This window comes from Equus przewalskii, chromosome 13 (genome assembly GCF_037783145.1).
Source record: "Equus przewalskii isolate Varuska chromosome 13, EquPr2, whole genome shotgun sequence".
NCBI classification, from domain to species: Eukaryota; Metazoa; Chordata; class Mammalia; order Perissodactyla; family Equidae; genus Equus; species Equus przewalskii.
Genome location: NC_091843.1, coordinates 22,846,178 through 23,132,970, shown reverse-complemented (window position 1 = coordinate 23,132,970; position 286,793 = coordinate 22,846,178). Strand labels below are relative to the sequence as shown.

Sequence of the window (286,793 nt, the reverse complement as noted above, 5' to 3'; positions counted from 1 at the left end):
TTAAAAACTTTAGTCAGACTTTTCTAACTAGAAGCTCAACACAATTCTTTACAGACCAAGAAATGATGGAGGAAAGGCCTAGCACAGCACCCAACATCTAGTGAGTAAATGGATGAAATTATTAGTGAGTAAGATAGGGAAGGAGGAGGGAAGGGAGGGAGGAGGGAGGAAGAAAAGCAAAAGGAGGAAGGAAGGAAAAAGAAGGAAGAGGAAAGAAGGAAGAGAGGAAGAAAGGGGCAGTCTATGATGATGCAAGAATAGATCTGGAAGTGGGCCAAGGGTTTGAAAGGAGGGATCTTTCTGGCAAATTCAAGCCCAGACCCTCTCCCCTCCTCTCCCGTAGATCACCCTCTTAGAAGAAGCCAGTGATGCCCTTTGTCAATTCCCACCTCCCCCTCCACCCCTCACCCACCCACCCTCCAGTTCTGGTTGCTGACTCCCTCAGAATCAAGGGAACATGGAACTGGGCGCAGACCAGGAGAAGCCTGGCCCCCAGGCTCACATCTGCCACAAAAGGACCCCACACAAGTCTCCTTCCAGTCTGGGCTGGTTTCTCCATCTGGACAGTAAGGCAGACCCTCTGGAAGGCTCTATCCAGCTGTGACTCACCCAGTAAGATGTTTTCAAACTTGCTCCAGAGATGGTGTTTCCTATCATAATTGCAGCCACTACGTGCCGAGGAGGCACGATTTCTCCTATACTCCTCAGGATAGCCAGAAAGGTTAATATTATTATAACAGACCCGGTAACCAAAGCCCAGCCACGGGTATAACATCCCAGGGCCACATGGCCAAGGAGGGCAGGGCCAGCTCTGGACCCTCCTGGGTCTGACACCAACGCCGTGCTGTCGGCTCCTGCCTGTCATTCCCTTTCCAGAGGAATGAATTTCATCCCCTTTCCTCTTCACCCCTCCCTCAGTTGAGACCCGACCAGAGGAAGGAGATGGGTGGGAGCTGGGGAGAAGCCGAGGATCCTCTGTGCTCTGTCACACCCCATACCCGCGTCTGTCTTCAGTGCAGAGGCTGCCGGCCTGCTCAGCCCAACCCAGGCGCCTCGCAGGGGCGGGGGGTAAACACATAAAAATAAAAGGGTAATAACTCGGCCCAGCGGTACCTGGGCAACAGCTTTAGCCAATTAACATTCCTCTGGGGTTTGGGGCGGGGCCCCCCTTCAGCAGCACCTCGTAAATGTCAGGAGGGGTTTGGGAACGCCCAGGGTGTCGGGCAGCCCGGCTGAGGCCCGCCTGCCCAGCGCCTTCCCCGGAGGCCAGCCTCCCAGCATCCAAGAGGAGCCTGAACGAACAAACGATGGCGGCTGGGGAGTGCTAATCGGCGTCACAGGGCGGGCAGAGATTTATGGCCATCCCTGGAGAACTCGCCCAATTGCGGCCTGGAGTTCGTTAAGCCTTTCACGTCAGCAAAGAGGGGGAGAGACACAGTCTGCCCCTCCGCACCTGGATTCTCTCGCCACGTGGATAAAAGATGATAAAGCCTTGTCCAATGTCCTCACAGTGCCCAACGCACGCATTTCACAGATGCGGAGAGTGAGGCCCAGAGACTGGACGGGACTTGCTCAAGGTGCGGGAAAGCCAGTATAAAGGCAAGGAACAAACCATCCTGGGTGCCCTCCTTCCTTCTACTGTGAATGCCCTCTCCCCACACCTTAGCTCCTGGAGGGGCTCTCCCCAGCTCCTCCCACCTCCTCCCTCTGAGCTCAGCTTCCCTGACGCCCCAGGCAAGATCTGGACCCCTCTGATGCACTCTTGTTCCTCTCCACATTGTTCTTTCATAGAACATCTTCGATTGAGTATTGGTTACTTTCTGTCTCCCTCACTAGGCTCTAAAGTTGTAAGGCAGAGGCGGGGTCTGATCTGCTCACTGTTGAGTGCCCAGCACAGTGCCTTGTGAATGGATGAATTAACAGGTGGACAAATGTCTCACCTCTGCCTGAAGGCTCCCTTGTGCAAGGTGAGACAGAGGGTTTCCTGAGGCCCCTGTTTGGGCCCTTTAGGCAGCCCTTCTCACAGGCAAGTCTCCCAAACCTGCTGGTACATCAGAATCTCCTGGGGGGGCTTGTGGAAATGCGGGTTACCAGTCTCCACAGCCAGACATCCTGAAGCAGGAGGGCTGGGAAGCTGCAATTAGCAAGCGTCTTGCGAGATGAAGAGGAAAAACAGTGGCCTCTGGCGGGCGGGCCAGGAACCTTCTCTGTGCCTTCCCATCTCTGCCACAGGGCCTAATCCCGTGCCCTGCTTGGCAGAGGGTCCTGGCAGATGTGTGTAGAACAGACGGGAAGCCATCGAGGTTTCTGGTCCTACCACAGCCAGAGAGGTGAGTGGAAAGAACGGGACCAGAAGTTGCATGGGTCTGAGGTCCATCTCCACTTCTGCCTCGTCAGGGGCTGCATGACCCCTGAAAAATGGCTTCCCCTTTCGAAGCCTTGCTTTCCTCACCTGTAAGATGGGAGGAAATAAAACAGATCCCGAAGGGCTGCTAATGGGAGAGAGTGGATTTTATAAAGGATGCGCAGTCACACACAGTGTATTACATTGATCTCACCGTCATCGTCACTGTCATCATTAGTGGTAGTTTGGGGCGGGATCGGAGGCTCAGAATGGCAGGGTGAAGGATGAAAGCTTAGATTTAATGTCACACAAATGTGTTTCTTCATTCGTTTATCTACCTAATGCGTGGTACTGTGTCCCTACCATGCTCCAGGCCTGCTGCTGGACACGCGGGATTCGGACACTGCCCCTGCCCCCCGAGCAGTCTGTTGCTTAACCAGGAACCACTGTGTTCACAGTGTTCACTGTGTCCACAGGGCCGGGCAGGTCCCAGGGGTGGGTGGGGCCTGCAGCCAACCAGCAGCCAGCGCCCCCACCTGCAGAGCATGGCCGTCCCTCTGCCCTACCTCTCGCAAGTCAGGCCAAGGGGGGCGGAGCTTCCAGTTTTACAACAGAAGCTGGAAATATGTGTGTGGTTCTCATTTTGTAAGTGTTAGCCTCTAAATTCAGAAAATGAGCTTAAGTTGAGAACTGAAGAACTGAGTGAGAATTATTAGGCCCTAAGGGAGGAAGCCAACTGGCCTGGAGTGGGGTTGGGGTGTCCCAGGCTCCTGGGGACTGCTCCGAACAGCAGGGACACAGCCTCAGGCAGTCCCTCCTCCGTCCCTCCCTGGACGGGTGCCCACTGGGACAAGGAGCCAGTCCTGGTCCAGCTGAGAAAGCTCACCAGGAGGAACACAGAGTCCAAGTAAGGACCACAGTTGTTTCCAGAGATGATCATCCAAGTGAGAGGCAACTTGGGAATGTGAAAGCTTGAGGGGATCTCCCAGGGAGGCGGAGACAGAGGTCCAGATAGGGGCTGGACCAAAGCAAGGTCACACAGCAGGGAACTGCCAAGCCAGAGTCAGAACCAGCCTGCAGGCTCCCTGTCCAGTGCTCTTTCCACTCTCCCAGAAAACTGCACAAGTGACTTGCTGCTGCTCTCTGTGCCCATCCTGGGAGATGCTGGGATTAGGGTCAGCCAGGCCTGGATCAGAAGGCAAATAAGTTGGACACCTGCTCTACTTCTCCAAAGAGCAGATGTTCTAGCATGGGGGGAATGGAGGGGGCAAATGGTCAAAACATAAAAGTGTTGAGGACTAGAAGCCACTAGAGGACGTTGGTGGAGTCTGATCTTACTTCACAATCTTCCCGGCCCCCCCCCTCCCCAGCCCCCCTACACACGCAGGCAACTCAGCACGGGGCTGGGCACATGAGAGAGGTGGAAATTAAATGCGTGCTGACAAACTTGTTCTCTCTGGCTAAGAGCAACCCCACGCCTCTATGCTTGGCGGGTAGGGTTCGCGAAGGTATCTCCTCTGTTCCCGCACATCCACTTTGGGGAGCCCAGAAAACTGCGGAGATTTCTCCGAACCAATGTGTTTGAGGCGCCGCGATCACCGTGACCTCAGTTGCTCTCGGACTGGTGGCACCTGTGGCACGGCACCAGCTCCAAGCGCGCGCCGGTGTGAGTGGGGCGCGCTAGTAAATCCCGCCAGGAGGGCACGGTAAACACCAAGACCGGCCGCCGGGGGGCTCGAGAGCTCAGGATCCTTCAGATTCGGCGCATTTTTGGGCGCCTAACCCGCCGCGAGCCGACCTTAGATCGTGCATCTGCTGGTGCTCCGGCGGCTCTTCCGGGCGCGCTCCCCAGGGTTTGGGGAGGAGGGGGCACTCGGCAGAGTTTGGGGGTATGTGTGTGCGCTCCGCCGCAGAGTTTGGGGGTACGTGTGCGCGCTCTGCCGCAGAGTTTGGGTGTGTGTGTGTGTGTGTGCGCGCTCCGCGGAGTTTGGGAGTATGTGTGTGTGCGCTCTGCAGAGTTTGGGGGTATGTGTGTGCGCTCCGCAGAGCTTGGGGGTACGTGTGTGCGCTCTGCCGCAGAGTTTGGGGGTATGTGGGTAAACGGGGTGAGCCCTCTTGGCGAAGACTCGTAGTCCCGAATTCTGAGAAAGAGATGGCGCATTTGAACAGCTGTCTTAGTGGGCCGAGGAGGGTAGAAAGCGATGGAATATCGGGGAAGGCTCGGGTCTAAGTGATGAATCTCCCATCAATCAAGGTGCATTTGGACGCTTCTCGTCCGTGTGTCTTTGTCTCCCCCTACTGGAAATAGAGGGAGCTGTAAAACCTTTTTATCAAGTGAGCTTCCCTTTTTTTCTTTTTCTGTCAATCCCTCCCTTCCTTCTTTCCTTTCTTACCATTGCTTTATGCTTCCTTTTGTTTATTTTTTCTTTTTTACAATTAAATTGCCGTCGATAAAGAAATGGAGCGTGAGACAACAAATAAAATGCTAAAATGTGTCTGGTTCCTGGCAGAATTCCAAGTCATGCTGTTAATTTATAAAACCCCGTTATATGTATAATATAGACACGTAACTCCATGTGTACGTGTGCGTGTACGTATGTATACATGTACATAGGTATGAATGTAAATGGCCCCAAGAGTTTGGGAAAAGATCTGAAAGGACGCACACCTGTAGTGACTTCTGGGGAGAGTGAGGCAGAGATTTGACCTTTACCTGGAATGTTTGCATTGTTCGACGAGAATGCACCATGTGAAGTGAAAAATTAATAAAAGTAGCTTTTTTAGTTTAAAACTAATTTGTGCTTCCTGAAAAAATTACAGTTTTCAATATACAGTTAACTAAAATGCTAGTTATGAAGTAACACATATGGTATAATTCCATTTCTTTTTTTTTTTTTAATTTTTCCTTCTTCTCCCCAAAGTCCCCCAGTACATAGTTGTGTGTTCTAGTCGTGGGTCCTTCTAGTTGTGGCATGTGGGACGCCGCCTCAGCATGGCCTGAGGAGAGGTGCCATGTCCACGCCCAGGATCTGAACCAATGAAACTCCGGGCTGCCGAAGCAGAGTGTGTGAACTTAACCACTCAGCCATGGGGCCGGCCCCCTCCATTTCTTAAAATAATGTGTGTGCCAGAAATTTCTAACATGCACAGAATAAGGCTGGAAGAATGTAAACAAAATTTTTACCACTAGTTGTTTTTGAGTGGTGGGGTAAGGCCATCTTTAATATTTACTGAATAATCCATGTCAATGCTATAGGTCTATGTTATCATTTTTATAGTTTATGATATTCTGTTGTATGGACATACCATAATTTATTTAACCAATCCCTTATTGGTGGATATTTAAGCAGCTTTCAACATTTTCCTGTTATAAACAATGCTGTGATAAACATCTTTCATTAAATAAGGATAAATTCCAGAGGGGCAACCTCTGGGTCAAAGAGTATAGCACATTCCATCTTGATGTATATGGCTGAACGCTGCCCAGGAAAGTCTGACTCATTCTCAGTTTCCTCATCACGACACCCCCACACACAGCAGTATAGGAAGCATCTGTTTTCCCACTTACCCCCCAAGACTAAAAATTGTCATTCTTAATTTTTGCCAGTCTGATAGGTCTAAAAGACTATCTTGTGTTTCTTTCATAACCAAACTGGTGAAATAGGAAGATAGGTTTTCCTTATGCTTTGCCTTTTCCTAATATGTATTCCTGGTACAGTACTCTCTTAATTATATATAACAAGCCTTTATACTAAGTCTTACTATTTGATAGGAGAAGTGTCCCTTTTAGATCTTCCAGTTTCAAAATTTATTGACTATTGTTTACTCTTCCATGTAATTCCAGAATAAGTGTATTAAATTCTGCAAAAGACATTAGTGGTATTTTGATTGTATTGTTTTGCACTTATAAACTGGAAAGAACTGACATCTTTTACCGATGATCAAGATATATCTTGTTATAAATCAGATTTTGTTTTGCATCCTTCAGGAAGGTTTTATACTTGCCTTTAGAAAGACGTTTTTGGTTATTATTTCTAGATGTATAATTTCGTTTGGGTTCTTGTTTTGTTTTGCTTTGGGGAATGTGGTTTCTTTCCTATTACATATTTATGATTGATTATTATTGATGGAATTCAACAAGGCTAGTGAGCTTTCTGGGTTAGTCTCCTATCTAACCACTTACTGAAATCTGTAATTGATTTTAAAGCTTTGAGCATTGATTCTCTAGGGCCTTTAAGATGCTTGATCCAATCACTGACAAATTGTTTTCTCTTCCTTTCAAATATTTACACTTCTTTTTTCTTTTTCTTGTCTTATTGCACTAACCTCTAGTACAATCTTGGACAGAAGCAGTAACAGCAGGCATCATTGTCTTTTCCTGCCATGTGTAGGCATACTTCCTTCTAAGTTTTCTCAGTGAAAAATGTTTATTACACTATTCCTAGTTTTAGCCTTTCAAGATCAATTTTCAGTATTTTGTAAACTGCCTTCCTTCTTTTATCCCATCATTGTCTTGATATCAACTTACACGGGAAATGATGAAAACAAGACAATATTCTAAAGCTGTTCTACCAGTAGAAATTTCTGAGATAATAGAAATATTCTATATGCACAACTGTCCAGTACGATAGCCACTAGCCACGTGTGGCTCTTGAGCACTTGAAATGTGGCTGGCTAGTGCAACTGAGGGGCTGAATATTAAATTTTATTTAGTTAAATTAATTTAAGTGTAAACTTAAAAACCAATACTTGATTCAGTTATTGGAAAACTTTTAAGTATGTCTGGAACAACATGGGTATGTGACTCTATTTTTCAACTGTACATTTTATTTATTTTTTATTGTTCTTTATTTTTATTTTTTTGTGAGGAAGATTCTCCCTGAGCTAACATCTGTGCCAATCTTCCTCTGCCTTATATATTTGGAGCCTCCACAGCAGGCTCCACACCCAGGATCCGACCCTGCGAACCTGGCGAACCTGGGCTGCCGAAACAGAGTGCACAGAACTTTAACCCCTCGGCCACAGGGCTGGCCCCTCAATTGTAAATTTTATAGTTTAAATATTGATCAAGCATTTCCATGACAATTTAGCATCCAAATTCAGATATGTTTTAAGTACAAAATAAACACTGGGTTTCAAAGATTTAGTTCAAAAAAAGAATGTAAAATATCTCATAGATAATTTAATAGTGATTACGTGTTAAAATGTAATCTTTTGTATATAATGGATTAAATAAAATATTAAATGTATTTTCACCTGTTTGTTTTCATTTTTCTTCATATGGCTATTAGAATGTTGAAAATTACACTGGTGACTTGCTTTGTTGTTTCCATTGGACAGAGTGTCCTAAAGAAGCTGGAATGGCGAGAGGAGTTGGTGAGCCTGGGCTTGCCTTCTGACCCTGTGACCTTGAACAAGCCCTCAGGCTCCGAGCGTTGGCTGCCTTGTGTGAATCAATAGAGATCCTAAATCATGCCCTGCACACCCTCGCCATGCTGTTGTGAGACTCAAATCAAATAATGTGTGCAAAAGTGTTTTGTAAGCTGTAAGAATCATTAACGGCAACAACAGGATATTGTTAGCTTTTGCTCTGGGCTAAGTGCACAAGTGGGTCAGCTGACTCAGGCCCCACCACAGCCCTACGTACGGGGTCGGTACCAGGGCTAGTCCCATTTTACAGAGGAGGAAACTGAGCCTGAAAGAGGCTGAGTGACCTGCCCAGTGTCCCAGAGCTGGAATGACTGCCAGGATCCCAAACTAGGCAGACCAACTCGGGAGTCCACAGCACACGGCAAGAGAAGCAAAGACAGCCACCACCACGTGAGAGTTGACAAGCAGGACCCGACTCCTAATAGGCTTGTAACCACATGCACCTGTCCACAGTTTTGAGGCAATGGAGGGTTCTGCTGAAGAGGGCCGGCTGTGGCTTCCATCACTCTCCACCCGGACAAGATTGGGCAGCTCACTCAGTCAAGCTAAGCTTTAGTGTCCTTGTGAGTAGAATGGAGTTAGTGGTAGTGGCCAGCTGTGTTGGTGATTAAATGAGATAATGCCTCTGACAGCGTTAGCACAATGCTGGCATGCAGGACTAAGGATTTTAAAATGTGGCCTTTCCACCTTCCAGCTCTGGCACCAAACACTAGCCGTGTGTTTGGCCATGCTGGTCAGCCTTTTGGTTCCCAGGTTCTTTCTTTTATGAATGGGGATGACGGTGGCGTATACCTCGGGATTTTGTATGCGGGTTGACTGGGAGTAGATACTCCTGGATACAGTAAATACTGACAAAGGCGCCATTCCATCCCAGTGATGTCACTGGCCAAGCGCTCTGTTAGGGTCTGGGGATGCAGAGGAAGCCCCAGGGTGTGCTCCCCAGGAGGGAAGGCCTAGGTAAACAAGGGAAGATGCAGTAAAAGGGAACACGCAGCGGAGGGACCCTGGGGCCCGGCTGAGGAGGGGCTGAGAAGGGGGCACGTTTGGCGAGAGCAAAGAGGAAGGTGGAAAGCTCTGAGTTCCCAAGGCTGCCTCGGCTGCTGTCTCTAGCCTCTCCTGCCTTTGTGCTGGGGCCATGTGGCCCGAGGGTACCCTGACTGCCGCCTGTGCAGTGCCACCTCTGGCCCCTTTTGGAGGAATGAGGATGGCTGGCAGCCTTGGCCAAGTGACAAGGAGCATTAGCATCAGAACTGCCCCCCTGAGGACTGACTCTGGGTCTGGGAGACTGGCCAAAGGACCCCAGGCCAGACCCTCCTGCTTTCACTTTGAACCTCCCTGGGCCTCCTCTGAGTCCATTTCCCCACAGCCACGCTGAGTCACTCTGTGCAGGTTGCTTAACCTCTCTGGACCTACTTGCTCAGTGCTCAAATGAGAAACGGCAACCCTCTTCCTCCAGCCCCAGCCTATTGAGACTATGGGTTTAGCTAATGGATGTGGAAGGGATTTTGGTGAAAAAGCCCCCTGCAGATGTTAATCTCCTTTCTAGCCCTTACACCCATCACTTAGCCTTGCAGGGCCTGGTTTCCTTGTCTAGGAGATGGGGGTAAATGTGACACTTACGTCCCATATGCATTCATTCGGCCAGTGTACTTTGGGAAGTACACTGTGGGCCCCATGCTCAGGCCAACCCCATCTCCTCCTTTCTTTGCTCCCCCAGCTGGTGTGCAGTCCTACTCCAGGTGGAGGTTCCCACTGCTGGGCCAGGCGCCAGAGCCCTGCAGAGCGAGAAAACTCCAGACTCATCCAGCTATATTTATTCAGTCACTAGGGACTGTCCTTTATTCTGAAACTCTCTCTGTCTCCAGTTGCAAAAATGTCCATTTCTTTTATGGAATGATGGTAACCAGAGGTGGGAGTCGATCTTCTAAATGTTCTTCTCTGGTATAATGAAAAGTCGGCAACTCTGATGTGGCAGGAAGGCTCTAGAATGGCCCCCTGCGATGCCCTCTTCCTATTATTCAAGCCCTGTGTCATGCCCTCCCTTGGAGGAGAGGCTGGGCCTGGTGACTTGCTTCTAAGGAATAGAATACAGCCATAATCACTTCCGTGATTAGGTTACAAGAGGTCGTGACTTCCGTCCTGCTGGGGGACTCCTGCTCTTGTCTTCTTGTCTTGCACACACACTCTGATGAAATAAACTGCTGGGGAGGGGAGACTGACGCTGTGGCCAGGAACTGCCGTGGCCTCCGGCCAACAGCGGGAGGATGTCAGTCTCTCAGTCCTCAAGGATGAATCCTGCCAGGAGCCAGGTGAGTGTGGAAGCAGAGAGCTCCCCAGGGGAGCCTGAAGATTACTACAGCCCAGCTGCAGGCCCTGGACCAGGGGGAGGCGATGGGGGCACCTGGGATGCAAAGTTGGTTTGGGGGCAATTTGTTATGCAGCAATAGCTAACCAATACATGTGGGTATTTTTAAATTTTCCTGGTCTGTGGATTCCAAAATTCAAGTACCAGTGGTGGTGAAAACAGCTCCTTACATCTCCTTTTCAGGTGAACCTGTGAGATGGTGTCTTAAGGGTGGGGAGGCAGCTCTGGGGCAGACCTGGATTCTTAACTCAGCCCTTTTGTAGCTAAATAGCTTCCGGCAAGTTACTTTGACTTCTCTGAGCCTCCAGTTCCTCATCCATGACATTGGTACCATACTGCTTTGCTAAATGAGATAATGAGTGTAAATACCAATCATGACCACTTCTAGAACATTCTTTTGTGTCAGGATCAGTGTCAGATGCTTTACCTGCATTATTGCATTTTATCCTCACAAAAGTATCAGATAAGTTGTTATTACTCCCCTTCTTGAGATGAGAAAACCGAGATTCCTGGAGGCCTGGGCGTACTGAAGCCGGCCAGACTCCAAGGCAAAGGCACGGGACCTGTGCGTGACTGACGCTTCGTAGGCCATTGATAAATTGTGACTTAAACGATTAAAGGGAGGAAGAGAGAAGGCAAGCATTCCCATGCACAGACGGTCCCTGACTTACGATGGTTCAACTTATGATTTTTTTGACCTTACGTTGGTGCAAAAGCCATACGCATTCAGTAGAAACCGTACTTCGGATTTTGAATTTCAATCTTTTTCTGGGCTAAGGATAAGCTGTACCATACTCTCTCATGATGCCGGGCGGAGGCAGCAAACCGCAGCTCCCAGGCAGCCCCACCATCCCGAGGGTGAACAACCGATACACTGACACCCATTCTGTCCCCAGACAATCGTTCTGGTTTTCATTTTCAGTACAGTATTCAGTAAATTACATAAGATATTCAACACTTTATTATAAAATTGGCTTTGTGTTAGATGATTTTGCCCAACTGTAGGCTAACGTACGTGTTCTGAGCTAGTTGAAGGTTGGTTAGGCTAAGCTATGACGTTCGGTAGGTTAGGTGTGTTAAAGGCCTTTTCATCTTGTGATATTTTCAACTTTCAATGCGTTTAATCGGGATGTCCCCTCGTCTGAAGTCAAGGAAGAGCTGTTTTCTCACTTGTTACCACTAGATGGCAGCAAAGACAGGCAGACGAGCCTCCACCACTTAAAGCTTAGCTGAAACTTGAGGCCCGAAAATAAATTTGTTTAGCGGAAAATTGATTCCTGCCTCATTTCCCTAAATATTTATGGAATGCTTGCGTGCCAAATGATTTACAAAAATTAGTTATATTAATGCTCATCACAACCCTATGAGGTTTGTTATCACCAACTTACAAAGGAAGAAACAGAGACAGAGTTCTTGCTTCCCAAGGTCACACAGCTAGAAAATGGCTTGAATTAAGTTAATCATTTGGCCTGACTCCTTCCAGAACTTTTCCATGCCAGTGTACGCGAGTTGCATATACATTTGTCAAGAAAGGGAGAGTAGTGTTTTCAGAATTCTGTTCATACTTATTCTTCAATTTCCTTCCTTCACCTGCCAGTGAATCTTGGAAACATTTTCAAGGGAGTCCGTGCCTTCTGGCGGCTGTACAGTATTCCATAGTGTGGTTGGGTCACAAAATGGCCAGGGAATCAACCCTCTGTGGATAGCCATTTGAAATACTTCCAATATTGTTATGCTTTTACAAAAGATAAAAAAGAAAGAAAAAGCGTCCACAAACATCCATGAACAGACACGTCTGTGGTAGCATCTCTGTCCCGTAGCTTCCCCGGAGTGTGATCCCTGGGCTGCGGGTTGTGTGTGTGGTCGTGTGTTGATGGAGATGCTAATCACCCTCAGGTGGGTTGTGCCCATTTTCAGTCTCACCCACGGCATGAGAGTAACCCGGCTCCCGTGGCATGACCAATCCTGGAGGTTATCAATGTTCACAGTTCTTGCCAGTTTAATATAATGACCTTTCGGGTAAATATTTTAGCCGTAGACTGAGCTATGTTCAGCTTCGCCCTTCCCAGCAGGGGAGGGGTCAGAGTTTGGGTGACCAAGAGCGTCCTGGAAGAGAGGTGAGAGAAGAAAACGTCTCTGCTGCCCTCCCAGGCAGACATCGCTGTGTGTGCACGGGGCGCACGCACACTGAGAAGTGCCCCTCTTTTAGGTTTCAGCGTACAAATCCCATCACCCCAACCAGACCAGGAGCCCCCTAGGGTACGTTCGTGCCTTCGTCGACGTCGACCTAGGAAGAGTGAGTGATTCACGACGCGGAGCACTGGGGATGGGGAGCGGTGACCAGGGGGGAGAAGGAGGGATTTGAAAGCAGTTGGGAGACATTGCAGGGGGAGAAAGCTGAAGGGGACGGGCGGGACTTCTAGGCGCCACTCTGTGACTCCCAGACTCAGACGGGAGATGGCTGAGCCTCCCTACCGTGCAGTGGGGGCTTCGAGAACCCGAGCTATCCCTAACATCAGAGACGCCTGTGGGAGGTCCCTTCCACTCGCCCGACACCAGCGTGCCTTAGCGTCCTCGTTCCTGTCTGCGCCCTGTCAGGTGAGAGCTGTGATCGCCCCCATTTTACAGAGGAGGAAACTGAGGCTCAGGGAGGTGGCATAAGGGAAGTGGCAGGCAGTGCAGAGCAGGCCGAGGCTCAGCGAAATCCAGCTGAGCGGCCTCCTCGACCTGCAGGGGGCGTAGAAACGCCTCAGGCAGCGCCCACGGCGGGGAGCCGGCATGGGCTCCTCCAGGAGGGCAACCTGGGGGCGTTCTCGCCCCGCCCTCCCCGGTGGCCGGCCCCTCCCAGGGCCCGCGTTATCTGCATCCTGGACTCACAGCTGCATGCGCTCACCCCGCAGGCTCCTGCCCTGGCAGGCAGCCTCTGACCTTTGGATATGTAAACAAGCCACACAGCAGGGCTCAGGGTGACCAGGCGTGTCCTTGGAGCCTGAGCTGTGGGCATGCCCAGGCAGGCGTGTGCGCGTGTGCTCAGGGTCATGAGGGTGCCTTCCGGCCTCCACATGTCCACTTGGACTGGAACCTAGGGGCCCAGGACATCATACCCCTCCTGCTGTCTGCCCATACGCTGGGGACTTTCAAGGATGGTTTCAATGCCCAGCTTACTTCCTAGAAGAGAACCAGGCTGGACCAGGGGACCCTGAGGATCAAAGAGGGGATGACAAGCACCCGGGGCCACACGGCAGACAGAGCCGGGTCCACAAGCATAGACCAGGCAGGTGACACCTTCTCTGGGTCTTAGTAGCCTTATGTGTCCAGTGCGGAGAGGCCTGCCACCATCCCTGGCTCATCACCCCCCTCCTTGCTGCAGACCCTCACCGACTGGTGCTCACCGCCCACTCCCCACAGCTCCTTATCTCCATGGTCCTGGAGCCTGCTGATTCCTGGGACGGGACCCACCCTCCCTGGGGGACCAGATGGATGAGATGACAGGGGCTGCTTGTGCCTGATATGGGGCTCAGCCAGCCCTGGCCTTTATCAGTGGGGCTTGGGGCTCTGGGAAGGCATGTGGCCCCGTCTGGGAGAGGCAGCAGTGGGGAGGGGTGCCCAGGTCCTGGGCAGTTGAGATACAACACAGGGACTTTTTTTAGTAATTAAAAAAAGAAAAATCTCCATGGCTTTGTCTGATTAGAAAGCTAATTCAGGCGTGTTACAATAAGTTTGACATAACCAGAAATAGATGGTATTGAAAGTGAAAGTGGCTATGAATCCACCCCTCAGACATAATCTCTGGGCCCGGTTTGGGGTCATCTCTCCAGATTTTTTCTGCACATAGACTAACACTGTCAATTATTTCCTGGACTGGAATCATATAATAGAGCGTGGTGTGGGGGCTCACCATGTGTCCCGGGTCTCAACTTGCCTTTATTTTTCATGTAACAACACAACATGGACATCATTCCATATTGGGCCAAATATGGAGCCCACTCCTTTTGACCGTTCAGAGCTTTCTTCCTATGTGTGAATCATCATTTATTTTTTAATCAATTTTATTGTGGTATAATTTACATACAATCAAATGCACCCATTTTAAGCCTACAGTTCAATGACTTTCAGAAATTTATACAGTCGTGTAAGCAGCACCATAACCAAGGTCTAGAACGTTTCCATCACTGAAAAGTTCCTCCTGCCCCTTTGCAATCACTCCCTTGTCCCTTCGTCCAGCCCGAGGCAACCACTGAGCTGTTTCCAGTCGGTACAGTTGAGATTTCCTTTTCCAGAATTTCTTTTTTTTTTTTTTTAAAGATTTTTATTTTTTCCTTTTTTCTCCCCAAAGCCCCCCGGTACATAGTTGTGTATTCTTCGTTGTGGGTTCTTCTAGTTGTGGCATGTGGGACGCTGCCTCAGCGTGGTCTGATGAGCAGTGCCATGTCCGCGCCCAGGATTCGAACTAACGAAACACTGGGCCGCCTGCAGCGGAGCGTGCGAACTTAACCACTCAGCCACGGGGCCAGCCCCTTTCCAGAATTTCTTTTAAATGAGTTCATGCAGTAGGCTTCTTGGTGGCAGGTCTCCTTCACTCCACTTGATGTTATTCGGGTCCACCCACGTGGTTATGTCACCAGGTGTGGGTTGCCGTTCGTTGCAGAGGAGTGGTCCATCGCAGGGGGGTGCTGCATCGCACATCCCCTCCACCTGTTGATGGGGGTTTGGATTATTTCCAGTTTGGGGCTATTAATCCCTTATTTTTAAAACTGCAGTGAGGAAGGACATTGAGATTGTTCCAAATATTTACTATTACCTTATAAATGAAGCAGCACTGGGTAGCTGTGGACATGTCTATGGTCATTTATTGCAGGAGGGAAGTCATGACACTCAAGATATGATAGAAAAATTTTTAAAAATAGACCACTGTGTTCCAGCCAGGGAACCAGAGGCCCACACATGGCAAGTGACGTGCCCCAAATCACCCTGTGAATCAGTTTCCAGGTAGAGACCCGAACCCAGCTTGGCTTTGCCCCGTCTCTCTCCAGGACCTTGCACAGAGCACAGCAGGCGCTCCACGAGGAGCACCCATTGCTGATGAGATGATGCTGCTACTGATGGCAATGGCAATGTGGTCCCAGGGTTAACTGCCAGGACTGCTGCTCAGCAGTGTACTCAGTGCTTTTCACGCATCAGCCCACTTTAGCCACTCAGTATCCCAATGGAAGAGGTAAAATTATTATTCCCATTCTATAGATAAAGATACTGAGGCACAGAGAGGTGACCCACCTTGCCTGAGGTCACACAGCCAAGAAGAGGCAGAGCCCAGACTCACACCAGGCAGTCAAGCTCCAGAGCTGCCTCCCTCAAACCACATGGTCACGGTCCCTACAGAGCAAGGAAGGCGGCATGGTGGTGGATGCAACCCAGGTGGCCTGGACCTTTGGCAATGTGATGCTAGACCATTTTCTAAAGCTGAGATGACAGGAGAAAGAGGGAGCTAGACCTCCTGGCTTCACTCCCTGAACGGAGTCAGGAGAAGCAGGCGATTGGTGGCTTTTCCAGGCTGGAAATTGAAGGCTTAGTCTTGGTCCCCAGTGGCCAAGCTGGTGACCCTGAGCAAGGGAGGTGGCCTTTGTTCCGTGGGGCAGTCGAGGCTGGCCTCCTGTCACACCATATTTCACTGCTGGTTTACACGCCTGAAATCCATGGAGCCACGTGTCCGTCTGTGCCCACCACTGGAGAGCAACCTGTTCCGGGTCTCGAAGTCCTCCTTCGCCCTCCAAGCCACTCACCTTCTCCCTCCCCAGTCCCTGCCTTCAGGACCCATGCGATAGGTGCCCCCTGCTTCTCTCCAGATTCAGCAATACCACATCAATGGCCTTGTTCACAAATTTATACCCACTAAAAGACGTATGCTGTATACAACATTTATTGAGCACTGTTATAATTTAAATGAATTAACATTTAATCTTCCTATCAACTCTATGATGTAAATATCATATTATCACATTTTACACAGGGAGTGTCTGAGGCTCAGAGAAGTTGAGTGCTTTGCCCCAGGTCACCCAGCATGTACAGGGCAGAGCCAGGATGTGGGTCCTCTCAGACTGTTCCTGAGCCCACACTCTTAACCACCACACTACATCTCCCTCCCCACTTAGGGCACCCAAGAATCCCGGGCTCCCTCCGATCCCATCCCTCCTACAACATCTGTCCATCAGCAAGGGGCTAGAGTACAGCATCACTGTTAAAAACACAGTTCCCTAGAGTCAATGGTCTTGGGTTCAAATGCTGATACCACCATTCACTGGCTGTGTGTCTTTTAGCAAGGCTCATAACCTCTCTGAGCCTCACTTTGCTCATCTATAAAATGGGAATGACGACAGGATCCATCTCACAGAGTTGTGAAGATTAAATCAATAGTGTAGACCACTGGTTCTCAAAGTATGGTCCAGGCACCCCTGAGGATCTCCACGACCCTTTCAGGGGATCCATGAGAGCAAAGTTGTTTTCATTATAAGACTAAGGTGTTATTTGCCTTTTTGAGTCTCATCCTCTCATGAGTGAACAGTGGAGCTTTCCAGAGGCCACATGTCATGGGATTTCACAGCAGGTTGACAACAGAAGCAGAAACGAGAATCCAGCTATCCTCTAATAAGCCAGACATTAAAGACATTTGGAAAAATGTGAACAATGCTACTCTTCACACTAACATTTTTCCAAAAATCTGGTTATTTTCATAAGAGAGATTATTTATGTTAGTGTTTATCATTATTCTTACATTAATTAATTAATACTTATTAAAAGTTTCAGTTTCAATTTCTAATACAGTCAATGTTGATGGACATAACCACCATGAACTAAAGATCTGTGGGGTCGTCAATAATTTTTAAGAGTATGAAGGGGTCCTGAGACCAGAAAGTTTGAGAACAGCTGGGTGAGTGCAAGGCGCTGGCTGTGTCTGTGGAAGGAGGCACCCTTGACCTTGGACTCGCAGAAACTCGTCTTTCTCTTTCTCCAGGGCTGTGTCTCCCTCCTCTGCCAGCCCTGCTGGAGCTCATCGCTAAACCGCAGGTGGCTGAACCTTGACCAAGGGAGATATGTCAGCCCTTGCCCCTGGGTCCACCATGGCCGATTGCTGTGTGACCCTGGACTAGGTGCTGGGACTCTCTGGGCTTCCCCTTTCTTCATCTGAAGGACAGGCAGGGTTGGCCAAACAGGTTTCTGCAGCCCCCTGAACTGCTAACAGTGTGAGAAAGGGGGAACAATAAATCTTAAATCTGCCGGCCTCGAGGTTGGAGCTGAGAACACCAGCAGGAAGGCAACAGTGTGCCCCCAGCCTGCGGAGGTGAGAAGCACTACGAGTCCGTCAAGAGACAAGATGAGAACATGGGAAAAGCTCCACATGGGGCTCACCAGGTCTGGGCGTCTAGCCCCTGCAAACTCTCGAGGCTGCAGGACCCTCAGCCTCAGGGCACCTCAGTTATGGCATCCGTGAAATGGGAAGGTTGAACTCTCGGTTGCCGATGTTCTAGCTGGAACATGGGACGTTCTAGCCCTAGGCGTCCAGGCCTCCTTTCCCTTCGTCTTTGCACCAAGAAGGCCACAGGTGCGGAGAAGAGAACACGGACCAGGGAGAAGCGCTGTGTGGGGAACTGCCAAGATCCCCCCTGACCTCAGGCAAGTCCTGTGCCTCTCTGAGCCTCGGCTCCCAGGGATTTAAAACACGCACAGCGTAGTCCAACTGAGAGCTGGCTTCTGTCTGCCCTGCAAATCCGTCGGCTGGCTGGGGATTCAGCAGACCCTCGATCTCAGGGCCTCGTATCCCAGATGGAAGTGCCATCCCCAAACCTCTCTGTCCCTCTACAGGGCCAGGCCGTTCCTGAGTCACTCTACAAAACTTTATGTAGCACCTGCTGTCACCAAGCCACAGGGCAGACTGGAGCCCAGAGGAGAGAAAAACAGGTATTTTCAATTCTCTGTATTCCATTCCGCTAATCAGGATTCACTCCACAGGAACATTCACTCGGGGCTCAGGGCTGTGCTAGAGATAAGAGAAGAATGAAGTGTGGTCTTTGTTTAAAAATGAGCCTGGAACCTCACTAGGAGAGGCGTTTGTTTGCATACTCATTCACTCATTCATTCATTCAACAAATATCCACTGAGGACCTACTGTATGCCAGGTCCTGTGCTATAAACACAACAGACGCGGGTTCTGCCCTGGTGGAAATTACAGTTTAGCAGAGGAAGCAGATGTTAAACAGATAAACACACCCTTACAGAGACTATTATTCATTCTGATGACTTACATGAAAAAAAATGGTGTGAGATGGAGTAATAGGAAAGGATTTTTCATTGGAGATTGTGAACAGCTGTTAGTAAGACAGACCTTGAGGACAGTGGAGTAATCAGAGAAGAGTTTATTTCCTTCTCATAATGAGAAGTCTGGAGGTAGTGGCTGCTCATGTTGGGTTAGCAGTTCCAGGATGGAGGTCTCTCTTGTACCTTACGTTCCCAAGATGGCTGTTGGAGCGTCAGCCTTCATGTTTGTATTCCAGATGGGAGAGCAAAAGGGCACACCTTGGTTCTCTATCCCCCTTTTAAGGAGCCTTCTCAGAAATCCACACATCTGCTTATATCTCATTGGCTAGAACGCAGTCACATAGCCACGCCTGGCTGGAAAGGAGGCTGGAAAATGAAGAAATGAGCTGGACATCCTGAATGAAATAAGAATTCTATCAGAAGAATGAAGAGAGAAAGGATATCGAGTAGGCGTATTAGTTTCCTATTGCCATGGGAACAAATCGCCCCAGGCTTGGTGGCTTAAAACAGTAGACATTTATTCCCTCCCAGTTCTGGAGGCCAGGAGTCCATAATCAGTATCACTGGGCTGAAATTAAGGTGTTAGCAGGGCTGGACTCCCTCCAGAATTTCTAGAAGAGATTCGGTTCCTTGTTTTTTCCAGCTTCTGGTAGCTGCTGGCATTCCTTGGCTTGTGGCCACATCACTCCAGTCTTCAAGACCAGCATCTTCAAATCGCTCTCTGCTTCATCTCGCATTGCCTTTTCCTCCCTATATGTTCCCTCCATTCCTCCCTTATAAGGATACATATGATCACATTTAGGGCCCAGCCTGAGAATACAGGATAATCTCTCATCTCAGGGTCCTTAATTTGATCACAGCTGCAAATGGCATCCTTTTTCCACATCAGGGAACATTCACAGGTTCCAGGGATCAGGGCCTGCTATCTTTGGGGGCCATTTCTCAGCCTACCACAGTATATAAAATCACTTTCTATTCCCAGGGACTTCATTTATACTGGAGGGTCAGAGAAGGCCTCTCCAAAGATGCTGCACCCGAGGTAGAAAGGAAGTGGAGGACTTAGCATGGGCAAGAGTGTCCTAGATCAAGGGAACAGCATGTGGGAAGGCTTGAGGTGAGAAAGAGCTTGCCATGTGGCTGGTGGGGCCGGCAGGGGTGGGCAGGACAGTGTAGAAAGATGAGCTGGGGCCCAGGAGCCCTGCAGCCATGGCAGGGGGGGTTGTCTTTATTCTGTTTTTAAAAGATCATTCAGGCAGCCGTATGGAGACTGAGACTGCTGCAAAAATCCAGGTGAGACAGGGCCATAGCTGGGGGTTGGAGGCCCTGGTCAGAGAGGGCACAGGGCGTGGTGATAGTTTGCATGGGGTGGGGCTGCACCCTTGATACTGGACCATAAGGATTCAAGGCTCTCTTAAAAATAGAAAGAAAAAGACAGAATCCTGTAGTTCTATAGTTGAAAGAGACCTTAGACATCATTTTCCAGTTAGGCAAAGTTCCCCCCAGAGGGGGATCTTGACTCCCCCTGACCACGGTGAAAGAAGAGCAGAGTGGGGACATTAATTAATTGAGTGAGGCAAAGAAGAAGAGGCTGGAGTGGGCCCTTGAGTCCTGGAAGGCTTCCTGGAAGAGGCGGAAGTTGATCAAGACCTGGATAGAAAAGGGAAGGGAAGCTGAGGCACGTGTCGCATTTGGCCTTGTAATAGCGCTGCATTTCTTCCAGGTTTCACATCTCGCCTTTTCCTTGCAGCTTGGGAGCATTTTGGGCTGGGGATGTGTTTCAGTCTATTTACCAAACCCAAGAGCTGTGTGTAGGGCAGGGTAGTGTGAAGGTCACAGGGAGAGCAGATGACCTTCGACAACCCGTTCCCTTCCTGAGCCTCAGTTGTCCCATCTATGAAATGGGGTAATAATGGTGCCTGCCAGATAGGCTTTGTTCTGAGGATTCAATGAGACAAAGAATTAAATCTAGGGGTGGATTTAGAAGGCGCTAATGAAGCTTAAACTTCAGGACCCCTCACTTGCTCTGGGAGGGGCCCTTGACATGTGTTCACACAGTGATCCCAGGATGTGCAGCCAAAAAGATAGGACAAAATATAATAGAGGTGTGTCGGGCAGTCAATTCATAGAAGTGTTATCTTATTTCTCTGGATTTTGCGATGTTTATGGAATTGGTAGTTTTTAAAAATTTGCTATTTGCTGTGCTTTCCTTTCCCATGCTAGTAAACATTCATGTTTGCACTAATTTTGTATTTATAATTTTGCATTTTGAGCTCTTTTTCCTAAAAAAAGGCTCCTGAGATGGTGTGAGCTTCGGGTTCCACCAGACCCGCAGTGGCTGGCCGGTGGCGCATGCCGTGCGAATCTGCCAGCTGCCGGCCTCAGAAGGGCAGGCTGCTGGCAGCCTCGCCTGGTCGGCAGCCAAGGCCATGAGCGCTGGGGCCTTTTCTCTTTCCACCTTCAGTGTCTCTCCCCAACACTGAGCTCCGGGAGGGCAGGGTCTCTTCCTGTCTCTCACTGGACCCCCAACACTCACCACAGCATCTGGCACGGGGCAGGTCTTTAGCCCACAGGAGGCGCGTGAACAAACATGAGATGAATGAATGAAGGCTGCTGCCGCCTGGTTTAGGTGGGGACCAAACCTGAAGGCGTGACAGTTCATGAGCAGGCTGACCTGAGCTTGCCCAGGGGTTCCTGGGCAGGGCTGACCCTGGATTAAGGTCCCTGGGCGCTGATTCAGAGGGAGGACAAGAGGAGACAACTTTGGCCTTGACCTTGACCTTGGCCTTGACTGATAAAAAGGAGAACAAGTTCTTCCCCTATCGCTAAACCACGAAAGCACCTCTCAGAGAAGACTTCTCTAGTCAGGGCCACCGCGCTCCTGACCACATACCACTGGGCCCTGAGCGAGAGCCTCCTTTGTCCCCTGACCTTAGACTGAACTTCAAACTCCAGGAAGGCCACTGGCTGGTTCTCAGGACACAGGGTGGGCAGAGAGCAAATCCCTCAGGCAGTGAAGTGGGAAGTGTCATCGGTTACTTAACCTCTCTGGGCGTCAGGTTCCAGGAGATGTGTAACTTTGAGCAAGTTGCTTCACCTTTCTGAACATCAGCTTCCACATCTGTGAAATGGGGCAGTAACAGCATCCACTTCACAGGGGTGTGGTGAGGATTAAGAGGGATAAGGCCTGTAAAGCATTTAGCACAAGGCTTGGCACACAGTAAGCGCTCAGTAAATATCATTTATTATTATTCCTTCTACTTAGGATTCCCAAATGCCAGTCTGTGGAAATTTTTTTTGATTCAAAGTGAAATGAGAAAAATTAATATGGAGGAAAAGTTCAATTTATTAATATCTCCATTTTCTTCAGTTTATCTTTTTTCTAAATTTCCATTAATATATTACTTTTACAATAAGAAATAAGGAACAGAAGTCATGTATAATTAGAAATATACATACACCCTATATATATAAAACTGTAAAGAAATAGCTGAAATGTTAACAATAATTACCCTTCTGGGTGGTGAGAATAAGGGGTGAGTAATTTTTATTCTGTTCTCGATAAATTTCCAAATTTTTTGCAATGAGTCTGTGTTTCTTTTACTAAACATGTTATTGGAAAACAGGAATAAAATTTTATTCGACCTATTCTGAGATGGTGCCCTTCCCACTAATTTCATGTGAAAATGTCCCCTCTTTTTATGAAATCATGATCAGAATAGATGATAACTGGTTTGCTTAAAAGCCATTCTGGGTAAAATTTAAAATGGACATCCCTGTTCCCAATTTCTTTTTTCCTGAAATTTCAGTGGTCTGTGAATCCTGTTGTCTGATAGCCATCCACTATTCTAGACCAATTACCTCATTTGAGACATGGGGAAACTGAGACTGAGGGAGACACGGAGCAAGCTTTCCCCCTCTTCATTCTAAAAACGTAAAAAATACAAATGATAACATGACAAACATCCAAGTCCTCCTGCTCAGAAGTGACAACCATTCAAAGTTTGTTATGTTTGCTTAATCCTTTGTTTTTATTTTTTTTATTACAAATGGAGTCAAAGCCCCATTTCTCTCCCGATTCTCTGTCCAGCCCCTCCCCCCACTCCCCCTTAACCCCCGCATCCACTCTCATGTGTGGCATATGCATCAAAGAACCACATGGGTAGTGTTGTTTAGTGTGTGTGTTTCAAAATGACATAAATCGTATCAGACTGCACAGATCATCGGGCCAAGTCGTTTTTTCTCCTTTCAACATTACGTTTTTGAGGTCTATCTGTATAAATAGAAACGCTCAATCATTTCTCTTTAGTGTTTAGTATTCCAGCTGGTGTATCCATTTCCCTTCGAGGCACATTTAGGATGTTTCCAGATGACTTTTCCAAGTTTTGACACTGACGGGAGTCAAATGCCCTTTCCACTGCCCGAAGGCACAGACGCAGTCACTCTGTGGCTAACACAGTTCTGAATTCAGAGCTCCACCCACAGTCCCCCCTGCACAGGTCCAATCCAGCCATCTCCCTGGACCCATATCCTCTGTTCTCCTTGTCTCCTGGGGCCCCAGAGACTCACGGCAACTGGGCTTCATGGTGTGGGCACGACGGGGTTTAGAGGCAGGGGTCTTTCCTGGGGAAAGAATGCTAAGGGCACTTCTGGCCTGGACTCAATTGTTCTAAAATGTGGTTAGGATTGTCAGCCTCTTTCTCAATGGTCAGCAGAGGACACAGCCTGTGGTGGTCATCAGTGCCGCTCACCAAATATTACAGTTCTCTCCACTGGGGGCACATGTCCTTTCGGGGTTAAGCATGCCTATATGACTTGCTTTATCAAAAAAGCAAAGTGAGAGGAAGGAACGAGTCCCTTCCAGGCAAAGCTTTAGGATCCAGCGCGCAATTGCCTACATGCCCTCTGGCCTCCTGGAATGGTGACTGGCGGTGATCACGCCCATGGCTGCTCTATCAAGTTGGGGCCCAGAGTAAGGGCAACGTAAAACGGGGCCCATCACATTCCCACAATGGATGTTTTAAGCCACTCTCTTGGGATCGTTTGTTACCACAGCATAACCTGGCCTTTCCTGACTGATGCAGGGCCACATCTGGTGAGCCCTGGCTGCTGTGAGCCTGGTGGTAACCCGTCAAGAGCTGTCCTTTTGTTAAACCCGGGTTTGCAGACTCCAAGCCCTCTGGTCTCTCATGCACCCGCTGCAGGGAAAACACAGGCACTCCTTGGGGGCCCTATTGGAAGGAAGATCTTCAGGATGGAGAAGGTAAGGGACTCTCAACCCTTAAAAGGCACTCTATTAGACAAGTAAGAGCCTGAAAGTGTCATTTCCTAGCTGGGTGTCCTCAGGCTGGTGGAGGATTAAATGTGGGACACACATCAAGTGCTTAGCGCAGCCCCTGGCATGTGGTGAGCCCTGGGCAAACACCTGCACAGCAAAGATGCTCGCTGACGCCCCACTGTTAATAGTGGAAAGCAGAAACTGAGTATCCAACAACAGGGGAAATCATTGACCAATTATGGTACGTCCTTATACTACTAAGTGGCCAAAAAAGAGACAGAGGAAAAGGAAGGCGGTAGAACCACATAATGTGTAGATCATTGCAGACCGTTATTAAGAAAAGAGCTTGTTGTCACACAGTTTCGCTTTGGAGAGAGACAGAACTGAGTGTGGGTCTCAGCTCTCCCAGCAGTGTGTTTTGGACAAAGTTCTTAACTGCTTTAAGCTTCAGAGACTGACAATAATAGGAGGTCAATAAATGTGAGCTATTATTATTATTTTATTGTTATCAGTATGAATAATAAATCTAGGGGTCAACATTGGCAGATCACCTGACTCCTATTATCATTGCTCTGTCATCCTGTATTTCATCTCCCTAACGACCCTGTGAAGTTGATCTCAATCCATTTTACACCCGACCACACTCAGGCTCAGAGAGGTTAAGCCAATCGTCCAGAGTCCCCAGGTCATCAAGAGGGGAGTCAGGATTTGAACACAGTTCTGTCTGGCTGCAAAGTTCCTGCTTCTTCCTATGCATCTGTGCTTTGCTGGCACCTGGCACAGATAACAAGCTTTCAGTGTCATGGGATGGTAGAGCTTTATTTCTGATGGGGTCATCTTGGGACACTGCTGGAGTCATGGCCCCCCAGGGGACCCCACAGGCAGATACAGATGAAATGAAGCCATTGGATGAGCAGCTCCCAACTTTTTTGTGTTCGCAGCCCACTTTTGAACACTGGATTTGATTTGAGATCCAGAATCTTCCAAATAATAGTAAACAAGTCAACAATGATTACCAGTGTGATAGCCCACCTCCAACATGGCCCCATGATTTTCAGCTCCTCGTATTCACTTCCTTGTGTGGTCCCTTCCCAGCAGGGCTGACTCGTGTAAACAACAAGCTATTCAGGAAACCATGGTGCATGACTTCTGGAGCTAGGTATAAAACACAATGTGGCTTCCACCTTGCTCTCCCTTGCTCTGGGGGAAGCCCATCTCCACGGTGTGAGGATGCTCAAGCAGCCCCATAGAGTGGTCCTCAGGGCGAAGAGCTGAGGCTCCCGCCAACAGCCATGCGAGCGAGCCATCTTGGAAGGGGACTCCCCAGCTCCAGACAAGCCTTCAGATGATTTCAGACCTGGCTGGCATCTTGATTGCAACTTCAGGAAAGAATCCAGGCCAGAGTCTACACAGCTAAGTCACTTCTGACTTCCTGATCCACAGGAACTGTGAGATAATAAATACTTGTTTTAAGTCAATGAGCTTTCGGGTAATTTGCTACATAGCAATAAATAACTAACGCAACTACGCCCTCACAGTACAAGGACAAACGATGCCTTGAATATCCTTAAAAGAAAACAAAACAGTTATCACATGACTCTCTTTGTCCGCTTTGGCACACATGTTGGAAGAATTAACCCTTCCACACCAACCATTCTCTCTCTCTTGTGTGCTCACCTGGCCAAGTTCTCACCGTTGCCGGTAAACACAGTGTCTTCCTCTGGCATCAGCTCTAAAACGGGCCTCCCCCCGTCTGTCCTCTGACTCGTACGTAGCACGGCAATACCTGTCTGCCTCTGCCCTACGGTCCAATTCAAACAAAAAGCACTGGAACAACGTACACCCTGGCTTATAATAAACTTTACTCACTGGTAAAAACTTGGCAACACCTCTTGGAGGTCATGACTCCACAGCCCACCGTGCTAGGTGATTTCATCAAAAGCTGAACAAGAGAAACTTCACTCTTTCTGAGCCAAACCCCTCCTCCTGCCCAGGCCCCTCACTGCCTTCTTCTCCAGGCCTCTCCAATTGCCCCGGGAGACGCAGGCTGGAGACGAGCCCCTCCTTCCCAGGGGAAATCTGCTTTCAGAGGAGATCAGGGCAGCTGGGCTTTGCAGGGACAACACTGGTTCAGATTCTCAGCGCTGTCACTCTGGTAAGTTACTTAACCTCCCTGGACCTCAGCTTCCTCTTCCCTGCTGTGAGGCTAATAAAAGCACCTTCCTCCTAGAGCTGCAGAGCATCAATGAGAAAAGAATTGTCCAGGGCTTAGCACATTGCCTGGCAATTCGTAAGGGCTCATTTGCATTTCACTGTCAATCAAGCATAATAGCAATAATGGCAGCTGCAATTTATTAAGGGCTTACTACACTCCTAGCATCCTTTACACGGAGTATCTCATTTAATCCTGCCAGATAGGGCCTCTTTGTGTGCCCATGTTAGAACTGAGGAAGCTGAGGCACAGAGAGGTGAAGTGCCTTGCCCAAGACCACACAGACTCAGGTGATGAGGTGGCAGAGGCCTCACCCTTAACCACTTTGCTCTGAAGCCTCCCGAGGGGATGGAGCAAGGGCCTGGTACACATCAGGGACACTGCAGGGATTGCACGAGAACAGAAGAGCGGAGGGAGGGATGGTGAAGCAAAGGGACAGAGTCAAGATGGGAAGAGAGTTTCCCAAGTGGCAGAGACAGGGGTGGCATGGAAGTCCCCCGTGGGCTTTGTCACCTGCATCCTGTTTGTAGCAGGAGACTCAGGCCTCCTGCTCGTGTGCAGAGCCACGGCACTCCCTCTACGTGCCGCCCAGGCTCTCCCGGGCCATGCCATGGTGGCCAGCTGGCCCTGCCACAGCATGGACACCCTGCTGGAGCCCGGCCCAGGTTCAGATGCCGAGAGCGCTGCTGACGGCTCCGCCTTGCCCTTCCTGAGCACCTGCCCTGTGTACAGTGCAGCATTGGCTCACTAAAATCAGGTTCTGCTGGTGGGGAAAGTCAGGAAGCTTTACTGCAAAGATGAAATAGCATAAATATGATAGCATCAAATGGGGCCAGCTTTTGCCCCACACCACAGCATTGTTTTCTTCTCGCTGAACCAGAAAAGCAAACTCGCAGAACCAGCAGAGTCCAAAGCTCTGGACCAGAGAGGGCAGCTGGCTTGCAGCCCTCTTCCTCTTGGCTCTGACCCCAGGGAACCCCCGTGACTCAAGGGATAATAATAAGGGCTATAGAGGTATCTCCTGAGCCCTGTGCTTCCTATGGCTGGGGCTCAAAGAAGTTGAGTTTCTGGGAAGGGTGGCCCAGCTGGTAAGCCTGCTGTTTGACCGTGGGAGAGGCAAGGGGCTACCTGCATGGAAGTGACGATCAGTGTGGAAGCAGAGGGACCGTGGAAGCCACTGGACAGGGTGGGGATGGTGCCGCCCCTCAGAAAGCATTCATCCAGGGAGGCAGGAGAGTCTAGCCCACTGGCTCCCAAGCAGGGATGATTTTTGTCCCCAGGGGACATTTAGAAATATAGAGAGATATTTTGGTTGTCACAGCTGGGGAGGGATCACAACTGGCATCTCGTGGGTAGAGGGAAGGGATGCTGCTGAACATCCTACAGTGCACAGGACCGGCCCCTACAACGCTGGATCATGTGGCCCCTAATGTCAGCAGTGCCGGGGCTGAGAGACCCTGGTGGAGCAGTTGAACGGGCACACAGCCTGTGGGGTGTGAGGCACCCACGCCAGCTGTGTAACCAGGAACAGGCACCACACCTCCTCAGTTTCCCCCCAGAAAATGGGGGATACTAAGTTCCTGCCTCCTAGGGGCGAACCAAGTTCAGTGCTTTCCAGGGCAGACACACAGTAGGTGCTCTGTAATGTTGCTACTGTTAATGACCAAGGACATGCGCTCTGCAGAAGACCACTGACAAGGTGGACCCGAAGGAGGCCACCAGAGGAGCAGACCTAGCATGTGAGAGGGTGGAGGAAAGCGGAGGAGGCGCCATAACTGGTTCCGGCATTAAAAGCTTCTGCCTTGCTTCAGCCTACATCGCCAGCCTGGAGAGTCCCTGGGCCAGCACACCCCAGGCTTTTCCTATCTCCACAGTCCCCACTCCCCCCAAGGACCTCCTCCTCTAAGAAACGCCTTAACCAGCCCAACCCTTAAGAATCCCAGGCCCTCATCACAGACTGAATCACGGCTCCAGAGATACATCAAGACACACACACAGTCACATCCACAGACTCTGAAAAACACATCTGTTCTCATCTGTCACACACACACACACACATAACCTCAAGACACACTCCAGCTCTGTTCACAGACTCATTAACGTATTCCCATATACACACACACAATCATACCACAATCTCACCAAGACACACGTAGTCCCACATACACACACACATACCCAACACTGGCACAGGAAAGCAATACATACCCAAGGTATGCAGTCACGTACGCAAACCCACACATTCACCTACATACACAGAATAAATACAAACTCAGGAAAGTCCATAAATCTCATGTAGACGCACATACTTAACATTTAGGGACATAAAGATAAACACCTGTGCAAACACAGAGGCTCATTCCAGGCACAGAAACTCATATACAACTATCACTGTGTTTATATACATGAACATACATATACATACATCGCTCAAGACACACACGTATACTCCTATATATCCTCCCAAACACACATAAGCGGACATACAAAAAGACATTAAAATAAACCTGTCCCCTCATATACACACAGATATGCTTCCATAGCACATTTCCTTCATTCCTCGATTCATTTACATTATAAAAAGTTGCTAAGGAAACTTCCTTGGGGCACCTTCCAAATTCAACCTCGTGTTACGGCTACTTGCACGCGTAGCCCAGCAAAATGCTCCCCCAGGTCTTTTCTCCTTTTATATTTCCACTTGCGGATAGGCGGTGTGGCTTCTCTCTCCCCCGCAAGGCCCCGGAAGCAGGGCTCCGTCTCCTTCACCTCGGTCCCTTTCTAACTGCCCTGTGCCCCGAGGCCTCCGCGGAGAGGTGCTCTCCAAGGGTCCGTGTCTAAAGATGCATTCCCGGGCACTAACCCAACAACGGCAGGGGGTGGCCTGTGGGCGTGGCTAGGAACCACGTGGTCACCAGGGCACTCGGGGATGGCGGATGAATGGGGGTTAGCGTCCAACCTCCTTTCTCCGCTTCAGCCCCGCCCGCCCTGCTATTCTCCTAGCCGCTTCTCCCGCACAACCTACCGGGGGAGAGGCGGGGGCTGGGGCTCCGGCCGCCCTAGGAGATCCTCCCCTCCTCCCGCCTGCTTCCCCGCCTCGCTCCCTCTCCCGTCTTTTCTCTTTCCTCCTCTCTCCTCCCCACACCACCCCCGCCACTGGCCCCTCCCCGCCCTCTCCCACCTCCCTCCTCCCTCCCCCCTCCTCCCTCCGCGCCTGGGCCGCTGAAGGCTGAGTCATCGCTGCGGCGCTGCCCGGAGAGCAGGCGAGCAGGTAGGAAGGGTGTGAAGAAAGCGACGCCGTGCGACCCGCCACCGCCACGACCAACCGGACTGAGAGCTTGCGCACGACCCTCTCCCGGGGCCACCCATGGGGACCAGGGCCGCAGTGGGCAGGGGCGACCGGCCCTGGAAGGCCCAGATTCCGCCCCTGAGACGGCCGCCGCCTTGCAGCGTTCTGGAAGAGCTACACATCGGATGGAATCGTACGCTTGTACATAACGTTAGGGCGGCCTCCAGGGCAGGCATCGCAGACTGGTGGCCCACGGGCCGATGTGGCCTGCACCTGATCTGCACACAGTGTTTTTTGTTTGTATGTTTAAGTTCTAGCTGGATTCCAGTGTTTAAGTACCATCCAATATTTCATAGGGGGAAAATCAGATTCCCGACTCTTGAAAAATTAGAATATATGGTCACACTGGACCCGCACCTCCCATGACAGCAATAGCCTAATGCTGAGTGGGGCTGCCTCTTTCAGTAAGGGCATTGCATCCTCTAGTTTGCCGCAGTCCCCACTACTCCCTCCTATTCTCCTAGGCAACTGAACTGCCTTTCTGTTACCTGCTGATCCCTTGATCTAGTGATTCCTAATGTAGTCCATCCTACCCATTTCTCAGATGGAGATGGGGTAGTGGAGGTGGGAGTTCACCAAAGGCACACAACACGTGGCAGCCTTAACGCTGAAGGAGAACCCAGCTTTTCCTCACCCACTAGTTTTTTCTACCAAACCATTCTGCCTCCTTTGGTATGCAAGCTAAAAAGGGAAGTTGTTTGTGAAAAGAGGGTCCCAGAACAAGATCTGGGGGATCAGAGTGGCCCCCAAATAAAAGATGATTTGGAGCAGTAATTAACCAGCAGAATGGTCAAACGGCTTTAGATTTATTGCGAGATGAGGGCAAATAGAGTAAGGAACTGAGCAGAAGCAGAGTGTACGGCAGCCCCTCTCTGGAGTTGACGTAGCTCTTCACAGTCTTTCCCGTTAGAGTCACAACAGAAGACAAAACTGGGGTGAGTGGATAGATGCAACAGTTGGCCATTCCGTCAAATTTGGTTGTAATAAGTTGTTTTCAAGTCACTGGAGCTCAGGCCTGTTGTATAAGGGCTGCAAAGGCGGTCTGCCACTTTGCTTAGACTAGCCTCTAGTCGGCTGCTTCTCCGCCTGTAATGTGTCCATGATTGTTGTAAAATGCAGACTCTGATTCGGTAGGACGGGGGTGGACCTCGAGGTCCGGCCTTTCTGACAAGTTTCCAGGAGCTGCCAATGCTGCAAGCCCCCAGACCCCACTTTGAGCAGCAAAGCTCTGGACTCTGTGCCTTCTGTTTGGTAATGATGGTCCTTGCTGCGTGGCAGCCAAGAGGAGGGGCTCAGAATCCCACAGACCTAGGCGTGGATCCCAGCCTGCCCCTTAATAGCCCGGCAACCTTGGGCAGACAGCTCATCCTCCCTGTGCCTCAATTTTCTCATCAGTGCAACTGGAATCAAAGAATACTTACCTCCTTAGGAGGGTAAGGGAGGAGGACCGAGCTGGACGTGTGGCCCCAGCACAGTGCATGGCTCGCGGTCGGCGCTCTGTGAAGGCAATTTCTGTTACGGTGCGCTCTCTGCAGAGTACCCACAGGCAGAGACACCCATGGCAACGTGGTTAAGGAGGGGGATCTATAAGACATTTCAGGATAATAATTGAACCCCTTAATGTGGCCTTCCAGGCCATGATGTTATGGTCACTGCCAGCCAACCCCTTGCTGCTCCTCCCCTCTCTGTCCACACTTCAGCCGCACTGGCTGCTCATTAGGTCCCTCACCGTGCTACTTTCCTCAGACGCCTTGTACATGCTGTTCCTCATACTCCTAGTGACTGGCCCTTTCTTATCCCTCAGTCTCAACTCCTCTGTCACTTCCTCAGAGATGCCTTCCTTGTTCCCAAGGTCTCTAAAGTAAGGATTCAGGGGTTGTGTTCTGGAAGAAAGGGAGCACAGGGGACATTTCTTGGGGCTGCATATATATATGGAGGTCACTGTTTTTGCTTAGATTGTACATTTATTTAGAACAGCTTTTGGGGGGCAGATGGAGGGGAGGAGGAACTACACACTGCCCCTGCTAGTCTACACAATGCCTTTCTGCAAATTAGAAAAAGGCACAGCCTGGGCAAGCAAGCAGGGACTGGATTTCAGCTCTCGCCTGCCCTCTCAGCTAGTTACCTTTGTGCAGTATACAAACTGTGCAACCTTATGTGGCCGCCCTAGTGCTAATGCTCCCCAGGCTGCCTTGTGACCTGCTTAATCCTCCTGCCTGGATTAAGTTCCTTTTATAAACTTTTCTTAACTCCATAAAACTCATCCCAATTGGAATTAGGTATCTTGGGAATGATTTATGTAAAATCTGTCCCTTGTACTAGACTTTATGCCATATAGAATTCTCTAGGCTGTATCACCAATGCCTAGCCTGGTGCCTGCAACAAAGCAGGTGCTCCATAAATATTTGTGGAATATTTCAGGAGCTCAGTGTCTACCAGGAGAGAGAGGACTCATCGAAGTAACTATGGCATGAGATGGACAGGCACAGAGCTAAATGATTGCAGCCCCAAGGACGATGTCACTTCTAGCTGAGATCATTGGGGGATGCTCATGAAAGACGTGGTGTTTGGGCCGGGCAGGATGGAATAGGTGGAGTTCATTAGACCCAGATGAGTGGGAAGGTATTCTTGGCAGTGCGAAAAGCAAAAGCAAAGGTATGAAGGGAGAAAAGTTCAATGTGTTCCTATGACAAGTCACAAATTGTGATCAGCAGACTAGCCAAGTGTGTTTTGTGAATTAACTGCCGATATTTAAAAATCAGGAGATTTCACTTATGGTCCAGATTTCTCAATTCTCTTGAAAAACTGGAAGATCCCACCAGGCAACAGTTGACTGGCACTGAGAAGTGACAGGCCCTTTAGAAAGTCTGTGCTTGCTTCAGTTTGCCACAGCGCCAACCTTTCCCCATTGCATTCTTACACCCAGCTCTCTTCGCTCATTATTGTCCCTTCCTGGCCTGGCTGTGCAGCTGGCTAGCAGACCATTTGACTGATGCATGGGAGCTATAAGGAAAATTGGTTCAGATCCTCTGGGCCCTTAAAGTCCAAACTAAGGAAGTTGGCCAATATCCACCCTGAAGGAAATTAGGAGCCACTGAAGGTGTTTGAGCTTCTAGGTTTAGTAAGGCTGTGGGTGGCTTTAAGAAGGTCCTCATGGACTGTGAAGAACATACAGAAGAAGCACAAGAACCCAAAGAGGGGACACGCGTGCCACCGCTTTTCTTTTCTTTTTTTTGTATTGGTGAAGAACAGGCCTCCTCAGCTACGTAAATAAGCTGGTGACTCTGCAGGGATTTCCAGGGTCTTCATCTCCACAGAGCACAGCCCACAGCTCCCCTTCAGGCAAGGAGGCTGGTGAAGTTCTGGAAGCCAAAGGAGTGGCTTTCAAAGAGAAAAACACATGGGCGGACCCATGGCTGGGGGACAGGAGCTTCCAAAAGGCAGAATTTCAATCTTAAAGGTTTCTGATTATTCGCACAAAGTGACATATAACTAGCTTTTGCTTAGCTTGAATATTTCCAGACACATCTTTTATTTTTCTTAAAAAATAATTGTAGTTTTATTCTGTTTATAAAAATTATATATCCTCATTAGAAAAAAAATGGGAAAATATAGAAAAATCAAGTAAAGATAATAATCACCAGTAGTCCTATCACCCAGAGGTAACACTGCTAATATGTTGGTGGATTTCCTTACGTTTATTTTTTTCAGTGTATTTATACTTTTTTAAAACAAAGTTGGGGTCACACTTCATATACAATTGATTGCCCTTTTTTGATTCACATTATATTGTGACTCATACCAGGAAAATGTATTAATGCATCTTCTTGTAAAAATTTCAAATAAGAAATTTAATTCAGAATAGAAAAATAAACACTGTATAGTGGCATCATTTTTCCAGATTATTAAATATGCTTCGAAAAAACATTTTGCTCATTCATTTCCTTCCATTGTCAAAGTATAATCAGGGAATCAGAATTTTTTCATCTTGCAAAACAGGTAAAAGAGGTATTGCCACATTCATTTTACGGAGGAAACTGAGTCACAAAGATGAAGCGATTTACCCCAAAGCGCGCACCCAGCAGCTAGCCCAGGGCTGGACTACAACGCCCGGGCCTCTGGGCCTCCGAGGCAAGGTTGGTGCTGTGGGGGAAGGGTACACAGGCTGCTCGCCCCACGCCCACTCCAGTTAGTTTAGATAATGTCGACTGTGCTGTTTACATTCTGGGAATCAAGGAGAGCTTTAAATGGAGTGCAGTTAATCTGGGTGGGCTTCGTGGAAGAGGCACGTTTTATGCAGATCTTGAAGGTTTGTCCAATTCCTAGGTAAGTGAGTGGCAGTCACCGAGCCTACTGATTCCCAGGCTAATGATAATAACCAGCCTTTGTCGTGTGGCAAGCGCCTTCCTAAACCCGTGAATACTGCTTATGTTATTTAATCCTCACACCCAACCCTATGAAGTGCTGTTATTTTCAACATTTAAAAATGTAGAAACAGAAACACAGAAAGGGGCAGTGACGGGCTCAAGGTCGGACAGCTAGTGAGTACCAAGGTAGAGACCTGAAGCCAGGCATACCGGCCCCAGAGCGGCTCCCGCCCTCCATCCGCGCACCCGCCCTGCATAGGCTGAAGGATGAGCAGCAGGGCCCAGGCTTTGTGTCGCGGCCGTCCCCGACAGCCGGGAGGCCGGCACAAAGGACCCACCCCCGGCTGGCGGTGCGCGAGGGACGCGCGGGCAGTGCCTGGGATGACGCGCTGGCCGAGGGGCTGGGCGACAGCAGCCAGCAGGGGAGGGCGCCCGGGGCCGCTGTTTCCACCGCCGCCCGGTCCCTCAGAGAGGATTCCCAAAGTGGGAAAATATAAATAAAAAATGAAGGATTCCCCAGAGTGTTTGGCATCCGGCGGCCAGTCCTCAGCGATTGTCTTGATTGATTCTCTGATTCTCAAATAAATTCCATACTAAAAGAAGTGAGGGCTTGGAATCAAGAGGCGCGACTCGAGTTCTAGCCCTGCATCTGCCACAATCTGACTGTGTGATCTTGGGTCAGTCGCTTCCCCTCTCTGGGCCTCGAGGTTAAAGCTGGTCCTTTCACCCGCTCTTTGCAGCTCACATCCCACCGCGATGTGGCCGACAGGATTCCGGACTTTCGGGAGAATATGGTGGAAACTGGAGCTGTTCGCCGTGCACGGGGGTCCGCAGGTACCGCGCCCACCCGGCTCCCTCCCAGCTCCAGCCTCTGGGCCCACAGAAGGGTCGGGGGTGTCCCGCCGGTTAACCAGCTCCGCCCCGCCCCGAAAGGCATCCCTGCCTTCCGCCCCCATCCCCGTCCCGGTCCCCAGCCGTGCCCACAAGAGCGAGGGTCTGCGCACCGGGGCGGGCAGGCTTTTGAATTCCTCCCTTGATCTGTTCCCTGCGGCCCAGCTAGCCCAAAGGAGCGCCCAGCCTCCACCTAATGGCTCACCCCAGCAGCCCTCCTCTCATCCTTCAGAGGGTGGCCTGTGAGCGATCTCAGGCACAGCCATGCCCTCCCCTACGAGGAAACCTTCCCTGGCTCCCCACTGCCGCTGGAGTAATGTCCAAACTCCTTAGAATGACCAGGAAGGCCTGCCTCCACCTGCCCCCAATTCATTTGCCCTTAACATTGTCACCTTAATGTAGAGCTTAGTGATTTTACAAGCAGGAGCCAGGCACCCCGGTTTAAATCCTGAGTCTGCCTGCTCCTGTATGACCTTAGGCAAGCTCCCACAAACCGCTGAACCTTGATTTCCACACTCAAAGTGGGGGCGGTAGCACCCGGTAGGACTGTGTGAGGAATTAAGTGAGTCACTTTACATAGTTCCTGGAACATAGTAAACTCCCCTTGAGCATTTACTGTTATTATAACAATTACCAACCACATTCGGCTACCACCTCCTGCTTCCTGAAGCTCATCACTCTTTCCCAACCCTGTGCCTCCGTGTGTACCTGGAGAGCCCTTCCCCTTCCCTTCTCTCCAGCCAGTAGGCTCCTACACACCCGTTAAAGCCCTATTCAAAGGCCATTGCCTGTGAAGACTTTCCCATCCTTCCCAGTTCCTTCCTCCTCTATCTGCTTGTCACCACCTTAACCCACGGACCACACTTAGCATCACCAATGTGGGACAGCCAGCAGAGCGTGCCTCCCCATGGGACGCAGTAGGCTACACAGCTCCACCTGTTTGGGCTCCTGCCAAAAATGTGGAGCCTGAATCTAACCAGGCCTTCAGAGCTGGCTTCAGTTGAAAGGAATTCCAGGGGATAGAGGAACACATTAAATAACACACAGAGAAGCAATCAGACAAATCCAGAATGTGAAGCAGTTTATAAGACAAGTGACATGGTCTCTTAAAAGTCAATGTTGTGAAAACAAAACAGAAGCTAGAGCGATGGGGGAGGAGGTTCTAGATTGAAAGAGATCCAAGAATCTAACGATTAAACGTAAGATGTGATTCTATGAAGACCGTGTTTTTAGGCAATGGGGAAAATTTGTCTGTGAACGGTTTATTAGATGGTATAGAGAAATTATTGTTAATTTTGTGAGGTATGGTAAATGTCTCATGGTTATGGAGAATGCCATTATTTTTTGGAAATGCATGCTGAAGCGTTTAGTGCTAAAGTGTTAGAATATCTGTAATTAACTTTAAAATGGCATAGCCACAAATTTTATATATAGTCAGATGAACTAAATATGGTAAAATGTTGACAATTGTTGAATCTATGTGATCGATATATAGTTAATCAGTTTACTGTTCCTCCTTCTACTTTTCTGTATTTGTTTTTTAAAGATTGGCCCCGAGTTAACATCTGTTGCCAATCTTCTTTTTTTTATTCTTTTTCTTCTTCTCTCCGAAGCCCCCCAGTACATAGTTGTATATTCTAGTTGTAGGTTCCTCTGGTTACGCTATGTGGGATGCCGCCTCAGCATGGCCTGATGAGCAGTGCTAGGTCCGTGCCCAGGAGCTGAACCAGTGAAACCCTCGGCTGCCGAAGTGGAGCTCGCGAACTTAACTACTTAGCTGCAAAACATAGGGCTGGACCCTATGTTTTGATACTTTCATAATAAAAAGTTTTTTTGACTTTTAATTTAAGACTAGTGGGTCTTGCCATTCAGCTTATAGATTATGAACTTCTGGGAGTAGGATCCAGGTCTGGATAAACTATATTTCTCTCGCAGCACCGAGTTCATAATAAATACTCAATAAACATTTGTTGAATGAATGAAGACTTTACATTGCTACGGCACATGGTTCATTAGTAAACTTACTCTTAGGAATCTCCAGAATGAGAAATGATGATGGTAAACTCTTATCAGGCATTTACTATGTGCCAGGCTTGGTGTTAAGCCCCTAACATGCCTTGTCTCCTGTAATCCTCACAGCAGTCCTATAAGGTAAGGAAAATATTAATCCCATTTTACACATGAGAAAACTGACACACTGAAAGGTGGAGAAATCTGCCCCCAAGGTTATTCAGTTAGTAATGGCAGAAGCATGTGGTTCTAACCATTGTACTGTGTTGCCTCGTCCCTCTCATGCACCATTCTATCAGCACAGGCAATTATGTGGGGACCTGTTTTAGCACTTACGCCTGCTAGACCAGGAGCCCTTCAAAAGCAGAGGAAAGAAAACATGTGCACACAAAAACTTGCACACAAATATTAATAGCAGCATTATTCAGAATAGCCAAAAAGTGGAAACAGCCCAAATGTTCATCAGCTTGATGAATGGATAAACAAAATGTCATATAGCCATACAATGGAATACTATCCAGTCACTAAAAAGCATAAAGTACTGATACATGCTAAAACGTGGAGGAACCTCGAAAACACAATTCTAAGTGAAAGAAGCTAGTCTCAAAATACAACACATGTATCATTCCGTTTAATTGAAATGTCCAGAATAGGCAAATCCACAGAGACAGAAAATAGATCAGTGGCTGCTTAGGGCTGAGGGATGAATGGAGGATTGAGAGATGATAGTTAAAGGATACAAATATTCTTTTTGAGGTGATGTAAATATTCTAAAATTGATTGTGGTAAAGGTTACACACTCTTAATATACTAAAAACAATTGAATTTATATTTTAAATGGGTGAAATGTATGGTGCGTGAATCCTATCTCAATAAAGCTAAAAGAAAAAAGCAGAAGAAGTATCTTATGCACCAATGAATCTGCCAGGCTAGTTGAGTGAATAAAATAGATGGATGGATGAATGAATGAATGAATGAATAGCTTGTTCTCTTGCAGTTGAAAAAATCTACCATATTTCTAAAGTCTAAAATGAATTCCCTTGACAGCCTTAGGGGCATGCTCACTCCTAGCCCAAGAACCCATTAATGTACTCATAAGAAACCTGATAATTCAATAAATAATTCCTGAGGTTGTTAGTGCCACTCCAGAAGAAAAGAGAAATACGCAGATGATTTCTTCCGGATACACACTATGAGATGGCAGAGCAAGGGACTGCCTGGATGTTCTGTCCGGGAAAGGGCCCCCGGAGATCTTGATGCGGTCTGTTTCCACTTGGCAAACCTTGATTCATTTATCTGGGGTTATCTAACTGTTCCTGGGTATTTTTCTTCTCACCCTGGTCGTTCAGAGGGACTGTTGTCATGAAAGCTCCAGAATAAAAATAACTCATGAGGTTCTGTGGAAATAACTTAATTGGGGAGGGCCCAAGCCCTTCAGTGGACATCCATCAACTGGCAGGGAAGGCGCTCGTTCAATATGCTCATTCCTGGGCCTCATCCCTGGAGATTCAGATTCAGTAGGACTAGGGTGGGGCCATGGAAACTGCAGTTGAAATAAAGTGTCTGAGGTGTCCCTGATACAGAAGATTACTGGCCACCTGAGGAACGCTGACCTAAATGAAGGACAGAAGACACGAGGAACTGAAATGTATGCAATGTCTCAGCCAGAAAAATGAGTTTGCTTAGGGATCTTAGAGAGCATGGAATTTAATGTTTTTCAAACTGTGTTCCCCGGAACTCCTTGGGGCTCCGTGAACACTCTGAGGGGGCTGTTGAGTTGGTGGAGGGACAAAGGTGCACATGGGTCTACCTCAGCACACGCCCCCTTCCACAGCTCCATTTTTAATTTGTTTTCTAAATTAGGAGATTAGGTTCTATTGCTTGACAACCACTAATTGTGCCCTGTCCCTCCTGTGCAAGTGGAAGAACTGAGAACTAGAGAGAAAAACAGATTTTCCCAGGGTAATAGAGTGACAGCACACTGCCAGCAGAACCAGAGCTGGTTGCAGGCCTGCAGCGCCCACCCAGGGCCCTTCCTACTAGGGAAGGCCAGTTTGGGATGCACGCCTTCATTTCAGGGGGGCATTCGGTCTCTGCCCACAGCAACCGCACAGAAGACAGCAGGGCCAGGCCTAGGGTGAGGGGAATGAGACGACTGAAAATTTAGAGTGGTGCCAAAAAATTCAGTAATCAAGATAAATAGCATTTGAATGCAACATCTTAAAAATCAAAAGGAATGCCAAAAAAATTCATGATGAACAAAATATCAAAATTTTAAATAGAAGCGGCATCAGTCGTTCTGATTTTTCCTTTTGTTGGTTAATATGGCTCTCGACAGCACTATTGCTCATCCTGCTTTTATTTAAAGTTGTGGTATTTTATTCAGCATGGATTTTTTTGCATTAATTTTGGTTTTTAAAATATTGCATTAAAGTATTATTTATCTAGGTTACCGAGTTTTTTTGTGCCTCCCTTAATTTAGTGCTCAAGGCAAGTGCTTCCACTAGCCTCACCCTTCTGTGGGCTCAGTCCTTGAGCAGACAGGTGAGTAAGGCCCCTTGCCCTCTGAGAATCCCTCAGACTCTATCACTTTATTCGTCTGACAGAATTGATGTTTGTTCAGAATCATTGTAACATTGCTCTTATCACCCGACCCACCGACCAAGAGATGTTTGCAATCTGTTGCGCATATTCGTTTTGCTGACCCAGCAGCATTCTCCCTTCTCAGGCAACAGCTACCACATGTTGCTTGGGAAACTTCCTGTCCCCACCTGCAAAGTTGATTCCAGCCCACATCCTAGAGGTGGGCATGTGACTCAGCTCTGCCAATCAGAGCCTTGTATCCCCTGCCACAGTGATTGGTTCAGGAGTGGTCATGTGACTCAATTACAGCCAACGAGAATCCATTCTGGGGGTTTGGTCTCAACTTTGGGGAAAGGGGACTTTCTCTTTTCTGTGGTAGCTGAGTGAATGGGATGTAAGCCACCTTGGGGGCTGAGCCTCTGTGAGACAGAGAAGACAGCAGTGTAGGGTGATGGAGACAGGGAAGAAATATCCCGATGACATTGCTTGAGCTCCTGGATCCAGCTGTACACAAAGCAAGTCTACTCTCTGCATATAAGGGATGTGTGGGCCAACTTTTGCCTAAGTCAGTTTGAGTAGTGGCTCTATCACTTAGATGAGTCACTCCCTCTTGCCTGCAGTCTGGCCAGATTGGCCCCAGGGGATGCCTTGGTAAAGTCCAGCACCTGTCACCAGACTTCCACCCTGCAGTTCTTCCTCCAAGTGGTGGCATTCAAGGTGCCCTTTATCCAAGGGCAGCCTCAGGAGGCAGAGTACTGACAGCAACCGTAACAACTCTTACTAGCATTACTGAGCACCAGGGCTGTAGTCAGGTGCTATAGTAAACACTCACACATTTACTAAGTTTGTCCTATAACAACTCTACGAAATAGATTCCATTGTTCACTCCAGGCTGGAATCTAGTATATTTGCCCCCAAGCCAAATGTCCCAAATCACCAACTAGAGGCAAAGGAAAGGCCCCGGCAACCACCAGATGAGGCTGCTTCCCACTCCATTTTGTCTTTCTGTAAATAGATCGACTTTCTATGAGGCAGACTCTTTCTAAGAACTGCTGAGCCTGGGCATTAGCAAACCCCTATCCCCACAATTCCTCATAACGCTGTCAGCATCTTGAAGTAAAGAACCTTAGGCTAGCTGCTTTGGGCCTGGGAGAGGGGCTCAGCACCTAGGGCAGCACAGCCCTTCAAGATAGGCAGGTGGGTTGACCCACGGACCATGGCCATCTTTGCCAGCTATGCTCATTTATTCATTCAACAAACATTTATTGAGTGCCAGCTATGTGCCAGATTCATTCTGAGTGCTGGAGATATAACTGGTGAACAACCCTGGGGACAATCCTTACCCCCAGGGAGCTGACGGTCTTATCGGGGAGGCACACATTAAACAAATAATTGGACCTACAATTATTTAATTACAAGTATGATGAACACTGAGAAGGAAAAGTTCAGGCTGTTATGAGAATGTGCAATAGAAGCATCTGAACCTCTTGGCTGACTGTCTAACTAAGTCACTTTAATCATTTGACAGATGTTTTTTGATTGACCACTCAGTGCTAGGCACTGTGTTTGCTGCTGAGTGCTGGGCAGAGTGGGGAACAAGTTCCTAGCTCCTGCCCATGAGGAGCTCACCGGGCAAAACAAATACACCGTCTGACCAGCTGTCCCTCTGGCCTGCAGCCTGTGAGCAGCTGCAAGTTTACAGCTTTGACATCCGCTTGAAAGAACATTTCACGCCTGCTTCCACAGGTGACCAAATATATTTAATTGATTCCATTCACCTCATATTGGTCTCACCATGTCTTTCGCTGATCCTCAATGGCTTTTGCTCTCTAGAGTTGGGGAAATTGGGACAAACGGTCACGGGGCCTATAGAGAATGTTTTATTAAGCTCTGTAAAAATAGGGTCTTGGGTGAAAAATATACATGGTCCCATTAGGACAGGAAGGCATTAGGAAAAAGAAGGGACTGGGTATGAAAACTCCCTGGGTCCTATGGCTCCAGTGTGCTGGGGACAGGAGCCTGGCTTTGAGGCAGGCCTTTTGTGATCTTTCTGGCTGCCTGGCCCCAAGGGTTCAGACCAGAGTGTGGTGCCCAGCTCACCAAGGGGAACTTTCTGGATGGATTTATTATTCAGAGCATATGATGCTTTGACTCCAGCTGCTGGAGAGTCAGCGATTCTGCAGAGCCGAGAATGGTGTTGTCACCAGCAGAGGTGAGCCTGGGGGTGGGTTCAGACATAGGAGGTTGGCTCAGTCCTTCTTAGAGCCAGCCTCCCTGCAGGACAGAGCCAGCCCACTGGGCCCTGACCCAGGTCTGAAATGTGACAGTATGGGGAGAAATGGAAGGAAGGAATGGCCTCTGACTGTATCGCCCTGGACTGAAACACTTTGAGGGGGGAGTGTGGTTGACCCTTTTCTGTATCTCCAGAGCCTGACACCCTGGGGTAGGTGTCCTACATCATCAGCAGCATAGCTCCCATATATTGAGGACTTACTATGTGCTAAGCATTAGTTCATTTAATCCTCACAACAACCCCATGAGATAGGTTCTACGGATAATAATCTCTTGAGCCTCAAGATGGTGGAGCAGGATCCGCACAGATTCCAGAGCTGTCATGTCTCAGCAAGAGCCTCAGAGCAGAGACAGTTAGCAGAGCAGGAGGCTGGTGAGGAGTCCCACACACGCCTGCTTGAGGGGGAGCCTGGAATAGAAAGCAGTGAACTGGCCTGGGACGAGCCTTCAGCTTGGTACACAGCCTTGGCCATTCTGGTTGTGACAAGTGTGGAGTTAACTATTTCAGAGCAACATAGAAAGTAGCATTTTGTCCTTTTGCTAAGGCCTTACTTTATGTCAATGATGATAAGAGTAAATAACCTATCTGTTGAGGTCTTAGTCCTTTTCAGTCACTAGGTCAATGCTTTATGCATGTCATTTCTTTTTTTTTTTTTTTTTTTAAAGATTTTATTTTTTCCTTTTTCTCCCCAAAGCCCCCCGGTACATAGTTGTATATTCTTTGTTGTGGGTTCTTCTAGTTGTGGCATGTGGGACGCTGCCTCAGCGTGGTTCGACAAGCAGTGTCATGTCCGCGCCCAGGATTCGAACCAACGAAACACTGGGCCGCCTGCAGCGGAGTGCGAGAACTTAACCGCTCGGCCACGGGGCCAGCCCCGCATGTCATTTCATTTAATCCTCGCATCAACCTATGGAGTAGGTATTATTATGCTTCTGAGGAAAGACACAGGAAATAACTTGGCCAAGGTCATAGCTAGTGAGTTACAGAGCCAGGATTCAACTGAAGAATGTGTGGCTCCAAGACTTCCTGATTCTGCTGAGCATCAGAGACCTGGTCCAATTCCTGTTTGCTCCACAAACCAACTGTGTGCCCTTGGCAAGTTGTTTAACTTCTCTGGGCCTCATTTTCCACATCTGTAAAACGGGTAGGTTGGGCTAGCTGCTGCGTTAGGCTCCCTCCAGCTCTGATATAGACTTTGAACCCCTTGAGGTACAACAGCTCTGAATCTCCATCACTTAGTGGAGGGCCTGACCCAGAGTAGGCACCAGGTCAACGTCTGTTGAACTAAATCAATCCTGATGGAGCCCCAGCTTCTAGCCCCACATGTAGTTGCCATTTCCAGATCTTTGCATTTTATAGCCTACTCCCACCCCTTATTGTCCAAAGTTCAAAATACTATCATTTGTCCATTTTGGTTGTTTTCCATTTTTCCTATTAAAAAAAATGCTTCTTTATATCTTTTAATGGACTAGAGTTTCTCTCGAGTATATATGCAGATATGGAGTTTGGGGATCATGGAGTGTACCAGATTGTTCTCAAAAGTTGTTGTAGGAATTTATATTCCCACCAGCTGTGGGAACTATCCTTTCCCCATATCCTTTCCAAAATTGGGATTTGTCAGATTTTTAAAATTTTTGTCAGTTGGATGAATGTGAAATATATTTAAAATAATTTTAACTTTTCATAATGGAAATTTTCAAGTATTTACACAATAGAGAGAATACCGTAATGAACTTCTATGTATTTATCATCCACCTTCAACAATTACTGACTCCTCACCAATTTTCTTCCCTTTCTATTCCACCATCCATTATTTTTAACCCAATCCCAGATATCACACCATTTCATCTGTAAATATTTTGGCATATATCTCTAAAAGATAAGGACTCCCCTTTTTAAACATAACTACAATATATCATCAAACACCTCCAAATGTCAACAATAATTCCTTTATATTTTCAAATATTTGAGTCAGTGTTCACATTTTTCCAATCGCCCTATAGTTTCTCTTTTTATACTTGTTTAAATTAGGGTTCAAGCAAGGTTCATACATTGCAATTGGTTAATATTTCTTAAAATTCTTTTAATTGATAGGTACCCCCTCCATCTCTCTCTCTCTCTGTTGTAATATCTTGAAGTTCATTTGTTAAAGAAATCAGTTGATTTTCCTGTTGGAGTTTCCCTCTGTGTGACTTTTGCTTATTTCATCCCTGTGGTCTCATTTCATGTCTTCCTTACCCCTGTGTTTCCTATAAATTGGAGGTGAAGTCAAGAAAAAGGCTTGGCAAACTATGGTCCACAGGTCAAATGTGGCCCCCACCCTTTTCTGTAAATACGATTGTACCAGAACACAGCCATGCCCGTTTGTTCAGCTATTGTCTCTGGCTGCTTTTTGTGCTGCACCAGCAAGAGTTGAGTAGCAACCGAGATCATGGAGCCTGCAAAGCTTAAAATATTTATTACTTGGCCCGTTAGCAAGAAAGTTTGCCAACCCCTGCTCTAAAGACTTGATCAGATTCCTGCTTGATTTGGGGGCATGATTTCTTCATAGGAGGTCGTGTTTAATGCCATCAAGAGGCCCTTTATGTCCAGTTGTTTCTCTTTGTGTAATATTATTAGTTAGATCAACTCACTCATAAGGAGTTACAAAATGGTGATCTTCTGAGTCAATCCTTCTTCATTCCTTTTTCATTTTATTTGTCAGAATGCTTCTGTAAAGAGGAGCTTCCTCTCATTTACCATTTGGTCGCCTGGGGCACAGTATTTGCAGGAAAGACAGAATAAATGCTTAGTTGTTTCCTTTTGTTTACTAGTTTTCAAAATAATGAGTTGATTTCCTAATATCTTCCAAAGATGATCACTGAGGTCTTTTGTTTATTTTAAAAATATCATTGTGAACTCATGGGTTTAAATATATTTGATGTTTTTCAACTCATTGCAGTTATTTTCTTTGATGATACTCAAATTGTCCTGACTTGGGCCAATGGGAGTCTCTTCAAATTGTCTCCTGAGTCCCTTTGCCACAAATCTAGCTTGCTTGGTCTGTGGCACTAAAAGATAGTCTAAGTACACATTGTACATTTTCTGCCCCAAAGCTGGAATCAGCTATTTATTTTTTCCAGGAGCCCTGGTTCCCGTAAGTGGGAAATAGTATTTAGAGACCACAGTCTGGGCACTTAGGGTGCTCATTAAAGTGTTGATCATTGTTTCTAGACCTGAAAATAGCCAGCAGAACTAGGAAATATGGTGTTTGTTGTTTCGAGATCAGCTACATCAAAAATTCATACTTCAACTTCCAATTCAAATCCAGGATTATATGATTCTTACTTAACCCCTTTCACCTTTCATTTGTATCTCCTTTCTCTCACACCAAAAGTCCCAGTTCTCAACACCACCAACATAATAACTCATGTGTTTTATCCCACACTGCCTCTCTAGCAATGTCCACATAACAAACTACGACTACCACTAACGATATGATGACTGAAAACAGGCAGCCCTTTTTAAAAACCAGAGTAAAAAATTCTGAAAATGAACGTGGAAAGGAATTCAGCAGGAAGCGTCTGTGCTGACTCCCTGTGAGTGTGTGGCAGTTTGCATTACTGCTGGAATTTTTAATACTACATTCTGGTGTTCAGAATTTGGCTCTTCCATGAGGTAAACTCTTAAAATCATAGTCCTTGACCCCTGGGAATTTACACACATCTACAGAGTGGAAGAAGCATGAGGTTATAGCAGTGTAGGCTCGTGGAACGATTGTCGAGTTGGTAACTCAAGTAGACTGGTGAGCTCCAGGCTTCAGTTTCCCTCCTTAATACCTGAGGATAAAGAAAGGAAGGAGAAATTTGTGAGAGGAACTTAGGTAAGTCAAGTCACGTCTCTAAATCGTTTCCTTGTTTATTAAAAAGGGGTGCAGGGATTGGACTGTATCCTAGCCACAGCAGCTTTCTTTCTGTTTTCCAATCATACCTGCCTCAGGGCCTTTGCACTTGTAGTTCCCAGTGCCTGGAACACTCTTGTTCCTGCTCTTATAATGACGGGTTGCTTGTCATGACTCATGTCTCAGCTTCAACATCACTACCTCAGAGAGGGCCTTGTTGATCACATAATCTAAAATAGCCACTCCCCATTACTTTATCATATCAGCCTGTTTCATTTCTTTGCAGCATCATTACTTATCTAATCTGTTTACTTGTTTATGTCTATCTCTCCCCTCTCTAGAATGCAAACACAATAAGAATAGGGTCCTTGACTTCCTTGTTCACTGATGGATCCCTAGGACCTAAAATAGGCCTGGTATGTGATAGCTACTGAGTAACAACGCCTGTTGAATGAATGAATGCCTGCTAAATGAGTGGATGGACTAGATAATCTCCAAAGTCCTTTTCAGCTCTAAGTCCAAGACACACTCAATATATAGTCACACTGCATAACAATGCTTTGGTCAATGACGGACACGTATAAGATGATAGTCCCATGAGATGTACCATACGGCCCAGGTGCGTAGTGGGCTATACCATCTAGGTTTGTGTAAGTACACTCTGTGATGTTCGTGCAATGACGAAATCACCTACCAATGCTTCTCTTAGGACGTATCCCCGTTGTTAGGCAATGCATGACTGTAGACTCACATACAAGCGTGACTGTACCGTTTAACAGATGTGGAAACTGAGGCAATGAGTGACCTGCCAAAGGTTTCACAGAGAGGGAGGTGATGTGGTCCAGTAGCACTAAAATGGGAAGTCAAAAGCAGGAGACTTGGGTTTGGGTCCTCACACCATCCTACTCTGTCAGCCTTCCTTCTGACAGCTGTGCCAACTGGACAAGCCCTTTCACCCCTCAGAGGACAGTCTCTCTATTCAAAGAGAAGACACGCTAATTACTCTGGTCTGAGGTTACTGTGAGATAATGAAGCTTTGTGACTTGAACAGCACTAGGCACTTTGCAGAAATGTTTTGCCCTTGGCTCCCAGGTCATCCCCAGCGTTGGGGGCAGGGGTGAGGAAGGACGCTCAGGCCCAGGGCTGTGGAGGAAGGGAAAGCCAGCTGGTTGCCACGGTTTGTTTACTCACCTGAGTCCCCAGCCTGCCCCTAGCCTTGCTGCTCTCACCTGCTCAGGTAAAGAGGTAGGAGGAGTCTTGCTCAGCCAATGAAAGGCAGTCATTCTCTTAAAGGTATCCAGCAGCTGGCAGGAAAACCAGCCATGGGACCTGGAGAGTTCCCGAGTGGGTGCCAGGAGGCAGCTGTGCAAGCTGGATGTAACTAAGCCCTCCATGGGCACTCCGTGACCCAGGGCCTGTCACTCCGTGTCCTGGAGCGTGCTTTCTTCAGAGAGGCCTCCTTCACCTTGCTCAGAACCGGCTTTCCAGGAGGTTCCCACGCCTAGCTGCCCTGGCAGACACCCAGGGAGGAAAGGCAGCGTGGCCTTGGCAGCTGCCTGCCAGTAAGGAGTCCACAGGTGCCGGGGAGAAGCCATTGCCCTGTCCTGACCCCCTTCGGCAACCCTGGTGAGTCCTGACACTCTGGGATTCTTGAACTTTAGCACAGCAGGGTGTGGTGGGAAGATGCCTCTCCCCAGGGGCAGAAACCTTGGGTGCTGGTTCCAGCCCTGCTGTGTGGCCTTCAGCAAGTCCAGCCCTCTGAGCCTCTGTTCCCCATCTGGGAAAATGAGGAGCTCAAACTTCCACGTCAGCTTTCCCCTTTTATTATTTTCCGCTGTCACACTCCTTGTTTTGAAAGATTTTTGTCTGCCAAGCTGTACCTGTTACATAATAAGTTGTTAATTGGTTTTTCCACTTGTCTGTTAATTGGGGCCCTGGGATAGCCAATTCGTGTTTTCTGGTCAGCAAGAGCAAACCGTGGCGTTGCCACTGAGCTGATGTAAGTTTAACCAAAAGCAAAGAAACGTGGTGTTTTAGTCTGTCTGTGAGAGCTTATCTAGAGTCAATATTTGATTTTCATTTGGCCTTTTGAAATACGAGAAATAGGGCACTTGTGAGTAATTTCCAGAGAATGGGGACTGTCCGTGGGAACCCCTAGCTCTGGATCGCCCGGTTTGTGAGGGCACCAGACAGAAATACTGTCTTCACACCCCTAGCCCAGCTTTGATCTCTACGGTACATGGGATGCGTTCTTGAAAGTGGGGTCCTTTGACCTGAAACTTCCTATGTGGGGCTGGACTGCTCCTAGGAGCTCCCACACTGGGTTCATCCCGCCTCCCACTGAGGCCAGGGAATCCTGGATGGGGAGCTGAGCTTTCCCTCAGGCCTCTGCTAGAGGTAGTGGGGGGAGTGACAGACAGGAAGGTGTGGACACAGGGTCCGGGGCAGGAGTATACGGTGGGCACAGCTTGGGCTGGGAATCAGGAGCCAGGACCATTCAGCACTGACTAGCTCTGTAGCCTCAGGCAAGCTAACGCCTTCCAACCTCAGTTTTCCCAGCTGTAAAATGGGGGTTGTAATCTTGGCGATGCCTGCCTACCGGGATTATCCTTAGGGCCAAACAAAATAGTGTATTTCATGGATGCTTAGAGTCCACAGATCTTAAATGCATCCCAAATCCAAAGATTGGAAAAACCCCCATAAACATGCATTTCAGAATAGATGAAATAGAGTAATGAATGTTTTATAAAATGTGACCTCCGTGATAAAGAATTATTTTGATTATGATGGAATCATGGCTGCTTGTTGTTTAAGTTCTTTGACTTTTTTTTTTTTAAAGATTTTATTTTTTCCTTTTTCTCCCCAAAGACCCCCAGTACATAGTTGTATATTCTTCGTTGTGGATCCTTCTAGTTGTGGCATGTGGGACGCTGCCTCAGCGTGGTCTGATGAGCAGTGCCATGTCCGCGCCCAGGATTCGAACTAACGAAACACTGGGCCACCTGCAGCGGAGCGCGCGAACTTAACCACTCGGCCACGGGGCCAGCCCCTTCTTTGACTTTTTTAAGATACCATTTATTGGGACTTTTTGAAATGTAGACTCATAAAAACAAAAAAGCAGGAGAAAACAGCTCACTGAGTCATATATTTTCTAATGAGTCCTGGAGCTGAAACCCGGGCCTGGAATGTGGCCCTCGTGAGCGAGGCAGGGTAACATGTGGTTAGAGCGTGCACTCTGGAGTCAATCATCTTCAGTTCAAATACAGGCTGTAAGACCTACTGGTGACGGGGTGTAAGTCACCGTTCTATGCCTCGGTCTCTTCTGGATTCTAAAATGTGGTAGGGAGGGAACGTCAAAAGCGCTGGCTGAGTGGTAGCCCTTGTTGTTGTTGTTAAGTTGGAGTTTGGCTTAGAACAGGGACTCAGGACCCACATACACGTTCCACGAGAGATTTCCAGATCCAGAGGCTGCTGATCCTTGGAGATTTGAGTGGGCTAGATAAACTGATTCAGGGCAAGATGCTCCGGTCAGTTTCCCCATCTGTGAAATGGGGCCTCTCACACCCCTGCCACCATCTGGGGCAGCAGGAGGCTCCAGGGAGACGCTGGATGAGCAGGTGCTTGGGAACCGGTCCATGCCCTCCGGGGCAGGAGCTGTTGCTGCACCTTTCTTCGGGGGCCCGTCAAGCTACCGAGCCCCTTCCATTCAGTCCTTTGAGCCTCCTTGCCCTGTTCTCCCTCTCCTGTGCTCCCTGCTGAGCAAATCAATCTCAGGGAATGCGAGTTCAAGGGTTGCAATGGTGCCCCTGCTCCCAGCGAGGCGGAGGGAGAATGAGGTGGACGGAGAGCTAGAACAGTCGTTTCCCAGGAACGGGAAAGGCAGCCACTCTTGCCCAGGCTTTGGGCAGATGGGGTGTGAGAGTGTGTATGTATGTGCGTGTGAGCACATGAGCTAACGAAATTCAAGTTGAAAAATTCTAAGGCTGTGAAGGCCGCCAGAGAGGTCCTGTGAACCAACACCAGAAGGTTTCAGCTGTACCCCAGGGAAGCCTCCTGCACATCTTCCCTTGGTAACCAGCCCTGGCATCTCAAAATCCTCCCAAGGGCATGTGCAGGGTGTGTGTGAGCATGTTCGAGGGCCTTGGCTGTCTGTGGTAGGGCGTCCATGGACACCAAGTACCCAAACCTTGCAGAAAAACAAGTTTGTGGGGCATGGACTGGGGTGCAGTGGGGGTTGGGGGTTCCTCCAATCACCACGAAGCTTAGAGGCACTTTGTGGAGGAGCTATATTTATTGAGCACCCACTGTGATCTAATGATTGTGCTGGGTGTTTTCAGTTCATTATCTCATTTAATCCTCACAGTAGCCCATTTTATTATTCCCATTTTACAGATGAGAGCACTGAGGCTCAGAGAGGCTACAGATCTTAAGATTGAATAAGGTTGCTCAGCTAACAAGTGTCAGAACTCTCATTCAGATCTGTGTACGTCTAAATCTGGAGCCTGGGCCCTCACCCATCCCACTGGAAGTTACAAATTAGACCAAATACTAAAGTCCCCAGATGCATTTTGTTTGGTCTACACAGTATTTTGTTTTTAACATTTAAAAAATTTAGATGCCCAACATTTGAAAATTGGGCTATTTAACATAAAAGTCTAGATTCTGATTTTTCAAAAGAAGTCCAATGGAAGAGGTGACACTACCGGTCCACGTTCTCATATGCCAACAATCAATTTGAACAAATTATCAGCTGCTGCCTTTAAACAGGGCATGTGACCTCTAGTTTGCCACAGTCCCCAGCACTCCCTGCTAACACCCAACCCACTTTCTTGTTTATGATACCAGCCTGGCCTTGTAGGCTTATAGCGACCTGGGCTCTGGTCCTAGCACTTAAACTGGCTGTGACTTTAAGTAACTTGTGACACCTCTCTGGACTTTAGCTGTAACTAGCTGGGCTAGTTAACATTCTGAAATAACTTCCTAAGTGGCTTTCTATGTTGCTGGGAGAGAAACCACGAGTCCCCAACATATCCACATGTTGGCCACCTGGCTGTGTGTGATCTGAGTCTGTAAATCACATCAAGAGTGGCCAGTGTTATTTACTCTTTGTTGCCATCATTCCACTGCACTGCATGTCTGATGTTCCTCGTGACATGAGACATTTGGGGACAGGTAGGGCCTGGTGGCACCAGTCCTGGAGTGATGCCCATTTCCAACACTTTGGTCAAAGAGTCTGATGTCCACGTGACTCTGTTCATCTGTTCCAGAAAGCCTGATTGAGATTTCAGCATCTGAGTGTCCTATCTGACCCATTTTTTGCTCTTCGGTGCACGAGAGAAAATCTACAGCCCAGCTGAGAATGTTCTCTCTTTCTCTGTCACACACACACGCGCACACACACACACACACATACACACACACATACACCTCTACGGGTCAGAAATAGCTCTGCTTTATAGGTCACCTATCTAGTGTCTCGCTTGAGTTTCTGAGATCAGATCTTTAGAGCCATGGACTAGGAGAGATGGAAATGCGTAGATCATCTTGTCCAATCATAGCAAATACATTTCACTTCATTTGCTAATTTCAGTCCATCGGAAGAGTTTTGCAGAGGCTTCTGAAGCTACACAGAGGCAAAGAATGATCATACGCTGAGCTCTGTCAACAGTGTCAGCTGTGGGCGTGGCATGGGTTGTAGCAGTACTTATGCCAGGAATTGCTCAGATGTGGAAACTGGCCTGGGAAGGGCAGGTGACTTGCCCAAAGTCACTCAGCAAGGCAAGGCAGAGTCGGGTCCAGAGGCAAGGTCTCTCTTGACTTTGAGGCCACTGTTGCTTCTACTATATTAGCTCAGAGAGGAAAACTGAGACTGGCAGGGGAAATGAGAAGCAAGAGTAGGACCCAGGAGTCCTGTTCCCCCAAGAGGCCTGGCTGGAGTTGGGGCTGAGGAGTTCAGTTCTGTCCCACTGGACTGAGCCCTGCCAGCCTGGCCTCTTGGCTTCTGCTCCACTTCTCTGAGTCCCTTTGCTCCTGCCCCAGTTTCCTGTCTCATTTTCCTCGGGCTCAGAGAGTGTACATCGGAGCACGGGTCTCCAGGGATGCTAGGCCCTACATACCCTCTTTTGGCCGGCTTCAACAAGCTCCCCAGCCCCCTCTGTTCTGGAAAAGAAGTCCTAGGACAGGGGTTCTTAACCTTCTTGATGCCATGGACTCCTCTGGCAATCTGGTAAAGCCTATGGATGCCTTCTCAGAATGTTTTTAAATGCATAAAATAAGATACATAGGACTACAAAGGAAACCATATTTAAATACAGTTATCAAGACGCTTTTCAGATTTTTATGGTATAATAATATATGCTTTATCAATACATTAAAAATGAGATCTGGCAGCTGCTATGATAACTATAACATCTATGATTTCTTTTGGTGACACAGTCACAGGAACTGTCAATATTACCATGGTCACTGCCTACATTCATAATGCAACAAAGTATTTAACTTGAGTTAGAGGTTAGTGAGAGTAAGATGGAATTTTTTACATTCAAGTTCAGAGACGCCCTGACTTTTCTCTGTGGACCCGGGCCGAGATCCTTCACTCTCGGATGTTCAAGGAGTCGGCTGCTCCAGTGGTTTGCAAAGCACTGTGGGCCATGGAACCCTGGGGTTTCTGGAATTATTATGGAGGCCGCCACATGGTAGGGGCAAGCAGGACAACCGTCCAACCAGGTGGCCTCTGAATCCACCTCCTCTGCCTCAGCCTGAGCATGTTCTTTTTCATTTGAGTTCCCTTTGGTGGTTCATATAAGATTCCTTTGTAAGAAAGGGGTCCCCTGTCTTTGTCTGAATGGCGAGGCCGGCTGAGAGCAGTGAGGGGTTGCTGGAGGCACGCTGCTGTTTGGGGACAGGGTTGCCTGTGGAGGGCCGGAGGCAGCAGCGGGGGTGGGGAGCGGGGGCCAGGAGTCAGGAGACGTGAAATCGAAGTCCTAGTTCTGCCACTACCTCAAGTTTCTCATCTGTGAAACACAGACAATGATACATGGGTGTTGAGAGGACCAAATGAGAGACAGTTTTAAGAAATAAATATAAAGAACTATTGAAGGTATTTTAATATATTTGTCTCTAAATCTGAGACCCTTTTCTCAGCTCTTCCTTGGGGTCTTTTTCTCCACATCAACAAACCAGTAGTCCCTCTATCCCACGATGTATAATTCCAGTCACCCAGCACACTGATGCAGTCTGATTTGTGGTTGAACAGCCAATAGCTCAGTCACCCTGTCTGCCAGTTGACCTCCTAGATACCTCCTCTTTGCTGTGCCTACTGCCACATCGTTATCTCTGGCCTGCATTTCTCTAACAGTCCCCAGTCTCTCTCTGCTCCAGTCTGCCTTCCGTGGAACCCACACACATTCTGACTATGTCCTTCTTCTGCTTCAAGGCCCCTGGTGTCTCCTCTCTGCACGCAAGGCCAGGGCCAGCCTCCAGCGCATGGAAACCCAGACTCCTCAGGACCCGCCTGCAGCCTCCCCACGCTCTCCCTTTCCCCCGCATCCCTACCTCCTCTTGCAGGGAGACTGCTGTGCTCCTGTTGCTGGAGTCTTTCCCGCATTCGGCATGAACCTGGACAACAGTGCAAGCCCTGGGAGCTGTGGGAAGAAAAGATGATTCAGGAAACTATGATTGCTTCTCTCCCAGACACCGTTGTGGTTGGCAGGCGGCGGCTGAACGTGCAGAGGACTCAGAGGAGTTCTGTTGATGGGGACAGGGGACAGGTGTGGCTCTGCCCTCTGTTGGGGCCAGGCAGGTTATTTTCAGAGACCAGCCAGTAACGCTGGAGAGAGCTGGGAACACCTGCACAGTTGGGCAAAATCTACCATTTGCTACACTTATTTGAACCAGAGACAGGAATCAGGTCACTAGGAACAGAATACAGCTAAGTGATGAGGAATTCATAGAATCTCTGATTCTTAAAATGTCAGAGTTAGAAGAGACCATGTGGATCCTTCCTCTAGTCTAACCTCTGCTTCAGGCAAAAAACGGAAATGACTTGCCTAAGGTCACATGGGTTTGAGTAGAGCCTGGACTGGAGTCGATCTCTGATTTTCTTCCCGATCTCCATGTTCTGGGCTCTGGCCTCTGGAGTCCCACCAGGAGACTGAACAACTGGTCCAGGACTCATTTACCAACAATGGGTTAATGTCACTTCTGGGCAATGCAATACTGGCTCTTTTTTTTTTTTTTTTAAAGATTGGCACCTGAGCTAACATCTGTTGCCAATCTTCTTTTTCTTCTTCTTCTTCTTCTCCCCAAAGCCCGCCAGTACATGGTTGTATATTCTAGTTGTAGGTCCCTCTGGTTGTGTTATGTGGGATGCCACCTCAGCATGGCCTGATGAGCGGTACCATGTTTGCGCCCAAGATCCGAACCTGTGAAACGCTGGGCCGCCAAAGTAGAATGTGCGAACTTAACCACTTGGCCACAGGGCTGGCCCACAATACTGCCTTTTACCAGGGGTTGTCAACACCTTAACCCAAAGGTCCCCAGCTGGGGGACAGTGACAGGTTACAAGTGTGCTGAGATGTAGAGCCCTCAGGTCTCAAGTGGCCAAGTGAGCCTGGGGCAGCCGGAGCCCCCAACCTCTGATGGGACAGTCACCTGCAGGCCTCAAACAGCCTCATTAGTTTAGCCCTTGGTGGGGCATCCAGATGTTATCATGTGCTGTGATGGGAAAAAGGGGGAAGCACTGCCTTAACCCCAAAGCGCGAGTAATTTCAGGGGTGGTGCGGGCAAAGGTGGGGGGAGAGAATCTAAAGACACAGGTTCTAGTTCAAGCTGTACTATTTCCTTCTGACTTCTATATTCTGAGAGGAAATAACAGGAGAGAAAAATAAGAGGTACTATTTATCGAGCCTTACATCATCTTTCAAACAGTTCTTTAGGTAGGTACTGTTATCAACTCCATTACACAGATGAGGAAACTGAGTCAGGGAAATTAAGGGACTTAGCCAAGATCCCAGAACTAGGAAGTGGTGGTGCTAGGATTAGAACCCACATCTGTCTTTCTCTGGATTCTGTGCTCTTAACTACTCCGCCGTATGGACTTGTTTGGGGACTAAGAGGAGAGAAAGATTTGGGGTCTTTCAGTCCTGCTCTCCCGACATCAGAGCTGGTGATTCTCCGTCCAGCCCAGACTACAGGGGGGCCTTCAGCAGGAGGGAAGCAGGCAGTAGGGTCCTAAAGACCCCCAAGAAGTAAAGACTAGCCCCCACCCTTGCCTTCACGGGTGTGAGATTATCAGCAGGCCTTCTGAGGGGTGTTCTGCATGAAGAGAACCATGATCCTCCAGGAGTAGAGCCCCCAGCCCTTGGGGAGGGAAGGGCGCTGAGATTTCACGGGTTGCTGCACTGCCTCTGAGACTCATAGAAATAAGGCAGCTTATACTGACCCTCCCTTAAGTAATGACTCCTAGTTACAGATCCGGTGACTCTGCCAAGTCTTTCATACACATTAGCTCACTTTATTTTTATTTTCTTATTGCCTAACATTGGATTATAACATTATATAACTTTCAGGTGTACATCGTAATATATTTTGAATTCTGTGTAGATTACATCATGTTCACCAACCAAAAACTAATTATAATCCATCATCACACACAGGTGCCTAATCACCCCTTTCATCCTCCTCTCTCCCCACTTCCCCTCAGGTGACTACCAATCCAATCTCTTTTGCTATGTGTTTGTTTGTCGTTGTTTTTACCTTCTACTTATGAGTGAGATCATACGGTATTTGACTTTATCCCTCTGACTTATTTCACTTAGCACAATACCCTCAAGTTCCATCCATGTTGTCACAAATGGCCGGATTTCATCATTTCTTATGGCTGAGTAGTATTCCATTGTGTATATATACCACATCTTCTTTATCCATTGATCCCTTGATGGGCACCTAGGTTGCTTCCAAGTCTTGGCTATTGTGAATAATGCTGCAGTGAACATAGGGGTACATGTATCTTTATGTGTTTGTGTTTCCAAGTTCTTTGGATAAATACCCAGCAGTGGAATAGCTGGATCGTATGTAGTTCTATTAATCTTTTGAGGAATCTCCATACTGCTTTCCATAGTGGCTGGGTCAGTTTGCACTCCCCCCAGCAGTGTACGAGGGTTCCCTTCCCTCCACATCCTCTTCAACACTTGTTTCCTGTCTTGTTAATTATAGCCATTCTGACCGGAGTGAGGTGATAGCTCATTGTAGTTTTGATTTGCATTTCCCTGAGAGCTGATGATGTTGAGCATCTTTTCTTTTCTTTTTTTTTTTTAAAATTGGCACCTGGGCTAACAACTGTTGCCAATCTTTTTTTTTTTTTTCCTGCTTTATCTCCCCCACCACCCCCCACCTGCCCATACACAGTTGTATATCTTAGTTGCATGTCCTTCTAGTTGTGGGATGTGGGACGCCACCTCAATGTGGCCTGACGAGCGGTGCCATGTCCGTGCCCAGGATCCGAACCCTGGGCCGCCACAGCGGAGTGCGCAAACTTAACCACTTGGCCATGGAGCCGGCCCCTTGAACATCTTTTCATGTGCCTGTTGGTCATCGATATATGTTCTTTGGAGAAATCTCTGTTCAGAACTTTTGCCCATTTTTTAATTGGGTTGTTGGTTTTTTTGTTGTGGAGATGTATGAGTTCTTTGTATATTTTGGATGTTAACCCCTTATCTGATATATGGTTTGCAAATATCTTCTCCCAATTGTTAGGTTGTCTTTTCGTTTTGTTGATGGTTTCCTTTGCTGGGCAGAAGATTTTTAGTTTGATGTAGCCCCATTTGTTCATTTTTTCTTTTGTTTCCCTTGCCCGGTCAGACATGGTACTTGAAAATATGCTGCTAAGACTGGTGTCAAAGAGCGTACTGCCTATGTTTTCTTCTAGAAGTTTCATAGTTTCAGGTCTTACATTCAAGTCTTTAATCCATTTTGAGTTTATTTTTGTGCATGGTGTAAGATAATGGTCTACTTTCATTCTTTTGCATGTGGCTGTCCAGTTTTCCCAACACCGTTTATTGAAGAGACTCTCCTTTCTCCATTGTATGTTCTTGACTCCCTTGTTGAATACTAGCTGTCCATAAATGTGTGGGTTTATTTCTGGGCTCTGAATTCTGTTCCATTGATCTGTGTGTCTATTTTTGTGCCAGTACCATGCTGTTTTGGTTACTATAGCTTTGTAGTATATTTTGAAGTCAGGGAACATGAAACCTCCAGCTTTGTTCTTTTTCCTCAGGAATCCTTTGGCTATTCAGTGTCTTTTGTTCTTCCATATAAATTTTAGGATTCTTTGTTCTATTTCTGTGAAAAATGTTGTTGGAACTTTGATAGGGATTGTGTTGAATCTATAGATTGCTTTAGGAAGTATGGACATTTTAATGATGTTAATTCTTCCAATCCAAGCAGTAGCTCACTTTAATCTTCACAACAGCGCTGTCTTGAGTAGCTCTTATTATTGTCATCTCCACTTTACCAGATGAGGAATCTAAAGCTCCAAGAGTTCGTGGAAACTGTCCAAGGCCCCACAGTTGGTAATGGCAGAATTGGGATTTAAACTCAGGTCTGCCTGACACCCAAGCCCATGAGGCTCTTGACCGTTATATTATAGCACAATCTGGCAGAGTGGGGAAAAGTGCTCTTCTGGATCTGGATTCAAGACCCAGATAGATCACTGACCTCTTAGTGGGCCTTAGTCGGGGAACCTTTGGGAAATTCTTCTCTGGGTCCAGTATCGAGGACTATAGAAAGGTAATTCCTTTTCTGCCTATAGTTTAAGATTATGAAAGTGAAAGCAATTTACAAACTGTTATCCATTTATTCAATTGATGTCCATTAAGAACTTAAAGCAAGAGAGGCCCTGGTACTACAGAGAGGAATGAGGTGTGGTTGCTGCCCATTGGAAAATATAACATAAATGTTACGTGAGCAAGGGTCTTTTATTTCCAATAATTACAGACTAGCTTGTTGAAGACCAACATTCCCATTGAGAGTTGTTAAAAGAGCTGAACAAAATTAACCTGTGTATGTGTGTGTGTGTGTATTTGAAGGCATTAGAGAACTACCAGAGCCAAAAGGGCCTGAGGGGCCAAGATCCTGGAGAAAAGGGAAATGCAGAGAGGTGAGCCCCATATTCAGCTGCCACTTTACCTTTCAAGCCATATGCAGTTTCTCAAGAGATGGCTAAGAAGCTGAGCAGAGCATCTGGAGATATTATGGAGCTGGAGTATAAAAATTGGGTTTCAGGATCCACCAAACAGGAATGTCCCTGATAAACACCCAGGCTTTCAAATGGAACCCCCAAAGGGCTATTCCCTATGAGTAGAGGTGAATTAGAAATAGACCAGCCCCAACAAAACTGAAGACTATCATCTAATTAATTCAGTTCCTTATAGGGCTTAGATTTAAATGCCGGCCACAAGCAAAAGTAAAAATCTCTCTGAAGGAAGATAATGCTACTCAGGGCCTCAAATTTTCCTATAATTGTTTCATACACAATGTCTGGCATTCAGTGAAAACTTACCTGACATCTGAGTAGACAAGACCAAATGGCTGAAAACGAAGAGAAAAAATAGACAATAGAAATAGGCCCACAGAAGATCCACATATTGGCATTATAAGACATGGACTTTAAAACATACATGACTGATATATTCAAGAAATTATATGACAGGATGGAGAATTTCAGCAGAGAACTAGAATATATTAAGGAGAATCAAGTGAGAATTTTAAGCCTGGGCCTCTAATCCTCAAGAGGCCTTGCATTTTCAGCATTCACACTTTTGGAACCTGGCTGCCATGTACAAAAATTGAGCCTATTCTGCTGGAGACTATGGAGAGAGAGGCACAGCCACCAGCCAGCACCCACCACGAGAGAGATGAGTGAGGCATGGATCTGCCTGGGTCCAACCAGGAGAGAAACCACACAGTATTGGGAACAGGGAAAGTTTAATATAAAGAATTATTTATTATAACAGGGGCTTGGAGTAAAAAGGGGCTCATTAATAAGAAGTAAAGAGAACTCTAAAGAATATAGGAGTAGCAGGTGTAAGGAGCAGCCACTATCCCTAGGGCTGACATAGGATACCCAAGGAAGAGCCCCTTAGGGCTAAGATCCAGATCTCATTGGAGAAGACACGGCTGTGGCCCACTAAATGGCAGAGAAGTTGCCATGGTACCAAGACAGACCAGTGGACTTCATAGAAATCATCCTCTGAAAGTTGCTGGAAATGTGCATTCTTAGGTACTAGAAAAGCCATTCATAGGGAAATCTCCCAGCAGAGACAGTTTGTTACAAAATTGCTTAAGAGGAATTCCTGGGGAAGCCGCTGGCTGCCAGGTGCTGCCTGCTGCTGTGCACTGCAGGAGCCTGATACTGGAGAAGCCATCCACTGCAGGAGCTGGGCATGGGGGACCCACACACACTGCAGGGGCCTGGTGAGTTGGCACACCGAAACCAGGAGGCAAAAACTAGTTTTTTTTAACTTTAATGTCTCTCCAGCTCCCTCTACTGACAAAACTGAGCATCCTGCCAGCTGGCAAAGGAAAAGGATATCTAAAGGGCCCAGATCCATTTATCTAGAGCAGGCAAAAAGGGTAAACAGCACAGGCCACCTTGGTATATCCAGCCCCAGTCAACCTCCATGACTACAACCGCATGAGTGACCCTAGATGAGACTAGAAGCACTAGCTAGTTGAGCCTAGCCCAAATTGCCAGCTCTCAGAATTATGAGCAAATAGATGTCATTGCTTTTAAGCCCTAAGTTTTGGGGTGGTTTGTTTACACGAAATATTGTAATACCAATGTTGCAAGCAAGCTGGATTGTCTTCCACTTCAAACTCTTGAGACTTTGTGCTGTTCCCTCTGCCCAAAGTGACATTCTTGGCCCTCTCCTCCTGATGGATGTATTTTCCTACAACAACTTAATTAGTTAATGTTTTGCTGACCTATGGCGTGTATGTAGGAAAGTAGTCAAGTCATAAATATACAGCTTGATACAATTTCACCAAGTGCTTATTCTGTGTAACCTACAGCCAGATGCCTCCCCCTGTATTCCCTTCCAGTCACTAGCCATCCCCCACGGGCAGGCATTGTTCTGACTTCTTATACCCTGGGTAGCTTTGCCTGGTTTTGCACTTTAGATCAATGGATCATACAGTATGTTCTCCTTTGCGTCTGGCTTCTCTTGCTCAACATTTTATTTGTGAGATTCATCCATGTTGCTATGTGTAGCTATAGTTTATTTTCATCGCTATATAGTTTTCAGTTTTGTGAACATATCACAATTTATTTATCTATTCTGTTGATGGATATTCAGGTTGTTTCCAGTTTGGGACTGTTATGGGAAGTGCTGCTTGCACACGCCTTTTGGGGAACATATATATGTATGCATTCCTGTTGGTTACTCTCAGGAGTAGACTTACTGGGTATGGAACACTCTTATATTAAAACTTTTTAAAAATCAAAATATAAAATGACATGCATAAATTAACAAAATCCCTGTGAAAGGAGACAAAAACCAAACACCTATGCATGTAGTAAAGAAATATTAGAAGAGAAAAATAAAACAAAATGTTGACATGCTTTATGGGGGAAATAGGAGTGATTTTTCCCCTTGATACTCTGTCTTTCCCAATAATTGTGTAATGACCATAGATTACTTCGATAATCAAAAGAAACATTTAATCCTATTGCTTTCCAAAATCTTGCTCAAATGCCACCTCCTTCCAAGTAGCCTTAGCATAGCCAGATCACTGTAGCCAGCTAACGTCTGTCTTCATTTTTACACCGGCTAGAGCAGAGACGCATTGCAGCAGGAGCACAGTAACTCACCTAGAAGAGGGCCTCTCAAAATGTCCGATCCTTTCCCTGCAGGCATAGAAATTTCGGCAGCAGCTCACATTTCTCAAAAGAGCACTTCAACTTGCCAGTAAGAGAGGCAGGAATATGAACCCAGATTACCGTCTCCATTTTCAACTTGAAAATACCTGATATTAAAAGAGGTTAGGCCACAGGCCCATTGTCACTCAGCAAATCATTGGTCGAGGCATTCTAAATAGCTCCTTCAAGAAAGGGGAATCTGGTGCAATACATATAATCCACCAAGTGTGTGTATATATATATATATTTATTTTTTTTCCTGTGAGGAAGATTGGGCCTGAGCTAACATCTGTTGCCAATCTTCCTCTTTTTGCTTGAGGAAGATTGTCACTGAGCTAATATCTGTGCCCATCTTCCTCTATTTTATGTGGGATGCTGCCACAGTATGGCCTGATGAATGGCGCCAGGTCCACGCCTGGGGTCCCAATCTGCGAACCCTGGGCGGAGCGCACAACTTAAACACTATGCCGCTGGGCCAGCCCCCACCAAGTATATTTTGAACAGAGCTTAGAGGCAGAGGAGGAGATTAAGAAAAAAGCAAAAATTTGGAAACCTCAGCTTTCCATTACTGGCTGCATAACTTTGAGCAAGTTAATTTACCTCTCTGAAGTTCATTCCCTACTCTATCACACTGGAGGGATGGGAGTGGGCTAATTTCCAGGATGGCAAGCAGGATTTGACTCTGATTAGGTGGTGGTGACCGCCTAGAGGGCTATGTTGAGAAAGATTCTGAGGACAAATCCAGGCTTAGTGGGGAAGAGCGCTGTGACTGATTAATAACTTCTGCCACGAGGAGGGAATTTGAAATTGATGTTATGTTTATTAGATATTTATTTGTCTTTCCTGGACAGATTGCTCCTCAAGCTCCTTCCCCAGGACCAGCATGGTGGCACAGTGGTTAAGTTCACATGTTCTGCTTTGGCGGCCCAGGGTTCACCAGTTCAGATCCTAGGTGTGGACCTATGCGCTGCTTATCAAGCCACGCTGTGGCAGGCATCCCATGTATAAAGTAGAGGAAGATGGGCACGGATGTTAGCTCAGGGCCAGTCTTCCTCAGCAAAAAGAGGAGGATTGGGGGGGCTGGCCCCGTGGCCGAGTGGTTGGGTTTGCGCGCTCCGCTGCAGGCGGCCCAGTGTTTCGTTGGTTCGAGTCCTGGGCGCGGACATGGCACTGCTCATCGGGCCACGCTGAGGCAGCGTCCCACATGCCACGGCTAGAGGAACCCACAACAAGAAATATACAACTATGTACTGGGGGGCTTTGGGGAGAAAAAGGAAAAAAAAAAAAAAAAGAGGAGGATTGGTGGCAGATGTTAGCTCAGGGCTAATCTTCCTTAAAAAAAAAAAAAAAAGATCCTTTCCAGCCCTATGTTTGGGGTTCCTAGGTTTAGAGCTATTCCTGGGTCTGATGGGCATACTATTCATCCCACCAGCAATCCTCTTAATTCCAAAAGGGAAGGAATTTTAATTATCTTCTAAAACTATAACTTTGTCTCCAGAAATGTGTTTGATATATATTTAAATAATCTGTAAGACTCGCAGAGATCCTTAGAGATGAAAATGTCTGACTAAAAAGTATTAATTACATAATCATGTCATAATCGTTCTTTTGAGATAAATTATATTGTTACAGTTACCGTATTCAACAGCCTTTCCTGTCTGCACATTGCTGTCCCCTCAGGTTGAAGGTGGTGCTGGAAGGTGGGTGTGTTGCAGTGGGTAGTGAAGTTAGTGTATAGATGAAGAGGGTGAATGTCCTGGGTATAGTCCCATGATCCCAGGCCACTCAGAGTCCCCAGGACTAGCTTATTCATGAGCTCTGTCTGGACCTACCCAGAATGTTACGTGGCTTGGGATTTCTGGAGGGAGGTTGACTTTTGTCTTATCCTTTTTTTTTTTTTCCTACAAGGATTCCAAATTTCTCAACATCCCTGCCAACACTTGTTCTCTTCTCTTTCTTTCTTTTTTTTTGATACTAGCCAATCCTAATGGGTGTGAGGTGAACAAATGTATTGGTTTAACACAATTCTACGGTGAATGTTTAAAACCCTCAAAAGAACAAACCTTTTTGATATCGAGAAGCATGGAATCTTCCTTTTTATATATACATGACTAACAAACTGTTCTGAAAGTTATCGAATTTAATCTCATTAAACGTATCCTGCTTTGTGGATTAGCCTCCCCCACCTCCATCACTCCAAATTTTGGGGTGCTTACTTATCAAAGGACAATCATTAGTTTTGCGATGCTACGGCAGGTCCACCCTTGGTACTTGCTTTCTCCTTCTCAAACCCAAACTACCTCCAAATGTCTCTCTCTTTTTATCTCACCTCCCTTCCCTGGTTCCCCACCCCTGCCCTCTCCTCTTGAATGAGGTGTTCTCTGTTCTTTCAGCTTTCCAGCTGTGCTCTGACCCCCTGCCCCTCAGCCCTCTCCGTCAGAGGCCATGACATTCCCCTGACTTCTCTCACTCGCTGGGGCCCAGGAACTCTCAGATCCTTCTCTCCAGCTCTAGGCCTTCAGTTAACCTGTTCCAGGAACCTGCTCAGGGAGGTCCGTGTGCATGTGTGTGTGTGCGTGTGTGTGTGTGGTGTGATACTACAAGCCTCAGCAGTCTTAGTTCCCACATGTGCATCTCACCACCCTGAATATCACCCTGTTGTGGAGATACTTTCTTTTTGTCACAACCTGACCCCTACCTGCCAGCCAGCGTCTACTCTAGCCCCTCTGAAGAAACAGCGAGCTGCTACAACACCCGCAGAAACACTGAGAGACGAGGCTGGCTCTAGTGTGCTGCCTTCCTAAGGGGTTTTCTTGAGCCCTTTAGAATATACATTATTTTTGCCCTAAATTCTGACCTTAGACACTGACCCCTTCATGAAACAGGATGCTTCCATACCATTTTATCATTTTTTAAATTGAGTTATATTTAAAACAGTGGACGGTACAGGTTTTAAGCGTGCAGTTCAATGAGTTTTGGCCAATGTAAACCCCAAGGCATTACACGATTTTGATACACAACAGCTAACTTAGAGCAATTGCAAGATTCCGTAGGCCTGGAGGAAAGAGCATGGAGTCTGGCCTCAAGAGACTTGGTTACCTAGTCAAGCCTCTGCCATGAACCAGCTGTAAGACTTCGGGCAAGTGCTGTCCACTCTCTGGGCCTCGGTTTCTGAGCTGTATGATGAGAGGGCTGACTCCAGGCGCCTCCTCCAGCCCTGGGTCCACAGGACATGACAGGTATTGAGCAAAAGTCACACAAGACTTCCTGAAAGTATGCGGAGCTTCTGTGTGCTGCTGACATCTGCCAAGTGGATGTGTCTCACCTGGATCCTTCCGAATTCCTGAAGAAGAGAAACTGAAGAAATAATCAATAATTTTAACAATCAACAAAGATGGCGGAATCAGCCAAGCCAAGCCCTGCATCCTGTTGGAATGTACCAAATGCTTGTAAATAAACCCTTCTCAAGTTTGTTTGCTTTGGCACAATATTGAAAAAAAAATATGAAGAGATTAGCTTCAAATTCACGACAAGTACCAAAAACACGCTGTTTGCCAAATAGGTTGAGTTTAGCTATTTTGCTGTTTGGAAGCTAATGTGCGTTGTTAAAAGAGGAAAGGCCTTCTCCAACAGGATGAGATGAATCCCTCCCATTTAGGCAGCATTCTCCCCTTTTCAAGGCCTCCCTGTCCGTCTCTCATACGGTCTATACATCAGCTCTGTGGCAGGAAGCACGATGGGGTAGTCTCCTTTTTGCAGGTGAGGACCCTGAGGCCTGGAAAGATGGTGTGAATATTCTCCGTCCCCGGCGAGCCTACCCCTCTGAATTCTCAGCCCACTGTCTTTGGGCTGAGCCCCACTGTCTCTCTTGTGAACCAACCAACCAACCTAGAGAAGAGAGTCCAAGAAGATCTAAAAATAATAACAACAACAGGAAGAACACTCATAGGTGGCAGCTAACAATAACAGACCTTTATTGCCCTCCCACTGGGTATTAACTCTTGTAATTCTCCCAGCAGCCCAACGAGGGTTCTCCTTGTTTTATGGAAGAGGCAATGGAGGCACAGAGAGGATTCATAGCTTGCTCAAGCTCACACAGCAAGTAGGTTGCAGAGCCAGGATTCCACCCAGGCCCTTTGCTGTATGCTGCTGATTAAAGAAGTTCCTCAACAAAGCTGTTCATTGGCGAGTGAGCAGCCCTGAGAGGTGATGAGGTCCCATGCCACACACTTCAAGTAGAGTCCAGGTGGTGGTGATCACTACTGAGCAATGTTTAGAAGGCAGCTAGGCTTAAGCATCCCAGAAGGTCCCTTCTAACCAGAGATTACAGGACTTGACAAAATCTCTCAAAGATTCCAGTCTTTCAGTTCAGGACAGTGACAAGTCCTCCCGGCCCTTGGGCTTCCAGATTAAACGTCCTCCCCCAGCCTGTCCTGCCTGCCAACCATCCTCTCCTCATGGGCACTGGATCAGTGAGCTGGGAGAACAGGTGGCTGTGCATGGATCATCCTGGAAATCTGACAGCGTGGTCCTCAGCCCAGGAACTGGGAGGGGGGACGGCAGAATACTGAATTACGGGATGTCTGCTGCGTGATTAAATCAGTGCACTGTGTGCTGTGCTGTGGAGATGCAAAACACCAGGCTCACTCCTGGGCCTGAGGCCCAGATGTTACTCACAGAACCACAGTCAGAGCGCCAAGGACTCTCAAGGGCACCTCATCCAACCATGCATTTCACATGTGGGGATACGGAGGCTCAGAGAGGGGAAGCAAATTGCCAGAGGCCACACAGCATTTATTAAACAAAATATTAAGTGCCTCCTGTGCCAAGCACTTGGGACTGGGAATACTAAGGGTGAACAAAGTAGCCACAAGCTCCCGTCCCACAGAGTTTATACATTGGTGGAGGAAATGGGCAAAAAGCAGGTAAACACATAAAATCAGAGATTGTGATCTGTGCTATGAAGAACATGGAGTACTTCAGCCCAGCTGGTCGAGGGAGGTCTCTTTGAGAAGGGACCATTTAAGCTGAGGCTTGAAGGAGAAGTGGATGGTGTTTGTGTGTGTGCGTGTGCTGGGGGGATGTGTTCCAGGCAGTGGGAACGCTGTGCCCTGAACCCCCAGGCTGGGATGAGCTCCATGTGTTTGAGGAGCTGACACCTGACAAGGACAGGGGAGAAGAGCAGAGAGGGGATGCGGGAGGCGGATGGAGGATGGAGCACATGGGGTCTTGTGGGCCGAGGTGAGAGGTCTGGACTTTGTTCTTGTTGCAATCGAAGTTATTGGAGGGTTTTCAAGAGGTTGGCAGACACGCTGTAACATTCCTGCTTTTCCCAGTCCATGGGCCCCCTGGGAGCCCTGTCACCCTGAGGGCTTGCAGAAAACACACCGGGCAGTGCTACTCACGCAAAATGAGCCTGGCTGTTGCTTTTCTTTATCAGTGATCTCTAGGCACTTTACCCACATTAGGGGATTAGACCACTCACATTATTTGATGATCCCTCTTCCTACCATGTGTCACAGATCTAAAGACTCAAGTGCTGTGAGACCCCGTGGGAATTAGCAAACCCCTCTGATCCAGTGACTATTGCTGAGATGGGCAGACAGGCAGCCTCATCAGTTTGCCACAGCCTTTCCCCACCTCATTCCTGTGACCCGCACTCATCCTCTTTGCCATAGAGGTATGAAACATTAGAAACAGTTATCAAAAAAATTTCAGCTGATGGGGCTGGCTCCGTGGCGGAGTGGTTAAGTTCACGCGCTCCGCTGCAGGCGGCCCAGTGTTTCATCAGTTCAAATCCTGGGCGCGGACATGGCACTGCTCATCAAGCCACACTGAGGCGGCGTCCCACATGCCACAACTAGAAGGACCCACAACTAAGAATATACAACCATGTACCGGGGGGCTTTGGGGAGAAAAAGGAAAAAAATAAAATCTTAAAAAAAAAAAAATTTCAGCTGGTAAAAATTGTATTTCTGTATTTTAGATAGTTGAACCAAACTTGATCTTTAGCTAGAAGCATTTCTTTTAACTCTTGATTGATTTCATTTATATTTTGTGTGTAGTCCTAAACATTTTCCTATGACTTTTATTGTTCAAGTCAACAATATTGAAGTATAATTTATATATAGTAAACTGTATTCATTTAAATTGTACAATTTGGTAAGGCTTGACAGTTGTATACTATGAAACTACCACCACAATAAAGATATGCATCATTTCCATCAAAAACAAAAAAAGAAACTGTTATCAAGACTGCTAGGGTGGGAAGAAACTTCCAGAACATCCAAACTTTTTTTAAAAAATGGGGATACTGAAGTCCAGAGAAGAAAAGGGACTTTTCTAGGTTCCATAGGAAGTAGCAGTAGAGTGGGAACTGGAAGGCAGACTTCGTCCTACATCCCACCACATCTGGTATGGCCCCCGCAATAGGGAGGCAGCTTGGCAAACCTGTCAGTGTTTCTCGAAAGGGGTTCCATGGAATAGCCGTCTGGGATTTGCTCTATATCTCATGAGTCTGGGGCGTGCTGCAATCACTTCCTCCTTCTTGGAGATTCACCACGAATGGTAAAGGCCCTGAGACATCCAACAGCTAAACATTCATTTAATGTTGCTTAACCCAGTTTCCCCAAATGATGAGACAATGGAATCTATCTTGGTGGACTACCTATTTACATTCTGGGGAATACTCCTTGGGAAGTGCCACCTTAAGAAAAAAGCCCCTGTCCACAGCCCCTGCCCTTATCTCATTATTATTCTTGCTATTATTATCTTTGAAGGCCAGGGCCATAGCTCATACTTGGGCTCATGTGATCACGTCTCCCTCCAGGTGCCTTGCACGGGGCCGAGTCCTCAGGGATGATGACATAGATCAATTAATCAGCATACACTGACGATGCCTGTTGACTCTGGATCTCCTGACTCTTACGGCCTCATCTGAGATAAAGGGCAGCTCCTGTCTTTCCTCTCCTCACCAAGGATAATGCTTGAGGAAGCCTTGGCAGGGAAACTCATAAACATCCCCAAAGGTCACTGAATGCTAAAGCGATCTGCCCTACTCCCCGCCCTCCCTTTTAATCTGGACAAATCCCATTCCCCAGTGTTAAGTCCTAACTCAAGTACAGCCACCCCCAGGAAGGCTTCCCTGACTACCTCTTCCCTGTCTCTCTGGCCTGTGCTCCTCTCTGCCTCCCCTTTAGTCTCCTGAACTTGTCTGTACCATGTGTTTAGTGACTGGCTTGGCATCAGCCTGTGCGGGGATCTAAAGGAGGGTAGTAGGCTGGGAGTAACGAACAGCAGAGGAGAGACGAGGCCTGAGGCTCCTAGTGTGTGCTGGGCCTATCTAATCACATTTAAATTCAATTAAAAAAAAATACTGTGTGGGGCCAACAAAGCATGCCTGTGTCTGAAATTGTCAGAGGGCTGAGAGCTTGCAACAGCTAGAATATGATTTGGAGCGGGGAAGGCACTGCGTTTGGAAACTTTAGAAGTCCTGGAGCTGCCACCAATTAGTAGCGTGACTCCTGAAAAACACCTCCTCTTTCTGAGCTTCGGTTTCCTCATCTATAGATTAGGGTGAGACTCACTCTGCTTCCTTTGTGCGATTTGAAGAATGTTTCTCTTGATTCTATGCCAATGACCATTAACCCCTTTATAATCAGAGTGGACATTTATTCAGGACTTACTGTTTGTCAGGCACTGTTCTAAACACTTTGCATATATTAACTCCCTTAATCTTCACAATAACCCTATGAGGTAGGCGCTGTTATCATTTCCACTTTACAGATGAGTAAACTGAGGCAGAGAGGGGCGAAGGAACTTGCCCAAGGTTACAGAGCTGGTGGCTGGCAGAGCTGGGACTATAAAATGCTTTCACAAATACTGGTTCATTTAACATTCTCAAAGGCATAATGAATTTTTTCAGGCAAGTATTTCCCTTTCCCCTATTTTATAGATAGAAACACTGAAGCTCAGAGAAGCGAAGTAACTTGCCTGATGTCACACAGCTAGGAAGTGGGCAAATCTAAGCCTAAACCCAACTCTTTTGACCTCAAACCCTTTGCCCTTTTTTCTGTGCCATAGGTAAAGGACAGGCAGGTGGTCTGTGATGAGAACAATGTGCTGGTGTAGGGAGTTTTGTTCCCCGGGGCAGAGAACACGTCTTGCCCTTTCTTTTTTCCCCTCTAGTCCCTAAGTCAGGGCCCTTCTCTCCTGGGAGCTCAGTGCTTGTGACTAGTTTGGTCATATTGCCAGGAAAATTGCCTCCTGCCTTCATTTTGGCTGATTTCCACCCTCTGCACGAACTTGGATGTTTCTTAACTGTGGAATGTTTAAGTGTGGTTACCTGAGTCTGGGGGTCTGGGGAGGGTTTGTATTCTCCATGGGTGCTCTCTGTCTTGCGTCGTGTTGTGCAGGGGTCTGGACTAGGGTTCTGATCTTGATTCTGCTGCTCTGGCATCCTGGAGCAAATCACTGAACTTCTGTGGGGCTCAGTTCTTTGGCTGCCAGCTGGGGACAATCACGTCTGTCCTGGTTCCACAAACGCCCTTTGGGAAATGCAGTGTGACACACAGAGAAGGGGCCTGCTGTGAGGCAAGGCATACCACAGGTGCTCAACAGACGACACTTAACTGACTGCACGGGGTCGATTTACAATGATGCGGACACAGCACTCACAATACAGAGTGAAGGGTGGGAAAAAGCAAAAAATAAAACTGCCGAATGTGCAAAAGGATCTCAATTATGTAAAATATACACAGAAAAAAGACTACAGGAAAATACACTAACATGTTGCCAATGATGGCCTCTGGGTCATGGACTTGTATGTCAGTTTTGCTTTGCTAGACTTAAAAAATTTTCCTGTTTGCTAAAGTTAGCACGTTTTTTTTTTTATATTTTATCATTTAAAAGTATATATATAAATTTATATGTAAACGCATATATTTATTATATATCATATTATATTTATTATATATTATATATTATTTACCATGTACTATGTTATATCTACTATATATATACATATATAACATATTTTATAAATATAAATATAAAATTTAGTACATGACCCTTGACAGTGCTGCCCTAGTTACCAAAACATTGATGTGATCAGGTGTGATCCTGCATACATTCATTCATTCATTCATTCATGCCTTTCTCAGGAAAACAGACTGAGGGCCAGCTGTGTAGAAGGCACCACTGATGATTACTGCAGGGGACTCTAAGAAGAATGGGGTACAGTCCCCGCCTTTAAGAAACACATCATAATCTAGATGGAATATAAGGCATAACCATAAGTAACCATAATTGAGGGTAGAAAGAAAGTAAAAAATACTATATGCTTTCGGGATATTGCTGCTAGAAGTTACGAGTAATCTCCTCTTAACCAGGAGAAATCTATTCTAGCTGTGGAGATTAATTAAGATTTTATGAAGAAGTTGGCATGTTGTGCTGAGCCTTGAATGACAAGTAGAATTCTGGACAAGGGGAAATGGAAAGGCATTACTGGCAATAATAAAAGTAATGAAAGGTAATGTTTATTTAGCACATACTATGTACCAGGCATTGTGCTATTAAATTACACACATCAGCTCATTTAAGTCTCACTGAAGCTCTCTGAGATAAGTAGTATTATCATCCTCAATTGACAGATGGGGAAACTGAGGCTTACAGAGAGGTTAAGTATTTGCCCACAGTCACTGGATGGTTGAGCTGGGATTCACACTCAGGACCTCACTATGAACAGCTATGTCACAGGGAGAAGAATAACATGAATTGAGGCAGGAAAACATGGGGTCCACAGCGGATTAGAGCGGGAGCTTCCTGAAGGCAGGCAACATGTGTGTTTTGCTCATCTCCCCTCGTCCAGGGCCTGGGCAATGACTGGCACATTGTAAGTGCTTATCTGTCGAGTGAAAGAAACAGTGAGTGATCCACTGTTGCTGAAGTGTGGGCTGGAAGGCAGCAGGACAGGAAAGGGTGTGAAGGTAGAGATTTTAAGCAGAGGCAGGGCCCATCAAAGTCCATCAGAGAGTTGAGAGCCTGCTCAGGCAGTGTGGCAGGCTGCATCTCAGGGAGGGAAACAATTGGTGGGGAAGCCCACCATAAGCCCACTTGAGAAGCACAGGAATGCCAGGGAGGGTAGCGGGGCTGGGGAAGAGGCTGCGTAGGTAGAATGGAGGAGAAAGAGGCTGGGATGGTGCCTGTCTAACTCAGAGTGGTGAATGTGTTAAAAGTTAACTCTCTATCAGAGCTTCATTGCAAATCCATCCTTCTCTTTTACCAACCCCCTGGGGGGGCTTGGGCTGCCTCTGAGCCCACTTCCTCATCTGTAAAATGGGGATAATCACGCTCACAGAAAACGGTTGCCCTGGGACTTAACCAGGTATTATGGGAACAGTCAGTACCCTATCCTACTCCTTACCCCTGCTCCCTTACAGGTTAACTAGTGTCTGCATCTACTTCACAAGAGGCGATCTAGGCTGAGCCTCCTCCCATGAACTGAAGTCAATTTCCTGGCATGTGCCAGAGGCCCACGAGTCTTCAGGGTTTGCAAAAACACTCGGTGGCTGGCACTGTTTGTTTTGGCCGAGGCCCCTCCCTTGCTAACTCTGTCCTACTCCTCTGTGTCAGTATAAAGAGGCCTCACCATGCCCAGGAGCCCCTGATGTCAGAAGATAAGTGATCCAGCCCACGTTCTTCCAGAACAGAGTCCTTTGGAAAAATCAAACTCAAAGAGGAATAAAACTGCACATCCAAGTGTGTGAAATGTTCCTTCCTAATAAGCACAGATAACTCAAGGAACCATCCCTCCCCTTTTACCTATGCCCCCCGAAAGAATAGTTTCATGGAAATTTTATCTTTCTTCACACCCATGAGCCAGGTGGGCAGGTATTGTGCTTCCCATTTTGTGAGCGGGGAGATGGAAGCCCAGGGAGGCTCAGGAGGCCGCCCACAGTCATCCAGCAAAGTCAGCGATGAGACCTCGGTGATAAGCCAGGTCTCCCGGCTCTCTGGTCCCTCTCTTGGCCTCCTCTGTCTCTCTTTAGGAAGTTGTCAGCACCGGGAGCAAACAAACACGTAATTAATTACAAATAGCTATGTGGACCCACTTCCTAATTTTTATTTTTTCAGTTTGATTTTCTATGTGTCTTTGGGTTTGAGGCGCATCAGTGGTTGAAGCCCTGGGCATGGCCCAAGTTAGTCTGATCCTGTCTCTTTTTGCCTAAAGTCTATCTTGTCTTCTCTCTTTTTTTGGCCTGATGTCACCTACTGCTTAGTTACTTGGTCCCCCCAATTAGGGTTTACCTTTAGGAGAGACAGGATTCAACTTTTTCAGTATTTTCCCTAGGCCTGTGTATTTGATGGCTTCTCCATAAATACCTGTGGCTATGGCAATGGAGGGAAGAAAGGCAGGCCTTACAGTGTGGTACGAGGGGTAAGGACAAGGCCTGAGCAGTTAGACTGCCCTGAAAAAGCCCACTCTGACAGTTAGCTGCTGCCTGTGACCCTAGGCACCCACCTGACTTTCTTTTCTGAACTTCAACTGCTTGCCTTTGTAATTGACGATCATAACAGCTCAGGGCCTAGCCTGGTGTCTGGCACAAGGTAGGGACTCAATGGCTATTTGTGGGAAGAATTAATACCTATCTCACTGAGTAATTTTGAGGATTAAATGAGATAATCAATGTCAAGTATTTCTCGCACAACCTAGGATATAGTAGCTACTCAATAAAAGTAGCTACTCTTAACTATTTGGTCATTTAATATTTAGAACTGAAGACACGCGTAGAGAATGCCATAGTGGGTCAGGAATGAAAAAAACCTGAATCCAAACCCCAGTTCCATCGTTTTATGTAGAAAAAGACACTGGATTTAGGATCAGGAGATTCAGGTGTGAGACCTGGCTCTGTCCTGAACTAGCTGAGTGACCTTGGTTAAGTAACTTCACTTCTCTGAACCTCACTGTCCTCATCTGCAAAACAAGGAGCTTGAGTAATCATTAAGATTCCTTTTTCCAGCTCTGACAGCCTCAGTCTAAGATTTAGGCTCATGCAGCTCTCTTGGCTTCTCTGGCCCCGGTTTGCCCATCTGTAAAATGGCACACTCGTGTTTGGGAGTTCCTCCCTGGGGCACGACAGCCCGAGGGTGTGCAGATCCCAGTGCTCCTCCAGCCTCCATGCTGCAGGGCCTGGCGGTTCTTGTTCAGCTCAGACTGACTGCTGAGTAGTGTGGAGTGGTTACTTATCCCCCCAGAGTCCTCATCCCCTCACAATGTGTATGGGGGCACCTCTCCCTTCTACCTCCACTTACAGGCATATAGTAAAGAATAACCAACAATGACCATTATGTCTCCTACTAACGAAGTTCAGAGAGGATCTAGTGTGAATAACCTCTTCAGGAAATATTTATCAATAAACGTATTAAGGAATAGTGCATTCCAGTGGCAAGGTGCAATAATTTACCTTCTGAGTAAGAGTGTATATAATGCAGTTATGAAGAATCTTGCTTAAATTCCTTGAGATTTCCTTAATCATTACTTTTGTTGGTACCTTTTTTGAAGCACTGGCCTCAGTCTCTGTAATTTACACAGCACTTGGACTAACGTTGTCCCACTTGACTCCACAAAAGCTGGGAGGGTAGAAGCAAGTCAGGCATAATTTACCTGCATTTTTCCACCAGGAAAGGGGGCCCAGGGAAGTGTGGAGAGCTGGCCGGAAACAGAGGCTGAGTTACAACCTATGGAAGAGCTGGGACTAGACATCAGATTGCCTGACTGTCCTCACTAGCACCTCGCCCCGGTAGCCCTGGTCACAACCCTACAACCAGCCTTGTCCTGTGGGACAGTTCCAAGAGGCGTTCCAGTACGCCCTCTCCTCTATCCTGCAGGTCATGTGTTCTAAGCCTTGCCTTGGAGATGGCCAACATTCCAGGCTGTTATGTCTAGAGCAGATGGGATCACAGCCAGTCAGAGGCTACAACTTCTCCAAGTGAAGTGTGGGACCACCTTGGTGGGCAACCACCCAAGGGGTCTTGTTAGACATGCAGATTTCTGGGTCCAGTCTCAGATATGCCTGATTTCAAATGCTTTGGAATCCCTGTTCAAGGTTTCCTCTTACCATCCAAACTAAAGCAGCTGATCTAGTCTAATCTATTACTGTAGTAATTATTGTCTTCATAGACACCAGACAAGCACTTGTTTATCGCTTAGTTTATTGTCTCTTTCTCCACTTTAGAATGTAAATTTCATGAGGCTGGGGACGTTGTTAACCTGGTTTATTGCCACACACACACACACACCCCCTTTCCTAGAATCCTGCAGGCCCCCACAGTACAACGTCAGTAAATACTTATTGAACTGAATGTGTACTAAAGTTTGAAACCGCTGTCATACACCGCTCCTTCATTATACAACAGGGAAACTGAGGCCCACTGAGGAAGCGACTGCTGCAGAGTTGGTAAGGGGCAGGGCCAGGGCCAGGACAAAATCTCAGATCTCTGGAGTTCCAATCGGGTGTTGGTTCAACTCCGCCCAAAGCAATTCTTTACAAAAAACGAAATCCACTTGTAAGAAAAGACATTTCCTGCCCATAAACAGTTGGTCTCGGGGGCTTGGCCGGATTGCGGGCTGTTGGTAATTCCGTACCCACCTCCTAGGCGCCCGCTGCCCCTAAGGGTTAAGGGCCCGCCTTCCGGTCCGGGAGTCGAACCCATCTCCGGTCAGTGTCCGGGCCGGGGACGGCGGGGAGGAGCCGAGCACAGCCGGCGGAGGTGAGGGCGGTTCGCCCAAGGTCACCCGGGCGGGGCCTGGAGGGGCCAGGCCCGCTGTGCGCCAGCGAGCCAGCACCGTCGGCGCGTCCTTGGGGTGGATGGGTACCCCCCTCCACCACCCTGTAAGTGGCGGGTGGCATTAATGGCTCCTTCTCCCGAATCTGGCTCACCTAACCTCAAGAGCGCGAGCAGGCCCGGGCGGCCGCATGGCCCGTTCCCATGTGCTCCACCTGCGGCCGCTCTCACGCGCTGGCCCTTTAAGGCACCTCCCCCTGTTTACCCCCCCCCATTTCTCTTGCCCCCCCTCATCGCCCCCGCCTCCCGAATTGCATCAGGCACGTGCTCGCCCCCGTCCGGTCTGAGAACCCCTCACCCCCCAGCCCGGGAGATGCTCCGAGGAATCAGAGGCGAGGGGCGGGGCGAGGGGCGGGGACACGAGGCCGTGCGCGCGCGCTCCCGCCGCATTCGCCTGCCCGCCCGTCTCCGAGGGCCGGCCCAGCGGGCGCGCCCCCGCAGCGCCGTCCCCTCCCCTCGCCCGCCGCGTCGCGAGGCGCGCGCCCGCCCGCCGCCTGCCGCGGATCGCGTGGTCTGCTCGGCTCGCCGCGCCTCTCCCCCGTCCGTCCATATTGCTGCAGCCCCCGAGCCGGGAAGCCCGGGCCGCCCCGGGGGCGGGGAGGAGGGAGGGACGGGACGAGAAGCCTGCCAGGCTCGGGGTGGGGGCGACTTGCGAGGACCGGGCGGGGGGGGACGCGCGCCGAGGAGGCCTGGACCGCAGAGTGGGGGGCCTTCCTCCCCCCCCGCCCCGCCAGCGGGCCTTGGATCTACGGCGCCTGCATCCGACCGGGAGGGAGGCCGCGCCTAGCGTGAACCCCGACCCTTCTCTGCAGGGACTGGGGCCCAGCGCCCCGGAGGAAGGCGTCGCGGGCGCTCTGAGAGCCAAGTTCGAGGCGGGGGAGGCAGCCTCGGGCGCGCCCGGCTTCTCCGGGGGGGCGGGCGCGCAGATGGCCACTCAGGTGGAGCCGCTGTTGCCGGGGGGCGCCCCGCTCTTGCAGGCCGAAGAGCACGGGGGGCTGGTGAGGAAGAAGCCGCCGCCGCCGCCCGAGGGCAAGGGCGAGCCCGGGGCGAACGACGTCGGAGGGGGGGAGCCGGACGGCGGCGCCCGGAGACCTCGGCCGCCCTGCGTCAAGCCACACAAGGAGGGCACCGGGCAGCTGGAGCGCGAGAGCCCGCGGCCGCCGCAGCCGCCCGGCGCCGAGAGCCTGACCATCAGCGACGGCGAGGAGGGCGGCGGTGGCGAGCCGGGCGCTGGCGGAGGAGCGGCCGGAGCCGCGGGCGCCGGGCGCCGAGACTTCGTGGAGGCCCCTCCGCCCAAGGTGAACCCGTGGACTAAGAACGCGCTGCCGCCGGTCCTGGCCACCGTGAACGGACAGTCCCCACCAGGTGGGTCTCCCTGCTTTCTCTCCTGGTTGCGGGGGCCTCTTCCGGGGACATGGGCGTCCCCTCCCCCAGCGGCCTCCAGGGCCCCGGGGTCCGCCGCTGGTCGTGGTGACTCGGGATTTTTTTTATTGCCTCCTGGCTCGTTCGGGTCGGCGTGCCTTCCCCCCGACACGCTCGGGAACGTGCCCCTGCTGGAGGGCCCGGCGTGTCGGGGCCACGGCCGCCGCCTGGGCCGCAGCGGTTAGTGGGCAACGGCGTGGTCCGGGCCTAGCTCGCCGGGAGAGGGTGGTTGCTGGTTTCGGTGAAAAGGGCCCTCTTCCCCCCACCGCGTGTTGGGGTGAGAGACGGTTTCTGGCCTAAACCTTCCTCGGGAAGCCCCCTCTTCCCACCCCGCCCCACGCTCCCCGTTTTGGTAGCGTTGCGATCGTCCCCATGTTGTAAATGTTTAATGGGCATATGTCATGGGCAGAAGAGTGCCCGGCGATGAGTTCACACCGACCACACGGATTCAGGATTTAAAAGTTAACAAGTTTTGTTCTCTGGTAGGTGATATATTAGGCGATATTAGGCGGTCGAGTCCGGGTCGAGGGGTCGGTAACGAGGAGAATGGGGAGAAGAGGAAACCCAACGTGTCATTGAATTCGGTGGTTTCCCTCCCCGATCCTGGGGACCTTCCGCCTTGAGAGGGAACCGGATGGCGAGCGTGCGGGGCATCCAGTTAGGGGGTTGGCGGAAAATGTGAGGCTGGTGAGGGGGCCTGCGGCGACACGAGGGGCGTGTGGCGGCGGGGGAGGGAGTGGCCGGCTGGGCGGGCGGGTGACAGTTGGGCGCCATGCGCCGCGCCGCCGGCCCGCGGGCTGCTCGCGGCCGCTCGGCCTCTGCGTTCGGCGCCCGCCGCGCCGCCGGGGGTGGAAGGCGGGTGCGGGCCGGCGGCGCGGCGCGGCCGGGGGTGTGCGTGTGCGCGAGTGTGAGTGCGCGTGCCCCCTTCCCGGCATTCCTCCGCAGCCGGGACAACGTGGTGCCTCCCCGCGCGGGGAGCGGCATGTGACCGCCGGCCGGCTCTCCCCGGGCCCGCCCTCGGCTTTTTGGTTCTTTTGGACCCGGTCCCTTGGGGGAGGTGGGGTGCAGGAAGTCCCGGCGGAGCCGTGTCGGCGGAGGGGAGGCGGCGCAGAATATGGAGGCTTGTCTCGGCCTCCCCTCGCCGAGAATAGACCGGCGGCCTGGTGGGGGGCGCGTCCTCGCTCGTCCCTTGGCTGGCGCGCAGAGGCGCGGTGGGTCTGGATTGTTTGGTTTTGGATCTTTTTGAAGTGGACCTGCATCAAAACCTACTGGTAGCCGGGGGGACGGCCTCTGGCTTAGCCCTAATGCTTTTTCAGAATTCCTTCTCTTCTGCCGTCGCTGGTTGAGGCTGACTGGTTTAAACCATCAAAATGGGGACAGTTGAAGGGGGAGCTTAGTGCTTTCACATTCAAGGGAGCAGAATCACTGGTAGTCTTGGGGAAACCAGAACAGCCGATTCTGTAAATGGCATGTTGCAATTTTTATTTCTTTCAAGGTTGCTTCATTTGGAGGAGGGTACATTTGGGGTTTACTAACAGTACCTCAAACCATGTTCTTTTCCTTCTGCTCTCCCTCCTTTCTCTTCCAGAACCCTCTTATGCAAAGGGCAGTGCCGAAACCTCCATTTTCTTGCATATCCCTCCTGATCCACCCACAGAGGGAGGGAGAGCAACTTTAAGACACTCTTTGGTCCTTCCTCTCTCTTTAAACTCAAAAGGGGTATAATCATCCCCAGGAGAGAGCACTCCTCAGAAGTTTAAATGGGGCTACTCACCCTGGCTGCTGCTGCTGAGCTACTGGTGAACCTGCCTTGTGGGTTTTAGGTCAGCCATGACATCAGGTGGTATTGGGTGCCTGAGCTGGCATTTTGTGGAAGTTCAGGGGCCCTTGCTAGGGTGCGTCATTGGGGTTATTGATCGTGGGAAGAAGACAGCTTGGCTGGCATCTCGCCTTTCCCTGTGAGTGGGGAAGCTAAGATTGCTTTAAGTCCCCAAAGCAAAATTCTGAGTCTGGTAGATTTGCTCTGTTCTTGTTTTTCTGGAATCTTACGGCAAGAAAGTGTCTTGTCTACTCATTGGTTTTGAACCTTTGGCGTAATCTTTGTCAGAGTAACTGAGTTAATCCGGTGGCTTTTCTGTTTAAGCCTGTTGTGAGGGCTTGGATGCTTTTTGAGGGAGAATTTCGTGATTGAATCGTCTGTCTGGTAAGGTTAGCTGGTGGTCCTTTCTTTGGAGTCTACGTGGATTGCCAAGGCGCTTTTCCAGCCCGGATTTTGTTTGCAGTTTGGACAAGCTTAAATGTGACACCAGTGGAGTGGCAGTGTGGTCTTGGGATTTTTGTGTACTGTGATGCACATGTTTTTGGGAGTCTGCAGAAATGAGTGCCTCATAAGCCAGCTAAAAGCTTTCCAAAGCTTGCTGCAAACGCCTATTTTTAGTCCTCCTTTTGGCTCAGATGCTAGTGTTTTAGTTCTTTAAGGCACACGTGCAGTAACTAGTAATAAAAGATGTTTTTTGACGTCCCCTCTTTCTTGTGGGGTTCTCTATCCTGGTTTAAGCTTCCACATCTCATGTTTGTAGATTTGTAGTCTTGGGATTTTTATTTTGGCTTTATGTTGTTTCCTTCCCTGAGAATATTTTGAAAATATTAAAAATTTTTTTCCTTATTCTAGCCACAACCCTTTAAGTGTGAGAGAGGCAAGACATCTTACTTTAAAGAAGAAATATATAGCAAAGGTCCTGGGGTCAAAACTGTGTGGGTTCAAATGCCAGCACTACTACTTGCTAGCTGTGCCTTCTTGGGCAAGTTCCTTAACCATTCTGTGCCTCAGCTTCCCCGTTTGTATAATAGGAATTAAATTATGATTTACCTGCCTCATGGGGCTGTTGTGAGCGATCACTGTAATGATATGTGTAAAGTGTGTAGCCCAGTGCCTGGCATATGGTAGCTCTTATACCATGTCTGGGAGATTAAGTCTATGGGACTTTCCGGGACCCTTTCTGGGTCTCTGTGTTCTCCACCTGTAAATCAATGAAGTACTTGCCTTTTCTGGTATTGTCTCAGTACTCCATGAAATATGTAGGATCCATCTCCTTAAAAATGGACTTTTGCTTGTCCGCAGATGTGAAGGGCATAGTATGGATAATCTCAAGGGTTGGTGACCTAAAGAATTGGCTGTTTTTGCTTTGGAATGTGCAGTGATTAATGTTTTAAAAATAGGTTTTTTATTTGTTCCTTTGCCTTTCCTTCACATTACCTGTGGGGAGAGCGCCTTTGTGCTCTCAGGGCTGTGGGGAGAGGCCGGTCTGACTGAACTGAAAGTTGGCTATGGCTCGTGATGTGCGGTGGGTTGAGACCTGAGGGTATCATAGCCACAAGGTTCCACCGCCAGCAGCGGGAATCGGTGGGTTGGTTGTGTGGCACCTCTGACTTCGTGTAGTAAGAAGACTAACCAATGCTGTAGTCTTTTTCTTGATTCTCTTTCGAAGAAAGTCGGGGGCAGGGTCTGAGACTTGAGTGTTTGTGTTCTAGGCATCACTTTTTTCTGTGTCCTTTTGAAGTGCAGCTAACTGACGGCGTAAAATAAAGGGTTATTATGCCAGCTGACCCATGGCAACTGCAGGGTTCTTCCGCCTCCCTGAGCTGGCCCCAGATAAACCTTCCTTCTCCTCTGCTTTCCTTCCTGGGTTTGGACCCTTCCCCAGGTTCCGCCCAGTTGTACCAGCTGGGGCATCTGTGTGGATTTGGGGCATCAGGCTTCACTGTGTGAAGACCTCATAGCATCGAAGCTACTTTAGATCCTGGCCCCTTCCTGCCCCACCACAAGAAGCAGACTGGATGGAAGTGTTCTGCCCTGGAATCATATAGTCTGCACTTTTGAGTCTTAGCTTTGCTTCTTTTGCTGCTGCCCCTGCTGGGTTTTTTTTTGAATTAAGGTTTACTTGACATAAAACATTGTATTTCAGGTGTACAACATAATTGTTCAATATTTGTACGTATCAAGCTTTGCATCTCACTTGCTGTGCAATTTTGGGCGAATTACTCAGCCTCTCTGAGCTACTATTACCTCATTCTCAAAATGAGAATAATGATAGTTACTATTTCAGAGGTCATAAGAGTTAAAGAAGATAATGTGTATAAAGCCTTTAGTGTAGTGCCAGGCACAGATCATCTAATAAGTGCTGCCTTTTTAATATTGCTATTTTAAAAATCTTATAGTAAATGATCACCATTATTAGGAGTGTTCATTTCACTTCTGATTCTGCTCATGGCCAGCTTTGTGATCATCAGCAACCCCCACTTCCTTTCTCTCTGTCTCTTGTTTCTTCATCCATAAAATGAGGGAATTGGATTAGATCTAATGTGTTAAGGTTTTTTAGTATCAAAAACACTTTTTTCAAGAAACCCCCTCCCCACAAAACAAAGAAACCAAAGCAGAGCTGCTTGTATGTGTGTGTTCATCTCTGCCACGGTGGTTAAGAATTCCAGCTTTGAATCCAAGCTCTGTGAGGGCTGCAGCGGCTCTTCTGGCTTCAGCAACCTAGACTGATGGTTTGGGGTGCGTGTCAGACCTTGTGGAGCAACCAGACAGTATGTGCCTTACCGTGCGGTAATAGGAAGTACATAGCACTGTCTGTGAACCCCCACCCCCAATACAAACTGAACCCAAACCTAAGAGAACCGTAGATCTGTGAGGATAGAGGAACAGACTGACCGTGGGGTAGCGGTTATCCAGTTTCCGAACGTGAGAAATTCTACAGGACAAATTATTTTATCAAAAAATAAATGGCGGTTTTTTAAAAAGGGAACTGTTATAGATGAAAAAGGTTGAGGCATCAATCAGATGCATTGCATGGATCTTATTTGGATCCTGATTTGAGCAAACCAGTTATAAGAAGACATACTGGTGACAATTGAGGAAATCTGGTCACTTTATATTAAGTTATTTGTCAGGGGTGATAATGGTGGTCTGATTGTTTTTTGTTTGTTTTAAACTCCGTGACTCTTTATATTGTGCATCTCTGGCTGAGAACTGCTAGGTTAGCTTCAATAGCTGAGGGCTTAAAGCTGTTTTCCTGTAGTTCAATCCAGTTTCTCCTCTTCTCAAAGAAGGCACGCAATTAGGGCACCCTCTGAAGGGGAGAGCGAGGGAGGCCTGCCCCTTACCTCCTGGGCCAGGAGTTTGAGTTTGACATTAACTGGGAAGTGAGTGCCTGCTTGGGAGGGAGAGGGGCTTAGGAGGTGGTTCCAGGCCTGTGCTGGCGGGGGTGGTCTCCCCGCAGTCTTGACCTCTGACCCTCCGGAGGAGCAGACTCTCTTGGCTGATCCACCCCCGGTCTGCAGTGGAACCTAGGCTAGATTAAACGTTTCAGAGCTGTTACTCAGCACTCATTCCCTCCCTTTGGGAGGTGGGAAGGGAGGGAGGAGGAGTGGGCCGAAAACCACAAGAACCTCTTTAAAATGGAGAGCTTGGCAGATGGGAGTGCCCCTGTTTACAAAGTCCAAGACAAGCTCACAGGGGGTAATTAGGGTGTTGGGGCCTTGAGAGGGCTCACAGGTGCCTCAGTCCAGGCTCGCAAACCTCCCAGACTGGTCCAGAGTGATCTAAGGGAGTGGCCAGGAGAGAGGACAGCCGTACCTTGCTGGGGCTTCATGAAAGGAAGCAAGTTTTGATACCTGGCTAGTGAAATTATAGGAAACAGTGGGGTGAAGGAGCCAGGGGGTAGGTGATGGGGTTTAAATCAGAGCACAGGCAGAGTACTTCTCTCTGCTCTCCCTTTGTGATCTCAGACAGCTTGCCTAACCTTTGTTTTCTTATTCACAGAATGAGACTAACTTCTGTGCTGAGGTTGTTTTGAGGGTCAAATTGGTATCAAGTATGGGGTTGCTCAGTTCATGAGTTAAAATGTCCCACACGGATTAAGTGTTTTATATTCCGTAAGATGCATTCCAAAGCCAAACATATGTAGTTTGAGGAAATTACCCATTCTGAGGGGTTACCGTGCCTTTCCTAAGTGAGGGTGATAATCAGCACTTAGCTTCACTTTGAAGTAGTGCTATTTGTTATGGTTGTGAGGACCCACTAGCCACCGCAGATAGCCTAGGGTGTCTCCCGTCGTATTTTCCCACAGTCTGGACCTGCTACCTTTCTTTTGGCTGTGACTTCAGACTGGCAAAGCCCTAAGTGTTGGGGGTGAGGAGTATGGGCCTTTATTGATGAATTTTGTAAAGCCAGCCAGGTAAATCTGTTGTGTATGGTGAGGGCCTGCCCTGTCTGAGTGTTAGGAACTGTCAGTAAACCCAGATGACCCCTCCAGGAGAGGTTTTGTTTACAGGGCACTTTCTAATAACCCTCCAAACTTGTTGTGGTAACTTCCTTACCCTCCAGACATGCATTCCAGCAGCTCGAGGTATTCTTTTCTCTGCTTTAAAAAGAAGTTACCAGCTTCGCAGGAACTGAAGTCCCACTGTGGCCGGGGGCCGTCTGCATGCATGGTCCACCCTGGGCTCTGTGGTCTTGCTCTTCTTTTCACAGACACTAGCTTACTGACGCTCCTGATAACCCCCAGGAAAGCAGTGGTGATAGCGGAGCTACCATGCGCTGGGTGCCTTACCTGGTCTGGCCCACGTGATCTGCTCGGCAGGTGCTCCTGTTATCCCCGCTTCACGGATGAGGAAAGTGAGCCTCAGGAGGCATTAACAAGCAACTCTGCCCTCCTGATTGCTCAGACTAAAAACCTGAGGGTCATCCTGGCCACCTCTGTTTCTGTCACCATACTTCTAATTTACCAGTACATCCTTTTTGTTCCTGAAAACTTCCTCCAAAGCTAAATGCTTCTTACCGCCTCCTTTGTTACTCGCCTGGTCCACACACCATTGCTTCTCATCTGGACCATTGGAGCAGCTGCTAGCTGGTCTTCTATCACTCTTGCTAAAATCCTCTCACACGGCTTCTTGTAGCGGAGTTAAATTGGAGTCCTTAGAGTCTCCTCTAAGACGATGCTTGATCTGGCCCCCCCCCCCCAGGCGCTGACTCATCTTTCACCGCTTTTCCCTTCCAGCAGCATTGGTCCTAGCCTTTCCTGGTGCACTCTCCTGCTTCAGGGCTTTTGTTCTGGAATGCTGTTCCCCAGATAGCCACTTGGCTCACACACTCACTTTCTTCAGGTTCCTGTTCACATATCACTGCGATGGAGAGGCATCCCAGATCACCCTGTATAAAATAGCAAGCCTCCACCCCATACTCTATTCCCATCCCTCCTACCCTGCTTCATTTTCCTCCTTAGCCCTTATCACCATCGGGTCAGGACTTCAGTTTTTGACTACTGCTGTATCCCCAACACCTACAACATGCCTGGCACATAGTGGGCAGCTTGGTGAACATTTAATTAAGGAATGAATGCATGAATTTCATGCTTTAACAGCATCTTTCAGCACATTTTGAGTCCGGCATAGAGGATCCCAGAGTGAATAATAAAAATCTGCGTTGGCAAGGAGCACATGCGCTCACAGTCCGATATGGAAGGTGCTGTGTGAGAAAAGTGTGAGACTATTCGGGAGTGTAGCAGGGGCACCCAGTTCAGTCCAGGTCGGAGAAGTCTTTCCGTAGGAGGCAGTGGCAGTGCTGAAATGGCAAGGATGTGTTGGAGTTACCTGAGAAAAGTCCTGGAAAGAGAGCTCATTCTTGGTTTAGGATTGGCCCTGGGGTTTAGAAAACTGAGTAATTCCCTGTGGCTGTAGCATAGATGACTCGAAAGGTAAATTTGATTTTAACTGGAGGGCAGTAGGGAGCTATTGAAGATTTTAAGTGAGGGAGTGGCATGGTCAGATTTTTCCTTTTGAAAGATTACTCTGGCCACATGATAGAACCTCTTAGGTTAAGAATAGATGATTTGGGGTTTCCTATCTGATCCTTTGGAGCAAGGTTCCCAGATTACAAAAGAAAGCAGACTTCCAAGTCATTCCTGAAGTGTAGGTCTTGAGCAATTACCAGCTGTCGTTCTTTAGGGGTGGGGAGTGGTTCTGGTTTATGGGATTTCTCTGATCTTTCAGAAGGCCACATTAGCTGGAATGCATCTCACTTGCCCAAAGAAGCACACTTGCTGATGGGCTGGCCTAGGCTGAGCTCATGTTTGAGCTTACAGCCACCAGTCTGCTGGCCCCTGCTGCAGCTGGATAGGTGGGAAGAGGAGGCCCTAGAAGTAGTGGCAGGGGGACAGGCTTCCAGGTGGCATTCCCCAGCTCTACCAGGGGAGACACCTGTGTGGCTGGGCTTCTAGGCTCTGCCTGCCACCGGCTGCTGCAGCTTGGCTCTCGACTTGTCCACACATAGCCAAGTGCACAAGATTTCCTTCCCATCAGAGCCACCTCCCCTCAGCTGAATTCAGCTGTTTTTACACCTGTATTGAGCACAGTGGGGTTTGCATTTGCCTGTAGAGAGGCTGCTGTAGTGACTTGCTGAGAATGCTGGGCTGTGGAGAGTCAGGCTTGCCCAGCCCAGTGCCCACTTGTCAACTCTCTTCCCATTGCTGTGCCCTCTTTTCAGGGAGGAAAGAGTGTTGAGAGCTGGAAGGGACCCCAGAGGTCACTGAGTCTTAAACCCTCATTTGCAGGTAAGATATTACAGGCCCAGAAAAGAAACAGGAGTTCCTGAAGATCACAGGGTCAAAGCAAGGCTGAGACTTGAAGCCAAGTCTCTTGGCTCCCCTTCCATTCTGTTTTCACTCCACCTCTGGAGGAAGAAGTAGAATGGGGTGGTTGAATGTGGACTTTGGAGTCAGTCAACCTACAGTTTCAGTTAGCCCAGCCACTTACCCGCCGGGTGCCCTTGGACGGCTTGGTGACTTCTGGGCTTCGGTAAATGGAGTTCTGTCTAGAGTGGCCATGTAGTGGGATCATTGCTGGAAGTGAGAGCCTGGCACATTAGAAGTGATCGTAAGAGTGTTGATGGTGCCTCTTTTGAGGCCTTGAATTTGACCTGGGTCTTCAGTTTGCTAACAGAGGATAGGTGCTGAAGCCAGCCTTTTTTTCTTCCTGAGTTCTCTGCCTTTTGATCCCTGCTGCTTGGTCTGAGCATACACAGGAAGGCAGCGCATGCCCTTCTTAGAGCCAGCTCTTCCGACCCTGCCCCAGGCTGTCATGCAACTCCACAGTGCAGGGGAGTTGAAGGACTCACTGGAGGCTGAGAGGAGTCACAGCCGTGAGAAGCCCACATTGCGGCGGTTGGCAGTGCCATGGTGGGAGGACGGCAGTGAGAGACAGGCCCAGGTACCTTGCAGGGAAGCCCTCCCACTCCATCTTTGGTGTCTTTCTGCAGCTTTGGGTTTGTTTGGGAGAGCAGAGGTCTCTTTGCTTCTCCTATTTTGTGTACGTACTAACAGTAATGTGACGGAGACCAGTTACGTGGATGGAACAGCCCGCTTTGGGTTTTGCCCAAAGTGGAGTTGAGTGTAAGGGTAGTTTGGACATGGTCAGAGCAGAGTTGGGTGTGGGAGGCTAGATGCTGCTTCTAGGGAATGTGGGAGGGAGACAGGAAATCAGGAGCACACAGAGCAGGCGGCCCACTGGGACGCCTCACCTTTCTGAGGAGGGAATGGTTGAAGGCACTAGGATTATTTTGCCCAGAGAATCAAAGCTTGCAGTGGGTGGAAATGCTGGTTGTTCTGAAATAGGGCATTGTATAGACCTGCTTTATTTGGCCCTGTGGGTAAAGCTCTGAGGGCAGGTGGGAGATGGAAGGTCAATAGGATTTGGCTGCAGTCAAGTAAATTTCGGCAGTGCCCGCAGATGGATTCAGCTGTCACAGGAGGTACTGAGTTCCTTAACAGGGTGATAACATTTAAACAGTTTGGATTGTGATTTGCTCTGGGGCTCTGCAGCTGCAAATTGGCAAAGTACTTCCTAGATTTGTTCATTCAGAAGTTTTTGAGTACTTGTTAGGTGTCAGGCCCCAGAATTCTGGGATTAAGAAAACACATGGGGCTTATATCTTAAAAGGCAGAAGTCACAATTGGGCGCCCCCTCAACCTTACCTCTTCAGGCTCAGTGCAGTCTACTGACATGTTTTGATTTGCCTTGCTTTTAAAAACAATTTGTAGTAATCACCTATATTTTAAAATCAAGAAAATTTGTCTGGAAGCCTGGAGATTTGCAACTTCTCTTTAAAAAGTCAGACTCTTGAGTATACAAAAACCCCCAGTGAATTGTATACTTTAAATGGGTGAATAGCATGGTATGTGAATTACATCAATAAAGCTGTTATGGGGAAAAAAATGAGAAGAACTGGCCACATTGTGCCTCTGTTCTTTTGTGACTGCTGTCCAGTGGCAGGACCTAGTCTCCTTTAGACGAGGGCGCCAGCATGAGGCCTGTGGGCCTACCCTTTGTGTGTTTTAGCAGTCTGTCCAGCCCACAAGCTGAGGAGCATCCTTATGGGCGATGAGGAGAGGAGAGGGTGGGGAAGACTTTAAGGCCTAGGAGAGGAATTGCAGTCCATAGAGGGGACTCCTTACCCACCTCTTTGAGGGAGAGTGGGTGTGATGTGGAGACAAGACACCACTGGACATTGTGGCCTGAGGTCCCAGAGCAGCAGTACAAAGCTGTCTGAGAGTTAAGGGATAAGCTTGCCAGGGAAGCTGAGTTCTGTTAGGCCCCAGTGAGCTTTTACTCTCCTCCCCTCATCTGTGAAATGGGTATACCATCTTTGATCTTAATCTCTAAGGCCACTTCCAGCTCAAACACCCTGTAGGTGTCAGAGCAGCTAAGGCAAATGTTATTACGTGTGAAGGTGGAGAGGGAAAACATCCTGGCTAGAGGCCTTGGGCAGCGTGGTCCTGCTATTTGGGCAGTGGAACTGAGACTCACTGGAGCATTGGATTCTCTCTGGGGGCAACAGATACTGGAGAGAGGCTTCTCCAAGGCAGGCCTCTCCTCACAAAGCTGTTGGTGTGAGCCCTGTAGGAGTAGGGTAGAGAACTCTGGGCAGGGAAAACGAGACCAGCCTTCTAGTCCCAGCTGTTTGGCTCACTTGCTGAGACACCTTGGGCAACTTAGCAAACCTCTTCAGGCTTCTTAAATGAGGGTGGTTGGGTCAGATGAGCTTTCAGGTTCCTTTCCCACAAAGACTGCAGTTTGTTGACAGCTTTCATTGAATGGGGTTGCTGCCCCTCCCGATTAGACTGGCTGCGGAGTGCCGTCCCCGAGAGTTTGGCCAAACCTGTGGGATTCTTCTACCTAGGCATGGGGGATTCTGTCCTAGGCTTCTGGGAAATGCTGGGCTAAAATGATCTGCCCCAGAAGGTTGTGAGTGCCCTCAGCAGTGTGCAGACAGTAGTGGCCCATCTCTTGGCAGGAATGTTATTGGGAAGAGTCTGACATCCTGTACCTGGTTAGATTGGGTGGTTGCTGAGACCCCGCCCTCTTCTGGCCTTAAGATTTAGAACCTAGGTCTGGCGGAGGCCAGGATCACAGTCTCAGCCAGCTCAGTAGAAGGGAAGCTGAGCGTTCTCAAGAGACTGTCTAAGTCCTCAGAGTCCTCAGGCTTATCTAGAGAAGCAGGAGGGCTGGAGCCCATCTTTGGTGTGAAAGGAACTAAGTTGGCTGCCACCAAAGTGAAAATCATTCATGTAACACATTTATTTGAGTAACCTACTAAGTGTTAGACCATGGGAATATTGATGGAATCAAGACAGAAGGGACCTGCCCTCATAGTTTACCTTCTGATGGGGAGACACTGTAAGCCAACAAGGTAATTCTGGTTATCTCTTGCTGCCTAACAATTCACCCCAAAACTTCGTAGCGTAAAAAAAATAACTATTTTGGGGCCAGCCCGGTGGCACAGCGGTTAAGTTCGCACGTTCCGCTTCAGCAGCCCAGGGTTCGTGGGTTTGGATCCTGGGTGCGGACGTGGCACCGCTTGGCAAAAGTCATGCTGTGGTAGGCGTCCCACATATAAAGTAGAGGAAGATGGGCACGGATGTTAGCTCAGGGCCAGTCTTCCTCAGCACAAAGAGGAGGATTGGCAGCAGTAAGCTCAGGGCTAATCTTCCTCAAAAAAACAACCACCACCATTTTATTCACTGATTTGTATATCAGGGTTTGCACAGGGCTCAACTGGGCGATTCTTTTCTTTATGACGATGATAGAGGTGATGGGTGCCCTGGTCTGGAGGGCCCACCACAGCTTTACTCCCATGTTTGGTACTTCACTCCCATGCTTGGCAGTGATGGATGGAAGACTGAGTTCAGCTGGAACTAGAGTGTCTTCAGGTGCCCTCTCCAGCTTGGTGGTTCCAGAGTAGTAGGACTTACTATATAGTGGCTTAGGACTCCCAGAGAGTGTCCCAAGAGACAGGAAGTAGATGCTGTCAGTATTCTAAGGTCCTGGGTCTGAACACAACATCACTTTTACCTTATTCATGTTGATAGAGGTCAGGGAATGCCTCTAAGGGTGAGTCAAGATGGAATCGATTAGGAGCCTGGTGGTGAGCATTCTAGCCTGTAGGAATAGCAAGTACTAGGTGGTGATAAGTTTAGAGTTCTCCAAGGAACTGACAGAGAGGCCTGTGTGAATGAGAGGTGAGGGGCTCAATAAATCAGAAGCAAGAGGCCTTTGGAGAGCACCTTAGGGAGTTTGGATCCTGTTCTGAAAACAATGACAGAGGTGGCATGATCTGATTTCTGTTTTAGGATTACTCTGTTCTGTGGTGAGTGGACTCGGGTAGGGGACAGGAAGAGACCAGGTTGGAAGCCGGAGACTTCCGCAGGAAAGAGATGGAAAGGAATGGATGATAGCATAGTGACTTGGGCTGATGTTTTAACTAACTTGCTGTTTTCCCCCAAGTCTAAACCAGTTAGAGAGGAAGTTTTCTGATTGCTGTTTCTTACTTCCTTCTCTCTGCTCAGACTCTCTAGAAGCTGAATTAGTTGTACTGTGCCCATTAATCAGAACTGTGGCCTGAGGCAGGCCGAGATTTCAACCCTGGTTCTGGGTCTCTTGGCCCCAGAACCAGGCCCTGCCTAGGCCAGCTTCCCCTGGCGTGTCCCAGGCTCCATGCCCCAGGGTGGAGTTGAGGGGGGTGTGGGTGAATAGTATGGGGGCACCAACAGGAGCAAGGGCAGGGATGGTGGGGCCAGAGGGTGGGGAATGAGCCTGGCATGGGCTCTCTATGTCACAGATTTCTGTTCCTGACTTCTTGTTAGAAACTGCAGTGGCTTTTTTATTTCAGGTAAGATCTTCAGAGTTGGGTCAGAGCAAGCTCTCTGAGCTGAAAGTCTGGGGATTCAAGTTCTGATTTCAGCCCCACTCTCTCCTTTCTCCTGGCTGGACCTTCATTTCTCACAACTTGTGTGACGGGATTGGATCGTGACTGTGTTGCTCATCCATCACCAGTGTGCCTTTATCATGTCTGTGGGCTTACTCAGGTGTCCTAGAATCTGCCTTATGGAAGCTTGCCTCCTTGAGGACAGATGCCCCGGGGAGCCAGGCCACACTGCCCCAGACCGTCTCCTTCTCATGTGATTATCAAACTTCTGAGCTACCACGCGCATCTCATTCGTTTTCACAACAACCCTATGGGTTCTAGCTACGGTTATGATCCTCATTTTACAGGTGAGAAAATGAGTTCAGAGAAGTTCAGTAGTTTTCTCAAGGCCACGCAGTACAGTTATGCGTTGCTTAATGACAGGGATGCATTCTGAGAAATGTTAGGGTATTTCATCGTTGCGGGAAGATCCTAGCGTGTGCTCACAAACCTAGATGGTGTAGCCTACTACACACGTGGGCTGTATGGTACTAATCTTATGGGACCACCATTGTATATGTGGCCCTTCACTGACCGAAATGTCATTATGCAGGGCATGACTATAGTGAGTAAGTAGTTGGATTCCAGCCAGTGGCGGACTGACTCCAGAGTTCCTGCCTTCTCATCTGGCTTTGCCTTCTCCCAGACCACAGAGGTATACATACCCAACCTGGAAAACTGTTTCTGAGAGAAGACCTGTACAAATCTTCAGACAGCATGAATCTGTACGAGGCCATGGTGGGCCAGCCTGCAGGTTCCAGCTCTGCCCCCGGCTATCCTGAGTAGGTGTGAGCCAGGCCCTGGAACTTCTGATCCTGCTGGTGAGCCCTGACCCCTCTTCCCCCAGAGATGTTCCTCTTCAGCTCTGTCAGGCCACGTGGAGCCTGCTGGAAAGAGCCGTGCTGACCTTGTGGTTTCTCAGGCGTGGCCTCGGGGCCAGTAGGAGGGGGTGGGGAGTGGCTCTCTACAGGCATTGAGAGGCTCCCGGCTCTTGGTTACTAGAGTGGATGGGAAATACTATTATGTGTTGGGCCTTTTAACTTCTTTTGAAGGGGAAATCTTTTCAACTTACTCTAGCAACACTAATTCATTGTAGAAAAATGTCCAAATATGTTTTAGCAAAGAGAATATAAATCCCTTCATGGTCTGTCCCATCAACCACCATAATAAGTACTACTAAGATTCCATATTCTTTTAGACCAGCGTTGCCTAACAGAAATACAGTGCAAGCCAGCTATATAATTTTAAATTTTCTAGTAGCCATATTTAACAAAAGTAAAGATAGGTGAAGTAAATTTAAATAATATAACCCAAGATAATCAAGATATTACCATTTCAATATATAATCAATATAAAAAGTATATAATTGAATAAAATATTTTATATTCTTTGTACTAAGTCTTTGAAATCTGGTGTGTGTTTTACACTTAAAGCAGTTCTCAGTTCAGACTAGCCACATTATAAGTGCTCAGTATCCACATGTGGCTAATGTCTGCTGTATTGAACAGCACTTTCTAGACTTTGTTTGTGAGTGTATGCACACACATATACATGTATATATACACACACACACCTTTTAAAAAACATGGGATCGTAATATTTTGTGAGCCTTATGTTTTCCCCACTTAGAAACACTGGTTTTCACAGGCACTTATCGTGTAGCCCTCAAAACAGCCTTGGTCGGTGAGGCAGCATTTTCCTGATGAGAAGGGTTAAGGAGCTGAACAGTGCTACCTCGCTGTGAGTGCAGGTGCACACAGCCTAGCTCTGCTGCCTGTGAGGCCTCCGTTCCTTCATTGCCCTCTGCAGGCACCTGGAGTGGATCTGAGACCACTGAGCCCGGTCCAGAATTTGCACACGTGCACACACACACTGCTGAGGGAAGCAGGCCCACATAGGGGAAGCTGCTGACCCAGGCTGCCATAGAGGGATGCACCGTTTAAAACGCAAGCATTCCAAAGCCCATTTCAGTGCTCTTTCCGCCACACTCAGCTGCCTTCCAAGAGCTTGGATTTTCAACTAGCCAAAGTACAAAGAGGAAACCAATGCACCCCAGGACAAACCCAAGTGGAGGCCTTCGCCCACCCCCCGCTGGTTTCCAGGCTCTTAACCATTGCACTGCCCTGCTGCTGGTGGTGAAGAAGGGTGATCCGGGCTGACCTTGGGGAAGTAGGCAGTTTTCCTAACTCCCAACCCAGTGCTCTTTGCACAGGGGCACCTGTTCCATAATTGTCACTTGTGTTTCTGCATTTTGTTCTTTCTGGGCGTTGCCTTAATCCCTCCGAAGAGTCCTGTCCTGAGGGTTGCAGGTCTTACCTGGGGTGAGGACAAAGTGGCCCCTGGGGGCCATTGAACCCACCATCACACATGTCAGCTCTCACGTGAACCATTAGTTTCATGGGCTGGCAATCTTACCCACTTCTGTATCCATAGTACATAGGATGGGCTAAATAGTTGTTGAGATGAAGAGCGTTTTTCGGTCATTGCAAATTGGAATTATAGATATGTTTGTGGTTGCTAACCCTTCTCCTGCCCACCGCAGACGGTACTAATTGATCCTAGACTTTTCCTGAGCCTGTTTACTGCCTAAGGATCCTCAGTACACTGTCCCAGGCGATTGAGATCAACCAGTTACAGGTGGAATTAAGATTAGCCCTTTTATGAGTTGAGCCCTCAGAGGATGTCTTGTTCACCATTACTTCCCCAGTGCCTGGCACACAGGCCCCTCAAAAGCCAGGTTACCAGTGGTCAAGGTTCACGGTAGAGTGGCAGGAGCCCAGGGCTGGCATCTCAAAAAAACAAGTTGATATTCTTGGGACAAGCCAGGAAGCCCACTGTGTCTCAGTTCTATGTTCTGTAATATGAGGAGAACCACATCCACCCTTCCTACCTCAAACTGTTATTGTGAGACTTAGGTGCAGTGATAGGTGAGGGGGGGAGTACCTTATGAGCTGAGTAGCCCTGGTCACCAAGGGTAAGGAAAGGTAATTTACCTGGATGGGTGGCTTAAGCTCCATTCAGCTCTCCCCTGTGCCCTAGAGCAGGGCCTATACAAAACCCCTGCTTTTCCATCTCACTTTCCCCTCTTCTGCCTGTCCTTTGCCCTGTAGGGTCTCTGCAGTTCCCTCCATCCTCCCCTTTCCGATCTCCTGGCGATGGCAAAATTCTCCTGGGCTTGGTGTGGGCCAGAGCCCAGGCCTTCCAGTTGCAGGTGGCCCTGGAGCATTGCCTTTGCAGTAAATAGTGCTTTGATTCCTGACTCTGCTTTTCCCTTCTTCCCCTGTGCTGAGTGGCATTATCCCCACTAGCAGGTGAGCAAATAGGCTTAGAGAAGTGGATCCTGGTGCTGGTGGCCTCAGTCGCCTGTAGGGCCTGCAGGCTTGAGCTGGAGCACTTTGCGGACCTATGGAATCTGGTGTCTGTCTCCTGCAGTGCTGAGAGAGGCCTAGGGTAGCCCGGGAGTTCAGACCTTTTCATGTCAGCTGCCTTCTCACTGTGTGACCTTTGGCTAGCCATTTAGCCTCTGAGTTTCCTCTGAAACTGGGATGGTCCTTCAGCCGTTGTGAGGATTAAAAAGTATAATGCACGAAGGCCCACAGCAGAATGTCTGAGGTCAGTGCTTAGTAAGTTCTAGCCATGATTTAAGGGACCCAGACCTCAGGGCATTGGGTGAGCAAATGCAAAGCCTAGGGTAAAGCAGTGGAGGCTATTTGGCTGTAAGGAAGAGCCAGAGAGACAGCTCCCTTCAGAGCCTTCATTCTTCTGGCACAGCCTTAGTTTGGAGCTTGTGAAACTAAACCCCAAGCCCGGCCCAGCGTGATCCTTTGCGAGCTCAAGTCTGTGGAGACACTGAGCTTGTGGCTCTTGGCCTGACCAGTCTTGGTTCCTGATACTGAAGATTGGACTGGTGGGTAAATGGAGGGGATGAGCTCCTCATGCACCCCTCCTCTGGCTTCTGTTTGTGTAATTAAAACATGCTGCCTCTTGCTCTTGGGAGCTGGTTAATACCTGTCTGCAAGCATGAGACCCTGGACTGGGGGTTGAAGACCGAGGTCCCTTCCTGGCAGTCTCACCTATTGGCAGCTCAGTTCTCAGAAATTAATTGGCATCAGCATTGCACGTGAAATTTGTTAAATCTACAGATGGCCAAGCTCTGTTCCCCTCCCCAAACTGATTTCTGGAACTTGAGGGAAGGCAGGAATCTGCATTTTTAACCAAGCCGGCCCCCACTTCCCGCCCAGGTGTTCTTAGATTATGGAAGTGGTATTGCAAGCCTACTAGTTCACTGGGCCCCATTTCCACAGTTGTGAAGTGAGGGTTTTTCATACAGGCTTTCTGCTCAGGAACTCCGGCTGAGTTGGAGGTAAAGTGGGAGGGAGCTTGGGTCCCTTGTCCATCCGAACAGCTCTATCATTTACTTTTCTTTTCAAGGAACTGTTAAATATTTAATGCAAAAGAACATAAATATAGGGTCCAGCCCCATGGCCTACCGGTTAAGTTCATGCACTCCACTTCAGCGGCCCAGCTTCACGGGTTTGGATCCTGGGTGCAGACCTACACTACTCAGTGGACAGTGACCCACATACAAAATAGAGGAAGGTTGGCACAGATGTTAGCTCAGGGTGAATCTTCCTCAGCAAAAAAATCAAAAACAAAAATGTAAAATAAAAAGAAAAATATTAAAACAAGAACCCATGTACCCACTACCAATTTAAGAAGTGCAGGCATGATTTTAAAATATTAAATGTGGTGGTGTGGTTCTGGGTAACTCCTGTCAGAATTAAGTCGACACTCATTGGGTTAAATCAAAATAACTCCAAGTATGTCCAGAGAAAACCTACTTTAGAATTACCTAGCAGATTCCTGGCCCCACCATTCCTGAGCAAAAATCTCTGGAGGCAGGACCCAGGAATCCACATTTTGATAAGCTCCTCAGATGATGGAAAATTCTTCTGCAGTGGTTTTGGAGGTAGCTTATCCACTGGAAAGCTGGCTTCATCTAAAGTTGTGGTTAGGATGATCAATGAGTGTAAGGATAAAATCAAAGGATGTTGGGACTGGACGTACTGCAGATGACAAGATCCCCCTGCCCACAGGCCTCTGAATGGAGGAACTGAAGACCCCAGAGGGGAATTCTTGCCAGGCTCCCACAGCAGGGGCTGTAGTGCCTGCGCCAGGACTGGCATCTGGTCTTCTGCCTGCTAGCCCGGGGCTCCGGACACTACCCCATCGTCTTAGTACCTGGGGCAATGGTCCTTCCTTCCTGTGGTGGCCAGGTTTAGCAAATAAAAATATGGGGTGCCCAGTTTAATTTGAATTTCAGATAAACAGCAAATAATTGTTTCAGGAAAAAGTGTCCCAGATAGTGCATGGGACACACTTGTTCTAAACAATTACTTGCTATTTATTTGAAATGGAAATTTAATTAGGTGTCTTTAGCAGATTCAAGAATCGCCTCAAAGGTAAAAAAAGATGATTATGTATTTATGGTAGTTTTGTGTTTAATAACTATGACCTCATTTAAGCTGTTAAACAATCCTGTGAACTAGCAGCTATCATACAACAGAGGTCTAGGATCTTCCATGTAAGGTGCCTTTCTGCCTCCTCAAGAGCCTGCTTGCTTGGCCCTCGTTCCTGTGTGGCTGGTTAATGCCTGTTGAGTGAGAGGCTGCGTGAGAGATTGGTCAGATTTGCCCATCTCCTCTGGCCTTGTAAGTTACTTATTTGATGGCCGCTGGTGGTTAGAACATCCTCTTGTGGACTTCAGTGTCTGTGCTGTCACCTGCTGCTCTGTCCTGCCTCATAGCCCAGCGGCCTAGTAAATTGTTGGTGGGGTGGGTTTTGGGTAGGGATCAGACCCCCTCTACATTTGCTGAAGGGGAAGGGAATGAAATAGGGTACCTGCTGGTGTCTCGAGGGCATCTGTGAGCAGGCGTGGGGAGTCTGCAGGTGGGGCCATCTCTGTCTCCACGTCCACGGCATCCTAGGGTTCTTCTCTTTGCCAGTGGGATGTAGTATGTAGTGCTGGAGGGGCCTCTAAGACTGGCCCAAACTCAGCAACAGAGGCAAATAAATCAGCTGCTTCTAGGGGGCAAAGCCAGCCAGCTGAACTAGGTTGGGGGAGCTAGTCTCTACCCAAGAACTCCTCAAGTTCCTCAGTCTGCTTTTGGGACACCTGGCAAGTCTGTTTCCTTTCTGTTGGAGTTTTCTGGTTACCAAGTGTCCCCAGTGTGCAGGGCTGGCGCTGTTAGGGCTCAGTCATTTCGGAGAGCAGGAAACCGAGGGTTAGTGAGAGTGTCTGACCTGCCGTGCTGGTAGCTAGCTGCTCAGGCCCTCCGGGGCCTGCCTGCCTACCCCGGGTCTCCCAGAGGGAGCTGAGAGGTTCTGCCTGCTCTGGAGGAGCGGGAAGATGTACTGTTAGAGGAGAAAGCAGGGCTTGGCTCCCAGACCCACTGCAGCCAGAGCACCCCTTCTTTTCTGTCATGTGTCCAGTTCCACGTGAGAAGTCATCTTCCTTAAAAACAGAGGGATGTTTCAGGACTCTGTTACAGGTGCCATCAGTAGTTGCGGGGAGCGGTTCCTGTAATGCTTGGGTCCCTGAGGTCCCACCCCCCACCCTGTGAGTGGGTGCCCCTGTGCATAGAGCATATTTTGTTGGGTGGGGAAATTGACTTCCCAACCTGAGGGAAAAGCTCTCGATCACGAGGCGGGACTTTGATGTTCAGTGCCAGCTCCACAACAATTCGCTGGTCACTTTAGGCACAGCCTGGTCCCTCCTGGACATCAGTTTTCCTGTCTGAACATTGGGGTGAGTTCTCAAGTCCCTTTCAACCTCTCCACTTCAATAACAAAGACAATCCAAAGTAATTTCTTAGGCATTCAGAAGCCTCTTGCAGCACAGAATGCCCTAGATTTAGAACCGTAAGGATGAGTTTGCATTACTTGAGGTGCTGGGTGACTACCAGGGACAGGGGAAAGCAGCTTTGAGATGAGCAGCCTCCTGCATCGGGATAGCGGAGTCAGGCAGGCAGTGGAGCACGGCCTGTGCCTGCAGCTGCCTGGGAGGATTGGCTCCTGGACCCAGGGCCCAGCCACCGGGTGATTGGCCTGTCCATCATGGCCTAGGAGAGCACACCAGGGCCAACAAGCCAAATATGGCTCCAAGAAGGGTTTTAAAAATGTGAATTGATTAACAGTATTTAGAAAGCAGGAAATTTCTCTTTGCTATACACTTTACTTTTATGCTTTTCTTGAAAACTCAGAAGCTCTGGCAGCACTAAGCCTATGTTTGTGGGTGCAGCCTCGGCTGCTCTTGAGTGGGTGCTGCCCCCTTGGCTGGCGCCTGTGCTCCCCAGCTGGCGTGGTTGCCAGCCAGCCTTGTGATTTATGGTATAGCCTGGGGCCTCTGGGGAGTTCCTGTGCTGTTTTGTCTGCTGCATGCACCCTCTCTGTCCTCTGTTGCCCATAGCTGGCTCCTGGCATTTGGATTGAAGCGCACTGATTAGCATAGATGTAGACTCCAAAGGGGTTGGGACTGCCAAACTGCACAGCTGTGCTGTTCGCTCGTAATGCAAAGAGGTAATTAACCTCTCTTCCCAGAAGAAAATGCTCTGGAAGTTTTTTGAGAAGCACCCATACCTATGTAAATTCCTATGTTTAGCAAATATTTACTGTGAATCTGCCATGTACAGGCTGCAGTCCTGGGTTCCAGGGACCAGTGAGCAAGGTAGAAAAGATCCCTACCTTCATGGAGCTCCCAGTAGTTCTCAACATAGGACGTCTTACAGGCTGGTACAGCCCAGAGGTGGGGTCAGGCTGTACCTGGGTTTCAGTCCCAGCTCTGCTACCCAGTAGCCAGGTCACCTGGGGCAAGTTATTTAGCCTCTCTGAGCCTCAGTTTTCTCATCTTTAAACTGAGAATCATCATCACCTTCCCTACAGTAGTTGTGAACAATAAATGAGCTGCTGCATGTAGGGAGCTGTGGCACCTTGCCAAGGACATGGTAGGTCTTGGTAATTAGTCAGTCTAGTGGGATTGAGATGCACACAAATGCAACCATTTCAGGGGGTGGTGAGTGCTCTGAAGAACCTAGATTGCAGACTGAATTAGAACTTGATCCAGAGTTGCTAGTTGGGCAGTCAGAGAAGGTTTCCTTGAAAAGAGTTTATGCTGAGATCTGTGAATAATGTCACACAGAATATATATTGTGTGACCTTGGGTGAGTCTCTTCACTCAGTTTCCTTTTCTGAACAACTGGAATAATGGTGTCTTCTTGAGGCAATTAAATGAAGTCACACATAGAAAGCAACTTAAATCAGTTTTTGACACCTTGGCACCTCAGCACCCAGTAAAGGGTGGTTATTATTATTTCTGTTCTGTCTAGAGCCAAATGTGCTCTTCTTAAAGGCCGGGTTAAGGAACTAGCACTTGGAGGCTGGGGGCTTCACTGGCTGCTGATATGTTTCAGCTGTGATGACTATTAATTAGCTTTTGGGTAGGACTTTAGGGACTGGTACCAGCAGTCGGGGTGGCCACAGCCACCCCAGAGTAGCAAGGCCCATGTCTGGGCAGGGAGAATGGAGACATCAGGCTGCCTGGGTCACCACCGGCTAAAGATAGTTCACTGTGGCTGGGCCTGGGCCTGTGCCAGCATGGGCATCATGTGACCAGAGCCCAGTGGCTTCTGCCCCTCCTCTTGGGCTGGCCAGGCTGGGCTGGACTGGGCGGCATCATGTGACCGGAGCCCAGCAGCCCCTGCCCCTCCTCCCAGGTCAAGGGGCGCAGACTGTGCTCCTGGGCTGGCTGCTGGCTGGCGGTTTCCTTTGAGCAGAGCCTCAAGATGGTCTGACTTCTGAAGGTTTCCCTCTCTGCCTGCCCACTCCTCCCGACAAGAGCACCCTTCAGCCCCCTCCTAGGTTTCATCAATAGGTCTGGGGGAAACCAGGGAGGGAGAGGAGGGCTGGGCAGAGGGAGGCCTCTGAGAGGTGGCAGCAGCAGCAGTGGCAGCGGCGAGAACCGGGGAACAAGGTGAGGAGGGTTAACCTGGCATTCTTTTTACTCTGTAGAATGTTCCTGCCTAGGGAGTGTTAGGGGCAGTGGGGATGGGATGAAAGGCCTGTGGTCCCTAAGCTCCTCCTCTATGACTCCACCCTGTCCCCAGGCTGGGTAACAGCTGAGAATACACCAGGCTTTCCAGACTCTTTCCTGCCTGCCTAACCCTCCCCTTAGATGGTGTCAGGTCCGGGCTGCAGATCAGGCAAATGGTAGGTGGCCTTCCCCGTCTGGGGAGGCTGTGGGTGGGGGCAGCCTCCGACCTCTTTGGGGCAGAGGCAGGAGTGGAGGCACTGGGAGGTGGGCGTGGAAGCAATACCTCTTTCCTCACAGGGCTGCCAGGGTGTCAACTTCAGCTAGTCGTGCTTGGTGGCAGTGTCCCTTGCCTGTGTCTGGTAGGAGAGAGGGGGCTTGTTAGGTTGCTGGCGTTCAGTACTAGGAGTGTCGCTTGACCTGCTCTGTGGCCTTAGGTTTCCCTGCAGTGGGTCATGGTTTTCCTCAGCATGTAGAATGATGCCGCTGCAGCCCTGCTGTTCAGGGCCTGCCCTCTTGTACATAGTGAGGAGGTAACCTGGGCCCTCCTCCTGGTGGTTAAGAGCACAGGATTTAGAGTCATACTGCTTGGCTTCAAATGCTGTCCTACTTGCTGGCTGTGATTCTGGCCAATAACCTTTCACCATGTGCCTTGGTTTCCATTTGTAAAAAGAGAGCAGTTAGAGGAACTAATTCCGTGTTAGAACAGCACATGGCACCTAGTAAGTGCTCACTATGTATTACGTGCGCTTGTTAGTATCATGACAACCACAGCTTGTTGCTGGCCTCCGCTGCTTTGACGAACAGTCTCGGTGGTTGAAATCTTGCCTTCTCTCCCCTCGTACCTCTAGACCTAATATTGCCACATGTTCAGTGGAGGAATGTGAGGCTTGGGGAGCGTGGTAGGTAGTGTCCCCAAGGTTCCACAACTGATGCAATCTGGACCAGGACCCAGCACTAATTTCAGGTAATCGATTGCCTCTGAATCAAGGCGGGGCTGGGTCATGGCTTCCTCTGGGAGTCAGCAGTGCCTAGGACACTTGTCTCTCCGCCAGAGGAAGGCTCTGGAGGAAGGCTGAGGCTTGAGGCTGTAGTCTCAGGAATTAGCGCTTGGAAAGCAAAGCCTCTCTTCTTCTCTGGTGTGAAATTATAGAGGAGATGGGTGTGTGGACTCGCCATTTTGTTAAACAAACGTCAGCTGTGTTCCAGGCCCTGCGCTAGACGCTGGGAGTACTGCTTTGAAAGCAGCCTGGTTCCTGCCTGCCAGGAGCGGAGAGTCTGGGTGGGGGCAGGTAGATAAGTAACCAGGCAGTTAACATGTGGGGCGCCATGAGAGCACGCAGCAGGCGCGCTTCACCTGGGGTCTGGGAGGGCTACCTCAAGGAGGTCTACCTAATAGTGGCCAGGCATAGGGCAGCAGATGGGTGAATGTGGACTCAAGTAATGTAGCCCCTAACCCAACAAATTACTTTGTTCTTGAAGGTAGAAGTTCTTTGCAATCAGAGTAAACTCAACCTTTTCAGATGCCAATCTCCAGGACGTGGTGCCAGCCCCAAAATAAACATTTGGCCTTCCCTGTTCTCCTGGCACTAAGGCCTGAAATCTAGTAGTCGTGTCTGGCCACCCACTCTCAGTCCTGCAGGCCTTCTCTCATCTAGGCCAGCCCCATCTCGCCTTTCACCCACTCTGGTCGCTTACTTTCAATTCTAACTTCTCCCTTCCCCTTACCACTTCTTTTTACCATGACCTGATGAGTTTGACTCACCTATGTGCCTTTTCCCCCTAAAACCCTTCACTAGTTTCCCAGTGGTTGACCAAGTCCCTGCTTAGACTCTTAGATCTGGGTAGCTTGTATTTCAAAAGATGAGCAGCTTTAGGATCTTTCTGGAATAAGACAATATAGAAAATACTTTATCCTTGTATTTGGCTTTCTACTGGGTGCTTATTGGTTTGAGTTGATGGGTCTTGGCCTTTGTAGGCTGAGAGAGACTCCTTGAGGCCGGGCCCTCTTCCTCTTCCATGCTGAGTAAAAAACTGAGTGACTCAATGTTTTAAATTGAAAGGGAACTCCAGGCCTTTCCTCTGCTCTTCCTTCCTCTTTAGCCCGGCAGAGGTTTGTGCCAAAGCCTTCCTGGGGCCGGTGGTAAATTACCCCTTCTTTCTTTCCTCTTTCTTGGGGAGACCTGCCTTGAAGGCCAGGCTCGGGGGAAGGGGAGGGAGGCTCATCTGAAGCAGTGAATTGAGCCAGTTGATCCCCAAGAGGTTTTTTTCTCATATGCTCTGCTGCTTTTCATTTGAGAGATTATTGATGGTTTCTTTTTCTCTTTAACCATGAGGATGGGGATTGCTTGGAAATACTAAGCTTCCTTTGTGGATGTGAATTGTAATATTTAGCATTTATTGAGCACTTACCTCGTGCTGGGCACTCTTCCTATGCTCTGTTTATTTGTGTCACTGCAGCCCTGTGAGGTGATTCTGACTTCAGTTTTACAGATGATGAAAACTGAGTTTAGAAGGGCTCTGCAAGGGGCAAGGTATGTAGGGACTCCAGCCCAAGTGCATCAGGTAACAAAGTCCACGTGCTTAGTGATGGGCTGTTGTGCTTTCCTAGACAGTGCTCAGGTGAAGAAGGGGTGTCACAGACCTGAAAGTTGGGGTGCGGAGAATCTCAGGCGGTTAGACAGTCCAGGTGGTGTGGTCCTCCACTCCACTTGTCAGGGGAGCTGCCCTCTCTGCTCCTGCCACCCTGCTCGTTAATCCCTCTTTGCCCTGCCACCCGGTGGCCCTCGTTCCCTGTCATCCAGCGCTGGCTGCAGTGGTTTAGCTCCCCGCTCCCCAGCACTTGCAGTAATCTTAAGTAAACATAGTTTGCCATGCAAATACAGCTTCATGAAAAGGCTCCTGGTGCCCCACCACAACCACCACAACTGCACTTGGAGATTCTAGTGTGCTTCATTCAATACACAAATGCATGTGTGTATTTAGGAAGCCCCTTGACCCCCTGGAATTAGAGTCAGTACTGGCTCCTGGCTGACTGTGGTCCTATGGGACGGAAAGTGGCTTTTCTCCTTTTCCAGATACACATTAGCCCCTATCTTGCTTAGTCCAAGAGGAACACATTCCGAGGGCCTCTGTGTGCCATCCTCATCCCCTAGCATGCTGGGCCCCAGATCCTATGGGCAGGTAGACTGCAACTCCTTCCTGCCTGGACCCCATGTAGGGCCTGCCTTGCCACACTTCTACTGCCCTCTCTCCCTGAGAACTTCTTTCTGCCATCAGTAACTCTGTTTACGAGGAAGCACCAGGGAAGTTCTAAGATTGCACCGGGAAGGTTTTTCAACCCATTCTCCCACCAGTGGATGCATGAGATTTCTGGTGAGCTGGAAGGACCACTGGACAAAGAGAGTTGAGGCTTCTAGCTCCCATCCTGGCTCTTCCTTGGGGAAGCCCCTCCCCTTTGGGGACCTCAATTCCCTGTCTACAAATGGAGGGGATTGGAACCGTGGTCCTTTTTGCTGCTCTAACATTCTATAACTTTTTCCTTGGGCAGGTGGAGGGTGGTGAGTTTAGTGTTTACTGAGCTTGGCTTGGGTCATTGGTGGCTGGCACAACTTTTAGAATGCAGAGGTGGGAGGAGGGGGCTTGTCGCCTGATTTGGCTGAAATGGTGCTGGATGTAGGGACTGGCAGCTGCACAAAGGATTGGTTTTCATGGGGAGCCATGTCAGATGCCAGGCCCCATATTTTGTGGAACCGTATCATATGTGCGTGTATGTGTGGTGGTTGCCTGGTGAAGGTGAGAGGCTGGGAGGGGACCCAGAAAGGGATATATAATTGAAGCCAGAAATCCTAGTCTTCTCGCCTCCTGCAGGGTTAACAGCAGCTCCTCCGAGCCTCCCTGAGTTTCCCTAGGCCCCACAGATCCTAGATTTTAACAGATCAAGGAATTTTGCTTGAAGGCAAAAGTAGTTCTCTCTCCCCAGTTCACTTCTGTCTCTCCAGGGCACTTTGTCCTTCCTTGGGGCAGGGACAGCCTGAGGCCCTCTCTGGGAGCAGAGCAAGAGCAGGGCACTGTGGGTCCTAGGGATGGGGCTTTTTCAGCAAACCTCACACAGGACTAATTGAAGAATATTCCTGTGTATGCACAGACTAGCCACATTCCCTTGGTCAGTTTGGGATTGGGGAGTCTGGGGGGGAATCACTGGGGTGTTTTAGTGGCAGGAGGGCTCTCCTAGTAATTGGAGGCTGAACTTTCAGTACTTTACCGTGTCCCTTTGTGATCTTGGTGAACGAAATGTCAGGCAGGGTGATTGTAGGATCTGACTCTTCCCAATTTTGAGAGAGTTTTTATTAGAAGAAGTAGACAATGGCCTGGAAAACTTTGCCTCGCCTTTTTGAGGAAACTTCAAGAACACCTCTCCCTCTGAACCTAATTCCCCTTTCCGACTTCTTGTTAATGAACTTGACGTTGCAGGCTCTTTGGCCTTCTCTTCTCCTGGTAGCATGCAGAGAGTGTTGTTGGGGGCTGGAGGATGGGTCCCTGGAGAAGTGATTATTGGCGTAGCGCAGGTGTAACGGAGGGAGATGATCCTGTAACAGCTGCCTCTGCCGGGGCCCTGTTGGAAGCAGCCTGGTCAGGGATCTAGGTGGTGTTAGGCTTCTCTAGGCCAGCCCAGGATTGCCAAGAAAATTGGGACAAAGTAGCTCCCTTGGCCTAGCAGCTCTATCCTCTTGGGGCTGAGATTTTCTAGTTCTCTAGAACTAGTTCTTTAGAAATCTCCAGTTCATCCAGCACTGGGCATGGGGGATGCTATGGGCTGGGTTCCACAGCACCAGCTCTCAGAAGGTATGTGGGGTGTCTTGAGGGGGCAGTGTCTTCGGTAGGGAGTGGAAGCCAAGAATTCAGTGGCCTCATAGTTAGGAGCCAGGCAAGGACTCTTTCTACTCATTAAGAGAACATGGATCTGATCAAGGAGTAGAACATTCCTTTTGAGACCAGCTGGGCAAATTTCTCTACTGAGAGACTGGGGGCAGCTCTTGCTCTGGCATGGTTGGCCAAGAAGGGAGACACAATGATGGGAGAGAAGTGGGTGAGCAGAGCCGCAGCATGTGTCTTTTCCCATGGGGCTCTGGAGGAAGCCTTGGTCTTCAGAACCATATTGGGAAAATAAGTAGGTACAGAAGAGACTAGGCCTATTAGAGCCACTTCCCTAAAAACACACACATTTGTTTTCTTTTTAAAAAGCCCATCTTGGGGCCAGCCCGGTGGCCGAGTGGTTAAGTTCGCAGTCCACTTTGGCCACCCAGGGTTTCACCAGTTCGGATCCAGGGTGCGGACATGGCACTGCTCTTCAGGTCATGTTGAGGCGGCATCCCACATGCCACAACTAGAAGGACTCACAACTAAATAAAATATACAACTATATACTGGGGGGATTGGGGGAGAAAAGGCAGAAAAAAAAATTAAAAAGCCTGTGTCTGTCTTTGTTGAAACTACTGGAGAATTCCAAACAAAATCAAATCACTGTAAATATACTACTTAGCTCCCAATAATACTTATATATCCTTTCAGAGTTCCTGCTATGTATATGTACATATGTACATTTTTGACTTGTTTTATAAAAATAGGATTGTAACTTTTCTCATTTATTGTGTTTATCTTTTCACAGCAGTAGAGTTCACTGTCTTTTCAATGGATATAAAAATGGTTAAACTTTATTTAGCCAATTCCCTACAGTTGGACATGTAGGTGGTGTCGATTTTTTGAAGTTATACACAACACTTCGGTGGACATCTTTGTACATAACTCTAAACACTTGTCTCATTTGTATCATTAGGATAAATTCCTAAAGGTGGAACTATTGAGTCAAATGGGGTCTCACTTTTTCTTTGGAAACTTAGAAAGCAGACAAAATCTTTCCTGAGTGGCTGACCCTTCTCTTTTTTTTTTGTTAAAGATTGGCACCTGCGCTAACAACTGTTGCCAGTTTTTTTTTTTCCTGCTTTATCTCCCCAACCCCTCCCTGTACATAGTTGTATATCTTAGTTGCAGGTCCTGCTAGTTGTGGGATGTGGGACGCCGCCACAGCGGAGCGTGCGGACTTAACCACTCAGCCATGGAGCCGGCCCCTGACCCTTCTCTTGACCACAGGTCATTGAGGACAGAGCTGGCCCTGGTGTGGGGGCTAGGAGGAGATCCCTGGACTTCTCGATTGCCCACTTAGGGTTTTTATCTTGCCTTCTGCATGGTCACTAGCCCAGGTCAGCTCACACACAGACTTCTTGAATGTGAGAGCCAGAGGCGATCTTTCAGACCCTTCCTTTGTAGACTCCGCCGTGATTCGGGAGCCCTCACTTACCGAGCTAGTTCTGGCGTGGACTCAGCTTCCATGGGCTTACCCTCTCCAGGCCTCGGGCCTGTTTTATAAGAGAATCTAGAGCTATGGGAGCCCCCTCCTCAGCGTCGGGTTCCTGGGATTTTGGCTGCCAGTTGTTTGCATGATCTCACTTTCCATGATTTCTTCAGAAGAAGGCTGGTAAAATTGTTACTTGTGTTTGAGCACCTGTCCTTCCCCTCTCCACCGTGCCTTCCTCCTTTGGGGACTGGCAGATTGCTTGGTGGAGTGGGGGTGGTGACGAGGGTCAGGAGCTGGTGGTGGCTTCTTCCCATGGGCTCTGCATAACCATCTCTCCCTTGTTCCCACAGAACATTCTGCTCCAGCCAAGGTGGTGAGGGCAGCCGTTCCTAAACAGCGCAAAGGCAGCAAGGTAAAGAATAGGAGTGGGCAACCTAAGGGGACTTCCTGGAGGTGGTGACCTCGTTCCTGTACTAGTGAGTGCTTCTTAGCTTTCAGGTAGTTCTGGATTCTCTCTGAATAGCAGGGGTGACCTTTCTGGGCTTCTGGTGTGGATGGTCCTACTAGACAGACTGATTTTGGCCTCTGTTCTCTTGGTGAAGCTGTATTTTGGGGAGGAGCTGAATGGCAGAGGCAGGCTCACCCCAGGGCTCTCATAGAATGTGCCTTGCAGGTTGGTGACTTTGGAGATGCAATCAACTGGCCCACACCTGGAGAGATAGCCCACAAGAGTGTGCAGGTGAGTCTGGGGGAGGGATGGGCAGGTTTGACCTCTATCTATAATATGTACATTTGGCTTCTCAAGCTTTCAGAGCTTCAGGTCTTACTGTTTTCAGTTTTTTAAGAGGAATGTTTGGTGTAATGTGAGCAGCATTGAAATAGCGAAGAATCACCATCATTTGAGCCCTTGCTATGTGTCAGGGACTGCCAGGTGCTGTCTATTCGTCACTTCATCTAACCCTCACAGTGTTGGAGATATGTCCTTTAATAATTCCCATTTTACGGATGAGGCCGCTGAGGCTGGGAGAGGTTAATCACTAGCCCTTGATGGCCAAGTGGGGCCAGAAGTCAGGTGTCAGGTGTGTTGTATTATTCCACAGCCTGTGTTCTGCATCACCACACTTGAACTGCCAGTGAGTGAAGCCGGAGAGTGGTCTTTAGGCCAGGTACCCACACCCAGACCACATGTCTTGGGGTGGCTTATATAGCTCTCCTTAGTCCCAGCAGAGGAGGGACTCCTGATCAGTCTTGTTCTTTCCAGAACTTTTGTTCTGGGCTAACAGCCTAGGTTCCTCACTGGCTGAGGCCAGGGGCCGGCATCTCTTCCATCCCACAGACTACCTGGACAACGTGATCCTGTTGGAGAGTGTAAACATTTGGGCCCTGTAGGTCCCAGCCCCTCTGTCCAAGGGGTTGTTTGTGTCACTTAGACTCGAGGAAGCTGGAGAGACAAATTGTCTCCCACCTCCTGCCTGTGTGACCACGCTTCCCAGTGAAAGCATCTCAGGCGTGAAAACAGGACTTTTGCATACATCCAGTCTAACCTGCCGCCGCACACTCCAGCTCCTGCCCTGTCTTTCTAGTGACGGGGAGCTCCCTGCTGTCCCATCCCAAGAGGCGCTCAGACTCAACTCACCTCTCTGTTACTTTACTTTCTGCTGCAGCCACAGTCCCACAAGTCTCAGCCTGCCCGTAAGCTGCCACCCAAAAAGGACATGAAGGAACAGGAGAAAGGAGAGGGGAGCGATAGTAAGGAGAGCCCGAGAACCAAATCGGATGAATCAGGGGAAGAGAAGAATGGGGACGAGGATTGCCAGCGAGGGGGACAGAAGAAGAAAGGTGAGTGTCTTGGAGAAGGCCGCAGGGCAGGACTGTGAAATGTCAGGACTCGAGGGCTGCTGGAGGAATTTCAGGAGCCCCCGAGAAGTCGTTGGGAGTCTGATTGGTGTAGGCCGCTGGGCTGGCAGTCTTCACTTCAGCTGTGCATCCATCAGCTCCTCTTATTTCACAAGCATTTGGTAAGCTCCCTCCTCAGCAGCAGGGCTCTAGCAGCGCACAAGACAGATGAGGCCACACCTCAGAGTATCCTTTGTGTGTCGTGTTGTATTGCTGTCTCGTGTAACATTTTATTTAAAGACAAGAGTTCCCAGTGCTCTGACTGAAATGGTTAGGGTGTAGGTTCGGCTGCTCTAATAGAGATCCAGAAGAACTGGTTCAAGCAAGATAGGGGGCTTTTTCTCTTTCCTGATAGCCTAGTGTAAGGAGGCAGGCCTAGAATGGCAAGCCTTTCATTCCTTTCTTCTTGCTGTGGTGTGTTGGCTCTTCTCATCAAAGATGGGTCACTCTTTCCTTCTCATTCCACCTAGCAGGAAGGGAAGAAGGGGAGAATAGCTCCCTTCCTTTTAGGGACTCAGCCTGGAGTTGTCACTCAGCTCTTGTAACAGAACTTTGGCATGATCTAAAGGGAGCCTGGAAGTGCCTTCTTGATTCCGGGCAGCCATGTGTCTGGCTCTGGAAGGGGGTTCTCTGACCATGGAGAAATCGATATTGGGATTCGACCAGGAGTATCCGTCACACCGAGGTCCATGGCCTCCTTGTTTTAGGGATGAAAATGAGGTCCAGTGTGGAAAGGGAATTTGCCCAAGGCCACCAGATGGTGATTTAGGCCCAAAGCCCTGGATAGGGGAAGAAGGGCAGGGGGTAGGGATGGCTGGGAGGGACCTCTTGTTCAAGCGTTTCTCATGTGTCCACACTGTCCTCCAGGGAACAAACACAAGTGGGTTCCGTTGCAAATAGACATGAAGCCTGAAGTACCCAGAGAGAAACTGGTGTCACGCCCTGCTCGCCCACCAGAGCCACGACACACATCTGCCATCCGCGGGGAGATCAAAGGTATGCACCACCCACTGTGGAGGGCTTGGGCATAGGGGTCATCTCAGGCCTGACCCGCTGCCCCCTCTCCCCATAGGGTCTGAGCCTCCCACCTACGTGTCCGTGCCTGTGGCCCCCCCCACCCCAGCCTGGCAACCAGAGACCAAACCGGAGCCTGCCTGGCATGACCAGGATGAGACATCGAGTGTGAAGAGTGATGGGGCTGGTGGGGCGCGGGCTTCCTTCCGTGGCCGTGGACGGGGGCGTGGTCGCGGCCGGGGACGCGGCCGGGGTGGCACTCGAAGTACGTGAGGCCCCTTTGGGCTCCGGGATGTCCGAGGGAGTGCGGCAGGGGTGGCGGGCAGGGGTCTCCTTTCCCTCATAGCACCCGTTTCCCCCGTAGCCCATTTTGACTACCAGTTTGGCTACCGAAAGTTTGATGGTGCAGAGGGACCTCGCACCCCCAAGTACATGAACAACATCACCTACTACTTTGACAATGTCAGCAGCACTGAGCTTTACAGTGTGGACCAGGAGCTGCTCAAAGACTACATCAAGCGCCAGATGTGAGTGGACAGGAAGCTCCTTCCTGGAGAGGGGCGGGGGCTGGGCAGAGGAGGGCTGGGCGGCCCTTCTGGTGCTGGCAGCAGTCGCTGCCCCTGGTGGAGCTGACAGAGACAACTTTCTCTCATCTAGTAAGCTAATTTTCATAAAAGTAATGCTTGTTGCAGAAGTAATACCATATTTACCTTAAGAAAATTAGAAATGACCGCTAACACAAAGGAGAGAAAATGTCTTGATTGCACCCCTTCTGTGCTTCTGTTTGTAATGGCAGCGCTGTCAGAATGCCAGCAGACATTTATTGAGTCCTCATTATTGGTGAAGCTCAGTGCGAAGTGTTTTACAGACATTCTGTTATTTAATCCTCCAGTCAACTATTTAATTCCTATGAGCTGAGTCTTGTTCTCATTTTGTAGATGAGCAAACAGGCCCAGTAACTTGCCCAGAGTCTCACAGCCAGTAAATGACAAGCACAGATTTGAATCCTTTTCTGTCTGATTGAGAAACCCGAGCTCCTAACCACTCCGATATATTGTCTCAGTCCGGTGGGGGAGCCGTACAAGGAAGTAGATAATTGCAGTAGAGTGTGCTAAGTGTTTTAGGAGCGGAAGAAAGAGTGACCAACAGCATTGGAACTGGGCTTTAAAGGAGGATGAGGAAGCTTGTCAGGCATACGGAGATGGAAGAGCAGAGAGAATGGTTTGACCCAACGTTAGGGAGCCATGAAAGGATAACATTTTTTTCAGCCCTTAAGACTGTTTGTCCAGTAGGGACGGGGTAGGTCAGATGCTCTGTCAGTTGCTGGGGTGCACAGCAGAACAGGGAAGGCATGTTCGTAAAGGATGCAGCAGTCATACCTCTTCTCCCTTCCACCTAGTGAGTACTACTTCAGCGTGGACAATTTAGAGCGAGACTTCTTCCTGCGACGGAAAATGGATGCTGATGGTTTCCTTCCCATTACTCTTATTGCTTCCTTCCATCGAGTGCAGGCCCTTACCACTGACATTTCACTCATCTTCGCGGTATGTCTCCCTCCCTGGGGCTGGGGTGCAGGGGAAAGGAAGGTCCTTATTATGGAGCTGGAGTTTGGGCCAAGGCAGAAAACCCTGGAAGAGTCTCCATCTGATTACTTACGCTAAAATTCCAAGGCTTGGCCAGCGTCTTCCTCCCCCTCCCCTTTTATGGAAAATTTCAGACGTTTACAAAAGTAGACAGAATGGTATAGTGGACCCATCACCCAGCCTCAGCAATTATCAACTCATGGCCAGTCCTAGTGCATCTATCCTGTCATCTGTTTCCTCTCCCAGATGGCTTTGAAGAACGTCTTAGGTAACCTGACATTTCATCCATGCTTCAGTACCTATCTGTAAAAGCTAAAGACCTGTTAAAAACATGACATTGTCATTGTCACATGTAAAAATATTAGCAGTTCTTTAATGTCACCAAATGTTCAGTCAGTTGCAAATTCACCCCACTTGGCAAAAAAAATTTCTTGTGCTAGTTTCTGAGAGTCAGGCCCCAAACGAGGCCCGTATCGCCTTAGTCAGTCTCCCTCTCCCCTCTCTTTCCTTGCAGTTTATTATTGGAGTAAACTGGGCTGTGTATCTTGTAGAATTTCCCACAGCTCACAGTGGTGGTATTTAACCTATTGTTCTGTACTCCACATTTTTTGTAAATTGGTGATCTAGAGGCCTGATCAGGTTTTGGTCCCCCATCCCGTCCCCCCTTCCCCCCAATGAAGAATACTTTATAGGTAATAATATATTCTCTCAAGTGGCATATAGCATTTCGTTTGATTCTCTCTTGTGGTGTAAACTGCTATGGATGATTATTGCCTGTTATTTCAGTAGGGATTGCAGATTGGTGATATTCTAATTCTATTATCTGTCTTCGTTTGTTAGCTAGAATACCTCTTTAAGGAGGAACTTGGCCTCATCAACTTTTCATTTGCCAAGAGGTATAATTTGTACAGAAAGGGCAGATAAATGCTTAATCTTTTCCTTTGTTAACCATTTTTCAGAATTATGGGTTGATGCCGATTAAACTTCAAAGGTGCCCGGTGAGGTTTAGGGGTTTTTTTGTTTTAGTATCATTATAAACTTATGGATTCAAACATGTTATTTATTTCAATCCATTGCACTTATTCTGAATCAAATTGCCCTATCTTTAGCCAGTGGGACCCTGGTTCATCTTGTACATTTCCTGCCCCAGATCTGGAATTGACCATTTTTTTCAAGGAACTCTAGGTCTTATATTTTGGGGAAATGGTATTTAGATACTACAGTCTGAGTAATAGGAGTGTTTATTGCTACTTGATTAGTCGTTGTTTCTAGAGCTTTTTTTTTTAAAATACATCATGAGATTATACTGATATTTTCTGTTGAAATTCAGGACTACAGGGTCCTTATTTAACCCCAGTGATCTTTTATTTGTAACTACTCCTTTTTCCCATGCCTAAAATCCTAATTGCCAATGACATCAACATAATTATTCATTTCCACGGTTTATACACACTATTATCATAATACCTCTACTACTACTAAAAACAGGGTTTTTTCTACTTCGACAGTCAAATGACTGTGTTTTCAAGTTACTTGAAATAATCTTTGTGTGGTTATGTCTTTAACTTGATGTATATTAGTTTCATTTTGCTCTCAAGTTTTAGGGTTTGCTTTCCCCCCCAATTTCTAATTTGTTTTATATTTATGTATGTAAAACATGTACATAGTTTTACTTCCGAAGTCAACATAGTATATTCAGAGAATTACCATGACTTCAGAATTACTTCCGAAGTCAACATGGTATATTCAGAGAAGTCCAACTTAAAATTCTCTCACTTCCTCCTTTTTCCCTTTCTTCCCCTATAGGTAACCTTTTTTGAATCCTTCCGTTAAAAAGAATAAGCAAATACCTCTACATGTATGTGTATCCTTCCCGTTTCTTAGATAAATGGTGACATAGAACACATGTATTTCTTTACCTGTTTTTTGTTTTCACTTAATATATCTGGAAGTTAGCTGCATAGTAGTATATAATGGAAAGATAGTCCTCATTCCTGTTGACGGTTGCATATGTATCTTTTCATCTTTTTGCCAGTGTTTCTTTCGTGGAGATTTCTAGAAGCAGGATGACTGAACTGAAGGGCATTGCATATGTTCTTTTGCTGGCTGTTGCTGAGTTCCCTTTCTCGGGGCTGTGTCTCTTGCATTCTCACCATCAGTATATGAGACTGCCTCTTTCCCCTCCTGCACCCAGAGGGTGCTGTCACATGTTGAGATGTTTTCCTCTTCCATTTGGAAGATTTTTAAAAGACAACTCCCCTCTCCACTCTTCCCCCTTTTCCTCACAGATAAACACATAGCAGTTTACCTGTGAGTCCTAGAAAACTTTGTATGTTTTACTTAAAAAATCAAACCCCAATGGGACCTTCTACATGCTGACCTCGAGCTACTTGTTTGTGGCTCTTCCCCCTGCCCCCCCCGTGCACTTGAAGCCTGACTAATGTTCCATCGAATGGATGTGCTAAGATTTATTTAAATTGCCTGTGTGGTGACAAGTTAGTTAGTTTCTGGTTTTTTTCCTGTTAGAGACACTGTGACTGTGAATGGCTTTTTATCCAGATCTTGTGCATATTGTCACCTGTTTGTGCAAGTATTTCTCTAGGGTAGATTGCTGGAAGTGGAATGGCAGGGTCAAAGGACAGGTGTATTTTTCATGTTGGCCCCCTCTTAGAAGTTTAAACATCTCACTTGTCTGCCGCTTGTGGAAGATGGTGAGAGTTTTCTTATACTTCTGCCGGTGCCAGACTCATACTTGAGTTCATGGGGCCCAGTCATCTACCAGCTTCCAAGATCTCAGTCTCAGTCTTTCCTCTGCATCCTCTCCCTCCTCCTCCCCTGCAGGCCCTAAAGGACAGCAAGGTGGTGGAGATGGTTGATGAGAAAGTCCGGAGGAGGGAGGAGCCAGAGAAGTGGCCTCTTCCTGGTCCCCCAATAGTGGATTATTCCCAGACCGATTTCTCCCAGCTTCTCAACTGCCCTGAGTTTGTGCCCCGCCAGCACTACCAGAAGGAGACAGGTAGGTACCCTCTTGGCAAGGGGATGCCTCCCTGTTGCCCTTGATCTCCGGCCAGCAGTCCTCCCCAGGGCTGGCAGCAGGAGGACGACTGGAGGGATGAGGAACTCACCTTTCCACCCTTCAGAGTCGGCGCCTGGCTCTCCCCGTGCAGTCACCCCAGTGCCAACCAAAACAGAGGAGGTCAGCAACCTAAAGACCCTGCCCAAGGGCCTGTCTGCCAGCCTGCCTGACCTGGATTCCGAGAACTGGATTGAAGTAAAGAAGAGGCCTCGGCCCTCCCCGTCACGACCCAAGGTGGGTGAGGCATGTACCCTCGCCCTGAGTTCTAGGGCTCTGGGCTGGAGCACTTGGAGGGGATGTCGCACAGGCACAGAGCTCTGGGCTCTGAGGGGCTGGTAGGCAAGTCAAGTGGGTTCAGGGTGACTGCAGGAAAGCTCATGGGCCTGTGTCCATTTCTGGGGAGACTGCTGCTCAGGACAGCCCTAGCTGCATGAGTTCCTGAATAGCATTTTTCACAGGAGGAGATCATGCAGCCTTTAGCAGTAGTGTCCCATGTTTCTTGATGCTTCGCTCTTCTTTCTGTCTCATCTTTACCCCTAAGGCTGCATTTTAAGTGCCTTTCCCCTGAATGTATCCTTATTGTCCCCTACATAAGCCCCTCAGGCCCTCTGAAGAGGAAAGGGAGAGCGAACAGGTGCATGGCCTGGATGTAGAGTTAGAGTCTAGACTGGAACACAGGTCTGTCACTGATGGCTGGCGACCCTGCGAGGCTTGTTTAATATCTCAAGGCTTCAGTTTCTCTGTCTTCAGATGAAAGGAAGGAGAGGTTAGACTGCTCTAACCTACTTTACTCTACTTTACTCTAGAAAGAGTAAAGTAGTATATGAATAGTACACATTGAGTCCATAGTTAGAGAAGTGCTTCAGTTTCACAGTAAAGTTACTGCCCCTCTTCCAGGAGCAGACTTTTGCTTCATCCTCCTCCTCCCTCACCCTCCCCTCTTGGGTGTGGGGCTTGTGAGGAGGCCTGGGAGATGACGCTGGACTTTGAGTCTGTGGAATTCTCTGCTCCCGTTTCCGTTGCACCACTGTGACTGCCTCACTCATCTTCCGCTTCCCTGCCTGTTCGTACCTCGACTTGCCCCTCTATTCTGGCTGAGGTCCTTTGGGAAGTGTCAGAGATCAGGCCATGAAGAGAAAGATAGTAAGTGGGCAGCGACCTTATGAGGTCCTGGCCTGCGGACTGAAGGCTTTGGAAACGCAGGAGCCAGGCCTAGCCCCCATTCCAGAATTAGAGTCCCCACTCCCACCTGGCCTATCATGGACCTTAAAAGAGAATAGGTTTGGAGTTTATAAGGGAAGCTCTTTGCCTAGCCCGGAATTGACTTGTGTGTATACACTGTGAGGTAGACAACTGCTTCTCCCCCAAAGTCTCAGATGAATTCAGCCTGCCAACATTCTGAAATACTTCCTTTTTGCTGGAATCACCCTGTTTCCTCTTGCCTTTAGGACAAGCTGTTCTTTCTACCTAGTACACTCTTTGTACCCGCTCTCATCTGACTGACTTTTCCTCATGCCTTGGTAGTTACTTCTTCCAGGAAGCCTCCCCTGACTGTCCCCACTCCCACCCGCTGTTGGTTAAGTGCCCCTCCCTATGTGCTCCCACTAATTACATTTACAGTCTTCGCCATACCCTATTGCAATTGGCTGGCTGGTTGGTTGACTTTTTCTCCTACTAGACTGTGAGCTCCTTAAGTTCAAGGACCTCGTCTTGTTAATTATTCCGCTCTTAGGTTCTTCATACGGGGCCTAGTACCAGTGGGTACTGGCTCATTCATCAAATAGTTGAACGTCTGCTGTTGCTAGGTCCCAATCTAGGTACTGAGGATGTGATGGAGGGCAAGATAGTTGTGGTCCTTGCCTCATAAAGCTTCTGGTTTTTTGGGAGATGTTGGGTAGATGGATAAATGGATGGATCAACCTGTTGAATTTCTGCTGTGTGCCTACTCCCAGGCTAGTTGCTGTGTAGGATATAAAGGTAAATGAGAGCGCAGTTCCTACCTACAGCGAATGTGTCATCTCATTGTTCTTGAATGACTGTCAGGTGAGCTGTGAGTGGAGAAACCTGGAGTCCTATAGGACATCCTTTCCCCATGAAGCTGACTCCAGGTCTGACAGCTGTGACTTGCTGGTGTTATTGGGCCCTCTCTTGGGGAACAGCTACAGAGCCTAATCCAAGGGCCCCATGGTGATTCTTTCTCCCCTCGGTGTGTCCCTGTTTTAGAAGTCAGAGGAGCCCAGGTTCCTCCACCCAGCCTCTCTTCCTCAGCAGCTGCCCTCTCAGCAGCTGCTGTCCAAGGATCAGGATGAGCAAGAGGAACTGGATTTCCTGTTTGACGAGGAGATGGAGCAGATGGATGGGCGGAAGAACACCTTTACCGCCTGGTCTGATGAGGACTCCGACTATGAGATTGACGACCGAGATGTCAACAAGATCCTCATTGTCACCCAGACACCACCTTACATGCGCCGGCACCCAGGGGGGGACCGTACAGGCAACCATACCTCACGTGCCAAGATGAGCGCCGAGCTGGCCAAGGTCATTAATGATGGGCTCTTCTACTATGAGCAGGACCTGTGGACTGAGAAGTTTGAGCCTGAGTATTCCCAGATAAAGGTGAGGCTCGGGTACAGCAGTGGGAGTGGGGCTTGGGCTGCCTGTAACCTGGGGAAGAGCAAAGCTCAGTCATGGTGTGACCTCAGGGGCAGAGCCTCAGAATCCTTGTGTGTGAAGGAGGTGATAATCGACACCTTGCTGGGCATTGAGAGTGAGAAGAGATGTGTAAACACCTTGTAAACTGTGCCGTGTGAGGGGGGATTATTGTCCCGCCTGAGCATCCATGTTTAATGGCATAACAGTCAGCTAGACACTTTTTGGGGGAATAAAATAAGGATTAGATTGTCATTTTGATTCTTAAATATTTAGGCATATATAAAAGTTTAAAGCCAGCTAGACTGGTATCTAGTGGTTAAGATTTGGGGCTCTCACTGCCGCCGCCCAAGTTCATTTCCCAGTCCGGGACCACACCACCCATCTGTCTGTTGTCATACTGTGGCGGCTGCGTGTTGCTGTGATGCTGATTGCTGTGCCACTGGTATTTCAAATGCCAGCAGGGTCACCCTTCCTAGACAGACTAGGAAGAAGGACCTGGCCACCCACTTTTGAAAAAATTGGCCATGAAAACCCTGTGCATAGCAGTGGAGCATTGTCTGATAACAGCACTGGAAGGTGAGAGGATGGTGCAAAACAGACGGGGCAGGGATCCACTCTGCTATACATAGGGTCTCTAGTAGTTGGAATCGACTCAACAGCATTAACTAAACAAAAAAGTTTAAAAGCCTTAATAAGGAGCTTGCTTTGAATGTGGAAGATGGAGAAAAGACAGGTCTTTTAAAAAATCACTGCTGTCTCAGGGCCAGCCCCATGGCCGAGTGGTTAAGGTTCTGCGTGCTCCACATCAGCGGCCCAGGTTCACAGATTCAGATCCCCAGCATGGACCTACTCCACTCATCAGCCGTGCTGTGGAGGCATCCAAGATACAAAAAAATAGAGGAAGATTTGGCAGAGATGTTAGCTCAGGGCTAATCTTCCTCAAGCCAAAAAGGAAAAATAAAAAAAAAAAAAAAGGAAGATTGGCAACAGATGTTAGCTTAGGGCGAATCTTCCTCACCAAAAAAAAGAAAAAACCCTTCTGTCTGGAAAGTCCACACCTCTGTTGTAGATTTTTCCAGAGAGAATGTATGTGGTGGGGGGTGGAAAGTAGCATTGTGTTTGGTGGAAGTGAGGAGAAAGTTGCATGGCCATTATGTGAGAAGACAGTGGCAGGAAGAGAGTTGGGGGGAGTCTGCTGTGAGTTCCTGGGGAGCTGGCATCCTGGTCTCAGTCTTGCTGCAGAGAGGGCTGGGCAAGTGCTAACCCCTCTGGGTTAAGCACACTCATGCCTGGGTAACCGGGGTTGAGGAATGGCAATGGGCCACCTGAGGGCCTGGGGACCAGAATTCCACATATGTGGACGTGGGAGCTGCCCTCTCCAACTTCCTGCATGTCTTGATTCCTAAACAAGCTAGGGCAGTCTGCTTACTAACAGCTTTTCCCCACCCATTTTGTTTCCTCTGCAGCAAGAAGTTGAGAACTTCAAGAAAGTCAACATGATCAGCCGGGAGCAGTTTGACACACTAACTCCTGAGCCGCCTGTGGACCCCAACCAGGAGGTCCCTCCTGGGCCACCTCGCTTCCAGCAAGGTGAGAGGTGACACCTAGAACCCTGGCTTGGGTGGGAGGGTCTGGAGCTCTCTGGGGGGGCCCTTCCGGGAACAGACAGCCATGGGCCTACCCCTGCTTACCGATGCTGCTCTGTCTCTGCAGTTCCCACTGATGCCCTGGCCAACAAGTTGTTTGGTGCTCCTGAGCCCTCTACCATCGCCCGCTCTCTACCAACCACTGTCCCAGAGTCGCCAAACTACCGCAATGCCAGGACGCCCCGCACTCCCCGGACACCACAGCTCAAAGACTCAAGCCAGACATCACGGTTTTACCCAGTGGTGAAGGAAGGACGGACGCTAGATGCCAAGGTGAGGCACTCCTGTTGGGCTGCTAGGAGTCTTGGGCCCACTTCACTGCATTCCAGTGCTTTACTTCCCTCCCTTGCTTTGTCTGAGTCGAGAAAGTGCCAAGTCCCCCAGCTGCTCTGTGTTCTTAGGCTGGTGGGCCCACCCGGGATTGAGTGATTCTGTCTGCAAAATGGACTGGGTGTGGGAGTGGTGGCCCCATGTAGCCATGATAAGGCCTGAGGAAGACTGACCAGGTGTGGGTCCTTGGGCAAGCCACTTCATTCCCAAGCCTCAATTTCCTCACCTGTGAAATAGGCATACCAGCTCCTTGCTCACAGCTATGGACATCCAGTGAGAGAAGAGCAATGAAAATGCTTTGTAAATTATGAGATAACTCCCACATGTGAGAGAATCTTAGTCCTACAAATGCTGGATGCTCCTCAGAGTCGTATGAGTATGATTAATAAAAAATCCTGGACTGACCTTTGCAGATGCCTCGGAAAAGGAAGACAAGACATAGCTCGAACCCGCCCCTAGAGAGTCATGTGGGCTGGGTGATGGATTCCCGCGAGCACAGGCCCCGGACTGCTTCCATCAGGTGCCGGGGCAGTGGGGAGGGGAGATCAGGCTGACAGCAGGGTGGGTGGGAGAGCCCTGAAATCCATGGGCCCAAGAAGAGTGAACCTCTGGTCTGTAAATTAAAAGAACCCTCATCTAAATCAAAAAAACCTTAATCCAGGGTCTGAGAAGAGGAAGGCTTCTTTCTAAAGAAGTGGTGTCATAGCCGCACAGGACCAGATTTTCTCAGACAGTGTATCTGTGAATTGATTTCAAATGTGGATGTCTGCTGCCTCTCTCAGGATAGCCAGGCCGTTGAATAAAAATACAGATTCCTGGGCCCCACCCTAGATCTGCGAGCTCAGTTTCTGACAGTAGGGCCCAGAATCCCTTATATTTATTTCTAGGAAAATTGCCCGTTTTCCCTGTTCCAAAGCAAGGTTTGGGAGCCACTGACCTGTGCACTTTGTTCCCTGCAAAGATGGTACAGACTTAAAATATGCACAGTTTTCAGAAATATAGACGGATTAACCCATAATAGTTCATTAAGGAAAGTGAAATGTTAACTTGGAAATAAATGGTTAAAGGTACAGGTTTGGGCAGAAGTCAGACTCATGCGTATAATCAGTTAAGGGCCGAGTATAGCACCTGGACCTCTTTTTTGTTGCCCTATGAAAGCCTGGATCTTGGCTGATGGAAGGGACCAGAGGGGCCCCTCCTAGCCCGATGACCAGCTGCTCCAGGGCTCCTGGTTGACACTGTCTCTTCTGTGGCCTCTGTAGCTCCAGCCCCTCCGAAGGGACGCCTGCAGTTGGCAGCTATGGGTGTACCCCTCAGTCGCTGCCCAAGTTCCAGCATCCTTCCCATGAGCTGCTCAAGGAAAATGGGTTCACACAGCACGTCTACCACAAGTATCGTAGGCGCTGCCTTAACGGTAAGAAGCACCTAGGGAGGAGGGCTGAGTCTCTGGGGCCACTCCTTGGATCTGGGGTTTAGGGGCTGGTGGAGCAGGTAACTATTTTCTCTGACCTCAGACCAAGAAGTGTTGTGACATTACAGCAAGAAGGGTTAAAGTTAGACTCAGGCCAGGAAGTTTTGGAATACAGAGGCTAAAAGAATCTGGTGCTTAGAACATTCCTGTTCCTTGATCTTCTCTTGATATAAAAATCATCAGTTTTTCCTGTTTCTGGCAAGACTGCCAACTCAGCCATTGTCCAGTGTGGTCCAGTGTCCATCACAAAAGGGTGTGCATGTGGCATCATATATTCTCTAGAACTGGGGTTGCCTAACCATGGCCTACAGGCTAAGAACAGTTTTCATGTTTTTAAGGAGTTGTAGGGGGAAAAAAGACGAATTTGTAACAAGAGGTATGTGTCCTGCAAAGCCTAAAAGATTTACCCTGGCCATTTACAGAAAACAGTTTGCTCACCCCGCCCTAGAAGACACTAAAGAACTCTCTAGATGCTCTCACGTGTTTCCTTTATCATAAAATCAGATGCCTTAACTAGGCTTCTGTCAGGTTGGCTGAAAAGATGCACAGAACCGATCTTAATGTCACTTATGATTATAAACCCACCCCACCCTCTCTCGTTCAGCAAAACATGGCTGCTACATGCCTTGACTCCTCTGCCTTACTTCCCTCTCTGTAGGGGGTGTGTCCGCATGTGTAATAACAGCCTTACTGAGGTACAATTCACATCGCATACACTTCACCCATTTAAAGTATACAGTCAGTGGCTGTTAGTGTATTCAAGAGTTGTGCATCCATCACCACAATCAATTTTAGCACATTTCCATTACCGCAAAAAGAAACACTGTGCCCCTTACCAGTCACCCCCTATCCAACTCCTCCCAGGCCTGTACAACCACCAGTCTACTCTCTCTCTCTGGATTTGCCTATTCTGGACTTTTCATATAAGTGGAATCATATAATATGTAGCTCATCTATATTGTAGCACTTATCAGTACTTCATTACCAAATAACATTCCGTTATATGGATATGCCACATTTTGTTTATCCATTCATCCGTTGATGGACATTTGGGTTTCCACTTGTTGTCTGTTGTGAACAGTGCTGTTGTGAACATTCCTGTACAAGTTTTTGTGTGGGCTTAGGTTTTCATTTATCTTGGGTGGAAGAGAGGAATTGCTGGGTCACATGGTAACTCTGTGTTTAACTTTTTGGGGGCTGGGAGACTGTTTGACAAAGTGGCGGCACCATTTTATATTCCTGACAGCAGTGTGCGAGGATTCTGATTTCTCCCCACCCTCCCAGCAGTTGTTATTGTCTGTCTTTTTGATTATAGCCATCCTTGTGGGTGTGAAGTGATACTCCTTATGGTTTTGATTTGCCTTTCTCTGATAGCTAATGTTGAGCATTTTTTCTTGTGCTTCTTGGCCGTTTGTATATCTTCTTTGGTGAAATACTCAGATTCTTTGTCTGTTTTTTAACTGGATTATTTGTCTTTATTATTAAATTGTAAGAGTTCTTTATATAGTCTAGATGCAATTCCCTTATAAAATTGATGGTTTGCAAATATTTTTTCCCATTCCATGGATTGTCTTTTCACTTTGCTGATAATGTCTTTAAAGCACAAAGATTTTTAATTTTTTAGTATCGAATTTATCTTGTTTTTTCTTATTACTTGTGCTTTGGTGTTGTGTATTTTTTTTAATGTTACCATTTTGTGCTTGTTGTAGGACTCCTGAAATAATTATTGGTAATGAGTAATGAAATGAAGACTATAATTTGTTGGAATGTACAAATTATGTGTTCATGCTTTTCCTTCTTCTAACTACACTTGAGAGCAGTCCCATTTGAGGTGAAGAGATAGACCAGGATCCCCTGGTTCAGAAGCTGATGCCACCTGCTTCTGGTGAGGCTCAGGCCCAGTGTCCAGCGGCAGGGCCTGACACAGAGTAGTTAGTGCTCAATAAATATCTCCCGAAAGACTAAAGGGGCAGATGAGGAGCAAGGGATTTGGGAGGTGCTGGAGAAGGCACCAAGGTCCTTGAGCCCCAGGCTCATTTGTCCCCTGTAGCACAGGCTGCCTGGCCTGACACATGTCTTCCCTCCTTCCTCCCCCATCAGAGCGGAAACGCTTGGGCATTGGCCAGTCTCAGGAGATGAACACTCTCTTCCGCTTCTGGTCCTTCTTCCTCCGAGATCACTTCAACAAAAAGATGTATGAGGAGTTCAAGCAACTGGCTCTGGAGGATGCCAAAGAAGGCTACAGGTGAGCGGGCTGGGGCTGGTGACGGGTCCCCAGTGGATCTGCTTCCAGGACTGTAACTGGAGATCTCTTGTGTATGTACTTCATATACTTTATAAAAACTTTATTATTTTTGAATGAGTAATATATTCACATGGTTCAAAATTCAAAGAGGTCAAAGGTTATATAGTGAGTAGTCTCATCCCTGTCCCCCTGCCGTCTAGTTTCTTTCCCTACAGGCAACCAGTACTTTGAGAATCTTGTAGTGCCTTTCTACAAATACTTTGCCTACGTGTAAGCAAGGACATTCCTATGTAGTCTCCCACACACACACCCCTTTTGTTTATACAAAAGATGACCTCTATTAGATACTATTTTGCACCTTGCCTTTTTAGTTAATGATCTGTTTTAGAGATCATTCCATATCCATATGTAAATAACCTTCTTGACTTTTTTATAGGCTGTAAGGTCTTACACTTCATGGATGTACCATAATTTATTAACCAGTCCCCTATTAATAGATACTTTGGTAGTTTTCAATATTTTGCTATTAAAAAAAAACAAGACATTTCCCCCCCAAGTAAAATGTTCTGTCTGTAATCAATGTGGAAAGTACAGAAATGTTTAAAGAAGTTGGGGGAAAACAGTCTTGAGTCCAGAGACAACCAGTGTTAATGTTCTGCCATATTTGATGTATTTAGATCATCCTGTGAATGCATTCTTGTGTCTTATGTAAGCATGAGCATTTTTCTCTGTTGTTAAAATGTTTGACTTTTTGCCTTCTTACGTAAATAACTTCTTACAAAAGCTATTACATGCTTTTTGCTGAAAGTTTAGAAAACATAGTTAATTTGAAAATTCCAACTGTCAAAGATAACCAGTGTTAATATGTTTAAGTGTGTCTTTCTAGATTTTCTGTGCATGTATAGATGTAAAATTTACATGTTTGTTTTATAAAAATGGGCTCATCGTACATATAACAGTTTGAAATGTTTCCATCTGATAATATATTGTAAGCATCTCAGTATCCATTAGTATATATTCTGTTGTACAGATTTACCATCATTTTTCTTAACCACTTCTCTAAGACATTTAAATTTTGTTTAATAATGCTGCTCTGAACAGTTTTGTATATCTGTAAAATCTATATCTACATTTTTGCTTATTACCCTTACGTATGTTCCTAGAAGTGAAATTTCTGAATCAGATCACAGAACAGAACTGCTCATTGGCGTGGTCAGGCGGCCTTGCAGAGTGCTCCTCCCTGGGATTGGCAAACTTGTTCTGTAAAGGGGCAGACGATAAATATTTTAGCCTTTGTGGAACATAAGGTCTCTGTCGCAGCTACTCAGGTCTGCTCTTCTAGCAGAAAGCAGCCAGTGATACTCCGTAAACAAATGGGTGGTGTGGGTAGGGGGCTGTTCATTTGGCCACAGTTTCCCTGGCAAACTGGAAGCATTTAATGCTGGAACTGGTCAGACTAGCATTAAATGTTAGCCGTCTTAAAGAATGTTTACCATTTTCTCAATAATCCAAGTGTTTGAACTGTTTTATAGTTGATCGTTATGCAGGTGCATTTTCCTGTTTTACAGATAAAGAAACTGTGTCCTGATTTCACTGACTTGTGTTCTCCCACAGATATGGTTTGGAGTGCCTTTTTCGATACTACAGTTACGGCCTGGAAAAGAAGTTCCGGCTGGACATCTTCAAGGATTTTCAGGAGGAGACCGTGAAGGACTATGAAGCTGGTGAGAGCTAGAGTTGGAGCCCTGGTCAGCCTGGCCTTCTCCCCGCTCACCCTCACACCTCCCTGTCCTCTGAGCTGCTTTGTTCTCACCAGCCCAGCTTTTCTCTACCGCTCTCTCTTCTTTCCCTACAGGCCAACTCTATGGGCTGGAGAAGTTCTGGGCCTTCTTGAAATATTCCAAAGCCAAAAATTTGGACATTAACCCCAAACTTCAAGAATACCTCGGCAAATTCCGACGTCTCGAAGACTTCCGAGTGGATGTGAGTGAAAGTCTGTTGTCTTTCTCACCCTAGTTGTCCTGGAAAGAAAACTCATCCCAGCTGTGCCGCTAGCCTAGAGACCCTTGCCCGCGTTTGGGCCTCAGTTTCTTCATCTATAAAACAGACAGTGAGAAGAGGACAGTGAAGGCCAATTAGAGGGGGTCGTGTGGTTGCTCCTCCTCCCCCTTCCCCTGGTAGATGTGGCTAAACCATCAGAGTGCTCTCTCTCTGATCTCACAGCCTTCCTGCTGCTGTGCCCTAGTTAGCCACTGCTAGTTGATCAGGATGGGGACCCAGGGTAAATCTCTTTGTTCTGTCTGGAAGAGGCCAGTTCTAAACCTAGATGTTCATAAATTATGTCCAATTTTTTCTCCCTTCTTCCCCCACATCGTCTTGGAGCAGTGACTCAAGAGTGACATCCAGTGGTGGGTCAGGGTTATTGCTGCTGAGTGTATCAAGGGACGTGGTAGTTGGAGTGATTGGACGTGTCTGTGCTGGGTGCTTCAGGGACTCCAGAGATGAGTGAGAGACTCTCTTTCCTTCGAAGAGTTTGTAATGTAGTAGGGGATATGCCAGTCATCTTACTCCCTTGAAACATTTTAGCAAAAAGGCAAAATAAGTAAAAAGCAGTAATAGTCCTCATATTTATTAAAAAGTGTATGTGCTGTGTGCTAAGCACTTTACATTGACCTCCTTTAGCCTTCACAGTGTGGTGAAGTAGGCAGGACTTATTAGCATTGCTGCAGCAGTGGATAAACTGAAGCCCGGGGCCACCCAGTGAGATGGTGGCAGCACTGCTCAGGTCTCCCAACAGAGAGCCAAGTCTGTGGTCTTGCATCTTTAAGGGGTTGGAGCGGGGCCCATGTGCAGGGAAGCCTTGTAATAGGAAGACCTGTTGGGATGAAACAAGGGTTCAGCTCTGGCACCCAGAAAGGGCAGGAGATGTCCTTGAGGTTTCAGGACACTTGGTGTAGTGGTGAGGCCAGACTGGATCGTGGTCTGACTTTAGATCAGTGTCCTCTTTAGGGCCTTGAGGGGGTTGAGGCAATCCCCAGGAGCTTCTGGGCCTTCTGAGCTGAGACATCTCAGCATCTTGCAGGCCACGTTCCATGTATTATCTCCTGAGCACTGATCCCTTCTGAAAAAGGGAGCAGAAACCTGTCTAGATAAAACCCTGGGCTTTAGGGGTAGATAGGTCTGATCCAAATTTTGTCTTTGCCAGTTACAAGCTCTAGGACCCTGGGCAAATTATTTTTCTGTGCTTCTTTTTTCTCCTCTGTAAAATTAGATGATCATGTCTACATCAAAGAGTGGTGTAGACCCCATGAGTTTATGTGCTTAAAATAGCACGGGGCTTGGCATCTTGGCATGGAGATGTGCTTGATAAAACTGGTAATTAGATTTTAAGGTTAAACCTGTTATCTACATTTGGAGGTAGGGTGTCTCTAGACAGCCCTGGCAAGGAAGCGGGTGTGGGTAGTGCTCCCTGGTCACCTATGACTTCCTCCTCTGTTACAGCCCCCGATGGGTGAAGAGGGCAACCACAAGCGACACCCAGTGGCAGCAGGAGGTGGCAGCGGTGAGGGCAGGAAGCGGTGCCCCTCCCAGTCTTCCAGCAGGCCTGCCACCATGATCAGCCAACCCCCCACACCACCCACTGGCCAGCCCATCCGGGAAGATGCCAAATGGACAAGCCAGCACTCGGACACACAGACTTTGGGAAAGTGAAAAGCCCCTTAGCCTTGGGGTTTGCAGTGGGGGGAGGGGGTGAGGGTGAGCGAGAGTCCATGGGGGTGCCCAGTCCCAGGAGAGGGGACAGAGAAGAGACAGGCCTTAGAGTCATTAGGATGGGCCTTTGTGCTGAGTAGCAATGTATACACCATTTGGGCTATCAGAGGTACCCCGGGCAGGAGCCTCCACACACCCCCTTCCCTCTTCCCTCTCCATGACTCTTCTTCACATCCTGGCTTCTTCTAAGGGGGGGAGGGAAAGGGGGGAGATTTTTTTATATATATATATATATATATATATATATCAAGTTTTAAATTATTGATAGTTCGTCTGGATTACCAAAATCACTTCTGCAGCCCTGCCCGCGGCTGTTAGGCCGCAACCCTGGTCCCCACCCACAGCCTCCTCCTGCTCCCCCTCGAGCCAACTATGCAGCCCACAAGAAGGCCCTGTGGGCCCCATTGCCCAGCACTGTCCTGTTGAAGGCTCTGGCAGCGTCCCTGGGCCCCACAAGCACCAGCCCCTTGACCATCTGGGGCTTGCCATCATGGTGTTCTCCCCCTGCTGTCCCCACCATGCCCTTCTGCCATCTTCCGGGAGAAGGAAACCAAAGGATGTAAAGTGGGGGTGGGGGAAGGTTTCAGCCTCTCCCTCCTCCCCTCTCCCCATGCCCCTGTCCTCCCCAGCCCAGAGAGACGCTGCTCATACCAGAAAAGACTATTGAAAGATGATTTATTTTATTTTTCTCTGATCTTTCCATCCTTGGAAAAATGGAAAAAAAAAAAAAAAGACAAAATTGACTATAAAAGACCAAAAAAAAAAAAATCAAAAAACCCCCACCTAATCCACAGAAAGTGATGTCTTTCCCCTACTCTTGGAATTTCTTTTGTTTTGTTCTTGGAAATAATATTTTTTTAAAAGTTGCCTTATTGTGAAGTGGGATCTGAAATCCCCGAATGCCTGTTTTCCTCGGTGGAGTCGACTCGAAGAGCTCCCGCCTTCTCTGGATGTGCCTGGGCTGGAGTGGCAAGAATCTTTCTCTGGACTGAGTTGCATGTACAGTGCCTCCTGCCTGTGGGCAAGAGGGTTGGGGGCGGCTCAGATTAGAGCCATGCCCGAAATATCCCTGCTGTTGCATCGTTTGAAGCTGACGTCCTGTGTCGTGTCCTCGCTCTGCTTGTTGTTTCCTCACACCGGGCCCTGTCCTGCCGTGACACCCTTCCTCCTACCCTGGGAACCCCAAGGCCAAGTTTGCTTCAAACTGTTGGAGAAGAGCGTTGGCCTGGATCTGGACACATTGTCCTCAGCTTGGCCGTCTCCCCGCCGCAGAGGGGAAAGGTGAACACCTGGCAGCTGAGGCTTGGACATGTTTCTTGTGTTGCCCTGAAAGACCTCTGAGACCTCAAGGAGGCTCTGTCTCACAAAAGGTGGAGAAAGATGCCATTCTCTTCCCTGGGTCTGGTGGGGTCTCCCCATCTTGCATCCCCCCTCTGCAAGCCATCTCTGCCCACCCTCCAGTTGCCCCGCCTGTGAACGAGGGATGAGGAGGATTTGGGGGCTGGGGGGAATCCTGCCAGTTGGAGAAGCCCCGCGGCAGGAAGGTATATGTGGACATAGAGTATACCTGACTTCTCTTCTCCAGCCACTGACTGCTTGGGCTGTGGATGACAACGCAATGGCTGGAGTCTACTTGCATCCAAAGCTAGGGAGGGCAACAAAGGACTGACCCACACAGACTGGGCTGTGTGTCAGGTGCAGGCGTGGTGATGCGTTCACCCTAGTGGGGACCAGGCAGCACAGAGAAGCTCGTGGTGGTGTTGCTCAGTCGCTGACACTTCCTTGGCCCTCTTTTTCAACTGCTTCCTCTGTTGGGCCCAAAGGTGAGGAGTAGGATACAGAATCCCAGGCTGGCAAGGGCTTGCCCTCTGTCTTGGGCACCTCATTGCTTTTGGCCTGTGCCCTCCCACCCCCACCCGCTACCCTCCCAGTGGTTAGTATGTGGGAAGCCCATCTCAGTTCCTGTGAGCTGGTTGTCTCGAAAGCCAAGGATGAGCGTCCTGTCTCTGCTCTGCTAATGGGATCTGAGGCTTTTCCCTGCCCAGTCTGGTGCCTGCCCCACACTGTACCAGACACTGGACTCCTGCACCCCCTCTTCCACCCCTTTATTCCTCCTTTCTTTCCTTTGGGTCACTCAGCCCTGTACTGTATCCAACACCACAGAAACCTCAGTGTTTGTCCTCTGCTGGGTTTGGGGGTACAAGGAAGCCTTGGGAGTGTGGGAAAAGGTGGTTCTTATCTAGAGTTTACTCCCAGGCCGGAGGGCTGCCATCCTCTCCCTGATCCTCCCCACAGACACCTCAGAAAGAGGGAGACCCCTTTGGGGTGGGGAGGTGAGGACTTCATCTCAACATAGGCTGAGGATGGGGGAGGGGGCTTTTTTCTCTTTCCTTTTTTTTTTGTAACATGTTAGGAGTTAATGTTGCAAAGAGTAGTTTACATCTTCACTTTCTGAAGACACTTGAATTTAGGACCGATGTATCTGTGACAAGCATGCAAGGAGTGGTGGGCGGGGGGCAGTCGGCGCTTGCCACTTCACACCCACCATCCTCCCAGGGGGATCCAAGATCTGAGACACAAAGTGACAGCCTGTCCAAATCCTTCTGTTTGTCCTGCACCCTTCCAAGATTGGTCCATGCCCTCCCTGCTTTGGGCATCAAACAGGTCTGTGTGCCTCCGCCCTGCAAAGGGGCAGATTTCTCTTTCACCCTCTCCTGAGCCTGGGAGCAAATGCACTACCAGTAGAGAAGGGCTGCCGAGCCCTGCCCTAGCCTGGACCCCTGGGGCTCAGATTGAGAGCTGAGTCCCCATGTCAAAGTTGTTACGTTTTTGTTTTGTTCCGTTGTAGCTCTTTTCTCCTTTCCTGATGACTGATTTTACAAAAGAAAGTAAGCTGCTCAGAAGGCCCTGGAAGTGGGGAGGAGGGGCAAGGAAGACAACTAGCTAGGGGGTGGGGAAGTTTTTTGCCAAAAGTCTGGGTAGTGGTCTGGATCGTCTGGCACCCTCCTGAGTGGAACCCCAGAGTATCTTGTGTGGAAGGGTCCCTAGGTTAGCCTCAGCCCCACCCTCTCCTTCAGCTGTGTTGATGGCACAGGCGGAGAAGATCTGAACTTACAGCCCATTTCTCACTGGAGAGGAAAACTTGTCATCTGGCTTTGCGGAGAAGGTTCCACCTTATGCTCATAGTACATTATCTTTACCATGTGCTAGGATATCACATTTAAAAGGACAAAAAAAAAAGAAATGTAAAATACTTGAATGAGCTTGTATTATAACATTAATATTATTGAGAGTATCTGCTTTCCAGGCTGAAGTGATTCATTCATTATTCTAGTCCTGCTTTAGTCCTTTGTAATTTGTGGTAATTATGCTTTTCTTTTTAATACAAAAAAATGTATAAAAATAAAAACTTGAAAAGGCAAAATACTGGCTGGTCTCCCATTGGGGGTGCATTTGTTGGGTGTTGAGGGATGGGGCCCAGTGCAGGTTCCCTCGGGTCCAGGGGAACCCTGCACTCCGGATGTGCCCCAGAAACCTCTGCAGGGTCTGCCCTGGGCTTCTGGGGAATCTCCCTATGGCAGTGGCGCCTCACAGAGCTAAGGCTGCTAGTGTATCCAGGTGAGTTCTGTCAGCCTTGAGTTCATGCCCACCTTGTGTCTTAAGTGAGACATGGGAGCTATGTCGAGTCAGAACAAAGAGACACCAGTCCAACAGACAGAATTCCAGAATTTCAACCTTGAAATATTGCTCTGCTCCCAGGATTTCGTGCACTGGCTGTGACCTGGCCTTGTGTTAGGAGACAGCTGGGAAGATAGAGGTTGCTGTCGGGAAGGTAGGAGGGTTCGCACAGCCCCTCAGTGAACAAACTTCCTGCTGGGGTGTAAAGGAGTAACAGTTCAGCACTGTGGCCTTGGTGGAGTCCAGGTGTGAGGACTGACGCTAGGGAAGGATGGAATGATGAGCGTGCACACACACACACCACCCAAGACTGGCCCCTGGGCTGTTGGTGGCTTTTTCCAGGCCGTGAGGCTGGGAGCTGGCAGTAATATTCTGAAGGCCAGTCTGGCTTAGATGTATAATTACAAACCTAACAATGAGGCATGGCCTTGTTTATTCATTCAACAACTGACAACTGTCTCACATGCCTGGCACCTGAGCATCCCATCAAAAATGGTTTTCTAGAGAATTCCACTGTCCCTCTGGTGGGCAGGAACTAATACCACCCATGGCCTCCACGGGCTGAAGGAGAGTTTAGGAGATAGTGGCCAGGGCTTCTGCAGACTGATTTGGGAACAGGAAGACAGTTCAGTCTCCTTCCACAACCTTTAGGCATGCCCAAGAATGAGGCCACTGATTAGTTGCCCTGCTGTGGCTCCCAGATGACGTGATCGTGAGTGTTGGAATGAGGCATGTAGTGGAGAGAAAAAACAAGCAGCTACTGGAAAGAAAGGAGGCCAGTTTATTTTCCATGCTTTCTCCTTTCACATTCACATCTTCAGCTGGGAATTTTGAGACCTCAGCCTTTTCTTGAGTCTTATTTGTTAACCAAGCTCAGGGCCATTCTGTTTGATGCAGAAAAGGTTAGAGCTGGGCCCCTCCGCCAGGGCCCACCACCTGCCTGCCAAAAGTGGTGGGAGAATGACAGCCTCTTGTCTCTCTAAGCCCCTACAGTACCTCAAAACCTAAAGACCTTAAAGGGGAAGAACACATCTGTTCCCTCTCTCTATCCACACTCCCTGTTCCCTACCCTTCTTAAGTACACTGAAGATATTTTCCAAATAGCTATTTGTAGTAACAGGTTGTGGGTGCAGGCCAGCAGCTGTGAGAACTTAGAGCACTGATGCCCCAGAAGCTGTGCTTAAGCTGAGAGCACCAGCTGTCTTAGGGAGGAGCCAGGCCCACCAAGGCCAGAGGAGGGTGGGTATGGCTTTGGAAGGCCAGGGAGTTCGCTGCCTGTTAAGTGCCCAGTTGGTCTACTGGGCAGGTCCTTTGGGGTCCAGGGCTGTTAGGAAGAAGTCGTTTTTGGTAGTTCTGCCTGGAGATTTGGCCCTACCAGATAATACCAGAAATATTATGAAACTACAGTGGGTGGTTTTCTGGACAGAAGAGAACCAAAAGTTCAGAAATAGACCCAAATATACATAAGAATTCAGTAACTGATAATGACCTTTCAAACCAAAGAAAGTTCTTCCAGTTCTTGGGAGCCTCATGTTCCCGGCCATGTCAGTGGCTGCTAAGGGAAAGCCAGAGTGAGGACTGCTTCAACCTGAGCCTCCCTGTGGTTTTGTTCTAGATGATAAGGTTCCTGGTAAGGTTTCCCTTGAAAATGGCATCACTGATGAAATCATCTGGAATAAGTGGTGTTGAGACAGCTGGTTAATCATTTGGGGAAAAATGAAGATTTTGCCCTTTGTTCAGCTATATTTTTCTTGCCTTCTCATTGGAGGAAGAGGGTTCTAGCCTCTTTGATCCTGCTTCAGAGAGGCTAATAAGGGGCCTCTGTTGGGTGTCCCCAAAAGTCAGCAACACTGACCCCTCCCTCTGTGGATAAAAGGGGCCCCAGTTTATCAAGTCCACAGGGCTTGGTTTCCATGCATGGCTGAAGGTACTGGGGCTTGCTCTGTGCCTCGCCGGTATCTCAGTTTTAATCCAGTGGGGAGCTCCCTGGATTGGGGTTTTTTTTTCAGAGGGGGATGATGTTTGTTTGCAGTGGGACAGAGTTGAAGTGGGGCCTTTGTCACAGACTCAGTGTGTGTGTGTGTGTTGGCCCTGACCTGAGTAGGGTATGAGAAAAGCTTTGGGGACAAAAAGGTGCAAAACGATGTCTTCTGGGTCCCCCAACCCCTGGGACCAGAAGGAGCTGTCCCTGGAGCCATGTAGCCTCCAGTCTCACTGCCACCTTTGTCATTCTCTACATCTTGCTTAGGCCACAAAGGAGTCTCTGGGAGCTGTTTTTTCCCTTCCTTAAGCCAACTCCTGGTCCCCTTGAGAGACAACAGTGGCAGCTGGGCGAGCCCTGATCCCATCCTTGGCCCTGCTTTGCTAGGAAGCTGACTTTCCCCCTGCCCTCATGGGGCCGTCATTAGAGAGAGCATGGCTGAAGGAGCAAGTTGTTAGTTCCGATCAGGAGTCCACTGCTGAGGGGACAGCCAGGGTGGCATTCGGGCCCTCTCTCACTCTGTCTTCTTCGGGGGATCAGGGATGCTCTCAGACAGTGGAGTGAAGCCCAGTAGGAGGATATGTCTCTCGTAGGCCTTGGTCTGCTTAAACACGGTGTCAGTCCCGTGGAGGTGGTCCAGCACCCCCAGCACGCCGTAGCACTGGTTGAACCTGAAGAAGGAGGAAGGTGCTGGAGGCCAGTGTGCTGACCTCCATTTCATTTGTGCCAGGCTCCCATGCATTTCTTTATTTTGTTTGTTTTTGAGGAAGATTAGCTCCGAGCTAACATCTGCTGCCAATCCTCATTTTTTTGAGGGAGATTGGCCCTGACCTAACGTCTGTACCCATCTTCCTCTATTTTATATGTGGGATGCCTGCCACAGCATTGCTTGATGAGTGCTGTGCAGGTCGACACCCAGGATCCGAACTGACGAACCCCAGGCTGCCGAAGTGGAACACACGAACTTAACTGCTATGCCACCAGCCCAGCCCCTCTCATGCATTTCTAAGCCCTCCTACCCCCAACCTGTCCCCACCATGCTGAGCACCTGCATCAGAATAACCTGGGGAGGTGTTGCACACATTCCTGGGGCCACTCCAGACTGAAAATCTGTGGTCTTCCTATGAAAGGCTCTCTGTGATTCTGATGCACACAAGTCAAAACCTGTGACAGAGCTTGGCTTGTTCAGGTAGGTTCAGGGACACCTCCAGTAGAATCCCCTGGAACACGTATTAAAATGCAGATTTCCAGGCCCTGCTCCCCCAGCTAATTTGATTCAGTATGTTTGGAGTGGAACCCAAGAGCCTGCATTTGAAAAAAGCATCTCAGGGGATTGTGGTGCAGGAGGTTCATAGAGCACACTGGAAGAGGCCTGGAGACTTTCAGAGGGCACACAACTGCCCTTGAATTGCATGCAGGATTTTTATGCATATAGGCATTGTTCTGACAGTGTCCATAGCTTACATTAAATACTCAGTGTCCAGAACCTAAACAAAGGTTTAAAACCCACAGTTTATGGAAGACCTAGTGTCAGAAAGAAGGAAAAGGACAAGGTAGTCTGGGTCCAGTGTGGTCACTATTCTCCCCACCTCCAAACCTCTCCCTCCATTAGCACCCATGTCTAAACTGAGACACCAGTGTCATGTCTGCTATCAGAAACTCCAGGAGTAAAGGTGGAGGTTACTGCCCAGGGACCCACAATGGGGAGAGGGGCCTTACTTAAGATGGTGATAGTCATGGAATTCAGGCGAAGGCAGGAAAGGTAGGTGGTAGCCACAGTGAGAGATGGTGGTGGTGATGAGGGCCAAGGAATGCCACACGGTGATGGAAGACAAGTGGGAGCCCATTATTATGGGACCCACCATCGCTGGCAGCATGTTGGAGGCCTGCAAAGAAAGGGCTGTTTGAAGGTGGGCCTCAGGGAGAGGGAGGGCACCCAGTTGGGTGTCCACTTTGCCCTAGAGTGGTACCAGGAAGACTTCCTTTACTCAGATCTGGAGAAGCTGAAAGAGTTTCAGGACCTCGATTTGCTGGAGTCATTCAGCTTTGTAACCTGAGACATTATTAACTGTTTGAACCTCAACCTCCTCATTAGCAAAATGAGGATTACAATTGTTGGGAAGATTAAACGAGGTAACATGTTGGGCATCTAGCATAGCCTGGCATGTGCTCGGTCAATAAGAAATGGTAGTTATTTAGTGGAAAGAGGAAAGAAAGGGCCAGTGTAGTCTAATTCTTCAGGAAATCTAGGGAAGATGGTTGGGGCCCTCTGCCCTTTGCGTCTGGGGAGAGAGGAGCTCTACTCACCACATGCTCAATAGGGTGGGCATAGAGAGAAATCACGCCAATGGGAGCTGTCCACTCATGGTGCTTCTTGTGGATTTTCTTGTAGAATGTTGGGTGGTGAAGGAGACTGGGACAATAGTTGATAGTTAATAATCTGCCAATCTCCCTTTCTCCCTCCCCCAGCAGACCATGAGTAACCAAAGGTAGGAACTAGGGGTTACATCTATGGAGCAAAGTTGAAAACACACTGGACTGGCACTCAGACAGACCTGCCTTCAAGTTCTAACCCCACTTCTCATGCTGCATAATTTGGGAGTGGGTTACTTTGCCTCTCTCTACCTCAATTATATCAGCTGTAAAATGGGGATGCTGCCCAGAAAGGATTCAATAAAGAAATGAATGGGAAACTGCCCTGCTGCACAGATGACTGGAGAAGGCTCTTTCTTTTCTGGACATTCCTCAGTGATCTTAAGTTGTCAATTATGGAACAAATAGTTGTCTAGTTAACTATTCAATTGTAGGCTTCTGAGGCCAAGTGATGTTGGTCCTACACCTACAATTCCAAGGCTCCAGTTTCCTTGTTTAATAGTGAGCCCTAGGGGCTGGGCCTGTGGCCAAGTGGTTGGGTTCACATGCTCCACTTCAGCAGCCTGGGGTTTCGCTGGTTCGGATCCTGGGCACAGACATGGCGCTGCTCATCAAGCCATGCTGAGGCAGCATCGCATATGCCACAACTAGAAGGACCCACAACTAAAAATATACACCTATGTACTGAGGGGCTTTGGGGAGAAAAAGGAAAAATAAAATCTTGGAAAAAAAAGTGAGCCCTAAAAAAAGTCAAAAAACAAAACAAAACTGGAAAATAACAAGTGCTGGGAGGATGTGGAGAAATTGGAACCCTTGTGCTTTGCTGGTGGGAAGGTAAAATGGTGCAGCTGCTGTGGAAAACAGTTTGGTGGGTCCTCGAAAAGTTTAATGTACAATTACCATATGATAGAGCAATTCTACTCCTATGTATATCCTCAAAAGAATTGAAAGCAGGGATTCAGATACCTGTACACTCATGTTCATGGCAGCATTATTCACAATAGCCAAAAGGTGAAGCAACCCAATTGTCCAATTGACAGATGAATGGATAAACAAAATATGGCATATGCATACAATGGAATATTATTCAGCGTTAAAAAGGAATGAGAGAGTAACATCAGCATCGCGGCAGAGTGAGCTCTTAGTCTCTCCCCTCTAAAATACAATGAAAAGGACATTCATACACCAACAGAGGACATTCACACAACACAACAGACGTCTGAGAGATCCACTCAGCCATACGTCTGAAGGTGGGATACTGGAGTTCCCCGGGAGGCAGTGGAAGGAGGTAAGGAGATCTCCTCTCCCTCCTGAGCAGCAGTGATCTAGGGTGTGGGACCTTGCATGGCAGCCAGCACGCAACACTGAGAGGAGAAGGGGAAAAAGGAAGCGGTCCATGGGAATGCCTACACTCTCAGAGTTGCCTCCCAGCCTGTGGGAATGAACACTCCACATTGAGACAGCTAAGCAATCGTGGGGGTGTCCACACCAAGCCGAGCAGCCCAGGTGGACAGACAGTGGGATTGCACACACAAAAGAAAATGCCCCTGCATCCCAAGCCTAGCACACCAGCTCAGCCAGTTGGCCAGAGCAGGGAATCCCTGCCTGTGTGTAGGTGTATAAAGCAGCAGTGGCCAGCAGGCAGAGGCAGAGGGGCCCTGTTGGCACAGCTTCCAATGGACAGGCACATCCACGAGGGGTCACAGAGGCTCAGAAAGCTCAATCCTGCCCCACTCAGTGGTGGCAGGTGGAATCGGTGACGATACTACCACTATGCGATGGCAAAAGTCCACCCCATCACATAGCATGAAGAGGTATATTAACACTCCAGACTGGAAGGAAAATGACAAGTACCCAGAAATCAATCCTGAAGTCATGTAAATTTATAATCTAAATGACAGAGAATTCAAAATAGTTATAAAAACTCTTGAGTTACAAGAAAACTCATAAAGACAGTTTAATGATCTCAGGAATAACATTAATAAACAGAGGGAATTCTTCACAAAAGAGATTGAAACTATGAAAAAAAATCATAAATGTTGGAGATAAAAAACACAATGAATGTGATAAAGAAAAATTTGGAGTCCTTAAAAAATAGAGCTGATGTTATGGAGGACAGAATCGCTAGTTTATTTTTTTGTTTTTTTGAGGAAGATTAGCCCTCAGCTAACTACTGCCAGTCCTCCTCTTTTTGCTGAGGAAGCCTGGCTCTGAGCTAACATCCGTGCCCATCTTCCTCTACTTTATATGTGGGATGCCTACCACAGCATGGCTGCCAAGCGGTGCCATGTCCGCACCCGGGATCTGAACCAGCGAACCCCAGGCTGCTGAGAAGTGGAACATGCGAACTTAACCGCTGTGCCACCGGGCCAGCCCCCAGAATCAGTAGTTTAGAGGACAGAAGTATAGAAAAGCTGCAGGTGTAGGAAAGAGAACTAAGACTAAAAAGAAATGAGGAAATTCTCTGAGAAATATCCGATTCAATTAGGAAACACAACATAAGGATTATAGGTATTCCAGAGGGAGAAGAGGGGGAGAAAGGAGAAGAGAGCTTGTTCAAAGAAATAATAGTTGAGAACTTCCCAAACCTGTGGCAGGAGCTGGAATTACATGTAAACAAAGTTAATAGAACTCCTAACTATGTCAATGTAAAAACACCTTCTCCATGGCATATATTAGTAAACCGGCAAAAGTAAATGACAAAGAAAAATTATTAAGGGCAGCAAGGCAAAAGAAAATAACCTGCAAAGGAATCCCTATCAGGCTTTCAGTGGATTTCTCAGCATAAACCATATAGGTTCAGAGAGAGTGGAATGACATATTCAAAATTCTGAAAGACAAAAACTTTCAGCCAAGAATACGCTATCCAGTGAAACTATCCTTTAGATATGATGGAGAAATAAAAACTTTCCCAGATAAACAAAAGCTGAGGGAGTTCATCATCAAAAGACCCCCCCACACACACACACAAGAAATGATCAAGAAGGCCCTCATACCTGAAAATAAATAAATAAAGGGTTTACAAAGCCTTGAGCAAAGAGATAGACAGACAAAATCAGAAAATTTCAGCTATCAGAACAAGTTAGCAAACAATTATAACATTAAAAATAAAGGAAAGGAAAGCATAAAAAATAACTACAATCACTTCATTTTAATCACAAATTCACAACACAAAACAGAATAAGTTGTGACAACAATAACATAGATGGGGAAGAGGAAAGGGATGGAACCTGCTTAGACTAAAAGAGGCTATCAGAAAATGGACTATCTCATCTATGAGATCTTTTATACAAACCTCACAGTAACCACTAAACAAAAAATCAGAACAGAGAAACAAATGATAAATAAAGATAAAACTGAGAAAACCATCATAAAGAAATACCAAACTGAACTGGCAGTTGGAAATATGTGGGATGAAAAACAAGGGAAATACAGAACAACTGGAAAATAAGTGACAAAATGGCATCATTAGGCCCTCATATATCAATGATCACTTCTAAATGTAAATGGATTGAATTCTCCAATTAAAAGAGAGTGGCGGGATGGATTAAAAAACAAGGCCCAACAATATGCTGCCTCCGGGAAACACATCTCAGCTCTAAAGACAAACAGAGGCTCAGAGTGAAGGGATGGGAGATGATACTTCAAGCTAAAGGCAAACAAAAGAAAGCAGGTGTTGTCATACTTAGACAAAGAAGACTTCAAGATAAAAAAGACAATGAGAGACAAAGAGGGACAGTATATAATGATAAAAGGGACACTTAACCAAGAGGACGTAATACTTATGAATATATATGCACCTAACACAGGAGCACCAAAGTACATAAAGGAACTATTAACAGACCTAAAAGGAGAAATTAACAGCAACACAATAATAATAGGTGACCTCAGCGACCCACTTACATCAATGGATAGATGATCCAGACAGAAAGTCAACAAGGAAATAGTGGAGTTAAATGAAAAACCAGACCAGATAGACTCAATAGATATATATAGAACACTCCATCTAAAATCAGCAGAATATACATTCTTCTTAAGTGCACATGGAATATTCTCAAAGATAGACCATGTGTTGGGAAATAAGGCAAGCCTCAATAAATGTAAGAAGATTGAAATCATATCAAGCATCTTTTCCAACAGTAATGCTATGAAACTAGAAATCAGCTATAGGAAAAAAGCTGGGAAAGTGACAAATATCTGGAGACTAAACAACATACTACTGAACAAATAATGGATCACTGAAGAAATTAAAGAAGAAATAAAAATCTAGAGACAAACGAAAATGAAAATACACCATACCAACTCATATGGGATGCAGCAAAAGCATTCCTAAGAGGGAAATTCATAGCACTACCAGCCCACTTCAACAAATAAGAAAAATCTCAAATAAGTAATCTTAAACTACACCTAACAGAACTAGAAAAAGAATAACAAACAAAGCCCAAAGTCAGCAGAAGGAGGGAAATAATAAAAATTAGGGCAGAAATAAATGAACTAGAAACCAAAAAAAAAAAAAAAAACCAGTAGAGAGGATCAATGAAACTAAGAGCTGGTTCTTTGAGAAGATAAACAAAATTGACAAACCCTTAGCCAGACTCACTAAGAAAAAGAGAAGGCTCAAAGAAATAAAATTAGAAATGAAACAGGAGAAATTACAATGGATACCACTGAAATACAAAGGATTATAAGAGAATACTGTGAAAAACTGTATGCCAACAAATCGGACAATCTAGAAGAAATGGATAAGTTCTGATTCATACAACCTCCCCAAACTAAATCAAGAAGAAATAGAGAGTCTGAATAGACCAATCACAAGGAAAGAGATTCAAATAGTCATCAAAAACCTCTGAAAAAATAAAAGTCCAGGACCAGATGGCTTCTCAGGAGAATTCCATCAAACACTCAAAAAAGATTTAATACCTATCCTTCTCAAACTATTCCAAAAAATTGAAGAAGATGGAACACTTCCTAACTCATTCTACGAGGCCAAGATCACCCTGATCCCAAAGCCAGACAAGGACAACACAAAGAAGGAAAATTACAGGCCAATATGGCTGATGAACATAGATGCAAGAATCCTCAACAAAATATTGGCAAACCAAATATAGCAATACATTAAAAGGATCATACACCATGATCAAGTGGGATTTATACCAGGGACACAGGGATGGTTCAACATCTGCAAATAAATCAATGTGATACACCACATCAACAAAATGAGGAATAAAAACCACATGATCATCTCAATAGATACAGAGAAAGTATTTGACAAGATCCAGCATCCATTTATGATTAAAACTCTCAATAAAACAGATATAGAAGGAAAGTGCCTCAAGATAATAAAGGCCATATATGAGTAACCCACAGCCAATGTCATACTCAATGGTGAAAAATTGAAAGCCATCTCTCTGAAAACAGGGACAAGACAAGGGTACCCACTCACTACCCTTATTCAATGTAGTACTGGAGGTTTTGGCCAGAGCAATTAGGCAAGAAAAAGAAATAAAAGGTATCCAAATTGGCAATGAAGAAGTGAAACTCTTGCTGTTTGCAGATGACATGATTCTATATATAGAAACCCATAAGGAATCCATCAGAAAACTATTAGAAATAATCAACAACTATGACAAAGTTGCAGGGTACAAAATCAACTTACAAAAATCAGTTGCATTTCTATACTCTTATAATGGACTAACAGAAAGAGAACTCAAGAATATAATCCCATTTATAATTGCAATAAAAAGAAGAAAATATCTAGGAATAAATTTAACCAAGGAAGTGAAAGACCTATACACGGAAAACTATTAGATATTATTGAAAGAAATTGATGATGACATAAAGAAATGGAAACAATATTCCATGTGCATGGATTGGAAGAATAAACATAGTTAAAATGTCCATACTACCTAGAGCAATCTACAAATTCAATGCAATCTCAATCCAGAATCCCAATGACATTCTTCATGGAAATAGAACAAAGAATCCTAAAATTAATATGGGGCAACAAAAGACCCAGAATAGCTAAAGCAATCCTGAGAAAGAAGAACAAAGCTGGAGGCATCAAACTCCCTGACTTCAAAATATACTACAAAGCTATAGTAAACAAAACAGCATGGTACTGGTACAAAAACGGGCACACAGATCAATGGAACAGAACTGAGAGTCCAGAAATAAAACCACACACCTATGGACAGCTAATCCTCAACAAAGGAGCTAACAACACACAACAGAGAAAGTAAAGTCTCTTCAATAAATGGTGTTGGGAAAACTGGACGGCCACATGCAAAAGAATCCAAGTAGATCATTATCTTATGCTATACACAAAAATTAACTCAAAATGGATTAAAGACTTGAAGGTAAGATATGAAACCATAGCCTCCTAGAAGAGAATATAGGCAATACACTCTAACATTGATCTTAGAAACATCTTTTCAAATACCATGTCTACTTGGGCAAGGGAAACAAATGGAAGAATAAACAAATGGGACTATATCAGACTAAAAGCTTCTGCAAGGCAAAGGAAACCATGAAGAAAATACAAAGACAACACATCAACTGGGAGAAAATATTTGCAAATCATATATCTGACAAGGGGTTAATCTCCAAAATAAATAAAGAACTCACACAACTCAACCACAAGAAAAGAACTAACGCGATCAAAAAATGGGCAGAGGATATGAAAATTTTCTCAAAGAAGATATACAGATGGCCAATAAGCACATGAAAAGATGTTCAACATCACTAATCATTAGGGAAATGCAAATCAAAACTACAGTGAGATATCACCATACAGCTGTTAGAATGGCTATAATCACCAAGACAAAAAATAGCAAATGTTGGAGAAGATGTGGAGAAAAGGGAGCTCTCATACACTGCTGGTGGGAATGTGAACTGGTGCAGTCACTATGGAAAACAGTATGGAATTCTCTCAAAAAATTAAATATAGAAATAACATACAACTCAGTTATCCCACTACTGGGTATTTATCCAAAGAACTTGAAATCAACAATTCAAAGAGACTTATGCATCCCTATGTTCACTGCAGCATTATTCACAATAGCCAAGATATGGAAGCAACCCAAATGCCCATCAACTGATGAGTGGATAAAGAAGAAGACACACACACAATGGAGATATATATATATATATATATCTATATATGTATGTATGTATATACACGATGGAATACTACTCAGTCATAAAAAAGACAAAATCGTCCCATTTGCAACCACATGGATGGACCGTGAGGGTACTATGTTAAGTAAAATAAGCCAGACAGAGACAGACAAACACCATGTGATTTCACTCATATATGAAGGATAAACAAACAAACGGACAAAAACAGATTACTGGTTACCAGAGGGGAAGCAGGTTAGGGGGTGGGCATAAAGGGTAAAGGAGCACATATATGTGGTGAGAGACAAATAATAATGTGCACTTGAAATTTCACAATGTGATAAACTATTATGACCTCAACAAAACAAGAAAAAAATAAACATTTGGAAGTAGAGTCAAAAAGAAAAAAGGAAATGAAATTCTGATACAAGCTACAACATGGATGAACCTTGAAAACATTAAGTTTAGGGAAACAAGCTAGACACAAAAGGCCACATATTGTATGATTCCACTTATACGAGGTACCTAGAATAGGCAAATTCATATAGACAGAAAGTTGAATAGAGGTTACCAGAGGTTGAGGTGGGAGAGGATGGGAAGTCATTGTTTAGTGGGTACAGAGTTTCTGTTCAGAATGATGAAAAAGTTTTAGAAGTGAATAATGGTAATGGTTGCACAACAAAGTGAATGTATTTAATACTGCTAAACTGTATGGAGAGAAAGGTAAATTTTATGCATACATATTTTACCACAATATAAATAAAGAAATAAGATTAAAACAAAGAAAGTGAGCCCTAGGAGACCAAGGGGCTGCTCACCGGTGTGAGTAGTAGAACATGACTTCCTCAGTCAGAGTGAAGAATGCCAGCTCCAGGAGGAACCAGTGGAAGGTGGGTAGCTCTCGGCGGCAGGGGTCTCCCCACAATCTGAGGATGGGATAGAGGACGACCAGCACAGGGCAAGTGATAAAGTGCTGGTTGAAGAGAACTGTGCGGATTGACTGGTGTAGTTTCACGGGGTCCACCTGCCCAAGGGACGGAAGGAAGGAGATGGGCAAGAGTGAGAAACTTCTAGAAACTAGACTCCACTGTGACCCACTCACAGGAGGCCCTCACTCAGGGGTGGATGCTAGGAGTGATGTCTGGCTGTAGCCAGCAGCCCCTGACTGCTGCCCAACCCTGGGGTAGAACCATCTGGTAATGCCCCCGCCTTTCGAAACTCCCCTCCTGGCAGCCTTCAGTCTCGACCTGATCTTGCCTTCTCCTTCCTGGTTCTGCAACTGTCACCACTGTCCTCCCCATTTCTCTGGCCAGGCCTGACGTATTCCTGACAGGCACCCTGGGGAGCTGCAAGGGTGCTTGGAGAAGGTTGTCAACTCTCCTGCTGATATCCTTATTCACCCTTATAGCCCTTCATCCAGACAGGCCTGACCTTGATCAGGTGCAGAGATCAAAGTCATCTGCCTCCTCATGTGGTCCAGCCTCACTGGACTAGGTCCAGAGTGAAGAAGGTGAGCCAGGGAGCTGCCCATCTAGCCGCTTGACTAACTTCCTGTGACCTGTCTTCTTGGTTTTCACAGAGGAGCTGTCAGCCTGGGGCCTACCTGAGCATTCTCTCCAGGGTCACTGTGGAGAGCTGACCCCAAATGCCCAGACCCTGTTGAGCCTCAATACTACAGCCAGCCTCTCCCCAAGAATCAGTAACCCCTTGACCCTTCCCTTCGTCAGAGCACTGGGCCTCCCGGGAACAGCCCCATCACCACAGGTCACTTCCTGGGTCCTGATAAACTGGTTTGGGATTGGTTAGAACAGGTTTCTCCCTAAGTTCACTCTGTAAAACTGGAAGGGTTTCTGCCCCTAGGTGAGGCTGTGTTCGAAGTTCCATCAGACTCCAGGCACTGCATGTATGACTGACTCTAGAATTCACTTTCTAAGCTTTTAGTTGCACTCAATGGTGAAGCCAGGTCTGGTGAGCCTGGTTTGAGAGCACCTGTAGATGAAGCCATACTCCTTTTCTGGAAACCTTGATCAACAGGAGGTGTCACACATGTTTATTCGTTCACTTATCGAGCATCTTCTATGTAGCATGCAGTGTTCCACGTGCTGGGAAGAAAGCAAGGAACGGATTCCTGCCCTCACTCAGTTTATATTCCTGGAACCAATAATTTTAAATAGAATGGTCAGTGTAGGCTCCACTGAGATGGTGAGATTTGAACAAGAAGATGAAGAAGGTGAGGGAAACAAACATATCTGGGGGAAGAGTCTACAGGCAAAGGAATAGCTGGTGAGAAGGCTCTAAGATAGACACCTTTCTGGCATACTTGGCTGGTGAAGAGTGAGTGGGTAAGGTGAGGGAGCCAGAGCATACAGGGTTTTGTAGGCCATTGTGAGGACTTTGGCTTTTACTCCAAGAGGAAAGGGGAGTCATTGCAGCGTTGCGAGCAGAGAAATGACAAAATCTTACAGGATTACTCTGGCTGCTGTGTTGAAAATAGACTGCAGGGGAGAAAGAACAGAAATAGAGAGACCAATAAAAATTGCAATAATATACACAAGAGAGGATGGTGGCTAGACTAGGGTGGCAGCAAAGGAGGGAGTGAGAAGTGGTTGCATTCTGGATCTATTTTGGAAAGAGAGCCAATAGGGTTTCCTGCAAAACTGGATGTGGCGTATGCCAGAAAGAGAGTAATCAAGGATGACTCCAAGTCTTTTGGCCTAAGCAATTAAAGGGTACAATTGCCATCAACTCAGAATGCGGAGGCTGTGGGTGGCATCAGCTTTGCAAGGGAGATCAAAAACTCTCTTTGGGACGCGTTGGATTGGAGATGTCCATGAGACATCCATGTGGAGATGTCAAAGAGACAGGTGGGTATTTGAGCCTGGAATTCAGAAGAGAGTTCTGGGCTAGAGATATAAACTTGTGAGCTGTCGTCATACAGATGGAATTTAAAGTCATGACACTGGAAGAGATAACTGAGGGAATGAAGAGAGCGAGAGGACCAATGTCTGAGCCCCAGGGTATTCAACATTAAGAGGTTGGGGAGAAGAGAAGGAAGCAAAAAGGAGACTGTGAAGGAGTGACCAGTGAGGCTGGAGGAGAACCAAGAGAGCGGGTGTCTTGGAAGCCAGCTATAAGAAGATACAACAGGGATGAAAGAATGAGCAGCCGTGAAAACGCTTCTGGTCAGTCTCATGAGACAAGCTTGAGACAGGAACACTGGTGACCTTGCCAAGAGCAATTCTGGTGGAGCAGTGAGAGTGAAGGCCTAATTGGAGGAGATTTATAGAGGAGGTGAGAGGATGGTTTTTTTCCGGAGGTGGGAGGAAGATGGGCCCTGAGCTAACATCTGTTGCCAATCTTCCTCTTTATACTGGAGGAAGATTGTTGCTGAGCTAACATCTGTGCCAATCTTCCTCTATTTTGTATGTGGGACACTGCCACAGCATGTCTTAATGAGTGATGTGATGTCCGCACCCTGGATCCGAACCTACAAACCCCGGTGCACCAAAGTGGAGCACGTGAACTTAAACACTATGCCACCGGCCTGGCCCCTGAGAGGATGGTTTTGTGATTTTTTAGGAGATGCAGGCTGAAGGTTTTAGGGTGAAGTTTTATGATGTATGGAACTTACTTTCAAATGCCTAAGCAAAAAATTATAGATGCATAGACATTTATATTTTTACTTACAGATAAAGCAAATAGTGGAAAATGTTTAAAATTGGTGAATCTATGTGGCTTGTAAATGAGAGATCATTGTACTACTTTTTCAACTTCTGCATAGATGTTTACAATTTTTTGTAATTGCAAAATGTTGGGAAACAGAGAATGGACAGAGAGGAATTGAAAGCTGTATACTCTTTCAAAGAGCTCGGCTGCAAAGGGGAACAAAAATATGAGTGGAGTGAGCATGTGAGATGAAGTCAAGGGTTTTTTGTTTGGTTTGGTTTTAAGATGGGCAAAAAATTTTTTATAGCATGTTTGTAATAATCCAGAGAGGAATAATCTAGGGGAGGGCGGGAAAAAACATACAAAGAAGGAGAAGGGAGAACTGCTGGAGTAATCTCCTGGAGTAAACAAGCGCGTGTAGTGCACAGAGAGTGGAGGAACGGGCTGCAGACAGGAGCCGGGAGGGTTCACGTGCTGTCTCAGCGGGAAGGCAGAGCGTGTGTGTTGCAGGTGTCGCTGCTAGGCTGATGGGGTGGAAGTCTGTGCGAGCTCTCTTCTGCTTGCTCCAATTTACCTAGTGAGGTAGGAAGCAAGCCCCTCCTCTCGGAGGAGGTGAGGGGAGGAGGTGTATGGGATTTGTGGAGAGAGAAGGTGGGAACCAGCTGGAGAGTGGGAGAGTAAACAGACCAATGGGAATGATCTTAAGTGGATCATTCAGGTCCCACTTAAGAATCTGTTTCTGATGTCTTAGGTCCAGGATCAGGCCTTCCTGGAATGGGTCAAAGGCTAAATGGCCTCTGCGGATTCGTTCTTACTTGTGGATCCACCTGAGGAGGCACGCAGTGTAGGAGCCTGGACCTGGACACAGACGAGACGAGCCCTGGCTCTGTTTCCCAGGCACAGTCGGACCTTGAGCTAGTCACTGCACCTTCCTGAACCTCAGCCTCTGCACAATGCAGTGAGGTCTTCCCTGTGTGGCTCTCCAATCACTGTAGACCCTGAAATGTTACCGTGTTAGGTGATTTCTTGAGAGCTGATGTGGCCTGGTGGGTAAGAGCATGAACCCTGGAGTTGGAAAACTTGAGTGGGAATCATGGTTCTACCCATGTCACATCTCAAAGCCTCTGTTTCCTCATGAGAACGATGAAGGTTATTACAGTACTTGGCCTTGAAGATGTAAGCATGTCGTCAATAGTGCCTGGTAAGGAGACCGCCACAGTCTGACAGATGAAGGGCTCTCAGCACCAAGCACTAGCTTTAACACTTAGGCTCCAGTCCATGCCCTGCCAAGCTGGACCTGGAGGAAGCCCCCTGGCTGGCTGGCAGCTATTATCTCAAGTGAGGGGGTCTGGGAGCCAGGCTAGCAGCTCTGATGCAGGAAGGGGCTGTTCCGAAAATGTGGGTCAAAGGCACTATTTGTCACCCATTCTGCTTTCCAGAGTGCTGGGCTGGGGCACAACGCCCTGAGAGCTGAGGTGATTCACCCAGGCACCTGGGCAGATAATTCAGAGGTGATTGTCTTGCCTGGAATGTGCCAGCATGTGATGTGGGTGGGGCTGGGGGAAGAATCTGGGCTTTAAGAATCAAATTCTTCCTTGTTGTGTTAAGCAAAGGCTCCTGGAGGTTATGAAATCACCCAGCAGGCAAGCCAGGCTCAGGGAGCAGTAGGGCTCCCTTCCTGGCGCTGTGGAAGTCGGCAATGTGCGTGCTGGCCTTCTCTCCCCTACTGGGCCAAGAGTTCCTCATAAGCAGGATCTGGGTCTTGTTTATCATGGATGAACTCTTGGTTGAACTGAATAACTGGGAAGGAGGCCTGCTCAAAAACAAGCACCACCCCGACATTCAGAATTCATACCATCCTTCTATTATAGTGGGTTAGTCATTGTTTCAGCAGCTGCCTCCCTCACTCACAACGACAGCTGTTACCCTGGTGTCAGCATCCAGCCATTGCTATCCCTATCCCATGGATAAGGAGGGAGCTGCCTGACATCTCTGGAACTCTGCCCGGTGCCAGGCTGAAACAATAATTTCTGTTCGTAAAATGCTGATCACAGTGCTGGGGAGGTTGGGGGGGTGGGGGGGGGGGGTGGGCGGTGCACAGGCTGATACAGGGCCAGGCCTGGGAATCCAAAGACCAGAACATTAGTCTTGACTGACAGGCTCTGAGATTTGGGTAAATTACGTCCTCTCTCTAACCTTCTAAGTTGGGGGAACTTGCACACAATAACTTGGCTCCCACTGGCCGTGGTTTCTCCTGTGCCAGTGGTGAGAATTTTGAGAGTGTGGTTCGGCTCTTGCTTTCTGTGCACAGACCAGGAGAAGCTGCAGCAACACTTACTGGTTCATTCTTGCCGACCTGAATTCGGTAGCGGGAGATGAAGTTCGGTTTTCCAGTTGTGTCAACCACCAATAGAAGCCCATTGAAACTCCAGAAAAGCAGACTGGGCACTTGGGTGGCACCTAAGGTTGGGAAGCAGAGGAAACAATCAGGGCGACTTCAGGTTCTTCCACATGTGTTAAGTAAACACACACTTACTGGTGACAAAGACTGCACTGTAGACTGTCCTTTGCCAGGGAGCTCTTGGTACTGGGGGCCAGGGGGCCTACCTTTAGTCCTGGGGTGACAAACTAGCTGTGGGAACATGGACAGGTCACATAAGGAGTGTCTCTATTTATTTGCTTAGTTGTAAAATGGGGACAACCACTTTCTAGGTGATTGGAGACAAAAAAAAATTATGTTAAGATGTATAATACATTCCAAAATATAAATAATTCAGGTTGACATTGGAGCATCTATGCCCACTGAACCATTTACGAACTGCCCAGGAAGGGAGAAGCGAAGGAAGTACTTGGTATGGTATGGTATGGTGCACAACGAGCGCTGGACTAGGAGTCTGACAAATAAATGGCAAGCAATAGGATATATTGGAGAATATGAGGAAGCCATTTGGTGTAAACCTAATTCAGCCTGACCTTGTTTTTCCAAAAGGGCCTGATGTGTTGAGCATGCATTGTGTATCTGCTTTAAGCATTTGCCATGTGCCAAAGACAGGAACAAACGGCCTTAAGATAAAGATGCAACTTCTCCACATTGGTATTTCCTTAAGGATAAGCGTCTCTCCCTAGGCTAGGAATTGATTGTTGTGCGCAGCCTGTGACCACCCAGCTTGGGACAACAAACCTGCTTCCTGCTGTGTCCACTGAGACAGCAGACCCACTACCTGCTGTGTCCGTCAATCGCTGTGCTGACAGCAATCTCGTGACTGTTGTAAAAGGGATATTTCAATCATATGTGAAACATGCTCTTTGAGGGTATATGACCACTCAGTACACCCTACTCCTTTGGCGTCCTTCCTTCCTTGGGGAAGGAAGACCCCGGGCTATATGGTCCTCACATTCGGCTCTTAATAAACTCACCCCAATTTTCATTTTTAGGTTGGCTATGGATTATTTGTGTCGACAAGTGAGTGCAGCAGGGCGACTAAGCCCTATTACCCTGCTAATGGAGCAGTGGGACTTCAGGTGTCTAGTCAGCATTTCCCAAAGCGGAAAACTCATCTCTCAAGGGACTCTTCGGTTAAACAGTCTTCACGCCCTTCCCTCTTGGAGAGTCATGGCCCAGACTAGTGTGTTAACAGGCCTGACAATTCCTGCAGTGGAGAAACCTATTGACTTTGTTAAACTCAACCTTTCCCACGCTTTTTTTTTTTTTTACCCTAGAACTCTGTTTTCTCAGAACACCTAAGAATAGGGTGGCCATGCATCCCTGTTTGCCCAGGACAATTTCAATTTACATCATCATTCCAGAATAACTATTAATAACACCTCATTTACTCTCACAAGTGTCCCTATTTGGGTGATAAATTCTATGGCCAGTCCACTTATTAACATCCCACAGCATTGATGTTCTGCAGGATATTTTAGAGAATGCTGATCAAGACTTAAAATTTAGGGGCTGGCCCAGTGGTACAGCAGTTAAGTTCGCACATTCCACTTTGGTGGCCCAGGGTTTGCCGGTTCAGATCCTGGGTGTGGACCTATGCACTGCTTGTCAAGCCATGCTGTGGCAGGTGTCCCACATATACAATAGAGGAAGATGGGCATGGATGTTAGCTCAGTGCCAGTCTTCCTCAGCAAAAAAGAGGAGGATTGGCAGCAGATGTTAGCACAGGGCTAATCTTCCTAAAAAAAAAAAAGACAAAATTTAGATATGGTTTTTGCTCCACATCCCACTCTTCCATGAAGTCATTCCAGGTATTTCTGATCTCCTGCTGTGAACAAACAAGCACTTTGTCCACCCCACTGGCAGTTATTCAAGTGACATTACAATGTTACCTAACTCTTGTACTATTAACTTTACTTGTCCATGTTTTGCCTCCTGCTCTAAATTCGGTATCCCAAGGGGCCAGGATGTTTTACTTAACTCTGTATCTCTGTATCCCTAGTCCAGTATCCTTCTTGTTCCATCAACCACAGTTCCTTGTGACAACTGATACCTGAAAAATACTTGGCCGGCACTGTGGGGAAATATGATTGGCACAAACATCCTAGAGGGCAATTTGGCAGTATCTGAAGTGAGAAGAGAGAGAGAGATGGAGAGATAGACAGAGACAAAGAGACAAAGACAGAAAGAGAGACAGAGACAGAAAGAGAGAGAAAGAGAAAATGTCCATCACAGCATTAAAAAAAATCACAGTAGAACATTTAAGCAGCCTAAATGTCCATTAGTAGGGAATGGACCAAATAGATTAGAGTATTTCCATACAATGTAACAGAATGAGCAGCTTAAAATAATAAGTAAATCTATGTTAACTGACATGAAAGATGTCTATAATCCATTCAATGAAAAAAATAGTCTTATAAGTTCAACCATATATCCAATATATAAGAGATTTATACTAATACCTTAGTGGTTATTCCTTGGATATGGGATTCTTTATGCTTATTTGAATTGTCTGATTTTTATTTTTTTAATTTTTAAAAATTTTTTTTCCTGCTTTTTCTCCCCAAATCCCCCCAGTACCTAGTTGCATATTTTAGTTGGGGGTCCTTCTAGTTGTGGCATGTGGGACGCTGCCTCAGCGTGGCCTGATGAGCGGTGCCATGTCCGCACCCAGAATTCGAACCGGTGAAACCCTGGGCCACTGAAGCGGAGCGCGCGAACTCAACCACTCGGCCACAGGGCCGGCCCCTGATTTTTATTTTTAACAATAAGCATGTATTTACTTTTATTCTCAGAAATAACAAACTTTTTTATTTTGGAAAAAAAAAACATTAGGCTGGTAGTTGCATAGTGGGCCGTCCATCAAGGTGGCTGCTTACTTGGAAATCCAAGGACTCCTTGAAGAATACAGAAAGAAAACCACAGCAAGAGATGATCTTGAACTTTCCTCCAGCACTAACATTTAAAATTGCAAATATTTTATCTCTCTGGTATTTGTTTATCCCTCAGGTTATAGGTTAGTTTTCCTACCACTGTAACATATATAAATACATAAATATATGAAATGTTTTCCCACCCTTTTGTCCATATACGTTTGCCATCTGCATTGTTCTTTTCAGTGACTGCTTAAGATTCCATTGAACCTGTCATATGTAATGTTCAGCCCATTTTCAGAGTTCTCCTTCTAGCTGAAAACAATCAGCAGGGACATTTTATTTGTACTTTTGCTTTGTGACAACTGACACTTTTTTATCTCCCCTTCTAGACTGTGACATAGTTTTTTAATGCGGTAGACAAACACTTTACCTTAAATATCTCTTATGCTCCATACAACTTTGGCACAGAGTAACATTAATAAATGTTATTTGAGTGAATGAATGGATGAGGACTTTCACTATGGTGGGTCATGCTGTCATAAATATCTATATTGAAATGGCTTTTTTCTTCCACTCTGTTTCCGCAGGCTTGCTTCGAGCCATTCACACTATCAGTAAATATTTACTGAGCAACAGCTTGCTCTCTGGCCCCGGGAGCTAGATTGCACCAGGTGCAAGGACACAGCCTCACACGAGATAGAGCAGCTCTCTGTGCGTGTGAACATGACATCTATAAGCAGGATTATTGCTCTACATATGCATTTGTTTTCAAACAAATGATTTCTTTTTTCATTTTTAAATTTTTTTGGGGGGGGTGTCAACTTCTCGAATTGTTTTCTTAGATATCCTTAGACATTCCTTCCAGTTTGCCCACAAGTTTAACACTCTTTGGGGTTACCACCGTCTTAAACTTTACGTCCTCATTCCTTGGAATAACAAGCTGAGAAGTCCCCAAGTAGAGAACTAAACAACAGGAAAAGAATGAATCTATAACCAACTAGCCAAACTCTCAGTGCGGGTGGTCCTGGAACCTCACCTATAATGTAGAGGATCCACTCCTTTCCTTCAAATGTAGACAGCAGCCTCTCCCACTGGGCTTGCCAAAAGTAGCCAGAAGCACCCCAAAATCTCTGAAGATGCCTTGGAAGAAAAATCATTCAGGTTTCTGGGTTAAGACTGGTGGGCGGACAGCTCCTTAATTCCATGTTCTGCTCTGAGACCACCATTACATTGCCCCCCGACCACCATACACTGCTCCCAGACCACCATACACTGCTCCCAGACCATCACCACACTGCTCCCAGACCACCACCACACTGCTCCCAGATCACCATACACTGCTCCCAGACCACCATACACTGCTCCCAGACCACCACCACACTGCTCCCAGACCACCACCGCACTGCTCCCAGACCACCATACACTGCTCCCAGACCACCACCACACTGCTCCCAGACCACCACCACACTGCTCCCAGACCACCACCACACTGCTCCCAGATCACCACCACACTGCTCCCAGGTCCTGAATTAAAGTTGGCTGAGCAGACTCACCATGTGACTGAATTCCAGAAGGCCACAAGCAAGAGAAGGCCAGAGCCCAGGATGAAAGCTGTCCTCCTCATGGAGCCCCAGATGTGTCCCTCCTAGGGGAGGACAAGAAAGTGTCAGGCCCCAGCTAGCCTCCTGCCTTCATATGCTGCTCACTGCTGAGGACTGACAGGAGTGACACCGGCACGGCACTCTGCTGACCTTTTCCCAGCTTCTATGGGAGGCTCTTTGTCAAGAACTTTCCATCTGCATATGGGTGTGCTTATGAAAATTAGAGCTCAAGGTTGAGGGAGGGAAGAGACCAAATCAGACTCCAGAGAAACTAGCAGGCAATTTCATCACTTTGAGGCCAGGTGAGCCCTCCAGCAGTCATGGTGATGAGGATTTTTAGGCTGCTTAATTTTAAAGCGGTTTATGATGAGGACTTTTAGGCTGGTTACTTTTAAAACTACAGATGAGAAGCAGGCTCCAAGGAGTGGAATTTGCTTGCTTGTCCCTTTGTTGGGAAAGATTTACATTTCTAAGGGAAACCGCTATCTGTAAAGATGCCTCCCTCTCTGTGCCAGGAAGAAGGGGGACGGCCTTATCTCTAGAAACTCTTAATGCCAGAGGCAAGAACTTAAGTTGGTTGCTGTCTGGCAATCTCATGTAACTGATTTAGGGTGGTGGCTTCTAACCTTTCTAACCTTTACTTAATCCGATTTGATTCTTGTCTAAAAGTCATGGGATCACCCAACGACCAGACCCCACCTGCACTGATACCATTTTAACTTTTTTCATGTTCTTTCCTTTGTCTTCGTAAAGAGATGACTCACATACCTATGCCTTAAATTTAGCCCTAACCCTCAACTCGGGGAAGCAGCAGGAGCTCTGCCTGCCCATGGGTCCTGTCCCCATGCTATTCCACAATATTCTCTAAATAAAAGAGCACTACTGCCAGATCTTGAGAGCTCAAGAAATCTTTCTTTTGACTCCTCAGCTCACCGACCCCGCATCAATGGGATTATATCACCAGTGACACCCATTATCTACACCCTGAAATCACCTGAGAGCTTTGAAAAATCCTGATGCCCAGGCCCCTCCCTGACCCCAGCACATAAGATCCTCTGAGGTGGGCCTGGGTCTCCATATTTTGTAAAGTTCCCCAGCTAATTCCAGTGGGCAGGCAAGCTGAGACGGCCATCACAGAAGGATCTGCAGAACCCTTGATGAGGCTGTAGGAACGTCATTGTGTTCGTGGGCCTGGCCCGTTTTCCCATCCCCATCACCCTCTTGCCCTTGAAGGAAAGAGTGAATGAACACACATTCTGACTTTCAATAATTCTTCTGCCTTCCAGGGAGATTAGTCTGGGCTGCGAGCTGCACAGGACGTTGAGTGGTTCTAGGGTCAAAGAACAGACTGTTACCAAAACCAAAGGGGGTTCCCTCCTGGCGAGTCAAATCAGACTCTCCACCACAAGTAGTCGTCTCACAAAGTCAAGTATATTTGCGACAAATTGGAGACCATGAGGCATCATTTCCAAAGTCATGGTGTCCCCGAACAAAGGCAAGCAGGGACTTTTATTTCAGGTGGGGAATGAAGATTCAAAAGGGAGAGGTGGGTATTCGCTTGCGCAGGCTCAGCTGGAAAACATGCTTCCAAATACACTGCAGGTTATGGTAATAAGGCCTAAGCGCCTCCTGCAGAGAGCTTAGCATAAGAAATAAGGCAAAGGTCACAGGCGTAGCTCTTGTGGTAAGGCTTGGTCTGGTTCAGGGTGGTTGGTGACTGCATCTCCTTAACATAACAAAAGGAAAAAGAACAACTTGGAAAAACAACTAAAATACCCAAACCCACCCTTGAGATCCTCCAGGTAGCAGCTGGTGACAAGGTCACTGGCAATCACTGGGAGGTCCTTATATGTGAGCCTCCAAAAGCCTAAAGCAGAGATTATTGCAAGCTTGATGGTCAAAAAAGAAGGTCCCAGATTTGGAGAAGGAAAACCCTGGCTGCCAGGTGTGTCACCAATTTCTACTGTACCACGGACAGGAATTACAAACGTCCCTTAAGTTCTGTTTCTAATCCCAGATAGAGTCTGCTCATGTTCTCTCATAGGAAAGAACTGGAGATGGTGGTCCTTACAGGTGTGTGCTGGGGCTAACCTGCAGTTAGTGACTCCGGCCCTGTAGGGGGTAGAGGGGTGGGTGTTGTGGGGGAGGCTGATCTAGTAGGATGCTACATTTTAATCCAGACCTTTGGGATCTGAAGGAGCAGATTGTTTTGATTGATCAATTCAGAGCAACCTGAATCTGCAATGAATCATTTCTTCTCAGCTTATCCCGTCCTGTCCCACTTTTGATCAAAAGACCAAAAAGAAATGTCATTTTCCACAGTCAGTGAAAAGTTTTTGAAGGGCTAGTGCTCGCTGGGGTCCTGAGCTCTGGAAATGAGCTCCTCTCTCTCTCTCCCTCTCTCTCTCTCTCTCTCTGAGGGCTGAATCAGCAGGACCAGACGAACTTGTTCTCCTACGCAGGCCACTCAAAGGCCACCCCCAAGCTTTCCAGACAGGTTATTTTAGGCTATTCCAATTATTCCTTTTTTAGGATTAAGAAGACCCTCTTCAGGAAATTTTCCAGACTCACTAGTAATTTTTCATTTCAATTTAATCAAATCAGGCTAAGTCAATTTAAAACCTCAATTTTATGTATAGGATTAGATATTTTTTCAGGGATTATCATGTTTTCTCTCTCTCCAGCAGCCCAAGTGAAGAGAATATAGACAGGACAAAGGGCTCTGTGCAGTGCAGGAGCAGGCAGCGCAGAAGTTAGCTGGGGCCAAGAGCTGGTTCCCAGCCCCAATTTCCAGCCCTCAGTAGGCCTCTCTCTCTTCCCCAGAGCAGTTATAGGAAGGGGTGGTTCCAGAGGCCCGAGGCATGGGGCATTCTAAGGCCCAAGAGACGATGGTAAAACAGCTACTGGGCTTTTCAACTACCGTTATGCAGGCGTGCTCCCTCCTGTAGGCAGAGTGGCTTTGGTTACAAGGCATATTGGAGTCAAGTGGTCTCTGCTCAGCTATTAAAATGAGCACATCACCAGTGTGTCAGCTGCCCCTAAGCCTTGGTCCCCCAGCAGGTGCAGATATGGAAAGAATGACTGGCTGCATTCTCACCAATTTGGTGGGTGGGTGGGTGCTGGTGTTTACCTGCTTTTGCTTCTCATGTAGCATACTTCCAGCTTTTCCCTTCATCTGGAATAAGAAAACACAGGTGAGTCTGGATGTCATTTTCACATGCAACCAAGGAAATAGGGAATGGAGAAAGTCAAGGTGAATGGCTAGCAGTGATTTTTAATGCTGGCTACTCATTAAAATCACCTGGGGAGTTAAAAAAATACCACCTCTGTCTGGGTCCCACCTCCAGAGATTGAATTGGTCTGGGCATCTGTAATATGAAACCGGAGGTTGGCAATGGGACCTTGTCTGCCTGGAATTGACTATCTAGGAGATGGGCTGTGGCGAATCCTTCTTTTGAATAGCCTCACTCTCTGCTTCAGTATGACCCTGTCTCATTCAGAAGAAATGTGCCCTCTGAGCCCACATCACCCTAAATGCCGATGGCCTAGGGCCCCGAGGAGCTACGGCTGCAGCCAAGACTCGGCCCCTGACTTTCTGGGACAGCTTCCTTAACCTCTGTGGAGTCAGAGTTGGGTTACCACACATGGGCTGGATTTGTCTTCCTGACTGAAATTGAAGCATTATGCAAACTGTCCAACGTGATTCAACCAATACGTGTAGTTATACAGAGAAATCATCAAGACAGTGGGCTTTGGAAGCTGACACCTTTGGCACGATCATATCTGCATTATGACTCTTACTTACTAGTTTTGTGACCTTGGTCAAATTGTCCTCTCTGAGCCTGTTTCCTCAGCTGTAAAATGGGACTAACAATAGTGTCTCCCACTCTTGCGACCTCCGCTGGGTGGTGGTAAGTGCCACAAGGACAGGCTGTGTATCTTTCCCTGGGCCTTCACACAGTAGGTGCTTCGCATATGTGCAGAGGATGAATCAAGCAGAGGACTCGGTTTGTTGAGCCAGTGTTTCCTCAGATGTGCCTCAGGAATCCTTACATCAGGGTCACCTCAGGGTTTGCTGACACCCAGGTATCCAGGCTACACTCCAAATCAGCATCTCTGAGTGTGGAGCCTAGGAAACTGCATTTTAGACTCATTCCTGAGGTGGTTCTGAGGGACTTTACTGCCAACCCAGGCTACATATGCTCTGTGTTATGAGTCGGTAACGGTGACAGTAGGAGAGTGAGATGGAAACTGGCAATCATCTGAGGTATAGGAGGCAGAGCCTGGCTCTAGAAAATATCCTTCTAACCCACTCCCAACTCCCATCCCGTCTTCTTGGCAGAAAATGGAAACTGGAAGATTGAATTGCTTCGGGATAGCACTTCCCTAAGTCTCTGAAACTGGAAGAGATTGCGCCGACACAATGAAATTCACCTCACCTAATTTAATCAGCCAAGCGTGGTTTGTTGGGGACCTACTCTGTGCAAGGCCCTTGGGACTTGGGTAGATGCTGTGGGGCACACAGGGAAGTATACAACCAGGCCACTGCCCTCAGATTGCTTATAGTCCAGTGGGGACAAAACCTAGCAATATAGGATGGTAGAAGAAGCCCAGTGACTGGGAAGGGAATGGCTAGGAGAGGCTTCAGGGTGGGGACAGAGAGGAACTGGGCTTGGAATTGGGGTTAGCATTTAAGGTAGCATATGCCTATTAAAGTCCAGAACAAGAGAATTATGTTCACTATCACCACATTAAACGGGGTGTTGGTCAATGCAATTAGACGAGAGAAAATGGGCAGAGGTAAAGAATTGGGAAGGAAGACATCAAATTATCACTATTTTTAGATAATATGATGGTATACCTGGAAAAGACAGTCAATTGCAAAACTATCACAAACAATAATAGAATTGAATAAGTTAGTAGGATATAAAATTAAGGTTCAGAAATCAATAGCCTTCATATATACATATAAACAACTAGTTGGAAGAAATGATGGATGAGGCAACAACAAAAAAGATAAAATACCTAGTAACTTTAATAAGAAACGTAGAAAATCTAGATGAGGAAATTTTAAAATACTCCTGAAGGGCAACGCAAGTGGACTTGAAGAAATGGGAAGACCCAGCATGTGGCTGGGTGGGAGACCCAGCATTATAAAAGCAAGAGTTCCCCCTAAATTAATTTTTTTTTTTTTAAGATTGGCACCTGAGCTAACAACTGTTGCCAATCTTTTTGTTTTTTCTTTTCTGCTTTATCTTCCCATACCCACCCCTGAACATAGTTGTATACTTTTAGTTGCAGGTCCTTCTAGCTGTAAATTAATTTTTAAAATCAAACTTATCTCAGTACAAATGCCAACAGCTTTGTTTGTTTGTTATTGTTGTTCCTGGAATCAGATGAACAGATTCTAAAATTTATATGGAGAAATAAGCAAGAATAGCCAGGAAAACACCAGAAAGGAAGAGTAGCAGAGGGGAGGGGCAAGAGATATGTGGTCCAGGAGCCGGCCTAGTGGCGCAGCGGTTAAGTTCGCGCATTCCACTTTAGCGGCCCAGGGTTTGCTCGTTCGGATCCTGGGCATGGACCTATGCACCGCTTATCAAGCCATGCTGTGGCAGGCGTCCCACATATAAAGTAGAGGAAGATGGGCATGGATGTTAGCTCAGCGCCAGCCTTCCTCAGCAAAAAGAGGAGGATTGGCAGCAGGTGTTAGCTCAGGGCTAATCTTCCTCAAAAAAAAAAAAAAAAAATAGAGATATGAGGTCCAGCAACTACAAAAATATGTTATGAAGCTTTTTAAAAACCTATTTATTATTTCTCCGTTTCTTCAATTTACTAAAGAGTTGTTGCTGTAAGATAAAAGAATGATTTAACCAGGACTTAAAGAGTAGTTCTAAGTTGAATTGGTTCAATTTTGTATTCTTTGTTATTATTTGTTGGTTGGTTTAAAAACAAGGACCAAGATTTTTCTGAAACCAGTCAACAGTTCTGTGGGAGAAGTAAATGGATATGAATGCCATGCAATAACCTCCTTTTAAAATTTACAGCCTAACAAGAATCGTCTAGAAGGAGAATCGTTAGGAATGTGTGTGAGATCTCTATTTGAAAGGATGACAGGATAAATCATTCTGGGAGTCTTAATAACGGGAATACTTAAAAAATGGAGAAAATAAGATTTGCTCATTTTTATTTTCTAATGTGATGTTGCAGAATTTTCCTAGTTATATAAAAAGAAAATGATCAAACAAAAAGGATATTGTTTAAGGAACCCAAACAGTAGTCATTAGACTACTAGAAAAAATTCCAATGTTAAAAGGTGATGAACACTGATTAAAAACCAATTGCATCTCTACTTAGATAGCAAAATAAATAAACAAAAAACACACAAAAATGGCATTGTCCATTACTTATGCCAAATGAGATGTTTTGGGCCATATGAACATAATAAGTGTGCTTTTCCCTGCTTTTATTTTTACGCACCACAAGTCAATGCATACAGAGATAAACTACTTTGAATCCAAAAATAAAAACCTTAATTCTAAGTAGATTACATAGTACTTTGGTACTAGATTTTTGATCTAAGTGTTAAGGATTTGTAAGTTTCATTTACAACAAGCTAATTCTAGTACTGTCAAAGACACTTACAAAAATATGTCCCCCACACTTATGCACAGACTGTACAGGACTATAAAATCTGGTAATCTGGACTTTAAAATTGTACTTGTTCTTATTCTTTCTTTTTAAAAGTATTTTTATTGATGTATAATTTGCATACCATACAATTTGCCCATTTAAAGTCTACGTTTTTATGGCATTTAGTATATTCACAGAGTTGTGCATTCATCACCACAATTGATTTTAGAATATTTTCAACAGCCCAAAGAGAAAGCCTGCATCCCATAGCCATCAATGTCCGGTCCCTCTACTCTCCCCCTTCTACTCTACTCCTAGGCAACCATTAATCCACTTTCTATTTCTATGGAATTTCCTATTCTGGACATTTCGTATAAATCGAATCATACAACATGGGGTCCTTTGTGACTGGCTTTTTTCACTTAGCATAATGTTTTCGACGTTTGTTCATTTTGTAGCATGTATCTATACTTCAGTCTTTTTTATTGCCAAATAACATACCATTATATGGACATATCATATTTTGTTTATCCATTCTTCCATTGACGGACATTTGAGGCATTGCCACTTTATGGCTATTATGAATAATGTATGAACATTCATGCACAAGTTTTTGCGTGGACATATGTTTTTATTTATCTTGGATAAGGAGTGAAATTGCTGGCTCCTAGAGTAACTCTATTTAACCTTTTGCCAAACTGTTTTCTTTTTCTTTTTTTTTTAAAGATTGGCACCTAGGCTAACAACTGTTGCCAATCTTCTTTTTTTTTTCTTTTTAAGGATTGGCACCTGGGCTAACAACTGTTGCCAACCTTTTTTTTTTTCTGCTTTATTTCCCAAACCCCGCCCCGGCCCCGTACATAGTTGTATATCTTAGTTGCAGGTCCTTCTAGTTGTGGGATGTGGGACGCCGCCTCAACGTGGCCTGACAAGCGGTGCCATGTCCGTGCCCGGGATCCGAACCCTGGGCCGCCGAAGCGGAGCGCGCGAACTTAACCACTCGGCCACGGAGCCGGCCCCTGCCAAACTGTTTTCTATGTGGTTGCGCCATTTATATCCCCAACAACAATGTATGAGGGTTCCAATTTCTCTAGATCCTCACCAACACTTATTACTGTCCCTACTGAACGGTGTCATAATCTGGCTGATGAGGAACACTACAAGTCACCTGGTCCTGCCATGTGACAAGGATGAAGAAACCTAGACAAAGGGGGCCAGGTGACCCCCCCGGAGTTTACAGATGGCAGCACCAGAATCAGGGCCCAGCTTCCAAAATCTCTAAGGATATTTTATTTTTTGTGTATGATTGTACTTGGTTTTATTATTCTGGATGCATGTTTACCAGCTATGACCTTAGGAAATACTGCTTCCCTTTGATCCATGTTTCTTATAGATTACTTAGGCTGGAGAAAGGAAGAGAGAATGGTGACCTAGAAAGTGCCTTCAAGGGTTTGAGGAGTTGGGACATTAGAAGGAGGTGTAAGCAAGCGGCTCACCATCCCCGCTGTGAACTACAGTACAGCAGAAGGTACGCAGTCAGCTCAGAGGAAAAGCTTCTCAGGGAGAAATACTGGGACATTTGATACCCAGCCAGGGCAATAGCATCTGATTTAGGAAAAGGCACGAGAATGTTTGGTGCGCTGTCAGCCTAACCCCAACCTGGAGGCAGGGGAATGGATTTCAGCCACTCTGTAGCCCCGTGATCTGATCCTTTGCCAGCACTGCTTCCTCCTCCAGCTCCCTCTATTGCCTGGCCACCAGCAGGGGAACCTGTTGTGGCTTGTAGCTGTGGGGTTCTACCTCACTGTGAGTTCTCATGAAAACCTAGGAAAGAAGTAACAGAGGGGAGCTGTAAGCATTACTCCTTATTCTGATACAGGATGGCAGCAGGGTCCCTTTGCTTACTGGAGTCTTAGGGGGCCTCCACAGTCACATTCTGTACCATCTGAGGCTTCCAGAAAAAGAGTTGAGTGAATACTTCAGGACGGGAAGTCTCAGTCCAACCTCTGGCAAACACCCTGCCCCACATCCAGGACAGCAAATGTTACTTAATAATCTGAGCTTATAAGGATTACAAAGAGTTCTCCTTTAAATAATGATTTTCTCCACCTGCATCGTCCTGAGCAATTTCTGTTGGTCCTATCTCAGTTCGGCCCACATCCTCAAGATGAATGAGAACTCACCCTCACAAGGTGAAAGATTCTGGGACGAGGCAGAGTCATTCTCGATCCTGCAGTTTGCCTGCTGCCGGGAGACCCCCAAAGCCCAGATCATTATGAGAAAGTGGTGCTGGGTATCTTTGGGGCTAGGTCTATCAAGTGTCTCAATGACAAGGAACCGAAAGTCAAAGAAAACACCTCAAGTTGGGAAAGACTTGGAGAATGTGTGCATATCTGAACATGTGCAGACCACTCGCAGAGGGCGGAACCTTCATGCCACCATGGGTTCCCTCCTCAGTGCTTGTTAGGAAGTGTGAGAGGCTCTGTTGACCCTGTTGAGATAACCATTCTGTTTGGGGAGGAAGCTGAGGGGAGTTTTGGTTGGTTTGTTTTTTTAAGCTTCCAGGACTCTTTTTGCTATGTCCTACCACAGGAACTTCACTTACAAATCAAAATCTCAACCTAGGCTTATCATCACCATTCTCTTTGCCAAGAGCTTGTGAAGCTAATGAGATGTGGTCTTTGATTCCTTCCAGGAACATTTATGAAAAACTTACTATGGGCAAGGAGCCCTGGAGGTGCAAAGATGAAGGAGAAACTCTCAGTCTAGATACATAAACCCATCATTCCAAAATCCGTATTGAAAGTTCTGGGCTACAGGTCTGGGCCACAGGTAAGAAAATGCTGTGTGGGGCAGGATATACCCAAGAAATCTTTAAAGGAGATCAATGCCTGGGCCTTCTCTCTGCTCTTGGATACATGGTTTTCAACCTCAGAACTGAAACTTGTCCTCCCAGATCTATTTTAGCTGACTCAAGGAACACTGGGTTTTAGTCAGACCATACTTTTAAAAAAAATCAAGATAGATATGAGTATCTGCTTCACGAATATTAAAACTACCATTAAAGATATTTCTTACTCCATTATTTAGTTCTTCAAAAAAAGCAGTGTACTTTTTATGAGGATACAGATGATAAATTCCTATAAGGACATTAGTGCACAGAAGTTTTCCTCCTTGGAAGAAGTGGTATGCTTTCTTGCAGAATGCAAAAAAATTAGACAACCATTTTGGTGTCCTCCTCCCCCCTACCCCTTTTTGCTTTGGCTGCCAGTAAGCTCAGAGTTAAATTTAATGCTCAGTTACACTTCTTGGGATTTTTTTTCTTCTATTATATAATCCTGTATATAAAAAATGATGTGTACAAGGATGTTCATTGTGATATTGTCTTTAATGGCTAAAGTATGGAAACAACTTAAATTTCATCAATAGAGGATTGGTTTAATAAATTATAGTACATCCACTAATGAAACATTCTGCAGGCATTATAGGAATAAGGCAGCTTTGTGTGTACTCTCCAGAAAGAGTAAGTGAAAAAACAATGTGTGGAACGTATGCAAGTGTGCGTGTGTGTATATGTGTATGAGTGTGTGTGTGCTGCTTATGTATGCATAGAATAATGCATAGAATATTCGGCTATCACTGGAAGGTTAGCTAAGAAACTGGTTAAGATGGTGGCTTCTGGTGAGGTAAACTGGCCGGCTGGGGACCAGGGTAGAAGGGAGGCTATCTTTTTACCATATGTCTTTTTTTTTTTTTTTTTGCCTTTTCAATTTTGTACCATGAGTAAATGTTATGTATTCAGAAAATTACAGACACATTAAAAATTTTTTTAATGTATTCAATGCCCATTCATAGGAAACATTTGATTGAAAATTGGTCATTAGCTCTCCCTTTACTCTAATTTGCTTTCCCTTTACTCTAAATCAGATTAATTTCAATTCCTGAAGGGCTTTGAGAAATCTTTGTCTCCCCTGAAATTGTATGCCAGTTTTTCATGTTCATTTTTCAGTGTAGAAAGATCCATAGCCTTCATCAGATTATTAAAGATAACTATGATTAAGAACGAGTGCTCTGCCTTGTCTTTTTTTGTTAATTTTTCATAGTCCAAAAGCAAAGCCATAGCAATAAAGCACCTGGTTCTTTTCTCTACAGGTCATCGCCACCCTCCACACCCATCAAAACAGTATGAAAGGTATTTATTGAGTGCCTGGTTTCTTATCAGTTTTTACTTATTTGCAGCTGTTCTATTGTATATATCCTTTTATTGGAAACTATCTCAAACTCTTCTGAGATGCAGGTTGGGGATAAAGTATAAGTAAACAGAACCAGATATTAAAAGTAAAAACAAAAACTAAACGAGACTACGATGGCTGTGGTTGATGCCACATGGCAGGGTGCTGACGGCCGCTGTGTCCATGTTATAGAAACTGAGTGTTGCTGAGACTGAGTGATTAGAGGCTGATATGTAATTTTGACCTTGGAACAAGGTCATGTAAACCTGGTCAAAGGGAAAGTGACTGTTTATCTTCTGGTGGTGGGAAAGCCCTTTTGACTGCAGGAGTCACAGAATTTATCTGTTGACATCCGATTTCACTGGAAGCAATGAAGAACTTTCTAACATGCCATTTGTTCTTTTGGCTAAGTCAATACGCCCTGATGCTATCTCCCAAGATATTTATCTAGGTAGCTGACTCCTCTAAGCCGCACAACCTATCATTCTGTTGAATATTTTATGCCAAAGCAGCTTGTTTTCTGTGCCTCTCTACCTGCCTGCAGACATGTTTTCAGTTTTAAGTGAGCAGAGGGAGTCAGAAAGGCTCCAGAGGAGACCTCAAACATGTGGGCAGATGTGTCCTTACCCAAAGAAGTTCCTGGACATTGTTTGCCAATGGTAGCACTCAAGTTAGAAATTTTGGCAAACAAAATCAACAATTACTAAAAATTTAATATAAGTACTATAATCTTTACATTTTTATTGTGCTTCCTCTCTCTGATTTTTCTCTTATCTTTTGAAGGCTCTCGTCTAAGAACAGGAAGTTGTCTTAAGCTCAGCTATTCTGATGTCCCCATTTTCCATATGAAGAAATGGAGGCACAGAGATATTCAGTATTCAGTTTCAAATTACACAGCAATTTGGTGGCCGAACTTGAATTCAGTGCTTATTTACCAACTGAGTCTGCAAAAAAGTCTAGAATGTGCTTATGCTGATGAATGCAGCGTGGGCATCAGGATTCTAAAGGGACACAAAGGAATGCGATGGGTCTCTATTAGCCATGAATAATGGATTAGATATTGTGTGTGCATGGTTTTTTTTAATACTAAAGGAAAAATAGAATATTTTTTCTCTAAAATATTAACCATTCTTTTAAAAAACGTTTATTGTGTGCCAGATACAATGCTAGTCACAGAGGATACAAAGATGAATAAGACATGACCTATTTAATAAAGTGATACTATACAACCTTGATTTTCCAAAGGAGAAAGTATGTAGGAAGAGAATATGAAGTAGTATTTATGATGGTAATGCATTCGGGAAAGAAATGAAATGCACTAAAAGTAAATATTCGAGTACAACAATGAATTGATTCTCCCTTAAAGGGAATTTGATATATATTGTGAGATTATCCAAATTAGATACCTGTTAATGTGGGTTTTTTTTTTTTTCTTTCTTCTTCTTCTCCCCAAAGCCCCCAGTACATAGTTGTATATTCTAGTGGTAGGTCCCTCTGGTTGTGCTATGTGCGATGCCACCTCAGCATGGCCTGATGAGTGGTGCCATGTCCACACCCAGGATCTGAACCAGTGAAACCCTGGGCCAGCTAATCAGAGCATGCAAACTTAACCACTCGGCCACAGGGCCGGCCCCAATGTGGTTCTTTTGAAAGCAGATGATTCTGAATGTGCAATGTTTTTATTGCAAAATCCTCAATGTAGGTAAATGGCTACACTGTTGGTAATGAGGCTACATCTGATGTTCATGACCTCATGAATCTGAATACTGGGACAGAAGAATGGGTTGAGGGTGGGAGGAGTAGAGATAGTTTAAGTTTTACTTGTCTACAGCCTGATTCTTTCAGATTTTCTTTCAGATTCCAGGTTCCTGAATGTTCTGCATGGTTGATGAATGTTTTTACAGGTATAGGTATCTTATAGGCATAAGATATATCATCTTTACGTGAATGTGCATTGTTTCTTCATAAACATCTTGTGAAATTATTGGAATCATTTACTTTTAGAGGAGATTAAAAAATAACAACATCAAAAACGCTTACGGATCATCTGGTCTCCCCCTTCTGTTTCATAGCTAAGGAGATAAGCCTAGATAGCAGAACTGACTTGTTCCAAACGCACAGGCTTCCCAACACTTTGCCTGGTGCTACGTGTGCTTTTGGAACAGCAGATATTCTACTCCATAAAGTGGGCAATGACACAGGGAGAGGGCCACAGACATGAGGACTGGAATCCGGTTACTCCAGCTTCTGCTCTCAAGCGGTCTGTGTTCTTGGAAAAAGCTGAGCAGTCTGTCTCCAGGGCTGCGGAAACTGACCTGAAACGTAATTACACAGCTTAAAGCCTCTGGTAAGAGGGTTTGGAGGAGCTGCTATGACCAAGGTCTGTACGTAAGTGATGCTTTTATTTATTCATTTTTAAATTTTTTATTCTTTTTTTTAAAGATTGGCACCTGAGCTAACAACTGTTGCCAATCTTCTTTTTTTTCTACTTTTCTCCCCAAATCCCCCCAGTACATAGTTGTATATTTTAGTTGTGGGTCCTTCTAGTTGTGACATGTGAGACACCACCTCAGCATGGCCTGATGAGCAGTGCCATGTCCGCGCCTAGGATCCGAACTGGCGAAATCCTGGGCTGCCGAAGTGGAGCAGTTGAACTTAATCACCTGGCCATGATGCTTTTATTATGGAGGGAAAAAATACTCATTCAAGAAGAGGAAATGCATGAAGGAAAAGGTTAAACTCTGAGAGTAACATGGCTCTCTCTGGACAGTTTGAGCAATGCTCCCTGCACTGCTTTTGCTGCAGGGCACTTGCATCCTTTAAGAGTTTACTTGCCCTACTTGATTGCATGCCTGTGAGAAGGAGCCTGCCTGTCTCATTTACTAAGATTTGCAGAACCAAACATAAGCCTGGCATGAAGCAGATACTCAGGAAGTATTTGCTGAATAAATGAAAGAAGGGATAAATGAATAAAAAGCATTGTTTTTTGCTCTCAGGATGCGTCCAGCATTTGCTATTGAACATTTCAGCTCCTTTCCCTTGCACTAACAACCTTCCTTTCTAACGTCAGAAGGTGATGCTCAGAGCATTTCTGTTTTACCAAATTGAATTGAATCTTTATATCCCAATCAGAAAAATTTAGTTGGAATTGCACATGAAACTGAAGCAACCCACAAGTCTGTATCCTGTCTTGAATGCCTTAAGCCCCAAAGGGCCTGTGTAAGCACCCTGAAAACCACTGGCTGATGGTTCACCTCCATCCATACATGCTATATTCTTACCCTTCCATAGGTATCACCAGGCCACCAGCAATTCTAAACCAGAGCCACTGTGGATAAATCTCAGTACATGGCATCAGAACCAGCTCGTAGCCCACCCATTTATCTTAGGACTTTAAGATTGTTGTAATTGGTCCCATTCCTTACAGGTGACCCTGGCAGGTTAGAGAGGAGAAGCATTTTGACCACAGTACCTTCCCAACAGTCTTTTCCAGTTAAATTTTCCTCTTTTGAGTTCTGATTTGGGAGTTTCTCCCTCACATAGTTCGAAGCCAAACCCAGTCCATTTGACAGAATGATCCATTAATTGCCAGAAGAACAAGACTACAGAAGCAGTAGATGGTACAAACACAGGCAGAAGAGGCAGACATTAGCAAGAGACTTGGAGGGGACTCTGCACACTAAGAAAACACCCCAGGACACTGTTGAGAGGGAAATCTCACCTGTACTGTAAGTGGAGAGGACAGAGTGGCGGCAGAAGTAAGAACACCCTTTGCCCTTCTTCACGTGAACTTTGATGTATCCTGACCTTGGCAAACAGCTCTCCTTCCCCTGCAGCTCAGCTCTGCAGTGGGCCGGTTCCCAGCTCCTCCAAGGTCCCAGCCAGCTTCCTCCTCCCCTTCAGCCCCTGCCTTGGTGGCTGCTGTCGCTGTGCTGCTGCCTAATCCTGTTGTTACTCGGGTGGGTCAGGAGGCTGGCCAGCGTGATCCTGTTACAGAGCACCCGACTGGCTCAGTTGGGCACGTGATGAGAGAAAAAGTTTGGGTCTGTGTGGACTGGAGACAAAAACACCCTTCTTGCTGAAAGGCATTTCCTTCAGGCTGAGAGGAAATACGCAGTTCAAGCAGGAGCTTGAAAGAGCACATTTGGCCAAACTCTGGGCTTTTTTTTCTTCTTTTTTAAAACTTCCTTTATCTTCCTCAACTTAAGAAAATGTTACTGCCCCGTAGGAGGTGGGTTCAGTAAGAGACAGGGGAATCAGATAATGTAGAAGGCAGGAGGCAGAAGGCAGGCAGCCCTTGTAGATAAAAAGTTTACAGGGACCAGAGGACCTCATTTTCTCATGTTTTCTTGCTTCTGTTGTTGCTGAGGCAGCCAGGGGTAGAGAGAAGCATCAACTATGACTAGTGAGTCTAGATGCAGGAAAGGTACACTTGTAGAGGTTAAGTTCACACTTTGATTGAAACAGGTGAAATTAGGATACGGGATCCATGACATGAAATGGTGAGCATCTTTGAAAAAGAACTGAGTTTTTGTTTTAGATTTCCAAAAGTTGTTTTTGAATAGGCAACATGTGCATCTGATAGAAAATACAAAAGGGTCACAAGAAAATATGGTGAAAAGCCAGTCCTTTTTCATTCCTCCCCAGTCCCCTACTTCTCCTAAGAGGGAACCCCTGTGACCAGTGTTGTGTGTATCCATCCAGAGCCCATCTATGTTCTTTAGAAACAGCGCACCAGATAAGCTTGTTTTGCTTCTTGCTTTTTTCATTTAACACTCACGTGAAGACTGTTCCATATACCTTTCAGAGGTATACCTTTATACCATATACCTTTAAGAGATACGTTCTTTTTAATGTCCTAATGCCGTCTCCTTTTTCAGAGGTGTCATAGTTGATTTGGCCAATAACCGACCATGTCTTAAATCTTTCGCTGCCTAATTCCTTGCACAACGCAAGGGCTCAGTTAAGCTTCACTGCTTGCTCACAACTGCTTTACAATTTGTTCATGTTTTTCCTCTCTCTCCTTTTAGAGGTACCAAAATTTTTTCAGTATTCCAGATGTTGATATAATGTGTCTATTCCCTGGCTGACCAAGTCTGTCTTGTGCCCTGATGAAACCTTGCTACCTGACTTCCAAAGCTCACCTTAATCTAGCTCCTCTCATCAAACATTATCCCCCACTACTGCTATTTCCTAGCTCTCTAAGCATGTCATGTGTAACCATTTATTGATCACTTAATATGTGCAGAAGCTTTTTTTCTATTTTCTAATATCCCTATGTGCATGTCATTGCTCATACTGATGCTCCCACCCAGAATTTCCTTTCTGGTCCTGTCCACTATTCTGCCTCTGGTTCTTTTCTTTTTGAACGTTTTCAGCTTATGGGGTCAACACTCCTTACAATAGCAGGTAATTTTTTCAATAATCATTTCAAATAGGAGATTTCTGTATCTCCATGGCACTAATACCTCTGACTCATAATAGGCCCTCAGTAGGACCAGCATAAATGAGAATCTCTCTCTGGTCCTCCTGGGTTTTCTCTCCATCCTATCTTTGAGGAATTGCTCAGCTTTCTTGTTATTTCAAGGTTGTGTAAGATGGCCCCCTCCTAGCTGATCTTTTTTAAATGCTCTTGAGGAGGACCTGATGTTAGCTCAGGGCTAATCTTCCTCAAAAAAAAAAAATCACAGAAGACTTTGAGATGTGGCTGTAACACCAGAGGTGATGGGTTTGTCGCATGCAAGTACAGGGAGAGGGAGAGATGGTGGGAGAAGAGAGCTTTAGAACTGACCAGAGAGTCCCAAAGGATAAGTTTTACTTTTACCTACATTAATGTGCTTACCTGCTCTCTTTCCATTGGCCTATATTTCTTTCTTTCTTTTTTCTGAGGAAGACTGGCCCTGAGCTAACATCCGTGACCATCTTCCTCTCCTTTTTTTTTATATGTGGGATGCCTACCAAAGCATGGCTTGCCATGCGGTGCCATGTCTGCACCCGGGATCTGAACCAGCGAACCCCAGGCCGCCGAAGCCGAATGTGTGCACTTAACTGCTGTGCCACAGGGCTGGCCCCTCTTTTTTTTTTTTTGAGGAAGATTAGCCCTGAGCTAAAATCCACTGCCAATCCTCCTCTTTTTGCTGAGGAAGATTGGCCCTGATCTAACATGCATGCCCATCTTCCTCTATTTTATATGTGGGATGCCTGCCACAGCATGGCATTATAAGCAGTGCTAGGTCTGCGCCCAGGATCTGAATCGGCGAACCCCAGACCACCAAAGCAGAGCGTGCAAACTTAATCGCTGCACCACTTGGCCATTGGCCTCCATTGGCCTATATTTCTATTTGCCTAGTTCTATATTGGCAAAGATCAACTTTCTTCTCTGTAAAGTACTGAATACTCTGCAGTCTTGAAGAGTTTCACAATAACAATAATTGAAAGGATGTAGTGGCAACTAATTCTCAATTAGAATCACCTAGTAAAATGACCTAAGTTGTTGCCTAATATTTCCATAGACAACATATTTACCATGCCTGGGAGAAGCTAGCTTTCTTTTCTTACCAAATTTAGTGTGACTCAAATAAGAAAATTAATATGTCTCTGCCTTTACTACTTTTACTGTCCATAGACATCAAAGTAATCTTTAAGAACATAAATCAGAGCCAGCCCTGATGGCCTAGTGGTTAAAGTTTGGCGCTCACCACTTCAGTGGCCTGGGTTTGCTTCCCCGTCTTGGAACCACACCATCCGTCTGTCAGTTGCCATGCTGTGGCTTTGGGGAGGGAAAAAAAAAAAGAGGAAGATTGGCAACAGATGTTAGCTCAGGGCGAATCTTTCCCTGCAAAAAATCCCCCAAAACATAAACTGGATCAGGTCATTCCTGTGAGTAAAATCCTCTGGTTTCCTGATGCACTTTGGAGGAGCGCAGTTGTAACGCCTCCCAGACCTCGGCTCATCTGCCTCTGCCTCCTTTTCAGCCTCTTGGTCACCGCAGCTGCCCTGGCCTCCTCTCACTGCCTCGAACATGCAAAACTCATTCCTGAACCTCTGCCTGAGACTGACTGCTCTCAACTCCTCATGGCGCTCTCTCTCTCTTTGGTTGAGTCCTTCCTGCTCTTCTCATCTTTGCCTAAATGCCACCTTCTCAGAGAGGCCTTCTTTGACCCTAAGTAATTTCCTCTATCTTCCCCCAATCCAGTTATGCTCTGTTACTTTACCCTGTTAGTTTCCTTCATGATAACTATCAAAGTTTCCCATTATCTTCTTATTTCTTACTTGAATGTTTGTTTGCTTGCTTTATTGTCAGTCCCTGTCACCAAATGTTAAGCTCCACCAGGCCAGGAATCACGTCTGTTTCATTTACCAGTGCATCCTCCAGTGGCAACATGGGGTCCTGCCCATAGCAAATGGACCATGAAAAAAACTGACTGGATGAACCCCTAATCCCATACTGGCCTGGGAATCAGAAGACTCAAGTCCAGGAGCTGACCCAGTGGCACAGCAGTTAAGTGCATGCTGCGCTTCAGTGGCCCAGGGATCCCAGGCGTGGACCTATGGACGCTTATCAAGCCATGCTGTGGCAGGCGTCCCACATGAAAAAATAGAGGAAGATGGGCACAGATGTTAGCTCAGGGCCATTATTCCTCAGCAAAAAGAGGAGGATTGGCAGCAGATGTTAGCTCAGGGCTAATCTTCCCCCACCCCTACCCCCCCAAAAAATAAAAGACTCAAATTCTGATCCTATCTCTAGGAGCTGGGTGACCTTAAATTATTTAATTGCTTTCTGTGAAATTAGGGGAATGTATTAGTTAGAACATCTTTATGTTCTCAGCTTTGGAAATTTAAAGGTCTATGATTATTATCAGTAGATTTTGAAATTTTTTACTTTAGTACTCTCTAAAGGAGAAGGAAAATCAAGCGAGATAAGAATAAAATAGATTTGATATCTATTTCTGTATTCTGAAAAAACAAACTCTGATCTCTGATCTTCCCAGAAATCAGAAGATTTTTCAGGTTGCAATCAAAAGATCAAAATACTCAAATGCTTAGTCATGAAACTTGATCTTTGCTTCATATTTAGGGGAAGTTTGATGATCTGTTGATAATTTTTGAGTCAGAAGAAGGTTTTTCTATTGCGTAGGAAAAGCAGGGACAACACACTTCAAAGGCAGGAAGTTAACCACAACTATACCAAAGAAAACAGCCAGCTGGATGCATTCTTCAGCTGAACTTAAATATATAATCTAGTAAAGACAACATTACAAAAAATGACAGGTCTTGGCTAAGCTCGAGGAGGGCCCTTTAACAACGGAATTCATCAGGTGACAGGCATCTAGGTGTGTCAGCACTCTAAGGAATATAAGGGTTTTTGAGACTTGGGCTCAGAGGGTGATTTATAGTGGTACTACATGCCTGGAGGCATTTACCTTCTTGTCCATTTTCAAAATATTCAAAACCCAAATATATATTTTAGATTTTATCTTCCTACATATATTATACTTTAAGAATGCATCCTGTGAGATTTACTTAGAATTGGGAATAACAGAAAGGCTTGGCTGGCCAAAGATATCACTCTGTCTGGTTCTTAAGGAGACTCATTTTACAACCAGGGTTTCTCAATTTTTTTTAACCTATACCCTCCCAGTTGAGAAGATATGTTCAAGTCTTACTTTGTATAGTTGGTAGTTCAAAAATAATTGTATTTTTTTCAAATGTGAAATTATGTTAGTGAATATATTCTTCTCCAACTCTCTTTTCTTTCATTTCAGGCCTCCTTTCCATTGGGAATCGGTGATTTACACAATTGTTCTCATTTTGCAATAGCATAGGTGCAGCATAAAATCTATTGTTTACAACAAACACTCCAATGCCTCCTGAAATACAAGCCATCTGTGTATTTGTTTTACATTTATCTTCAATAACCTGAGAAATGAATACCCAGTTCTGCAGGGAGAGGGAAGGGTGGGTGCCGGGTGTTGAAAGGATGGAGATGGCGTGTTTCCTGTTTGTTTCAGTGCACACCAGGCCCCGTACTGCAGGAAAAAAAGATTCTAAGAAAGGATTGTGGAGGCTGCTCTTTATGTGACTAGCTCCTGACAGGGCTATCCTCTCCTGAATCTAATTACAAGTGGGTGAAAGGATATTAGAAACGTATAGGATAGAGGGCTGGGGAAGTGTCTCCCCTGCCTTCTCCATCACAATACTGCTCACCAGAAAGAGGTGAGTCTGCAGCCGAGCTAACAAACATTGAGTATCTCAGGATAACAAACTGAGACAGGCCAGGAACAACTATTTATTGAATACACTTATATATCTTCCTCAGTGCGGGGTGCTTTTTCCATTTATTAACACAACCACCTATGTTACAGATAAAGAGACAGACACTCCTTTGGAGGGGAGAAGAGGAGTGCAGTTCACCTCTAGGGGCTGGGAGTGGGAGTTCACCTCCCTGGACAATAGCTTTTGGGAATCCAGTTTGAAATTGGCGCTGAAGGGCTGCTCTGCATGCAGCCACGGAAATGAAAGAAGGATTTGGGAGAATCCCCTAGGCGGAAATGTTTAGTAGGAAGACCTAGTGACGGGGGTAAATTTGCTATACACTTACCGACAGCCCCCTTCAAGTGAAAGCATCTAGGGCTACGACTAGAGGCATGCTTTGGGCCGTCTGCTCCTTCTCTCAGGGACAGGGTGGGGCTCTTGCAGGAGTGACGGAGGGCGGTCCGGAACTGACAGCCGTGCGCAGGAAGGCAGTGCTTTGTCTTCTCTCCCACTTTTGGGGAACACGAGGCAGCGCTGCCTCCGAGCCTGGTCTAACGCTGCCAAGGACAGGCGTTGGCAAAGAGCCCTCTTTCCAAACAGGATTCACAGAGAATTAAGGGGCGGGTGGGGGACTCAGGGACCTCCTAGGCTAGGCCTGGGCCCCAGCGCTCTAGCAACGAAAATCTGGCTAGCTGGCTTAGAGTCCGCCGGGTCCGGCAGCTCCGCCTGCGCCGGCCCGGCGCTGCCCCCGCGGGAGGCCGCGTCTTCTTTGTAACTCGAGCGGGCCCGGGCGGGCCGGTTGCTATGGGAACGCTGCTCGCCCGGCTCTGGGAGGAGCGAGGCGGGCCTTGGCGGACATTACCCACACTCCGTGTGGGGTGCTGCCCCACCCCCAACTAATTACTTGCCAGAAAGGAAGTCGCAAGGTAGATGTCTTGTAAGTGAGGGCTCCAGGGGCCGCATTAGTATAGAAGGAAGGGGTCAGGATCTCCCCCCACCAACCTCCCTCTAAGTCCGCTCCTGCCAACGATTTTAACGGTCCTTCCAAGTAGGGAGGACAGAGCGTTGTAATTTGGCAGATTCGGATAGACGGGCCACGCCCATCCCGAGGGGGACTAGCTGTAGACCACGCCCCTTCCCCGGGCGCGCGGAAGGAGGACCGAAATGGAAGGGTGGAGATCTTGGTTGAACTGAGCCAGCGCAACTAATCGCGCGAAAGCCTAGGAGGGGCAGTGTTCCGCAGGCGTCCTCCGAGGCCGCCCCGCCCCGCCGTTTTCGCTTGGCTTTGCGCCTGCGCACTTGCTCCCGCCAGCTCAACTGCCGGGAGAACACGCACGGAATCGCCGGGGCGCGCAGAAGGGGAGGAGCGGGCGTGATCAGGCGCGCGCGCGCGTCTGGAGTGACGCGAAGGGAGCCGGCGAGCTGGGCGGATCGGGTGGGTAGAGAGGTAGGGCCAGATTGTTTGGTGGGCTGTGCGTAAGGCCGCTCTGGGCACGAGGGCACCCATCTCGTTGGGCCCGCTTGGTGCTAGGAGCAGATCCGGGGCAGAGGGAGGGGGGCGCTGGGTCAGGGGCCGCTGCTGCCGCTGCTGGGGAGTTCGCCCGCCAGCCCGCACGCCCGCGGTTCGCGGGCCCTGCTGGTCACGGTAAGCGGGCTCGCGCTTAGCAGAGAGAGGAGCGGGAGCTGGGAGAGTGTGGGAGGCCATCGGGGCCTGTGGGAGGAAGGGGAGTGGGAGCGTGCGTGAGGGGCAGGGTGTGTGGGAAGAGAAAGAGGCCCATCGAGTAGTACAAACCAGCGCCACTCGATAATAATAATCTAGTGATATGTGCCAGGGCTTTACAAAGCACCTTATATGCTGCATTCTCTTCGATCTCCTCGGCAATCCTCCGAAGTGTATACTGTTATTAAACCCACTTTTCAGGATAGGAAAACTGAGGTCCGAGACAAGTTAAGTAACTTATGTAAAGCCACACAGCTAGTCGGTGGCTTGACTTGGAACTTACGTCTGTCTGGCCCTGAGACCTGATATTTTAATATCTTTGCTTTACAAAGAAAGAAAGAAAGAAGGGTGGTTAGGAGGAGGCGGGGAGTGAGTGTGGTTTGAAGTGGGAGGGTGATCCAGAACGGGAACAGAGTGATGACGGGAGACTGTAAGGGAGAGGACCTGAGTTTGGAACCTTGTGGGCCTCCCCCTCCTTCTTGGTTCTTTTGGCCCCACAACTTTTCCTTGCTGTTCTGTGGCTTTATAAACAACACCGTTGCTCTGGAGGAGCCAACTCACAAGGCTGGGCCGTGTGGGTGGCTTTAAGAACTGGCTGAACTGACTGTCTTCGGACGCTGTGTTTTGGGGGGGAGGGGAGGAGCGCCGCGGCGGCCCCCGCGGCTCTGTAGAGAGGGGCGGGCCTTTCAAGCTGCTGCCGTTTCTTCTAACGTGCTGCTGCTTCCTTTTTCGTGATTTCCATGCGCAGCAAAGCCTTTGTTCAGTCCTCTAGAATGGGGAAGTGGTGTTTATTGTGTCCTTGCACACTTAGCCTTGCCCAAAGCAAACCCAGAAAAACAAAACATTCTTTTCCCATGCCGGGCCTGGTACCCTGGATTGCTTGCAGAGAGCGCTTTCGAGTGGTTTTAGCATTAGTTGCTCTTCAGAGCTTTCCTGGGTAAATCAGGAGCTTTGTTTTGAGGAAGTTTATAGGTCATCAGGAGCGATCTGAACAGATTGTACTACAGATCAGCACGGGGCAGGGACCTCAGTAGTTCGTACGGGCGGGTGTGTGTGTGTATGAGAGAGAGAGAGACCGACCTCTCCTTCTTGCACAGTTTAGTTCTACTAAGAGACAAGAAGTGTCGGTTAGTGCTTGTGTTTTGGTTTCGTATGGAGTGGAGTAGCTTCTATGGGAGTCAGGGTCTCATGGTGTGGAGTAGCTCATGTGGAGTCGTTTTAAAGTCCGCCGGTGAGGCACACATTGCATGTGATCAAAGTTATTCTTAAACATTCCTTAGGTGGAAGGCGGAAGGTTGAGGATGGCCCATCTCTTTCTCAGTAAATCCAGCAGTTTTTCCTCCAGCTTTGAAACTTATTACTGTTTCTTTGGTTGTAACCCAGATAGAGTAATTGGTTACCTTTAGGGGCTGTGTTGAAGAAATAAACGTATTCGAATAGAGTCGAGTCATTCTGCACAGTGAGGTGCACTGTGAGATGCTGGCACTGAGAGGCTGAAAAGGAGGAAGACTAGCCAAGCGGAACAGTATGTTTTTGGTTCCCAACTAAGGCTCGTTCTGGAGCATGTGTTCACTGAGTGGAAAGTGGCAGGCAGAATTGCCAGCATTATTCTTATTATCATTTCTCTCTCTTTTTTGGTTAGCATATCCAGTAATTTATGGTACATTAAATGTGCATAATATGTGTTTCCTCTTTAGTTTTTGGGTGGCACTACATTTAGTGGCTTGCAAGCTATTGTTTATTTCCTTACAATTTTCCTAGATAAGGGTTTGGTGCAAGAACGTCTTACATATTTTTACCTATGGTCTGCTTTTGCATCCCCCATTTGTCAAATATGTATACAGTGGTTAGCTTGTAAAAAAATTCTCTTGAAAATGGAAGTCATGATACTGCCTTTTTAAATTAGTGTCTCTGAATTTCAGTTTTCTTATCTGTAAAATGTGGAGGAAGATAACACTGTATAAAGTTGTGAAGAGTTTTGTCTACTTTTAAAGCAAAACCCTGCATTTCATATCATATTACCTATAAATATTTTGCATTATCTCTAAAAGATAAGGAGTCTCTTTGAAAACCCATAACTCAATATAATACCAAGAAAAACACAAAAAAACAAAACAGAAACCTAAAACCAGCTAGTCATTGTTCAGGCTTCTACTTGTCTCAAAAATGTCGTAGTTCTTTTTTTTCTAACTGTTTAAAGCAGGATCCAACTATGGTCTAACTAAGGTCTATGCATTTTGATTGGTTATGATGTCTCCTGAGAGTCTCTTATTTCTTGTAACTTGTTTGTTGAAGAAGTTGGGTTCTGTAGTTTCCCACAGTAGTTTCTAGATTTTGCTGATTGCATTTCTGTGATGTCATTTAACATGTTCTTCTGTCCTCTTTACTTATTGTACATTGTTAGTTAAATCTAGAGGCATGGTCAGATTCAAGTTAAGTTTTTTAACAAGACTGTTTCATAGTGGTGATGTGTTCTGTCAAGAGGCAGGTAATACCTACATGTCTCTTTTTGTGGTAATAGCCATTGTGATTATTTTAACAACTTTACTGAGGTATAATTTATGTACTATAAAACTCAGCTTTTTATTTTCTTTTTGAGAGGAAGATTGGCCCTGAGCTAACATCTGTTGCCAATCTTCCTCTTTTCTTTTGCTTGAGGAAGATTGTCCCTTAGCTAACGTCTGTGCTATTTTGTATGTGGGATGCTGCCACAGCATGACTGATGAGCAGTGTGTAGGTCTGTGCCCAGGATCCAAACCCGTGAACCCTGGGATGCTGAAGTGGAGCACGTGAACTTAACCACTACAGCACTGGGCTGGCCCCAAAACTCACCCTTTTTAATGTAGAATTCAATGATTCTTAGCAAATTTACTGAGTTCAGTTGTCACTGTAATTGAGTTTGGGAACATTTTCATCACCTTGCTAAGATAGCTCATGCCCATTTACACTTAATCCCCATCGCACCTTTGTAGTGTACTTTCTGTCTTTATAAATTTGCCTTTTCTGGATACTCCATATAAATGCCGTTATAGATTAGTGCCCAAATCTGTAAAGTCATTAGGAGTTGCAAAATGGTGATATTCTGTCATTCTGTATTCATCTTTGAGTTGTATTACTTCTATAAAGAGCAACTCTTCCCTCAGCCATTTGGTTACTTCAAGGTACAGTTTATATAGGAAAGACAAGATAAGTATTTTAAAAAATAAGTTGATTTGCTAGCATTCTCCAGTGGTGCCAGTTAAGTTTATTTTCCTAGTTCATTATGAACTCATGGATTTAAACCTATCTGAGAAGTTTTAATACATTGTAGCAATTATCCATAATGATGTTCATATTGTTTTTCCTTTGACCAGAGGGAGCCTCTTCAGTTTGTTTCCTGAGTTTTTTGTCATTTTTTTTTTGTGAGGAAGATTAGCTGTGAGCTAACTGCTGCCAATCCTCCTCTTTTTTGCTGAGGAAGCCTGGCCCTGAGCTAACATCTGTGCCCATCTTCCTCTACTTTATATGTGGGACGCCTGCCACAGTATGGCTGGACAAGTGGTGCCATGTCCACACCCGGGATCCGAACGCGCGCACTTGACCGCTGTGCCACTGGGCAGCCCCTCCTGAGTTTTTTTGATACAACTTAAGAGCTTCTTAGCTGAGGAGCCTGGTTCTGAGGGTTTAGTGTAAATACCTAATTGTCCTCTTTTTAACCTGTTTTTGCTGCTTGGAGGCCAAAGGCATTTTTTCCTTGTGTCTCCTTTGTTGGTTTTGCTTTTATGGAAATGTCTCCATCTCCATGAGTGATACCCACTTCCCTTAAAGTAGTTTGTAGTTGTGTTTGAAAGGACACCAGAAAGGAAGTGCGTTGTTTCAGTTAGGGAAATAAGGAAGTGAGGCGGCACCTGTTTAACATTAATGTACATAGAAATGGTTTTAAGCCCTTTTGCAGGGGAAAACCTTAAGCATGGTTTAGAATCTAAAATTCTGAGTCCTAACATTTTCTTACTTATGGTCAGAGTGGAATTTACTTCACATTCAGTCTGAACTTCTGCCCATTTCTGATGACTTTTATTTGTTCATTTGCAAGCCTTTAATTCATGCCCATTGTGTACAGAACGAAAATGAAAAGAAATGGATTCTGCCTTTAAGAGGTGTCCACCCATATTTGTTAGGAAGATACCACAGTCTCCTTAAGTTTCACAGTAATTGTAGTAAGTCTGCTATAATTTCAGAGAAACATCTGTTGAAGTGTAGGGTGTCTTGAATAAATGGAATCTTCAAGCATTGCTGACAAACCAACAGATTAGCTTCTCAGAGAAATGATGACACTTGAGAATACCAGTTTTCTGTTCCAGATTCTTATTGTTGCACCTGCCTATCTTGAAAGTAGAAAGCAAAGATTTTCCTTGCTGTCTCCTTTGGAAATCACTCGTTCATTTTACCGTTTCCAGGAATTTCCCCCTGGATCTATACACTGGAGCCCACTCTTAGGTTGTGTTGAGGATCCATGTGGTGGGGTTGCCTTTTAAATAAATGCCTTTATGATAAGTTCCTTTTATAACTAAGCATCTCATGTTGAGTGTGCTGTGATAACAGCGTTACTCTGAGACTGAACCATGTTGAGTTTTATCTTGCAGAATACTGTCCCCTCCCCGGTTTTCTCCCAGAATACACACCATGAGTCATTCTGTTTTTGGTTGAATTTCTTATCCCTGCCATCTTCTTTATCTTTATTGTTGAATTGCTGCTTGGTTTCTTTACAATATTATGTGTTTAAATGTAGACATTAATAACTCAAATCCAGATTTTCGCTGTGGTTATTAAAGGTTGAAATTGGCAAGTGGGATTAGTTTTTACCACTTAAATTCCTCACTTCTGGATCTATCTGCACAAATCTAAAGAGGCCCTATGTTAAGTTAGTTATTTCCTTCTAGTTGTATTTGACTTTTGGATTTGGGGGATAAAAAGAATTTCCTTTTTTGGGGGTTAAAGGGAGGAATCCCATGCCCACATTCATACACATTCTTTCAGGCTTTCAGAGATCTCAGATACATTTAAACTGGCTAAAGTGGTTACCTTAGAAATGTTTCTGTCATTTGGTGTCTGTGCACAGTGATGTGAAAGGCAGAGAAAAGGGCATGTTTGTGGTCACAGGGACTCCTTTAGTTTGTAGGTAGTCTGGAGAGGGCTGAAAATGATTTAGGGTAGTGGTTTTACTTCTGTGCCTAGAGGGCAGCCTGGACAAAAGATTCTTCAGGTTTCTCAAGTAATTTCAGTTTCTTCATGTTAAAAAACTGTGAGAGAGAGAGAGTGTGTGTGTCTGTATGGCTTGACAAAAGCTGGTTTCCCCATCATCTAAAATGGAGGATAAATATAATAGTCTTAATGTTTTAGCTTAAACTGGTAAAGTGATGGTAAAATATTGTTTTGTTGACATCTTATGCCAGGGTGTAAATTTATGTGATTTCACATGTGTTTTTGCCTCTAGATCATATCAGCCATTGGCTTGCCCTTGAACGTAGTCAACTGAAAGCGACTTCGAAAGTTTCTTCAGGATGCCTGCAGCACTGGTGGAGAATAGCCAGGTTATCTGTGAAGTCTGGGCCAGCAATCTGGAAGAAGAGATGAGGAAGATCCGAGAGATTGTGCTCAGTTACAGTTACATTGCCATGGTAAAGCGCTCGGCTCTGTTTGAGTCACCTTCTGTATGGACTTAGGGAATATTTAATGTGAGATTTTGAAAGACATGATTACACCAAAGCCAGGGTAAATTAAACATGGAAAATTGTGTTGCTTTTATGAAACATCAAGGTAGCGAGTGTGTCCGAGAAGGATGTAACTTCTGGTATCTTAGGTTTTTTTGTAACGTTACTCTGTGTTTGAAAGCTTTTAAAGCAGAAGTTCTGTCAGCCCATAGGGCACATCTGTCCCACAGATATGGTGGACTGGGCAGTGTTTAAAACAGTTTTTTAAAATGAGTTGCCAGCATTTAAAAATCAAAAGACCTCACTTAAATTCCAGATTTCTGGCATCTCTGGAAAGAAGAGGAAGATCTGGCAATACAGGGTCCACGTTCCTGCCCGACATGGAGTGGCTCGAGGGAGGTGCACAGCAAGGGCCTCTTTTAGTTCTCGTTGCTCTAGTTTTGGTTCTAGTTTGCTCCAGCGCCCATTACTCGTAACCGTTTTCATACCCGGTCTGCTTTACTCTTTTACATGAACTGCCTGGAGTTTGTGACTCCTCCTGTAGAGATTATGCGATTAAGTCTTTAGCTTGTATTTAGTACTCTCTATGATCTTGTTCCAGTCTTTTTACTCAAGCTAAACATGGCTATTTATTGGGTTTTTTGAATGGGTGTTTCACTTCCCTCTGTTTGTATTTTTATTCATATATTATTCTCAACTTAGAATGTTCTTAATTGACTGTATCTACCTACAGTTCATCAGCTACTTCTATTTACATCCTGCTTAGGATCTCCAAGTTGTGCAAAGCTTCATGATTTTAGTGCTCCTGTAGATGTCCACAAGATCAGTATTTTAAGATAGACTTTTGTGCTCAGGCCTGAGGCTTGTCACATACTTTTATAAATTGAGGTAAAAATTTTATTTATGAATGATCAATTCGCTATCCACTGTTTTGTGAAACCTTTGATGGGAAACTTTTTCCCTTTCCAGGACACAGAATTTCCAGGTGTTGTGGTGCGACCAATTGGTGAATTTCGTAGTTCCATAGATTACCAGTATCAGCTTTTACGGTGCAATGTTGACCTTTTAAAAATTATCCAACTGGGCCTTACATTCACGAATGAGAAGGGAGAATATCCTTCTGGAATCAACACTTGGCAGTTCAACTTCAAATTCAACCTTACGTAAGTGTCTGAGACACTTCTCAGTGTTCTTCTTAGATCTGCTTCATTTATGCAGACTGTGATTTCTAGCTGATTTTATTAATTTCGAGTTTTGTTTCCACTGAATTCAGGTAAGGGGTGGATGGAGCAGTGAAGCAGAGGATGGGATAAGGAATCTCAGAAAATGAAGTCCCTCTTAAAGAACTCTTACAAGTCAACAATAAAAAGACAATCCAGTCAAAATTGGGCAAAAGATCTGAATAGACATTTTTCCAAAGAAGATACATAAATGGCTAATAAGCCTGTGAACAGATGCTCACCATCATGTCATTAGGGAGATGCAAATCAAAACCACAGTGAGGTACTACTTCACACCCAGTAGGTGGCTGTAATCAAAAAGATATAATATAACAAATGTTGGCAAGGATGTGGAGAAATTAGAGCCCTCGTAAATTCTATTGGAAATGTAAAATCATGCAACGTCTTTGGAAAACAGTTTGGCAATTCCTCAAAAGCTTAAACGCACCATGTGAACCAGCAGCTCCTCTCCTAGGCTCATACCCAAGAGAAATAAAAACAGACATCCATGCGAAAAATTGTTCGTGAATGTTCATGGCAGCATTATTTGTAAAGGCCTCAAAGTAGAACCAACCCAAATGTTCAAGAACTGACAAATGGATAAATTAAATGTGGTAGAGCCGTGGACTGGAGTGTTATTGGGCAATAAAAAGGAATGAATTACTGATTATGCTATACATGGATGAGTTTTGAAAACATTATGCTAAGGGAAAGAAGCCAGACACAAAAGGCCCCATACTGTTTGATTCTATTTATATGGAATGTCTAAAATAAGCAGATCTATAGAGCAGGGGGAGGAGAAGTTACGGAGTAATGGGGAATGATTGCTTAATGGGTATGGGTTTCTTTTTGAGGCGATGAAATAATTTATAATCGATTGTGGTGGTGGTTACAACTCTGTGAATATACTAAAAGCTATATACTTTAAATGTGTGAATTGTTTAGTATGTTAATTGTATCTAAGGCTGTTTAAAATGGAAAAAAAAGGAGTTAGTTATTTCCCTATTTTGGGTTATGTGGTATTATAAATATTTCTGTGTTTAAATTAATGGATCTGTCTTTACAGTGGAAGATTATGCCAGAGTTCAAAAGGATGTGGTCTATCTATCGTTATTGATTTTGAAAGATGGTCTATGAAATATAGATGTAGGGATGGAGGTGTATATGTGTTGGTAGAGAAGATAGTCTGCAAGGATATATAAACCGAGTTGTTAACAGTTATTATTTCTGTGTAGTAGCAGTATAAGAAAATGAATTTTTTTTCATTTTCTGCTATTTTAAATATTTTTGGATTGGTTGATTCCTTTTTTCTTTAAACAATGAGAAAATGTCAATCTTATAATTAGGAAATTTTTTTTGTGAGGGAAAATCCCATTTTTCTGTCTGTCATAGAGATAAGATTATATACTTTGTATGCTTGGTGGAATACTGGAAAGAATGAATTGGTCTATTCTTAAATTATGAAGCATTTTAAGAATACTTGTTCTATAGTTATAAGGTGATGGTAATATTGTTGCCCATTACTTCTGTTACATTCTCCACCACCAGCTAAGAAGTGAATGCCTTCTTTTTTAGAGAGGACATGTACTCCCAGGATTCCATAGATCTCCTTGCTAACTCAGGACTGCAATTTCAGAAGCATGAAGAGGAAGGGATCGACACATTGCACTTTGCAGAGCTGCTTATGACATCAGGGGTAGTTCTCTGTGACAACGTCAAATGGCTTTCGTTTCACAGGTCAGTCCCAGAGAATGTGTACCTCTCTTGCTTTGGGAACAAGAGAGATTCTTGTGTTATTTTTGCAGTCCTATTGGCTCCCTTTTCTTGGTCAGTAGCAGTTAGGAAGTTGAATTGGTAACTCTTGATTGTGTTTCAGTTTTTTAAAAAACACTTCGGGGCTCATAGTGGTTTGGTTCACCCAGTATTGGGCTCTAGCATGTGGCTGTCCACGGGTATATTCCAAGTGAAAGGATGGAAGATGGGGAGGATTGAAGCACATGGTTGTCTTTTTCTTGCCTTTTTTTTTAAAGATTGGCACCTGCACTAACATCTGTTGCAAGCTTTTTTTTCCTCCTTCTTCTCTCCAAAGCCCCCCAGTACATGGTTGTATATTCTAGTTGTATGTAGGTCCTTCTGGTTGTGCTATGTGGGACGCTGCCTCAGCATGGCCTGATGAATAGTGCCATGTCCATGCCCAGGATCTGAACCAGTGAAACCCTGGGCTGCTGAAGTGGAGTGCATGAACTTAACCACTCGGCCATGGGGCCGGCCCCTTTTTCTTGTCTTTTAAATAACTGGCCTGGTGTTCCCCAGGTACTTGAAAGCCAGATTTACCTTAGGAGATGTTATTTTACCTTTTCAGTACTTTTGAACTTTTGATGAATAAAACTGACATTTATAAACCTTTGGGCTCTCTTATATATCTTCCACATTGGTCTGTTATGTTGTTATTTAATGGAAAATTCAGATTTCAGTAGGATAAACGACTTTGGAAGACTAAAAGTTCCTAACACAAGGTAGCATCATAGGCTTTGAGAAATAATGTGGTTGAACGCTGGGGCCTGATAGCTGCTGCTTTTTTACCCCAGTGCCCCTCATTCTCTCTTGTAGTGGCTATGATTTTGGCTACATGGTAAAGTTACTTACAGATTCTCGTTTGCCAGAAGAGGAGCATGAATTCTTTCATATTCTGAACCTTTTCTTCCCATCCATTTATGATGTGAAATACCTGATGAAGAGTTGCAAAAATCTTAAGGTACACAACATTTTTTTTAATATTAGTAACAAGAAAAAAAGAGAAAAAAGCAGACTTGTTATTTTGCTTTATTGCTGTTTTTTCAGGATGTGTTCTTGAGTGCCTGCTAGGTGCCAACATTCTGTTAGACAAAGTATATATGGGGCTCATTGGCACAGGGATTTGTGTGGTAACTGTCTTTAAACTTGGCATGAAGGGAACCCTCTGCTTCTCTCATCTTAAGTCAGGCATTCTTCACTTAGGGCCCATGAACCCCAGTTGACAACATGAGGTGTATGTACAATTTGTTAGGGATGGGGTCTGTAGTGTACCAGACTCTCAGAGGGGTTCTTCATCCTAGACAGTTTAAGAACTCACCACCCTATTCAACTGTTGACATAAGAGGTTTGCTGTTTAGAATTGGATTGGCATTTCTTATTTCCTCAACCTTGTTTTACAGCAGTTAGGACTTTAACCGGCAGGGATCTGACAAAATGAATGATAAAGAAAAGAAAGGAGTGAAAAGTGGAATATAACAGTGTATCATTTGGAAGGCTAAGAGGAGGATACTGCTGGGATAAGGCCTGTTAAATAACTGACCTGTTCCCATTTCTCGTCACCAAAAGTAGACTCAAGAATGGATTGAGTTGAGTCCAGTAGAGAAGTGTTGGGTTTGTAATGTTATCTTTGTTTTTCTTACGTCTTCAGGGAGGTCTTCAGGAAGTTGCTGATCAGTTGGATTTGCAGAGAATTGGAAGGCAGCACCAGGCAGGCTCAGACTCACTGCTGACGGGAATGGCATTCTTCAGGATGAAAGAGGTAGGGCTAAGGAGGTGGGTGATCTTTGTAGGCTGAGGGTTGTTGAAAATTTACAGTTTCTGTTGAAAGTTGTTGACCACCTTGAAAGCACTTGGTTTTGTTTGTTTGTTATGATGTTCAATATATTAATGTAGTTTGAGAGACAAAGAAGCATTCCAAAATGGAGGCATGTGCAAGTCTATAAGTGTACTTGGTGTTCCTAGCAGCTCTAATCCTTGCAATTATTTGCTTTTCTTCTGATTTCTATAATATGAACACATTTGTTAGATCACCCAGTTATTTTATGCTAAGTCCTGCTAATTATCAAATATTCCTCAGCTAATATACTCAAAGGTGAAAAGCTGAAAGCTTTTCCTGTAAGCTCAGCAACAAGACAGAGATTCCCACTCTGACCACTTCTATTCAACACAATATCAGAAGTCCTAGCCACAGCAATTAGGCAAGAAAAAGAAAAGGCATCCAAATCAGAAAGCAGGAAGTAAAACTCACTATTTGCAGGTGATATGATATTATATATGGAAAACCCAAAAGAATCCACTAGAAACTTAGAATTAATAAATGAATTCAGTAAAGTGGCAGGATACAAAATCAATACACAAAACTCTGATGTGTTTCTATATACTAATAACAAACCATGAAAAAGAGAAATTGAGAAAATCCCATTTACAATTGCATCAAAAAGAATAAAATACCTAGGGATAAAGTTAACCAAGGAGATAAAAGACCTATACACTGAAAAGTATATGACAGGGATGAAAGAAATGGAAGAAGACACAAATAAATGGGAAAATATTCTGTGCTCATGGATTGGAAGAATTAATATTGTTAAAGTGTCCATGTTCCCCAAAGCAATCTGTAGATTCAGTGAAATCCCTATCAAAATTCCAATGGCATTTTTCACAGAAGTAGAACAGACAATCCTAAAATGTCTATGAAACCACAAAAGACCCTGAATAGGCAAAGCAATCTTGAGAAAGAACAACAAAGCTGCTGGCATCCTGTTTCCTGATTTTGCCCCCAGAGGTACTTTTGGCAGTGTCTGCAGACATTATTGGTTGTCACAACCTGGGAGAAGCGGGGTTGTGCTACTGGCCAGGGATGCTATTAAACATCCCAGAGTACCACAATACACTGGACAACCCCCCACCTCCCCAGCAAAGAATTATTCTTCCCAGTCGTGCCCAGGGTTGAGATACCCTGCTCTAAGTGCTTAATGTCCATTGTCTCACTCATAATAACCTATTACTGCTCCATTTTATACATAGGGAACCATGGCTTGAGGAGAGTTGAAGTGACTTTCCTCAGGTCACTCAGTGAGCCAGTCTGAGTCTAGAGCCCAAGCTCTTTGTACTGCTTATTAAAGAGAAGGGAAGAGGTGAGAGCAGTTGTATAAGCAGCAGGAGCAGCAGCACAGGGATCCTGGCAGCAAAAGAACTCATGCAAAGTAGAAGTCTGTTCAGAAAAGGGAGCCTATATTTAGAGAAAGGAGCATGAAAAGACTGTATAAGAACGGTTTGGACCTTTCTTTATGGAGTTAGTTTCTAGTTGGCTAGATTCTCAGAGCTTTGTGAGATCTGGTAGGTGCTGATGTGGTGGTGTTGAGACTTGGCATGACTGGACGCGATTCTCACCCTGGGCTCTCTGTCCTATTCTGCAGTTGTTTTTTGAGGACAGTATTGATGATGCCAAGTACTGTGGGCGGCTCTATGGCCTAGGAACAGGAGTGGCTCAGAAGCAGAATGAGGATGTGGACTCTGCCCAGGAGAAGATGAGCATCCTGGCGATCATCAACAACATGCAGCAGTGATGGCGACAAGGCTCTGTGGGATGGGCCCGATCCCAGAGTGGTGCTTATTGTGCTGACTGTGTATATTTATCTTCCTCCCCAAGAGAAAACGCTTCTTTTGAGCAAACTGTACCTACCATCTGCATTGAGCAGAAAGACTTTTGTTTTACTGAAGACAAAAGATGTCTTTATTTTAGATCCAGAAGAGGGGAGTTTGCTCTGAATTTGTAAACAAGTCTTCCCTATTCCTCATCCCCAAGCCTCTCCTCTCCAGTTGCCTCCTTCCTGCCACCAGCATCCAGGGCGCATTTGACATCTTTTTAAATATCCAGGACCAGTGAGAAACAAACTAGTAAAATGTATATAACTCTTACCTGTTGTCATTCTTTTTCTTTTAAATTTTTTGGTAATCTCTGAGGATGAAGACTTCTTGCTATGATTCTCAGCCGAGCTGAGGGCTTCCAGGGAAAGTGGAACAAAATGGTGTTTGTGTGAAGTGGCTTATAGATGTTGAGTCTTTCCCTCCCTTCCTTGCCTTTTCCTGACCTTTCTTGAGGGCATTTGCTTTCCTCACACTTTGTTAGTCTTTCTTTATGTACTGTTATATGGAAATGAATTACTCAGTGCTGAAATTTGAAGACCAGATAATGAAAATTTTCCTTAGAAACAAAATACTGATCTGTCTTCCCTTCATTCACGAGGAACTCCAGAATGGCTATTAAGTTAAACATTTAAATATCTTTAAGTCTGTGTTCCGTTGTGCTGCTGAGATTTGCTGTCACATGTGCGTCATTTGAAATCATTTTAAGTTTTCATATAATAAAATATCCTGGATTTGATCCTGAAGGAAATTAGTAAAATCAGATTTTTGGATCCTAAGTCTGTTGTGTTTTCAGATGGTCATCTGTATTTTCCCACCTCTCTTCCCTGTTTTCCCTGCTTTTCCTTTCAGCAAACTTGCGGAGAAGTTAGGGAGATGGATTAGTGTGAGTTCCAGGAATGTCTTTAAAAAGTTATAGTGGTTACATGTAAACAGGGCAGGAAGGAATTTGGTTTATAGAGTTTTCTTGTAGTAATATCCCACAACTAGGGTAGGAAGCTCAGGACTATGATTCCTTTTTTGTTTTTTTTAACTAGTCATTTAAAAAATACACCTTTTCCTTTTTTTGAATGAATATAATGTGGATGATTTCAAAAAAACCAAAAACCCCTTTGGAATAGTGGAAATGAAACTGGTAACTCACTGAAGTGGATGAATAGCCTTGCATTTTAAAAGCTTATGGAAAACTCACTTTAAAATCATTAAAAAATGTCAAGTATTATAAGCTGGTATTTAAAATGCTTGTAAATAATATTTATGTTTTTAATTTTGTAAAATAAAGATTTCTTTTTAACTACTGGCATGAAGGTTTAGTCTTTCCTAGCTATTGATCACTTAACTAGCTCTAGAAGATTGCTGTTTGCCGTCTGTGACATGGAAGCATCTTGTTTTTCTCTAAACTCTTGCCTCCATTTTCCACCAAGTTGGCTTGCATACAAAATGTCTCACTCTGTAGGAAGCTTTTAATGAACAACTATGTAAGTGGAGTTGTTTCTTTGCTTTTACTCCCCGCTGATTGTCAGGCCTTATAGGAAATCAGTTTTGATTATATCTCCTGGGGCCACTCCATTATATATGGTACATTAGCCTGTTAGTTAGTGGAATTCTTCTAGACAAATTGAACTGATATCCTAGACTTGGCTCAGGACTTTGTTTCCAATCCTTTTATATTTTTTTGAGGAAGATTAGCCCTGAGCTAACATCTGCTGCCAATCCTTTTTTTTTTTTGCTGAGGAAGACTGGCCCTGAGCTAAGATCTGTGCCCATCTTCCTCTACTTTATATGTGGGACACCTACCACAGCATGGCTTACCAAGCAGTGTCATGTCCACACCCAGGATCCGAACCTGGTGAACCCTGGGCCACTGAAGTGGAAGGTGCGCATTTAACTGCTGTGCCACTGGGCCAGCCCCTCTAATCCTTTCTATTGGCACAAAAACATGGGGTTGTAAGAAGTCAGATACAGGAGCAGATCTAGGATGTTGAGGGGGATGTTCACATGTAGGAAGAGAGATAATTATCACTGTAAGATTTGTGGTAAAAGCAGCGTAGTTCAGGGGTTCTCAACCAAGATGCTTCGGCATGCTGGTGACTCAGCTCTACACAGATGTCTTTCCAAAAATGAGTTAAAATAGGGCATTTATCTGTGCCACAATTGAGGACAGACTTAGAGGAGAAATGTTGAGCTGAAGGTTGGAGGAATTCGGTGTTGAGTGGCGGTCTGGTCATTGCATGGGAAAGCTGAGAGAGCTTATGGAAGGACTAGTAGAACTGGCAAGAACTTGTGCATATGTGAATGTGTGCAGGGCTGTGTGAGCGGTTATCCTCAGAAAGGGAAGGTCTGGAGGAGTCACCGAGAGAACGCAAACAGTGTAATTCAACCCCTCTACATACTGCCAAACGTTCTTGAATCCCAGTGTTCTGCTAACCCAATAAGGTTGATTACCAATGCCAAGTCTTGTGGTCAGCCAGGGCTGATACAAATGAGCTCAGCTGAGTCCTTTCAGTCCATGCTATTAATGAGTATTCTTTCAATTTCCTAATTTATTCAGTCAGTAAGTTTCCATTATGCACCTACTGGACAGTAAGTAGGTGTTAGAGAGAAAACAGCACATGGAAGACATCATCTCTACCCTCATAGGAGTTTACAACCTACCTGTGTTGCTAGACAGTAAATAATTCACAAAAATACAATCTGTGAACTATAAAGCACAGGACATATATGTCCTTGAAGTTCAGGTTCAGGGACAGTCTTTTTAGAGAAAGGACATTTATGCTGAGATCTAAGAGATGAATAAGCGTGGGCCAGGCAGAGGAACAACGTGGGCAAAACCCGAGATGACAAGAGAAACTTGGTGGGTTCCAGCAGCTTAGAGACCAGCGTGGCTGGAATCTAGAAGCAAGGATGAGAGGGTCTGGATAGGACACCAAGAGGTAAAGGCTGGGATCAGGCAGGGCCTTATAAGCCACATTCAAGAGTATCCTTTTTCCAGTAGCAATGGGAAACTACTGAAAGATCTTTTTAACAGGGAATTCACAAGATTTGATTTGCAATTTAAAATACTCATTGATGGATGAAGAATGGAGAATTAGTAATAAGAGCAGATTCAGAGAGACATACTGGGAGAGGAGTGCAGTCATCTGGGTGAGGGGATGGTGGTGTGTATTAGAGATACAGTTACCGGTTAGAGAGAGAGCTACCTTGGATGAGGTAAAGGACGAAAACTAATTCTTCTGTTGCTTAGAGATATACACTATCCACTCAGAAAGCCTGAGTCAACTCCACAGTGCTTTGGCTCCTTGTGGTCATGATAATTAGGGAGATAGAAATGAAAACTATTCAAGTTAGAAAAGCTTGAGTACATCATAGTATTGGAAAAAGGAGTTCGAGAGGAAATGGAGTTGTGTCATTTCTGTCATCTTCTGCTATCATGTACTTTTGTTGCTTAGTTGTCCAAGTAGTGATTCTTGTTCTTACCAAAGCAGTAACTGAGGAGTGTGCAGGATTCCTCCATCCAAAGGTGATGGTTGTGGTCAATTACAAAGAAGTTTAGAATTTCTAGTTTAATAATACTCCTCTTTACTCAAAGTGGAAAGGAATAAATATTTTTTCCATCTCTGCAAGTGAAGCATTTGTTCATTTTGGCAAAGACTGTAGAACTGATACACTTCTCAACTGAGCCATGCCCATTGAAATCTCTGCAACCAAGAAGACTGTCTAACCTTTAGTAAGAATGCATCTTCTTCCTTGAGTTCACTTAACTGTGTAAGGAACTATCAGGATATAAATTCTACAGTTATTTCCTTTTTTGGGTTTAGCATTTTAAAATTCCAAAGCTAAGTCTAATAAAACAAACCACCCAGTAAGTCAGATCTTTGAAAACTGCCTCTTAAAGTTTTTCCTTCCTAGAGAGTTCCTGTTAATGAATTTCATCATTGCTGCCCACGACAACCCCAACCCTAGTAAGTAACTGAAAAATAAACTGGACACTCAGCAGAAAGGCCTTCATAATGAACTTCGCAATGAATCCCAAAAGAAAACAGTTCAATTATTGGCGAAGAGTGTTCTCTCCCAACCCCACCCCAGACTGTCTGATTTTTATGTTCTAGCAACTGGGACATTACAGAAACATCTGTTCCTGACATTGTTCAACTATTTAAATAACCAAAGAGAAGAACAGACCTCAAGAGAATGATAGCTGGAGGGGTGTCTGGGGGGTGCGGGAAGAAGAGAATAAGGATTTATAATAGTATATAGCATCCCATCATGCAATGACCCAAAAGCTACATACGCAAAATTAGGACTATGCATTTTTCTTCAAAGATCATCTGTGGCTTTAATCTAATTTTCAAAGGGCCCTGTGATCCAAAAAAGATTAAGAACGACTGAAACAATTTCTTCCTGAACTATTGTGATCATCGTTAATCATTTCTTATAAAACTGAAGGGATAAGATACGTTTGAGTTAGTTATTTGTTCTTCTAAAGCTTAGTGATTTGTCCAAATAAGCAATTACATGAAACAGTAAAACGAAACTTTTGACCTAACCTTCAGGCAGAGGGTAAAGAGTCCACATGATGGGTTGGGTGAGGCCTATTTCACATTCAAGCTCCAGTCTTTGAAAGAGTAGAGGGGGAGAGCACAAGTTAACAAAAACAATTTTAAAAAAAGATACCAATAGCCATAAAATGCAGCAGCTCTATCTTGAACAAGAACGACATGTTTATGATCAGGTGAAGCGTTTATAAAGGTAGCTTGTGTTTAAGAGCATAACACTTTGGGTGATTAAAAAAGTTTCTCCTCTTTGGGTGAAACCTGGCATAAGGCTTTAGAGATGACCTACATCACTCTGCAGGGGTTACTTCTGAATAACTGCTGCTGGCTTTTCATGATCTTTCCTCCAGAGGGAAACCACACGTCCAAAGTCAGATTCCACCGTGTCTAGGGGTAGAGTTGATTCAAACTTGAACTACATTTGTATTATTTGGATCACTGCAAAACCTCTAGGGATCAGAGTGAATGTCTGGCGAGGTGTAACTGCAGAGATGAAAGGTGTCAAACGGTTTGAATTTGGCACAATTTCTTGAAGGTCCTTGAAAGTTCATGTGCAGAAGGCCTGGCAGTGTCTCTTGTAAACTTTAGTGCTGCCGTATTTCTGAAGGAGCGCTTGGGCCTGTTGCTGCACTTCCTGGGGGACACGGCCAGGACGCTGGGACCCGATGTGAAGCAGGACGAGGCAGCACTCCAGCACGTCTGGGAAGGGCCAGGTCTGAAAGATGACATGAGGATGAACATGGAAGCATTTCCAAAAGAGCCACAAACCCCTGCACAGAAGGTACCAGTGACTCAAGTCTCATCTACTGACACTTCTCAGGCAGGGCTGAGCCATTTCCCTCATAAGGCAATGACCTGCTCTTCATCAGTTACTCTAAGGAGAGATGACACACAAAACTGGGATGGCTGGGCCGGCCTGGTGGCTAAGTGGTTAAAGTTCTGAGCATTCTGCTTCAGTGGCCCAGGTTTGTGGGTTCGTATCTCGGGCATGGACCTGCTCTACTCATCAGCCATGTTGTGGAGGCATCCCACATACAAAATAGAGGAAGACTGGCACAGATGTTAGCTCAGGGCCAGTCTTCCTCAGCAAAAAGAGGAGGATTGGCAGCAGATGTTAGCTCAGGGCTAATCTTCCTCAAAAAAAAAAAAAACAAAAAAAAAACCCACAAAACAAAACCCAAAAAACCATAACTGGGATGTCCTTCTCAAATGATACAATCTTTTTCTAGAGCTTTACTCAAATTAATTCAAAACATGATGCTTCTATTACCACTAGGGCCACATCCAAATTCACCTATCCATATGTAAGCTATCAAATACATGGTACTTTACCTCTCAATTACAAAATGTGTTAGATTTCTCTGAAGACTGAGGTATAAAATTGGTTGTGTTAATAATTCTACTCACACAGAACATTGTAGCTAACAAAGGCAATTGGATCCTAAATGGTTAAGCACATATAAATGTGCAAAGATTTCAGAAACTGAACAGAGAAGTAGATGACCTTAATCAATGTGGTTTAATCAACTGATAATACAAAAAGTAATGTTTCTCCAAATGAACTGCTACAAATCTTACCTTAATGCTCTCAGGAAACTTAGCTATTCTCTCATTCGCCTCTGTAAGCCTTCTGGTTAATTCAGGCAGAGAAACTTGCTCATTTTTTTCTTCTTTACTAGTAATAATAATAGTGAAAAAAGTACAAGTCATAAGTCTTGCCTGGGTAACTTTTAACTTCCTTTGTCACCTGGATCTCTCTCTCCCATCATTAAATACAAAGGTCAAGAGAAGGCCATTTAACGTGATGTGATATAAAGTTTTCAAGATGCAGTGTTACTCCTCTCCATTTTCCAAATCCCAACTTCTTGGACTCACAGCTCTAATGAAAACTGTGGAGCTTTACGGGACTCAACCTGCAGCCCAGGACAGGAGGGGCTGGCTTTGTCTGGGCAACGGGTGGACAGAGGTGGGGCTCCTAACCATGGGGGTCTGGATACACATTTTCCTGGCGAGTGTCTTTAGCTTCTCCAAAGGGTCCTGTGATCCAAAGGTTAAGAGCTGCTGGGTTTGAGAAATTTTTAGTATTTTTCTTGTTACTAAAATTCTGACTCAAGATTTCAATGGGAGTATTTCTAGAGTACAAATATAAGGGCTTCAAAGCTTCTTAATTTTAATTTTTAGACAGTAATAATAGCTGTAAGTTTATTGACTGTACTAGTTACTACATTTTAGGCCCTGTGCTGGGGGACATAACCAAGGTAAAAGGCACTCAACATAGTAACCAATCAGTAATGTTAATCACCGCGAATGCCCACAGCAGAGCGCCCTGTAATAACTCGAGGGGCGCAGTGATTGGCTCCTGTTAGCCAGTGGGTCCCTATTTTCAGTGGAAGTGATCAGGATGCTACAGCATTCCGATCATCTGAGATTTTTCTCAGTTTAGTGTACAGTTTTGTACACTACCCCTTTGTGTATTTTCTGTGATAGTACAGAAAAATGAAAAAAACAATGGTTTTCATTAATGATGCAATAATGCAACTCCCCATTTTATATAATTGATTTTTTGGAAAATTACTTATTGCCCAATGGCAGGGTTTTATTGTACTGTTGTTATTAACAATATTTGTGATTTCACTCCCAATTACAGATGAGGGAACTAAAGCTCAGAGACATTAAGAATCTTGCCTGAGGTTGCTCAGCAGAGGCAGGATTAGAACCCACGTCTGATTCCAAAGCCTGTGCCCACATTCTGCTCTTTCCAAGTGACCTAAGCACATGAGAATCCAGCAGGGTATTTTTAATTCCATCTTGTGTTGAGTGACTCAGTACTCACCACTGGCTCTGAGGGCTGGAGAGGGACTGTTCTGCTTCTTGTCCGGGTTCATTCTTATCAGGACCATTCGCTGTGGATTTACCAAGTTGACTCTTCTGGTGTTGGCGGATCATTTCTGCCAAGGTCTCCTGGACTTCTGCAACGGTTCTCTGTGCGTTTTGGAAACTGGCGTGCTTTTCTGAAAAGAGCTCCTTACAAGCGTTCAGTATTTGCTCATTTTCTTCTGTGAGTTCCACATCTGGTGCTGGGGGCCTGCTTGGCTCTGCCTGAGCTTTCGGGTCAGTTTCTTTAGGGTTGGCATCAGCCAACTGCTGGCTTTGCTCAACAGAGGCCATCCTTCCGTCACCAGCCCTGACCCAGACACTGGATTTGGGGCAGGGCCTGGAGAGAGACCACCAGAATTCATACAGACGTCCATAAATAAAAAAGGCCTCCAAGCTTTTGAAAGCTGGTGTGGCGGCGGACTGACAGTCACTCAGTTTGTCTCTTAGGGGGTCACAGCCTAGAAGAAAAAGAAAAGGATTTAGGGTTGTGTATTTCTTTATCTGCCAGAAAGCTAGCTTCCTGTCTACCTGTTGTTTCCTATCACCCGAGAGCCACACCCCAAGAAAAAGGAGAGCAGTGATCCATGGGACCACATGCTTCCCACCAACAGCCAACCAGAGCTAAACATTCCCTGGCTTAGGACAATGTTCTTGTTCCTACAGGCTACGAGTCCTTCCAAGCATGACAGAAAAAGTATTCCATCTGTCCCACTCAAGGCTCTTGGGTAAGATCCCACTGTGCCTCTGAAAAATCAGTGACTCATTATGCAGCTCAAGAAACGTCGCTCTTTTTGCTGTGCTTCTGTTCTTCTAACTTGTGAACACACTGCTGTTTCTCTTTCTTTAACTGTGTGTAGAAAAGTTATATCGGAGGTGGGAAGGCAGGCAGGGCCAGGTGAAGGAGAACAGCTCAGTCATTCTGGCTACCTCTTAGGAGCCTGGGTAAGAGAAGTCAAACTTTCTACTAAATGGCGCAACTGGCCAATTCCTGTCTTTCGATAACCTGTGCACTGCTGGTGCCACACCGTCGGTGGTGGTTCTGTCATCCCTTAGTGGGCATGAACCAGCAGAGGTGGGGGTCATTTACCCTTGGGAAGAAAGGCTGCGTGCACTTCTTGCATGATGGTGAAGTTTCCCGAGTCGTAGCTCCGGACCACAGCCCGAAGCAGCGCTTCCACTGCCGCGTCCCAGGAGGCCATCTGCTGGCTCAGCACAGCCAAGGTCAGGTCATGGCACATGTGAAGCAGGAGCTGGAGGGAGGAGCCAGAGTCTCAGTTAAACATCCTCCCACACCAAGCACTGGGATGACACCAGAACTGTTCCTAACTGCACTTGGAAAGTAGACGCAGTCCACACTTAAGAAAGTCCTCCTACCTCCACCGCCATGTTTGCTTCCCCATCCAGAACTTTCCTACCTAGTTGCTCAGCAACATATACTGTCTGGTGTTAGTCTGTCCATGCTAAGACACAGAACATTTCCATTGTCAAATAGTCCTGTGTGCCCCTTGGCAGTCACTCCCTTCTCCTCGCCCCCTAGCAACCACTAATCTGTTTTGTGCCAATATAATTTTGTTTTTTCTAGAATTCATATAAATGGAACCCTAGAGTACACAGTCTTTTGTGTCTTAGTTCTTTCACTTAACATAATGCTTTTGAGATTCCCTGATTTTATTTGTGCATCAGTAATGGGTTCCTTTTTATTGTTGCATAGTATAGTATTCCACCGTATGGATACACCTGTTTGTATATTCATTCACCAACTAATGGACATTTGGGTTATTTACAGTTTTTGGCTATCGTGAACCAAGCCGCTATGAACATTGTGTACAAGTCTGTGTGAACACTTAATTTCATTTCTTTTAGTGAAAAATCTAGGCAGTGGGATTTCTGGGTCATGGGGCATGTGTATGTTTAACTACAAGACACTACCAAACTGTTTTCCAAAGGGCTTTACCATTTGAAGACATCTTGTTCCTCAAAAATATAATAATAATGTCTCCCCATTTGCAAAAGACAGAGTAGATAAATTGAGGTGTATTCACAGGATGGCTGTAGCAGCTGTAATGTCTCTGCATCAACATGCTTAGATTTTATCAACAGTGGTCACTGAAATGAGCAAGTCAAAAAATAAAAGATATGGTCTCACACAGAGGCTGCCTCTAGTGAGCGAGGGAAGGGCAAGGGGTCTGAGGAAGGGAACATGAAGGACGTCAACTTAACTGTATTTCTTTTACCAAAAACCAAAAGAATACACAAAACCAAAAAACTCTACGAAGCAAAAACGACAAAATGTGAACATCTGCTAATTCTGGTTAATGGATACTTATAATTCTCTGTGCCTTTCTCTATTTTTAGACTTTTTTCTTTTAAAAGGGAATATTGATCTAAGACCAACTTCAAAGCTAAAGGGCTTTAATTAGTCTGAAGGGATCCTTCCAGCTTGGGGGCCTGTCTTAGTCTTTTCTGAAATGCAAACTGGCATTCTATTTGTTTCCTTATTATACTAGATGTGGATTAAGGAAGTCTTAATACTGAGGAATTAATACCAAAAGCTTACGAAGGGGGTACCTGTTTGGAGGGAGTGTTATTTGTAGCAGACGGGTACTTGATATTTTGCAGCTGCTGGAACGCTGTCTGATGCTGCTGCGGGGTGTCCAGGCCAAAGGCGCTCTTCCACACTGCAGTCACCCTCTCCACGAAGGGCCCTTCGATGCTCGTGGCCCACGCATTGTGAGAGGGGGGGCTTCTGCCCTCTGGAAGCTGCTTTTCCTCCAGGTGCTGGGACAGTAGCTCAAGAAGGCAAAACACCAGCCTCTGACCCTGGAACCCAACAACACAGGAGAGGAACCGTCATGCAGGGGAAGTGCTGGAATATCTAGAGCTTTCCCCAGTTTCTCAGAGTACCCGCCCTTTGCATCTGTAGCAAACCCCTCCAGTGCGCTGCCTGCCCAGTGTGAGTCGTATGCGAGGGGGGAAAAAGAGGTGACTTAATCGACAGTTTCTCTCTTTTGGGGGAATTCCTACCCATAGCCCTGGGAGCCCAAGCAACCATTTTAATAAAACAGCCCTACTATTGCAACCCCAACTATTGCCCTATCGATTGCAATTTAAGCCACATAGAGGTCAGCCACCTGAGACTTGTGGCCCAGTTAGAGAAAAGACAGGTTGGGCTCATCCAGTTCTTTCCCCAGTCCAAACTTTAGATTAAGGAATACAAAAGTAAAGCGTAATGGGCAGAAGGTGCTGGAGCAGACAAGCTGTGTAGATCTAAGGTTTGGGGCAGTGGTTAGGGGATATGTCCAAGTAGGTTTCACAGATAAGTCAGTTGGAAGAGAAGAGAACAGAGGCACAGAGAAGAAGCCTTGAAAAATCTTTGTTTTTGCTAGATTTTCTTTTGCCATGAGATTCCTTGTGTACCATAGAATAATATTTTCTCCACTAAGCCTGCGAAGGTCTCTTTTCCATACAGCCAAAACAGCCCTATCAGAACAACATTTAGCATAAACTTTCGGGTTTTCTTGCTCTGTGTAGGATGGTGTTTAAGAGAAAAAAAGAAATGCTAAACAGCCATTCTGGAAAGTTTTTGGTTGCGAATAAACAAAAAAATCTCTAGATTCGGTCATTTTATAAATAATATACCAAGTGACACTGTCTTTGAGGGTGTACTACTGTGTCTCCATTTTTATTTTGCAGTGCCCAGAAAGCTCCCTCCTGACCTAGCACTTTTCCTGGGATCTGAATATTCACCTAGGAACTGTCTTTGGGCCCAGTTACTCCACCAGGAAAAGAGGAACTGAAAAAAAGTTCATGTTAGTATCTCACCAGCCAAAGTGGTCTAAAATGGACCAAATGCTTACGTGTTTCGGAAACTAGATGGGAGTTTTTAAAGTAATCTCAATTTTGATGTGTCAAAAAAGGCAGTGGTAAGTTACTCATTTTTAACAAATGGGAACAAAACATTTACCAAACGTTTTGATTTCACCACACTTCTTTATGGCTTACAGCTGCAGAGGGGTGCCACAGGCAGAGCACCGTGATTTCTGATAGGGGCCACTCCGTCTCCCTTTTCACTGATGTGCTGATGGCATCAGTGAAGAAACACTACACTGCCAGCCCTGGGGCCGAGCTGACTGAAGTCTATTCAAAGATGTATAACAGACTGATCAGCAATGGGAATTACTGTGAATGACCACATTCTCTCACTCTGAATACGGCAACTGACAAGCCAGGGTACCTCAGTGGGCTCGTAGGGCTGGACACTTGTAAGGATACCTCCCGAATTGGTACAGGTTGTGCAGCTAGGTTATTCACTTGGAATTTGACTAGAAGAAGATTTGGGGCCCTTCTCCTTAAATACCAGGAGATACACCAATAGACTGACCTTTAGACTTGCATGGAGTTGCAGGGCTTCCTGGGCCCCCACCCAGTTCCTGGCCAGAAGCAGCTCCTGGGCACATCTGAGAGCCAGGGAAGAAGACAACTCATTCTCGCCTACGATCGAAGCCAACTCTGCAGCCGTTCTAAGTGATGCTGTATCCCCCTTTTTGGCCAAAACTTTGGCGGCATCGTAAGCAGAAGTGGCCCCTAAATAGCTATAATACAAAAGAAAACTCAAACAAAGTGTCATAAACAGACCCCTACTCCCACTCCCCAGAGGGCTGGATCTTCTTTCTGTCCGCTTTGCCTCACGTGCCTTCCTGTGGTCCCAGGTGTGTCACTGCCTCTGGCTGTTCCTGTAAAGGCTGAGGCCATCGCAGCACAGAGAAGGAGTGACAACACCATACTATAAGGACACAAAGGATCCTCAACATGTGCTGAACTGAACTCAAGCAGAGGATTCATTCCCTCCCATTTTCCTTAGTTGATGATACATCATTAGAAAAAGGTGTCATTTCTGAGTCTGCTACTGAGGTTTCTTGAATAGTTATGGTGATTTATATAATGACCAAGGAGGTAGGTCCTGCTGAGTCTTAGGAAGCTGGGTTTAATAAACACATGCTTTCTAACTTTCTAGTCACTTTACTTCTGCCTCTGAACTTACTACTTTTATTCTTGTCCTGCTCTTCTGTTTGCGCGCACTCCTGTTCCCTTCAGGCTTACCATTTGGCTGCTACGGCATAATGGCCATCTTTTTCAAGGATGGCTCCCCAGCTGAGGTACAGGTCCTTCAGGATCGGGTCCTCTGGGCGCAGCCGGGCCTTGGCAACCGCAATGGCCTCCCTACAGGCAAGAACAGATAATTAGCCGATCTGAAAAGACTCCTCTCTAAGAGGCCCTAGGAGGGGCTGCAAGATAGGATAACTTGGGCCAGCCTGGTGGCACAACGGTTAAGTTCGCACATTTTGCTTTGGTGGCCCGGGGTTTGCCGGTTCAGATCCCGGGTGCGGACATGGCACCGCTTGGCACACCATGCTGTGGTAGGCGTCCCACATATAAAGTAGAGGAAGATGGGCACGGATGTTAGCTCAGGGCCAGTCTTCCTCAGCAAAAAGAGGAGGATTGGTAGCAGTTAGCTCAGCGTTAATCTTCCTCAAAAAAAAAAAAAAAAGGTAGGACAACTTGTCCCTTCTGTGCTGTTTATGTTGTTCCCACTTCCTATAAAAAACTGTATTCTTGCATTACATGGGAAGTTAAAATTGCATGCTGAACTCAATTCTTCACCTAGGACAGCAGTTCTTAAAGTGTGGTCTGTGGATTCCCAGGGGGCTCATGAGGTCAAAACTGTTTTCATAATAAAACTAAGAGGTTATTTGCCTTTTCTTAGTGGGCTGACATTTGCCCTCATTGTGCAGAAGCAATGCTGGGTGACTGCTGGCACCTGAGCAAAAGCAGGTGGCGGCCCTTGTAGTTAAAAAAAAGAAGGCAAATGCCCTTAATGAAACAATAAAAATGATCCATTTTACTAAATCCCTCAAATGCATGTCTTTAATACCCTTGTGACAGAATGGGAAGAACATTTTGTGTTCTCTGCTGCACTCCCAAGTACTATGGTCATCTCTAGGAAAAACCTGTACAAACAAACCGCAAGCTGAACTAGCGGCCTTTTTTTTCTTGGAACCTCATTACTTCTTCAAAGGATAACAAACAACAAATGATAGTTATTCAGTGTTGGCAGATGTTTTCTCAAAAATAAACAAAGTGAGGCTGTTATTTCACAGAAACCAACCAACAGTATTGTTGCCAATGACAAAATTTAAGTTTTCAAGTGAAAATTAGAATTTTAGAAACCCTGTGCCTGCCACTGTGAGCTTGACAGCGTCCCCAAAGCTAAAGACTTTTCTGATGAGACTGACGGTGCTACTAAAGAAAATTCTTTTTGGGGGGTGGGGGGAAGATTGGCCCTGAGCTAACATCTGCTGCCAATCCTCCTCTGTTTGCTGAGGAAGACTGGCCCTGAGCTAACATCCGTGCCCATCTTCCTCTACTTTATATGTGGGATGCCTGCCACAGCATGGCTTGATAAGCCGTGCATAGGTCCATGACCAGGATCCGAACCGGTGAACCTGAGACTGCCGAAGTGGAGCGTGCAAATTAACCACTATGCCATTGGGCCAGCCCCAGAAAGTGATATTTTTTGATATTTTATAATGAAATGTGTTAACATTTGGAGGACGTGTATAATTCTGTGAACTAATATTTTCGAAATGACATACAACTTCTGACTGCAGCCAACATAAAGTTGTAGGTGGAATAAAAGTGTTTTAGAATAAGGTGATCTAGACAGAGCAATAGTTAAGAAGTATTTTGAGGGATGGCCCCGTGGCCGAGTGGTTAAGTTTGCGTGCTCCGCTGCAGGTGGCCCAGTGTTTCGTTGGTTCGAATCCTGGGCGCGGACATGGCACTGCTCATCAAACCACGCTGAGGCAGCATCCCACATGCCACAACTAGAAGGACCCACAACGAAGAATATACAACTATGTACCGGGGGCTTTGGGGAGAAAAAGGAAAAAAAATAAAATCTTAAAAAAAAAAAAGATTTAAAAAAGAAGTATTTTGAGACCTCAGCTTCCAGCCATGACGGAGTAATAGGGACCAGACTTACTCTCCTGCCACAAAACTAAAGAACTGGACAAAATATGTCTGAAACAACTGTTTTCAGACACTGGACACCACGGAGCACAGGATGGTGATCTTGGAGAGAAGGGAACCAATGATGCGAGCTCTCTCACGGCCTTCCTAAAGCCTTTTCCTATGGGAAACCCCAGCAGAGCCTCAGCAGTCTCACTGAGCTGAGAGACAACGCAATTAGAATTTGAGCGGCAGGATGCTAGGAAGGAAGCAGCTGTCCAGAGAAAGATCTTCAGAACTCTGCTTGGAGAGCCTGTTGAGTCTTTGGCTAAACGCAAAGCCATGCATGTGTAGGAAACTCTTTAAGGCTGGACAAACAACAGTCAGGGAACTATCAGCTGAATAATTCTCAGAGCTCACTCAGTGCTTGGGGACTTTTGAGTTTTGTCCAGCCAGACATTTGAATTCTCATTTGTTGAATATGTGAGGCATTCAGTAAAGACACCAGAAAGTAGGAGGGCAAACTAATTCTAGAATATCGACTTCTCTAACCCGGCCCTAAGAAAGCATAAAAATAAGCCATGAAAATATCTAGCTGGTCCACAAGTAACTTCACTGATTGTCAAAACTGAGTCCAACACTCTGTAAAGGAAGACAACCCAAAACAGGACAAACCAAAAGAAAGGCTCACCAAAGCCATCACATCAAATGGCTGAAAATCAGTGGAGAAAGTCCTAAAACAGGCAGAGAAAGACACAGTTCCCATGTAACAAAGATAAGAATAAATGCAGTGGTCAAGTCAAAAACAATGTAAGCCAAGAGAAAATGGAATGACATCTTTGAGGCGATAAAAGACAAGAACGTCCCATCTAGAATTCTCCCCTCAGTGAAAGAACCTTTAAAACCAAGGCAAAATTAGGGACTTATAAACAAACAAAAGTTGGTAGAATTTGTCACTACAAGAACCACACTAAAAAAATGTTGAAGTTCTTCAGGTGAAGAAGAAACGGATAGCAACCAGAAACTTGGATCTACATAAGAGAATGAAAAGTGCTGGAAATAAGACGAATGTGGGCAAATATAAAAAGTGTTTAAAAATTATTTTAAACATTTTTTAAGAAGATGATTGTTTAAAGCAAAAATTGTGATAGTGTAATGTGGGGTTATAACGTCAAATATATGGCAACAAAAGCAGAAAGGATAGGAGGAAGGAAAGAAGTAAGATGGGGTATACAAGAAGTGGTACAATATTATTATTTTTTCCTCTTCTTCTCCTCAAAGCCCCCCAGTACACAGTTGTATATTCTAGTTGTGGGTCCTTCTGGTTGTGCTATGTGGGACACCGCCTCAGCATGGCTTGATGAGTGGTGCCGTGTCTGTACCCAGGATCTGAACTGGCAAAACCTTTGGCTCCCAAAGCAGAATGTGTGAACTTAACCACTTGGTCTTGGGGCTGGCCCTGATACAGTATTATTTGAAGATAAATTGTGATAAATTAAAAATGCTCATAATAAACCCTACAGTAACCATAAAAAAAAAAACCCACAGAGGAGTATAGCTCATAGGCCGGTATTGGAGATAAAGAAAATATTCAGTTGATCCAAAAGAAAGCATGAAAAAAAGAAATGAACAATTACAGATAGGACAAATAGCAAGATGGTAGATTTAAATCAATCATACCAACATATACATTAAATATAAATGGTCTAAACACTCCAACTAAAAGGCAGAAACTGGGGCTTGCCCCATGTGGTTAAAAGTTCTGTGTGCTCCACTTTGGTGGCCCAGGTTTGCAGGTTCTGATCCTGGGCATGGACCTACTCCACTGATCAGCCATGCTGTGGAGGCATTCCACACACAAAATAGAGGAAGACTGACACACATGTTATCTCAGGGTGAATCTTTCTCACCAAAAAAAAACCCCCAAAAAGCCATATAAAAGGTAGAGACTGTCAGCCTGGATAAAACAAGACCAAACTGTATGCTGTCTCCAAGAAACAGTCAGCTCCCTTTGTTTGTCAGTACTTAGGTATGTATCACAGTGAAAGAATAATAACTTGGATAGGAAGGATTCACACCAATCTCAGGAGAATGGTTACTTCTAGAGAACGTATGAAGACAGAATTGGGGAAAGGCAATTCAACTAAATCTGGAATAACGTTATTTTTTAAAAAACTGGGGGCACACAGCTTTTGGGGTGGCTGGCAAGATTCTGTCTCTTTGTCTTATGCTGTTTTCTCTATTTGTGTTAGTATTTAACACACAGAAGTTTCAAAAAAGATCAGTGGCAAATACTGATAAAAGTTCACATTTGTTAAGTATAGGTGGTGGATGCATTGATGTTTGTTAAGCTAGTATATATGTTTCTGCATGTTTGAGATGTTTAATTATAATAAAAGTTTTAAGCTGGGCCAGCCCCAGTTGCCTAGTTTGGTGTGCTCCACTTCAGCAGCCCAGGTTTGGTTCCTGTGCGCAGACCTACACCTCTCCTCTGTCAGTGGCCATGCTGTGGTGGTGGCTCACATACAAAAAGAGGAAGATTGGCAGTGGATGTTAGCTCAGGGCAAATCTTCCTCAGCAGAAAAAAAAAAGTTTTATGCCTGTTATCAGGAAGCAGAGCTGTTAAGTACATTATTTTCATGTTATATCCAACTGTTGGTTCAACTGTAGGGTCATACAGACCTGTAGAAATGGTTTGACTTGAGCAGCTCCACAGCTTCATACACTTTGTGGATAGAAAGCAGATGAGAAGCAGCCTTAACATACTGATCCTGAAAACAGAGCTGTTTGGCAAAAGCTTCCACAGCCCACACCCACACGTGGTAGCCAGCTAAATAAAAGAAACAAAAGATTGCAGTTAAATAAGAAACAGGTTTAAGCAGAAAAATAAGCATGCACGTTTACACTTGGGATGAAAAGGCCTTGTTTTTTGTCACAGCATTAAGAAGAACATTTAGGTATCAATTCAATTGCCATTAAAGATCACCTGCTTCGTCTATCTACCTCTTCCTATACTCATATTTTGAAACATACACTGTTTGATTATGTAATACATACGAAATCGTACAAAATCCAAAATGTACAAAAGAGTATGGAAGTCGGGATAGTGGTTACTCTTGGCTGGGGTGTTGGGAGACAGTGAGTGAAAGGGAGCATGAGAGAAGCTTCCAGGGTGCTGGTGATGTTACGTTTCCTGTTATTACCAGTTTCTTTTGAAACCTTTGGAAATAAGTCTATGGATACATAACCACACATGTGCAAACATAAATGACAGTATTAATATTCTGTTGTGCATTTATACTTTGATTCTTTTCACTTACTATCCTTTGGAGTTTATTCCATATTGGAATGCACAGATCTGCCTCATTTTTGTGCTGTCTGTGGGAGTTTCTACTGTATAGATGTACAAAATTTAACCAGTCTCTTACTGATGGACATAGAGGTTCTTGTGATCTTTTGCTGTTACAAATACTGCTACAATGATAGTCCATATATATTTGTCATTTTGCATGTGTGAGTAGTTAAATTTCTACTATTAGAATTGCTGAATCAAAGGGTATGTGCATTTAAAATTTTACTGGACATGGCCAAAGTGTCCTTCAAAACAACGTCCGTCTTTAGTGGATGTGTCCTAGAAATGATGGAGCTTTTGTTGAATAGAACATACCGACTGGCGCCATAGCCACGAGATTGTCGGTCAGCTCCCCTCTTTCTGCTGCAGTCTGGAGAACACCTTTTAGATCTCCTTTCCAAAGCATTAGCTGGTGAAATAACTCAGGGTGGCCATTCTCCAAGTGACCTTTTCCTGTTTAGAGGAGAGATCATGTTAGCAAGATGTTTCAGGAACATCTGTCTGCACTGACTTCTAGAAAAAGAAAGGCAGGATGAAGGAGAGGAACGAACTCCTAGAACATGTTGTGACTTGCTGATGGTTAAGTCACTTCCTAGAGTGCTCGTGACGGGGCTCCATGTCACTTGTCCATCCACCCACCTTCACTTGCATTCAGTCACTCAGAGTGAACACTGTATGTTTAGGGTCCTCTGACAGATGCAAAGGGTCTATGTGAAAACGCAAACCAGGGAGCTCAAAACCCAGTTAGTTTACAGGGAAAACCAACCATGACCATGCCACAGGGTGGCAGCTGTAAAGGAGGTAGGTACAAAGCACTGGGGAAGCATAAAGGTGGACAGGATTTTGTTGACTGGGCTTGCCTCACCTTCAACCTCAATCATTCTGTAGAGGGTAGTCCTGTCTGTGAAAAGCCCCAGGTGAAATCTTTCCTCAAGATCAGCAGACACATCCTCATTTAGCTCTGCTAATTCAAAAAGACAAAAAATCAGATGGAGTGACTACAGAGGTTACTGTTTTCTGTCCAATTACTTCCCAACGTATGTCCAGAACCACTTCAGACAGTGAGAGTCCTCTGCTCCTGTTTACACAGGTAGCACAATAAGAAAATACTTCCCGTTTGTTAAGCTCAGCCTTGGCAAAATCCAATGAGACAATTTAGTTTGCAGTTTGCTCAAAGAAAGGCTTAGGAAAAAAAGAATACGAAAAGCCAACCCCAAATTCAACATGTATTTAAATGCAGTAAAAAACCCAACACAAAACAAAACCAAAAAAACTAACAAGTAAAAAAATGTCTGAATGTTCACTAGGATCTACTACACGGGGATTCAATGGTCATTTTGTTTTTTAAATAAGTCAACTGAGTAATTTTCCAATAAAGGAAATAATGTAAAACTATATGGTTAATTTTCTAAAGTCATAGGAAGTCATCATAAAATTCCAAAAAGAGTGCTATATATATGAAAGGAGCAGAAAATACCTCTGGAGAGAGTAGAAACTGGTGACAGTGTGGCCTCAGGGGAGAAATGGAGGAGTAGGTGTGAGGGGTGGAAGGAGATTTACTTTCTTTTCATACTGTTTGAATTTTATTTTATTGTGTGTGTCCCTTTTCAACACATAAAATTCAAAATTAAAAAAAAAATTGCTCAAATATCAAAATAATGCACATTAGATGAGGGCTTTGAAAAATTAAAGCCAAAAACCTTCTATAAACAAAAACTTCCATCAAATTTTTTTTAAAGGAACTGCCATATTATGGGTATATTTCCAATAAGCAAGTATTTTTTTTTTTCTACACGAAGATACTGTTTACTGGGGAAGAATAGTTGAAGCAGAAGATTCATGCTGAGATATTTAAGTCATCATACCAATTCTGACAAACAGATGGCTGGTTACAACTCAATTTATACCAATAAAAGGAGAGCATTACATCTCAAAGGCATTGTGGAGTGCTGACAGTGGGTCACAATGGGCAACCTGGCAGTGGGGTGTGGGGAGAGGGAAGGTTGGAAAAGAAAGAAGAAAGACAGACTAATTTTGGACATTTGTTTGCTCATTCATTCAGCAAATAAACAAGCACGTCTTATGTGCCAGTTCCCGGAAAACTACGGATGGGCCACGGAGCGTCTTTTTGTACCTGTGGAGTGTTTTGCAGTTGCTAATACCAAACAGTCCCGGTGAAGCTCCTCTTTGGACCTGTGGTCCAGGCTTGTACTCAGCGGAAGCATGGAGCGAGCTTTTCGCTTCTTGATAAAAGCTTCTGAAATGTAATAAAAGTACAAACTGTCTGAAGAAGAGCTGATCAGAAACACAAAACTGAATGCCCACCATGTGGATGTGACCTCCTGGAGGGGTACTGCTGGGCACAGAACGTTCCCACTCACAAAGAGGCTTTATGAATCGCATCAGCTGGGGGCAATGTTCCCAACACACACCAACATGTCCCTGCGAACACTCGTGAAGAGCGTCAACAATTGCAAACGACACTTCAGCAAGTCCTAAAAAAATATTTACACACATGACCCCAAACTGAAACATAATCAAAACATTTAAAAATATTTAAAACCTAAAAAAACCAAAAGCCATGCACTTTTGAGTTTGCAGTTGCATGTAATATTTGAGGATGCTTGAACAAAATATTTTAATGATTAGATACCAACCTGGCTTCTCTTTAGGTGTCTCCTTTTTTGGTAAAGTGACTTTGTTATTAGCGGTGACTTTTGACTTTTCAAAACCTAAGGAAACTGGAGTGCAGATAACTGATTCTCTAGAAACTACATCATGGAGGAAAAAGAAAAAAATGTTTGGATAAGAACAACGTAGAATGTAATTCTTTTTAAAAATTAAGAGCTATGCTGGCCCCGTGGCTGAGTGGGTAAGTTCGTGTGCTCCCTTTGGCAGCCTGGGGTTTCACCAGTTTGGATCCTGGGCGCGGACATGGCAGCGCTCGTCAGGCCATGCTGGGGTGGCGTCCCACATGCCACAACCAGAGGCACTCACAACTAGAATATACAACTATGTACTGGGGGGCTTTGGGAAGAAGAAGAAGGAAAAAAAGAAGACTGGCAACAGATGTTAGCTCAGGTGCCAATCTTTAAAAAAAAAAAAGAAAAATTAAGAGCTGTGCAAGGCTTAACGGTGTGATTTATCGACTACTCGAAATATGAGAGAAACACTTTGGAAAGGAGGCGTGGGCGGCCTCCCTCTCCCCACGGCACACACTGTGTTCTAGGAATCTGTAAGTTTACTACTCAGAACTTTGACTAACTGATCTAAAGAAAAGTTAGAAGCTTCTAGCCGCTACAACTTTATATCACAAGCCCAGGGATTCTTAAACTTGGCTCAGGTGACAAAGGACTTCTTACATATTTAGGTGACAAAGTACTAACTGTATATTTAATTACACAAACAAGGAACAACTTGACCAATAGAAAATATTAAGCGAATGTGATATGGAGTCACAATCCTGAGCATATACAACCATGAATTAAAAAAAAACCCAGCTGTTGATCTATTGGTAAAGGACATTTTGTGCAGCTATTTTGTGATAAAAAGGTATTTTGATGAGCCTAAAAACTAAATCCATAAGCTTTTAGCATTTTTTTTTTTTTTTGAGGAAGATTAGCCCTGAGCTAACATCTGCTGCCAATCTTCTTTTTGCTGAGGAAGACTGGCCCTGAGCTAACATCTGTGCCATCTTCCTCTACTTTATATGCAGGATGCCTGCCACAGCATGGCTTGACAAGTGGTGCGTAGGTCCACACCCAGGATCCAAACCAGCGAACCCAGGGCTGCTGAAGTGGAATATGTGAACTTAACCGCCGTGCTACCAGGCTGGCCCCAAATTTTAGCTATTTACCCAGACTATGGGTCCAACGGCTATCTCTTGCGATGGAGAGGGTCAGGGATCCCTCTGTACCATATATTTTGGCCATTTTAATTCTGTCAAATCAAAATATTCTCTTTTAGAATTAAACATGAATCACTGCTTCTATTTATATTGTTTACGATTTAATCATTCATTTTAACAGGTTAACAGGCACCAGTGCTTTAAGGTAAAAGCTTAAAAAAGATTTAAAGTGCTAAAATTTTATCCAGTGACAATTTTTTCTCTTCAAACTAGAAACAGACTGCATTTTTAGAAATTAGTGACGGAACCCTGAAAAACTGTTTTGTGAGAAATCTGAGAACTGCCACTATAGCTTAAAAGACCTGAAGAACCTCATCACCATTCATACATTTTTTTCCAGGAAAAAAACCAGGTACAAACTCAAGTGGGAAGGGTGAGAGCCTGCAAGTTCCCAGAGCGGTGGTGGCGTCTAGGTCAGACCTTGGTAAGGGACGGCAGTTTCTTTCCATAAACAAGGCTGATGATGTCATATTGTTAAACTCGTCCCATGTAAGTGTGTATGTATATACTACCCCAGCTTCACTCTGTCCCATGCCTTACCTGCCCAAGCTGGTAAAAAGCTTTCTCTACAGAACTTCCCTATCTCCATCCCAATCATCCACTAGATCCCCTTTAACACTTTGAAGGTGTTTAAAATATTTTAGAGTCTTAAAAAAATCTTTTTAAAAAACGCAGTTTCTAAGGGCATCAAAGATACAACCTAAGCTAAAGAGCTGGGAAAACAGGTCGGGGCAGAGCAGTGTGGCAATGAATAAGGACCTGGCTTAGTTTCCTGGTCACGACTATGAAGTCCTAGAGAGTAGGTGAATCACGGCTTTCGACCACATACCCGCTGAGGCGACCTCACAGGGCAGCTCCGGCTCCGGGGCTTCCTCCTCAGCCTCCTGGTCAGACACGCCATTCTCAACGGGCCCCGAGCTCTCCCTCGTGCTCTCCTCTTCGTTCCCGTCACACAATTCCTGCTTTACGGGCACTCTCGAGGTGAGTTTTTTCTTCTTTTTGGGCTTTGGCTTAGGTTGAGAGAGCCTTTTTTTCTCTAATTCAATACTTTTTTTACCTACAGGAATTGCAATTAAGAAAAGCATAAACTATATATAGTCTTGGTTAAAAGCACTTTAGGAGATAATCTCCGAAACCTCATCACTCTTTCTGATAGCATTCTTTCCTTTCCTTTCCTTCCCAATGGATTTTTAGAGTTACGTTACCAAAATGTTAACCAAACCAAACCAAACCCTTTTGGGATTTCATTAAATCATAAATAGGATGCCCAATTACCCCTGCATAATTTAGTGTGTATCCTACAAACAAGGACATTCTCCTACATTACTGCAGCACAACCATTACATCAGGACATTGACATCAATATGTTACTACTGTTTACTCCGCACACTCATTCAAGTTCCGCCAAGTGTACCAACAATGTCTTGAACAGCAAAAGGAATCAATCCAAGATTACATGTTACACTTGCTTATTAGGTCTCTACAGTTTCCTTCAGCCTGGAACAGGCTCAGTTTTCCTTTGATTTCCATGACTTGAAACTTTTTAAGATTATAGACAGTTATTTTGTTGATTTCCCCTCAATTTGGGTTTGCCTGATGTTCTTCATGATTAGATTTAGGTTGTGCATTTTTTGGTTGGAATACACAGAAGCAATGCTGTGTTCATCTTGGTGCAACCTATGATGTAGCACATAATTTCTATTCGTTTCATGATTTAGTTGTTTACTTTGATCACGTGATTAAGGAGTGCCTTGCAGGTTTCTCTCTGAAAAACTGTTTTCTCTTTGTATCTACTAAGTATATGCATCCACTAGTTTAATATCCATTGATGTTTCTTTTGCTTTAATAGAATTTTTTGTGTGTGTGGGGAAGGATTTGCCCTAAGCTAACATCTGTGGGCAATCTTTCTCTTTTTCTCTTTTTCTTCTCCTCAAAGCCTCAGTGCATGGTTGTATGTCGTAGTTCTAAGTTCTTCTATGTGAGCTCCCACCACAGCATGGCAACTGACAGATGGCTGGTGGGGTCCCTCAACTGGGAAGCGAACCTGGGGCACTGACGCAGACAGCTTGGAACTTTAACCACTAGACCATCAGGGTGGGCTCCACTTACGCTTCTTGACTAAAGATTGCTACGATGACTGGTAATTGTCTAATTCCATTGTTCATTCTACATTTATTAGTTGGCATTCTACTGCAAAGAAGAGCTTTTGCTTCTCCCCATTTATTTAGACATTCATTTATTCTTATTAGTATGGACTCATGGATTCCTGTTTTATGTTTTAATCTATTACGGTTACTTATTTACTTTTTTAAAGTTTTTATCCTTTGTTTTTTTTTGAGGTATAATTTAATGCAAATAAAATATATCCACTTTTTAATACTTTGATGAGTTTTGACAGATGTATAGTCATTTATCAGTCACAAATAAAATATAAAGTATTTCCATTATCTCAAAGCATTCTCTCATCCCTCCTCTTTGTAGTAAGATGCAACCCCTCCTGAGCCCCAGGCCACCTCTTCTCACTGTAGTTTTAGTTTTGCTTGTTTAGAATTCCCGATTATATACTGTATATTAGAACTATGTGCCCAGATTTTTTTGCTCAGCATGTTTTTTGAGATCATCCTGTGTTTATCAGTACTTACTTTCCTTGTATTGAGCAGAACTCCACGGTAGGGATGGAGCACAGTTTATTTACCAGCTGATGGACATCTGGGTTGTTCCCAGTTTGTGGTGATACAGATAAAGCTGCTATGAGCATTCTTTTATAAGCCTTTCTGTGGATCTATCATTTAATTTCTTTGGGAACGTTTCTAGTTGTTTAATATATTGTCTAGTTTTCTAGCTGTTCATGCCAGGTGGGCAAGTCTGGCACCAATTAATTTTTCATAGCTAGAAACAGAATTCTCCTGTTAATTATTTTCTAGTTCAGATTGTCCCGGATTGGTTAGGGGGAGCCAGTACAAGCTGGCTTCTCTGTCCTTTTGATCTATCTCAGTTCTTTGATGACTTTCCTTGTTTGTGGCATAAGATGATGTGTCACGGGGCCAGCCCCATGGCCAAGTGATTAAGCTCATGTGCTCTGCTTTGGTGGCCTAGGGTTTCACCAGTTTGGATCCTGGGCACGGACATGGTACTGCTCGTCAAGCCGTGCTGCGGCAGCATCCCACAAGCCACAACTAGAAGGACCCACAACTATGTACCGGGGGGCTTTGGGGAGAAAAAGGGAAAAATAAAATCTTTAAAAAAAAAAAAAGATGATGTGTCATGCTAATTTTGTATTTTTCCTGTCCCAACCTGGAATTAGCCATTTCTCTAAGAAGCCCTCGTTGGTCCCCTTTAACAGAGAATGATATTTAGAAACCAAGATCTGGGTGCTAGGTATACTTGTTTACTATTTGGGTATTGTCCTCAGGCCCCTCATGGCTGCCTTCCTCGTTTAGGCTCTAAACCCCCATCATACTGTCGGTGCCACCCTGCATGAATATCTTTCTTGCTTAACCCTGATCAACTCAATTACTATGGAAGGGAGAAAGGGAATTAGGCAAGTAAGGGCTCTAGGTTCTAACTGACCTTGAGGAGGCCGGGAATGTTCTTGCATGGAAGTGAGCCATTTATACACACAGAAGTCATCTGCCCCCGAGTAGATGCAGTCTGGATCCAGTGGTGACCATGCCACACAAAATAGTCGACCCCGATGTCCTCGGAAATTGCACACAGGCTCTTCTTGGAGAGCATCCCATACCTAAAACCAAAAATCACATGACAGAATAGACAAATTTCTAGTTACAGTTCATGCACCACATAACGACATTTTGGTAAACAGATCACATATATGCTGGTGGTCCCCTAAGATTAGTACCATCTAGCCTAGGTGTATAGTAGGTTGTATCATCCGTATTTGTCTAAGTATACTCTATGATGTTCACACAATGACAGAATCACCTAATGATGCATTTCTCAGAATGTATGACTGTATTCTATTGTTTTGGGGGTATAAGTTAAAAAAAATTTTTTTTCATCTGTGTACTCTTATTTCTCTTGTGATTTGTAATTTTCTCTTAGGAGTTCAATTTCAGAGAGTGCTATTTGCTGTGGGGGAGGCTTATGTTCTCTGGGATGTAGAGACATTCCCATGGGGATAATTTTGAGAGAGCTTCTAAAGGTGCCCTATGGATTTCACTGTCCTGAACCAGTGTCGTATGTTATTTTTTGGGCTGGGGATTCTGGTATCATGAAGAGAATTCTAATTCACAGCCCACACCTGCATGTGTGGTGTATGGTTAGGGTTCTAATTCTCACAGGTGATTCTTTTGTTCCCAAGTCTCTGGGCAAATAATCAATTTCCTTGCTGTTTCCTGAATTACTCCAGCCTCCACTTCACAGGAGGCAGCCCTTCATAGCTCTCAGCTTTGTGCAGACAGCTCCATTACAGCTCAAGACAGAGACATCCATCACAGATGTTAGAGCCCCATTTCCTAACTTCTATTCTGGTTCTGATGTCTGAAACTCCTATCTCATAGCTATAGCTTGGCATCTCATCTTTACTTTTTAGAGCTTGAAAATTTCTCACTTACCAATTTATTATTAAAAATTCTGTTCATGATTTATAGCCACCATTTCTGTGTTTGAACAGGTGCGAGTACTTGTCACGTCAGTTTAGTCCATCATACTGACAATAAGTCAACATAAAATCTTAAAAATATATTTTAAAATATATAGAAAAAACCCCCAATCTTAGCCTGCCAAGGGCCCAGATACATGGAATGAAACTAAAATGTCCTCTAGAGCTCAGAAAATCCCTTTCTGTAGAAGACCATGATGAGGGAAGGGAAACACACACGACTGGGGGAAAAGAGGAAAGAGTTTAAGTTAGAGGACACAGTGAAGAACTCACAGAATCAAGGACCCAACAGTACCTGAGCTGTTCCATCGTAGGAAGCGGATACCAGCCTTCCATCGTGATGTGGGCTCCACACCAGACTGGTAATCCTGGCTGTGTGCCCAGAGAGGGTCCGGTAGGGTTCTGTAATGGTCACTGGAGATTCAGGATTGCTCTCTACAAGACAAGGGGAAGACGTCATTTCTACCAATAACAAAAAAAGGACAGAGAAGTGAGTGTTACTGGGGCAAGAGTCAAGACTTTGCCATCTAGGTGATTTTCAGCAGGCAATGCTGCTCAGTGGTTAAGAGTGTGGCACATCCGCAGGGCCTGGAACAGGGGCTTACTGCAGGAAGTGTGAGCTGTCAGTTTTTCTTTCTAAAAGCTATCCAAATGAAAATTACACCTTCCGGATGTGATACTAAGGAAGACATATCATCACTTACATGGAACTCTGGCTAAAAATGTGTCGTCTGAATCTAATTGCGAGAAAACACCAGACCAACCCCAATTGAGGGGACATCTACGAAACAACTGGCCAGTATGCTTCAAAAACATCATGTAAGATTTAAAAAAAGGCTGAGAAACCGTTCCACATATAAAGGACATTATTGGATCAACCGACACAACTAGAATATGGATGGCAGATGAAATAATTGTATGTTGTTAACTGAATTTGATAGTGGAAATGTAGTTATGTAAGGGAACATCATTATTCTTACAAAATACGCAAATATTAAGGGATATGGGGGCATGATGCATGCAATACAGTTTAGAAAAAAAAAATGTATACAAACACAAAACAAAGCAAATGTGACAAAATGTTAAAACGCTGAATCTATGAAAAAGTATATGGGAGTTCTTTGTATTATTCTTGCAACTTTCTTTTAAATCTGAATTATTTAAGAATAAGAAGGTAAAAATAAAATGAACTTGAGTGAAACCAACCAGGATGGTAACGTCATCGACGATGATCTGTGCTGCGCGTCGGAACTAAGCCAATGCCCTTTGCCAACGTGGACGTTTAATCTGGAATCCCAGTAATAATAAGGACCGGGACAAGCTTTCTAACTATGCTCATGAGTCACGCACTGCCTACTCTGTTCTTAGAAAAATCTGTGTACATTTTAATACTTCTTCTGCATTGCTTTTAACTTGGGAGAGCCATTGTTAGAATCAATTTTTTTGTTGTTACAAATAAGGATTCTCGGCAAACCGGTGGAAATCAGGTCTAGAGAAACTGAAAAGGTCAGCGATTCCCACTGTGGCCGACGGCGCTGACCCTGCAGCACCCTGGAAACAGCTGAGTGTCGGACTATACTTCCTTCCTATTAGAGAAGAGCAATCCCGCTTCCTTCATATGGAAAAAAGGGCTCTTCTGACCACTTACTGTGGTTCTTCTGGGTGCTGAAGGGGGTTCAGAGAAGTCTGACACTCTTTAAGGAAGAAGTCACACACCTGGAAAAGATCAACCTGCTAGGAAGGGTAGAGCACTCGCCAGAACACAGGCGGGCTCTGCAGCGGGCCAGCGTGGGCTTGAAGCTAGGCTCAGTCATACACTAGCTGTGGGATTTAAGGAAATTAGTAACCTCTCTGGGCCTCAATTTAATCACCAGGAAAATGAGGATAACAAAACCTACCTCACAGGATTGTGGGAATTAGACGCAATCAAACATGGGAATGGAGTGTGTGGTGTGTTTGTAAAATACTCAAACGCTACAGGAGGGAATATAAACTGGCACAGTCTTTTCGGAGAGCCACTTAGCAATAACTATAATTAACTATACATTTTTTTTTTAAAGATTTTATTTTTCCTTTTTCTCCCCAAAGCCCCCTCGTACATAGCTGCATATTTTCAGTTGTGGGTCCTTCTAGCTGTGGCATGTGGGATGCCACCTCAGCATGGTTAGATGAGCGGTGCCATGTCCACGCCCGGGATCCAAACAGGTGAAACCCTGGGCCACCGCAGTGGAGCATGAACTTAACCACTCAGCCACAGGGCCAGCCCCTAACTATACATTTTTAATGTCCATGTCACCTAGCAATTCCACTTCCAGAAATTTTATTTAAGAAAAGTCCTCATTCAAGTTCATGAAGATATACACACAAGGGTATTCACTGTAGTATTACTTAAACTGTAAAAACTGTAAATAATTTAAATATCAATGAGGGAATAGATAAATACGGTATGTCCATATAACGGAATGAATAGGTATCTGTTAATAGCAGTAAGACAGATCTTTATGTACTGACATAAAACGATGGCAAGACAGATTTTGTAAATTTAGAGAAGAAAAATTTCAAACAATATTATACGGGGATTTCTTTTTAGCTAGGTATAGAAGATTCTCTCACACAAGTATATGGAAGTGCAAACCTATATATTAACATATACACATACGTAGGTAAATAAATACTTTAAAAATCTGGAGAAAACATGCAGTAAACTACTAACACTGGTTATTATGAAGGATGGGATTACGGGAGGAACTTTACGTTCTAAGTTAACATTTTTGTCATGTTTGAAAGGATATTTTAAATAAGATGAATATATTACTTTTGAAAGCAGAAAAAAATAAGAATAACATTTATTTTAATACCAAGAAGAAAGCAAACAGGTACAAAGATTGGAATGGAAAGCAGCTGAACACATCTCACCCTCAGTATGGAGAAACCAAAGTTACCTATGACAGTCTTCAGGTTGTGCACATAAATAACGGCATTGTTGGACCCAGAGGCCATCAGATAGCTCAGCTCTGGCTGGCTGCCATGCTCATGATGCCAACTAATGGTATTCACAAGCTTGTGGTGCTGCTGAATGGTGCAGATCAGTTTCAAGTTAGGAACCTGAAATATTTCTATTGATCTGGAATAAGAAACACACCAAGACAAAAAAGATGGGTGATCAAATTAGTTCCATACAAACAGAGATCTCATTTCTTCAGTCAAGGAAAGGTGAAACGGAAGAGGAGAACCGTATCTATCACTGCAAAGGTCACTCTCTCACAAAGAACAAGGTACAAAAGGCTGTTCCCTCAAACAAGTATATTCAGCTTAAAAAAATCCCAACAATCCCTGGAAAGTTGTACTTCATCAAGCTTTTGTAATAAACGGTGCTGGGGAGAAGCTGACAGAAGAACTCATGAACAAATGGCTGAATTAGGACTATGTCACTATGTTCAACGTTGGAAAGGGCATGGTGAGGCCTAAAAAGCATTTCTGCCTGGGCTTAGTTTAAAAAAATTAAGGGGAGTGGGGCTGGCCCGGCGGTGTACCAGTTAAGTTCACATGCTCTGCTTCACTGGCCTGGGGTTCACAGGTTTGGATCCTGGGCACTGACCCAGCAGTGCTTGTCAAGCCATGCTGTGGTGGCATCCCACATGAAATAGAGGATGACTGGCACAAGTATTAGCTCAGGAGCAATCTTCCTCAAGCAAAAAGAGGAAGACTGGCAACAGATGTTAGCTCAGGACCAATCTTCCTTACAAAAATAAATAAATAAAAGATGAAGGGAGATTTAGGCAGTTCCACGTAGAAAATGAGCATTTTGTCAAGCATAAACAGTCAAAACACAGAGTAGGCAAATATCCTCCTCGGACTGAAAATATCCAAATTATTTTGCAGTTCTCAAAGATGCAGAGAGCTCCTGGATCATTCAAGGATACCAAGGATAAAGTAGAATATCAAATACAACTGGGCTTACTCAACTGATATTACAGATGGCATGAACCAGCTTGTGATCAAATATACATACAATTACAAAGCTGTTTTTTTTTTTTAAAGAAACAAACACATACCCATCTTCATTGCCAAGAGCCATGATTTTGCCATCTGCTTTCCAGCTGATCTCTGTGTGTACAGGCAATTTGTACTAGGAAGAAAACAAACCAATCTTGACTAAAAACATTGTTCTTCTTTCCACATACTTACAAATCAATCACGACAGCTTGAGAAAAAAATCCCTAGAGTTTCAAAATGTTCTAATTATACAACAGCCATTCTTGTAAATAATCTACATAATTAGCCAAAGAGTTACTAAGACAAGTATTCTAATTATAATTTCCTAATTGGGACAAAAAGAGACCAGTAAATACTAAATGTCTACAGTGTCTAGTCTTGTGAAATGAACCTTATTAAAATGATTTTGTTTTTTCGGGTAAGGAAGATTCATCCTAAGCTAACATCTGTTGCCAATCTTTCTTTTTCTTGAAGATTAGTCCTGAGTTAATATCTGTGCCAATCTTCTTTTACTTTTTGTATGTGGGATGCCTCCACAGCATGGCTGACAAGTGGAGTAGGTCCGCACCCAGTGGCCACCCGTGAACCTGGGCCACTGAAGAGGAGCACACAGAATTTTAACTACTTGGCCATGGGGCTGGCTCCTTAAAATGATTTTTATCCCACAATAAAGAATGAAACATGTCCATCGGCTTTGACATGAGGGTCATGGTCTCCTGAACAAAAACCATACACACTGTCCTTGTTTTCTTCTTATCCCTTCTGTTTCCTTTCCAGAATCATGTTTCTTTTATTTTTTGATTTGACATTTGTAGATACTGTGAAATGATCACCACAATACGTCAAGTTAACATTCATCACCACACATAGCTACAAATCTTTTTTTCACGTATACATCATTATATTTCGATTTCTTTGTAGATTATCATTTTTCTTCTAACTCCGTATGTTGGTGTTCCCCAAGGCTGCCTGGGCCCTCTTTCTTTCTTACTTGTCTCTTTAGACCACCTCATACATGTCCACAGCTTCTTCAGCTGCCATTTATGTGAAGGGATTCCAAATTTCTAGTTCCAGCCCAAACTCTTTGTATGAGCTTCTGATCCATATATTCAACTGCCACAAAACTAAAAATTCATTAGGAAAAGGAATTTTGTCTCTTTTATTCATTGCTGACTGTAATGTTCAGATAACATTTAAGACAATGAAGGAATATATCAATAAAAATAATTAAACTTATGATTAAATGTTATTTTTATGCTAGCCATACAAAAATAATGAGCAGCATTAAAAATTGCTCATTTGAACGAGTAAGGAAATCTCAACATTTATGGTTTCACTTCAAAAGACAGTTCTGGCAGACAAATGACTGATAGAATGGTAAAGCAAATGTGACTAAATGTGGGAATCTGGGGCAAGAATATAAGGGAAATGTTTGTATTATTTTTGGAGCTTTTGTGTAAAATCTATAATTATTTCACTAAAAAAAATTAAAAACAAGATGATAATCTGTCTTGAACAAAGTAACTTGCAGCCGTACTTGGACACCATTGTAGAAAGTTATTTTTACTAAGGCCTCACACTGGAGGAGGTGCTTGGTCTGAAAAGGTGCTTTATATCCAAGACCTGAAAGTTTATAATAAATCACCATGGCAATGGAGACAAAACTTTTTGTTTTAGTACCTTGCTTTACTCAAGGATAAAGACTTCTAAGATATATCATAACTCAAGAATTCACTGAGCCTTTTAAGAACATCTAAGAAACCTGACTGAGCATCAAGAATATCTCTAATAATGACATTTATTATGTGAGATGGGAAATCAAGAAGACATACACATCAAGAGGAGACTTTAGACCACAAGAACTTACTTTGATTGAATTGGTGTCCCTGATGAGCTTGTTGATGTCAAAGGCCTCTCCACTAAGCTTCCAGGGGTTATGCTGTAAGACAATCCCTTCCCCTCCACAGCTGTACAAAGTGAGGGAAGGTCTGTCTCCTTCTCCTCCTATATGAGATAAGCAAAGACAGCTTATCAGTTTTGCACTTCACCAGTTTAACTATTTGTTGCTATGGTACAATCATATCATATTATGAGTTGTTTTAAAAGATATTAATACATTGAAATAAAATCAGTGTTCTTTGCATCTGTGCACAGTTGGGAGCAGAAATAAAAAAGGCATACTAATTCTACATTAATATTTATAATGCAACATATTTGCTTTAAACAGTCTTCTGCCATTCAAAATAGTAGGGGTGCCAAAGCTGGGCTCAGAAAACATCTCACAGTTTCTGAGAATTTACTTTTTCTTCTAGAAATAAGGACTCCTCGGGCACTTAAATCTATGGAGCTGCAGGACTTCCTATGACTGACTATAAGGAGCTGTCCTTTTGCTTTCTTTAGTATAACAGTAATCCTCGTTGATTTTTAAGAAGCAAACAGTGGTTCTGGGGGGTTTCTCTAAAGGCAAGTTTTGTTTTCACCACTGCTAGAACAAATCAAGGATGCATGGCACAAATCAAGGATCCAATAAACGTTTCTTTTTTTTAAAAGATTTTATTTTTTATTTTTCCTTCTTCTCCCCAAAGCCCCCCAGTACATAGTTGTATATTTTAGTTGTGGGTCCTTCTGGTTGTGGCATGTGGGATGACGCCTCAGCATGGCCTGACGAGTGGTGCTAGGTCCACTCCCAGGATCCGGACCAGTGAAACCCTGGGCTGCCGAAGTGGAGCACGTGAACTTAACCACTCCACCATGGGGCAGGCCCACCAATAAACATTTTTAAATGAATGAACTACAATTGCAATGCTGCTTGAGTTCTGAGGACTTACACTTCTCTATGTAATGCACTTACTATGGAAATTTACAGATGGTTCATTCATTACAGATGGTTAAGAAAAGTTTACTAAAGACTTTTGCTGTACACACTCATTTTAAAAGATACTCTGAAAGACCTATCACTTTAGGAATAAGAAAGAGAAAGACAAGGCTGAGGGGCCAGAAGAGAGAAAGGGTAAGAATACAGTTAAAGGCAAGAAGAGATCATTTGAGAAATTCTAAGTTTGCTTTAACTGTAGGAGAAAACAGATGATCGTTATTCCATTAATAGAGTTGAAATAACATTCTAATTCTGATAAAATTAACAAGCGACAGGAAATTTTAGTGAAAACAATTAGACTGGGTATCAGGACTCAGCACAAGATAACTATACACACCATGAAAAATTCAGCTCAAAGAGACCACCTAATGCTTTAGGCAGAGTTTGGGAGGCTTATTATGGGTGAATGGTATCAATCTAGACAGTAAACCACGAGTGCCCTCATGGATCCCTGGGGACAGAGCAGCCCGCATAAGCAGTCACTTCTCTGGAATATTCATGACTCTTTCCAGTGTGAATATTCTAGGATTAAACTGAAAGAAAGAGAATACTCTCACGTGCGTTAGAGAATGGCTCAGACACTTACCGAGTGACAAGGGGGGTACTGGTGGCCCCCAGGCTAAAGTGTACACAGTCTTCTTATGATATGTGCTAGAAATTTGTGGAGGTCTAGGGGGAAAGGGGATTACAAACAGAAAGATTTAAACAAAAAGGCATAATGGAAAACAGACCATCTTTTTCTAAAAGGTCCCTATAATAAACTTAGTTGCTGATATTAGAGAATAACAATTTAACAGTACCCTTCTCGAAATACCTGATTATAAAGAAGCAAACATTTAGATAACATACCATGTAATGATATCTACTAACAAAATGATTAAGTCTCAAACATGCGTTACCCAGAAAAAAATGTTATCCCCTTGTGCCAACCCATCTGGCCAGTTTGGGATCATTTTCCCCATCTCTCCCACCGAGTTGCCCACTTCACTCAAATGTCAAACATTACTGTAGTTATACAGCAGTGTAAAGGCTATCACAACTAGAGAAAAATAAGATAATACAGAAAATACACACTGTTCAGCAAAGAACTAAAGTTATGCTAAGCATATATTATCGCAGTGCAAATATATCTACCTCATATTCAAGTAAAAGATTCGAAGTCATTTTAGGCTTACTCTGTCATTTGCATCACGTTCTTAAACTAAGACAAGATGTTAGAGTAGATAGATTTTAAAGTCTCTTATTGTCTGGTGATTAATGGTATGTGATGTGTCAGTAAAGGGCAGTGTAGCTATTTCCTTTAGTTTATACTACATTCTTTGTATGGTTTTAGAATGCCAGGATTCCAGAACCTATGACAGAACTGGCTGTTGATTTATTTACTTCCATGTATCTGACACAATTATCGTTATCATTCTAGACAATAAACCAAAATTTGCTTGGCTAAAAGAAACAGAATAAGCAGCTCTGGCTGAATGCCTAACAACGTATCTACCACAAACCCCCTCCTCCTGCTACATACCTCTTCTAGGGTTAGTTTGAACATTCAGCTTATCATAACCAGAATATATTAATTTAATAGAACTAGCAATTTGGTGATGACACAGCTATTTAAATTAATATATAGCTTTATTTTCTTAAATATCTCTTGGAAATAGTGTAGCCTTTTTTTTCTTTTGAGAATTAAAAATGGAGAAAAATAGTTAACTGCATGTAGTTTATATATAAGTACATAAAGAATCACATATAAAAAGTTAGCTCTGCAGTATAATAAACGATTCTCACTTAGAAGCAAACCATCTAGAACAGGGGTAGGCAAACTATCCTAACAAGGGCCAGACAGTAAATATTCCAGGCTTTGTGAGCCATGTGGTTTCTTGTCACAACTACTCCACTCTGCTCTGTACTATGTAAGCAGCCTCAGACAAGATATAAACAAATGCCTGTGGCTGGGTGCCAATAAAACTTTATTTATGGACACTAATATCTGAATTTTACTTAATTTTCATAAGTCATGAAGTACTCTTTTGATTTTTCAATTATTTATAAAGGCAAAACCATTCCTAACGCATGGCCCATAGCTCTCCAATCCCTGGTCTCGAACAGTGCTGTCCAAGAAGGCACATATGGCCTTGTACACTTGAAATGCGGCTCGTGCGACTGAAGAACTGAATTCCTAATTTTATTTAATTTTAATTTCTTTAAGTATAAATAGCCACAAGTGGCTAGTGACGACCAACAGCACACAGCGCAGGTCTGGAATCTAATCAAGCTAAAATAGCTGTGTCCAACTGATTTATAATGTGAGCCATAAATACAAGCCACATATGCCACTTAAAGCTTCCTAGTGATCACATTAACAGAAGTAAAAGAAACAAGTGAAATTCAATTTTAATAATATATTTTATTTAACTCAGTAATAAAAAGTCTTACCTTTTAAAATATAATCAAAATAAAATAATTATTGAAATAGCTTACATTCTTTTTTTGGGACTAAGTCTTTGAACTCTGGAGTGTATTTTACACTTACAGCACATCTCAGCAGTCATTTGTGGATAAAGACTACTGTAATGAACAGTGTAGCTCTAGACATAATTTCTAGTTTATAGGAAAGAGAGGGAATATTGAAACGAATTAGAAGTCAGCACAAAGAAATAACTAGACATGTCCACAATGTAGAATATTATACAAAACAACTTATCTGGAACCTTCAAATTAAAAAGGCAATGTTATGGAAAGAAGTGGGGGCACTATTCTAGAATAACAGACACTACAGAGACGTAATAAAATGCAATGTGTGAACCCTAATTGAAAACTGATTTGAAAAACAAATAGCTAGGAAAAACATTCTTGGTTCAACTGAGGAAATCTGTATATGGACTGGATATTAGATCATATTATAGAATTACTGTTAATTTTCTTAAGTGCACACAGATAAAGCAAGTATGGCAAAATGTCAACAACCAGTAAATCTAGATGGAAGGCACAGAGATGTTTTTTGTGCTAGGCTTTCAATGTTCACGGATGCCTGAAAACTTTTGTAAAAAAAAAAAGCTGAGGAAAACAAAAGGAATGGTTTATTTGAGTGGTTCCCATAGGTCAGATGGGCTAAAAAAAGATTTTTTAAAATAAAATTCCAAGTTGTAAGCCTCAGTCTCAGAGCCAGAATCTTAAAGATGCTTTCCAGGCCAATTCTGATGTACATCCAGGTTTAGCAACTCAAAATGAACTCCATCATTGACCCCTTGGTCAATGGGTTAAATAAGAATGATTTATTTCTTACTTGTTGGAGTAGGTGTCATACAATCCCACTTTTCCATCATCAGTTCCAAAAGCTAAGCAGCCTTCCTTGGTTGGGTGCCAGGAGAGCTACAAAACATATGAGGAGGGGCACACTGTTAAGGGAATCCTTAGGTAATCCTTCGAGAATTCGAATGGAAAGCATTTTGCTCTTGGTGTCTTCTAATTTAAAATAACAAATTCTCATTATTTAAAAGAGAGAAGCAAAGAAATATTAAAAACAAAGTAAAAGTCACCTGTAATGTCACCATCCAAAACACTCCATTGCCAATTTTGTCTCTTTCCAGGTATTTTTTGTGAATAAACTTAGGGTATATACAATTAAAAAAAAAAAAGGCTCAAACATTTAAATGCTGTGCATGATACACTGTTGAGTGGTAATAAAAGATTCCTGGACAATTTAGAAAATATGATTCTATTAATAATTTAAAAAATTTGGAAAGATACATCACAAACTGTCAACAGTGTTCTCTGGATTACGGAAGTGGGAGAATGGAGTGGAGGGTAGAGTAGGAAAAATTTTTTGCTTTTGACACTTCTGTACTATTTGGTTTTCTTTTTAAACCACAAACACTTATTGCTTTTAGACTAAAAAACCAAAACAGAAGTATCACTTCGGAGAAAAACAGAAAAATTATATTGCTTTGTAATCTGTGTTCCCTGTTTTGTAATTTGCACTTTTCACAAATCATTAACATCTTTCCACATCAGAAAAAGATCTACGTTATTTTTAATAGTTTGATACCATTCCAACATGTGGTTATATTATAACTTAAGGTACCTTCTATGAACGCACATCCAGGTTATTTCTAATTCTTACTATTAGAGAACATGGTGACTTGAACAAAGTTTTAATTTTAAATTCGGAATTTGGAGATAATGGGTTTGGTTAGAGAGCATCCTTCTGCTTTCCTAGTTTCAAACATCACTGGAAATACCCTTGAACAACCTTTGATTCCCAATAGAGTTCATTTAAGTGAACAGATATTCTCTAAAAGAGAATTACATTATTTGAAAAAAAGTTCATTGCAAGTAAAACAAAGTTCAAAGAAAGCACCCTCACCGCAGTAACCTTGGACTTGACACCTTGCCAAAAGTTTTTCACATCATAGTTGTTCTTTATGGAGAGTGTATTCCATATACGGATCATGCCATCCCCAACGCCGATGGCCAAAGAGCCTGTGTCCACAGGAGAGAAAGCCAGACTGTAGGCAAAGCCCCCAAGGGAAGGCAGGGTCCAGCAGCACTCCAAGGTGGCCATGTCCCAACATTTTACCTGAAAAGATTAAGGGTTAGGGCCTAAATATCAAAAAGATCAGAGAAACAGGAAAAAGAATCAACATTCAAATAGGATGGGCTCAGAGAGTAGGTAAGGACAATGTAATTTAACGATTCCAGTAGGAAATGGAAAGTGTCTCTTAGAAAAAAAAGAAGTAATAAATCGTAGAGCTCAAAGGGATCTTACAATACATTTATTTCCAGGGATGTCGAGTGAATTCGGGGTCACGCAATTGATAAACCAGAGCCCAGGCCTCCCATTTCTCAGGTTCAGTTGCCTTACAACTCTATTGTATTACAGCATTGGTAATGTCCTCATCTGGCAAACTCTAAATAAGAATGAATTTGGCCTCAGGACAGTGGAAAAATCAGAGTTGCTATCTCAAAAAGCAAAACATCTTATGATACCCAGCGTAAGAGGAGTGATAAGTTCTTAATGGTCACTTGTTTATCAGAGGGGCTTGGGAGAAAACAAACTCTAACAAATAAGCCTAGATTAAATGCAAAACACTAAGGTCACAGACTCTGAAATAAAGCCAGTTCTCTCCCAGAGAGGTTTTACCAGGAGCAGATGATTCTGCTACTTAAACTATAGACAAGGATATTTCGAAGGCAAAGCGTGATGATTTCACACATCCTTTCCAGACATATCTACTGTTCTTTAGCAGATCTGCTTTGAAAAAGGCATCTGGATGGTTCCTCACCTTTACCCTACCTCTCTGCTGCTAATGTATTTGGTGTCGATCTGTAACAATGACTGAGATTGGAAGGGGGGGCAAGGTGGGGTGTGAGAACTGATGGATGGTTTGAGAAAGCAAAGCGCTCTAGTCCCATCCAAGTCATGAATCGCTGCTCCACCATGCTGAAGAAAAATAAGCAGTTCTTACATCTCTGTCCATTGAGGTGGAAAGCAGCAGCTGTTTGTCATCCTCAGTGTGTAAAGGACATAAATTAAACACAATTCTTGAATGGTTCTGCCCTTCTGATGAAGCACTAAAGACAGTAAATTTCCGCCTCCAAGACTGAGTGAGATCCCACAGCAGCAGCTCGCCTCTGTGAAGGAAACACAAGCACTAGTTCTCTTTCAGGAGCAATCTAAAAACAAGTGATTGTGGGCCAGAGTGTGGGCCCTCAGTTGCAAAATAATTTCTGTTAATTGTTCCTTTAAGGAGAGAAAAACTGCACATTCTGAAATACACACAACATATCTCTGGAAAAACATACACAAAAAGAAGGAGTCACTGCTCATGGGGAGGAGAACCAAGAAGCTGGAGAAGGCAGAGGTGGGAAGGGTACTTTATTCTATACTTTCCTTCCTTTTGAACCACATGAGTGTACTGGACTACCCTTTGAACACATTTTCCTAACAGCTTTAATTATACAATGGCACCATAATTTGCATAGCACCAAAGGCTTTAAGATCTCTCTCTTTTGTGCGGCAGTTGGGGGGAGTAGGGCCATCACTAACGTTTTGGGGGATTTTTATATGCTTTACCTGTATCACTTCATTTAAAAGCAGGGAGCTTGTCTGTTAAATTCACTTATTATCTCAAGCAATTAGAAGCTGGTGTTCAATAAATTTTGTTTAATGAATAGCTATAATCATCCTAAAAGACAGGAAATGCCATAACCTCCCTTTTTTACAGGTCAAGTAATCAAAGCTCAGAAAGTGAAGGGTCTTGCTCATGAACACAGAGCAGGTACGTAACAGACTGATTCTGAAACTCAGCTCTGCCTGACTTTAGAGTCTATACTCTTAACCGCCAGGCTCTACTTATTTGATCTTTTCACAACTCTGTTATTAGTGAAAGCACAAGTATTAGTCCTATGATTTTTCCGTTACAAATGGCCCACCGTAATACAAGCCTCAGCCATTGCTTTCTCTATCTTCTGTGCCCAGAAAGAGAAGCCTAGGAATTGCTGAGGCTAGAGAGGAAAACAAAATATGTCAAAGAGCATGACCAGAGACTTACCCCAAACAGCTGGATACCAGCTGTGTTGGCTGATTCTTGGGCCAATGGAGTGTCAACCAAAGGCGCTCTTTCACAGTGGGGTCTATGCCCCCTCCTCTTCTCTTCAGAACAGGCAACTTCAAAATCATCACCCCTACAGAATAAGAGAAGGTCCATGGGCTCTCTAGAAATGAAACTACCTGCATGAAGTCCCAGCAGTCCACAGCATGGTGTGTGGTTTAAAGTTTGTTAGTTTGGTTACTTAGAATTCAGACCTCATTTTTCTTAGGGAAACATTATGGGAAGCAACTTTCTGGATAGAAAAGTAAAGAACTGCTTTCTGACAGATGACACACCCTCAGGATAACAAGACAGAATAAAAAAGCTTCTACTTCCATCAGATCAATATAGGTTACATCGTAAAAGAGATGTTGAACATCGATCCTACCTCGGCCTCTAGAGCAGCTCCAGATTCGAATAGTCTGATCTTTGCTTCCAGTAGCTAAGTAGCAGCCTTTCGTTACTGGAGTTTGTGCTATAACTTTCCCATTGGGAATTTCAGGTTCTTCTAGGATAGAGATGGTAATTTTATTTTTAATTTGCATTAAACCCGCACTTATCAAAGAAAAACTAGTTTGCAAAGGTCCTGAAACTTAGCTATCGCTTTCATAGATCTGATCTGTAAAACCTAAAATTTTAAATATAATTCAAATGATATAATTCTACCCACTTTGTTCCTTAGGTCTCAAGAGTACTAAACCCTCTTAAATCATCTCTACCTGAATTTTCCTCTTGATTTATGGATAAACAATCTTCACCAGGCAGAGGACACCAGGCTATGGAGTGGATCTCATCATCGTGGCCTCGAAGCCTGTGAATAACTTCTCCTTTCTTACTGATGTCAATTATAACCACTATGCCATCCTTGTAGCTAAAAAATAAGAGTTAGAAATATTACAGAAAAATGAAGACAGAACAGTGTCTCTAGCAAACATTTTGGTTTAGGAGTTATCATTGTGCATTTCTAAAAATTAAGCGTATTTAGGGTGGGGGAGAAGGGAAGAGAGCAAGAAATAATCGTTCTGTCCTTTTTCCAAAGTGCTCATTTCAGGTTTCCTGTTTTTTTTTTAAAACCTGCCCCCATGATGAAACTCTTGGCACTAAGTAATACTGTGCATGTTGCCTGGCACAGGGCTCACAGTGGAGCATGCTTATGTTCGAAGGGAACTTACAGAAGAACAGTTATTACAGGGGCCCAGCAATTCCTCTAATTAGAGATGAATTTGTCCTAATACACTAAAAAACCCTCCTTTTTACAAGTGATCCTCCTTTTCTAACTGTGAACTTAACAAAAGCTGCAGAATTCCAACTTCTAGATCTGGATATTCCAAGGCTATCATTTTTTAGTTCAGAAGAAACTGAGAAATTCTAACAGCTTTTTAAAAAAGAGAGGAAGTATTTCAGACACATAAAGTATCTACCACCAAGCTTCAGAAAAAAATAACTACCAATACCATTGAAGTCCTCGGCATCACCCACCCGGTCAAACCTCTCTCCTCTTCCTCAGAGGTAAGCTGCTATTTGTGAATTTTGTGTTATCTTATTCCCAGCCTTTCTTTGTATATGCTCCTAAATAAGATGCACAATTAGTTCGTAAATTTAAAACCTTCAGATAAATGGTATCATGCGGTCGATCTGTCTGCAGCTTGCTTTTTTCACTGATTCTGTTTGTGAGTCATCCCTGTTGACACACGTAACTCTAGCTACTGGTCTGTCATTTACACTCCTGTATAGTACTCCACTGTGTGAATATACCACAAGTTCATTTATTCATTTTCCCTGAAGGGCTTCCATTTCTTGCCATTACAAACAAAAAATGCTGCTATTAATGTTCTCATACACACATAAGACAATTTCAGGTTTGATGCCCAGTAATGGAACTACCAGGATGTAAGATATGCACATCTTTTCTTTACTACAAAGTGCAAAACTGCTCTCCAAAGTAGGTGTATCTATCTCCATTTCCTACATACTAGAAAATTCTACAGGGAAAAATATCATTACAGCTTTATTTATTTTTCTCCTTTCATTGAATTTTTTTTTATGATTACAGCTTTATTAAAAATGAAATCATAGACTATATCAATCTTTGAAGACCTGGACTTTGTGCAGTTCCTTCTACTTGAAGGACTCTTCTCCTCTTGTGAATTCCTGCTCGTCTTTCAAGGTCAGTTTGATTCAACATTCTCTGACCCCTGCCTACCACCCTCTCTGCTCCCTCTCTCTAGTAGCCCCACTGCAATAATGCTTGCAGCTCCCAGAGACCACCGCCAATCCACAGACCCCTTCCTTCCATTTTCACTATTACTCATCCTCACCTGTCTTCCTATCCTTCCTCCCATGCAGCACAGATTTCACGATCCATCATTACAATCACTCCTTTAAAAACACCCTTATCTCCTCTGTCCCCTTTCTCTCAGGTGTATTTACTCCACAACACCCCAAACCTGGCTGAATCCAATCATCTCCTTTCTCAGTCAATTTGAGTTTACTCTAAAGTCATGACCGTGATCCTTAGCTTGGCACTCAACAGGGACCAGTGGACCTACCACTTCCCTCAGTAAGTTCATCTTCCTGTTCTCTGAGATGACTGTTTTCATACCTTCTTCCTGCATCCACCTCCATCCTCACCCTGAACTTGACTCCACCTCTCTGACTTAAGCCTCACTGAGAAAATCAGAAGCCAACAGAAACACTTCTCTTCCAACCAGATCTACAAACCTACCTGCACTGATTTCCATATTCTCAGCTGTTCTTTCTACTTGTGATCTGGATCTAATCCCCTCATGACTTCTTAACATCACTCTTGTATTTATATTTATCCTCGCACCAAGCTCTCCCTCATCTGCCTCATTTCCAACAGCACAAAAACATGCCCTTGTCATCTTCCATTTAATACTCCTTGAGCCCCATATACCTCCTTTGGGTTCATGTCTATGCACATTTTTACAACAAACTTTGTGAAAAAGCTGTCTCCATGTATAACTTTTCTACCTTACCCCCCAGTCTCTTGAATCCACTCCAGTCAGACTTTCTCCTCCAACATTCTAGTGCTTATGTCAGGTCTTCAAACTACATTGAACAGACATCTTTGGGAGAGAAGTGAATGGAGCGGTGAGGGAAAGGGGATGCCTATGCAGGGAGCTCATGTCAATTAACCTTTGTGATCAATGAGGAGACAGATTCAATGCCAGATCACTTTCCCAATCTAGAGGGAGAGCTCAAGACCAGAGACAGGGCTGAGTAGTCTGACACTCTGGGAGTAAGTGTTATATCCAAGGACAAGTATGGAGGGAGAAAAAGGTGAAAGAGGGTATTTCCTACATTTGGAGGCTGACTAAAGAAATCAGATATGAAGAATGAGGAAAGTACAGTATCATGGAAACCAAGGAAACAAAAACAGAAAAAGCGGGAGAGATAGTAAGGATGTGGAAGTCACATTAACAAATGATATTAAGGGCTCAGAGAGAGTGGTTAAAATCTGCAAATGGTTTCCTCTGAGGAATAAAGGGACAGAAGAAGGTAAAGCAAATAGAAAATAGGATCATAAACAAAAACTATCAATACAGAGGGTACAGTACTTACCCAATGGCTACTAAATCTTCATCATGAGGTGAGCAAGTAAGACAGAAAATTGTCCTGGGTTCTACAGAGAGCTGCTGGCTGTCATTTCTGTTAAGCCAGTAACAGAAAACTACTCCTTTTTCATCTCCAGATACGATTAAATCCTTTACTCGAGGAGACCAATGCAATGCTGATATGGTATGCTTTAAAACAAAACAAAAATATATTTGCTTCTCATTTGTCAGTGCTGAATTTTCAGTTTTTAGCCTGTACAATACTAAGCACATTATAGGTATTTAACAAATACTCTTAGTACCACTTGTATAGCGAGACTACATTAACCAAATGAGAGGAGAATTAAGGCTACTGGGGATCAAAGAAGTATTTAAAAAATTTCTTCATTTAATAGCTTAATGCAAGGTCTTACTAAGATTGAATCTTTTCCTTTCCAACATTATCTCAAAAGGCAGGTATATCAATTAATCACCTGGTTTAGAAACAAGTTTCATTCGCTCATATATAGTTTACATTAAGAGTCTTTTTCATGTAAAGAGCTGGACAGTAAATATTTTAGACATTGTGGGCCATACTGAATCTGTTGCAGCTACTCAACTCTGCCATTGTAGGATGCAAGCAGCTAATACTGAAATGAACGACTGCGGTTGTATTCCAGTAAAACAATTTGCAAAAGCAGGCAGCAGTGCAGTTTGCTGACCCTTGGTTTATATATACCTCCTTTCAAAAAAGTTACAATACAGAGCTGCTTATCTAATTAATCAACACAATTATAAAAGTTACTTGCACAGACGAGCTAGTAAAACTGTACTTAAAGCAAAACAACCCTCAGCCCAAATAATAACGTTCTGAGAAACCAGTAAGGCATGGTACCTGATGGAGTGCATGTTCTGTCACAACTGTTTTTGTCTCCACATCCCAGATTTTCACAGTCCCATCATCCGAGCTGGTGGCACAGAGGTTGTATTGACCCGGGTGATGAGAAAACGTGAAGCCAGAGACCCTTTCGGTGTGTCCCACCAACTCCCCTATGACTTCAAAGCAAAAACCAGATTCTAGGTTAAAGTGCTACCTAAGATTCCTGGCAGAATCATACTGTTGTTGGATGATGAGTGGGATCTCACTTCTCCCATGGTATAACAAAAATATCCAGGGACTCACAATCAGAAACCCCAAGTGCTGGTATTGGCTCTGCCACGTGACTTCAGACAAGTCATTTAATCTCCTTGAACCTCAGTCTTCCCAACTGCAAAATGCTATTAACATCATGAGCCTAGTTTTCAGGCTGAGGAGCAGCTCAAACGAAGAATGTAAAACTGATTTTTATTCAGACCTGGCCAGCGGTCGTTTGGAAAAGAATATCTGGCATTTCATATCCCAAAGCATAATCAAAACCTAGTTTGGAGCCTGAAAGCATCTGGCTCAATTCATTCATCTTACAGAAATGAGCATAAGATATTTGCAGGATCTTGCTTAGGGCCTGGAGGTGTAGGCAGCCCCCAACCCCAGGAAGGCCCCAAGGGGCCCGCGGCACTGGGTGGGGAGGGAGGCCAGAGAGATTATAAACGCCTGAGATTAGACAAGCATAACTTTTCAGAAAGGGAGCGGTCCCACGTGGGAGCTCCAGGAGGCAGGACCGCTCGGCCAGTGTGGTGTAGCTCACAATCTTGGAGACGCGGACGCCACTGAGCTTAGCGACTGTGAGCAGACCCTTCTCCCCGCCCAAGCCTCAGTTTTCCCACCTGTAGAGAGAGGCGGCTGGAGATGCCCACTCAGCACCCCCCAGGAAACTCAAGAAGTGCAGGAGGACTGGGGCCGAGAGGTGGGGGATTACCTCGAAATGGGGGCGTCCCAGGGATCGCGCCCGCGCCCGGGCCCACGCGGACAAGGAAAACGGAGGTCCGCGCCGCGAAGCCGAAGAGGCCCCCGGGCACGGCATCGCTGCATCGGGCGCAGTACCAGTTAGGGGACGGCGGCAGCGTGCGCGGCTCCTGACCCATGATCACCGGTCACCAGGGAAGAGGGAAGGAGCCACTGAGACACACCGTTCGCTGCCCCACGCCGTAGCCGGGAAGGGGGCGGGGATGGATCGGAGCCCCGCCTCCTCGGGCCTGCCGCTACGGCGCGCTCCGAGGCCCAGGCCGCACCGCGCACTCGGCTCCCGCCGCCGCAGGGCGGGGCCACGCGCGCCGCGCTCGGCCTCCACCCCCGCCCGTGACCGAAGGCTCTCGGGGCTCCCGAGTCCGGCCCTGGGGTTAGGCATTCTCACTTCTTACGGCCAGGAGCGTAATGAAAGGGTTGGACTGGTGGAGTCACGTCCCGCGCTGCCGGTTTATTCTTTGGACCTGTTCAACCGCTATCCCATCAAGTATTTTTTTTAACGCTGTGCGCCGAGTCACTTTGCTGTCTCTGGAGATGTTTTAAAGATATCTACAAGAAGCCAATTAACAAAAGATAAAAGTTCAAATCAGAAATCAAAAACAGAAGGAAGAGTTTCTGCAACTGAGTGGAAATTCTGGCTCTGGGTTCTTGGTACTCAAGGAGAAGCAGAATGAGTGACTTTTGATTTGATTGAGTGCCATCTCTGTGAAGGGAACTGTATGCGGTAAATGCTGTGGAAGAAAGAGAATGGAAGTTTCCTTCCAGCGCAAACATGCTAAGATGCTCAGATTCTGCACTTACACTCTTCTTCTGTATTACTTGTTTGCAGTGGGTATCTAGCCCTCCTACATATCTAGCACACGAAACCTGAGATAGCTCTACTAATATAGCGAGGTCAAACAGTTATTTGGATGTGGATGGGGGCACAAACTTTGGAGGTTCCCAACCCTAGACTGACCACTGGTTTTGCCAGTTATCTGGGAGACTTTAACGTATCCTAAATCTGTTTCCTAATTTGAAGAGAGATGATAATCTGTGTCTTGTTGGATTGCTGTGAGGGGTACATGAGATTTAGTGAAATGGCTTGTGGACATATACGGTAGCAAGCGCCCGATGAATATTAACTCATCTTTTGGAGGGCAACCTGGAGCATAGCAGGGATTAGGACATTATACGTCGTATTTGAACTAAATACGTAATTGAACTAAAAGAGCTTTCCCACGATCTCTAGTGATCTTTACAACAAGCCTGTGCCTTAGGGATACTTATTTCTGACTGTTTTACCTACAAGAAAACTGAGGCCCACCCAGGTTAGGTGGCTTGTTCTCGCTCTGTTTTCCTAATACTTTAAATCATTTGTCAGGTGAGGTTTCGCGGTTTTTCTAGATCTCGATGAACTTCCGGAAACTCACTCGTTTTCGGCCTTTATTAAGTCATTTATTCTCAAGCGAGTCTGGCCCGACCACACTTTAAAGCGCCGGCCACGTGCTCACGGTCTCCATGACAACACCGCGGGCGTAGGTGCTTCTGGGTCTCTGGATGGGGAGGAAATCCGGAGAATTGCGCATGCGTCTTGCCCAGATGGCGTGTGAACTCGGAGGCTTCCGTAGAGGGAGGGATAAAGATGGCGGCGGCAATACTGGAACGTTTGGGTAAGAATTTCTTAGTGGTAAGGGGTGGAAGAAGGGAGGAGGAGTGGGAGTCTGAAGTGACGGCTTGTGTTGATATTGCAGGTGCATTATGGATGCAGAATTTGAGGGGGAAGCTCACTTTGGGGTAAGTCTCTCGCCTCGGAGTTGCAGAAGCGACCAAGGCTTTCTTATTATTCTGTGAGTCAGTTGCTGAGAGCCTGTGTGCCAAGCTCTGCTTTAGGGTCTGGGGCTGGCGAACAAGACAGCCAGTCTCTGCTTTGCCAACCCGTTTTTTCTCCGCCGTGTTGCATAGCCCTGCGGGGATCAGGATTACCCATTATCCAAGGGACGTTGTAAATGTTTTTTCTGAACAGTCTCCTCTGATCTTTCTGGACTTGGTTAGACTCTCCAGCCAGGTTGGAAATGTCATGAATTAGCAGTTTGATGGAAGAGTGATGACAGCAGTGTGATATATTTGAGTAAACACTGGGCTGCAGGAGATAAAGCTGGATTTCGGGTCTCTGCCAAGGACAAACGTCGTGGCCTTGGGCCATTTGTTTAACTTCTCTGAAGCTCAGTTTCCTCATCTCAAAAAACGAGGGTAATATTTGCCTTAGAGGGTAGTTACGAGAAGTAAGAGACTAAAATGTAAAGTGTCTGTTAAAGTGCCTGGCACTGTGAAGGTGTGGTGATGGGGATGAATATCACCATGAAGTTCTTTCAAAGGGATCAGATTTTATGCTGGAACCAGTCAGTAGCCACTCAACGCTCTTAGTTGAGATACATATTTCATTCATCAGCCCTACTTTTATAAAACAATTGGCAAGAAGATTAGAAACTAAAACGTAAGTCAGCCTGCTAGGCATTTAGTCAAATCACTCTTGAAAGACTTTTCCAAAGCAAAGGTTAGAAATTATCTCTGGTTTTTGTTCATCTATGCTCTCGCTGTTCGGAATTGCCCCTGCTAGCAGGATTTGACACCACGTTGATGTTGTGCTCTCTTAATTAAACCTTACCCTGTGACCTGAGGGGCTGTGATTCCTTGCCTTTTAGCAATGGTTCTTAAATTTGACTCACAGACTCCTTTGAGAGTATGAGGAAAGCCACAAAACATCTTCCCAGAAAAATGCATATTGCTTTCATACTTTTGCTTGTAGTTTCATAATCCTCAGCCTAGGAATCTCTGCATTGGACATCACAATTAAACACAAGCATCTGTTTGTGATGCGTGAGGTACTGTAATGCTCGCCATGCAGCGAGTATACAGTAATGATGTACATTGGGAAGCATGTTGAGCAGTGGCCCTTGCATTAATGGGTGAAATAACATCTACCTCAGTTTATTTTGAAAAGTTTCAATCCTACAGGAAAGTTGGAAGAATATTACAGTATCCTTCAGCTGGATTCACCAGTTGTTAACATGGCTTTAGCTTTCTTTCTAAATACATGTGCTTTTTTTCCTGAATCTTTTGGAAATGGGTTGTACACATTATGGTAATTTACTCCTAATCACTTCAGATTGTATTTCCTAAAAGTGAAGACAGTTTCCAAGAACCACAAACCATGATCAAAATGGGTGGTATAATTTAAAGATCTTTTATTTTAAGGTTTTAATTAAAAAATGCAAATAGAAATCAAGTGTATGCTTTTTTTTTTTGGCTGAGGAAGATTAGCCCTGAGGTAGTATCTGTGCCAGTCTTCCTCTGCTTTACATGTGGGTCGCCACCACAGCATGGCTGACAAGTGATATAGGTCTGTGCCTGGGATCCGAAACTGCAAACCTGGGCCGCTGAAGCAGGGCTTGCCGAACTCAACCACAACTCCATGGGGCCAGCCCCCTGATGCGTTTTTGAAAGAAGAAAAATTGACAGTTCTTTGCAGCTTGACAGTAAGCCCTAAAATGATCATGCGCTAAAACAAGGAGACCTTATAGATGGACATGATCAATTCCATAATGTGTGTGTTCATTTAGTGAGTCTCTTGTTTATGTGACACTTTATTCCTTTCAAAGGACTCTCAAGCCAGTTCTGTATCTGGTTGAAGTCTAACTTAGATCTGAAAGGTTTCTCTATTAGTTTCCTAGGGCTGCTGTAACAAATTACCGTAAATTGGGTGGCTTTAGACAACGGAAATTTATTCTCTCGCAGGTCTGAAGTCCAGAAGTCCAAAATCAAGGTATCAGCAGGGTTGTACTCCTTCTGGAGTCTCTAGGGGAGAATTTATTCCTTGCTGCTTCCAGCTTCTGGCTCTGTCTTCACCACACCTTTGCCTCTGTGTGTTTGTCTCAAAACTCCCTCTGCCTCTCTCTCATTAAAATACATGGGATGGCATTTAGGGCTGAACAAGATGATCCAGGATAAGCTCCTCCTCTCAACATCCCTAACAATCACAGCTTTTGCCATATAAGGTGTTATTCACAGATTCTGGGAATAAGGATGTAGGCGTATCTTTGGGGCCACCATTCAGCCCACTACATTCTCTTTCAAAAGAGGTCTTTGTAGATTGTCTTTAGGTGTTTTTTTCAGAAAGATACCCTGTAAGTCACACCTTTACTTCTGCTGCTCCTTCAGCCTGGAGTGCTGGTTTACCTGGTTTCTGAATGTGGAAGTCGACTTTCTTCAACACTCAGCTCAAGTCGCATCTTCTTAAAGCCATCCTGATGACCGCAGCCCTCCTGTTGCTGCTTCTGTCATTTTGATGCCTATTGCAAATTTATAGTTAATTCTCTGTCTCTCTAACTGAATTTTAAATCACTTAAGGGCTGGAATTATGTTTTATGTCTCTTTGCATCCCCATCACCTAGAATAGTGCTTGCAGTATAATAAGAAATACATTTGGTGTTTGTCCTCGGTTCCTGGCACAGAGCCCCTAAAATCCTTGGAGTTTCCTGAGTGATAAGAGTGTCTGTTGTTATAATGAGCTTTTTTGGAACAAAGGGAATGAAAGGAGGGCTGGTGATTAGGTTACAAAAAGTAGAACAAGGGGCTGGCGCCGGGGCTGAGTGGTTAAGTTCGTGTGCTCTGCTTCAGCTGCCCAGGATTTTGATGGTTCGGATCTTGGGCGCGGACATGGCACTGCTCATCTAAGCCATGCTGAGGCGGCATCCCACATGCCACAACTAGAAGGACCCACAACTAAAAATATACAACAATGTACCAGGGGTGGGGGCGAGCTTTGGGGAGAAAAAGGAAAAATAAAATCTTAAAAAAAAAAAATGTAGAACAAGGAACAGGTTCTGAGAGCTGCTGTGTTGGTGAACACATTGATGTGCTTGGAAGGTGGTATGCCTGGAGAGGGCATGGAACCTCAGTGCCCTCCCCCCTTACCTTGCCCTATGCATTTCTTCCATTTGGCTCTTACCGAGTTGAATTCTTTATCATAAACGTAAGTAAAGTATTTTCTTGAGTTCTGTGAGCTGTTTATCCTAGCGAATTATTGAACTTGAGGGGGATTGATGGGAACCCCCAAATTTGTAGTCAGCAGGCAGAAGTGTGGGTAGTTTGGACATTCCTTTGCAGCTGACTTCTAAAGTAGGGGCAGTCTTATGGGACTGAGCCCTTTAATTTGTGGATCTGGTGCTAACTCCAGGTAGGTAGTGTCAGAATTGAATTCAATTGTTGGGCACCCAGTTGGTGTTGGAAAAATTGGTTATTGGTGTGGAAAAACCCTACACATTTGGTGTCGGAAGTAGTGTCAGAAAAAAGACACCAGAGTACCCTATCTTTATTAGTCAGCCAGTAAATGTAAGTTGATGAAATATGTCAACTGAAACAGATGCAAGTTGTAGTCTGAAAGATGGCCAGGAATTGGGATTCCTGTTTTTCCACTCAAGTGCCAAGAAGATGTGTGAGCTTAATTGCAAATTAAGCATGAGTACACGTTTCCAACTTTATGTAATAGAATAGCTTGTGCTGATTATTCAAATTCTTTTAACTATTCCTTAGGACAGAATGAGGCCTTTGAAAGCTCTGTGTACCCATGCAATAAGTTATTGATTAACATATGCCTCTTATTTCTCTGAATGATATAATAGTGATCTGTAAGGGTTAATACCTTGTTTTCAAATGATTATTGACACCAAAGGCTACCACTAGTTTTTCTGAGGGAAGACTTAAGGCTTGTGAAATAGGAAGTTGATAAAGATTATAAACTTTTTGATTTATTCCCAGATTGTTTTAAAAAATTGTTCTCAGACTTGTGACTTTTAATTTGTTCTCATCCCTCCTATAGTGGGCCAAACCCCTCATACATATATAAGTATATATATAAGCCATATCATGGCAGAGAAGAGTAACATGGGGACAGGGAAGAATGAGACTTTTTCTTTTTAAAGATTTTATTTTTCCTTTTTCTTCCCAAAGCCCCCCGGTACATAGTTGTGTATTTTCAGTTGTGGGTCCTTCTAGTTGTGGCATGTGGGATGCCGCCTCAGCATGGCCTGATGAGCGATGCCATGTCTGCGCCCAGGATTCCAACCGGCAAAACCCTGGGCCGCTGAAGTGGACCGTGTGAACTTAACCACTCGGCCATGGGGCCGGCCCCCGAGACTTCTTTTAAATAGTTGCTTTGGGGCACTGCTGGCTTACCCCCAGAGGTTATAGACTGTGTGATGAATTATACCTGTGGATATATTTTGTTTGGACTACCCCGTGTTTAAAAACTTCTTTTTAAATCAGCATTTGAAAACTGGTGGCTTTCTTATAAAAATCTAGGTTTCTAGATTGTCTTGTACATTCATTGCAAGGCATGGCAGCAGTTTTCTAGAGCTAGAGTATAGCACTCTTTAGATGGGGCATACACTCTTCAATTTTCCTTACTTTCCAACCACATGTACAATGATGCTGGGAAAACTGGACCACTATCTTACACTATACACAAAAATTAACTCAAAATGAATTAAAGTCTTGAATGTAAGACCTGAAACCATAAAACTCCTAGAAGAAAACATAGGTGGTAAGCTCCTTGACATCAGTCCTGGCGATGATTTTTTGGATTTGACACCAAAAGCAAAGGCAACAAAAGCAAAAATAAACAAGTAGGACTACATCAAACTAAAAAGCTTCTGAACAGCAAAGGAAACCATCATCAAGATGAAAAGACAATCTACCGAATGGGAGAAAATATTTGCACATTGTCTGATAAGGGGTTAATATTCAAAATATGTAAAGAACTCGTACAACTCAGTATCCAAAAAACAAACAATCCGATTAAAAAATGGGCAGAGGATCTGAATAGACATTTTTTCCGAAGAAGATATACAGATGGTCAACAGATACATGAAAAGGTGTTCAGCATCACTAATCACCAGAGAAATGCAAATCAAAACCACAATGAGATATCACCTCACACCTGTTAGAATGGCTGTTCTCAAAAAGACAAGAAGTAAACAAGTGTTGACAAGGATGTAGAGAAAAGCAAACCCTTGTGCAGTGTTGGTAGGAGTACAAATTGGTGCAGCCACTGTGGAAAACAGTATGGAGGTTCCTCAGAAAATTAAAAAGAGAACTACCATATGATCTAGCAATTCCACTTCCGTGCATTTATTTGAAGAAAATGAAAACACTAACTCAAAAAGATATATACACACCCATGTTCATTGCAGCATTATTTACGATAGCCAAGATGTGGATGCACCCTAAGTGTCCATTGATGTGTAAGTGGATGGATAAAGAAGATGTGGTCTATATATACAATGGAATATCATTCAACCATAAAAAAGAAGGAAATCTTGTCATTTGCGCAACATGGATGGACCTTGAGGACATTATGCTAATAAAATAAGTCAGAGAAAGACAAACATAGTATGATTTCATTTATATGTAGAATCTTAAAAAAGGAAAAACAAAAAAAGGTGAACTCACAGATGCAGAAAACATATTGATGGTTGCCAGAGGTGGGGTGGGGGCTGGGTGAAATGGGTGAAGGTGGTCAAAATGTACAACTTCCAGTCATAAAACAAATAAATCATGGGGATGTAATGTACAACATTATGACTATCTGTATTGCATATGTGAAAGTTGCTAAGAGAATAAATCTTAAAAGTTCTCATCACAAGAAAAATATTTTGTAACTATGTATGGTGATGGATGTTAACTAGACTTATTGTGGTTATCATTTCACAATATATACAGATATTGAATCATGTTGTACACTTGAAACTAATATAGTGTTATATGTTAATTATATCTCAAATTTTTTTTGCATAGTTACTTATACCCAGCTCTCTTACCTTTTTGATATTACCTGGCTGTCCCCTGTATTCTTTTTTTTTTTTTTTTAAAGATTTTATTTTTTTCCTTTTTCTTCCCAAAGCCCCCCGGTACATAGTTGTATATTCTTCGTTGTGGGTCCTTCTAGTTGCGGCATGTGGGACACTGCCTCAGCGTGGTTTGATGAGCAGTGCCATGTCCGTGCCCAGGATTCGAACCAACGAAGCAGTGGGCCGCCTGCAGTGGAGCGCACAAACTTAACCACTCGGCCACCGGGCCAGCCCCATCCCCTGTATTCTTTAATTCCTTCTACAAATAGGTATTCATTGCCTTATGTGTGCCAGCCACTGTTTTACTAGCACTGGGGATTTTGTAGTGAACAAAAACACAGTAATCCCTGCCATCATGGAGTGTATAATCTAGTGAGGGAGGCAAATAATAAGCAAAATAAGTAAAATACAAAGTATATTAGATAGTGATAACTGCTTAGGAAAAAATGAAAGCAGAGAATGAGAGTGGGAAGTATGTGTATATGGGAGGGGGGTTGCAGTTTTGGATAGGGAAGGGCTCACCAAGAAGGTAACATTTGAGTAAAGATCTGAAGGAAATGAGGGAGCAGTCTACCAAGCTGCGCCAGCATCTGAGCGAACACCATTCTAGACGGATGAAACAGGCCCTGAGCAGGGAACATACCTATTGTGGTCAAAAATAGTGAGTGAAAGGAGGGAAATAGTAGTAGGAGGTGAGGTCAGAGAGGAAGAGGGAGTAGGAGATCATGTAGGCCTCATGGGTCACTGTAAGTACTTTGGCTTCTGTTCTGAGTGAGATGGAAAACCATTGATGGGTTTTAAGTATAGAAGTAATATGATTTGTCTTATGGTTATGAGTGATTCTTTCTGGCTGCTATGTTGCAAATAGACCAGAGTGGGGATGGGGAACAAGGATGGAAGCAGATACCATTGGATGTTTCAGGCAAGCGAGTATGGTGGCTTGGATTTGGGTGGCTGTGAAAGTGGGTAAATGGTTGGATTCTGGCAGTATATTAACGACAGCTGACAGGACTTGCTGACGGATTGGATATGAGTTGTGAGAAAGAAGTGTGACACCGGGGATTATGACCTGAGCAACTAGAAGGATGGAGTTGCCGTTTAATGGGATAGGAAGACTTCCAGAGGAGCAGCTTTTAGGGAGGATATCAGAAGTTCAGTCTGAGGCTTGTTAAGTTTAGGATGTCCAGTAAGTTTCCAGGTGGAGACGTGAGCAGGCAATTGGATGTATGAGTTTGGGGTTCAGGGAAGGCATGTATGGGAGTCATCGGTGTATAAAGAGTATTTAAAGCCTTGAGACCATGAGAGTGACTGTAGATAGGAAACACAAGAGTACATTTACAGATCAAGGTGATGAAGAAACAACAGAGTCTGTAAAGAAGTGTCCGGATTGTGTGGTGTCCTGGAACCCAAGTAAAGAAGGCATCTTAAGGAAGAGTGAGTGACTAGATGTGATAATGTGTTTTATAAGAAATATATTTTTGGTCATTCAGATGATCAAAATATATTTCTTACGTATATTTGGTCTTTGTCTGCAGTTCCTGGCTCACAGCTCCCAAAACCGGTGGAATTCCCTGAGTAATAAGCACAATGGGAACATCTTTTGTCATATTTGGTCTCTTGTCCTCAGTTCCTGAAATTGCTTCAGAGCCATAAGGGTGAAATGGGTTTCTTGTTATTCATAACAAGCCCCTCTACCACAACTGGGTTTCTGTTACTGAGGTGACTTTTGGAAAGCACCTAAAGATGGGGGCTGGTTGCCAGAGCAACCAACCGTGACTGGGGGGGTTGGAGCTTTCAGTCCCACCCCCTGATTTTCAGAGTGGGGAGAAAGGCTGTAGGTTGAATCAGTCACCAGTGGTCAGTTTTTTAACCAGTCGTGCCTATGTAATGAGGCCTCCATAAAACCCAAAAAGAGGTGATTCAGAGAGCTTCCAGGTTGGGGAACCAGAACGCTTCCTTGTGTCACCATGCCAGGGCTCCAAGCTCGACGAGGACAGAAGCTCCTTGTTCATAGCCGTGCCCTGTGTATTTCTTCATCTGGCTGTTGATTCCTATTCTTTGTAATAAATTGGTAAGCTAGTGAGTAAATGGGTTTCCTGAGTTCTGTGAGCCACTCTGGCAAATTAATTGAACCCAAGGAGGGGGTCTGGGTCATAGGAACCTCTAACTTATAGCCAGTCAGTCTCTAAGCACAGGTAACAACCTGGGCTTGCGATTGTCATCTGAAGCAGAAGACAGTCTTGTGGGACTGAGCTGTTAACCTGTGGAATCTGATGCTATCTCTGAGTAGATAGAGCCAGAATTAAGTAGAATTGTAGGACACCAGCTAGCGTCAGAGCACTGCTTGGTGGTGTTGTGAGGAACCCTCCCTCAACACTGGAATTGTTGGGTGGTCGTGTTACCGAACGAGGTTCATTTTGCCCATTGCCTGGAAAGCCAAATACTGAGACAACGAGATTGCGGCAGAGAAAGGGTTTTAATCACAAGGCAGCCAAGTGAGGAAGTGGGAGAACGAATCTCAAATCTGCCTTCCTGAAAATAGGAGCTCAGGGATCTTTATGGGGAAGGGGACAAGGTGGTTTGAAGTGTGGAGACAGTTGATTGGAGGTGAGGAGAGGTGAGGTAGTAGATCTTTGCAAGTATAGTCGAACTTGATGCCTCTTCGTAGGACTCATGTTCACAAAATGGCAGTGTTAGCGTGATCTGAGGGTGGAGTTTTTAGCCTCTTGATGTCAAAAGGTCACTTATCGGGCATCTGCAGGGGCCTGGTTGATGAGTTGGTGGTCTCAGTTGACCTGAGCTGGATAAGGGGGTCCTAATTCCTGAAAAACAGCTCAAACACCCAGTACCATGGTGACCCAGGTGCCAGCGAGATGTTGTCTGTAGGAATCTAGTGGGAGTCAGATAGCATATTGCCTAAACAGCACAGTTAACAATGGGCGAGTGAACAACTAAAAGCTATATATAATCAGTAATTAGAAAAAGGAAAAAAACCTTTAGTTATTGGCTACCTCATTTTCAATGGCTAATTCTTTATGGGTTTCAGTCAGACCCTTTTACCAGAGATACTTAGATCATTCTCAGATGAGGACTGAGAATTGACTGTTAGAGTTTACAACACAGATACCTTCGATGACCTTGATAAAGCAGTTTTGTTGGGGTGATGCAGGCAAAAACCGGAAGGGAAGGGGTTAAGGGTGAAGGGGAGGACTGGAATTAAAGATGGGGAGTTTAGGCAACTCATTCAAGAAGTTTTGCAGCAGTAGCTAGAGGGACTTAGTGAGGGGATGGTTTGTCTGTTTTAAGTTGGGAGATATATTTTTTTGCGTATGGGAGTGATCCAATAGAGAGGAAAAAATTGGTGATGGAAAGAAGGCAGGAAGAATTGCTGGAGCAATGCCCTTGAGTAGATGGGAAGGAATGGAATTTTGGGAGCAGGGATGAGATTGGTCCTAGCTAGGCCATAGAAGTTCATTTGTAATAGAGAGAGTAGGTAGTAAGTATGTATGGATGTGGATGCAGGTGGGTATATAGATTCGATGGTGGGAGCTTGTGGAAGTTCTTTTCTGATTGTTCTAGTTTCTGAGTGAAATAAACACAGTTATCAGCTGAGATTGAGGATGAGGGAGGAGATGTGGGAGGTTCAACCAAAAATAAAACAAGAGGTATGAAGTTTGTCTGTAGGGGCTAGGAGAGTAAACAGACTAGGGAAATACAGTAGCAATGCCAGGCAGCCTTAAGGGCCCACTTGGGGTTCATGAATAAGAATGTAAAATTTAGGCATTTAGTCATCCTTGGCTTACGTAGTGAGAAAATCTGGTTTATTAACCATCCACTTGTGTATGGCATGATAATAGGAACCTTTTGGAGCAGAGAGGTCATGCTCCGTAGTCTGCAAAAATTAGCACTGTTTTTCTTTTCTTTTTTGTTTTAACTATCACTTTAGCTAAAAATGACTTTCAACTGGGAGCAATTTTGCTCCCCCTTGTCCCCCAGGGGACATTTGGCAATATCTGGAGAGAAGACATTTTTGGTTGTCACAATCTGGGCAGGGAGTGCTACTGGCATTTAGTGGGTAGAGGTGAGGGATGCCACTAAACATCCTACAAGCCACAGGACAATCCCCTCAACAAAGAATGATCTGGCCCAAAATGTCAGTAGTGCAGAAGTTGAGAAACTCTGAGCTTATCATGGTCCAAAATTGCTGGAATTTCACTTTTTTTGTTTGCGAAACTCTTGTTTCCTTGTTTATTGTCCTTGACTTTCACAGAATAAAATTATATTGAGTTATGAGAATATACATTATCGCTTCAGCCCTTTCTTTTAGATTTTAATTTCTTTTATTCAGTCTCAAGTGTGAGATGAATGTTAACATCAGTAAATTTGGAACAAAGAAGTTTTTACCTTGATGCATGTAATAACGTGATATTCTCAAGATTGAGCCTGAGGCCAGTATTATCTTCACTTGGGACTTGGGTATACCTTGTACTAAATTTCAAAATGAACTTTGACTGATAAATAGAAAGTATTAGTTCTTTCAAATTCTGACTTTAGAAAGTTTCAGATATTCTATCTTATCTGAATCGACTCAATCCTAAAATTTGGCTTATATCTGCTACTCTTCAATGCCTAATGACTATGGGCAGAATTTGAAAAGTGATACTTAAACTTAACCCTCAAGTATTGGTATATCGAAAACTCCAGAATAATGAGAGTAAGGAAGTTCCTATGCTAGTTCCACTATACCAGTCGCTTTCTGCTTGAGCTCTGACTGTCTCACCGTGTTGTGGGTACCTGTGTATGTGTTTTGTGTACAAGCGCCCTGGAGAGTTGGTTCATGCCTACCTTCCTTTACCCAATTTACAGAGATAACAGTGAAGCTAAAGGGATTTGGGATTCCTAGTAAATGAAAGGATATAGTAAATATCAATAATGATATTGAATTTCAAAATGATAAAAGTTGATCCTGGATGTCTTTCAGTGTTTTTTTTTTTTTTTTTTAAGATTTTAACTTATTTTGATTCTTTAAAATACTCACAGTAAACTAGAGCTCTAGGCAGACGAAAATTTAATATTTGTTGGAAAACAACTTTATAGAAGGAAATGGATCCTAGCAATAAACTCATGCTATCATTTGTTAATTCCACCAACTTGCTTTTCTTGAGTTTGTTTTCTCTAGTGACTCTTCACAGGCTTTCTTACACAAAAAGTGCTCATAAAAACCTTAAGTTTATGATTGCTTCATTTTCTGCTTTAGTTCAGTGTTATTCCAGTAGTTGGGCAGAAGAGGGCACATAAGAACTTTTGATTTAATATACTTCTGAATTAAGTACCCCGTTTGGAATAATATTTTAATTTAATTTGATTACAGTTATTTAGTATTTGCTTGATACTTAATTTTATGAACCATTTGAGCCCTGAAAGTATTGTAGGTATTCAGAAAGCTTTGTCATTGTTAATTCATAATGTGTTTAATTTATTAAGCATCATATTTAATTCACTGAATGTGTATTGAGGATTTGAGGAGTGTAAGACACTGTCCTAGATGTGGGGGATACAAAAGGCATGGGTCTCACCCTGTAGCAGTCTTTTAGACTAGTTAGTAAGTGGTTTCATTGAAGAAGAATGAAATAGAAGCCAAAGGGTTCGTGTTTCTGTAATCATGCTGTGCACAATGAGATTAGAGATAGAATTAAGGTCAGAAAGACCCTAGAGGTGACATGCTTCAGTTCCTCTTTTCATAAATAAATAAAGTGAAGCCCAAAGAAGTGACAAACTTAGTACACTCACTAATTACAACTTCATAGAAACAAATGATCATGGTTATAAACATGAGAAGAAGGTTTAAAATTGTGTAGTGTAAAGTTTACAGTTCACAGTGTTTATTTCTTTTGGAGAACAAGAGAGATGGACTGTTCAGAGGGCCTAATTTGAAATTAATACTAGCCATCAGTGTTTATCATGTATTAGACACTGTACATTAATTATTAATTCACCAGCAACAGAGTGAAGTAGGTATTCTTCTCCTCATCCTAAAAGTAATATTGTCTAAAATTTATTGAGCCCAAAGTGTCAGGTTAAGTATTTTCCTTACATTACCTCGTTTGAGCTCCTTAAGAAGGCTATGAGGTAATTACTATCATTACTCCATTTACTGGTGAGAAAACTGGGATTTAGAGAGTTATGTGACTTCCCCAAGGCCATTTATGTAGTATTAGAGTTAGAATTTAGAACCGGGTCTACTTGACTCCATAGTCTCTGCCCTCAGGACCTGGCTTATAGTTTTATTAGGAAATTCTGCCCTCTAACATCATGTATGCTGGTTTTGTGCTTTTCGGTTAAAATATTGGAGCCTGAATGTGGATGGCAAAGGTACAGATTTTGTCAGGTGTTTTGATGGCACTGGTCTTAGTATCAGGATGTAAGATGGTACACTTGAGGTAGAGTAGGAGAAATGAGCTACTAGGAAAAGAATCGATTTTTAAAGTTCTTTAGTCTGAATGGTTTGAGGACTAAAAACAAAGGCTTTGTCATGTCTCTCATCCAGTTGCATATATTGTGTGAGAATCTGCCATATAACAAGTTGGAATATTTAAGCCTGGGTTAAATATTTACTCAGTATCCATGTGCCACATATTGTCCTTGGGGCTAGCATATAGAGGAGGTCATACTTGCCCTCAGTATGCTCAAATCTATATGCTTGCTACAGTAACTCATTCTTCTACAGCCAATGTATTGTAGTACAAGTAGTCCAACTCATTGCTCTGAGGCTCGCAAGAGCAAAGGACTAAGACAGTGGGGGAATGGTTTTCTGGGAGGAGGGATCAGGTGATGCCTCACAGTGAGGTGACATTTAAGCTGGAACTTAAAACAGGACAAGCGTATCATGCAGGAGATAATGAGGGAGGAGAAAACAATATGAGCTAAAGTGTAAAGATATGAAAGTATGTGGCTTGTTCAGGGAACAACAGATGTCTGTGTGGCTAGGCCATAAGGTGAATAAGCAGAGATGTCTGGGTTGGGGTTAGGTTATAAAAGACCTTCCCTGTATTTAGCTAGGAGTTTGGACTCTATATTCCGGGCAGTGGGGACACACTAAAGTTTGTTGTGTTAGTTGGGTATATCCAGACATATACAGAAGTAGACAGTGTGATGAACCCATGACCCAGCTTCAGCATTTATTAACTCATGGCCATTCTTGTTTTATCTGTAGCCCCTACTGCTCCCCATCATATTTTGAAACAATCTCTGACACTATTTTCATCCATAAATATTTCACTCTGTATCTCATTAAAAAGTATCAAATATCCAGTTAATGTTCAAATTTCTGATGGTTAAATAACTGTCATACTTTTAAAATTATAATAGTCCACACATTGAAATTGACATTTCTCTTAAGTCTCTTAATCTTTAGGTCCTTCGTTCAGCACCTCCCCCCCTTGTAATTTATTTGTTGAAGAAAATGAGCTGTTTGTCTTGTAGAGTTTTGTACAGCCTGGATTTGGCTAAATGTGTCCCCCTCATGTTGTTTAACATGTTACCCTATTTCCTGGGTTGAATCTAGAGGCTTGATCAATTCAGGTTCGTTTTTTGTGGAAAAACTCATGGATGGTGGGTGGTGTGTTCTTTCATCAGGAGGCACATAATGCCACTTTTATCCATTAATTTCTTAGCGATTAGAAAATGGTGCTGTTTGTCTTGCTTAGTTAACAAAGTTGAAGAATTATGCAGGTCAGATCAGGGATCCATTGTGTCTTATTTAAATCTGTTTTAGGACGGAGGTCACTTATAGTAGAGTCAATATTTATTGGCCAGTCAGAGCAAGAGATCTTGGGTTAATGTTAGTTTATTATTTGACTTATATGAGTTATTAACTTTTCACTCTTCTTAGTCTTCAGTAAACTAGCTCTTTGTGGTATTTTATGTAAAAGCAGTCTCTATTAATACATACATCTAGAGTGTTTTCACTTGTGATCGTTAAATAGTTTCCATCAAAATGGAGCTGCTGTGGCTCAGAAGATACATAAGCTTTGGAAAAGATTCTGAGTGTCTCTTGTTTTACAGGCTTCTTTCGTCTCACAGTGTACCCCAATCACAAATCCACACAAGTGCTTCTCTTGACATTTCTCGAAAATGGGAGAAGAAGAATAAAATTGTTTATCCTCCACAACTACCTGGAGAACCTCGGAGACCAGCAGTAAGTTTGTGGATAGAACTAATCTCTTAATTTTGTTAAAGAGCTCTTGCTCTTACGTGGCTAGCAATGAGGATTTATTCCATGTTAAGAAAAGAAAAAAATGTACAGCAATTTGCATGATCCTTTAATTGATACAGAAAATGTTCTAGACTTACCCCTTTGGTAGTTTAAAAAGATTGTCTTTGTTTTACTTACTTGTTTGCCTTGAGTTAACCTCCTGGGTAGGGACCTTAACTCTGAGAATAAGCTAATAGCTTGAGACATACTGACTGATTTTTGACTCCAAGAGGCTTGCTAGTGGATTCTTGATAATGGAGCTCGAAAAGTTGGCAAGAATGACTTAAGCCATTGTCCAATATTTAAATCATATATATGGTTTTCCAATGTTTTGTATTTGAATATAGACATATTTGGTTGTAGGTTTTTTTTTTCCTTAACTCACAAACCTTTGAACCTAAGGTTTAAATTTAATCATTGGAGTCCTTCCCGAGTTGAGTTTTATCTTATCTTTAGCTGCTCAGAATTCTTTTGCCTTCTCCAAACTGCTGAGATTGCTCCAGTCTGAGATATAAGACTAATTGCCAGCTTAACATGAATTTGCTTGGAATACATCCACATCTGGTAAAGAGTTTATGCAAGTAATAATAGCATAGACAAGATGGGAACAGTTGAATCCTTAAGAACATAAACTGCAATAAGTACTTTGGAAATAGAATCACTGTTGTTAATTATAAATCATTCACTTCAGCAAACATCTTTTGAAGGCTTTTGGGATTTAAGGCTACTAGATAATCAATATCATCTAAATAATGTCATTTGCTTAGTTTTTATGTGAATTGACAACATGCATTTCATTAAGATTCAATTGCTGTGTAAGTATTGGTCTGAATTAGTAGTTTTATGGGTTTTTTCTTATTTACTGGAGTTAATTTATTGATTTAAAGAGCTCCCACCTAATTGGGAAATAAGAGGAAAGAGAGATGTTAATAGTTTAAACAAATAACTTTTTAACTTTCATATTTTATCATGCAATCAGAACTTAAAAGTTAGATTTGTCACAGAATCTGTGCTGTGAAGTATTGACTTCATTTTGTAATTAACCAAAATTTAGAAAAAGTTATACATTTGTACAAATATCATAAATAAAATACTTCCTATAATTAATGAGCTTTCTTTAATTCTCCCATCCAAGTACTAACCAGGCCCGACCCTGCTTAGCTTCCGAGATCAGACGAGATCAGGCTCGTTCAGGGTGCTATGGCCGTAGACAGAGCTTTCTCTAATTCTTATCTGAGCTCTTTGAACTTAGATATTAGTTGGAAATAAAGAAATCACAACAGTATTTGTCAGGTCCAGAATATAAAAGCAAAATTTTATAATACGTAGTACCAGCCTTTTTGGATATAAAACAAATGTACTTCAGGATTTATCCCAAATGACAGTTCAAATACTTAACAGTCGATCATCCCCTTAACTCTAGCAAATGAAGAACAATGTAATCTAGCCATTTGTTGCATATTGTATTTACTGAAACTATTTTGATTAACTTTTTTGCATCATAAATACTCCTTATACAAGTGTCTATGTGAGGACATTTGGTTTGATTTTATATAGGCACTTTCTAAATTCTCTATTTTGCACAGATTTTGTTTGAATGGGTAATCCTTTTGGGGACAAATTATGACTTTTGGAAAATACCTTAACATTTTCTGACTTTAAATAGTATTTGGGGGAACAGCCCAGTGGCACAGCGATTAAGTGCCTACATTCCACTTTGGCGGCCCGGGGTTCCCCGGTTCAGATCCTGGGTGCGGACGTGGTGCCGCTTGGCAAGCCATGATGTGGTAGGCAGCCCACATATAAAGTAGAGGAAGATGGGCATGGACGTGAGCTCAGGGTCAGTCTTCCTCAGTAAAAAGAGGAGGATTGGCAGCAGATGTTAGCTCAGGGCCAATCTTCCTCAAAAAGAAAAAAAAGAAAGAAATAGTATTTGGTAAATTGACATTAATGAATCAGTTATACCTGTTATGAATGAAATATTAATGTCCTTCATAAATCTGTAGCTTACTAACAGGGAATACTTTGCTCATCTGGCCACGTAGTTCATACACTGTGCCATTATGTGCAGTGTCCCTTAAACTTGCTGATCTGCTAGCTACAAACATTTAAAAAATTAGTTGTATCTCTGGCTTAAAAGAGGGCCAGACAATATTTACCATTCTACCTCATTCTTATCTTTAGTATTAGAATATGTAGTTAAAGAAATAATAGTGGGTGGGGTAGTGAATAAATCCTATAGTATAAGTTAAAATGAATGTCACCAATTTAGGCATGTTTTAGGCCACTCCTAATACGTATTTTTTAGACTACCTTCCTAATTTAGCTTGCACCAATTTCCAAACAATATCGATTCCTGTGCAGACTTTATCTTACATATGCCTTCACCATGGTAAAGAAAATAAGTCAGAGAGAAATTAAATGGCTTTCTTCATAATAGTTATACCTTGTTAATTTGGGCTTGAGTTTACTTTTGCAATATTGTTGAAGAAAGCTATGTTAAATAAATTAAAATTTTAGTGAGACTATATCAAAACTGTTTGAACAACCATTTGTATAAGAGGCATGTTGTTAAATTATAGATTAATTGACATACTGATAATATGTCATGCTTATAAGTCGTTAATGTAGACCACAGAAGGCTCTAGTAAGGACTTTTATTAGGTGATACTTTCTTGTCATTTGAGTTATGTGCACTTAAAAATAAATTAACTTCTTTAAAAGTTACTGGTTAAGACATTTCATAATTGAGACTAACTTTTACTTCATTTGAATAACTGTTTTGCTCATTATATCCTAACTTAACTTTACCTAATTTGCTCTATAGGTTAGTTAATGGCAGTGATATTTAACCAGACCTTCTGACTTCCGGCCTTCCCACTCTGTTTGCCATGATGGGTTTATTTACTGAGATTTTTGTTTGATTTATCTTTAAGAAGTGCCCTTAGACATTGCACCTACCTCAAGTAAATCTTGAGCTTCTTAGTTTTAGGAGAGGATGATTGAAGAACTTTCCCCCTTTTCCAGTAAATACTTGATTCCTTTTTTCCCATGCTCTTGCCAGGATTACAGTATCTTTTTTACAAAATTTGAAGATAATCCTATACGATTCAGGCTTAAGATAGCCCACCAGGGGAAACCAAGAATTGAAAGGTTTCTATATAAAAGATTTTATTGACTGTATTAATTTTTGCAGATTAATATTATCAGTCATGACAGTTCTTCTTTCCTCTCCTGCACTCCCTGGGACATTTTATTGCTGAAAATGTAATTAGGCTATTGCTACAGTTTTCAGCCTGTCAGCTTCTATTGCAAGTGAAATGAAATCTGCTACATATTAAAAGATGGCCACTTTAGAAAACTGTTGTTTCTAAGGCATTTGAAAATTTCCAGCGAGAGTCAGAATGTTAGGAAGTTCTGAGTTCTCCTTGCTATTGTTTTCCTTGACAAATGTTCTCTAATTTTTTTAAAGTGGTGATATGATGTAGCAGTGAAAGAAGGTGGGTTTTAGAATCATAAGGGGAAGTTTGAAGCTACACCAGCCAGACGTTGTATCAGGCACTTGCTCGGTATGGCACTTTGTGTTCTAACTTTGTCTCTTAGAAGCTGTTCAGTCTTGGACAAGTCACTTGATTTCTCTGATTTTCACTTTGTAAAAGGATTATAAAATGTCTCCTCTCCCAACTCATAGAGTTAGATCAAATGAAACAATGGGCTTGAAAAGTGCTTTGTGAACTCTAAATTGTTTAATGGATGATTGATTAAAAAACTTAAATAAGGGGCTGGCTCCGTGGCCGAGTGGTTAAGTTCGCATGCTCCGCTGCAGGCGGCCCAGTGTTTCGTTGGTTCGAATCCTGGGCATGGACATGGCACTGCTCATCAAACCATGCTGAGGCAGCGTCCCATATGCCACAACTAGAAGGACCCACAGTGAAGAATATACAACTATGTACCAGGGGGCTTTGGGGAGAAAAAGGAAAGAAATAAAATCTTTAAAAAAAAAAAAACTTAAATAGGCTATGCCTACTACTATAAATAGGAGATAATGCAAGCTAACATTTATTAAGATCTTACCATGTGCTAGGCACTGTAAACTGCTTTCTTTACATAGGTTATTTTATTTAATCTTTATTATAGTTTCATGAGGTAGGTACTATTATCTTCATTTTAAAGAAGAGGACACTTAGGCAGAGAGAGTTTAAGTACCTTGGGTTCTGTAGTTAATAAATGGTAGAGCTGGGATTCAGACCCGAGCAGTCTGATTCTAGAATCTGTGCTCTTAACCAAATACTAGAATATTGGCTTTCCTATGAAAACAGTTATTTTGTCCATTTCATCATTGTTAGCTGACGAGAAACTTTTGTTGTTGTTGTTGTAGTACCTTTTCTTTAGTTCTTTTAGCCAGCTAAATGTTCTCAAAATACTTTCATTTAAACCTTTTGCTGTTCCTCTGGATAGAAATATTGTAATTATTGGCACAAACTAGCCATTTTATAGTTCCTGTTTCTCCCTTAGTAATCTTTTTACGTAGTGGGACTTTGGAATAATACAACTTTCTGTAGGGAAAAAGAATCTGCAAATTCTTTATAATGTTTTTACTTCTCGTGTCAGCATTTTCATTAAGCATAGAAAGTAAAAACTTTATTAGCAGTATATTACTATCATTTTGATAAACTTGCTAAAGTTTTTTTTCCTCCTTATTTCTAAGGAAATCTATCATTGTCGAAGGCAAATAAAATACAGCAAAGACAAGATGTGGTATTTGGCAAAACTGGTAAGCTAAAGTGACTGTTACCGTATAATACTCAGGAAGAGGAGCTATGAGGTTCCCTCCAGGACCTGAAAAATCAAAAAAATTTGCTCTGATTTCTTCAAAAGTGAGGAGTGTGATTATGTGTTCAGATAGTTGGTAAGGGATCAAAAAATAATTGCTCAGAGATGAGTGATTTTGCTTAATTTTTCCCTTTCTTCTGAGAAACTAAATCACATTGGATACATAGATATTTAAAACAAAGGCATCAGGAATCTGTCTACAACCAGAGAATCCAGGAAGCAAGCTTACTTATCTGTAAAATTTGATTCAACCTATTTCAAAACTGTTGCTTTTTAAGTTTTTTTTCCCTGGAAAATGAAATTTATATATGAGAGGAGGCAAAAGCAGCAAATATACAGGTAATTCATTTATCCTGTAGCAGAAGGTGCCTTTGATGCCTGGTGTGGTCCTTGCCAGTCTGTGATTTCTCTCTGTCATGTCTGCTCTCTCTTTTAATATTACTGAAACTGTTAGGATCTAGGTTTTATGGTTAAAGTCTTTGTTTGATTGTGACTTAAAGAGGGTGGTACCCTTTCTCAAACTTGTTTTCTTCTCTTTTGCCTGCATTTAGTTAGCTATTTTTATTTTTAATTTTTAAAAAACTTCCTCCTAGTTTTATTGAGTTATAATTGACATATAACAGTTAGCTATTTTCAGAAGTTGTTTGGAACATGTAAAGCTTTTACTTTTCATTGAAAAGGCAACATTGAACTTGTAAACTACTTTGTCTGTTTTCTCTTATCTGTTACCTTTTAATTCTAGATACGAGGAATGTCCATTGACCAGGCTTTGGCTCAGTTGGAATTCAGTGACAAAAAAGGGGCCCAAATAATTAAAGAGGTAAACTAATGGGGGGAGGGATCACATAGCTGTCTTGCAGTTAGTAAGCTCGGCTACCTCTTGAATTCCCTGAATTTCCTGGTGTAAATACATAGTTTACATAATACAGGTTTAGGGCACTCACTTTTGCTAATGTTCTTATATCTTAGAGACATTGTTTGCTTTAAGTATTTTTTTCCTGAGATGCTTTTGTTTGCACCAGACATTTATTTATTTTTTACTGTCTGTCTGTGAAGTGATAAATCTTATTTTTCATGATTTGGGGCTTGATATATTTTTTAGAAGATTTTTGTTTTGGTCAATTCCGAAACTGAGAGCTTGTGATTTGATAACAGTTGAGTGGAAAGAGCACTGGACTCAGGAGACTTGGGATCTAGTTTTTTCTCTGACAGTTTCTGTTGTGACTATGGGCACCACATCCTGGCTGGTTCCATTTTTCTCGTTTGTAAACTAGGTGGGATTGGGTTAGATGTTCTCTTAAGACCCTTTTAGCTCTAAATGTAGCTGACTTCACTACATACTAATGAGCCAGTGGTATTTGTGCTGACTCATTCTGGGCACATGAGTGTTTTTGTCTCCAAAAGCTGGGTTAAGGACATCTGGGGGTATCAGCATTGTTTTTTTATTTTTGAGGAAGATTAGCCCTGAGCCAACTGCTGCCAATCCTCCTCTTTTTGCTGAGGAGGACTGGCCCTGAGCTAATATCCATGCCCATCTTCTTCTACTTTATATGTGGGACGCCTACCACAGCATGGTGTGCCAAGTGGTGCCATGTCTGCACCCGGGATCCGAACCGGCAAACTCCGGGCCGCTGAAGCAGAATGTGGGCACTTAGCCGCTGTGCCACTGGGCTGGCCCCCAGCATTATTTTTTATATTCCGGTTAATTTGCACCTCAAGTCAGATCTTATCTTTTTAGTTTAGCAGTTGAATCATTAAGAGTTGAATTGAATTGTTAAGATTGTTGGATTGAGACTTCTAAAAGTTTCCATTGTAATACCTCTATTTAATTCAATTCAGAATGCAGTTACTAAGTATCTATTGTGTACCCAGCTTTGTACTATGTTCTTTATCTTTAAAGGAGTGAAAGATCTAGTTTCTTTTGTTTCTGACTACAATTGTCCTACTCTAAAAAATGTGATCTGGAGGAAGTTAACTTAATTCAAAATATGTATAGAGTATAAATTTAATAATTCTTAAAGGAAATTTTGGAGTATGATTTTCTCTACTTGTCTGTTGCTAATGGTTATTTTGGATCCAATGTTTAAGAAATTTCAGTAAGATTTTGCTCTTGAGCTTCTTGAACTTTTTGACAAGTCTCTGACTCAAAGATATTACGTTCATTACCAAGGGTACTGTCGCAAGTGCTGCTATCTCCTTTACAGCCTACACCTTCCATTGTAAACTTAGGGGGATGGGCTGTGTTCCTGGTGTTTGCAATACTTGTCTGAGGAAGGAAAGCTCACTGTATCCCTTGTCCTTAGTGCTGTTTGATGCATTTGATGTTCTCTTTTTAAGATTGACTGTAAAATGGAGGCATGTGATTAGCAGTCATATTATAGAGATAACAACAAGAAATGAGAAATTTTAATTCTGTTTTAATTCAAGTTTAGCCATATGAGTGCCTTTCTTTTCCTTGTTTAAGGTTCTCTTAGAAGCACAAGAGATGGCAGTGAGAGACCACAATGTGGAATTCAGATCCAATTTATATATAGGTAAGATCTGTAATATTCTTAGCATTGGAAAATGTCTTCCAACAGCGATGCCAAGTTCTTTATCTAACAGCAGTCTTTGATATCTAATTCCTTAGGACTGGGTTTGCCAGTGAAAATCGCCAGCAATAGCTTATTCTTCAGCCTTCAGCATGCTAATGTTAGTCTGTTGTAAATGGTAGTAACCTTCCTACTTTATTGTTACCTGTTCTGTCATGAGACTGAGATCATGAAACCTACTACCACTAATGGATACCAAGATGGTATATAGAGTGGTCCTTTAATCATGATAAAACTAAGAAAGAACAGGACTGATTTTTTTTTTAATGAATTCTTTGTCAACCTGAAGGAAGTAAATAAAGGATGACAAGTAGGCTTAAAAACCCTTTATAATGTGCCAAGCCAGGTGCCTAATCCATAAAGGTCCTATAATTTAACCTTCCAATTACCAGAATGGAACATCTGTTGAATTGTAAGAGCCAAGGGGCCTTGGAATGCTCAGATGACCCAGATGTGTTTGTTCCCCTTTGTTATTACATCCGGAAGCATATCTCCCGTTTTGTATGCTTGTTCCACATCAAATTAAATTAATGTGAGTGAAAATGCTTTGGGAAGCATGATGCACTGTACAAATGTAAGGGATTTTTTTTTGTAGCCTGTGTTCACACAGCTCTTTTTCTAGAAAGAGATCGACGTTTAGTACAAAGCTCTCTTGCCCCCTCCAACTCTACAGTGAAGTGGAGCAGTAGTTAGTAATGTTTTCTTCTCACTTCAGCAACAATTGCTCCTAACCTAAGCAGTTTTTTAATCAAACAAAGATGTTGATGTTGAAGCAAAATTTTCTCAGTGCCAAACTTACGTATAAGGACTATTTTATCTAAAGATATTTTAAATTTAAGATATGGAGAACTGCTGCTCTCCAAATGAAGGAAAAAAAGGCTTAATCATTGTGGAGGAAATTAGTTCTGTCTTATAATTTTTCAACAATTAGATTAAAAAAAAATAATCTCAATTCCACTCTGACACATCACCTCTGCCCTACTGGAGATATTTATTCTGGTTAAGTTAAACTCTCCCCTCAGTTCACCTGAGATTGATGCTGGCAACACCACCTACTTCTGAAATTCAAATGAGTTATGGTTTTCAATTGAAATATCTTATTTTAAAGCTGAATCTTGAATAACTAATTATATTCTGATACACATGTAGGTGCAGAGAGAAATCAAAATGGCAACTCAGAAGATGCAGGGCTACAGTAGTTAATCATAAGAATTTTCTTCTGGGAGCTGCATGAATAAATAATGCCGGGAGGGCCCAGAATTGTTGGAAGAGATGAAATGGATGAAGAGCAAGGCCATTTGCTTGAAACCTCTTGGTGACCTTTCCTGCTCTATGACTGAATATCAAGTCAAATTTAATTAACTTTATTCAGTTTCTTAGGAATATGGCTTCTTAGCTGATAGACAACACATTAGAATGGAATTCAGATACAAATGAAATAGAGTTTGTCTTTAAATCCTTTTCAATAACTGTGGTAAAGAGAGATAGGGTGAGGAGCTTAATCCTGTCTTCCCACATGAAGGAGCAAAGTCCAGTATTGCTAGTGAGCAAAAATAAACTTAACCAGTGCTACATGAATGGGCCTTTAATTCATTGGTCTCCTTAGCACATTTCTCCTAAAACATCTCTGCCCTACCTGCACCTTCTTTCATCTAGTTCTATGTAAAATCTCCTTTCTTAAGTAGGGCTGATAAGTTTGCATTTGTCTTATGATTTTAAAAACTCATTTGCGAAGTATATTGCTACCTAATTCCATTATGGAGGGAAAGAGATGACTACCCTTAGGAAGAAGTCTCTCACCATGACATGGTAGACGTTTTATCCCTATTTTGGCTGTACTTCCCTGATAAGAATCATCTGAGGTTCTTATTAAAAATACAGTTCCCAGGCCTCACCACAGAGCTGCTGGGTCTGAAGCCCTAGGGGAGAGGCCTGGGAAGCTATTTGTTTAATAAGTACTCTAGTGATGTTTACTTATAAAATGTGGGAGACTGATTTATCCTATTGTATTCTTAGAAAAGGCCTAGACATTTCATTCCATAGACTAGATTTCCATTGAAAGACTAGTTACTTGTTGGCTACCATTTTGGCTCAGGAATGGCTCTTTCAGCCCCCTGAAATAAAGAAGTATAGGCATTTTAAGGGAAGTGCTTTTTTGGTAGCATATGTTCTCATTATATGGTAATTCCTTCAAATACCTATCATCAGTCTAAAGCTAATACCTGGTGTTGCATGACCAAAGATTTTGAAAGTTCATTTCCTTTTCAAACTTATAATGATGAGTAATGACACTGTGAATAGGCCTTAACAAGTGGACATGGACTAATAAAACGTCACTGCTTAGTGATTCATGGTGTCTAAAATGATTCCCTTTAGGGAAAGTGATTGAGTCACTTTTGTAAATCAGTCTTCTGGGCTTAGAATGATGAAGCGGGGAGGAGAGGATTTCTAATCTTAAAATGTCAAGCTTCACATTTACCTAAATACTAGTAATTTACCTACATTGACACTATCTTAAGTAAGATATTAAGAGTGTCCAAGAGAAAAGATTTTCAAAGTGAGGTAACCACATAAGCAAATGCATGTGGGTTGGAATGAACAGTAATTGTGTGTTACGGGAGTAGAATAGTGTGAAGGAAGTAGAGGGTTGAGGTAGAGCAAATAAAATTGAAAGGGTGGGTTGGGCTGGATTCCAGAGGGCTGAACATGGCAGGCTGTGGCATTTGGTTCAAACTGTATGGAAGAGAACCCAGGGGAAGCTTTTGGGTAAGAGATATATGTTATTAAGGTAGGGTTTTAAGACTGTTAACTGTAAGCATTGGTTTTGAAATTGTGCTGTGAGGCCTCCAGGAGTGGGGCCTGGGGCAAACAGAAGGGCTCTTGATATCTTGATCACTGCTGTATCCTTGGAGCCCAGGATAGAGCCTGGCACCCTCTTGGAACTCAGAAACAATTGTTGGGTGAATGAATGGCACAGTTTTGGATCTCTCACCACCATCTTTCAGTCGGGACAGATTCACACTACAGACAGCTTCTACATGTTGTTTCATTGTAATGAAATGGTTCCATACAAAAGCAGTTTGAAACTCCCAACATATGGAATTAGTGGAGGAGAGACTGGAGGAGGGGAGACCAGAAACCAATTTGGAATCTATGCTCTTAAATGCTGATTTCATTCGGAGCTCAAAGTAGCTGTGTAGTGTATTAAAGAATACTGGTGTTTCAGAAGAATTAATGTTTTTGTTTTGACAAAAAATGATGGCATTATGTGCCATAAGGTGATACTTTATGGCTGAAGGATGAAATCATGACTGGCCATTAGCAGGTATTGAGTGTCTGCTCCTAGGTGTTTGGGGGATGTTGGAAGGAAAATGGTGGTTAACAGACGCTGGTAGGGTTGGTCGTTGTGTTTTGGTAGAGTGTATAGTGCTGCACAGTCAGCTGGTTTTGATACTTCTCTCACTGAGTAATGTTCCTTATGCTCAGAGTATTTGGAAATTGGTGCTCAAGTTGGGTAGAGTTGTAATTTTGGATAGCAGCCATCGTGTTAGTAAAATGCTTTTTAGAGTTTTCTACACTCTAGAGTTTTCTACACTCTTCCTAGGTGTCACTATTCTTGTCTGTAGGTTTCCTCCTGACGGGTGCATCTAGAAACCTGGTGGTACTTCACTATAAAGTGATTTGTGTAATGCTGCTTTCTCTTTGGAAAGTCTTAAACGCATTCTTTAGTGCCCAGTAGATGAAGTTGGTATAAGGCTGTAGCTCTTTCCTTAACTCACTGAGACCCTAAGCAGTTTTCTTAATCACTTCATCCTTGGCTTTCTCTTTGGCGAAGCTAGGATGCTTCTGCTGAAACCCATTTCAGGATTGTAGTTAGATGGTTGTCAAGTGTGTGATTTGATGTAGTCCCTATATCAAAAAGTTATGTCACAGTAAGCATACAAAAATGGTGAGTATTGAAGTGGATTAATTTGGAATGTGTTCTATACGTTTTGCCTTTTTAAAAGACTTATTAAATGAACTCAAAAAGTAACTGACTAAATAAATTCAGAAAATAGTAGAAGGCGGTTATTACTCTGATGTATTATGGGTAAACAGATTTCTTCTTATGCACTCTTTAAAAGGTTTCTTCAAATTTTACAAGGTCAGACTTTGACATGCAGCGTGGGGGAGGGGAGATGAGGGGCAATTATAATGCTGAACTTCCTAAAACTGGCTGCGAATCAGAATTACTAGGGGGAGTTGGGGTGGGGGTGGTGTTTGCTCAGAATGTAGTTTCCAAGGCCTCTCCCAAATATACTAAATTAGAACTGCAGAGATGTGGTCTCAGCATCTGCGTTTTAAGTATGTTTCCTAGGTTGGTCTCATGTAGCTAGCCCGAGGACCAGCTTTTGGGAACCCTTGGTTCCAGTGGCTTCTCATCACAATTAGAATAAAATCAAAACAACTCACCTCAGCCTACAGGGCTCATCGTCATCTTGCCTTCATCTCTGGTCTCTTTCCTTTGTTCGTGTCACCCTTCTGGCTTACCACACTTCAGCAGGCTGGTCCTTCTATTCCTAAAACAAGCCAAGCACATTCGCACCGTTGGGTCTTTGCCCTTCCTGTTCCCTCTGCTTGGAATACCCTGCCCCTAGATATTTGCGTGGATGATTCATTCTGGTCTTAGATCAAATGTCTCTTCCTCAAGAATGCCTCGTGACACCCCCCAATCTGAAGTTGCCCCAACACCCTATCACTCTCTGTCACATCACTGTTTTACTTTATTCATAGCGCTTGTCGCTAACTGAAATGATGATGTGTATTTTTTATCTTTTTCCTCTAGAATGTACACCGCATGGCGCTAGGGCCCTTGCTAGTCTCCTTCACTCTCCTTTCTCCAACACCTAGAACAGAGCCTGGTCCTTGATAAACTCGGGATACTTATTTTGAGACAAGCCTGCCCTAGCCAGCCAGTGAGCTCATATAGTCATAGAATCCAGTCAAGGAAAGGGCAGAAATTGCTCAGCTGATTGAGCTGTAGTCTTATGGATATAGTCATTTGCTATAATTCTCTTTTTCTTCCCTATCTAGCTGAGTCCACCTCAGGGCGAGGCCAGTACCTGAAACGCATCCGATACCACGGCAGAGGTCACTTTGGGATCATGGAGAAGGTTTATTGCCATTATTTTGTGAAGTTGGTGGAAGGCCCCCCACCTCCACATGAAGCACCCAAGACAGCACTTACCCACGCCAAAGAGTATATTCAGGAGCTCCGGAACCGGACCATCATTCACACTCTATGATGGGGGAATTCAGACTCCACAGTGTATATATTTTGCCATTTATTTCCTAAAAACAAACAAAAATTAAAGACAAATGCTTTTTATGATTTGTCATCAAATTATTGCAATGTGAAGTATAACTGCCGGTTTTATGCGAGTATTTATAAGGCTTTGCCCATCCCTCTTGAGCCTTTGGATTTATTTATGCATTTGCAACTTGAAAGGGGAAATCAGCTTTAAACATGGTAAAAGACTATAATTCAGAAGGCTTTTTTGAGGGCTTTTTGAAGGGAATGTTTACTTTCCAACTAGTGTCCTGCAGGTGGCAGTTTTGATGCTGGACTCGAGTAGAAGGTTATAGGAGAAGAAAGCTTGTCCTTCTTTCGCTTAATTTTCTCTTGGGCCCGGGGAAGGGGTGGTGGAGGTGAGCGATGCTGCATGTTGTTTATTGCAGTATTTTAGGGCATTTCGTGGTTTTGTTTTTCCTTTCACTGTTGTCGTAGGCCAATGGGTGAGGGATTGTATTTTCCTTTAGTGTTTTAGTAGTAACTTGAAATTACAGGAGTTCGTTAGATATATTAAACTAAAACTCCAAAAGCCTTTTAACTTAGAAGTTTTCTTCTACTTAAATACTTTTCACGTTTCCTTCCAACAGTGCTTTCTGTTGCTTGGATATCTTGTTTAGGATTAATTAATTTTTTGGAGTGAATTCAATTACTGAGAGAGGAATTGAACCAGTCTTAGCATTGCATTCTAAAATAAGGCAATAGATGGCACTCACTCACCTCTTGTTAGCAGAAAATTGTTCCTGTTGGAGAGTTCAGCACTCCCTGGCTCTCACCGATACATGTCTTTTCTTTGACAAGAAGCACCCTGTCCACAGCCCTCATCCAGTGTTGCTCGAACTTTTGTATGCAGAGAAAGAACTGGGGGTGCTTGCTTGTTAATGCAGACTTCTGGGTCTCGCCCCAAGGATTCTGATTCACTGGGTCTTCTGAGGGGCTAGTTCCAGAAATCTGTTTTCCACAAGCACTTCTAGGTGATTCTATTGTAGGGGCCACACTTTGAGAACACTCCTGTAATCAAACAGAGTATAGTTTTACCGCCATGTTTTAAGATGCATTAATCATAGCTACTGTTTACTGAGGGCTCATTATTTGCCAAGCTCTATGCTAGTATTTTACATAACTTTTCAGAACATCCTGCCACTATCAGTCTTGTTTTGCCACTTTGTAGAGGAAGAAACCAAAGCACACAAAATTTGATTAACTAGGGCCTGGCCCTGTGGCCGAGTGGTTAAGTTTGCGCGCTCCGCTGCAGGCGGCCCAGTGTTTCGTTAGTTCGAATCCTGGGTGCGGACATGGCACTGCTCATCAAACCACGCTGAGGCAGCTTCCCACATGCCACAACTAGAAGGACCCACAACAAAGAATATACAACTATGTACCGGGGGGCTTTGGGGAGAAAAAGGAAAAAAATAAAATCTTTAAAAAAAAATTTGATTAACTATCTCAGGGTCACACAGCTTGTAAATAGTGGAGCTATGATTTAAACTAGGTTCTAAAGTGCTGCTTCTGCATAGCTAATATACAGATGGGTTTTTGTGCCTCTCCACTTAACCTAATGCTTGGGTGAAAAGGCAAAGGGCTCAGTGGAATAAGCTGCTGAGGTTTAGGACAGATTCATTCTGGGTCCTCAGCTGTTGTAGCATGGAATCATGCAAACAACACTGGAGCGGTGAAAGGCGACCTTCATTCTAGTCCTGGCTTACTCACTAACCGGAAAGAAGAGGTGGGGCAGGTCCCTTCCCTCCTGGCCTCCGTTTCCTTCATCTGTAAAACAAGAAGCTCTGTGTTCTCTGTAGACCGCTTCTTCAGAATCTCTTGAAGAACTTGTTTAAAAATGCAAATTCCTGGGCCCTACTCTCAGACTAAGTGAACTGGAATCTGGTGTGGGAGACCAGGGGACTTGCACTTTTAGCAAATGCCCTGGTGACGTGTGTGCTGGAGACTCACTGGACCAGAAGGTCTCTGTGCTCTCTTTCAGTGCAGGTGCTCCGTGATTCTTAGCCTCGGAGTTTTGACCTCCTTGGGTTTCACTAAAACAAGCCAGGTGGTGATGTGGACTCCATAACTGTAAATTATGTAAATGAAGGTACTGCCTCAATCAGGCTGTTAAGACTATTTTGAAAGAATTAAGGACAAAACAGACCTTGGATTCTAATAAAGAAAGTTTGCTTGTGATCTAAGATTAAGCCTTCATTTGGGACTGCTTCTGGTGTGTTAGAAAGTGTAATAATAGCTTACACATAACACTAGCACTATTTTAAGCACTTTATACAGTAGTCCCCGTTTATCTGTGGTTTCACTTTATGCTGTTTCAGTTACCTGTGGTCAACCATGGTCTAAAAATATTAAATGGAAAAATTCAAGAAATTAACAATTTGTAAGTTTTAAATTGCACGCTGCTGTTCCGAATAGCATGATGAATTCTCACGTTGTCCTGTTCTGTCCCGCCTGGGATATGAATCCTCCCTTTGTCCAGTGCATCCATGCTGTCTACACCACCCACCCATTCGTCACTTAGTAGCCAAGGCAGTTATCAGATCAACTGTTGCGGTATTGCAGTGCTTCCTTTAAGCGAAAAGGTGAAAGTTCTCAGCTTAATAAGGAAAGAAAGAAAATTGTATGCTGAGGTTACTAAGATGTACAGTAAGTTTTATTACATATATTGTTATAGTTATTCTATTATTAGTTATTGTTATTAATCTCTTACTGTGCCTAATTTATAAATTAAAATTTATCATAGGTGTGTATGTATCAGAAAAAACATGGGCTATATAATGTTCAGTACTAGCCACGGTTTCAGGCGTCCCCTGGGGGTCTTGGAATGTATCCCGCGAGGATCAAGGTGGACTACTGTATACATTATCTCCATTAGTGAATCTTTCCCATTGTGACCGGTGCAGAGTACATTTGGTTAGTTTCCATGGCTGAGAGTGCTCTTTCTAACATAAATGAACCTTTTGATCCCTACTTGAAGTTTAACTTTACATGTTCAGAAACTATTAATTATTCTTTAATGGCAATCTCTGAATACTTGTAATTTCCTTCCTTATTTGTCAGAGAATTATGATAGACCTAAACTTTTTTTGTAGGTGTGTAGCACATCCAGAGAGTGCACCAATCACAACTATATAGCTCAATAAATGATCAGCTGGTGAACATGCCCAAGTAACCGGGTGAAAACATAGAACACGATAGCATCCCTGAAGTCCTCTTTGTGCCCCCACCCAGTCACTCCCCACCTCTCTTTCTCAAAGGTAACTATTATCCTGATTTCTAACACATGGCAGGTTTTTAAAAAAATGGTTAGCTTTTTTTCTTTTAACTCAACATAATTTATTGGGCAACCCTTACATGCCTGGCGTTGAGGATACAGGCAATGAAAGAGGAAGCACCCCCGCCCCATGGAGCTCACGCTGATGGGAGAGACAGGCTGTAAATCAGTAATTCAGGTGTTTCCTGCGCTGAGTGATACGAAGGTAGAGGGATGGGGCTATGGGAGCAGACATCAGGGTGCCCTCAAAAATAGTTACTGGGTTTTTGGGAAAGTTTATTTCCTTAAAGAGATACAATGAGGGAAAGGTAAAAATGACAAATGTTGTATAGATCAGTAAAGAGTTGTCTTATCAAAATGCCAGCTTGGGTTTTGTTTTTAACAGTATGAACACTAGAACCCCTTACTCCTTCCACAAGTTAAGATGCATGTGGGATGTGTTGTGTGGATGGAGAATATACTGTCTTTGGAGCTGACTCATTTACCAAACTTTATAAGGGTCCAGCTAAGCCCGAGGGGAAAGATGTGAAGTGTACCACAAACATCGCAAAATAAAACAGATGTGTTTTTCTGTCAGTGATGAAAAATAGATTTCTTTCCATGAGTTTTGTTTTAATACAGAGCTTGTAATAACAATTTTAGTTGATTAAGACAGGCTCAATCACACGTGTGGGTTTAAAACAGGAAATGTTTTTGGAGTAGGTGAGCTCCCATGCAGGAGAAAGTTGCATAGGTGACATTGTTAACACTTCCAGGAAGGGGCACCTCTTCTTAAACCTGTCTCTGGTGTAACTGTCTAGATCGTATCTCTACCTGAGAGAGGTTCTAGACTTTCTTCTTAAACCAGCCTACTGTGAATTCTGTTACTATGTAACTTAGGATGTCTCTGTTATGGAATCACAAATATGTTGGGTGGAAGAGAGGAGATACTGGTAAGTGAATCATACTTGTGCACTCAAGGAAAGCATTGTTTATATTTATCCAATAGGAACTTGAATGAGTTATTTTCACTTACAGCCCAAGGAGACTCACAAAAATTCCACTCTGGAAAGTAAGGGATGGCAATATTAATATCGAACAAAGTGAAACTTTAAGGAAAAGACATTAAATGAACCTAAAAGCGCACATGTGGAGGAACATATTCTGCAGTCAATTTGAGAAAATTTGTAAACCTTCTGAAGTTCATCTGTAAGTTCCTACTATTCACGGTGGACCCCAGGGTAAGAAATTCTGATTTGAATGATTTAAGTTCATTTATCTGGCCGCAATTCCTTGCTCTTTCCCTATATCCATGCTCTTTGCAGTGTGACTTTGCAGCTCCTCTTATTAACAGGTGGAGGCTGTTCTGACCTCTTGAATTTGAGCTGACTTTGTGACTTCTTTAGCCAACAGAATGTGGCAGAAGTGACAGTTTACAAGTTTTCAGCCTAGGCCTTGCTTGCATCCTCATTCTTTCTTGGACCTCTGCTTCTGCCGTGTAGAGGAGCTCAGGCTAACTTGTTGGAGAATGAGAGACCATGTGGGAGAGAGCTGTGGGTCCCCAGCTTACAGCCAGCAAAACACTAAACGTGAGAGAGCACAGCCGCCTACCCACCCAAAAACGGATTACGGAACGTGAATGAGCCCTGTTGAGACTAGAAAAACCACCACAAACTGACGTAGCGACTCATGAAGAATAATCAATTCTTCTTTAAGCCACTGAGATTTGAGGTGGGTTGTTACATAGTAATAGCTATGAGATGTATTGCAAACTTTGTACCCTATAGAGAATACCTATCGTTTTCAAATGGCTGGAAGAATTTGTAAAATTGATTCTAGGCTTATCACAAAGAAGACCTCAGTAGATTCTTCCAAATAAGAATTATATAGACCACTTTTTAAAATTATACTGCCCGAAAACCAGAAATTTCTTCTTTTTAAGAAAGTTAAACATAATATACTTGATATTAGAACGCTCCTGACTCTTGGTTCTTTGAGGAAAAAAATCATTGAAATGAACACATCTTTTGAGTCCAGTCAAGAAGTATAAATGAAAAAAATTAGGTTTGAGAAAAGGGCATATAGCATGGAAAATTAAGAATTCTTATGTAGGAATGTGCTGGATCATTCTCTTGCCCATTTGGTTGACCTGGAACTACATTTCCCAGAATCCCCTTCTCTGTATGGTTCTGGGTTAGAATTGGCCAAGAGATGAACTTGAATATTTGGGAGTTGGCAATGATGTTTTCCCAATCATGTTCGCATCCTGATACCTATCACAGTGGTGCCTCAGTCTGAGATACCAGGCTAAGGCAGCAAGCGACTCATTCCAACATCTTGTAAGACTAAACAAAAGGGAATTATTAAGATATTAGATAGCTCGAAGACTTTCTAAGTGGGCCCAATAACTTTAAAGCTACATAGCCAGGAACGGTACAACCAGGATGACACTGCCAGAAAAAAAACTCCCTCCGCCAAACAGGACTGTTCTAGTGGAAAGACGACCCATGATGCTATGGATTTGATACCAGGATTCTGCTGTAGCTGCTCCGAAAAGGCCAGATCCCTGTGTACTGTGCTTGCTCAACTATACCCTCCCAGACTGTGACCACTTTCTCACATTGTTCTCTTCCTTACCTAGATCTTGCATAGCTATAAATGATTGGCAGAAATGTCATATGATTGAACCTTAGCTAAAAGGGAGTCTAGAAATTACTTTTTAGTTTTCTAGCCTCTTAAAGCATGTCAGTACCCTCCAGCCAGGGACCGCTATGAACACAGCTGTAAGTTGAACAAGTTGGGTTTGTTACTTGTTGCCGCAATGGAGAACACACACCCTGGGAAACAAAGGAGAACCCTCACCAAGAAGGTGATAGATAGAACCTGTTATGGGCTTGGGCTTTGGTTGAGTGATGTGTAGAGGGTCTAAGGAAGCAACGTTTGCTCTAGACTGGATGCCATCAGAAAGCAGGGGTAGGGGAATGTCTATGATTGAGAATCAATAAATTTTATATATAGGGAGAGAAAACTAGAGTGATAGAAAAGGCATAGTTGGTAAAGAATTAACAGTCACTCATTTTAGCCGAGAGAGGGGGCTGTTTTGTTTTTTTCACAAATCTTATTTTTGTCTGTGCTTAGACGAAATCATGGTGTGGACTTGCTTTATCTCATCGAATCATGGTCTCAGAGTGACCTTGTCTGAGTTGGTATTGACAAATAAAAATGGCAAGCATTAGGATATATTGGAGTATAAGAGGAAGCCATTTGGTATAAAACTAATTCGGCCTGATTCTTTTTTTCAAAAGGGCCTGACTGTGGCTATTGAGCACGCATTGCATATCTACTTAGACATTTCCTATGGCCAGAACAAAGGCCCTTGAGATAAAGGTGCAACTTTCCCCCACATTAGCATTTCCTTAGGGATAAGCATTTTTCCTTAGGCTAGGAATTGATTGCTGCACTCACCTCCCAGCTCACCTGTGACCACTCAGCTGGGGACAACAGACCTGCCATTCTGCTGTGTTCACCGAGACAGCAGACCTACCTGCTATTTCCATCAATCGCTGTGCTGACAGAGCAGTCTCGCGACTATTGTAAAAGGGACATTTCAATCCTATGTGAAACATCCTCTTTGAGGGTATATAACCACCCTTACACCCCGACTTCTTTGGAGTGCTCTGTTCCTTTGTGGAAAGACTCTCCCGGGTTATAATCCTCAGATTTAAGCTCAGAATAAACTCACCCAAATTTTCATTTATAGATTGGATATGGATTATTTTCGTCGACAGTTCTTGGCGTAGTCGCGGCAGGATTTCAGAGACACCCACCGGAGGCCACCTGGAATCTACACTGAACCGGCATTCGGTACCAATAAGGGCCCATTGAGCCCCCCGGATCACTGCATTCTTCAGGTGACCTTGGTGAGTTCTCCTGAAACCCGGACCTCCTTATTTTAAGTCGATGGTCCAAGAGTTTATATGAGCTGGGTAAGGTCTTAAGACTAGAGGTTTTGAGGGGTACCCGTACAGTTCCTAGGTGGAGAAAAACCTAGAGAGAATTCCTAAGCCTCAGGGGCTTAGAGGAGCTTGGAGTGAGCTGGGTTGGTTGTCCTTTTAATTTGGCTTTGAATTGGAAAGAATTGTATTTATAAAGTCTGAACAAACTGCTTGATAGAGAAATGAGAGACTGAATGTCTTCAGCTCCGAAGAAAAGGGACACTTGCTCCTCCCGGCCTTTACCAAAAGGCGCCCTTAGGTGACTAAGGACCTCAGCGGGAGTGTCAGAGGATCAATCCTCGGACGTGCAGCGGTCCCATAGGGAACTCCACTCTCATTCACGGTAATTAATTACAGGCTCGTCCGGGGACGCGTACATAAGGGCTGGTCACCTGCGCTCCGAGCTCCCACGGCAGTATTAGGCGGCCGGAGGGAAAAACCGAGGCACGTAAGAGAGTGTTTACGACCTTTCTATGGGGAGTAACACTCACAAGTAGCACACTTCTGACCCACTACACTGTCCTTAGAAGTTGTTCAGACTTTATAAAAAAAAAAAACAGACAAGCAAAAAGAAAACGGGAAAACCGTGCTTTTTAAAGCCGGCCAGCTCCCGGATGGACGACCTCCCAATGGAACTCCAGCTGGTTTGCTGTATGGAAACAATGCTTGCAAGTATCTAACAAAATGGGAAGGATTAACTAAGAATGACTTAAGTGGCCAAAGTGGGGAACGTTCGATATCTCAAAGCTACTGTATTTGTGCGCACAAGTAGAAAGAGCCGGCTCTAAAACTAAAGCAAAAGAATGTGAAGCTTATTATGATTGGCATTTAGAGGCTTCAAAACGTAATAATGATAAAGTGAATTCTTTACAGGAGACTAACCGTAAATTGGCAGAGACTGTATCTGAATTTAAAAAGGATAAGAAGCCACAAACTGTCCCACCCCGTTTATCCCTTCCATCTCCTCTGCAGCTGCCTTTGGAATCTCAGAGCCCATCTCCTTCTTTTCTAAAGAGCTCTATTCCTTCTATTAAAGTAAGCGCTTACAAAAAGTTTTTCTGAATAGAACTAACCCAAATGTCTTCATCTCTCTTAGAGTTACAATGGCCATTTTCGTCTCCTTTTTAGCTTTGCAACCGGGAAACAAATCTTTAAGGAGTAAAAGGCTCCACCCCTGGGAGCCCCAACTTTGGGTTTCTGGGCCTGATCACCCCAGCAACCCTAAGTGGGGTGCCCTCTCTTGACAGTTGACTCATTGAGTATTTTAGTCACCTACTGAGTCAGTTATAAGGGTAGGAGACCTGTGATTTATTCTGTGAACTGTCCTGCTGGGGTTGTGTGCCCAGCATGGGAACTGTTGTGTGACTCTTATCTTGATAACCCTCTGGAAGAGGCCATGAGGGCGAGGTTTGATCTCATCTCTTCTTTTCTTTGTCTGTTTTGCTCATCATCTCTTCTGTTGTCACCAAGTCGAGGTTAAGTTCAGGCTGGACCTGACCAGAACCTGGACCTCCTGTAAATCGAAAACTTGGGTTTGTCTGTGCCTTTGTGATGCAGTTGGACAGGTAGATCAACCTGGAATGTAATTTGAGTTAAAACCCAGTTTCTGAGAAATCAAGAGTTTTGGCATAAAGTAAGTGCTTACATAAATTCTAAATGTAGTAGAAATTAACCCAGTATCTTTCAAGGTTAACGTCTTGTGAATTAACCTTTGGTAAATGAAAGCTTGTTTAAGTTTGTTGGTTTGATTGAAAATAGTCTTGTTGTCAGAGTTGTCGGTATTTGCATAACGATGCAGGCATGCAGCCTGGGTTTACTAGTCAAATAGTTCATGTTGTCTGTTAGAAATTCGTCAGCAAAATAATAGCTTTAAATGAGGACCAGTTTTGTCTCATGTCTCATGAGGTTTTCATAGGTAATCTGAACATAAGTGTTGGAAACAAACGGTTTAAATAGATAAAAGTGGGTACAATAACTGTTTAATGGTCTGTATACTTGGAAAAGAAAACACCTTTGAAATTCTTTTTGGTTTTGCCAAGTCAAGTTAAATGATAAAAATCTGAGTATCTGGGTAATTTTTGGATTGGATAGAACAAACGTTGCTAAACATCTAAGTTTATCTGCTTTTGGTTTTTATTGCAGAGATGCTAAAGTCTATGGGTCTTTTACTGTAAAGTGATGTGTTCCTAGAAATTATGACGTGTTTAGAATGCTGATATAAAAGACAATTTGTAATTGCTTACCTTTTAGTGTTTACTAGGGTCTGTTAATGGTTAAAAGTTCTAATTAACATATGTAATTAAAGCCATTGGAAATTAATAAGGAAAACAGCTCTGCATTCAAGGAAAGTTAAAATGTAAGTTTTCAGTAAAAAGGGTATAAAGAATGGAAATATTTTTGTTTGGTTGGTTAAGAAAGATAAATTTGTCCTAATGTACTAGAAGAGAAGAAAGAAAGCATGGGACAAATTCTGAAGGCAAAAAGAAAGTTGTAGAAGGTTTGTGAAGGAGAAATTCTGAAAGGAGTTTTATGCCTGGTCAAGTAGACTGAGATTAAAGTAAATCCAATTAAGTAAATGAGTTTTAATGTTAAAAAAAAAAAACAAAACTGCTAACAGAGATTAAGATCAAGAACCGGTTATACAGGACTGAATGAATGAGGATGATTATAATTTTTACGACTTTTGTTTGAAACATTGTTTTTGATGTGTTGTTTTGTTTTCTCAGATTTAAGGAAATCTTTTCTCTTATGCTAACCATGTCTTATAGCAATCAGTGAAATTATACCTTTGTGAGCAAAACTGAAACATTTGTCTTTTTCTCCCTACCTGATCCCTCCAGAATTTGGAAACTCTTTGTGAGTATGGCTATTTCTTGGCAATATAGTTATTTGCATAAGTTCAATAAGAATCTGTTCTCCTTGTAACAGTACACATTTGTTATCTTACCAAAACTTTGACTGGAATGTCATGTTTGAGAGAAAGACACAGACTCAGATATGACAATACTGCCTTTGAGGAATAAGGTTGACTTTCTGGAAATAAAGCCACTTGGAAATATGGGCCTGGTACCTTGCTTTACAGAGAGAGATTCCAGCAATCTTACCTGGTAAGTAAGGAAGCTTGCTTATCTGGCAGGTGCAATGAACCTTGAAATATTCTGGGGAATCTCAAGAAAGGAGAGAAGTCACCCAAATCTAAGGTATTGCAGGCAAGGCCTCATGGCACAAATCCTTGGCTTGACTTTTCTGGCCTCAAGAAGTCTTTAAAGTTCAATCTGAGAGTCCTCATGAAAAATTCCAGCAAAGCAGATTTAAGAACCTATATGATCAATTGCTATTCTTGCTGCACTTATGTAAATAATTGGGCCAAGTTTCTTGAAACTAAACTTATTTTGGCAAACCAATTAGTCTTAACTTGACTATCTTTGGTAAAAATGAGGGTGATTTTAGAGAGAAGAATTGTTTCAGTGAAAAATTATAATACGCATTTGTGGATATTAGATCCTAGTTCTGTTAATTGTCTTTGAGGCTTTTTCTACCTGTGAAGTGAACTGCATCCTGAATTCTTCTACTGAAATATCTGGTTACAAACCTCCAAACTAATGTTTTCAAGTTTTCCCTCATTTTCATTTGGAATCATTGAGAATTTATCATGCTCTTTTTCCTGAAACCTTGCAAACTGAAGCTGAACAACTTGATAGAAACTTAAGAGAGATTCCTATCTGTTGCTGTGTAAGCTGTAAGCCACTCAAAAGATACCTGAATGCCCGATGACATCATCAGACGTTTCAAGCTGCAAAAAGATGCTTTGACTCTGACATCTAGAAGTCTTCTTGACTGCCTGCCCCTGGACGCAGGAACTAATTTATAATTTGCTCCAACCATTAACCTTGTTACCTTCTAACATCACAAGGGAGAGAAGACCACGACTGCATTCTATTGTTTAATTTGGTTTACAAATGAGTCTTACTTAAGTGTAGGTGAGGATGTTACACTGTCTAGCCTCAAGAATGCCTGCTACTTTCTGTTAACTCTGCTAACCCAGTAAAAGATTTCCTTCTACAGGCTCAAGAAATTACCACAGAACAAGAGAAACAGATGTGGCAGTCAAAAGGGGGAATTTTTGACACCCCCTTGCAGATGTGGTTCGGGCCCAATAGGAAACCCACTCCATGGGTCACAAGGCCTCTTTCCCTTCCTAAGGGACCCTTTGAGGTATGACAATTGGACTTTGTCCAAATGCCACCATCTCAAGGATAAACATATCTTGTAATGATCTGTATGTTCTCACATTGTTTTGAGGCCTTTCCTTGCAGAAGAGCGATGGCTTTAGGTAAATTATTATCAAAAAGAATAAATTCCTGTTTGAGGAATTCCTCCCGAGTTACACAGTGACTGGGGGAACTCAAATCTATTTGTAATGTTTGGCCAATATTGCAGCATTTCTACTGTGCCCACCATCCTCAATCCTCAGTATTGGTAAAAGGAACTAATGGCACAACCAAAAGTTAATTGGCAAGCTTTCAGAAACATTTACTCTCTCACGGCCAAAAGCTCTTCTGCTAGTGCTCTTTAATCTTAGATCTATACTTTTTGTAAACATCGGCTGTCTCCTTTTAAATAATACAACAGCCTATGCAATTAAATGAAGAAATATATGAACCAGCTTTGCTTAAGGGATGTATTACATTGTTTTCATGGTCTTATTGTGGTGCTTAAAAGAAATGAAAGATTTGTAGCTGATTCTTTCACAGAGAAGTCCCAGAACTTAAGGATCATGGACTGTAACCTGAAGAATTTATGTATTGAAAGAGACATCAAATAAGACTGTTTGCAGCCCTGTCGAAAAGGACCAAACCAGGAGGAGAAGAAGACGACATCTGTTGTAGACAGCTGTCCCAAGACTCCGGACCAGGCCTGTATTCCCAACCTTATATCTCCTCATTTAAACCTTTGTTATGCTTAAACTGTATACCTATTTTATAATTGTTTGGAATCCTATCATACTTAAAGTGATTAATTTGGAACAGACTGGTCTTGAAGGCCAGGAATTTATCGAGTGACTCCTAATGGAACTCAATGGTTATGTGGAACAAATCTTTGGCCTTGGCTACTGCCTGGATGGCTAAAACATTGCACCCCGAGTTTCCTTTAAAAGCAGGGAAGGAGTCAGGCTGAGTTAAAACCTGTCGCCAATCTCCCTCTCTTTAAGGCCGGATGGGCTTGTTCAGTGCTCCACTGGTATGGCTATATTTGCAGCCATATTTGCTCCTTTGGAGCTAAAAGATGTCATTATTACATATGGAAGATCTGACTAAATTTACTCAAGAAGCCCTTAACGATAGTCAAGCAGGAATAGTCTCATTAAATACTGAAATGCCTTTAATGAGAAGGGCTGTCATTCAAAACAGAATGGCTTTAGATATTCTTACTGCATCCCAAGGTGGTACATAGACAATCATTCAGACTGAATGCTGTGCTTTTATACGTCATGAATCTTCCAATGTGTCATCTCTGAAGAAGCAAGTGGATGCCTTATGCGATCCGACACCCAGTCTTGAGTTGTTTGGTTAGCTCCCTTCCGGTATCAGTTCCCTTTTCCAATCCAGATTGGAATTCTTATTTCTACTACTTCTTGGAATCCTTGTATTGGTCATAATATTCAAACTAATTGTTGTTTTCTTTTCTCAGTGTTGTAAGAGTAGCATACAAACTAAAGTAATGATTGCTCGACGGCTTTAGATGGTTGATCTGTCTTATAACCCTGGACAAATTTCCTTTTCTGCTAGAGACTATGACTAAGAATGCATTTCAGACTAATCCTTTCAAAAATGCTGTTATTATCGTTACTGTACTTGTTCTATAATCATATACAATGTAAATGCAAGGTGTCATAGAAAAGCGCATATACAATGTTTGTGCAACAATCTAAATTAATTACATAACATATGAAATGCTTCCTCTGTTAATAAATATACTTCCATGCTTGTCCACTATTTCCCCCCAACGTGGACGACTAGGCAAATAAATAAGATAAAAGCCTAGCACTGAGGGACATGATGGACCCAGGGCTGGCAGCAACCACCCTGGCGCCGAGGGACAATATTTTGATCATCAATGCTTTCTATCGAAAGATTAGAGATCAAAAGGGGGAAATGACAAATAAAAATGGCAAGCATTAGGATATATTGGAGTATATGAGGAAGCCATTTGGTATAAAACTAATTCGGCCTGATTCTTTTTTTCAAAAGGGCCTGACTGTGGCTATTGAGCACGCATTGCATATCTACTTAGACATTTCCTATGGCCAGAACAAAGGCCCTTGAGATAAAGGTGCAACTTTCCCCCACATTAGCATTTCCTTAGGGATAAGCATTTTTCCTTAGGCTAGGAATTGATTGCTGCACTCACCTCCCAGCTCACCTGTGACCACTCAGCTGGGGACAACAGACCTGCCATTCTGCTGTGTTCACCGAGACAGCAGACCTACCTGCTATTTCCATCAATCGCTGTGCTGACAGAGCAGTCTCGCGACTATTGTAAAAGGGACATTTCAATCCTATGTGAAACATCCTCTTTGAGGGTATATAACCACCCTTACACCCCGACTTCTTTGGAGTGCTCTGTTCCTTTGTGGAAAGACTCTCCCGGGTTATAATCCTCAGATTTAAGCTCAGAATAAACTCACCCAAATTTTCATTTATAGATTGGATATGGATTATTTTCGTCGACAGTATTCTGTGAGATGGTTTATGTCCAACAGGAGAACCACATGGCCCAGCTGTGAGTGCCTGGCCAGCTTCCAAATGTCAGGGGCTGCTCTTTCCTCTGCTTTCTGAAGTACAAGCCAGAAGGGGGTTGAAGTGGCTGTTGAGGAAGTGAATTTATTGTATCTGCCTCAGGATCTTCATACTTAATGGTGAAGCTCTGGTGTTTCCCACCAAAGTCAGGTACAAGTCAAGCATGCTCACTAACCATGGTCGTTTAATATTTCCTGAAAGTTTAGTCAAAGTAGCAAGACAAAGTGAAATAAGAAAAATCTTTGGAAAGGAGGAGACAAATTATTACTTGCATATAATTGCCCACCTAGGAACCCAAGAAACTCAACTGAAAAATTGTTAGAAGTAAGGAGTTCAGTGGGTTACAAAATCAGTATACAAAAATCAATGCTTATCTTTAAATCAACAATCATCAGTGAGAAAATATAATTTTAAAAAGGCATTAAAATAGAGACGAAAATGTAAAATATCCAGAGATAAACTTGACATAAGAAAAGTAGGCAGGACCCATATAAATAGAACTGTAAAACTTTACTGAGAGACTTGAAGATTTAAGTCAATGATAGGGCATATCACATTCTTGGATGGCATAACTCAATAATTCAGCCATTTCAATTCTAATAAAAATGTCAAAAGTATTTTTTTTAACTAAACAATATAATTCTAAGGTCACCTGGGAAGTTTAATAAAAGGCTGAGGAATTTTGGAAGATTGAGGGGTGACTTATACTGCTAGAAAGAAAGATTTATTATCAAAGCAGCGTGATTCTTGTGTAAGAATAAAAATAGCCCCCAAACAGGCTCAGGTATACATACCGTGTAGGCTAAAGGTGGAATTGAAATGTTCTTATGCACCTGCCCAGGATATAGAAAGCTGCTAAGCACATTGCTCCTGCACTAGCAATGAGAAAATGACAGATAAACTATAAAATCATCACTTTCGTGGAGTTCATGAGAAAGATGATGTTGTGAGGCAAACAAGTAACCTAATTCAAAAGAGAGACCAGCCCCTCCGAGGAGAGATGGCCTCACAAACCGTCTCTGGCAGAACACAGGGAGCAGAGGCACTGCCAGTGTTCAAACGAGTAGGAAGAAACCAGCTAAACCGTAACACACAATCAAGATCCACACGTGGGTGCAAATCTGGAATAGTTGAGGTAGTGGAGGGGTTCACACTCAGCTATGAACTCTCTTCCACAGACTTCCACTGGGTGCTCACAAGAAACAATGGGGCAAGGCAGGAGACTGGATCGCTCCAGCCCACCTCAGAGGTGCAGGCAGCAGGGAGGCATCAATCAAGTTTTGTTGGGGACACAAAATGCCAAGTACTTTCCTGAAATCTTCTTTCTTAGGCATCAAGAGCCTTATGCTACTTGGGGATAGGGCAGCAAACTCAGTTGCCCACAGGGTTCAAAGTGATCTGTGGATGTGGGGCACAAAGCCCTTCCCACTTCCCTGGACGGTCAACTAAAGCCTCAAGTATCCAGGTGGCTAAGTCTGTTACTCCCAGGGCAGTTAGCAGAGATGCATTGTTCAAGAGGTGCGTAAAAAGCACTTGATAAAATTGAACATCGATTTATGATAAAAACTCTCAGCAAACTAGAACTTCCTCAATCTGATAAAGGACATCTATGAGAAACCTACAGCTAACATCATCCTTACTGGTGGAAGATGGAATCTATAGATGGTGGTATATCCATACAATGGATTACTACTCATCAATAAAAGGGATGAATTACTGATGCAAGCAACAACATGGATGAATCTCAAAAGCATAGGGCTAAATGAAAGAAGCCAGACTCAGAAGGCTGTGTACTGTATGATCATACAGTGTTGATATTCAGGAATAGGCACAACTAAGGGACAGAGAACAAATCCGTGGTTGCCAGGGGCTGGGCGTGGGAATGGGGGATTGACTACAAAAGGGCACAAGAGAACTTTCTGGGATGATGGAAATACTCTATCTATAGGTCTTGATTGTGTTGGTGACTACATGACTGTACATGTTTGTCAAAATTCATAGAAATACACTCTTAAAAAGGATGAATTACATCTCAAGAAACCTGACTTAAAAAATGGCTCAGGAAGAAAGTGTGGTGCTATAAACAGTGCTGAAATAATTGGGAAACCATTTGGGGAAAAATAACTTTTGATTCCTCACATCATACTGTAAGATAAATTCCAAATGGATTATGCATATGAATGAAAAAATAAAACCATTAAAAACTTAGAAATATGCAGAAAACATAGGTGATGAATATGTAGGAAATAAAACATAAAGCAAGACCAGGAAGTGAAGACCTTAGCAGTCAGGATAGGGGTTACCAAGAGAGACAGGAGTGTGTCCTTGAAAAATGACACACTGCAAGGATCTCTCTCTTCTCTTTCCCTCTCTCCCTCTCTTGCTGGCTTTCTTCCTCTCCCCCATCTCAATAATATGGATGACAGTTATATGGACATTTGTTTTATGATTATTCATCATATGGTGCAGCCCTCTGTATGTGTGCCATGTTTTATAATAGGAAAAAAAGGTAAAATTGGTGTCCAAATGTAATTTCCTAGATTTTACACACAGGGGATTTAGGCACAGAGAAGCTAAAAGCATTGATGAAGATTAATTTCTCCCATTTCCTCATTCAGCTCTCCAATCCCTGCCCAGTGCTCCACCAGCCAAAGCAGACACTTGGTTTAGCACAAGTTAACAGACTCTGAACCTTATAAACTGAGGCTAGTTTAAAAGAACCTAGGTTGCAGATATGAGATGTTTAATAGAAATTGAAATCTATCTGACTTGAAATGGAGAAAGCCTTTTTAAACAGCAGAGTAAAGGCAAAAGCCATAAAGGAAAAGATCGATAGATTTGACTACTTCCGTGTTAAAAATGACAAATTTTAAAATGTCAAAGCAAAGTTGAAAGACAGTATTCAAATAGAGAAAATGTTTTTTAAAACATAGGGCAGATAAAGGCTTAACATTCTTGAAATACAAAGAGCCCTTAAAATCAATAAGACCAATATCTCAATAGCAAAACAGGCGAGGAATATGGATAGGCAATTTTTAAGGGAAGAAATACATATTGCTAAGAAGCATTTACAAACATTCATTCTCCCTCATAATCAAATAGTTGCACATTAAAAATGCGCACTTGTTGGGCTGGCCCCGTGGCTGAGTGGTTGGGTTCGCGTGCTCCGCTGCAGGCGGCCCAGTGTTTCGTTAGTTCGAATCCTGGGCGCAGACATGGCACTGCTCATCGGACCACGCTGGGGCAGCGTCCCACATGCCACAGCTGGAGGAACCCACATCGAAGAATGCACAGCTATGTACCGGGGGGCTTTGGGGAGAAAAAGGAAAAAATAAAATTAAAAAAAAAAAATGCACACTTGTCACACATCAAATTGTCCAGGATTAAAAAGAATGGAGGCGCCAGCCCCATGATGTAGTGGTTAAGTTCAGTGCGCTCCGTTTTCGCAGCTTGTATTCGCAGTTTCAGATCCTGGGTGCGGACCTACACCACTTGTCAGCCATGCTGTGGTGGTGACCCATGTACAAAATAGAGGAGGATGTCACAGATGTTAGCTCAGGGGTAACCTTCCTCTCCCGAAAAACAACAACAACAACAAAAACCACCTCGTATTAGGAAATTGTAGAGAAAAGAACATTCTGAAGCACTGGGTAGGAGAGCAGTTCAGCAACGTTAACGAAAGCCTCAAAAATTGTGTATTCTTTGATTTAACAATATATGCACCAAGATATTTATAATAGCAATAATTGGAAATTATCTAATCTAAAACATTCCAGTGGCAGGGAACTGGCTAGGTTATGGTACCTTTGTATACCTGGGCATTTTCTAGCCAAACTGCCACCATTGTATGTGACTTAGAAAAGAAGGCTCCTCTATTCCAGGGAGACCCTGCCCCATGGAAGGCACAGCTTGTGCAGTCAACAACTTGTACATCCAATACCATGGCTGTGATACACACAATGTGATGCTGTATTATGTAGCCACTAAGACATGTTTTAGGATAATTTTGAATGACATAGGGATATGTTCACCATATGCTGTTAATGACATAAAACAGAAAATGATAAGAATAGTTTCTGGCATGTAGTAATAGCTATTATTTAAAAGGTAAGTTTTTAAGTGTGTATAACATGAGCCCAATTTAAAAAAGAGTAAGTAACATATGCACAGAAAGAAAACCAGAAAAAAAAAAAAAGACTAGAAGGATGTATACCAATATTTTAAGAGTGTTACATCTGGCTGGTAAAATTATAGGCAATTTTTATTTTTACTTTTTGTGTTTTTCTATACTCTTGATATTTTCTAGGTGAAATGTGTATTACTTGGGTAATTAGAAAAGTCAGTAAAATAAAAAATAAATCTCATTTAGAGGACCAAGCGGAACCAGATCAAGAATGCTGCTTACCCAGGAGAAATATGTGCTTTTGGCTGCTTTCATTAGCTTGCGTTTTCACAGAAAAGCTTAAGTCTTATAGATGGAAAGAAAAATCAGTGAAGAACAGCTGTTATGAATGATATTTGGTGATGGTGGGAAAAATGTGACCACATTAAAATGTTGAAATGAGATGAGGTTTTGTGACATAGGCCATCCTTGATGTGTAGGTTGTAACCTGAGCAAAACTCTTCTGACCCAGCCTTGCTCATCCAGATGTTAAGGGTCAAAAGAAAGCTTGGCACAGGACAGGCACCAGACGGAGAACGCACTGGGAAGCCTTGGTTAAGTCACAGAAGCAGGGGAAGCACCTGAGGATGAGGAGAAGTCAGTGTTTTTGGAGTTTCTGCTTAAGCCTAACTTGACTTTATTATGTGACTAGTTACGTCTTTATATCTGAGTTCTCTGTTCTGATAAGGTGTTGGGTGCAAAGTGAGAGTGTTAAATGTGGCATTTCCTTTAATGATTTGTTTTCCCTTAAGCCAGTGGTGTTAATTATCTTTGTTAATGGAGAAGAAAAAGCCCATTAGGAAGTGAAATGTACAGATGTCCGGATCCCTAAAACCTTAGCTTAGTTTTTACTCCCCTCTCTGCCTTCTCCTCTGCTATTTTCCTCCACCGTTTACGACCCTCCAGTGACCATCCACAGGCTTCAGGACAAAGTTTGAACTCTTCATCTTGGCATAAAACCTGCTTTTCATTCTACCATCATCACTTTTCACCTCATATGCCAACCGTAACAAACTAGCTTTAGTTTTCTGGACACTTATGGTGTGTTATTTGCTATCTCTGGTCACTTAGAGTCTTGTTAATATCATAAAATGCCTACTATGTGCCAGGCACTGTGCTAAATGTATTATCTTCCTCCTTGTAACAGTGCTATCTTGTAGGCTTGAATATTGTCTCCATTTTATAAGTGAGAAACTGGAAGTTCAAAGAAATTAAATAATTTGCCTAGAGTCACACAGTGAGTAAGTGGCAGATCCAGATTCTGAACCCATGTTTTTTTTTTCAACTGCTTTATCAAGGTATGACTGGCATACAAAAAGCTGTAGATATTTAATGTATACAACTGGATGTGTTTGGAGATAAGTACACACCTGTGAAACTATCATTGCTGTCAGTGCCATAAACTTACCCATCACCTCCAAAAATTTCCTCCTGCCCTGTGAACTCAGGTTTGACCCCAAAGCTTGAATTTTTTTCTTCTGGTGAAATATATGCAACATAAAACTTACCATTTTAACCATTTTTAAGTGTACGCTTCTGTGCCATTAGGTACGTTTACATCGTTCTGCAACCATCACCACTGTCCATGTCCAGGACTTTTCATTTTTCCCAACCGAAACTCTGTACCCGTTGAACAATAACTCTCCAGTTCTCCCTCCACTCAGCCCCTGGCTACCACTGTATGCTCTCTGTCTCCGTGAATTTGACACTCTAGATATCTCACATAAGTGGAATCATACAATATTTGTTATTTTGTGATTGGTTTATGTATTTAAATTAGCATAATGTCTCCAAGGTTCATCCATGTTGTAGCAAGTGTCAGAATTTCTTTCCTTTTTAGGGTATGAATATGCCACATTTTGTTTACGCATTCCCCCACAGACAGACACTTGGGTTGCTTCCACCTTTTGCCTATTGTGAATATGAACATGAGTGTACAAATATCTGAGTCCCCGCTTTCACTTCTTTTGAGGATTTACACAGAAGTGGAATTGCTGGATCATATGATGATTCTACGTTTTGTGACAAGGACATGGTTGAAGATTGTCTGCCAATCATTTTGTAGAATCTCCCTCAATTTTCTCTTGTCCTGTTTCCTCATGCTCAGACTCAGGTAATGTGTTTTGGCTGGAATGTCACAGGTGCTGTGTTGTCGTTTTTTGTCACACCCCATGGGGTGGCGCATGATGTCTATTTGCTGTTTTTAACTTCAGTCACTTATCATGCTGGTGTTTGCTGGGTGTCTCTACTGTAAAGTCTGTTTGTAATTAATAAGCCTCTTGAGAGGAGATAGTTTACTTTGGGGCATGTAAATATCTTTTTCCTGGAGAACCTCCCACCCACTAGAGTTTAGCATCTACTGATGTTTCTTAACTAAATTAATTATTACTATGATGGTTACCAAATGGTGATTTTCTAATACCATCATCATTCCTTCTGCGTTTATTAGTTGTCTTTCTACTATAAAGAAGAGCTTTCTCTTCTCATTTATTGATTCATTTATTTCAGTCAGTATGGATTCATGGATACTTACTCTATTTAATGGATTATAATCGATTACTATCATTATGTATTTTAATGCTCAAAATTTCCCAGATTTGTCCAGTGGGAGCCACTTCAGGTTGGTTCCTGTGTCCTTTTGACATTTTATCATCATTGTTGGAGCACTTCCTTACTTTATGAGACAAAATGATGGTCCAGGCTCATCTTATTTTTCCCCTGGATTCATTGATTTGAAGAGAGCATATTTATTTGTAGAAAAAAAGCTACTTTTAAATGTTTAAAATGCAAAAGACAGTGTTACCAGTCTGCTTCATGTGCATCCACCACCGTCTGGCCGTGCAGGCTTGAGACCTTACCCCGGTTTGTTGTGGGATTGGTGAGGTGTCAACCCCAGCAGAAGACGCGTGGATTTCTTTTTTTTTTTTTCCGTTTCATAACACTTTATTTGACTCACTTTCAAATCGGTCTTCATAAAAAAGCAGATTCGCAAAGAACGATCAAAGCAGATCGTCGACTTAAAAAAAAAGCGAAAAAAACTTCTGGTAGATAAAAAATCAACTTCTTGAGGTCATATTTCCAATAACAGATATTTTCAATTGGTGCTGAGCATGCAATTGATCATTTCAATTCCCACTCGTCGAGGAAGGCAAAACAGGGTACGTTTATGCATTGTACGAATTTTCCATATCAGTTTAACTCATTTCTCTTAAATCAAGGTTAAGATAGTTTTCTTAAGTTGTGTTGATCGTTTCTTGAATCACGTTTAATATAGCTTTCTTAAATCAAGTTTCGCATAGTTTTCTTATGTCGTGTTGATCGTTTCTTAAATCAAGTTTCGCATCTGTTTTTTAAATCGTTTCACAGTTTTCTTAAGTCAAGTTTCACATTGTTTTCTTACACCATATTTGTATGAATTGTTTCATGAGGCTGCTGCTTCTGAAAGAAACATGTCATAGTCTTTAGAGGGTTAGCCACAAACGGGTTTTCAGCAACAGCGGCAATCTTTGCCGTTATATATACAAGCAGTTTCTGAGTTGCAGACCGGCACATCGGCTTTAGAAACATCATTATCTCGTTCTTTCGATAAGTTAATTTCTGTGGTAAACATCGCATCATCTTATCTAGGAGAAATGTTTCTATCATGTACTCTAGAAAGTGCCTAATTATGCTTTTTAGAAAAGAAATGATCGAATCCTTGGAAATCATGATGAGGCCAACGCTGCTTACAAAAGGTTGAGACTTACTCACCGCTCCTTTGGACAGCAGGGAGAGGTGCTACCCAGTAGGCAGGGGTCCAGGAGAAGCCTCAGGCCTGGGGAAGGTTGTGAGAGAAGATTCGACTTGTGCATTTCATAGCCAATTAAATACTAGCTGTAAACTTGCGCATCCCTGAGGGGGGCACAGAAAGGAGCCAGCCCCCATCTGTGCGCAGAATTGTTTGGTTTCCTCCTCTCCGGGGCTCAAGGGCCTGCCAGCCCCGGAGCTCTGTTTAGAGAGAAAACAGTTTTTACATATTTCTCTTTAACGGTAATAGAAGTGAAACTATTGTTGTGAAAAGACGCTAGGTTTCGACTACACCATATGGCACTGAGAGGCGTTCATCACTACAGCTTCTAACGGCTGAACCCAAAATAGCCCATATTTCTGCCTTGATGGAGAATTAGCCCCTGACTGCCAGGAAACTCCCATTGTAGCAGCTCTTCAGCCATGTAATTTAAAATAATTACTAATTAAATGAGAATAAAATAGAGTCCATAATAACAATAATAATCACTGTAGCATTGGTCATTACCCAAGTTACTGTTTGTTGGAGCGTTACCTAGGGGAAGATGGCTTGCCAAAGGGAGGAAGAACTGTGAGGGAGCCCACGGCTTCCTCCTTACTGCTGAGGCAAGGAAACGGGGCCGCGCCGGGGCGCTTGGCAGCTACAGGCCTAATTTTATATTCCATCTATATTGCTGATCTCATGTTGTTTCAAGGAATTTGTTCGCTAATACAGCAGGCAGCGTGCAATGAAAACCCTGGAACAGGCGCAGCTGTGTGGCTCTTGTCAATGGATTTCTATCATCTCAGGAAACAAGTCAAGCCATTACCTTGTCTTCAACAAGCAACACTCTTATCCCCATCTCAGGAAAAGCAAAGCCCTTTTGCAAGAGGGCCTTTGAGTGTGTGTGTCCAACACCAAGTGGTTGTGAGCGGGTGTGCGGGAGAACGTGGGTGGAGCGGGTTTCAGATCACTGTGCAAGGGTCTGCCCGGGTGTCTAAGAAAGTAAAAGGTGGAGGCTGTCTGGGTGAAAGGCAGGGTTTCTGCTTCTCGTTGTTTGCACCTAAAAGAACATGTGTTCCTTTCTTGATTCATTCATCAGGCAAATGAGTACCTACTATGTGCCAGAGAGTGTGCTAGGTGCTGGGGGTGTTGATCAAGGCAGACCCGGATGCTGACCTCAGGGATCTGACAGTCCCCTGGGTAGGGAGGAATATATGAATATAGAAGTGTAAAAAGTGCCAGAGCGCGCTGAGCGGAGAGCAGAGGGACTCTGTGCAATGTGGCATCTGTGAAGTCTTTGAGGAAGTGCCGTGTATGCTGAGGCCTGAAGTCAAAGGAGGGTTTGGCCAGGCAAATGATGAGGGTTAGAATGTTCCAGGCAAAGGCCTTGCACAAGGATGAAACCTTGTTAGTTTGAGGAACTAACGAAGTACAGAGTGTATGGAGAGGCACAGAAGTGCGGAGTGAGGGAGAATGTGGCGCAAGGAGAAGTTGGGGAGGTTGACTGGCTCCAGAGAGAGGAGTCCGGATTTAATTCAAGTGCAACGTGAAGATTTGAAGCCGAGGAGCGACAGGACCTGGTTTATGTCTGTAAAAGCTCAGTCTGGTTGTGGGTGGAGAATGGCCTGGAGGGGGCAGGGCCTGAGCTGATACTGGGAAACGAGGTAAGAGGTCATTTGAGACTTCACGTTAAGAGATGACAGTCCCTTAGGGAGATGGCAGGGTGTGACAAGAAGTAGACTGATTGTATTCATTTAGGCAGGAGAGTTGACTAGGGGTGGTCAGGAGTGTGGAGGTGTCAGGGCTGGTTCCCAGGTCTCCGGCTTGAGCAGCTGGAGGATGCATGTGTCGTGTACTCACGTGGGAAATATCAGAGGACAACTATACATGGGGGTTAAAATAGTCAGATTTTTTTTATTGTGGCAAAATATATATAACAAAATTTACCTTTTTAACCATTTGTAAACGTAGACTTCCATGGCATTAAGTACATTCACATTGTTGTGCCACCATCACACTATCCATCTCCAGAATCTTTTCGTCCTCCGCATCTGAAACTCTGTACCCATTAAACACTAACTCCATGTTCGCTTTTACCCCTGGCTCCTGGAAAACACCATTCTACTTCTGTCTCTATGAATTTGACTGCTCTAGGTACCTCATATAATTATATAATATTTGTCCTTTTGTGACTGGCATATATCACTCAGCATAATGTCTTCAAGGTTCATTCAAGCTGTAGCATGTGTCACAATTTCCTTTTTAAGGCTGAATAGTATTTCATTGTATGTATACACCACATTTTATCCATTTATCTATTTTTATAGAAATTTTTTGCTTTTTTTGCTGGGTAAGATTCGCCCTGGGCTAACATCTGTTGCCAGTCTTCCTCTCTCTTTTTTCCCCCTCCCCAAAGTCCCAGTACATAGTCGTATATTCTAGTTGTAAGTCCTTCTAGTTCTTCTATGTGAGCCGCTGCCACAGCATGGCTACTGACAGATGAGTGGTGTGGTTCTGTGCCTGGTGACTGAACCTGGGCTGCCAAAGTGGAGGGTGCCAAACCTTAACCATTAGACCATCAGGGCTGGCTCTATTCATGCATCTATTGATGGACATTTGAGTTGCCTCCACCTTTGGCTATTGTGAAAAATGCTGTTATGAACTTGGATGTACAAATGTCTGTTCGAGTCCCTGGCTTCACTTCTTTTGGATGTATACCCAGAAGTGGAACTGCAGGATCATATGGGAATTCTATGTTCAACGTTTTGAGGAACCACCAAACTGTTTTCCACAGTGGCTGCACCATTTTACATTCCCACCCACAGCGCACAAGGGTTCCAATTTCTCCACATTCTCACCAACACTTACTATTTATTTATTCATTTTAATTGCCATCCTGAGGGATGTGAAGCGGTATCTCATTGTGGCAAAACATTCAGATTTTTACATGAGAGATATTCGCATGGCCCTGTGGAGTAAATGGTTGGCTATACCAGGCCAGATTTCCAAAGAGAGGTCTTCTGGCCCACAGGTCAGTTTAAATCCCACTGACCAAGGTGGGCAGTGAGCTCTTGTAAAAGCCTTGTCATTGTGGACCTTACATGTTTGCTCTTAAGGTGTCTTCCCCCTGCCAGTGTGCCTGCTGTTTGAGGATGTGAGCTTTTGGTTCACTTATGGTAAACAAATTACGTTTTATACCTGGTTCTCTTCTTTCTGTCTTTTTTTTTTTTTTTTTTTTGGTGAGGAAGATTGGCTCTGAGCTAACATCTGTTGCCAATCTTCCTCTTTTTGCTTGAGGAAGACTGTCGCTGAGCTAACATCTCTGCCAATCTTCCTCTATTTTGTATGTGGGATGCTGCCACAGCATGACTTGATGAGCAGTGTGTAGGTCTGCCCCTGGTATCAGAATGCACGAACCTTGGGCTACAGAAGCGGAGCACGCAAATGTAACCACTACACCACCAGGCTGGCCCCTGGTTCTCTCCTTTCTAATCCGTAATGCAGCTCCAGTGGAAGCTAACCAAGAATAACTAAATATAAGCTGCAAGTAAGCTCTTCAGAAAGAGGGAATTTATTGTCCTGGTTTTGGAGGGCATTTCCAGCAGCAATCAAATAGGTTTGATGATCTTTTAAAGTGAATGGAAGGCATTTTTGTGTTTCCTTTTTTTTGTAACAAAGAAAATGCAGCTTTAAAGGGTTTTTCAATTTCTCTCTCAGCTCTCTTTCATTCTCTGATTTCTTTTCTCTTAATGGGATAATATAAACCAGTTTTCTGTCATCTATTATTCATCAAAGCTGTCGATTCACCCTGAACAGAAGGAAGGCAAGGATGTTATTAAAATAAAACAACTTCCAGTTGAGCTGCTAATAAATGCTGAAATGCATCCACATTCCTCCTATTGATTATCTCCTGCCGACAAAGGCAACACAAGCTTGTACCGCACGTTGCCCTGTGGAAATGAAAGATTTAATTAGATGAAAACCAAATGAGCTGGAAGATCTATTGCACTCGGCCATCAAATGATTGTTATTCATAATTGGCTGTATGAAATGCCGCTGCTTCTTGAGCCTTTTTCTCTTAAAAAATTCCCTACAGTGCATTAAGATGAACACAGTCGTTAGTAAATTTTCCCCTGTGCATTTTACAAGCTCAAGGTTGTGGGCTAGAATGAGCCCTGTCAGGCCATAAATCAGGTGTAATAGAACATCTTGAAATTGAGAATTATCAAGCAAGAGCAGGAAGACGGCAGTGTCTTCTCCATTTCAGGTCCCTCTGCCGATGCTGACGGTGGGAAAAGAGGTGCTGGTGGGGAGGACGCACGGAGAGGTCTGTAAACTCAGACAATAGAATTCTTTAGAACTCACTAGCTCTCTACGTGTGTGCATATAAAGTTTAATGTCTGGTTAATGCACTGATATTTAGCAATGAAAGTGTATTAAAAAATTGGTGTTCACTTCGCCAGGAATGTTTCAAGCACCAATCAGGTGGCCTGCCTTTTAAGACACAGCGGGGATGAGAAAGATGGACAGGAATCATTGCCCATGGCAGCCACAGGGTAGGTTTTCCTTCTTGGGACCTCGAGCAAGTTCTTAACATATGAAGGTTTCAGCTTCCTCATTTGCACAATGGGGATAATAATTTGCACAATCATTTGCATTATCTCATCAATTTGTTATGAGGGTTAAATGAGATAATGTAGACGGAGCTTTTGGCACGGTGACTGGGCACAGGGTATGCCCTAAATGAATGTCAGCTGTGAGCAGCACTCCTTCACCTTCCACTTCTACAAGGCCCTGAAGGGAGGATAGCATTTCTTCTGTTATATTTCCCATAGCATCTTGCCCAGTGCCTCGGTCCCTGCTCTCAATAAAAATATTCATCTGAATTAAGGGAAGTGTCACTCTCTCAATCTTGAGGTTCTTACAGATTCAGATGGGAGTTGACAGTCTTTCAACAAGTGTGTATTTAACGCCTTAAATCATTTTCAAAATGATATTTTGCTTTTCTGATGACAGAAGAAGTAACAGCTGCTCCTTGGCAGAGGCTGTGAGGGGAGAGCCTAAGAGGGCAGGAGGCCTGGCTGCACGTTCCTGCTCCTCCACCAACAAAAAGATTGAACTGTCTGAGGATGAGATGAGTTAAGACACATACAACACTTGCAGGAGCACATAATATGTGCTCAATAAATACTTACTAGTGTGTAATAAAATACAGTAAAAAACAATTAACAGATCACTCATTCCTCAGCACCCTGAGACAACCACTAATAAGCACTCATTGTGAGTGTGCTGTGGGATGAACATGGCGCTGGGCATTGTGGGGCGTCTGTTCAGAGCCCATTTACTGAACCCTGTTGACTCTGGGCACTGCGCTCAGTGCTCTGCACATATTTTCTCATTTAATTCACACAACAATCCTATGAGGTGGGCAATATTATGATCTCCTTTTTTGAGATGAGAAACCAAGATCAGTGACCTTAGGTAACTTCCCAGGCCATGTAAATGGTAAGTGATGGAGCTAAGATCCCAACACAGGTCTCTTTGGTTCCAAAGTTCACCTTTAGGCTGCCCTACCTTGAGAAGCCCGATACTGAATCGAGACCAGGCAGCCCATATGAAAGAGATAAGCATGATCTAAGTGAAGTGGGAGAGCTGGTGGAGGATGAGAAAACAGGCAGCTATAGTTTGCTCCATGCTACAACTGTTAGCTCTTCCAGTTAGGCCTCAGACTCTTTCTCAACACTGTGATTTGGACATTAGAGCAAAGCTGGTGCAGGAGATGAAGCCCTTCTGCTTCTCTAGCTCAATGCTGCGTATTAAACAGGGACTCAAGCAACCAGATGCGCGTTTCCAAGAAGGCCTTACTGATCCTACCTGTTTGGGTATGATTCTTTGTGGCATACCGCACTGAGTTCACGCCGTACTAGAATCCCAGGTTAGCTATTTTTTCTTTAACATCTGGTCCCCTGTAGTTACCACTTCTGTATTAAAAACATGGTAGTGTGTAAGTTCCTGTTTCTCGAGTGTAATTTGGAGTCAAGTGGAACAGATAAACAACGTCGATGAGAATATCTTTTGCAGACACTGACAGGACTTATCCGTCTACAAATGAAGAGATAAAGGATGCATAAATGTTTAATTTTTCTTTGCATGTTAATGTAACCACCGAACACCCTTGGTCCCAGAGCAAATTAGTTGTCACGAAATGAGAGTAAATGACTCGTGGTCTGTACTGAGCTGCTGTCTGTTGGATCAGCTACCCCTGGGCATGGTGTCACAGGAGAGGCAGGCCTCTGCAGCCGAGTTGCATGGGCAGCCGTGCCGGATTAGAAGGCACTTTGGAAAACTCAGGGTGCTGATCTTCTAGCTTGGGGTTGGTTCTTGGTGTGTTTGTGGAGTGAAGGTTCCCTCTCCCTTGTGGAGAAGGTCCAGAGCTGGACTCAGAAGTCCTGATGTTGAGGCTAGCTTCTCCAGTCCCTAGCTGTGTGACCTTCTTCTTCTTTTTTTTTTGTGAGGAAGATTGGCCCTGAGCTAACATCTCTTGCCAATCTTCCTCTTTTTGCTTGAGGAAGATTGTCACTGAGCTAACATCCGTGCCAATCTTCCTATATTTTATGTGGCATGCTGCCACAGTATGGCTTGACAAGCGGTGCTAGGTCTGCGCTCAGGATCTGAACCTGTGAACCCCGGGCCACTGGAGTGGAGCATGTGAAATTAACTGCTATGCCACCGGGCTGGCCCACCCCAGCTGTGTGACTTTTATAAGTCACAGCCTTTCTGAGCTTTATTTGGTTCATGTGCAAAATAGAGTCGTGACTAATAATTTTATATATATATGTAAT

The 286,793-nt window shown here is 44.6% G+C and overlaps 5 protein-coding genes and 2 long non-coding RNA genes across 26 annotated transcripts; 4 read left to right on the top strand and 3 right to left on the bottom strand.

Moving 5' to 3' along the window:
- Window positions 1-24,205: 24,205 nt before the first annotated feature.
- On the bottom strand, window positions 24,206-28,796 carry LOC139075068 (uncharacterized). 2 transcript variants are annotated; one of them, XR_011525102.1, is made up of 2 exons: window positions 28,510-28,796; window positions 24,206-25,170 (listed from the first exon to the last, which is right to left on the bottom strand). It is a non-coding gene; the product is annotated as an uncharacterized lncRNA (long non-coding RNA). The 2 variants fall into 2 exon arrangements; XR_011525103.1 differs by having other exon boundaries at window positions 25,402-28,793.
- Window positions 28,797-34,114: 5,318 nt separating this feature from the next.
- LOC139075387 (uncharacterized) lies at window positions 34,115-36,384 on the top strand. Its single transcript, XR_011525762.1, has 2 exons — window positions 34,115-34,483; window positions 36,182-36,384. It is a non-coding gene; the product is annotated as an uncharacterized lncRNA (long non-coding RNA).
- A 10,240-nt stretch (window positions 36,385-46,624) lies between these two features.
- On the top strand, window positions 46,625-124,665 carry LARP1 (La ribonucleoprotein 1, translational regulator). Of its 5 annotated transcripts, none has more exons than XM_070569143.1 (19): window positions 46,625-46,932; window positions 104,581-104,642; window positions 104,904-104,969; window positions 105,895-106,069; window positions 106,994-107,122; window positions 107,199-107,405; window positions 107,505-107,667; window positions 108,540-108,684; window positions 111,565-111,739; window positions 111,864-112,033; window positions 114,023-114,415; window positions 115,918-116,041; window positions 116,165-116,370; window positions 116,841-116,947; window positions 117,690-117,841; window positions 119,999-120,143; window positions 121,758-121,867; window positions 121,999-122,126; window positions 123,645-124,665. In XM_070569143.1, exons 4-19 carry the CDS (start codon window positions 105,946-105,948, stop codon window positions 123,852-123,854), a joined length of 2,688 nt encoding a protein of 895 aa, XP_070425244.1. In that variant the 5' UTR covers window positions 46,625-46,932; window positions 104,581-104,642; window positions 104,904-104,969; window positions 105,895-105,945; the 3' UTR covers window positions 123,855-124,665. The 5 variants fall into 5 exon arrangements, with proteins under 5 accessions (XP_070425244.1, XP_070425242.1, XP_070425241.1 ...); XM_070569141.1 differs by lacking the exon at window positions 46,625-46,932 and adding an exon at window positions 74,630-75,433 and having other exon boundaries at window positions 107,199-107,306; XM_070569140.1 differs by lacking the exon at window positions 46,625-46,932 and adding an exon at window positions 74,630-75,433.
- A 3,688-nt stretch (window positions 124,666-128,353) lies between these two features.
- On the bottom strand, window positions 128,354-171,061 carry FAXDC2 (fatty acid hydroxylase domain containing 2). Of its 5 annotated transcripts, none has more exons than XM_070569145.1 (11): window positions 170,115-170,282; window positions 167,212-167,282; window positions 164,235-165,091; window positions 152,779-152,823; window positions 149,601-149,692; window positions 149,084-149,187; window positions 145,067-145,188; window positions 139,881-140,086; window positions 131,881-131,986; window positions 131,293-131,459; window positions 128,354-130,244 (listed from the first exon to the last, which is right to left on the bottom strand). In XM_070569145.1, exons 4-11 carry the CDS (start codon window positions 152,821-152,823, stop codon window positions 130,088-130,090), a joined length of 999 nt encoding a protein of 332 aa, XP_070425246.1. In that variant the 5' UTR covers window positions 164,235-165,091; window positions 167,212-167,282; window positions 170,115-170,282; the 3' UTR covers window positions 128,354-130,087. The 5 variants fall into 5 exon arrangements, with proteins under 5 accessions (XP_070425246.1, XP_070425248.1, XP_070425247.1 ...); XM_070569147.1 differs by having other exon boundaries at window positions 164,321-165,091; XM_070569146.1 differs by lacking the exon at window positions 167,212-167,282 and having other exon boundaries at window positions 170,115-171,055.
- CNOT8 (CCR4-NOT transcription complex subunit 8) lies at window positions 170,561-185,140 on the top strand. 6 transcript variants are annotated; one of them, XM_070569149.1, is made up of 7 exons: window positions 170,561-170,705; window positions 176,962-177,145; window positions 178,148-178,341; window positions 179,974-180,135; window positions 181,009-181,153; window positions 181,841-181,951; window positions 183,609-185,140. In XM_070569149.1, the coding sequence occupies exons 2-7, from the start codon at window positions 177,029-177,031 to the stop codon at window positions 183,756-183,758; spliced, it is 879 nt and encodes a 292-aa protein (XP_070425250.1). In that variant the 5' UTR covers window positions 170,561-170,705; window positions 176,962-177,028; the 3' UTR covers window positions 183,759-185,140. The 6 variants fall into 6 exon arrangements, with proteins under 6 accessions (XP_070425250.1, XP_008520615.1, XP_008520616.1 ...); XM_008522393.2 differs by lacking the exon at window positions 170,561-170,705 and adding an exon at window positions 170,910-171,203; XM_008522394.2 differs by lacking the exon at window positions 170,561-170,705 and adding an exon at window positions 171,074-171,215.
- Window positions 185,141-188,147: 3,007 nt separating this feature from the next.
- On the bottom strand, window positions 188,148-229,445 carry GEMIN5 (gem nuclear organelle associated protein 5). 4 transcript variants are annotated; one of them, XM_070569135.1, is made up of 28 exons: window positions 229,030-229,445; window positions 228,069-228,229; window positions 227,202-227,383; window positions 224,336-224,487; window positions 224,005-224,124; window positions 223,578-223,710; window positions 222,492-222,657; window positions 221,390-221,602; window positions 220,310-220,395; window positions 217,613-217,695; window positions 216,019-216,155; window positions 214,211-214,284; window positions 213,098-213,279; window positions 210,451-210,590; window positions 209,105-209,276; window positions 206,364-206,591; window positions 204,285-204,398; window positions 203,762-203,884; window positions 202,493-202,591; window positions 201,943-202,080; window positions 200,958-201,105; window positions 196,368-196,487; window positions 195,649-195,859; window positions 193,836-194,087; window positions 192,355-192,517; window positions 191,224-191,725; window positions 189,969-190,065; window positions 188,148-189,105 (listed from the first exon to the last, which is right to left on the bottom strand). In XM_070569135.1, exons 1-28 carry the CDS (start codon window positions 229,193-229,195, stop codon window positions 188,938-188,940), a joined length of 4,530 nt encoding a protein of 1,509 aa, XP_070425236.1. In that variant the 5' UTR covers window positions 229,196-229,445; the 3' UTR covers window positions 188,148-188,937. The 4 variants fall into 4 exon arrangements, with proteins under 4 accessions (XP_070425236.1, XP_070425237.1, XP_070425239.1 ...); XM_070569136.1 differs by having other exon boundaries at window positions 202,493-202,588; XM_070569138.1 differs by lacking the exon at window positions 204,285-204,398.
- Window positions 229,446-229,617: 172 nt separating this feature from the next.
- On the top strand, window positions 229,618-258,011 carry MRPL22 (mitochondrial ribosomal protein L22). 3 transcript variants are annotated; one of them, XM_008522384.2, is made up of 7 exons: window positions 229,618-230,728; window positions 230,810-230,852; window positions 245,030-245,162; window positions 249,928-249,993; window positions 250,795-250,872; window positions 252,517-252,586; window positions 257,717-258,011. In XM_008522384.2, the coding sequence occupies exons 1-7, from the start codon at window positions 230,701-230,703 to the stop codon at window positions 257,926-257,928; spliced, it is 630 nt and encodes a 209-aa protein (XP_008520606.1). In that variant the 5' UTR covers window positions 229,618-230,700; the 3' UTR covers window positions 257,929-258,011. The 3 variants fall into 3 exon arrangements, with proteins under 3 accessions (XP_008520606.1, XP_008520607.2, XP_070425253.1); XM_008522385.2 differs by lacking the exon at window positions 245,030-245,162 and having other exon boundaries at window positions 230,665-230,728; XM_070569152.1 differs by lacking the exons at window positions 229,618-230,728; window positions 230,810-230,852; window positions 245,030-245,162 and adding an exon at window positions 248,686-248,788.
- Window positions 258,012-286,793: the final 28,782 nt, after the last annotated feature.

Excerpts from the sequence above, each read along its gene's own strand:
- LARP1 (XM_070569140.1), top strand. The coding sequence starts at position 74,995 with ATGGCCACTCAGGTGGAGCCGCTGTTGCCGGGGGGCGCCCCGCTCTTG. Across the intron at positions 112,034-114,022 it reads CCTCCCCGTCACGACCCAAG|AAGTCAGAGGAGCCCAGGTT; the intron begins GTGGGTGAGGCA and ends TCCCTGTTTTAG. Across the intron at positions 117,842-119,998 it reads TCGTAGGCGCTGCCTTAACG|AGCGGAAACGCTTGGGCATT; the intron begins GTAAGAAGCACC and ends CTCCCCCATCAG.
- FAXDC2 (XM_008522388.2), bottom strand. The coding sequence starts at position 152,823 with ATGAAGGGAAAAGCTGGAAGTATGCTACATGAGAAGCAAAAGCAG. Across the intron at positions 131,987-139,880 it reads ATGTTCTACTACTCACACCG|TCTCCTTCACCACCCAACAT; the intron begins GTGAGCAGCCCC and ends CTATTGTCCCAG. Across the intron at positions 131,460-131,880 it reads CCCACCCTATTGAGCATGTG|GCCTCCAACATGCTGCCAGC; the intron begins GTGAGTAGAGCT and ends CTTTCTTTGCAG.
- CNOT8 (XM_070569149.1), top strand. The coding sequence starts at position 177,029 with ATGCCTGCAGCACTGGTGGAGAATAGCCAGGTTATCTGTGAAGTCTGG. Across the intron at positions 178,342-179,973 it reads AACTTCAAATTCAACCTTAC|AGAGGACATGTACTCCCAGG; the intron begins GTAAGTGTCTGA and ends CTTCTTTTTTAG. Across the intron at positions 181,952-183,608 it reads CATTCTTCAGGATGAAAGAG|TTGTTTTTTGAGGACAGTAT; the intron begins GTAGGGCTAAGG and ends CCTATTCTGCAG.
- GEMIN5 (XM_070569135.1), bottom strand. The coding sequence starts at position 229,195 with ATGGGTCAGGAGCCGCGCACGCTGCCGCCGTCCCCTAACTGGTACTGC. Across the intron at positions 214,285-216,018 it reads GGGACACCAATTCAATCAAA|TACAAATTGCCTGTACACAC; the intron begins GTAAGTTCTTGT and ends TTTTCTTCCTAG. Across the intron at positions 209,277-210,450 it reads CCTACGATGGAACAGCTCAG|GTATGGGATGCTCTCCAAGA; the intron begins GTACTGTTGGGT and ends TTTTGGTTTTAG.
- MRPL22 (XM_008522384.2), top strand. The coding sequence starts at position 230,701 with ATGGCGGCGGCAATACTGGAACGTTTGG. Across the intron at positions 230,729-230,809 it reads GGCAATACTGGAACGTTTGG|GTGCATTATGGATGCAGAAT; the intron begins GTAAGAATTTCT and ends TTGATATTGCAG. Across the intron at positions 252,587-257,716 it reads CAGATCCAATTTATATATAG|CTGAGTCCACCTCAGGGCGA; the intron begins GTAAGATCTGTA and ends TTCCCTATCTAG.